General features: G+C 41.9%; 147 non-coding genes across 147 annotated transcripts; all 147 read left to right on the forward strand.

Moving 5' to 3' along the window:
• The first annotated feature begins 89,581 nt into the window (after nt 1–89,581).
• trnan-guu (transfer RNA asparagine (anticodon GUU)) lies at nt 89,582–89,655 on the forward strand. The gene has a single exon. It is a non-coding gene; the product is annotated as a tRNA-Asn (tRNA).
• A 268-nt stretch (nt 89,656–89,923) lies between these two features.
• On the forward strand, nt 89,924–89,997 carry trnat-ugu (transfer RNA threonine (anticodon UGU)). The gene has a single exon. It is a non-coding gene; the product is annotated as a tRNA-Thr (tRNA).
• A 255-nt stretch (nt 89,998–90,252) lies between these two features.
• On the forward strand, nt 90,253–90,326 carry trnat-agu (transfer RNA threonine (anticodon AGU)). The gene has a single exon. It is a non-coding gene; the product is annotated as a tRNA-Thr (tRNA).
• Nucleotides 90,327–91,356: 1,030 nt separating this feature from the next.
• trnat-agu (transfer RNA threonine (anticodon AGU)) lies at nt 91,357–91,430 on the forward strand. Its single transcript has one exon. It is a non-coding gene; the product is annotated as a tRNA-Thr (tRNA).
• Nucleotides 91,431–91,683: 253 nt separating this feature from the next.
• Nucleotides 91,684–91,757, forward strand: trnat-agu (transfer RNA threonine (anticodon AGU)). The gene has a single exon. It is a non-coding gene; the product is annotated as a tRNA-Thr (tRNA).
• A 378-nt stretch (nt 91,758–92,135) lies between these two features.
• On the forward strand, nt 92,136–92,209 carry trnan-guu (transfer RNA asparagine (anticodon GUU)). The gene has a single exon. It is a non-coding gene; the product is annotated as a tRNA-Asn (tRNA).
• A 1,064-nt stretch (nt 92,210–93,273) lies between these two features.
• trnat-agu (transfer RNA threonine (anticodon AGU)) lies at nt 93,274–93,347 on the forward strand. Its single transcript has one exon. It is a non-coding gene; the product is annotated as a tRNA-Thr (tRNA).
• Nucleotides 93,348–94,059: 712 nt separating this feature from the next.
• Nucleotides 94,060–94,133, forward strand: trnan-guu (transfer RNA asparagine (anticodon GUU)). Its single transcript has one exon. It is a non-coding gene; the product is annotated as a tRNA-Asn (tRNA).
• Nucleotides 94,134–94,401: 268 nt separating this feature from the next.
• trnat-ugu (transfer RNA threonine (anticodon UGU)) lies at nt 94,402–94,475 on the forward strand. The gene has a single exon. It is a non-coding gene; the product is annotated as a tRNA-Thr (tRNA).
• Nucleotides 94,476–94,730: 255 nt separating this feature from the next.
• On the forward strand, nt 94,731–94,804 carry trnat-agu (transfer RNA threonine (anticodon AGU)). Its single transcript has one exon. It is a non-coding gene; the product is annotated as a tRNA-Thr (tRNA).
• A 378-nt stretch (nt 94,805–95,182) lies between these two features.
• Nucleotides 95,183–95,256, forward strand: trnan-guu (transfer RNA asparagine (anticodon GUU)). Its single transcript has one exon. It is a non-coding gene; the product is annotated as a tRNA-Asn (tRNA).
• Nucleotides 95,257–96,320: 1,064 nt separating this feature from the next.
• trnat-agu (transfer RNA threonine (anticodon AGU)) lies at nt 96,321–96,394 on the forward strand. Its single transcript has one exon. It is a non-coding gene; the product is annotated as a tRNA-Thr (tRNA).
• Nucleotides 96,395–97,106: 712 nt separating this feature from the next.
• On the forward strand, nt 97,107–97,180 carry trnan-guu (transfer RNA asparagine (anticodon GUU)). The gene has a single exon. It is a non-coding gene; the product is annotated as a tRNA-Asn (tRNA).
• A 268-nt stretch (nt 97,181–97,448) lies between these two features.
• Nucleotides 97,449–97,522, forward strand: trnat-ugu (transfer RNA threonine (anticodon UGU)). The gene has a single exon. It is a non-coding gene; the product is annotated as a tRNA-Thr (tRNA).
• A 1,011-nt stretch (nt 97,523–98,533) lies between these two features.
• trnan-guu (transfer RNA asparagine (anticodon GUU)) lies at nt 98,534–98,607 on the forward strand. Its single transcript has one exon. It is a non-coding gene; the product is annotated as a tRNA-Asn (tRNA).
• Nucleotides 98,608–99,333: 726 nt separating this feature from the next.
• trnan-guu (transfer RNA asparagine (anticodon GUU)) lies at nt 99,334–99,407 on the forward strand. Its single transcript has one exon. It is a non-coding gene; the product is annotated as a tRNA-Asn (tRNA).
• Nucleotides 99,408–99,675: 268 nt separating this feature from the next.
• On the forward strand, nt 99,676–99,749 carry trnat-ugu (transfer RNA threonine (anticodon UGU)). Its single transcript has one exon. It is a non-coding gene; the product is annotated as a tRNA-Thr (tRNA).
• A 255-nt stretch (nt 99,750–100,004) lies between these two features.
• On the forward strand, nt 100,005–100,078 carry trnat-agu (transfer RNA threonine (anticodon AGU)). The gene has a single exon. It is a non-coding gene; the product is annotated as a tRNA-Thr (tRNA).
• Nucleotides 100,079–100,760: 682 nt separating this feature from the next.
• On the forward strand, nt 100,761–100,834 carry trnan-guu (transfer RNA asparagine (anticodon GUU)). The gene has a single exon. It is a non-coding gene; the product is annotated as a tRNA-Asn (tRNA).
• A 1,064-nt stretch (nt 100,835–101,898) lies between these two features.
• On the forward strand, nt 101,899–101,972 carry trnat-agu (transfer RNA threonine (anticodon AGU)). The gene has a single exon. It is a non-coding gene; the product is annotated as a tRNA-Thr (tRNA).
• Nucleotides 101,973–102,554: 582 nt separating this feature from the next.
• trnat-agu (transfer RNA threonine (anticodon AGU)) lies at nt 102,555–102,628 on the forward strand. The gene has a single exon. It is a non-coding gene; the product is annotated as a tRNA-Thr (tRNA).
• Nucleotides 102,629–103,006: 378 nt separating this feature from the next.
• Nucleotides 103,007–103,080, forward strand: trnan-guu (transfer RNA asparagine (anticodon GUU)). The gene has a single exon. It is a non-coding gene; the product is annotated as a tRNA-Asn (tRNA).
• Nucleotides 103,081–104,144: 1,064 nt separating this feature from the next.
• trnat-agu (transfer RNA threonine (anticodon AGU)) lies at nt 104,145–104,218 on the forward strand. The gene has a single exon. It is a non-coding gene; the product is annotated as a tRNA-Thr (tRNA).
• A 384-nt stretch (nt 104,219–104,602) lies between these two features.
• Nucleotides 104,603–104,676, forward strand: trnan-guu (transfer RNA asparagine (anticodon GUU)). The gene has a single exon. It is a non-coding gene; the product is annotated as a tRNA-Asn (tRNA).
• Nucleotides 104,677–104,944: 268 nt separating this feature from the next.
• Nucleotides 104,945–105,018, forward strand: trnat-ugu (transfer RNA threonine (anticodon UGU)). Its single transcript has one exon. It is a non-coding gene; the product is annotated as a tRNA-Thr (tRNA).
• Nucleotides 105,019–105,273: 255 nt separating this feature from the next.
• On the forward strand, nt 105,274–105,347 carry trnat-agu (transfer RNA threonine (anticodon AGU)). Its single transcript has one exon. It is a non-coding gene; the product is annotated as a tRNA-Thr (tRNA).
• A 682-nt stretch (nt 105,348–106,029) lies between these two features.
• Nucleotides 106,030–106,103, forward strand: trnan-guu (transfer RNA asparagine (anticodon GUU)). The gene has a single exon. It is a non-coding gene; the product is annotated as a tRNA-Asn (tRNA).
• Nucleotides 106,104–107,167: 1,064 nt separating this feature from the next.
• Nucleotides 107,168–107,241, forward strand: trnat-agu (transfer RNA threonine (anticodon AGU)). The gene has a single exon. It is a non-coding gene; the product is annotated as a tRNA-Thr (tRNA).
• A 582-nt stretch (nt 107,242–107,823) lies between these two features.
• Nucleotides 107,824–107,897, forward strand: trnat-agu (transfer RNA threonine (anticodon AGU)). Its single transcript has one exon. It is a non-coding gene; the product is annotated as a tRNA-Thr (tRNA).
• Nucleotides 107,898–108,275: 378 nt separating this feature from the next.
• trnan-guu (transfer RNA asparagine (anticodon GUU)) lies at nt 108,276–108,349 on the forward strand. Its single transcript has one exon. It is a non-coding gene; the product is annotated as a tRNA-Asn (tRNA).
• A 1,064-nt stretch (nt 108,350–109,413) lies between these two features.
• Nucleotides 109,414–109,487, forward strand: trnat-agu (transfer RNA threonine (anticodon AGU)). Its single transcript has one exon. It is a non-coding gene; the product is annotated as a tRNA-Thr (tRNA).
• Nucleotides 109,488–110,199: 712 nt separating this feature from the next.
• trnan-guu (transfer RNA asparagine (anticodon GUU)) lies at nt 110,200–110,273 on the forward strand. Its single transcript has one exon. It is a non-coding gene; the product is annotated as a tRNA-Asn (tRNA).
• Nucleotides 110,274–110,541: 268 nt separating this feature from the next.
• On the forward strand, nt 110,542–110,615 carry trnat-ugu (transfer RNA threonine (anticodon UGU)). The gene has a single exon. It is a non-coding gene; the product is annotated as a tRNA-Thr (tRNA).
• Nucleotides 110,616–110,870: 255 nt separating this feature from the next.
• trnat-agu (transfer RNA threonine (anticodon AGU)) lies at nt 110,871–110,944 on the forward strand. The gene has a single exon. It is a non-coding gene; the product is annotated as a tRNA-Thr (tRNA).
• A 682-nt stretch (nt 110,945–111,626) lies between these two features.
• Nucleotides 111,627–111,700, forward strand: trnan-guu (transfer RNA asparagine (anticodon GUU)). Its single transcript has one exon. It is a non-coding gene; the product is annotated as a tRNA-Asn (tRNA).
• Nucleotides 111,701–113,420: 1,720 nt separating this feature from the next.
• trnat-agu (transfer RNA threonine (anticodon AGU)) lies at nt 113,421–113,494 on the forward strand. Its single transcript has one exon. It is a non-coding gene; the product is annotated as a tRNA-Thr (tRNA).
• Nucleotides 113,495–113,872: 378 nt separating this feature from the next.
• Nucleotides 113,873–113,946, forward strand: trnan-guu (transfer RNA asparagine (anticodon GUU)). The gene has a single exon. It is a non-coding gene; the product is annotated as a tRNA-Asn (tRNA).
• A 1,850-nt stretch (nt 113,947–115,796) lies between these two features.
• trnan-guu (transfer RNA asparagine (anticodon GUU)) lies at nt 115,797–115,870 on the forward strand. The gene has a single exon. It is a non-coding gene; the product is annotated as a tRNA-Asn (tRNA).
• A 268-nt stretch (nt 115,871–116,138) lies between these two features.
• On the forward strand, nt 116,139–116,212 carry trnat-ugu (transfer RNA threonine (anticodon UGU)). Its single transcript has one exon. It is a non-coding gene; the product is annotated as a tRNA-Thr (tRNA).
• A 255-nt stretch (nt 116,213–116,467) lies between these two features.
• On the forward strand, nt 116,468–116,541 carry trnat-agu (transfer RNA threonine (anticodon AGU)). Its single transcript has one exon. It is a non-coding gene; the product is annotated as a tRNA-Thr (tRNA).
• Nucleotides 116,542–117,223: 682 nt separating this feature from the next.
• Nucleotides 117,224–117,297, forward strand: trnan-guu (transfer RNA asparagine (anticodon GUU)). The gene has a single exon. It is a non-coding gene; the product is annotated as a tRNA-Asn (tRNA).
• Nucleotides 117,298–119,017: 1,720 nt separating this feature from the next.
• Nucleotides 119,018–119,091, forward strand: trnat-agu (transfer RNA threonine (anticodon AGU)). Its single transcript has one exon. It is a non-coding gene; the product is annotated as a tRNA-Thr (tRNA).
• Nucleotides 119,092–119,469: 378 nt separating this feature from the next.
• Nucleotides 119,470–119,543, forward strand: trnan-guu (transfer RNA asparagine (anticodon GUU)). Its single transcript has one exon. It is a non-coding gene; the product is annotated as a tRNA-Asn (tRNA).
• A 1,850-nt stretch (nt 119,544–121,393) lies between these two features.
• trnan-guu (transfer RNA asparagine (anticodon GUU)) lies at nt 121,394–121,467 on the forward strand. Its single transcript has one exon. It is a non-coding gene; the product is annotated as a tRNA-Asn (tRNA).
• A 268-nt stretch (nt 121,468–121,735) lies between these two features.
• Nucleotides 121,736–121,809, forward strand: trnat-ugu (transfer RNA threonine (anticodon UGU)). Its single transcript has one exon. It is a non-coding gene; the product is annotated as a tRNA-Thr (tRNA).
• A 255-nt stretch (nt 121,810–122,064) lies between these two features.
• trnat-agu (transfer RNA threonine (anticodon AGU)) lies at nt 122,065–122,138 on the forward strand. The gene has a single exon. It is a non-coding gene; the product is annotated as a tRNA-Thr (tRNA).
• Nucleotides 122,139–122,820: 682 nt separating this feature from the next.
• On the forward strand, nt 122,821–122,894 carry trnan-guu (transfer RNA asparagine (anticodon GUU)). Its single transcript has one exon. It is a non-coding gene; the product is annotated as a tRNA-Asn (tRNA).
• Nucleotides 122,895–124,614: 1,720 nt separating this feature from the next.
• trnat-agu (transfer RNA threonine (anticodon AGU)) lies at nt 124,615–124,688 on the forward strand. The gene has a single exon. It is a non-coding gene; the product is annotated as a tRNA-Thr (tRNA).
• Nucleotides 124,689–125,066: 378 nt separating this feature from the next.
• trnan-guu (transfer RNA asparagine (anticodon GUU)) lies at nt 125,067–125,140 on the forward strand. The gene has a single exon. It is a non-coding gene; the product is annotated as a tRNA-Asn (tRNA).
• A 1,720-nt stretch (nt 125,141–126,860) lies between these two features.
• Nucleotides 126,861–126,934, forward strand: trnat-agu (transfer RNA threonine (anticodon AGU)). The gene has a single exon. It is a non-coding gene; the product is annotated as a tRNA-Thr (tRNA).
• Nucleotides 126,935–127,318: 384 nt separating this feature from the next.
• On the forward strand, nt 127,319–127,392 carry trnan-guu (transfer RNA asparagine (anticodon GUU)). The gene has a single exon. It is a non-coding gene; the product is annotated as a tRNA-Asn (tRNA).
• Nucleotides 127,393–127,660: 268 nt separating this feature from the next.
• On the forward strand, nt 127,661–127,734 carry trnat-ugu (transfer RNA threonine (anticodon UGU)). Its single transcript has one exon. It is a non-coding gene; the product is annotated as a tRNA-Thr (tRNA).
• A 255-nt stretch (nt 127,735–127,989) lies between these two features.
• On the forward strand, nt 127,990–128,063 carry trnat-agu (transfer RNA threonine (anticodon AGU)). Its single transcript has one exon. It is a non-coding gene; the product is annotated as a tRNA-Thr (tRNA).
• Nucleotides 128,064–128,441: 378 nt separating this feature from the next.
• Nucleotides 128,442–128,515, forward strand: trnan-guu (transfer RNA asparagine (anticodon GUU)). Its single transcript has one exon. It is a non-coding gene; the product is annotated as a tRNA-Asn (tRNA).
• A 1,720-nt stretch (nt 128,516–130,235) lies between these two features.
• Nucleotides 130,236–130,309, forward strand: trnat-agu (transfer RNA threonine (anticodon AGU)). Its single transcript has one exon. It is a non-coding gene; the product is annotated as a tRNA-Thr (tRNA).
• Nucleotides 130,310–130,693: 384 nt separating this feature from the next.
• On the forward strand, nt 130,694–130,767 carry trnan-guu (transfer RNA asparagine (anticodon GUU)). Its single transcript has one exon. It is a non-coding gene; the product is annotated as a tRNA-Asn (tRNA).
• A 268-nt stretch (nt 130,768–131,035) lies between these two features.
• trnat-ugu (transfer RNA threonine (anticodon UGU)) lies at nt 131,036–131,109 on the forward strand. Its single transcript has one exon. It is a non-coding gene; the product is annotated as a tRNA-Thr (tRNA).
• Nucleotides 131,110–131,364: 255 nt separating this feature from the next.
• trnat-agu (transfer RNA threonine (anticodon AGU)) lies at nt 131,365–131,438 on the forward strand. Its single transcript has one exon. It is a non-coding gene; the product is annotated as a tRNA-Thr (tRNA).
• Nucleotides 131,439–132,120: 682 nt separating this feature from the next.
• On the forward strand, nt 132,121–132,194 carry trnan-guu (transfer RNA asparagine (anticodon GUU)). The gene has a single exon. It is a non-coding gene; the product is annotated as a tRNA-Asn (tRNA).
• A 1,720-nt stretch (nt 132,195–133,914) lies between these two features.
• On the forward strand, nt 133,915–133,988 carry trnat-agu (transfer RNA threonine (anticodon AGU)). The gene has a single exon. It is a non-coding gene; the product is annotated as a tRNA-Thr (tRNA).
• Nucleotides 133,989–134,372: 384 nt separating this feature from the next.
• Nucleotides 134,373–134,446, forward strand: trnan-guu (transfer RNA asparagine (anticodon GUU)). The gene has a single exon. It is a non-coding gene; the product is annotated as a tRNA-Asn (tRNA).
• Nucleotides 134,447–134,714: 268 nt separating this feature from the next.
• trnat-ugu (transfer RNA threonine (anticodon UGU)) lies at nt 134,715–134,788 on the forward strand. Its single transcript has one exon. It is a non-coding gene; the product is annotated as a tRNA-Thr (tRNA).
• Nucleotides 134,789–135,043: 255 nt separating this feature from the next.
• On the forward strand, nt 135,044–135,117 carry trnat-agu (transfer RNA threonine (anticodon AGU)). The gene has a single exon. It is a non-coding gene; the product is annotated as a tRNA-Thr (tRNA).
• Nucleotides 135,118–135,799: 682 nt separating this feature from the next.
• Nucleotides 135,800–135,873, forward strand: trnan-guu (transfer RNA asparagine (anticodon GUU)). The gene has a single exon. It is a non-coding gene; the product is annotated as a tRNA-Asn (tRNA).
• Nucleotides 135,874–137,593: 1,720 nt separating this feature from the next.
• trnat-agu (transfer RNA threonine (anticodon AGU)) lies at nt 137,594–137,667 on the forward strand. Its single transcript has one exon. It is a non-coding gene; the product is annotated as a tRNA-Thr (tRNA).
• A 378-nt stretch (nt 137,668–138,045) lies between these two features.
• trnan-guu (transfer RNA asparagine (anticodon GUU)) lies at nt 138,046–138,119 on the forward strand. Its single transcript has one exon. It is a non-coding gene; the product is annotated as a tRNA-Asn (tRNA).
• Nucleotides 138,120–140,635: 2,516 nt separating this feature from the next.
• Nucleotides 140,636–140,709, forward strand: trnat-agu (transfer RNA threonine (anticodon AGU)). The gene has a single exon. It is a non-coding gene; the product is annotated as a tRNA-Thr (tRNA).
• Nucleotides 140,710–141,087: 378 nt separating this feature from the next.
• trnan-guu (transfer RNA asparagine (anticodon GUU)) lies at nt 141,088–141,161 on the forward strand. The gene has a single exon. It is a non-coding gene; the product is annotated as a tRNA-Asn (tRNA).
• Nucleotides 141,162–143,011: 1,850 nt separating this feature from the next.
• trnan-guu (transfer RNA asparagine (anticodon GUU)) lies at nt 143,012–143,085 on the forward strand. Its single transcript has one exon. It is a non-coding gene; the product is annotated as a tRNA-Asn (tRNA).
• A 268-nt stretch (nt 143,086–143,353) lies between these two features.
• trnat-ugu (transfer RNA threonine (anticodon UGU)) lies at nt 143,354–143,427 on the forward strand. The gene has a single exon. It is a non-coding gene; the product is annotated as a tRNA-Thr (tRNA).
• A 255-nt stretch (nt 143,428–143,682) lies between these two features.
• trnat-agu (transfer RNA threonine (anticodon AGU)) lies at nt 143,683–143,756 on the forward strand. The gene has a single exon. It is a non-coding gene; the product is annotated as a tRNA-Thr (tRNA).
• A 682-nt stretch (nt 143,757–144,438) lies between these two features.
• trnan-guu (transfer RNA asparagine (anticodon GUU)) lies at nt 144,439–144,512 on the forward strand. Its single transcript has one exon. It is a non-coding gene; the product is annotated as a tRNA-Asn (tRNA).
• A 1,720-nt stretch (nt 144,513–146,232) lies between these two features.
• trnat-agu (transfer RNA threonine (anticodon AGU)) lies at nt 146,233–146,306 on the forward strand. The gene has a single exon. It is a non-coding gene; the product is annotated as a tRNA-Thr (tRNA).
• A 378-nt stretch (nt 146,307–146,684) lies between these two features.
• On the forward strand, nt 146,685–146,758 carry trnan-guu (transfer RNA asparagine (anticodon GUU)). Its single transcript has one exon. It is a non-coding gene; the product is annotated as a tRNA-Asn (tRNA).
• A 1,064-nt stretch (nt 146,759–147,822) lies between these two features.
• Nucleotides 147,823–147,896, forward strand: trnat-agu (transfer RNA threonine (anticodon AGU)). Its single transcript has one exon. It is a non-coding gene; the product is annotated as a tRNA-Thr (tRNA).
• A 712-nt stretch (nt 147,897–148,608) lies between these two features.
• Nucleotides 148,609–148,682, forward strand: trnan-guu (transfer RNA asparagine (anticodon GUU)). Its single transcript has one exon. It is a non-coding gene; the product is annotated as a tRNA-Asn (tRNA).
• Nucleotides 148,683–148,950: 268 nt separating this feature from the next.
• Nucleotides 148,951–149,024, forward strand: trnat-ugu (transfer RNA threonine (anticodon UGU)). The gene has a single exon. It is a non-coding gene; the product is annotated as a tRNA-Thr (tRNA).
• A 255-nt stretch (nt 149,025–149,279) lies between these two features.
• On the forward strand, nt 149,280–149,353 carry trnat-agu (transfer RNA threonine (anticodon AGU)). The gene has a single exon. It is a non-coding gene; the product is annotated as a tRNA-Thr (tRNA).
• Nucleotides 149,354–150,035: 682 nt separating this feature from the next.
• On the forward strand, nt 150,036–150,109 carry trnan-guu (transfer RNA asparagine (anticodon GUU)). Its single transcript has one exon. It is a non-coding gene; the product is annotated as a tRNA-Asn (tRNA).
• A 1,064-nt stretch (nt 150,110–151,173) lies between these two features.
• On the forward strand, nt 151,174–151,247 carry trnat-agu (transfer RNA threonine (anticodon AGU)). Its single transcript has one exon. It is a non-coding gene; the product is annotated as a tRNA-Thr (tRNA).
• A 582-nt stretch (nt 151,248–151,829) lies between these two features.
• trnat-agu (transfer RNA threonine (anticodon AGU)) lies at nt 151,830–151,903 on the forward strand. Its single transcript has one exon. It is a non-coding gene; the product is annotated as a tRNA-Thr (tRNA).
• Nucleotides 151,904–152,281: 378 nt separating this feature from the next.
• On the forward strand, nt 152,282–152,355 carry trnan-guu (transfer RNA asparagine (anticodon GUU)). Its single transcript has one exon. It is a non-coding gene; the product is annotated as a tRNA-Asn (tRNA).
• Nucleotides 152,356–153,419: 1,064 nt separating this feature from the next.
• trnat-agu (transfer RNA threonine (anticodon AGU)) lies at nt 153,420–153,493 on the forward strand. Its single transcript has one exon. It is a non-coding gene; the product is annotated as a tRNA-Thr (tRNA).
• A 582-nt stretch (nt 153,494–154,075) lies between these two features.
• On the forward strand, nt 154,076–154,149 carry trnat-agu (transfer RNA threonine (anticodon AGU)). The gene has a single exon. It is a non-coding gene; the product is annotated as a tRNA-Thr (tRNA).
• A 384-nt stretch (nt 154,150–154,533) lies between these two features.
• On the forward strand, nt 154,534–154,607 carry trnan-guu (transfer RNA asparagine (anticodon GUU)). The gene has a single exon. It is a non-coding gene; the product is annotated as a tRNA-Asn (tRNA).
• Nucleotides 154,608–155,671: 1,064 nt separating this feature from the next.
• trnat-agu (transfer RNA threonine (anticodon AGU)) lies at nt 155,672–155,745 on the forward strand. Its single transcript has one exon. It is a non-coding gene; the product is annotated as a tRNA-Thr (tRNA).
• A 582-nt stretch (nt 155,746–156,327) lies between these two features.
• Nucleotides 156,328–156,401, forward strand: trnat-agu (transfer RNA threonine (anticodon AGU)). The gene has a single exon. It is a non-coding gene; the product is annotated as a tRNA-Thr (tRNA).
• A 384-nt stretch (nt 156,402–156,785) lies between these two features.
• On the forward strand, nt 156,786–156,859 carry trnan-guu (transfer RNA asparagine (anticodon GUU)). Its single transcript has one exon. It is a non-coding gene; the product is annotated as a tRNA-Asn (tRNA).
• A 1,064-nt stretch (nt 156,860–157,923) lies between these two features.
• On the forward strand, nt 157,924–157,997 carry trnat-agu (transfer RNA threonine (anticodon AGU)). Its single transcript has one exon. It is a non-coding gene; the product is annotated as a tRNA-Thr (tRNA).
• Nucleotides 157,998–158,706: 709 nt separating this feature from the next.
• trnan-guu (transfer RNA asparagine (anticodon GUU)) lies at nt 158,707–158,780 on the forward strand. Its single transcript has one exon. It is a non-coding gene; the product is annotated as a tRNA-Asn (tRNA).
• A 269-nt stretch (nt 158,781–159,049) lies between these two features.
• trnat-agu (transfer RNA threonine (anticodon AGU)) lies at nt 159,050–159,123 on the forward strand. Its single transcript has one exon. It is a non-coding gene; the product is annotated as a tRNA-Thr (tRNA).
• Nucleotides 159,124–159,805: 682 nt separating this feature from the next.
• trnan-guu (transfer RNA asparagine (anticodon GUU)) lies at nt 159,806–159,879 on the forward strand. Its single transcript has one exon. It is a non-coding gene; the product is annotated as a tRNA-Asn (tRNA).
• A 1,064-nt stretch (nt 159,880–160,943) lies between these two features.
• On the forward strand, nt 160,944–161,017 carry trnat-agu (transfer RNA threonine (anticodon AGU)). Its single transcript has one exon. It is a non-coding gene; the product is annotated as a tRNA-Thr (tRNA).
• Nucleotides 161,018–161,599: 582 nt separating this feature from the next.
• Nucleotides 161,600–161,673, forward strand: trnat-agu (transfer RNA threonine (anticodon AGU)). The gene has a single exon. It is a non-coding gene; the product is annotated as a tRNA-Thr (tRNA).
• A 384-nt stretch (nt 161,674–162,057) lies between these two features.
• trnan-guu (transfer RNA asparagine (anticodon GUU)) lies at nt 162,058–162,131 on the forward strand. The gene has a single exon. It is a non-coding gene; the product is annotated as a tRNA-Asn (tRNA).
• Nucleotides 162,132–162,399: 268 nt separating this feature from the next.
• trnat-ugu (transfer RNA threonine (anticodon UGU)) lies at nt 162,400–162,473 on the forward strand. Its single transcript has one exon. It is a non-coding gene; the product is annotated as a tRNA-Thr (tRNA).
• Nucleotides 162,474–162,728: 255 nt separating this feature from the next.
• On the forward strand, nt 162,729–162,802 carry trnat-agu (transfer RNA threonine (anticodon AGU)). Its single transcript has one exon. It is a non-coding gene; the product is annotated as a tRNA-Thr (tRNA).
• Nucleotides 162,803–163,484: 682 nt separating this feature from the next.
• trnan-guu (transfer RNA asparagine (anticodon GUU)) lies at nt 163,485–163,558 on the forward strand. The gene has a single exon. It is a non-coding gene; the product is annotated as a tRNA-Asn (tRNA).
• A 1,064-nt stretch (nt 163,559–164,622) lies between these two features.
• On the forward strand, nt 164,623–164,696 carry trnat-agu (transfer RNA threonine (anticodon AGU)). Its single transcript has one exon. It is a non-coding gene; the product is annotated as a tRNA-Thr (tRNA).
• A 582-nt stretch (nt 164,697–165,278) lies between these two features.
• Nucleotides 165,279–165,352, forward strand: trnat-agu (transfer RNA threonine (anticodon AGU)). The gene has a single exon. It is a non-coding gene; the product is annotated as a tRNA-Thr (tRNA).
• Nucleotides 165,353–165,736: 384 nt separating this feature from the next.
• Nucleotides 165,737–165,810, forward strand: trnan-guu (transfer RNA asparagine (anticodon GUU)). The gene has a single exon. It is a non-coding gene; the product is annotated as a tRNA-Asn (tRNA).
• Nucleotides 165,811–166,078: 268 nt separating this feature from the next.
• Nucleotides 166,079–166,152, forward strand: trnat-ugu (transfer RNA threonine (anticodon UGU)). Its single transcript has one exon. It is a non-coding gene; the product is annotated as a tRNA-Thr (tRNA).
• Nucleotides 166,153–166,407: 255 nt separating this feature from the next.
• trnat-agu (transfer RNA threonine (anticodon AGU)) lies at nt 166,408–166,481 on the forward strand. The gene has a single exon. It is a non-coding gene; the product is annotated as a tRNA-Thr (tRNA).
• A 682-nt stretch (nt 166,482–167,163) lies between these two features.
• Nucleotides 167,164–167,237, forward strand: trnan-guu (transfer RNA asparagine (anticodon GUU)). The gene has a single exon. It is a non-coding gene; the product is annotated as a tRNA-Asn (tRNA).
• A 1,064-nt stretch (nt 167,238–168,301) lies between these two features.
• Nucleotides 168,302–168,375, forward strand: trnat-agu (transfer RNA threonine (anticodon AGU)). The gene has a single exon. It is a non-coding gene; the product is annotated as a tRNA-Thr (tRNA).
• Nucleotides 168,376–168,957: 582 nt separating this feature from the next.
• On the forward strand, nt 168,958–169,031 carry trnat-agu (transfer RNA threonine (anticodon AGU)). Its single transcript has one exon. It is a non-coding gene; the product is annotated as a tRNA-Thr (tRNA).
• Nucleotides 169,032–169,409: 378 nt separating this feature from the next.
• On the forward strand, nt 169,410–169,483 carry trnan-guu (transfer RNA asparagine (anticodon GUU)). Its single transcript has one exon. It is a non-coding gene; the product is annotated as a tRNA-Asn (tRNA).
• A 1,064-nt stretch (nt 169,484–170,547) lies between these two features.
• Nucleotides 170,548–170,621, forward strand: trnat-agu (transfer RNA threonine (anticodon AGU)). Its single transcript has one exon. It is a non-coding gene; the product is annotated as a tRNA-Thr (tRNA).
• A 1,001-nt stretch (nt 170,622–171,622) lies between these two features.
• On the forward strand, nt 171,623–171,696 carry trnan-guu (transfer RNA asparagine (anticodon GUU)). Its single transcript has one exon. It is a non-coding gene; the product is annotated as a tRNA-Asn (tRNA).
• A 268-nt stretch (nt 171,697–171,964) lies between these two features.
• On the forward strand, nt 171,965–172,038 carry trnat-agu (transfer RNA threonine (anticodon AGU)). The gene has a single exon. It is a non-coding gene; the product is annotated as a tRNA-Thr (tRNA).
• Nucleotides 172,039–172,750: 712 nt separating this feature from the next.
• Nucleotides 172,751–172,824, forward strand: trnan-guu (transfer RNA asparagine (anticodon GUU)). The gene has a single exon. It is a non-coding gene; the product is annotated as a tRNA-Asn (tRNA).
• A 268-nt stretch (nt 172,825–173,092) lies between these two features.
• Nucleotides 173,093–173,166, forward strand: trnat-ugu (transfer RNA threonine (anticodon UGU)). The gene has a single exon. It is a non-coding gene; the product is annotated as a tRNA-Thr (tRNA).
• Nucleotides 173,167–173,421: 255 nt separating this feature from the next.
• trnat-agu (transfer RNA threonine (anticodon AGU)) lies at nt 173,422–173,495 on the forward strand. Its single transcript has one exon. It is a non-coding gene; the product is annotated as a tRNA-Thr (tRNA).
• A 583-nt stretch (nt 173,496–174,078) lies between these two features.
• Nucleotides 174,079–174,152, forward strand: trnat-agu (transfer RNA threonine (anticodon AGU)). The gene has a single exon. It is a non-coding gene; the product is annotated as a tRNA-Thr (tRNA).
• Nucleotides 174,153–174,834: 682 nt separating this feature from the next.
• Nucleotides 174,835–174,908, forward strand: trnan-guu (transfer RNA asparagine (anticodon GUU)). The gene has a single exon. It is a non-coding gene; the product is annotated as a tRNA-Asn (tRNA).
• Nucleotides 174,909–175,972: 1,064 nt separating this feature from the next.
• trnat-agu (transfer RNA threonine (anticodon AGU)) lies at nt 175,973–176,046 on the forward strand. Its single transcript has one exon. It is a non-coding gene; the product is annotated as a tRNA-Thr (tRNA).
• Nucleotides 176,047–176,749: 703 nt separating this feature from the next.
• On the forward strand, nt 176,750–176,823 carry trnan-guu (transfer RNA asparagine (anticodon GUU)). Its single transcript has one exon. It is a non-coding gene; the product is annotated as a tRNA-Asn (tRNA).
• Nucleotides 176,824–177,091: 268 nt separating this feature from the next.
• On the forward strand, nt 177,092–177,165 carry trnat-ugu (transfer RNA threonine (anticodon UGU)). The gene has a single exon. It is a non-coding gene; the product is annotated as a tRNA-Thr (tRNA).
• A 255-nt stretch (nt 177,166–177,420) lies between these two features.
• On the forward strand, nt 177,421–177,494 carry trnat-agu (transfer RNA threonine (anticodon AGU)). Its single transcript has one exon. It is a non-coding gene; the product is annotated as a tRNA-Thr (tRNA).
• A 7,792-nt stretch (nt 177,495–185,286) lies between these two features.
• On the forward strand, nt 185,287–185,360 carry trnan-guu (transfer RNA asparagine (anticodon GUU)). The gene has a single exon. It is a non-coding gene; the product is annotated as a tRNA-Asn (tRNA).
• A 1,720-nt stretch (nt 185,361–187,080) lies between these two features.
• trnat-agu (transfer RNA threonine (anticodon AGU)) lies at nt 187,081–187,154 on the forward strand. Its single transcript has one exon. It is a non-coding gene; the product is annotated as a tRNA-Thr (tRNA).
• A 378-nt stretch (nt 187,155–187,532) lies between these two features.
• On the forward strand, nt 187,533–187,606 carry trnan-guu (transfer RNA asparagine (anticodon GUU)). The gene has a single exon. It is a non-coding gene; the product is annotated as a tRNA-Asn (tRNA).
• A 1,064-nt stretch (nt 187,607–188,670) lies between these two features.
• On the forward strand, nt 188,671–188,744 carry trnat-agu (transfer RNA threonine (anticodon AGU)). Its single transcript has one exon. It is a non-coding gene; the product is annotated as a tRNA-Thr (tRNA).
• A 713-nt stretch (nt 188,745–189,457) lies between these two features.
• Nucleotides 189,458–189,531, forward strand: trnan-guu (transfer RNA asparagine (anticodon GUU)). The gene has a single exon. It is a non-coding gene; the product is annotated as a tRNA-Asn (tRNA).
• Nucleotides 189,532–190,923: 1,392 nt separating this feature from the next.
• Nucleotides 190,924–190,997, forward strand: trnat-ugu (transfer RNA threonine (anticodon UGU)). The gene has a single exon. It is a non-coding gene; the product is annotated as a tRNA-Thr (tRNA).
• Nucleotides 190,998–191,580: 583 nt separating this feature from the next.
• Nucleotides 191,581–191,654, forward strand: trnat-agu (transfer RNA threonine (anticodon AGU)). The gene has a single exon. It is a non-coding gene; the product is annotated as a tRNA-Thr (tRNA).
• A 378-nt stretch (nt 191,655–192,032) lies between these two features.
• On the forward strand, nt 192,033–192,106 carry trnan-guu (transfer RNA asparagine (anticodon GUU)). Its single transcript has one exon. It is a non-coding gene; the product is annotated as a tRNA-Asn (tRNA).
• Nucleotides 192,107–193,170: 1,064 nt separating this feature from the next.
• On the forward strand, nt 193,171–193,244 carry trnat-agu (transfer RNA threonine (anticodon AGU)). Its single transcript has one exon. It is a non-coding gene; the product is annotated as a tRNA-Thr (tRNA).
• A 1,197-nt stretch (nt 193,245–194,441) lies between these two features.
• trnat-agu (transfer RNA threonine (anticodon AGU)) lies at nt 194,442–194,515 on the forward strand. Its single transcript has one exon. It is a non-coding gene; the product is annotated as a tRNA-Thr (tRNA).
• Nucleotides 194,516–194,900: 385 nt separating this feature from the next.
• On the forward strand, nt 194,901–194,974 carry trnan-guu (transfer RNA asparagine (anticodon GUU)). Its single transcript has one exon. It is a non-coding gene; the product is annotated as a tRNA-Asn (tRNA).
• A 596-nt stretch (nt 194,975–195,570) lies between these two features.
• trnat-agu (transfer RNA threonine (anticodon AGU)) lies at nt 195,571–195,644 on the forward strand. The gene has a single exon. It is a non-coding gene; the product is annotated as a tRNA-Thr (tRNA).
• Nucleotides 195,645–196,022: 378 nt separating this feature from the next.
• Nucleotides 196,023–196,096, forward strand: trnan-guu (transfer RNA asparagine (anticodon GUU)). Its single transcript has one exon. It is a non-coding gene; the product is annotated as a tRNA-Asn (tRNA).
• A 268-nt stretch (nt 196,097–196,364) lies between these two features.
• Nucleotides 196,365–196,438, forward strand: trnat-agu (transfer RNA threonine (anticodon AGU)). Its single transcript has one exon. It is a non-coding gene; the product is annotated as a tRNA-Thr (tRNA).
• A 566-nt stretch (nt 196,439–197,004) lies between these two features.
• trnat-agu (transfer RNA threonine (anticodon AGU)) lies at nt 197,005–197,078 on the forward strand. Its single transcript has one exon. It is a non-coding gene; the product is annotated as a tRNA-Thr (tRNA).
• A 378-nt stretch (nt 197,079–197,456) lies between these two features.
• Nucleotides 197,457–197,530, forward strand: trnan-guu (transfer RNA asparagine (anticodon GUU)). Its single transcript has one exon. It is a non-coding gene; the product is annotated as a tRNA-Asn (tRNA).
• A 1,693-nt stretch (nt 197,531–199,223) lies between these two features.
• Nucleotides 199,224–199,297, forward strand: trnat-agu (transfer RNA threonine (anticodon AGU)). Its single transcript has one exon. It is a non-coding gene; the product is annotated as a tRNA-Thr (tRNA).
• Nucleotides 199,298–199,675: 378 nt separating this feature from the next.
• On the forward strand, nt 199,676–199,749 carry trnan-guu (transfer RNA asparagine (anticodon GUU)). Its single transcript has one exon. It is a non-coding gene; the product is annotated as a tRNA-Asn (tRNA).
• A 1,844-nt stretch (nt 199,750–201,593) lies between these two features.
• On the forward strand, nt 201,594–201,667 carry trnat-ugu (transfer RNA threonine (anticodon UGU)). Its single transcript has one exon. It is a non-coding gene; the product is annotated as a tRNA-Thr (tRNA).
• Nucleotides 201,668–202,684: 1,017 nt separating this feature from the next.
• trnan-guu (transfer RNA asparagine (anticodon GUU)) lies at nt 202,685–202,758 on the forward strand. The gene has a single exon. It is a non-coding gene; the product is annotated as a tRNA-Asn (tRNA).
• Nucleotides 202,759–203,803: 1,045 nt separating this feature from the next.
• trnan-guu (transfer RNA asparagine (anticodon GUU)) lies at nt 203,804–203,877 on the forward strand. The gene has a single exon. It is a non-coding gene; the product is annotated as a tRNA-Asn (tRNA).
• Nucleotides 203,878–204,474: 597 nt separating this feature from the next.
• Nucleotides 204,475–204,548, forward strand: trnat-agu (transfer RNA threonine (anticodon AGU)). The gene has a single exon. It is a non-coding gene; the product is annotated as a tRNA-Thr (tRNA).
• A 1,176-nt stretch (nt 204,549–205,724) lies between these two features.
• On the forward strand, nt 205,725–205,798 carry trnan-guu (transfer RNA asparagine (anticodon GUU)). Its single transcript has one exon. It is a non-coding gene; the product is annotated as a tRNA-Asn (tRNA).
• A 268-nt stretch (nt 205,799–206,066) lies between these two features.
• Nucleotides 206,067–206,140, forward strand: trnat-ugu (transfer RNA threonine (anticodon UGU)). The gene has a single exon. It is a non-coding gene; the product is annotated as a tRNA-Thr (tRNA).
• A 254-nt stretch (nt 206,141–206,394) lies between these two features.
• trnat-agu (transfer RNA threonine (anticodon AGU)) lies at nt 206,395–206,468 on the forward strand. Its single transcript has one exon. It is a non-coding gene; the product is annotated as a tRNA-Thr (tRNA).
• A 385-nt stretch (nt 206,469–206,853) lies between these two features.
• On the forward strand, nt 206,854–206,927 carry trnan-guu (transfer RNA asparagine (anticodon GUU)). The gene has a single exon. It is a non-coding gene; the product is annotated as a tRNA-Asn (tRNA).
• Nucleotides 206,928–207,652: 725 nt separating this feature from the next.
• On the forward strand, nt 207,653–207,726 carry trnan-guu (transfer RNA asparagine (anticodon GUU)). Its single transcript has one exon. It is a non-coding gene; the product is annotated as a tRNA-Asn (tRNA).
• A 726-nt stretch (nt 207,727–208,452) lies between these two features.
• On the forward strand, nt 208,453–208,526 carry trnad-guc (transfer RNA aspartic acid (anticodon GUC)). Its single transcript has one exon. It is a non-coding gene; the product is annotated as a tRNA-Asp (tRNA).
• Nucleotides 208,527–274,216: the final 65,690 nt, after the last annotated feature.

Here is a 274,216-nt window from a genome sequence, read left to right on the forward strand (position 1 = left end):
TCTGCCACAGAGGACCACACAAATGGTCGCTTGTTAGAGGTCAACCTGGTAAGGGGCTCGGCCCTCATACTATAATTGCGGATAAAACGCCTGTAAAAGTTAGCAAACCCGAGGAAACGTTGTAATTGTTTACGTGAGGTGGGGGTGGGCCACTCTGCCACCGCCTGAATTTTTGCTGGATCAGGCCTTAGCTGCCCTTTTTCCACAACAAAACCGAGAAACTGCATTGACTCACGGTGAAACTCACACTTCTCGGCCTTAACAAACAACCGGTTTTCCAACAGTCTTCGCAGAACTATCCGGACATGTTGGCGATGTTCTTGCAAGCTTCTGGAGAAAATTAAGATGTCATCCAAATAAACAAAACAGAACACATTTAGCATGTCCCGCAATACGTCATTAATGAGGCTCTGAAACACTGCGGGCGCATTTGTCAGACCGAAAGGCATGACCAAGTATTCAAAATGCCCAAGCGGGGTTTTAAATGCGGTTTTCCACTCGTCTCCTTCACGAATCCTGACCAAGTGGTAAGCGCTGCGCAAGTCTAATTTGGTGAAAATGGTGGCAGATTTTAGCGGCGCGAAAGCCGAATCCAACAACGGTAACGGGTATTTATTTTTAACAGTAATCTCGTTGAGACCCCGGTAGTCGATGCACGGTCTAAGTCCCCCATCTTTTTTGCCAATGAAGAAAAACCCCGCCCCCAAAGGAGAGGACGAAGGGCGAATAAGGCCCGAAGCCAAGGAAGAGGATATGTATTCCCTCATAGCTTCCTGCTCCGGTCTAGAGACCTTGTATAATCGCGAACTGGGCAACGGTGCATTGGGCAGCAGATCAATGGCACAGTCGTAAGGACGGTGCGGGGGCAGGGTACCAGCCTGCTCTTTACTGAATACACGCTGGAGATCATGATACTCGGCGGGAACATTTTTCAAATTAGCAGGCTCGGTAGCAGTTCTTTCTTGACCGGGAAGTAGACACGCCGAACGTAAACAGTGCGCATAACAGAACGTACTCCAAGCAACTATTTGAGTCTTCGCCCAGTCAATATTAGGATTATGCACTTTCAACCAGGAGAGTCCCAGCACGACCGGAGCCGATTTGCACGGCATAACCCAGAAGCTACGGGCCTCAAAATGATTCCCGGACAACTTTAATTTGAGCGGGGGCGTAATAAACTTCACGTCCGCCAGAGGGCGCCCATTGAGGTCTAAAACCCTTTTGGGCCTAGCGAGTCTTATTAAAGGACATTTAAGCGCGTCAACAACACTCTGGTCTATAAAACAGTCATCTGCCCCTGAATCAATTAGAGCAGTAAAACTAAAGTGAACCCCACCGTGCGACACTTCTCCCGGCAATTGCAGTCTCACCACACCTTGGGAGTCTCTTTGTTCCTTCAACTCGTCCCGAGGCAACTCACTTGAGGGATTGCTGTCTTGTACGAACCTCGTACTAGTACCCCCTCGGGCGAGGGGAGCCCCAGGCAACGAAGATTCCAGTCGATGCGAAGGGGCGGCGTCACAAGCGGCGACACGGTGCCCCGGCAAGCCACAAAACAGACACAAGCCTGCCATCATCCGTCTTCGTCGCTCCGCCGCAGAAAGATGTCCGCCGCCGAGTTGCATAGGCTCCTTCCCCGTCGGTACCGGCCTCCGTGTCGACGTAGAGACCAACGGTGGTTTGATGAAGCCGTCCGGACCGGCCGCCGTCGGGCTGCTCTGCGGCGTTGACCCGCGACGTTCCCGATGCTCCGCAGCTCTCTCTCTCTCACGCTCTTTTAGACGATGACCCAAATTTACGGACAACTCAATCAGCTCCTGCAGATTCGATGAGTCATCCCGGGCCGCCAACTCGTCTTTAACCGCCGAAGACAGCCCGCGCCGAAAAATACCACACAGTGCTGCTTCCTCGAAACCGCACTCCGCGGCCAAAATGCGAAACTGAATAGAGTAATCCGCTACGGTCAGATCGCCTTGGGAAAAATCCAGCAGGCGGCTGGCTGCCTCTTTGCCTTTAACCGGATGATCGAAAACTCTCACGAGCTCAGTCTTAAAAGTTTCAAATGAATGACGGATCGCGGGTCTTGAGTTGCTTACCGCCATGGCCCATGTTGCAGCTTTACCGGCAAGGAGGCTCATTGCATACGCTACACGGGATCTATCACTCGCAAACGTTTGAGGTTGTTGGTCGAACACAAGGGAGCACTGGTGCAAAAATAGTTGGCAAGCACCTGCCTCTCCCTCATAACGATGGGGGTGTGGCAACAACGGCTCCCGAAAAGCTGCCGGCGAGCCCACTGGAGACGGGGTGGATAGATCGGGCGCCGCGGCAGCGTCAACGGGCTGTACAGGTGACGTCATATTCTCAATTCTTGTAGTTAGCGAGCCGATCACATTCACTAATGCACGCAATGACAGATCATTCCTGCTGATCATATGCCCGTGTTCCGCGAGCACATGTCGAATACTTTCTGAGTCTGTGGGATCCATATGGTCGGACTATTCTGTTGTGAACGGCAAGCCGTTGAGGCGGATCCAAATCACAGACCAAGAAACAGAAATAGTGAACGTTTGTATTTAATAAGTACAACAAAAGGAGCACGCCAAAAATGCGGGTTTAACAAACTGAGAGAGCACGCCAATAAACGCGAGTGTAATAATAAAGTACAACAAAGGGAGCACGCGAAAAATGCGGATATAACAAACTGAGAGAGCACGCCCCGCCCATCCAGCTGAATCAGATGCTGGAATTAAAAAAGAACTGAGAAGGCATACAGATATGACACATCCTGTTTCGTGTGGTGATGCGTGACAATTATTTCTTACTGTTAATGTACCAAATCTTATTTTATTGTCCTGACAGCAGGCTTTATTTCTTTTCATGGACATAAGTAAACTGGCATATTGACGCATTCACAAATCACACGATCTGTAAATTCGCTGTCAACAGACCCGTTGCGCTCTACTCGCCGAAGCGGTGTTGGATTTCGCGGTGAGGGTGGATTTTAATTCCTCATAATTCCGCATGATCATCGCGCATTTCTCCTCCGTGAAGTAAGGTGCCCGTGCCATCGTCACAAGTAGTGTTTGACTCTGGTCACCGCCCCCTTTTATGTGAACGCGCAGTAACTCTGACTGGGTTGACACAGGTTCGACTAATCAACCTCATAATCAGCGTCGTAGTACCGATTAACCACAAACTAGACAACCAGGTTTTGTCAACTCCGGTTACCCGATGGTAAACTGGATTACTTCTGGGGAGGTTGAACTCGGTTCGTAGTATAGGCCACAGGAAAGAAAGATTAGTTTTATTGGTATTATATCACTTCACAAGTTCACGAATGTGATATAGAAAAAAAAATCCTCATAAATTCATCCCACCTTTCTCTGCTCAGGGGCTCTCTTTGCATCTGAAAGCATTTGGAAATCTATAGTTGATTAAAATTACTTGAGTCCTGTGGGCTATCTTAGACTATTGGCGATGATAGGATATGATAGATATAAAAGGATGTAGCACTAAAAATGTTCAGTTTCTCCAGTTAAATCAATTTTCTAACTTTTAAACATCTAAGCTTTGATCATGGATGTTACTCCTTGAGCAGCCTTGTGCCCACCCTATCTCATCCTACACACCCACACGGACACCCCCTATCCCCATCACACTGTGGGGATAAAAAAAAATCCTTCATGTTTTATAAAAGACAGCCAACAGGAAATGAAATCGCCCCAGTCGAAAAGATAAATACAGAAACTGAGGAGGAGGAGGGAGACGCGACTGTAGCGGGAAATACACTTCATCTCTACTGGAGCTGTGTGGTCAGGGCACCATATCGTTTACCTCTTTTCTTGCTGGGTTGTGCATGCATGTGCATTTACTCTGTCTGCGGGGCCTAGATGGTACTTAACAATGTTAATAAGATGGGTTTTTTTTTTTTTAACTGTCTAGCTCTGTCTACTTATAAAATGTTGTCATCTTTCCTGAGGCAAAAGATTAAAGTGGAGCTTTAAGGGTGAGCACTAGAGCTCGTTTTGAAATGTTATAGAAAAATTGTGCCCACAGCTTGACTGCACACACAAAAATACACATCAAGAAAATGGTGGGAAATAGTGGAACAAGTACAATTCAGATCAGAGAGACTGAAATCTGATGAAGGTTGAATGAGGAGTCACAGTAAAAGATTAATTCATACTGTATATCGCAACCTTAGAAATTTATTGAGGAGGTCAACACATTTCAATATGCAGATTTCGACTTTACGACGCCGGACCCATTTTGTCTTCATTAAAAAATTATTTAAAAACAACTAATGTTGACTTTTATTTTGCGATGCTTTTATTTCGTAAGAGAGCGTATACACACGAAGAAGAACGTACGGTATTTGTGCACACAAAGAAGCGAGTCGCGCAGCCGAGGGATAGAGAGGGGAAAGATGGCAGATGGAAGCCTGCGCTCACATTTGTTGCTTGCAAAGCATATAAGTAAGAGAACCATCACATTTAATATTTTGTGCGCCCCCCTTCGGCAGCAATAACTTCAACCAGACGCTTCCTGTAGCTGCAGATCAGTCTGGCACATCGATCAGGACTAATTTTGCCTCATTTTTCTCTACAAAACTATTGTAGTTCAGTCAGATTGCTGGGATGCCTGGCATAAATCGATGTCTTTAGGTCATGCCACAGCATTTCAATGGGGCTCAAGCCTGTACTTTGACTTGGCCACTCCAGAACGTGTATTTTGTTCTTCTGAAACCATTCTGAAGTTGATTTACTTCTGTTTTTTGGATTGTTTTCTTGTTGCAGCATCCATCCTCTTTTTAGCACAACTGTCTGTCGTACGGCCTCAGGATTTCCTGTAAAACATCCTGATAAAATTTTAAATTCATTCTTTCGTTAATGATTGCAAGTTGTCCAGGCCCTGAGATAGCGAAACAGTCCCAAATCATGATGTTCCTCCACCATGCTTCACGGTGAGGATGAAGTGTTAATGTTGGTGAGCTTTTCCATTTTCATCACCACATGACGTTGTGTGTTACTCCCAAACAATTCAACTTTGATTTCATCACTGGCAGGCGTGAAAATCACTCACCTTTCGGTGAAATTCGCCGTTTCGAAGTCAAAAATGGTGACCTACGTGAATTGTGTAGATCCGAGGAGAAAATTTTTAAGGGGGCGGGGTCGTCGCAATTCCATCTAACTAACTAACGACATGTTTTATTGAAGTTGCTAAGCCTGTCGCGATATGCAATGAGTCCCTTTGTCACAAGGTAAATAAAAATGAGGGCGATAATTTTCACAGCTGCGTTTTATCAAAGCGTGCGTGCATGCATATATTGTGCTTGCGTGTACATGACATATGAGACTCCAGTTCATTTCACAGATGTTTATTGGTAATCAACACGTCGTAGAATTACAGTTCAGACATACAAAATAAGGAAACACACGTATATAAAACACTGTAAATGTTAGCATTGCTACATTGAGACTACTGGAGGGAAAAAAAGACAACCTACTTTAGCCTGCAATATAACATTGGCAGTATTCTCCAAAACGCAAACTTGCAGTTAAAACGTGACACTTCAGACATTAAAAATCGCTGGTGAACAGCATTTGAAAATGAAAAAATAAATAAAATAAAATCTATGTGTGACACCACAAGCAATGACGAAAAGGGCTTTTTTTGCGGGGTGTGAAGCTGTTAGCAGTTTAGCGAACGTACTTTTGGTGAACATTTCAAAATAAAAGCATGTCACGTTCATATAAATAACGATTTCTGGAGTTAATCCCGTATACTTCAGAACTCAGATTTTACACCAAGAATAGCTTTAAAATGACACCCTTTATGAAAAATCTGATTGGTAAATGATAAGTTACTTTGTTATATAGTATACTATAATATTAATGCTAGATATTTTTTTAAAGAATTGTTTTGAATCATGATGGAAAGGCGAAGTCAGTGTTCTAAATCTGTTTCCATTCCATTCTTTTTCACTAGTTAATGCTATGAGCATTTTACCTCATTGTTTATTTGTGATTTATTGTTGTTATGTACGTGTTTGTTTGTACTTTAATAAATAATTTAAATGTTCGGAAATGTTTTTGTGAATTAATAAGCGTGATCAAAAATTTCATTGCTAAATTAGTTTTTAAAAAGGGGGGGGGGGCGGAGTTATTAGATTAGTCAACTAAACGTAAAAATAGTCTGCTGACTAATCGGGAGAAAATTATTCGTTTGGGACAGCCGTAGTTGTACAGTGTACCGGAACATATTTCCTCCACACCCTTCTCACCTTTTTAACTCCTGACCCATTTTCATGCCTGCATCAGTCCACAAAATATTTTGCCAAAACTCCTCTGGAGTGTCCAAGTGCCTTTTTCGAAAATTAAACGAGCAACAATGTTCTTTTAGACAGCAGTGGCTTCCTACGTGTAGTCCGCCCATGAATACCATTCTTGGCCATAGTTTTACATATTGTTGATGTGTGCACATAGATATCGGACTGTGCCAGTGATTTCTGTAAGTCGTGAGCAGACACTTTAGGGTTCTTATTTTTTTTTTTCACCTCACCTACCTTTTTTTACTCAAGTATTCTGCGCCGAAGTCTTGGTGTCATCTTTGGTGGACGGCCTCTCCTTGGGAGAGAAACGACAGTGCCAAACTTTCTCCATTTGTAGACAACTGTTGATTGATGGACATCCAGACTTTTAGAGATGGTTTGGTATCCTTTCCTGGCTTTATACAATCAACAATCCTTGATCGCTGGTCTTCAGACAGCTCTGTTGACCGAGCCATGATGCACATCAGACAATGCTTCTCATCAAGACAATTCTTACCAGATGTGTATTTTATAGTGGGCAGGGCAGCTTTAAACCACTCATCAGTGATTGGGCACATACCTGATTTAAATTGTTTGGTAAAAATTGGTTTCAATTGCTCTTTAAGTCTCCTTAGGCACTTACTTATTTTCCCTCGTCTGTCATTGTTTGCATGCTATCCTCATTAAAATATTTAAACCTATAAATGTTTGGGTGGTTTCAGTTAAACAGACACTGTATTTTCATCTGTATGATTTTGACAAAGATCAGATCACATTTGATTGTGATTTTATGTAGAAATGTGAGAAATTCCAAAAGGTTCATATACTTTTTCATACCACTGTATTTCGGGAAATCCTGCGGGTCACTGGACGGGAATAGTAATCAACAGTAGCAGAAACACCAACACAGATTTACACCTGTGTTAAAAACCTAAACGACCGAGTGTTGGTGCGTTTGCGTTGGCACATCAAAAGAATTCAACATTCCAATATCCCAAGTGTCCAACGTTTCGACTTCCGGCTACTATATTTGTGTGGACTCAACATGGCGAATGGCATAGTTGAAAACCTGAAGAGAAAACTACACATAAAGCTTGGAGATAATCCCATTGGTTGAACTGGAGGAGGACGGTGCAAGTGAAATGCGAAGGTGCCACTACAAAATAGGTGGCGTGTAAAATAAAAGTGCATGGGTCTAGTAGTAGTGCCTCAGAGACGAGTGGTGTCAATTTGATTTGAAACTGCATTAAATAAAGTAATCTAATGCATATATATATATATATATATATATATATATATATATATATATATATATAATCATGCCATCCACATAAGAACTAGATACATAGGAACATATGAAGTGCCTCAGAAAAAAATGTAGTTCAGTTGAAAATTTAAAAGAGGTGGCCATTTAATCAACTTACCTCTGGCTGGAGGGGGACTGTCATTTGTACTCCTTCCTTAGAAAAGATTGGCCTGGGCCCAAGACGAAATTCATAACACAATGTGCGGCTATATTTTTGTCTGTAGATTCCTAAGATGCAAATTTGACAAAGTTTGCCTGCCTATGAGGTAGGATGACAGATATAACAAGCAGCAAGTAGATGGATGGGTGGATTGATTGATTTGCCACTGGATCCCTCTGTGTACGTCTCTTTTGAAGGCTAATAATACTAAAATCAATATGCACCGCAAGGATGTAAAGGTATTCAAACAATGCTTGAAAAAACAATGATAGCTCCAGGACAAATTTGTACCGTGGAATCTCTTTTCTTATTGCATTCCTTCCAGCATAAAGCCCAGTGTTGCAGTGTTGAGCTGGGGCTGAGCTCTGGAAGGCAGCACAGACATCTAATTGCCTGTCGCATGAAAAGCTTCGTCTTTTGTCTCTTCGGATTAAGGGGAGATCAATACTGAAAACTGCGAGAAAGAAGTGTGTATGCACGAGTGTATTTATGCGAGGGGAGACAAATGAGCAGGAATACCTGCATACAAAGGGAGGCTTTGACGGAAGTTGCAGCATTACTCTTGTCACCTAAAGTACATAGAGAGTTTATAAACAAATGACAAATATTTTATAACAAAATCGTGTTCTGGCATACTGTGACACACAGCATACAGTGCTGCAAAGTTCCAGGTTAGACTTGAGTTAGGTGTTATTAAATTTTAATTCCCAATTCTATGATGGGGATGGATATTTTTAGCACGCTGAATCAGAAATACAGTGGTACATCTAATTGTGAAATTAATTGGTTCTGACTGTATTTCCGTAACTTGACGCGTTTTCCGTGTAAATGCCTTAAACCAGGGAATTGCGTGTGTCTCACGTTCAAAGCGTGAGAGTTGGCAAATAGGCTAACGTAGTCCATCGTTAGCAAATGCTAACGATGGACTACGTTAGCCTATTTGGTTGACCAACGTTACTAACCGTTATGAATGGTGACGTTTAAGATAGAATCCCTTTTAGAATACTAGCTCAAAAGGCGCTCAGAAAGCGCTCAGTAGGCGCAGGAGGCAGCGCTTTTTTCTGGAAAAAAAAGCGCCAAGTGTGAACACGGCCTAATACTAAATAAACAATGCTATAGACCCCAATAACCAACGTCACACAATGACGTGTCGCTGTATTGTGCCGCCATATTGTCCGTCATTGTTTGTCCGTATTCTCAATTGTTTCAATTTGTCGTGCAATTTATAGTGCAATTCATGGAAGCCCCGGTGCTTTCAGACAGTGTAAACTCATTGGATGTGTTGCATAAAAGGCGTTATGTGGAAAAGCTTCGGTCGATCCATTCGCCAGATCCATATACGATGCCTAAATCGATATTTTTCGACTCGCTGTCTTCGCCGTCTCTGCCTGACATCTGCTACCCTGATATCTACTACTATTTTGTCCACAGAAACTCAGCCTATTCTCACGAAAGTTTGAAAAACTTTTAAGAGCAGCAGTCTAAGCAACATTACCCCGTGTGACCCTTTACTTCCAATTTTCTAAAATGGCGACAATCAATAAAAAAAAAAAAAAGTTCACTGCAATGGCCGACGCTTCAAGGATAGGTGTTTATTAGACTATTTCTTCAATAAAATACGCAACAACTGTGTCTGCCTCATTTGCAAAGAGTTCGATGTGACGCGATATTACCAAACAAGACGTGCTGACATGTACGACAACATTACAGGAAGATACGCAGCGAGAAATTAAAGCAACATGAAGCTAGTTTAATTTCACAGCAGCAGTATTTCGCAAAAGCCCGAGGGTCGAAAGAGAATGCCACAAAGGTGAGATTGTTGAAATTATGAATTAAAAAAATAATAATAAAGCAAATGTGACACACAGAAGGGCTTGCTAAAATTTGTTTAAATATATTGTTCTAGTAAATCAGCCAAGGTAGCCCCCCACATTTTTACCACACCAAATTTGGCCCCTTTTGCAAAAAGTTTGGACACCCCTGTTTAACTGATGATCCGTAGACGAGGCCAGCTTCTTTCACTTGGTGCCAGCTAAATATTATTTTTTTTAAAAATGATGGTGGAAGAAATAAACATCTTGAATTTGAAACTGTATGTTGTCGGCAATTAGCCTCGCAACGATCTTAATTGTGGTTGTCAGCCCAAAACCCTCTAAATATATATTAAATGCATCTTACCAGGTATAAAATGACTACTACATAGTCTGTGGTGATCGTTTAGTGCCCAGTTTTCTCGTCGAATTGCTGCAGTCCATATCGCTCTCCTCTTCGCGTCTTTTCGGAATACGGTAGAACTTCAAGTCTCTCCGTCTATCTTCTCTGTTACTGCAACCAACTGCCACATACGCCTTCACCATTTTGATTATTAATGTTAACGAGCAGAAAAACACGCCGTGATAGGAGGCATGTACATACGTAGCGGTAATGTGTAAACATGACGAGGTGACGGACAATATGGCGACTCCAGTCAGGGGGGCGGAGTTGTGACGTCATGTGATTGGAGTCTATATGAGCTGATGTTTTGAGCATGCTTGCAGTAGGCAATACTACGAGGCTAACAAGGTGATCTCCTGCTGCTTGTTATGGGAACTGAGTTTACATTTACAACACAAAATCAAGTTCACACGTAAAAACACAAACAAATTTCTTTCAAGATTTAAAGTTTAAAAAGGCATGAAAATGGGTCAGGGGTTAAAAAGGTGAGAAGGGTTTGGATGAAATATGTTCCGGTACACTGTACAACCCAACAAAATATTGAGCTCTGTCGACCCACACTGTGTTCCAGCAGGGCCGTGCAGAGACCGGTGGAGCGGCGGGTGCTCGTAGATCAAAAGGGGCACATGAACAAGTACTTAATACACCTTAACACTACATAACTTCAGTTTTAACCAGTTTTAGATAATAATTAGCTGCAACTGTGACATACTTTCATTGGGAGGGGACAACAGTGAATAGAAATCAACACTGTCATCAACACTTTCTGGCTGTGACTCAGTCAGTCTGCCTCTTTTCTTCCTTCAACCTCGCATCAAAACTTCCTTCCTCAACTTGTTCATCTGAGAACAAACCACATCAGATGGTCACTTAGCCACCAACAGCACAGTTTTCTCCAAACTATTATTTTATTATTTATACTTAACAACTTTAGCACCTAATAATTAATAAAGCAATGGCATAAAATTTTATAGAAAAATAACATTGTAATTGTGTTCATAATTGTATTTTATACCCGACTATCCTTGCAAACTTATTCTTACCAAATGTGCTATTCACCCAGCTGATGAGGTATCCACTGCCTTTAACCCTTGAGAGTCGAAGGACGCGCCGGCGCGTCCTCAGCGCACGTCGTCTTTGAAGTCCCCTCACGTTTTAATTACGTCACCCACATGCCGTTGGTTGGTCTCGTTTTAAAGTGCGGAAGTTGCGGTTTACTCTCGTTATTATTTGAAGTCAATCGACCAACTAAAACGTGATATATTGTCATTTAAGTTTTATAGTTTTATTGTCCTCTCAAAAAAACATTAAAACGCTGCATGGATCATTTGTTTATGTCTATATTTCCATCATTTCTTGTCCTTTTTCAAAACGGAAGCTCCATGAAAAAAACACAAATCAAACGAACCCTTTCGAAGTCACAGTGGAAGCACAAAATGCGTTTTTTTTTTTTTAAATAAATATAACTGCCGTGCGAGGTTCCACCGAACGAGAGGGAGGAGTGTTCTGAAGCAGCGAGGTGGCGAGCGACGGCCGTTTGGGTCGAGCGAGCGACTTTGTGTGACTTTGAGAATGAACGTAAAACTAAATTTAGCGCAAGCAATTGTGCTTTTTGATCAACTTGAGGAAGAGGATGGTCCAAATTCGTCATCATCGTCTTCTTCAGAAGAGTCCTCGAGTGAAGATAGTGATGGATTTGAACACGTGGGTGACGCCATCGACGAGCAGAGGTAAGCCAACTCACTTTTTTTTTTTTATGCTGAAAGTTTCTTTTGAAAGTTTCTTTTGATATTGCAAGACAAAGTTAATTTTGATGCAATATAAGTGTGTGTTTGTGTATATAATAATAAAATGTGCATATCAGATCAAAGTTGTACGTGCACTGTGTGTATCCAGGCAGGAATTTATAATTTGTGGTGTTCTTCTTTCTATATGAAGATTAGGGATGTAGCACATATTCAGCTATGGTATTCTTTCTATTGTCATACATATAGATGTCCATTATTATTTATTGCTGTATATATTTTTATTTTATACTTTATTATTTTCATAAATACTTTTTTTTCATGTACATTTATAGTGACAATGAAAGTAAAGTGAAATGAAAATGGAAGGGTGGAAAGAGGACCGACACCCTTATGGAAGTGTGGGCTGTGTGATGTAGCCCTGTGTCTAATTCCAGGACGAAACTGCTTTTCGGAGTGGCATGCCTGAAAAAAATTTAACTTGTTTATTGTAAATATTTTTGAAAATACTTTTTTTTCCAATGTTATATATATATTTTTTTTTTCCCACAATCAGTCTTCTCAATTTGTGTATAAAAATGTGTGTTCAAGAAGCTTGATTGGGTGTACATAGTTTTCATCAGGTGATGGGCCGCAATACCTAAACTCATAAAGAGATGGCCTCTAAACACTTTTTGTGTTAGATGGTATATTTTTTCACTGTTCTTCACGGTTTGGTCTGCTTTATATAACCTGTTTTGACTAGAGCATGTATAAAGGCAAAAAACGCCTATGGCTATACCTGTTGTTTATGTTGAATTGTCAAATATAAGACTATTTATTCTAAATTTTTTTGGTTGAATGTTCATACTACCATGTTGAAAAAATATTACAAAGTTTCAAAATGGTTCATTACGCATGTTTGGTTGTCAATTGGACATCAATATTAAAAATTTTGACAAAACGATTTTGGAATTTTTGGTCTTTTTGGGCCCAAAATGATGACTTATAATTGGTCAGTGAAGGAAACAACAGTTTGGACATGAAGTTCAAGGTGTCACAAAAAACGGGACCAAACCAGGCCATCGTAAACAATTCTTTCTTTGAAATATAAAGGCAACTTCAAAGGCATGCAAAATCAGACAAAATAGGCCCAGACCTTAAAGGGTTAACAGCTTCATCCAACTCATTTTTTTATCCCTCAATCTCCTTTCCTTACAAGGCATATCTATATAATAAAAATATAAATCTTAAAAAAAAATAAAAAATTATAATAATCAGACTCCCCGGTGGCTTTTATTTTTAAAGTTTCTTAATTTCTTTGTCTCTCAATAACTATGGAGGTGGATTTGTGTCTTTATTATTGAATCAAAAAAAAAGTTGCTTCAATCAAAAACAAAGTTGCTAAAAAAGTCACTTCAATAAAAAAAAAAAAAAAAAAAGTTTTTGATTGCAAAAATAAATTTGAGACAAAAAAGCATTTGAAAACTATTTTTCTTGATTGAAACAACTTTTTCCATTGAAGTAATGTTGTTTTGCGTTTGGGCCACATTTTTGCTAGGGCATTTGTGTCTTTATTATTATTCAATCAAAAAATAAGTTCATGGTGATTTCATGCAGAAAAGTGAGAAATTCCAAAATACTTTTTTATACCACTGTAAGCCAAGTCTCAAGGTCTTTCTGGTTTATCACGTGAAAAATACAAGTATTTTCAGGTTCAAGGTGTTTGAAGCTGGTATTACCCTCCATTAATTGGTGGTAGTCTAATATACAACCCCTGGCAAAAATTATTGATCCCCAGGCTTGGAGTATGGTCATGCAGTTGTTTAATTCTGTTGAGAAAACGCAAATCACAGAACACAGATACTACACAAAACTGAAGTATTTTGACTGGCAAGCTTCTAGCTTTATGTGCCTATGACACCAAAATGCATGTTTCTTCATATTTCACGCGGTGTTTTATGCTCCTAAGTGAAATGGACCGCTTGGATGTGTTATTCATTCAATTTCTGAATCCCGCGCCATGAAAATGAGTGACTTCCGGCTCCAGTCTCAGGTTGAGGATGAATGCGAATGTGACATCACCCGGGTCAACATTGCTTTATTGCATGCAGATAGACTGCAGATTCAGCTGATTTTGCGGATTAATTCGTTTATTTTTCGCATCATGCCAGCCAAACGGCAGCAGAAAATTGTTGCTGCACCAGGGAGAGGCGTGTGAGCCTTTTTGGGTTTCGAAACGTTCCTGTTCACCGTGGATATTGGCCAAAACAAGCCCTACTACTGTGGACTTACCAGGAAGTGAGTAAACACCGTATTTTGTATTACCGTAATTTCCCGAATATAATGCGCATTTTTTTCCCCCAAATCAACTTGTAAAATCATGGTGCGCATTATAAATGGTTACATGGATGGAGACAGAAATATATATATATTATATATATATATAAACCGATTTTTTTTTTTTTTTTTATGACACGGCCACGTTGTGTTGAAGAAACGTATGCGGCGATCCGTTGCCGACCATTACGGTACGTGACGTCACCATTTTGTTTCGGTAATATTTCACTCTGATCGGCCGAATGATTTCATGTTAAATTCTGCTTTTTTTACTCTTCATAAAGCAACAAAGAATTTAGTTTCTTGAACCCATTTGAGTCAACGTTTATTGCAGCTCCGCAACTCGGACCATAACAAACGTGACAACACAGACTTCCTGTGTGCGTCCGTCAACTATATCTGTCCCTTGGGAAACTCAAACCCAAATAACAAAAGTTCCTATTGTTACTGTCGTGTCGACAGCGATGAGCTCTCTCGGATTTCTGACTTACGTTCTCACTTTCATTTTACTGTATCAATCCATGGAAGAAACATTTATTCATCATGATGAAACGAGCAAGTTATACAGCAGCCTTTAAAAGAAAAGTCACATCTGTTTTATTTTCTCCTAGATTCTGGAGGAGTTGGAGAAGTTGTCAAATCATATTATTACCATAAATATAAATATACTGAACTACCAATATGCTATGCTTGTGCTGTGTTTCACCATTCAGTAAAATGACGTTTCTGTATCTGTACACAAGCTCTGTTTTTTGTATTCTTCTATTTATTGGTGCTAAAATTAGGGTGCGCGTTATAAACAGGTACAATAATTTCCCCTAGATTTTACAAGTAAATTTGGGGTGTGCATTATACACGGGTGCGCCTTATATTCGGGAAATCACGGTATGTCAAATACTGGGATCATTTTAATACAGAGGTGGCCATCATGAATGCCACTCGGCCGACGAACAGCGGCTTGTTTACAACCCCCCCCCCCCCCCCCCATACTCGGCTTATTGCCCTCTTCGTGTGCCCAGTGTTCTGTCAAATTTTCAACCCCATCAGAAATTGCAACTTTGCGTTAAAAATGGCCGCGATTACAAAGTAAACACTACAAACTTTCTTTAAATAAAGGACTATTTACTTATGTTTGATCATGGACGGACATGTATAAAGTTCTCCTACAACACATCCTGCCATGATAGCTGCACAACATCTGCACGCCACTCTCTGTTTATGTCTTCGCCATGTAGTAAATTATTTCATGCCATATTCGTGTTGACCATGTGGCAGCTACACGCTCCTTCGACGTTGGCAACCACCTTCTTCAAGAAGTTTGATAATCCTCTCCAAGGTCTCAAGAGACATCTCTCTTGTTGGAGCCATGATTCTTGTGAATCCACTTACTCTAGCAGCCCTCCAAGGTGAGATAACTGCACTGTTTTTAACTGCTGACTAACGAGCAGATCTAATCTGAGGCAAGGGCCCAATTTAGGAAAGGAAATTGACTGGGTGTGTCTGTATTTTCTACTCAAAATGGAGTGATTCCATATTTTTTTCATCAGAATGTAGTGATTCTATATATATTTCCCTGCACTTTCTCTACAAAAGCAACATTTATTTACAACGACAATGTTTTATATTTATTTCTTTTAGTGTTTCTGAATGCCAACGAGTTGCACTTTTCAATTGATTCATTATTTTTCCAAGCTTTTTATCTGAGTTTGTTCTACATAATAAAATGTCTGAGTGAGTGCTCGTCCGAAACAGGTGATTCCATAGTTTTTGCTAGGGGTTGTAGATTATTCAAAACTTTTCTTTCATCCCAGACAATAGTAGATGATTTAATTACCTGGATTTGGATGCTGTTCCAGGTCATAGAGAGCATGTACGCCCCCTCGTCCCTGTTGATGGTCCTCGGGCCCCACTTGAGAAGAGGCCCCTGGAAGAGTGAATGCAGCAGCCATCAGCTGATAAAGACGCGTCACACCAACACCAGTAAACCTCTGACGAAGGCAGAAGTGTTCGCTGAAACATGTCAGGTAATTAAATCACCTACTATTGTTAAAGTTAAAAGAAAGGTTTTGACTACTCTTTGTGTTTGCACTGGGTCAGCTTTGGCGGAGATAGGCCCCCTATTAATTGGCCTCGCCTCGTGTCCCTTCAATATATTATGAAGTCTATAGCGTATCTATGAAAAATGTTGTTTTTGTGTCAAATTTGGTGGGTGGAGGCTTCTAGTCAGGTGCACCTTGTAGTCCGAAAATTACGGTACTCACTACAGAAAAAAAATAACGCCATTATACTCTAACGCTGTTATTAACAACACTGATTAAGCATATGTAAATGTCAATATCTACTTTTATGGAATGCATTTAAGCCCAAAATGAGACCGAGACAGAATGCCCAAGATGAAATTTCACTGGCTGTCTGAAGCTGAATTCCATCCTGTGAAGCCTCTTTTAATAAATCACTAAACCAAATGCTTTGCGTTCACTAAACGTCCTGTTCTCTTTTTGTTAGCATCATATTTAAGGTGCACTTTGAGGACAAGTGCATTTGACACAACATGCTCCTGCATATTTAATACTGTGGAACTAGATAGAGGCTCACATTCGTGAATAAATGAAACACAAAGTCGGTTTATGTGTATGTGTGTACAAGAGCAGAGGGTGGTGGAGAGATTATGCATGGGTAAAACTGAAACAATGTCTCTCTGTTCTAGGTTGCATAATTCAGAAGCCATCCCCATCCTGTTGCATTTTGTCTTCCACTTCAATTCATTATGGTTTTAAAGACACTTACCGCGTCGTCTACTATTAACACATCATTGTACAGTGAACAAGACAGCGGAAGTAGGCATCAAGCTCCATTTTGCTGAGCCAGTGTCAGAGCAAATCACAGTTTCATGTTTACTGCATCACGATCGTTTTAAATTCTTTCCCAAAACACACTGCATTTTAATGAGAGCCTGTCCTGCATAGCAAGTGCACATTAAGCTCATTCGGGGGGGATACATCACAAACCACTGAGGCAGTACTCCTGAAATTTTAAAATAAACAAATGCTGAAAAGGTTTAGTGGCTTTGAAAAACAACATGCGTTTGAGGAGAGGCTCTTATTTAGTTCAATTTAAGTGTTTTGAGAGGAGGCCACTGTTAGTGGGTGGGTGTTAGATGCAGATGGAGCAGAGTGCACTTTGAAGGAATAGAGGAGCTTTGCATTTCAGAATTTCATTTTTATGAGCTATAGTGGGCAAATATTGGCCAAAAAAATACCAATATTTGCAGGAAGTAGACTGCTGTGGGCAGATATTTTGAAACGCCAACTGTTTAGCCAATCAAATGCGAGCATTTCAGATAGGTCCGCAATTGTTTGTGATAGCAGTTTTTATTACAAGCAAGTCGTCACTTAAATAGTCGTATACACCAGTGGTGGAATGTAACGAATGTACTTAACTCATTCACTCCTAGCCATTTTCACCAGAGCAAGGCCCTTCACTCCCAGCCGTTTTACTGGATTTTGACTGATTTTGCAAGGCCCACAGAGAATTCTCTTCTATTGCTACATAAACATGGAACCCACCAAAAGAAAGACTCTCTTCTTTCAGCAGAAAAAAGTTAGTTCATATCTATTTCCATCCTTTAGAAATCAGCATTACAAAATAGCTTAGTTTGAGCAATTTTCCAATTTCTGATGAAAAAACTGAGAAATTGAGCTTTTTGTGAAGGCATACATTTCAAACATAACTTTGACTTATACACAGCTATATTTTGCTTTAGTTACATCCCAAACATCTGAATAATGTTTTCCTTTTACAAAATAAGATAAACAATAAGACAAATAGAGTTTTTGATAGCAAAGTAACAATTTTTTTACACATAACTAACTGAAAGATGACGCCGTTCTGGCCGCGACAGCCGATTAAACTTTTCCCTCATCGCCGTCTGTCTCATAAAGATGAATTTTTTTGAGTCTCTGCGGTCTCTGCTCGCGACCAGCACGGACTCAAAGGCATGCATTAGTGGTCCCGGTCGTTCTGCTCGGTCGTCCAGCGCCTGGCATCCCGGGCGTCCTACCGGTTGTTCTGCTCGGTCATCCGCCGGCGCCTGGCGGTGCGGCTTGGCCGTTCGTTGCCATTGAATCGGGTTGCGGGTCTTACCAAATGCGCTACTGCCCTCTAGTGGCCAGTTTTATTGCTTTAAAATGGATTTTCTGCTTTGTGCTTTGGAGCTAAATTGAATCACAACCAGAGATGTCTTTTTTTGATTAAAAAAAACAAAAAAAACCGTAAAAGACGTATAAATACGTCTTTAGGACACTGAAACAATTAAAAATAGAATGTATTTATACGTTTTTGGGAGCAAATGAATTAAGTAAATGTTGGTGTACTTTACTTGAGTACAAATATGAAGTGGTACTTTTTGCTTTTACTTCACTACATTTTAGTATTTTGTTCATCGACTGTTGCTGTAGGTTAGTCAATGTTCACACTTTTGTTCGGTGTGTCATAGCTGCGATTCGCAGTCTACTGCTCTGCCTGACTAGTGTACTCCCAGTCGTGTAGTATATAGTCGTTTCATACACCGATTCCATATCCAGATTTTACTTGGAAAAAAAAAACAAAAAAAGAGAAGGAAGAAGCCATAGTGTTCCGCTTTCAGCTCTGTGACTGAGAGTAAATGCAAGTTCACGGCTGGCAGACGCTCCCTATGACTTTGCCGAGGGCTTGTTGAAGACTTGATGCCAATAAAAGCCTCGTTCCTCCGTTTGGCACTTTTCTGACTAACTTTTTTTTTTTCTTTATGTGGCCATGTAAAGTGATTTATTCGGGCAACACAAGATAATTTTATTTTTTATGTACACTTTATTTCCGACTGCACATGACTGAGTTGTACAGAATTAATCAAATACTGAAAAAAAGGAAATAAATAGACAAAACCAGTGGCTGGCTGAACAAAAAAAAAAAACTTCCTCAGCCACCCACTACCCCACTAGAGATCCCCAAAGCCAACAAACAATCACTGGAACGGTTCACCTATCGCACTTCCCATGTGTCGTGCTCGCCCATACACAAGCGAAAAGCAACAAACTTTTCTCTCTGAAAAGCATGGAACAAAATCATGTAGCTTAATTTCCCATTATGGGTACAAATTAGGCCTGCACAATACTCACATCGCAGGATGTGCAATTGTTTTTGAATTTTTTTTTAACATGTTAACTTTTGTTTTACTTCATAAAAGCAGCAAGTGCGGAGATCATGGATCCCACTTATATACAGCAAACCTTGATTAAACGTCATTATATAAATTAGGGATGTCTCCGATCCGATCCCATTGTTGGATATTGGGCCGATCGTGCCATTTTTCAGAGGATCAGAATCGGGTGAAAAGAATTGGATTTTTTATTAAATAAAATATATTTGGATTTTTGTGCTTCATGCTTGTACAGCGTCATAGCCTCGTACCCTCCTTCCTGCTAAACAGTGCGACCAAACTTTTTTTCTCCCATCTTCCTGTGTGGAGTTTGTATGTTCCATACCTGTCAACCCGAAGCCATTGGCAATCTTACAAATAGTGACGTATGCCCTTACAAATTGGTGACTAATCTTACAACGTTTTATATAGCGTGCAATATAAAACAAAAATAAAACTCAATTTTTTAAAATAATATAAATTTATTGGTAATATTGTCACATATAACCTGGTACAATCAAAGAACAATCAACATCTACATCATGATTACTAAAATTTAACAGTGACTTTTGTTAAAATTGTATGTAGCACTTTTGGCAATTACTATCATGTCTTTTGATCGCTGCACTTCATGGGATTCCAGCTCGCAATACAGTTTGACATGAAGTGTGTCCAATTATAAATTATAAAGGTCAACTGATAAAATTAACTTGCCGATGCAATCTGAGCCAGGGAACATTTCTTTTGCTAATTCTGAGAAATGATCAGCAATAGTTGCAGGTAAATCGTTCGTGTCCGGCAACAAAATGGCATGATAAAATCTCCGTTTTGGTCACTTTTCATTCTGCAGACTGCATCTTTATGACCAGTGTTGTTAATCTTACTTTTAAAACGTAATTAATTACAGTTACAAATTAATTCTCCCAAAAAGTAATTGAGTTAGTAACTCAGTTACCTGAATGTAGGAGTAATTAGCTCCTCGTGCAAAGTAACTGGTGATACGTTTCATGTTTTTTTTTCTTTCATTTAAAAAAAAAAAAAAAAGCATGAAAAACAAAGTTACCTTTGCTATGTTTGTAATTGAATCAACCGTTAAAGTTGTTAAAATTGCTACCGTTTTTGCATTAGTTCCCTTCCGTATACTTTCGACTTGGGAAAGTTTTAAAACTGTTTCATCGTTTAAAGATAAATTCAAGTCAAGATTTTTCCGATTTAGGAATATTTTAGATGAAAAAGTTACTTAAGTTTGCTAGGAAAGTTCACAACAACAGAGCCTTTCTGAGAAGTCTACTGCTTTAAGATGGCGGATGTTTACTAACGCCGCCGAGTCTATCATTTTGCATCTAGTTATATTTGCATGTGATATCTAGCGTAGCATCAAGTGGGCGTAGATTATAGGCTGTCGGCTACAGTCAGGAAATATTGGAGCCACCTAGCCAAGCATCGCGTTTGCAACAGCGTTACAACACTCTTCCCTCGTTCCCACTCCCGCTCTTCTCTCTCCGTGTTGTCTCTCGTCATGCAACCAACATATTAACGCATAGTAACGCACATTGTCTCGTTGCCGAAATGGTGACAAAATCCGAACGGAGAAAAAAGAATGTAATGCACAAAAAACGTACAGATTTTGAACGTACGGCGTACACATTTAAAAATCAGTGCTCACTTGTACAAGTTACGCCGAAACTGTACAACTTGACAGGTATGATGCACTTCCCATGCATGTGAGGGTTTTCTCTGGGTTCCTGCCACATCCCAAAAAATGTGCATGGAATACTGTTTGAACACTCCAAATTGTCTGTAGGTGTGAGTGCGTGTGCGTGAATGGTTGTGTGTCTATATGTTCCTTGCGACTGGCTGGCAACCTGTTCAGGATGTACCCCACCTTCTGCCTGGAGTTAGCTGTTATAAACTCCAGCACCCCCGCGACCCCGTGAGGATAAGCAGTTCAGAAGGTGAATGAATGAATTATATAAACGTTATGGAGGGTGATTAAAAGTATGGCTTTAAAGGTGATGCAATGAAAAATGTGGGTGCGCCTACATTTTGTGATGATGCACCTTAAGAAAAAAGTTGCACCAATGCAGCCAATGCAAAATTAAGTGCAGAGCCTTGGCAATATATATCGCAATGTAGATTTTTTTTCTCATATCGTTCAGGCCGATTCTATACAGAGCTATTCAAATTATCTGATGAAAATTCTTTTAGTTTTAATAACTCAATATAATATCGCAATATATTGCAAACCCCCAAAAAATCGCTATGATAGTTTTTTTTCCATTATCATTCAGGCCTAGTACAAATACAAAGTTTCCCATGATTACACATTCAACACTACTTTTGCTGCACCGCCATTTCAAATATTGCGCAGCGTGGCCATCCTTGAGCTCATGTCGAATACCACCAGTGTGCTTGCTTACTTTACTGTTTGTTGGATTTAGTTTTTTTACATTGTATTTTGTGTTGCCATGAGGCTTCTCAGCGTATTGACTGGCAACTATCCTCATGCAACACTCCTCACAACTGCCTGTAATCGCGACTTTTTTCTTTTTTCCACTTCCGCATTCACTCTGACCCCCGCGCTGCCATCTCCCACGGGACCGGCGTGATTCTCACAGCAGCAGCGCTACATTTTGTGCGCAGGCAACTCCCACTATTTATCATTGTGCAGTTCACCCGGTTACATTTATATATGGCGGAAAACACAGACTAGACTGAAAAAGCAGTTTTTGCTCTTGCACTCGTCTTTAAAAGAAACTGCTGTATTTTAAGCCAAAAGAACTGTTGTGTTTGATAGAACAATATGTCCATATGCTGCCATAGCAGATTCATGGCGCATTAAGCCCCCAAACTATTTTTAATTTGTCTGTTTTACCCTGGAAACCCCTGTTTACAGATGTCGCGCAACCCCTTTTGTTTCGGCCCAGCCATAAAACGAAGATAATTGATTATATTTATTATTCAAAATGTCTGTCATTTTTAGCTTAGAATCATGAATTGATGTATAATATTTTACTTAAAAAAACGACTTTAAAAAATTATTCACTCGCATATTTTAAACTTTTAAACAAATTACGCCACAATGAAAAAAATAGCGTCTGTAAAAAAGTCACGGATATCTACCTCATAACTATCGCTTAATTGTATTTTTTTTTTGTTACTGTCGCATTTTCTCCGATATGTTAAATGATAAATGATTGATCCAAACAAAGAAAAATTGAAAGAAAGAAAAAACTTTTTCAAAGGGTCAATATATGAAAAAGAAAATCTCGACCACTCCTTGATGTCTGCGATTTCTGCATCGCGACCCTTGTTATTTTACCATGTTTCACCCATAAAATCCCCCAAAAATCCAGCTGTGGCCATCCAGAGCTGTGTCTTGACACTCAGTAATACATGCTACATGGAGTTTTTGGATCGAAACATGGTAAGTATCTTATAGTATATCTTGTTAAAGTCATGGCGTCTGTAATTCTGCTCTCGCGTGCGCTCACCTCCAGATAGGGTTTTGCCGTTTAAAAAACATTTTTAAAAAAAATGCACTCCTGTTCAAAAAATGTTCTTCCCCGAGAAAATTGAGATTTTAAACTTTCCAATGATGTATCACAGATGCATATCGGACAATTTTGAAATTTGGCCAAATTGAGGGTCTCACCTGAGTGTATCACCGCCATATACCAAATATTTAAAAGAATAAATCTGACATGAAAAGCAATTACTCATTACTTTAATACTCTTATTTATTGAAGAGTTTTTTACTTGTACTTGATGACGAATTTTACTTTTACTTGTGTAATATTATTTTTGAAGTAACGCTACTCTTGAGTAAAATTTTGGCTACTCTACCCACCTTTGTGTGTACAGTGGTATGAAAAAGTATCTGAACCTTTTGGAATTTAGTCAAAGCGGACACTGTTTTTTCATCTGTGTGATTTTGATTTCAGATCAAATTTGATGGTGATTTCATGTAGAAATATGAGATATTCCAAAAGGTCCAGATACTTTTTCATACCACTGTAGATACCACAGAGACCACACAAATCAACTTGCTCAGTAAAAGTAACATTAGGAATATCTAATATTCTTCGACATTTTGAATCTGGGTATGTTTCTTTCTCAAGTACCATATTTGCCCTCGCCTGTCTTGTAAATGACTGTAAGGGGTAATTGTATAGCTTTGCACATGGGTTTTGTATAGTATAAGGATGTTTAACCTACATTAGACCCTGGTTCCTAAAAAAAATAATAATAATAAATTATTGTAACGTGCACGTCCTCATCACCCAATTTTCTATTTTCAAAGTGATTTTTCCTAAATTTACTGCTACCCAAAAATATACATTATATGATCTCTTATTTGGGCATTTCCTCTCATTGTTCTCGTGTAGAGCCATTTCATTATTAATCATCATCATCATGCATGATCCTTTTAAGAACAGACCTTTGATTTGATTAGATGAGCTTTCATTACAGTAATGGTGGATCAAGTACAAAGTACATGGAGTTATCAGAGGGGATATATTCTGCTGTAAACATTGATTTGTATATTCTATTTTAAAGCATGCAAAATAGCAAATTCTTAGGAGCATATTTGTATCCAGACAGACATATTTTATTGTGTTAATTTTCTTAATGACTAATCCACTGAACCGCCTAAAGTAAATTGGAAGACAAGGACCACTCTGTTATACCGTACAGAATAAAAAAACAATCAAACAAAAAATAATAATCAGATACAGGCAAAATAATACGGCAACTGCAATTATGAAATTGCCCTCAGAATCCAAATTGAGGATTGCATGTAAAATCTCTCAAATGGCATTTCAGTGAGAGGGTTTTGATCAGATTATGGATTAAAATAATCCCATGAATACAGTGTGTTATGCCTTTTGATACAAGTACTGTTTTCAATCACTCATTCAAACAAACCAGAACAATGGCTTGAGTAAAACAATCACAAAATTTAAATATTCATATTGTTTTCCTTCAACATATTAACTCATTGACTCCTAGCCATTTTCACCAGAGCAAGGCCCTTCGCTCCAGGCCGTTTTTCTGGATTTTGACTGATTTTTTAAGTCCCACAGAAAATTCTGTTCTATTGCTATATAAACATGTAACCCACCAAAATAAAGCAGAAAAAAAGTAAGTTCATATCTTTTTCCATTCTTTAGAAATCAGCACTAGAAAATAGCTTAGTTTGAGCAATTTTCCTATTTCTGATGAAAAAACAGAGAAAATGAGCTTTTTGTAAATGCATACATTTCAAACATAACTTTGATTTTAACAAAGCTATTTTTTGCATTAGTTACATCCCAAACATCTGAATAATGTTTTCCTTTTACAAAATACCATGAACAACCAGACAAATAGAGCTTTTGATAGCAAAGTACCAATTTATTTACTCATGACTACTGAGAGATGACTCTTTGTCGCTGAGATGACGCCATTGTCGCCACGTCAGGCATGTAAACTTTTCACTCATCGTTGTCTGTCTCACAAAGATGGATTATTTATGTGTCTCTGCGGGGTCTGCTCGGCGAGCCGCTGTACTGGGGGTCTCACTCGTTTTGCTCAGTCGTCCAGCACCTGGCCTCCCAGGCGTACTCTTGGTTGTTTTGTTCAGTCGGAGCGCCGCCAGGCATCATGCCGCCAGCGCCCTGACCGCGCTGCCCGGCCATTCATTGCTGTTGAATCGGGTTGCTGTTCTTACAAAATGCGCTACTGCCCTCTAGTGGCCAGTTTTATTGCTTTAAAATAGGTTTGGAGCTTTGTTTTTTGTTTCTCAGATAAATCGCAAGCTACAGATGCTTCTTGTAAAAAAAACAAACAAAAAAAACGCAAAAGACGTATAAATACGTTTTTGGGACAATGAAGCATTTAAAAAAAGAACGTATTTATACGTTTCTGGGACAATGAAGCATTTAAAAAAAGAACGTATTTATACGTTTCTGGGAGCAAATGAGTTAATAATCATAAAATAATGCAAAATTTGAAGATGCTATACGGTGAAAATGTTGGGCATCCTATTGGATTTAGCATGTTGCTTCAAGTCTTTTTTTGTACCGTAGGTATGAAGCTATTGTATCCAATCAGTATTGTGCACTGACAATTTGAAGGGCAGGTGCTCAGGGGCAGAAAGGGCACATTTTGCAGCATATGTACAATTAGGAAAATAAGTACTTGGACACCCTGCGATTTTGCAAGTTTTCCAATTTAGAAATGATGGGCAGGTTTGATATTTCCATGGTATAGTGCTGGCCAAAAGTATTGGCACCCCTGCAGTTCTGTCAGATAATGCTCAATTTATACCAGAAAATAATTGCAATTACAAATGATTTGGTAGTAATAAAAACACAAAAGGTCATTATAATTATAATTTTCCACAAAACTCCAAAAATGGGCTGGACAAAAGTATTGGCACCCTCAGCCTAATACTTGGTAGCACAACCTTAAGACAAAATAACTAAAAACAACCGCTTCCGGTATCCATCAATGAGTTTCTTACAATGCTCTGCTGGAATTTTAGACCATTCTTCTTTGCCAATTGTCCAAGTCTCTGAGATTTGAAGGGTGCCTTCTCCAAACTGCCATTTTCAGATCTTTCCACAGGTGTTCTGTGGGATTCAGGTCTGGCCTCATTGTTGGCCACTTTAGAAGTCTCCAGTGCCTTCTCTCAGAGCATTTTCTAGTGCTTTTTGAAGTGTGTTTTGGGTCATTGTCCTGCTGGAAGACCCATGACCTCTGAGGGAGACCCAGCTTTCTCACACTGGGCCCTATATAATGCTGCAAAATTTGTTGGTGGTCTTCAGACTTCATAATGCCATGCACACGGTCAAGCAGTCCAGTGCCAGAGGTAGCAAAGCAACCCCAAAACATCAGGGAACCTCCGCTATGTTTGACTGTGGGGACTGTGAACTGTAAACCTGTAAACTCTATGTTGATGCCTTTTTGGCTTCTCAGGTAAGTTTTGACAAACTCCAGCCTAGCTTTTTTATTTCTCTGGGTCAGAAGTGGGGTCTTTCTGGGTATCCTATCATAGAGTCCCTTTTCATTCAGATGCCAACGGATAGTCTGAGTTGACAGTGTTGTACCATCGGACTGCAGGACAGCTTGAACTTGTTTTGATGTTAGTCGTGGGTCTTTATCCACCATGCGCACAATCTTACCTGAAATCTCTCGTCAATTTCTCTTTTCCGTCCACATCTAGGGAGGTTAGCCACAGTGCTATGGGCTTTACACTTATTGATAAAACTGCGCACGGTAGACACAGGAACATTCAGGTCTTTCTAGATGGACTTGTAGCCTTGAGATTGCCCATGCTTCCTCACAATTTTGCTTCTTAAGTCTTCAGACAGTTCTTTGGTGTTCGTTTTTTCACTCCATGCTCAATGTGGTACACACAAGGACACAGGGCAGAGGTTAAGTAAACTTTAATCAATTTTAACTGGCTGCAAGTGTGATTTAGTTATTGCCACCACCTGTTATGTGCCACGGGTAATTAACAGGCTCTATTAATTACACAAATTAGAGAAGCCTCACATGATTTTTCAAATGGTGCCAATACTTTAGTCCGGCCCATTTTTGGAGTTTTGTGTAAAATGATAATGATTTAAAAATTGTTCCCATTCTCTTTTGTGTTTTTTCATTGCAAGCAAAATAAATGAAGATACTACTAAGGCATTTGTAATTGCAATCATTTTCTGGGAGAAATTGAGCATCATCTGACAGAATTGCAGGGGTCCCAATACTTTTGGCCAGCTGTGTATGAATAGACTAAATAGAAACACAAAGTGGTTCTATTCTGGTGTCAATTACTCCAACCTCTTTTAGAAAGCAACTATAATAATTGTCTAAACATTCACAACACAAGTCATAACACTAAAGTCAGTTTCTACAGTAAAAGCGATGAATAAAATAAAAAGAGGTCACCTAAACATGCAGAGGGGTTGGTGACACTGTGCAAATACCTCAGGGGGGCATTGAAATCATGCCCCCCAATAATTGCTGATTTTAAAGAGTAAACCCCCACCCAACACACACAACCACTAAATGTTCCAGGTTGTCCTTAACGGGGCATCAACTCCACAATTTGGCCCCAGGCATCCACAGAGCTTAGCACACCACTGCACCAAAATGAGCTGGGGAGCGATCTGTTCTGTAAACAACAACGAGGAAGACAAAAGGCAAGGTCAGGAACAGAAGGCTATCAAGTTTACCAGAGCAGAAAAAAGGGAGGTTGGCAATTACAGATCAGTACAGATGGCAAAGTTGTTAAATTTTATTTATGATGTGCACATAGATTAATTAATTAATATTAAAGGAGACACAGAGCTGATTCCCTTTACTACAGTGGTTCCCAACCAATGGGCTGGGGACCGCTGCCGATCCGTGGCGCATATGCTACTGGGCCACACAGAAAAAAATAATAATTTATTAACGACCGCATTCTGGCTTGTACCTCTTGACACACCAATCTGACTGCCTAGTCTAATGACTAATCCGAGATATGTGGATGTCGCTCTCTAGTGCTGGCCGCCATTACTGGGATGTGTACACACCACAGCAGCAGCCCAGCGTCAGTCAATGTGAACAGTAAAGTTGGCCGTGTGCTGCGGGCGGCACACCTCAGCAATGGCGGACAGGGTACTTACCGGCCGATACAATAATAAAACTGGATAGGATGTCGTCATAGAAATCAGTTGGAGCTAGCATCTGTTTTTTTTTTTGCTGTTGTTTTTTTTTTCATAGCTATGGCGGCACATCAGATGTGTTCCAGAAATAATAATCCCACACGCTAGCGAAGATGACTGAAAAACAGATTGTTTGGACAGTTTTTTACAGGGAAAAGCCCAGGTCATGTAGCGCAATGAAACTGCTAAGGCAGCATGTAGACATATTGTTCTATCAAACGCAACAAACCTTTAGTCTTAAAAAATAGTAGTTTATTTAAGTCAGTTGCACTAGCAGAAACTGCTTTTTAAGCGTTGCGTGCGCCTTGTGTGTAAATTAAATGAAATCTGTAGATGTCGCTGTGTAACTTTGATGAGCTCTCCGCTTGACTGACTTGGTGCATTTTCTGCTGACACGCTGCTTTATATTGAGCAGGGGTGCCCATTGCGTCGATAGGTACGCTAATGTGGGTATCTCTCGGCATTAAAAAATATATATATATATTAGGGCTGTCAAACGATTAAAATGTTTAATCGAGTTAATTACAGCTTAAAAATTAATTAATCGTAATTAATCGCAATTCAAACCATCTATAAAATATGCCATATTTTTCTGTAAATTATATATATATTCTGTAAAATAAATTGTTGGAATGGAAAGATAAGACACAAGATGGATATATACATTCAACATACGGTACATAAGGACTGTAGTGGGCATTTCACTCTACTGTCATTTAAATCTGTCTACGCTGTCCTCACTCCGAAGCGTAAACTTTTTCCAAAGCTAGACCGCTAATGAACGACGCCTTAATAATCAGACTTCTTCCTTTTTCATCTGATTTATTAATAAAGTGGCCTTAAACCATTGTCCTCTTTAGACCGTTGTAAAACTACAAAAAAAAGTACACAAGCATTGCATTAGCAACAACGTTAGCTTAGCACGCAATACAGGTTCACTAAACATAAACAAAAAGCGTATCATACTAAAAAAATAACATTTCGCTTACTAACATAATATGTACATTCTTTACAACAACCATACTTACGGACAAATCTTGTCCAAGGATCATATAAGCACAACATTACAACGTAGGTGTCAGCCCGAGACGTCGTGCAGCCATATTGAACTGGCAAGAACACAATAAACCATGTCGCAAAGCGACCACAACAGTTCGCTGTTAGACAGCACAAAAAGCCTTGCTGTAAAACTTAACAAAAGGCAGAATACTGTCTGAGCGGGACATATGCGTTAATTGCGTCGAATATTTTAACGTGATTAATTGAAAAAATTAATTACCGCGCGTTAACGCGATAATTTTGACAGCCCTAATATATATATATATATATATATATATATATATATATATATAATGAGAGAGAGATGCACCGATGCCATTATCGCTGGGGGGGATCCGGCCCAATATGGTGGCGAGTAACAACGAAGAGGGCACCGATACCTAGGCGGCGTTTTCATACGAAAGAAATAAACCAGAAGAAAAAAGATGTCAGCAGTCCGGCAATATTTTAGCATCGAATCTGGCAGACCAGTACAGTGGCTGCATGTAAGATTTGCGGACTGAGTGTTTCAAGAGGTGGAGTTAAATCGTCCAATTTCAACACCTCAAACCTGATAAAACATTTGAGGATGAAACATATGAACGAAAAGAAAGAGGTTGAGGCAGCAACAGCAGTAACTGCTAGCAAGAGAAAGGCTGATGCACCACAGCAACAAAGCCTGGTCGGTTTATTTCGTCAGAAGGAGCAGTGGGACGAGAAGGGTGAAGCAGCAAGACGGTTGTACGAAAAAGTCACCAAAATGACTGTTCTTTGTAACCTGCCATTTGCCTCTGTTAAAAGTGTGGAATTACGGCTTTTTATGGCTCATGCAGTATATTTTATATATATATATATATATATATATATATATATATATATATATATATATATATATATATATATATATATATATATATCTATATACACATATATATATATGTGTATATATATACATATACATATATATACATATACATATACATATATATACATATACATATACATATATATATACATATACATATATATATACATATACATATATATATACATATACATATACATATATATATACATATACATATACATATATATATACATATACATATACATATACATATACATATATATATATACATATACATATACATATACATATACATATATATATATACATATACATATACATATACATATACATATATATATATATATACATATACATATACATATACATATACATATACATATATATATATATATATATATATATATATATATATATATATATATATATATATATATATATATATATATATATATATATATGTATATATATACAGAAGGTCCCAAGTCTTAAATGCATTACGGAGCCGACTATCCCCGCACAAAAAAAACCCAAAAAAAACAAACAAAAAAAATATATATATATAAATACACGGAAAACACAGACAAGACAGAAAAAGCACTGACTGAAAAAGTTTCTGCTCTTGCACCCCTCTTTAAAATAAACTGCTGTATTTTAAGCCAAAAGAACTGATTCATGGCACAGATTCATGGCACATTAAGCAAACTATTTTTAATTCATCCGTTTTACCCTGGAAACCCCAATTTACAGATGCCGCGCAACCGCTTGTTTCAACCCAGCCAGTAATCATATTTATTATTCAAAATGTCTGTCATTTTTAACTTAGAATCATTAATTGATGTCTAATATTTTGTTTAAAAAAAAAAGCGACTCAAAAAAATTATTCACTCGCATATATAAACTTTTAAATAAGCTACGTCACAATGAAAAAAATGGTGTCTGTAAAAAGGTCACGGATATCTACCTCATAACTATAGCTTAATTGTTTTGTTTTTTTTTGTTATCGTCCCATTTTCCCCAATATTTTAGATGATAAATAATCAATCCAAACAAAGAAAAATTGGGGGAAAAAAAGTTTAAAAAGGGTAAATATATGAAAAAGAACATCTCGACCACTACTTGATGTCTGCGATTTCTGCTTCGCAACCCTTGTTATATTACTATGTTTCACCTATAAAATTCCCCCCAAATCCGGCTGTGGCCATTCACATCTGTGTCTTGACACTCGGTGATACGTGCTACATGGAGTTTTTGGATCGAAAAGAGGTAGGTACGCGATAATATCTCGTTAAAGTCGTGGCGTCTTTAAATATGCTCTCGCGTGCTCTCACCTCCAGTTAGGGTTTTGCTGTTTAAATTTCTTTTTATTATTTAAAAATGCCCTCCTGTTCAAAATTTTCCTTCCCCCAGAAAATTGAGATTTTAAGCTTTCCAATGATGTATCACACATGCATACAGGACAATTTTGAGTTTGGCCAAATTGGGGGTCTCAAAGCGGAACTTCAAGTCACCTGAGTGTTTTCCACCATATATACAGTATATATACATACATATAAAAACGGGGTCCTACTGGTATATATATTGCACAGCCGGGTATCAGTATCGGGGCCAAAAAATGGTGTCGGTGCAACACTACAATTAATAAACAAGGCATGTTGAATGATCACAATGGGAGTATGTCATACTCCCATGTGATACATTAAAACTGGTCAGACCAATCGGACACTCAGATTTCGATTCTCCGTGTCAAGCAGCTAGGCAGGACAGGTGAAAAAAATGATTTAGTAATAGTTAACAAAAATATACAGTCTAACCAAAAGATATGGGATGCAAAAAGGCAAAGTCCAAGCAAAACAGGATTAAAAACAACACAAAGACAAGAACAGACGCTGGCAATGGTGCTAGGATAGACAATGACACAACAAAGACTGGCAGCGCATGGGGCACTTAAATACCGACATGGGATAAAGAGACAATGAGGCACAGGTGGGTGAAGCAAGAGGCAGCGGATTGGTCAACACACAAGGAGCAGGCACAACAGGTGAAATCAATAGGTATTCACATGGACAAGATACACTAGGGCAGACATGTCCAAAGTCCGGCCCGGGGGCCAAATGCGGCCCATGGTCAAATTTCATCCGGCCCCCAGCCTCTGTCATAAATTCAATAACGTCTGGCCCGCACACAGACTTAATGAAGTGGTCAGCAGCACTGCTACCAGCATATGAAGTAGTTTACACACTAAATGCTGCTCCATATTTACCCACTAAAAGGCAGCAGCACTCTAAGCAACATTACCCCGTGTGACCCTTTACTTACAATTTTCTAAAATGGCGATAATCAACAACAACAAAAAAGAAAGCTGACTGCGTTGGCCGACGCTTCAAGGATAGGTGGAAATTTGACTATTTTTTCACTAAAATACGCAACAACAGTGTCTGCCTCATTTTCAAAGAGACACTCGCTGTTTTTAAAGAGTTCAATGTGAGGTAATATTACCCAACAAGACACACTGACATGTACAATAAGATTACAGGGAAGATACGCAGCGAGAAATTGCAGCAACTTGAAGTTAGTTTGCAAAAGCCCGAGAGTCGAAAGAGAATGCCACACAGGCTCGTTGCGAGATTGTTATTATTTTTGATTGAAATTATTTTTAAAAAATAATAAAGCAAATGTGACACACAAAATGGCTTACTAAAATTTGCCTAAATATACTGTTCTACGTAAAGGACGTCAGCCAAGGTCGGCCCCCCACATTTTTACCACACCAAATCTGGCCCCCTTTGCAAAAAGTTTGGACACCCCTGCACTAGGGCACAGAACCAACTCAAACCATGACACATTCAATTCAAACTAAAAAAAAAACCTACGAAGGAAACATTTTGAAAACTTCCAGAATAAATGTCTGGATTTCATTAGCAATATTTGAACATCATTTGAATTATATTAACATACACAGTAAATATAAACTTGTTAATAATCGCTTAACTATCCAGCTATGCCAAAAAAAAAAAAAAAAAAAAAAAAAAAAAAACATTTGTCTTAGAGATAACAGATATCACAGAAAAAACCTCTTGGTCAGGGAAAAACAAAAAAATAAATAAAAATTGAGCATTCCTTCAGGTAAAACACAACTTCTTTTGTCCACAAGCATCTCTTTAAGTGCATCAGTGGGTTGAGCAATTATGGGGAAAAAAAATCGGGATTAATTCAAATTTTTACCTCGATTATGATTCATGAATGATCATAGGCTGTATTTAAAAATATTTTTCAATAAATAATGGGAGAAAATAAATACATTTCAATTAATAAATGAAATGCACTAATAGGTGTTTTGTTTCAAAAGTGTAGTCACAACATGCTCGAGCCTTTCCGGCAGCATGTGTTTTTTTGACTGTCAACACTTTACTGTGAAACACAGACTAGGATCTCTTTCTCTAAGCAGCTTCCTGCTCATGTTTTGCTGGTTCAAGAGTTTCCAGAAGAGTTCACTACAGTTCTCACAGTTTAATTAACGTTAACAGTTGAAAACACATAAGGAAGGACACTCCTCACTAAGCAGCTTCCTATTCGAGTTTTGCAGGTTACCAAGTTCAAATAGTCTAATGTTATGCTGACTCTGATGCAGTTTGGATTTTCAGTCGCATAATTAGTGGTGTGTTTGCCACTCCCACAACATTGGCATCTTTTTACATTACTTACAATGGCTGCCGCTGGCCACTCTAATACCCTTCCTCTTTGAAGGGTGCGCAGTAGGCGGCATGTTGTTGACATGAATATGTCGGGGCTGTGTGGGTGTGCATATGTGGCAAATAAGGTTGCTGGGGACAATTTGATCATCCTGAAAAGTTGGTAATGTTATGTCTCTACCACCCCCTATGCAAACCTACGCCCTCGATGTCTGGTTAACTAATGTTAATTAATATATTAATTAATATTAATTAAGGACTTGAATTATTATAATGTTACTTATTGCATTTTTAGACAAAAACTAAAGTTTAACTAATGTTAATTAAGGGACCCTTGTTTTGAAGTGTTACCCAATATATTTTTGTGTTTTTTGTTCTTGCTTCAGTTGCTGTGTCAAGTCAATTTCCCTGCTGTGAAATTAATAAAGGGCAATCTCATTTTATATTCCTCTCAGAGAGCGCCCATTCTTGGAGACATCATGTTTGCTCGAAGTGCAACATTGTCAGATCTGCGCTCCTTCAGTCACTGTTGTGTGAACTGTAATCTATTTTTGTATTCTCTGATCTTTTGGTGCAACAATTCAAGTGTAAATCTACGTTTACAAATGGATGGAATAGTTATTTTAATTTTATTATTTTTTTAAGATTATTTCACGCCGAACCTTTTACCTCGCCACACAGTGGTTTACGCAGCATTTACGACACCTCTCTTCTGCTTCTGCCAAGTCCAGATGTGCAAAGTGTAGTGGTGTACACAAGGGCGTAGGTTTGCATTAGGACGATAGGAACATACGCTACCAACTTTTCAGGATACTTAAAATGTCCCCGCCAACTTTTAAGCAACCTTATTTGCATAATATAATGACTTCAGTTATATGGGTAATTTAGATTGTCTTCCCATATGTTGTGAGAATAGAATTGACCGTACTATTGTGAAGTGAATTATTTTCATGATGTTCATACCTTGCATTTACCCATTTTTACTTGCTAAATGTGCCGTTCCATTTCCCCCCCTCATACGCAGGTTTGATTGGCTGACTTATAAAAAATGTCGACAACATGACGCCTCCTCCACCCCCTTTGACGTGAAGGAATGTTTTCTTCGGCCAGCAGCAGCCACTGTAAGTAATGTAAAAGGATGTCAATGTTGTGGAGGTGGGGAACACACCACAAACTTTGCTACTGAAAGTCCGACTTGTTTCAGAGTGAGCATAACATTAAACTGTGTGAATTTTCTATCATGCAAAACTCGAGTAGGAAGCTGCTTAGAGCAGGGGTGTCCAACTCAGGTCCTTGAGAGCACCTATCCAACTTGTTTTCCATGTCTCCCTGCTTTAAAGGGCAACTGAAGAGCTTTCTGGATTTTGGTGTAATTTTACAAATATACGTAAACCATGACATTATCAATGCATAATTGCAAAGATAATTTTGGTTTTTTTTGTTTTTGTTTTTTTGCACTCCGTTAAATGTTCCTTCCCAAACCCGGAAGTGTGACGTAAATTCCCCGACGCAACAGAAGACTAGTATCCACAGCTAGCATAGCAGCAACAATGATATCAGTGATATTTCCACCAAAGGTAACCATTCAGGATCGCTCTTTCGTGACGCTATCGATGGCAAAGGCTCCCAGGACAGATGATCTACAATTAATCCCTACATGAATGAACCTGAAGCGTCAGATGACGACAATTTACTTGACACGGCAGACGTCGTCATGACGCCAATTGACAGCTTGACACTTCACGAACGGAAGAGTGAGTGGTAAGCCTAAATCCAGCATAGTCATTTTTCTTTTTGAGAGAATGCGATTACATGGTTGTATATATTTTCCATGCTCTCCACATAGCTAAAAATGGATATTAGGTTATGGGACAGCTCCTACCCATCTAAATATGGTAAAGCTAGCCCATATGTGGCTAAATAAATGATTTATGTTATTGATTTTTCCAAATAAATAACAAAACAATTTTATTTTCCAGGTGTTGCTGTAAACCTTCAAGTAATTACCCTTCCAAGAGAATGCCTGTGTCGTCAGGAGATCCCAGACATGAGAGCCAAACTTGAGGAGGCTGAAGCACTGACAGCGGCATGAATTTCATTAAAAAAATAAAACCATAAATTGTAAACAACATTGACATATTTTGTTAACTGTTTAATGTATTCTATTGGTATATAACATATTGTAATTATAATGCATTCTGAAACAATATTCAATAGGCCAGAATAATAAGTGATTTATGTTGAATCAGCATTAGCTTTCGCTGTCAGATTGTGACACAACATACAGTAGAAAGCTAAGTTATACCAAGCAAACAATGGCACACATCAAAGAACATAAATTTAGTAAGCAACACAAAGTTAAGAAAGCAACGGAGTAGTGCAACATTGAAAAATGATCATGGCAAAAGACTGAAAAGCAGTTTAGAGTGGGAAATATGTATTTACTCTTTTCTGTAGCCATAAGTGCTCTCTATACAAAGAAAAATTATTACAATACCAAGGTAACTAGATTTTTCTTTTAAAAATGTGTACTGTATATATGACTAGTTTATGATTTCATTTCCTCAAAATTTGCTACATTTATTTCTCCTAAGTTATCGTCATCTGATGTCGCAGGCGGTAGAAATTCAGCATCTGGGGATCTCTTCTGTCGTCATCACTGGACTTGCATCACTTGGGTCATCATATGACTCGACCCACTCTCTCTTGATTTCGGGAAACTGGGTGGCGACTGGCTTGCAACGCTTTTTTCATTGTGTTGGGGGTTTTCGCTGCTTCATTTTTTTATGTTTGGCTTCCTGAAGGAAAAAAAAATCACAGCAGCATGAAAATATAGGATGAATCCCAATTTTAATTTAATTATCTTTAATAATAATTTCTTGGGTTCAAATAATAATGCCCCAGTCAAAGCAGCATCTATTTGATGCTTTTTTTCCCTCTTCAAATAGGCAGACCTTGATGTTGATGCTGTTGTACAATAGTCATTGTTTTATTGAGATGTATATTGTACATTAGGGCCTGGCAGGTGGATTGTTTTATATATAGGCTTTATATTTACCCTGTGACAGGCCAAAAAACAACGAGACAGGACCTATTTGGTGCTGGGGACATTTGAATTTACATAATACCTATTAATATTGTAATAAAATCACATGAGTAGACGACCCGTCAGCAAACCTATCTACTTATGACAGGCCAACAGCAACAACAACAACAAAAAAATGTCGCACTTCAACAAACAGGCAGTAGGATTCCCCCTCGTTTATCAACAGAAGTGCATCAAATTTTAGAATCAGAAAAGCCAGTAAGGGTCTACTTAAGTCTTTGTAAAACCAAGTTTGCATTGTTGTAGGTTTTCAAAGCTGTCGTCGCTGAAATGATGTAAACAATGAGCCGATTGGGGACCTGTATGCATGCTCACAAAAACGGTCCAAACCTTTGCAGAAGTTTTTTTTGGACCACTCATAGAGTCTCGAGTCTTCCTGTGAGCAATTCATCGCAAGTCGAGATGGCATGACGAATCTCGCGAGTAAAACCCAGAAAATGTTTGCAATATATGGCGAGGATTGCGTGCTGCTTTATTTCCGAGTTCAGAGTGGTGGCGAGGCTCCCTGGAAGCTACGTCATCAGGTAGCGGTCGGCAGGGCGGCGTGTCCCTTGTTGCTAAGGTGTTGCTATGGCCGTAACTCAAAAACTATGCGGTCAATTATCATTACTATTGTTTCAATGTGACTTTTTAAGCCCGCGAATGATGCATTTAATACAATTCAACCGAGTAAAACACTCAAGAACGAAATCGGAAAAGCTCTTCAGTTGCCCTTTAACTGCGTAGTGGCTCTGTGGCGCAATCGGTCAGCGTGTTCGGCTGTTAACTGAAAGGCTGGTGAACGTATGCCTTCAAGCCCTGTGTTCTAATCATAGCCACACAAACCTGTTCCACCTAGTTATCCTGTCAATGGTCTAGGGTGTGTCAAACACACTTAGTTGGAGACAGCTGATAGGCCAACAGCATGTTTGCTCCAATAGAGCATTAATCTTAGCCAGGTCAAAGAAAGATTGGTATAGTCTATTGATGCAAAGGCACTATGTCGTAGCTGGTCAACGTGCCTGTCTCGTAAACAGGAGAGCCTTGGTTCAACTCCCAACACTGCCTGCAGTTGCTTTATGTGGTCTTTTAGAACATTGCATCAAGATTGAGTGGAAAGACTTGGCATTTTGAAGCAATTGTTTTTAGCAATGTGAAGAAAACCTCTTTGTGTCAAGTCACTTGCTCTGAGACTTGAGGCAACAATTTGCCATTGACTGGATACCGATGCACAGGTACACACAAATTCCCTCTAAAATTACTGGAGACTTGTAAGTTCTAAAGCCATCACCCCAACTGCTCTAAGGTATTTGTCTGTTTTTGTACAGTATCTGACATGGAACCAGGCGTGAATGTCATCTAACATTTTGGAACTTCTTGGAATTTAAAATGTTTGATTTCGGCATATTGTTTTAGTTTCTTTTATTGATGACATTTTTCAGTGAAAAGTGTGTCTGTGGCGCAATCGTTCAGCGCGCTCAGCTGTTAACCAAGAGGCTGGTGGTTCAAATCCACCCAGGGAAGTGTATCTTCAAGGCATATTGTTTTAGTTTCTTTTAATGATTACATTTTTAATTGAAAAGTGTCTCTGTGGCGCAATCGGTCAGCGCATTCGCCTGATGGCCTTTCTTCGATTCGACGCAGATATTTGTAAAAATATCTTCATAGCCAAGGAGAGTGTGGACACCACAGCAGCAGGCGTGTTGGTTTAGTTCTGTCGCTTTTTGATGACGTCACAACTGGCGGAATGGACTTAAGACATACGTGAGTGTGAAGGGATGTCCCAAATCGTAGGGCTAACGTTTCAAGCCTTACCCCTTATTGCTCTGTTTTAAGGGCCAAGGGGTAGGGGTAGAAAAATAGAAATGGGATTGGGCCTATGTCTCACACACAATGAGTTGGAGATAACCCATAGGCCGACGGTGGTTTTGTTCAAATTGAGATTTAAACTGTGAAATTAAGTCAGGAAATTATTGTTACCTGTCTCAGCCAGGTGACAGGATTGATGTGGAAAGGGCGCTTTGGCTTAGCTGGTCAAAGTGCCTGTCTTGTAAACAGGAGATCCTGAGTTCAACTCCCTGCAGTTTCCTTGTGGGGATTTTCAGAACTTTGCATCATGTTTGAGCGGAACAACCTGGTTCTGTGAAGCAACGTTTTTCTTATTCATTGTGAAGAAAACCTATTTGTGTCAAGGCACTTGCTCTGAGACTTGAGGCAACAATTTGCCATGGACTGGAGACTAGGGTTGGGAATCTCTGGCATGAAGCCGATTCGATATGTATCTAGATACACAGGTTACGATTCAATTAAAAAAAAAAAGATACATTTTTTAGGCCGAGCGATTCGATACGATTCGATACAGTTTAAGAACGATATGGTTCGATACAGATTGAAAACGATACGATAGTAAACATTTGTTGTGTGTGTTCGTAGAGTATTTTGAACATATAAAAAAGACCACATTTCTAATAGCAAAATTTAACAACAAAATTTCATAACAATGTTATGTTTTATCTTTTATGAATAAAAAAAAGGCTTACTATAAGACCGCCATTTTGTTGGATGGGATTGATAATATAATAAAACTCCACTGACAGACAACAATAAAGTGCAGTTATCCAATTACTGTATTTCCTGGTGTTTTGAACAAAAAAGGTAAGTAATTTAAGTGCAAACTTTCAACGTAAACATCTTAAAACAAAAAATACTAATTATATGCAGCAGCTCTAGAAAAAAAGAATGAAACCTGGTAGTGTTATCATTAATAAATAATAAATTATGCTTTACCACTGGTATAATGGGGGGAATAAAAACATGGCATTTTAGACAGACAGGTCAATAATCATTTCTTTAACCTTATACACAGCAAAGTCATTCACTTATGCCTGTGCTTCTACATTTTTTATTCCTCATCACTGTTCATATCTTTTTTGAAAGGGCAGATTTTTCTTGTGGCAGATCAACTAATCCACATGTTCATGTTTAAGTAGACTGCGTTTCGTGGAAACAAAAATCTTCAGAGGGTCGCGCTGCCCTTTCCACCATTGTAGTGGGTTATTTTTCAGGGTTAATAACACATGATCTCCGTACCGCTCCACACCTCACACAAGCTCTGTCCCATGCGAACAGATCTGGCTCCCTTCATCATTTCAAAGTCCGACTTTTGTTTACCTGGGTGCGTTGAAAATCAATTGCTGCATGGCGCTGGGGTCGGTGATCACACTGTCCATTGTTTTAGCATGTTGCTTCGTTGCCACTACTAGTTTCGTTTTGGGCTATGAAGAAAATGCTACGGAGCGTGCGTTACGGTGGTTTCGTTAGCTCTCGCGTTGTTATGACACGCCCGTGACGATCGGGTAATGACGGCGACAAGTAGCAGTTCTGACGAAACCACGACTGTGAGTACTGCTTGTCCATATTATGTCATGCGTGCGGTCTCGAGCCAAGTGCGCTGTGTGGTGAATGACACAAGCTCAGCATGTGAAGTAAAAGCTAAATTATTATCATATTAAGCAATGCATTGAACCAGGCATTAGAAGCCGATTCTTGTGCTCACGATATATCGGTTCATTGAATATTTAATGGCTAATTACTGTCGAATGTTAAGTTTATTATCGATACAGCTGTATCTCTCCCCTGTAAAAACGGATATCCGGTCGTATTGGTTTATCGTTCTCAAGCTTACTGGAGACCGATGCACAGGTACACCCAAATTCCCTCTAAAATTAGTGGAGACTTTTAAGTTCGAAAGCCATTATCCCCTACGGCTCTAAGGTCTGTTTTTTTTACAGTATCTGACTTGTTACCAGATGTGAATGTCACCTAACATTTTGGAACTTCTTGGAATTTTAAATAATTTAAATAATATTGTTTTAGTTTCTTATAATGATTACAGTTTTTAGCGAGTAGTGTCTCTGTGGCGCAATCATTCTGCGCGCTCGGCTTGTCACCGAGAGGCTGGTGGTTTGAGTCCACCCAGGGACGTGTGTCTTCAAGCCCTGCGTTGTGACCTTGGCCACACAACCATGTTGCACCTAGGTAAGCAATCGCTGGTCAATGGTATGGTATGGTATGTCACAAACACTGAGCTGGAGACAACCCACAGGCAGACAATGGGTTTGCTCAAATGGAGATTACAACTGTGCAATTAACTCAAGGAATTATTGTTCCCTGGCATTTATTTTAGCCAGGTCAAAGGAAGATTGGTAAAATGGGAGGTTACAAAGGGTGCTGTGGCTTAGTTTTTCACAGTGCCTGTCTTGTAAACAGGAGATCCTGGGTTCAACTCCCAGCCATGCCTGCAGTTTCCTTGTGGGCTCTTTCAGAACATTGCATCTGGTTTGAGCAGAATGACTTGGTTCTTTGAAGCAACTATTTTTAGCATTGTGAAGAAAACCTCTTTGTGTCAAGTCAGTTGCTTTGAGACTTGAGGCAACAATTTGCCATTGACTGGAGACCGATGCACAGGTACACCCAAATTCCCTCTAAAATTACTGGAGACTAGCAAGTTCGAAAGCCATCACTCCTAACTGCTCTAAGGCAGGGGTCCCCATCTGCCGGGCCGCAGACCAGCACCGGTCCGTGGCGCATTTGCTACCGGGCCGCACAGAAAGAAATAATAATTTAATAATGACCGCATTCTGGCCGAATTAACCCTGTCCCCCTGCTTAACACAACAATATACTAATCTACTCTAGATATAATACTACAGGATAAAATAGAATGTCGTCATAGAAATTAATTGATTGGACTGCTAGCAGTACATCTTGTTTGTGTATGTAATATATCTATGTGCGCTTGTCCTTGATAATAGCGTATTACTAGGCCGCGGGCACAGCACATTTGTTCCCGGAAATAATTAGCCCCCACACGAGCGAAGATGACTGGAAAGCAGACGTCTTTGGAGATATTTTTACGGCGAAAAGGGGACCTGACGAGCCTACAACCTCGAAGACCCACGAACTGCGAAGAAGTGGATTCGTGACCCGTTTGTGAATAAACCGAGTGATTCGAGCATATCTGTGCAACAGGAGGATCAACTTGTGGAGATCGCAAATGACGGCGATCTTATTAAACGTACATTTTAGACAACAACTCTACCGAGGTTCTGGATTTAAGTCAATCCGGAATATCCTGACATCGCTACGAGAGCATTGAAAACCTTGCTACAATTTCCAACATCGTATCTTTGTGGCGCGGGCTTCTTAATTAATGCTTAACGACAAGGCGAAGTCGTTAATGGTGAGAGCGGTGTGCAGTTGTTATATGCAGCTAACATGGGAGGATGTATCTGTGGAGAACTTTTCTACAAGTCCTACCATGATCAAACGTAAGTTAATATTCCTTTCTTTCAAGAAAGTTTGTTGTGTTTACTTTGGAATCGCTGCATTTGCGCATTTTGCGGCTACGTTTAAAGTTACGCGCATGCGCAGAACCGCATCGTTGCAATTTTTGATGGGTTGCAAAATTTGTCAGAACACCGGTCCTTAAAAAAAAAAGACCCAACTAATACCACTGTCCGTGGTGCAAAAAAGGTTGGGGACCCCTACTCTAAGGTATCTGTCTGTTCTTTTACAGTATCCGATATGGTACCAGACGTGAATGTCACCTAACATTTGGAACTTCTAAGAATTTAAGTGATATTTTTTATGCATATTGTTTTAGTTTCTTTTAATGAATATATTTTTAACTGAATACTGTCTCTGTGGTGCAATCGGTCAGTGCACTCGGCTGTTAGCCGAGAGGCTGGTGGTTCGAATCCACCCAGGCACGTCTGTCGTCAAGCCCTGTGCTCTGATATTGGCCACACATATATCCAAAGCTATTCCACATAGTTAAGCAATCACTGTTCTACAGGATGTCACACACACTGAGCTGGAGACTACCCACAGCAGACAGTGGGTTTGCTCAAATTGAGATAACTGTGGAATTAAGTCATGAAATTATTGTTACCCAGCATAAATCGCAGCCAGGTCACAGGAAGATTGGTAAAGGACAAAGATGCAAATGGCGCTGCGGCTTAGCTGGTCAACGACCCTGTTTCGTAAACAGGAGATCCTGAGTTCAACTCCCAGCACTACCTGCAGTTTCTTTATGGGGTCTTTCAGAAAATTGCATCAGGTTTGAGAAAAAAGACTTGGTTCTTTGAAGCAGCTATTTCTAGCATTGTGAAGAAATCCTGTTTGTGTCAGGGCATTTGCTCTGAGACTTCAAGCAACAATTTTCCATAGACTGGAGACCGATGCACAGGTACACCCAAATTCCCTCTAAAATTACTGGAGACTTGCAAGTTCTAAAGCCATCACCCCAAACTGCTCTAAGGCATTAGTCTGTTCTTTAACAGTATCCAACATGGTACCAAATGTGAATGTCACCTAACATTTTGGAACTTCTAGGAATTTAAAACTGATATTTGATTTAAGCATTTTGTTTTAGTTTCTTTTAATGATTATATTTTTTATTGAAACGTGTCTCTGTGGCGCAAGATTTGCAAATTCTAAAGCCATCACTCCCAACTGCTCTAAGGTATGTGTGTGTTTTTTTCAGTATCCGACATGGTACCCGATGTGAGTCTCACCTCACATTTTGTAACTTTTAGGAATTTAAAACTAATAGCTTTTTTAGCATATTGGTTTTGTTTCTTTTATTGAAAACATTTTTAACTGATCATTGTCTCTGTGGCACAATCGGTCAGCGCGCTTGACTGTTAACTGAGAGGCTGGTGGTTCGAATGCAGATTCTTGACTTTTGACACCTTGTCCAATGTAGATTCTTGACTCTTGACAAGGTGATGATGCTGCAACTTTGGTTTGGTGCTGTTCCAGTGAGATTTACAAAGAAGACTGCCTGAAGAAGACATCAAAATTCCCTCAGTCCTTGATGATATGGGGCTGCATGTCTGGCAAAGGCACTGGGGAGATGGCTGTGGTTAAATCTTCAATAAATGCACAAGTTAACATATAAATTTTAGGCAGCTTTCTTTGTCCCTTCAATTGAAAGAATGTTTGTCATTTTCCAAGATGACAAATGCATAATGCCACAGAGCTAAAACTGTTAAAGCATTCCTTGAAGAAAGACTCAACCAGTCATTGTCATGGACTGGAAATAGCCCAGATCTTAACCCTATTGATAACCTGTGGTGGAAATTGAAAAAATGGTCCACAGCAAGGTTCCAATCTGCTAGGATGATCTGGCAACTGCAATCAAAGAGAGTTGGCACCAAATTGATGAAGAATACTCATCAAGTCCATGCCTCAGAGGCTGCAAGCTGTCATAAAAGCCAGAGGTGGTGCTACCAAATACCAGAGATGTGTTTTGATTGTAATTTCTTTGTTTGTTTCTCATTATCTGTATATAGATGTGTGTGTTCGCGAAGCTTGATTGTACGTAGTATATACTTTTGATAAACTGATGGGTGCAATACCTAACTAACCTCACAAAGAGATATCCTCCAAACCCTTTTTGTGTTAGATTATATCAGTGCTTCATCTTATGGCTTCAAAATTATTTTCAGTTACACCGCCCTCAGGAAGACGCAAACATTTTGTCCCCCGCCCCCAACTCTCTGCCGCCACTGTAAATAGTTTATACTTCTATACAATATATATATATATTTGTCTAAAAAATTATGAAAAGTAAAAATAATGAATATTATAAGCACACCTCTGTTAGCATTATCCTTGTCCATATAAAAAAGTCATATAAATCAACTTACAATAATGTTATACTTTGTCTTTTCTGTAACAAACAAAAACGTTAAAGTGCATACGACAGGATAAAAAGAGTCTTAAATAACATTATTATGTGAATTAGAATCATATTTTGAGACGATTCGACTATTTACAATAATTTGGCAAATCGCAGATGACGAGATTTTAGTCTTTTATTCCGCTGTTTAGCCACGCCAACCATTATATGGCTCTAGCGTCTCCAACAGGTGGATGACGTCAGCGGGAGAATGGTTTCATCTGATTTAGTATGCAGCCCATTGAGGAGGAATTATTCATAATGAGGAAAATGCGACGAAGAGAGCCGCATAATGTCATTGTTTCAGTCTCTCTACTCCATGGGTGTCCAAACCTGTCCGCAAGGGCCGCTGTGGGTCCTGGTTTTTGTTCCTACCAATCGAGCACAGACAATTTAACCAAGGAAGTTTGTGCTAAAACAAGCAGCACATGACTGCAATCAACTGATTACACTTGTGAGACTCCAGATTGGTGAAAAGATGTCATCTTGTTTCGTAGGAATGAAATCCAGCACCCACTGCGGCCCTATGTGGAATAGTTTGGACACCACTGTTCTACTCCAATATTTTTAAAGGGTATTCTTTTTGCCGAAGTATTTTTCCCAATTGCTAAATAAATGGTATGATCATCCTCTATGGACAATCTTGTGCTAAATGGAATATGAAATAATAAATATGCATTTATTCAGTACGACATGGCAAAATTACTCCCTAATGGTCAAAACTGTCGACTTCACCTTTACTGTTGCACCTCACGCTATATTATGCCGCCGTAGTTAGTCAGGGTTTTGACATTTCCCTGCCCCCTGGCTTCGAGAATGTAAACAAACCAAGAGGCATGACAGCTAGCCGACATGCTAACCCGAACCGAGTGACGTCATGTAACACTGCCGCAGGGTTGTCGATTGTCTTCGCCGATCGGCAACCCGCCCAGCGGAGAGCAAGTTACAGCTCGTTCCCCTGCTACTACGGACAGGAGAGCTCGTCGGGGAAGCAGCTAGACAATGACCGCCGAACAAACCGGCCGACATCAGAGGAGCATGTAGCTGCCAAATGGTCAACACGAATATGGCAATTAATTCTTTACTACACGGCGAAGACATAAACAGCGAGAGTCATACGAGAGCGGCTGCAGTTGTTGTGCAGCTAACATGACAATGTGTATCAGGAGAGCTTTTTACATGCCCATCCATGATCAAACATAAGTCGTCCTTTATTTAAAGAAAGTTTGTAGTGTTTACTTTGTAATCGCTGCATTCACAGCTATTTGTAAACACGAAGTTGCAATTTCGGATCGGGTGGAAAATTTGACAGAACACCGGGCACATGAAGAGGGCAACAAGCAGAGTATAGTGCTCTCCTGGCGGGGGGATGTGTGACAAGCCGCCAGTGACGTTGGCCGAGTCGACAAGGAGCATGTCAGCCACAAAATGCAAGCCACCTACGTATTAAAATGATCCCAGTATCTGACATAATACAAAACACATTGTTTACTCACTTCCTCATCAGTCCAACGGTCCCACAGTAGTAGGACTTGTTTTGGCCAGTATCCACCGCTTAATGGGAACCTTTTGAAACCCCAAAAAGCCTCACACACTTCTCCCTGGTGCAGAAAAAAAATTCTGCAGCCGTTTGGCTGGCGTGATGCGAAAAATAAATGAATTAATCCGCAAAATCAGCTGAATATTTTGTCCTTCTCATACAACAGTACAGCTGGACAGTGAAGAGGACTCCTTCTACCATACACGTCACAGCGCCCTCTTTCTCAACTCGAGACTGTAGCCGGAAGTCACTCATTTTCATGGCGCGGGATTCAAAAAACTAAATAAATATAGCGATCGCTTCCACACACATCCAAATGTGAAAAAAACATGCTTTTTGCTGTCATAGTCACTTTAATGCGCATCTTTGCCTGAAAAAAAAAAAGTCACATCCAAACAACACACTTAAGGTACATTTTTTAAGCATTTGATCCTGAAAAATCAAATTTAATAAAATCAATAAACAGTTATCAATTCACATTGTTTAACAACAATAACTCAAGAGTACAATATACCAAGCAATTCGACCCAAAAAACCCCCCAAAAATTAATAGAACAAAAAAAAACCACTCGTTGGACAGAGAAATTTTTTATTTTGGCTGCAGCGTTATCAGCTGCTTTGCTATTGCGTGAGGTTATTTTTGCACTGAGCAGCTTGGTAATATGCCACCTTATATGATGCTAACAGTACTTGCTGGTTTACTGATGTAACACTCACAAAGCGGGACTATTGCTAGATATATTCGACACGTTTTCACTGAAGAAATCAAGCGGCTTATCAATGTCTTTATGTGACGTCTTAATTGTTTTGGCTTCCCGCTTTCCGCTGCCAACATTTTTAGAAACAGTAAACAGACTGCGCACACTCTGAAAATGAGATCGCCACTGCCATACACTGAATGGATGTGCAATTTAACTTTATTCTAGGACTGCAAAAAAGTATGTGCCCCCCCCCCCCCGGCATCGCTCTGCGCCCCCCTGGGGGGTCTCGCCCCAATATTTGAAAAGGACTGGATTATATATATTTATATATATGTATGTATATTTTTTCACTATTTTACTCTGTTGGTCTACTGTATATAAGCTGTTTGACATTGGTATGTAGAAAGAAGAAAAACCCCACTGACCATACCTGCTGTTTCTGATGATTTATCAAATATAAAACAGTCCAGTCCCATTTTTGTCTGTTGACTGTTGAGCCTAACAAGTTGGATAAATATTGTCAAGCTGCAAAACGTTTCGTTGAGCATGTTTGGTTGTCAATGTGATGTCAATATTACAAATTTTGACAAAACTTTTTGGGGATTTCTTATCTTTTTGGGTCCAGTATGTTGATTGTAATTGGTCAGGGAGGAAAACAACAGTTTGGACATGAAAGTTATGGTGTCCTGAAGAAAAGGACCCAACCAGGCCATTGTGAACAATTTTAGCTTTGAATTATATAGGCAACATCAAAGGCATGCAAATTCGGACAACTCCAATCCCATTGTCGTTTTATAATGAATATCTGTCAAACAAACCCATTGATTCTCTCAACGAACTTCTTCATATTGAAGGTGCAGCAGTTCAAAGTGTTCCATATCTGGGGTATGTTGACACGACAGTTTCATTCCCAGCAGATTTCCTTGGAACTAATTTTGAAATTCAAACTCTGGCACCCGTAGTTCCAGATATCAGACCAGGTTCTCCTACTTCCGTTCTAATTGGCTTGAAAACTGTTGAGCTCTCTATGAATGGTTCTGCAGCAGTGAGTCTTCCTCTGCAGCAAGACCACAGTGCTCGTTCCAGCGGGTCGCACTGTGGTGATTGAAGGCTCTGCTAAGATGTCCATGCAGACAACCAGCCAGTCTGTGATCATTCAACACCTGGTTTCAGGCCTGCCGGGTGGCTTGCAGGTCAAACTACAACAAATATTTAACAATCTAACAGTTCGCCATGTGTTACGTGCCAAAGACGGCTCGCGAAGGGCGTAACATAAAACAAGCCACACAAATGTACGAGTGGACACAAATTTATTTACAGAACAATCAAACTCGGAGTGAATATATACAGAATGCCGACGAAGCGTGACTTCAGGGTAAGCCCAGGCCAAAACAACAAACAAAAGGAGCTACACTTAAACCCCACCCTCTAACTAAACCCTGATCATGTAAAAGGAACAAAGAAAAGACAGCATCTAACCTAACTTCCTACTCTATACAAAACAGGAGAAAACGGGTTGAACAGAAATGGCGACTTACCCTTACTTGCTTCAGTGCTCTTATTTACAGTGGTGAACAAAAACGATCCAATAACGAATAAACACAAAAGACCTCACCGAAAAAGCGGGAGTGTATCAAAGTAGCGATCGAATGCAAACGAGAGTGAATGGCGAGCAAATAGCTGGCGAGGAGGACCGCAACAGAATACTGTCAAATGCGACCTCCTAGAATGTTGACAGCGGCAGGTTTAAGAAGCTCGGCGCCTTTTCCCGTGGCCAATCAGTGGTGGTGACGTCGTCGGTCCGTCCTGCATCGATCAGCTGTCGTCACAGTGGGAGGGGAAGCAGCCAGCTGGTGGAGCCGACGATCAGCTGACTGGAAGAACCTCAGAAAATTAACTAATAAACGGCCAGGGGCCATCACACCATGAAATCTAATCAATGAGTTTTCTAACAAAAAAATACTAATCAGGGATCTCCTATTATTAGTTTCCCATAAGGGCTCTAACGTACAAAAAGTATGAAAACAATACAAATACTTTCAACGGTTTGAACTCACAGCAGACGTTGATCCAATTGACTTACCTGTTGCCCTATCAGCTCACTCATCTCAAAGCATTCCAATGGTGATGACGAATGAGTCAGAGCAGGATATTTTCATCCCAGTGATTGCAGATCTTGATCTATAACTGCGTCTCTGACCACCATGTCGTCAGTAGACCTCCACATAGCTCGACTCCACTCTCCTTCAATGTTGGTCAAATTCCACCTGAATGGCAAGAGAGAATAACCGGAAGTGTTCTCACATCACTACCTTGATTTTGGCTGTACCAGTCAAGTTAAAGATTGTATTAACCTTCACGACAATACACCTTTCAAGCATCGTGCACGACCCATCCACCTGAATGACATCGAAGCAGTCCGGAAGCATCTCCTGGAACTTCTTAATGCCGGGGTGATACGAAAGTCTGAGTCATCATTCTTTTCTCCCATTGTGGTAGTGAAAAAGAAAAACGGGGACACCAGGCTGTGTATTGATTACCGAAAGCTGAATTTACAGACGATAAATGATGCTTACCCATTACCAAATCTTGAAGAATCATTTTCTGCACTTGGTGGATCAAAGTGGTTTTCAGTTCTCGATCTCAAGTCATGATACTATCAGATTGAGATGCATGAAGAATATAAGGTCATAACTGCCTTTGTCACCCCCCTGGGCTTCTGGGAATTCAATAGAATGCCCCGGGGTGTCACGAATGCACCCTCAAGTTGATGGAGAAGTGTATGGTTAGTCTGCATCTAAAAAATGTCCTTGTATTAATTGACAATCTTATGATATTTTCCGATACACTCAAGGAGCATGAATGGCGTCTACTGCAAGTGCTGAACAAGCTCAAACAGAATGGGCTTAAACTTTCCCTCGAAAAGTTCCTGCAGACGTCAATCCGTTATTTGGGACATGTATCAGAGAAAGGCGTTGAGACAGATCCTGACAAGGTTGCCGCTTTGAAATCCTGGCCAGTTCCACACAATCTTGAGACCTTGCGCTCATTCCTCGGATTCGCCGGCTACTACCGACGCTTCAAAGAAGGGTATCTCGGCATTGTGAAGCCACTCAACGACCTAACCTGTGATTATCCATTTCCATGGAAAGGAGCATCTTCTTCCTTTGAGCTAAAGCAACCTTGATGCTTGATGGTCTGTTTTGGGATTTGCCATCGCTGCCATAGATACCTGGTACAGATGCCAGCACTACTGGGCTCGGGGCAGCTTTTTACGAGGAACAGTAGGGACAATTAAGAGTGATTGCCTTTGCTAACAGAGGGTCATCACAAAGTGAAGCTCGCTGCACAGCGCACAAGTTGGAATTCCTGGCACTCAAGTGGAGTGTGACAGAAAAGTTTGCATTAGGGGTTTTTACAGTTGATTGACAGGGATTTGCACGCACATTGTTATACTTTAAACATTTCTTTTCTATTTTTTAATCACATATCTAGATACATTTTTTAAATCACATTTCTAGATACGTCTTTTATTTATTGACTCTGGCCCCTAGTAGCCAAACCTGGTGTTCCTGATAAGCCCACTATTGGTACAGCTCAGTGGTACTATTAAATTTACAGCTCATACTTATTACACAGATCTCCATCCATCCATCCATTATCTTCCGCTTGCTCCGGGGTCGTGTCGCGGGGGCAGCAGCTTTAACAGGGAAGCCCAGACTTCCCTCTCCCCAGCCACTTCAACCAGCTCCTCCGGCGGGATCCCAAGGCGTTCCCAGGCCAGCCGAGAGACATAGTCTCTCCAGCGTGTCCTGAGTCGTCCCCAGGGCCTCCCGCCAGTGGGACGTGCCCGGAAAACCTCTCCGGAGAGGCATCCAGGAGGCATCCAAACCAGATGCCCGAGCCACCTCAGCTGGCTCCTCTCAACACGTAGGAGTAGAGGCTCAACGCCGAGTCCCTCCCGGATGACCGAGCTTCTCACCCTATCTCTGAGGGAGAGCCGGGACACCCTGCGAAGGAAACTCATCTCGGCCGCTTGTATCCGGGATCTTGTTCTTTCGGTCACGACCCACAGCTCGTGAACATAGGTGAGAGTAGGAACGTAGATCGGCTGGTAAATCGAGAGCTTTGCCTTTCGGCTCAGCTCCTTCTTCACCACGACAGACCGGCGCAGGGTCCACATTACTGCAGACGCTGCACCGATCCGCCTGTCCATCTCTCGCTCCCTCCTACACTCACTTGTGAACAAGACCCCAAGATACTTGAACTCCTCCACTTGGGGCAGGATCTCATCCCCGACCCGGAGAGGGCACTCCACCCTTTTCCGACTGAGGACCATGGTCTCGGATTTGGAGGTGCTGATCTTCATCCCAACCGCTTCACACTCGGCCGTGAACTGTTCCAGTGAGAGTTGGAGGTCACGGCTTGATGAAGCCAACAGTACCACATCATCTGCAAAAAGCAGAGATTCAATGCTGAGGTCACCAAACCGGACACCCTCAACGCTTCGGCTGAGCCTAGAAATTCTGTCCATAAAAGTTATGAACAGAATCGTTGACAAAGGGCAGCCTTGGTGGAGTCCAACCCTCACTAGGAACGAATTGGACTTACTGCTGGCAATGCAGACCAAACTCTGACACCGGTCGTACAAGGACCGAACAGCCCGTACCAAGGGGCTCAGTGCCCCTTACTCCCGGAGCACCCCCCACAGGACTTCCCGAGGCACACGGCCGAACACCTTCTCCAGATCCACAAAAAAACATGTAGACTGGTTGGGCGAACTCCCATGCACCCTCGAGGACCCTGCAGAGGGTGTAGAGCTGGTCCACTGTTCCAAGGGCCGGGACGAAAACCACACTGCTCCTCCTGAATCCGAGATTCGACTTCCCAACGGACCCTCCTCTCCAGCACCTCTGAATAGACTTTACTCTGGAGGCTGAGGAGTGTGTTCCCTCTATAGATGGAACACACCCTCCGGTCCCCCTTCTTAAAAAGGAGAACCACCACCCCGGTCTGCCAATCTAGAGGCACTGTCCCCGATGTCCACGCGATGTTGTAGAGGCGTGTCAGCCACGACAGCCCAACAACATCCAGAGCCTTTAGGGACTCCGGGCGGATCTCATCTACCCCTTGGGGCCTTGCCACCGAGGAGCTTTCCAACCGCCTCAGTGACTTCAACCCGAGAGATCGAAGAGCCCACCTTGGAGTCCCCAGACTCTGCTTCCTCAAAGGAAGGCGTGTCAGTGGAATTGAAGAGGGCTTCAAAGTATTCTCCCCACCGACTCACGACGTCCCGAGTCGAGGTCAGCAGTACACCATCTTCACTATACACAGTGTTACTGGTACATTGCTTTCCTCTCCTCAGACGCCTGGTGGTGGACCAGAATTTCCTCGAAGCCGTCCGGAAGTCGTTTTCCATGGCCTCCCCGAACTCTTCCCATGTCCGAGTTTTTGCCTCGGCGACCGCTGAAGCTGCAGTCCACTTCGCCAGCCGGTACCTGTCAGCTGCCTCCGGAGTCCCACGGGCCAAAAAGGCCCGATAGGCCTCCTTTTTCAGCTTGAGGGCATCCCTTACTGCTGGTGTCCACCAGCGGCTTCAGGGATTGCTGCCACGACAGGCACCAACTACCTTACGGCCACTGCTCCGATTGGCCGCCTCAACAATGGAGGTGCAGAACATGGCCCACTCGGACTCAATGTCCCCCACCTCCCCCGGGACAAGGGAGAAGTTCTGCCGGAGGTGGGTGTTGAAACTCTTTCTGACAGGGGATTCAGCCAGACGTTCCCAGCAGACCCTCACAATACGTTTGGGCCTGCCAGGTTTGGCCAGCATCTTCCCCCGCCATCAGAGCCAACACACCACCAGGTGGTGATCAGTTGACAGCTCCGCCCCTCTCTTCACCCGAGTGTCCAAAACATGCGGCCGCAAGTCCGATGACACGATTACAAAGTCGATCATCGAACTGCGGCCTAGGGTGTCCTGTTGCCAAGTGCACATATGGACAAACTGTGACGAGCACAGAAGTCCAATTACAGAACACCACTCGGGTTCTTTTTCGGGGGGTCGTTCCTCCCAATCACACCCCTCCAGGTCTCACTGTCATTGCCTACATGAGCATTGAAGTCCCCCAGGAGAACGAGGGAGTCCCTAGAGGGGGCACTCTCCAGCACACCCTCCAAGGACTCCAAAAACGGTGGGTACTCTGAGCTGCTGTTCGGTGCATAAGTGCAAACAACAGTCAGAACACCCACCCAAAGGCAAAGGGAGGCTACCCTCTCGTCTACCAGGGTAAACCCCAACATACAGGCGCCAAGCTGGGGGGCAATAAGTATACCCACACCTGCTCGGCGCCTCTCACCGTGGGTACCTCCAGAGTGGAAGAGAGTCCAACCCCTCACGAGAGGATTGGTACCAGAACTCAAGCTGTGTGTGGAGGAGAGTCCGACTATATCTAGTCGGAACTTCTCTGCCTCACACACCAGCTCGGGCTCCTTCCCTTCCAGAGAGGTGATATTCCATGTCCCAATAATTAGCTTCTGCAGCTGGGGGTCGGACCGCCAAGGCCCCCGGCTTTGGCTGCCACCCAACTCTCTGCGCACCCGACCCCTTTGGCCCCTCCCACAGGTGGTGAGTCCATGGGAAGGGGAACCCATGCTGCCTTTTCGGGCTGTGCCCGGCCGGGCCCCATGAGGACAGGCCCGGCCACCAGACGCTTGCCTTCGAGCCCCACCTCCAGGCCTGGCTCCAGAGGGGGGCCCCGGTAACCCGCAAGGGAAACGCGAGTCCATTAATAGTAATCATCATAAGGGGTCTTTTTGAGCCATACTTTGTCTGGCCCCTCACCTAGGACCTGTTTGCCATGGGTGACCCTACCAGGGGCTTAAAGCCCCAGACAACATAGCTCCTAGGATCATTGAGACATGCAAACCCCTCCACCACGATAAGGTGATGACTCACGGAGGGGTACACAGATCTAAAGTAGTCAAGTAAATTCAAAATGCAGATTATTTTCCAAAATACCCATGTGGACAAAACAATGTCACACCAATCTGCCGTAATTCATTTCATTTTGCGGGACTATTTTTTTAGATGCGTAATGCGACCACAATAGGGAGTGCTTCGGCACTTGTGCTCAAGCTGCATTTAAGAAAGGTGGGAAGTCGGACCTATTCCGCTCGGATCGTCCCAGGTTCGACTTCAAAGCGTTCCAAGCGAATGTAAACAGCAAGATGGCTTATTGCGACAAGTTGTGTTTTATTTTGGCCATTAAAGGACATTTTGACCTCCAGCAAGCCTGCCTTCTCGTAAGCAATCAAATAGTGGAGGAAAAACAATTCAGTCCATTGAGGGGGAATTATTCAGAGTGAGGAAAATGCGACAAAGAGAGCCGCAAAATGTCATTGTTTCACTCTCTCTACTCCAATATTTTTACGGAATATTCTTTTTATCGAAGTATTTGTCCCCAATTGCTAAATAAATGGTATGGTCATGACAAATAAGTCTTGTGCTAAATGGAATATGAAACATTAAAATGTATTTATTCAGTATGACTTGGCAAAATTACTTCATGATGGTCAAAACTGTCCACTTCTTGCACCTCCTAAACTATATTTTTTGCCACCGGAGTTTTTTCTCATTTCCCTGCCCCGGCTTGGTGAGCGTAAACAAACCAGGTGGCATGACATCTAACCGACATGCTAACCCGAACCGAGTGTTGTTTCAGTTTTATTCTCGGCTTTCTAAGCGAAAAATCACCCCAAACTAGCCCGGATCATATCACACGGCGGCAGGGTTGTCGATTGTCTTCGCCGATCGGCAACCCGCCCGGCGGCAAGTAAGTTTCAGCTCATCGGGCAAGAGAGCTCGTTTGCCGGGGAAGCAGCTGCAGAATGACCGCCGGACAAACCGGCTGACATCGGAGGAGCACGTAGCCACAATGTCAACACGAATTTGCCGTAAAATAATGCCTTACTACGTGGCGAAGGACGTAAACAGTGTGAGAGCGGCATGCAGTTGTTGTGCAGCTAACATGGCAGGAGGTGTCTGAGGAGAGCTTTTGTACATGTCCGTCCATGATCAAACGTAAATATTCCTGTAAAGAAATTTTGTAGTGTTTACTTTGTAATCACTGTATTTACGGCCATTTTTAACACAAAGTTGCAATTTCTGATGAGGTGGAAAATTTGACAGAACACCGGGCGCACGAAGAGACAATAAGCCGAATAGTGTAATGCTTTCCCGGCCGTGGGGGGTGCAACAAGCCGCCGGTCGTCTGCCGAGTGTCATTCTTGGTGGACAAGGAGCATGTCAGCCACAACATGCAAGCCACCTTCGTATTAAAACATGTGCCATGATCCCAGTCTTTGACATAATACAAAACACGATGTTTACTCACTTCCTCGTGAGTCCAATGGTCCCACAGTTGTCACACACTTGTTTTGGCTGATTTCGGGGTGACCGGGAACTTTCTGAAACCCAAAAAGGCTCACACGACTCTCCCTGGTGCAGCTACAAAAAGCCTGCAGCTGTTTGGCTGGCGTGATGCGAAAAATAAACGAATTAATGCGCTAAATCAGCTGAATCCGCAGTCCATCTGCATGCTATAAAGCACAGGTGTCAAACCGATTCCAGAAAGGGCCTAGTGGGTGCAGGTTTGCTTTCCAACCAATGAAGAGGACACCTTTTCACCAATTAGATCTTTTACATGTGTAATCAGTTAAACTTTGTCAGGTGCTGCTTGTTTCAGCAGGAAGTTCATTGGTTAAACTCTGCGCGTTATCGGTTGGAAAAAAATCCAGCACCCACTAGGCCCTTTCTGGAATTGGTTTGACCCCTGTGCTATAAAGCAATGCTGTATTGTGAGGCGCTGACCCGGATGACGTCACATTTGCATTCGTCCTAAACCCGAGACTGAAGCCGGAAGTCACTCATTTTCATGGCGTGGAATTGAAAATATAAAACGATCGCTTCCACACACATCCAAGCGGTCCATTTCATTCAGGAGCATAAAACACTGTGTGAAATATGAAATAAACATGCTTTTTGGTGTCATATGCACTTTAAGACAGAATTATTGATTTGCGCTAGCTTAGCCACTCCAGAGCCCTGAAACTAACGAACTGCACAGAATTTGTTGAAATCAACTCCACCGACTAATTAAACCGTTGCTAACTGAAAGATTAATAAGCTTATGTAAAAAATTCTGAACTTCCCCTTTATAAGGCTTTTGTTCTTGTAATTTTGTATTGCAGCTCGTTTTATAAGTTATGCGTTAATTCCCTTCCAGGCATCCTGCAGAGCTGAGTCCTATCATTTCCCCTTTTCATCAGTATCTTACACTATCTCATGCACAAAATGAAAGTCTAGCCTAATACGCTTGACCTTGGCTGGCCAGTTGAAGTCATGTAGCAGGCGCCTGGTGCCAGCATCTTTAATGCTTGGGTTGTTGCCCGTGCCACAAGCGCTTGAAACTTTTGGCAGAAATTATGGCCTTTTAGTAGAGGAGGCTGCCAACTGAAAGAAGCAGAAGGCTCTGGCAAATATCCACTTTGGTCAAAACATTACTGGTAAACAAACAAAATGTGATGTCAAGTGTATAAAGATTCTGAGTCATTTAGAAAGGAAAAAAAACATGTTTATTTTCAGTTTAAGTGAGTCAAATCTCTCGCTTCCTTTAAAAACACAAAGTAATATTCCTTAACATTTCATCACCATCGGAGAAGCCAATATTTGTAGGTCAGTTCTGCTTCTCTCTGCTGTCAGCAGTTGCCCACTAGGAGACAAAAATAATTGAATCATTTCACATGATTCATTCTTGCCTGCTTGACAACTGCAGACATGCTCTTACTGACCCTAAATCACCTGAAAGTTACAGTTTGCAGTCAGAGGCATCTACACTAATGCCAAATTTGTTTTTCATTATTTTCAGTTATTATCAGTTTTAGAAAGTAAAGCTAGATGTAAATATGGACTTAAGGGCTCCTTTTGCAGTTATTTATTCCGATTCCTTTATCTGTGTGTGTCTTTAGATATACCTGTCAAGTTGTACGGTTTCGGGGTAATTTGTACAAGTGAGCACTGATTTTTAAATGGGTACGCCGTACGCTCAAAATCTGTACGTTTTTCGTGCATTCGTGTTTTTTTTTTCTCCGTTTGGATTTTGTCACCGTTTCGGCAACGAGACAATGTGCGTAACTATGTGTTGGTTCAATGACGCGAGTAAAGTCAGAGACACGGCGAGAGATGAGTGTTTGTTGTGACGCTTTTGCAAACGTGATGCTAGGCTAGGTGGCTTCAGTATTTCCTGACTGTAGCCGACAGCCTACAATCTACGGCTAAATATCACATGCATATAGAACTACATTCGAAATGACACTCAGCGGCGTTAGTAAACAGCCGCCATCTCAAAGCAGTAGACTTCTCAGAAAGGCTCTGTTGTAGTGAACCTTCCTAGGGAACCTAAGAACCTTTTATCTAAAACACTCCTAAATCAGCAAAACCTTGACTTGAATCCTCTTAAATGATGAAACAGTTTTAAAACATTCACATGTCGAAAGTAGGCAGAAGGGAACTAATGCAAAAACGGGTGCAATTTTAACAACTTTAACAGTTGATTCACAACATGAAATGACTTCCAAACATAGCAGGTTACTATGCATTTTTTTTTTTTTTTTAAATGGAAAAAAAAAAAACATTAAAGGTAACACCAGTTACTTTGCCAAGTAACTAATTTCTCTTACATTCAGGTAACTGAGTTACTAACTCAATTACTTTTTGGGAGAAGTAATTTGTACCTGTAATTAATTACTTTTTACAAGTAAGATTAACATCACTGGTCATAAAGATGAAGTCTGCAGAATGAAAAGTGACGAAAGCGGAGATTTTATTCTGCCAATTTGTTGCCAAACACAATTTGCCTGCAACTATTGCTGATCACTACTCAGAATTGGTAAAAGAAATGTTCCCTGACTCAAAGATTGCATCGGTAAGTTCATTTTATCAATTGACCTTTTTAATTTATAATTGGACACACTAACGAACTGCCTTCAAGTCAAACTGAGTTGCGAGCTTAAGTGCAGCCATCAAAGGACATGATAGAAATTGCCAAAAGTGCTACATACAATTATAACAAAAGTCACTGTTAAATTTTAGTAATCATGATGTAGCTGAAGATATTGATTGTTCGATTGTACCAGGTTATATGTTACATAATTACCAATAAATTCATATTATTTTAAAAATTGAGTTTTATTTTTGTTTCATATTGCACGCTATATACAACGTTGTAAGATTAGTCACCAATTTGTAAGGGGATACGTCACTATTTGTAAAGTTGCCAACGGCCTCGGGGTGACAGGTATGCTTTAGACGTTAGATAAAAGAAATAGAAATGGGAGGAAATAACAAGAGATGCCTTTTCAGCTTCCCAAACAGGTAAACACAGTGACACTGCTCACAAAAGCAGCTCCTGCAACAAGTTAACCCGTTAAGCGCCAAAGTGACAAAATTGTACCAAGCAACATTGCTGACAATGGCAGGCCAGAGCTTCAAATATGGTGCCCCCTTTACACCAAAAGATGGCAGATGTGTGTCATCTATTCACAGTACAGAGCAAATACTGGAGCTATCAAATATTTGTAACTTGATGAACACATGAATTGCGAAAATCAAAAGTCAAAGTGACACTGATTGGTCACTAGCACCAAACAAGTGTTTATTCATATGATAAAAAATGTGACCTTAGTTAAAGTGAACCTTCTGTAAGTGTGAGTGCATCCAAGGAGTAGCAGCAGCGTGTTTGCCAGGGGCATCAATTGCTTTTAAGAATTAGGGGGGCTTGACCAGGATGTAAGTGAATGTAGCGTGACACGCACTCACACACACAACGAGGAGGAGCAGGGCTCAGGGCGCGGGATTCCTAACAAGGTCAAAGCCCTCGAGTTTCACATGAGTGGAGAAAAGCACCAGTGGTCTGTGGCAGAAGCTCCGTGTTTACAGTGAAATTAGCTTTTTTTCATCAGAAATTGTTGCGACATGTTTTGGTCTAAAACATTCTTAAAGTCTTAATGTCTTAAAAAGCATGAAATTTGACTTTTAAATGGGTGCAAGAACCCTGTATATCGATATGAACTTTTTTTTTTTTTTTTTTTTTAATTTAGTTGCCATTGTGCCAAAAGGAGGATCAGAAGTTAGGGCGACAGCCGAGCAAAAGAGCAGCTCCACCGTAAATGTCGAAAACCAGAGGAAGTCGGCAAAAAACAGGCTCAAGGAAAAATATGGAATGTTTTTTTGTCTGGATATTTTCCATTTTAAAAGAGAATACAGTATATTTAGCAGTTATTAGTCAACTAAAATAGCCTGAGTGTCCAAGTTAGTTCTTAAAGGCACTTGCATTGCATTTTGAGTTTCTAAATGATTAAATGGTACATACATAATCGAAAGTAATACGTATAATAATATAATATTGATGAAAGTTAAGATTAATCTTAATTCCACTTCTTCTTGATGTCAATTTAGGTAAGCAAACTGTGGTAAAAAGTTGGACGGCCAAAAAATTTGCTGCAGTAGAGCGACACCTCAGAAAATCCATTATCATGTGCAAAGTACCAGGAAAAGAGGACTGCCAATGATGTATAGATGCTGAAAAAGCACTTAGTACCAGAGAGTGGAAGGTTGTCAAATATTATGTCAAGAACAGAATTTCTTCGAGAAAAATGAAGTAATAGACGCACTCTGCTCTGTATTTATTACTATTATTATTTTTAATTTTTTGAGAATTCAAATGAAACACCTTTTATTGGTGCAGGTTCATATGAAGTGCATGTTTTATTGGTGCAGTGTTAAAATTAAGCATGTTTTTAAAAAAAAGAAAAATTGCCGCGTCTTTTGTATTTTTGAAGTACACGAAATCCCCGAGTTACGCCGTACCCGACCTACGCAATTTCAACTTTATAACGCCGGAGTCTTGTCAGCCATTCTGCCTCGTCCTTTTTTTTTTTTTTTTTTTAAGACGTGTAAACAGTACCTAGTTTTTGCCAGCAGGGCACCTCCCAAGCCAAGCAGAAAAAAACCCACGATCGTCACGCCAAACAGCCAAATATCCTTGATGTCTTCCATGGATAGGACTGTGAGACAGGTTCCATGAGTCCCTCATGTAGCCCGCCGTGAAGGTCCCATCCGGGCAGGATAGCTCCCCTGGGGCACTGAGTCTAGACGAAAAAAATATTGTCAATTGCGCTTAGTGACCAACTAATCGAATCCATGTTTTTCGTGTGAGAGTCTGGCATACAGCTGGTCCACAGAGGAAAAAAAATACTAAAAAATGCAGACAGACTGGACCGACAAAAGATCGCAGAACTAGCAGGAGCAGGGGTAAAACACATCTGCCCCCTTCGAATGCAGGAAGAAGAAGACTCTACTATAACCTACCGTTATAACATGACCATATTAAGCCCAAAAAATACACGAAAAACATTGAATTCTGACAAGAAAAACTTACAGAAATGAAACATCATCAATGCTGTCTGTTGACGCACTAATTTAACTAGTTAACAAAAAAAAAACTTTGACGCCGTCAATTTTTTAAAATTCTATTTTATTTTTAAATTTCACTAAAACTCCTAGATACTGTTCCCTCTAAACTCTACTGTAGGATATCACCTGGTTTTGTATTTTCTGATATCTCAATCACCCATGAATTGTTTCCTTTATTCTGTAAATGTAGCAATTACTTGCAAGGCATTGGTTTAGTTAGTTTTTTAGTTGTGCAGTTTATTTCAAATAATTTAACGCAGCGGGGGTCAAAAGTTCCTAGGATTTTCTAGTTAAAGAGGGCATTCAGTAAATTGAGAACGAAGCATGGTTGATTTTTTGCCTCATCTCAGGTAGGTGCATCTCCAAAGGGCTATAAATTCAATATATGACAGACAGATCACCAACGTTGGTTCTTATTCAACCTCAACTTAAAAGCACTTTGATTCGTCTTTCTTTGTACATCTTGTTTCTGATTTAACATAAATATAGATGTGTCTCTCAGTTCAGCTTGAAATCAAAGTTTTCTTCTTTAGTCTTCAACAAGACTTAAAAAAAATACCCCTCCCCCTTTAAACTTCCCTTTTTGATAACACTGTCACTCGTCTGATACAGTGAATTTGATTTTCATTCACGTTGGAGGAATTGTGTCAAGCTATATTCCTTCTATAGCTATGCAGCCATTTTTGCACCTGTAAAATATAATAGTAAATTATGATTTTGATAATTATGTTTTAACAACATCATTATTTTGTCAAATCAGTGTAGAACATTAACCAATACCAATCACTGTATTGCTATGGAGCTACATAATGTTAGCCCAAAACAGCAATCTATATTGATCTGGAATGGATAAAAGTTAGGAAAACAATTAGAGGTAGTCTCCGGGTTACGAACGAGTTTCGTTCCTACGCTGGCGACGTAAACTGAATTTTCGCGTAAGTCGGAATTAACCCTTTAAGTACCCCCAAATAACTATCCAAAAAGTCCAAAAGTATTGTACTTTGTTCAATTATGGAGGATACACTACCCCTATGGTGGCAGCGTTGGGTCTGGCTGGACTGTCGCCTTATGACTGAGGAGCAGACTCTTCTCTGACATTGATAAAGGACAGCTGCCCTCTGGTTTGGCCCACATTAGGCTGCAAGTTGTTTCAGCTATTATATGTTTTGTGTATGCATTTGTAATTAAATTTGCAGCTACAGTTTGTGGAGTTACGTGTGAGTGATTTGCTATGATAATTGTATATACGTGGGGATTCCTAGCATTTAAATTGTCGGATTTTTATTAGGCAAATTCAGATAATTTAATCTACAAATTTACATATTGATCAGATTAGACGTTTGAACACAATTTTTTTTTTGTCAAGTGTTTCGTTGTTAAAGTCGTGTCGATTTGAACATAAGTGTACCGTAATTTCCCGAATATAACGCACACTCCCCCCCCCCCCAAAAATCATGGTGCGCATTATAAACGGGTACAGGGATGGAGACAAAAATATAAATATATAATATTATATATAAATATATATATTATATATATATATATAATATTATATATATATAAAAAGACCGATTTTTTAAAAAAATTGACACGGCCATGTTGTGTTGAAGAAACGTATGCGGCGATCCGTTGACAACCATTACGGTACGTGACGTCACCATTTTGTTTCGGTCGTGGCGAGCTAGGGAAGGAGTCGGTGGCGGAGTATCAAACAACGGAGCTAATCCGCGTTGCTTTATTGATATTTAGGCTGCAACCCGCGGAATATATCTTTCCGGCTGTTCCCTGAGCAAAATACCTCCCCCCGGGAGCTATACAACGTGCCAACATAAGTTCCGCCGGTGAATTCTGTTAAAACTCGCTACACGATTATACTTCACTCTGATTGGTCGAATGATTTTGTCTGTGTTAAATTCGGCTTTTTTTCTCATAAAGCACATAATTTAATTTCTTGAACTCATTTGAGTCAACATTTATTGCAGCTCCGCAACTCGGACCGTAACGAATGTAACACAACACAAACTTTCTGTGTCCGTCAACTATATCTGTCCCTCAGGAAACTCAAATCCAAATAACAATAGTTCCTATTGTTACATTATAGTCAACAGCGATGCGCTCTTCTGATTTCCGACCGAAATCACCACTTTTATTTTACCGAATCAATTCATGCAAGAAACATTTATTCATCATCATAAAACAAGCAAGTTATACAGCAGCCCTTAAAAGAAAAGTCACATCTGTATAGTTTTCTCCTGGATTCTGGTAAGTTGAAGAAGTTGTCAGATCATATTATTACCGTACATATTGTCAGTTTACGGTAATGTTTTAAACTACCAATGTGCTACGCTTGTGCTGTGTTTCACCAGTCAGTAAAATGACATTTCTGTATCTGTACACGAGCTCTGTTTTCTTGTATTCTTCTATTTATTGGTGCTAAAATTAGGGTGCGCGTTATACACGGGTACAATACATTTCCCTAGATTTTATAAGTAAATTTGGGGTGCGCGTTATACACGGGTGCGCCTTATATTCGGGAAATTACCGTACATATTTCTGTTACTGATTCACAAATGGTCAAAAGTGAAGGAACTAATAAGCTTCAAAAAGCACAATTGCCTTGTTTGCTGTCTGTAAAGATGAACAGCTTCACGTTTAGTGAGGACAGAAAACGTCATATTAATGAAGTAAAGTAAGAAATAAGATACTGTGAGGTACAATAAGGTACTGTTTATGTGACTAAAAACGACTGGAGAAAATGGCGGAGGAGACTCCGGCGTCGTGAAGTCGAGTACATCGTAACCCAGGGACTACCTGTACACTTATTCTATTCACCCACCACAATGGCTTTTCAGTTTGTTAAAATAGATGTTTTACTTACACAGCTTGGCTACACATGGTGTTAAATATCTCTTTACATTTAAATCGGGTGATGAGTGGCTTTAGAGGAACAGGCACTTGATAGCAGGATTAGACACAGGGGCAAAGGTGTTGAGGAAGACACATTTTATCATCGTGGCAACCACCACCTGCTGCATCTTCAGGCGTTGTTCAAAACCAGTACAACTAAGGGCTTCAGATAATGGATCCCTGGGGTTTATACATATTTGACCTATCATCTTAAATAGAATGAAATAGGTTTTGATCTGGGACAGTGAGCAGTCAACCTGCTGTGGAGCAGGAGCACAGATGACCCTGCCGCTGATCAAACCACTATAGACATGATAGCAGCAAAACCTGCGTACTTGGAAAGACCACATGTATGCATGGGTAAAAAAAAATGCCAACTACTTTAAAAAGGCCTCCTGCTACTTTCCTTTGAGCCATTTTCTCATATAAATAGTCAATGTCCCCAAAATGCAAAGTCTCTTGAGCTTTGTCTTAGCACTGTTGGTAAAAATGTTTAGATTATTTGTCACTATGGCAGTGGACTATCAAACTATCACTTATGTCACATTTCAATCTTGGTCCAGACCATTCACTGACAATGAGTGGTTACTGAAATTAATGCCTTTTGCTACCTCTGTGAAGTTGGCCCTCATCAGACGCAAATTACCGTATTGGCCCGGATATAAGACGGCCCTGATTATAAGACGACCCCCTCTTTTTCAAGACTCAAGTTTGAAAAAAAGACTTTTTGAACACTAAATTAATTTTTATACAGAAAATAATTACAGTACATCCGAAACAAATGATTATAACAATATATTTAAGCGAAAAAGCATTTTATATTGCCTCATTCAAATCTTAATATCTGAACATTTAAATATGTAAACTTAAGTGCAATCACATTCGTAAATGAATGACCTTTGGTTTTTGAAATGTAAATAAACCAATACGGTAATATAAAAAGGATGTCAATCATTTGTGCTGTAAAAAGTTTCAGTTCTGCTATCATTTTTAAGGTATTTACAATGCTTTTGTAGGTCAATCTGAGGTCAACCAGCCCCCCGTTTTGATTAAGAATGGCTAAAAATGGTATCAATATTTTGTGCTGCTATCATTTTTGATAGATTGAGATAATAATTTCGAGTGATAACGTCACGCAGCCCCCCATTTTTTGCAAAATGGATCCGAAATGGTGCCATTCATTTACAGCGCTGGCCAAAAGTATTGGCACAGCTGCAATTTTGTCAGAGAATGCACAAGGTCTCCCAGAAAATGATTGCAATTACAAATGCTTTGGTAGTAATAGCTTCATTTATTTTGCTTGCAATGAAAAACACAAAATAGAATGAAAAAAAAAATTAAATTATCATTTTACACAAAACTCCAAAAATGGGCGGGACAAAAGTATTGGCACCCTCAGCCTAATACTTGGTAGCATAGTCTTTGTCAAAACAACTGCAAAAAACCCTTCCGGTATCTATTAATGAGTTTCTTACAATGCTCTGCTGGAATTTTAGACCATTCGTCTTTGGCCAACTGCTCCAGGTCTCTGAGATTTGAAGGGTGCCTTCCCAAACTGCCATTTTCAGATTTCTCCACCGGTGTTCTATGGGATTCAGGTCTGGACTCATTGCTGGCCGCTTTAGAAGTCTCCAGTGCTTTCTCTCAGACCATTAGTGCTTTTTGAAGTGTGTTTTGGGTCATTGTCCTGCTGGAAGACCAATGACCTCTGATTGAAACCCAGCTTTCTCACACTGGGCCCTACATCATGCTGAAAAATTTGTTGGTAGTCTTCAGACTTCATGATGCCATACACACGGTCAAGCAGTCCAGTGCCAGAGGTAGCAAAGCCACACCAAAACATCAGGGAACCTCCGCAATGTTTGACTGTGAGGACTGTGTTCTTTTCTTTTACGGGCTTCGTCTTTTTTCCCCCTGTAAATGCTATGCTGATGCCTTTTCCCAAAAAGCTCTACTTTTGTCTCATCTGACCAGAGAACATTGTTGCAAAACGTTTATGGCTTTCTCAGGTAAGTTTTGGCAAACTCCAGCCTGGCTTTTTTTATGTCTCTGGGTCAGAAGCGGGGTCTTCCTGGGTATCCTACCATAGAGTCCCTTTTCATTCAGACGCCGACGGATAGCACGGGTTGACCTTGTTATACCGTCGGACTGCAGGACAGCTTGAACTTGTTTGAATGTTAGTTGAGGTTCTTTATCCACCATCCATATTTCATTGAAATCTCTCGTCAATTTTTCCTTTCCGTCCACATCTAAGGAGGTTAGCCACAGTGCCGTGGGCTTTACACTTATTGATGACACTGAGCACGGAAGACACAGGAACATTCAGGTCTTTGGAGATTGACTTATAGCCTTGAGATTGCGCATGCTTCCTCACAATTTTGCTTTTGAAGTCCTCAGACAGTTCTTTGGTCTTCTTTCTTTTCTCCGTTCTCAATGTGGTACACACAAGGACACAGGTTGAGTCAACTTTAATCCATTTTATTTGGCTGCAAGTGTGATTTAGTTATTGCCACAGGTAAGTAACAGGTGCTGTTAATTACACAGATTAAAGAATCATAACATGATTTTTCAAAGGGTGTCAATACTTTTGGCCAACACTGTATGCTACATTTGTGCTGTAGAGATATTACGGTAGTTTTTGCTGCAATCGTTTCATAGATATTGAGGTATTAATTTCGGGTGATGACGTCAATCGCAATCGTCAATCCGGCGAGTCACCATTTCGGGCCCATTTTGCAAAAATTGGGGGTGGTGCGTGACGTCATCACTCGAAATTAACTGCAAAATGGGGCAAAAGGAGTGCCATGTGCTAGTTGTTGGGACACTCCTCCGTTATTGAGAGAGTTGGTATGCTACGTCTGCCGCGCGAGTTGGACACAGAAGAGCACAGAGTGACGTCCTAGACACTTGACCACGTTTCAGCTCCATCTTCTTGGCCCCAGAGCCACGCCTGTCAATGTGTGTGTGCGTCCAACAGTGAATACTCTGGGTTTTGTCAAGATATTTGCCCCCATATATTTGTTCATTTTACGTGATACATTCATATCTATATTGTTTCATTTTCTTTCTGACTTTATTTGGATAAAATAAGAGTTCAGCTTTCAGAGTCTTCTCTGAAGCAAGGCAAAAGCAGAGAATATAACATAGCTGCTAGTAAAATTCCACTTTCTTGTGAGCCACGTCATGGGTTAACTTGAGGGCCTGCCTATTTGCATTTGGAATAACAAAAAAGTGGATGCTTGAAAAGGTCAAGAGGGAATCTTGTTGAAAGCAACTGGGGCACTCTAGGGCAGTGCTCCCCAACCACCAGGCCGGGAACCGGTCCATGGCGCAAATGCTACCGGGCCGCACAGAAAATAATAAAATAATTTTGTAACGATTGCATTCTGGCCTGTACCTCTTGACACACCAATCTGCCTTCCTACCCTATTGACTAGTCCGAGTAGAGATATGTAGACGTCGCCCTCTAGTGCTGGCCACCATTCCTGGGGCGTTTATACACCTCAGTAGCAGCCCAGCGTCAGTCAAAGTTAACTAACGTTAGCTGCCTGCTCCAGGCGGCACATGTCAGCAATGGTGGACTGGGTACTTCTGGTCGTTGTGCTTGGATTAGTCAATAGATATAATCATAAAACTGAATAGGATGTCGTCATAGGAATAAAAATAATAGATGCTAGCACGAATTGATATCTATGTGCACTTGTCCTTGATAATTAATGGCCTATAATGTAGGCGCATCAGATTTGTTCACAGAAATAATAAGCCCACACGCTAGCAAAGATGACTGCAAAACAAAGGTCTTTGGACAGCTATTTACAGGGGAAGGCCACCTGGCAAGTCAGAAGAGGAGCATACGCCAAGCCTTCTCTGCATAATATGTGGCCAAAAGTTAGCAAACGAGGCAACGAAGCCTTCAAAGCTGCTTCAGCACATAGAGACTAAGCACCCTGGATTAATGGATAAGCCTTTGCAATTTTTGAAACAAAAAGCACAAGTACGAAGGACTGAAGCAATTAGTGAGGGCCACTACATCAACAAAAGCGAATGAACTGAGAATGCTAAACCACAATGCTAAAGCCAAGAAACCTTTCACGATTGAAGAAGAACTGATTGCTTTATTTTTGTTCCTGAATTCAGGGTTGTTATGGGTCATTGAAATCTTTAAAAATGCTTGGATTTTACAGTTGTGTTTTCAAAGTTTGGAAAATGCTTGAATTTTACGTAAAGTCCTTGAACATTCTTGGATGTGTTCAGCACACAGTATTTATCAGCACTCGGTCTAAAAATAGAAATTACAGTGTAAAATAAAGATAAAATGAATTTGCTTTCTCTTAATGTCTTGCGTCATATTGTCGCTCCCAAGAGTGCATTGCATTTGAGCCCGTGCGTGAGTAGTTCAGTGTTTAATCAAGCGAACAATTTACAAATAGTGTTGTAATTAAATGCAATACTTGTGCATTTGCTGGGGTTTAGTACAAAACTTATCGCATGAACCAGGTCCGCTTTTTGTCACAATTTATCTTCCTAACTTTTTTTTTTTTTTTTTAGAAATAAAACAAAGAAATCCAAGGAAACATAATTATAATTTCATTTTTTATATCTGTGTATAATTGTTTAAATCGCATCTATGAATACATGTGTATATGGGTACATTAACACCATATGCTGTCTTTAGAAATAGATTTTTGCCAAAAATTGGCAAAATTGGGATAGGTTCCTGGTATCCACAACCTTCACGAGGGAGGCAGTATGGAAAATTGCTAGACGAAAAAGTTGTTTTCCCTCCTTGTGTGCAGTAATTAAGAGCTCCTGTCATATTGTAGGATCACGCCGCTTCAGGTCTGGCCTGAAAACACAGTGCTTCTTTTACATTTACATTCTGTCACAGCACATACATGAGCGTCGGGGCCCATAGAGGATGAACAAGGACTTGACTAATTGAATGTGATGAACACTAACTGGGAACAAGAAAGCATGTAATAAATGTCCATTTCAAGCGAGGAGCTTGTGAGACAGAATGAGGGCAATGAATTAGACATACAGGAGGGGATAAGCTGTCCGTATAAATCAGTGCTTCACAAATTCCTTGAATATTGCACTTCGGAGAAGCAGATGCAAGGTTATTTTAGCAACACATCTCCAAAGCTTTACATTATATTATTATTGTAGATTTAGAGAGCATACAAACACAAGTTTTGTTTATTTACATTTAAGCTAGAGATACGTACTGCTAGTTTGCTTATTGAAGAATGAATTAACTGCAAACAAAATGATACAATCATAATGTAGTTGACAGGATGCGTGGACGAGGAGGACTCAAATGCAGAGAAATAAAAGGCAGGGCAAGTCAGGGTGTGTGGGAACTCAAAAACGATTTAATCATGAACAAAAGTCCAAAAAGGCAAAATGCAAACCAAACTCAAGGCGGCATCAAACAAAACCAGGAAACAAAACTTTAGGAAGCATCAACATAAGGGCTTGGAAAATTGTAGTGATGTCACAAGGTGCGCCGAGCCTTCGAAGCGTGTGTCGAGTAATGAAGGGACTTTTCCGCGAAGCGCGTACCGAGGCCCGCTTCATTTAGGGGAGGTTCCGAAAATGATGACGTCCGAAGCCTCGCTTCCCAGCTGTACCACTTGATTGCTTCAGGGAATGCTTTAGATTTGCTGCGCGGTTTGACAACTCGCTACAGTCTATCAACACCTCTGGCTGCATTCAAAATGTGGGTGTTTGAAGGAGAGTTGCGATCAGGTGAGAGTTTGGAAAGTTAGGAGAACTAGAGAAAAGATTAAGTGAGTTGAGAGAAGGGTACAGTAGTTGATACTAGGATGGAGTCTGAAAGAAAGAGGACTTCCTCTCTGTGGAAAAAAATATTATTAATAAAACAGAATGAAAATCCTCACCATCCTTTAGCTACATCAATGTCCAAATTACACAAGCATAATCAGTTCCCTTTTTCATGTTACACAAACACGTTTACTGTTCTCTCCCTGGTTACGTGTAACGGGTACTGGTCCGCTGTGTGCGGTGTGTGGAAACCTCCGTCCCGATGCCTTCATCAGGGTGCGCTGTGGGGTGACAGTAACAGAGTGGGTTTCTGGCCTGGTGGTCAGAGCAGCCGCCACCTGAGCTGGACCTGTTGTGTGCGTGGGCTCGAGTCCTGTCAAGCAAGAGGGTCGGATTGTGGTGCGGATCTGTAACGCTGGCGACATGCACACATTTGATTTTCAGGGGGGAAAAAAGCATTGCATCAGCTGCCACATTATGATAATACCATTCATGGAATCATTTTCACACATAAACACGCCACATTTAAAAAAAAAAAAAAAAAATCTTTTTGGTTTTACTTCATGAGTGACTCCTCTTACTGGATCCACTGTCCGGTTTATGTCTATGTGTGAGTTTTTGTTTCAAATGTATAGGTCCTTTTTGTTTTTTTCAGGGTGCACTGCCCCCCCTTACATTATGGTCACTCAGGTTATGAGTTTGATCCCATTGCTGAAGATGTATGCCAAATTTAACTTCTGTGACTGGAAAGCTATGTACATCGGGATTTGGTGAGACAATATTTTGCTAAATAATATCCTCCCAGCAGACACACACACAAAAATTAACGAATCACTCATGTGGTTGGGAGACAAATGACTGTGATTATACACTTAGCCAGTAGGTGGTTCTGAGGACACAAAAAGCTCAGAGAAATGAACCCTTCCTCGAACCAATTGGCTCAAGTGGTGCAATTAGTGATGTGCCCTACTGTGCCGAGGCGCCGATGCGTGTGCCGAGTGAACCGGAAAAAAAATCTGCAAAGCGCGCATCGACGCATGTGTTAATCACGCTTGTGGCCACGCCCGAAGCCTCAGAAGGCACGTTGCTACGTCCGAAGCCTCACGAGACGGGCTTCCTACGTCATCGCCAACACATGGTTTCGCGGGTGATTCGAAATAAACTGGCGCACCGAGACGACAATGAGCTGACAGGTGACACTGACACACCCAACTCACATCATCAAACCTCAATTCAATCGGATTCGTTTTGCAATGGACGCACCGAAAAGCACAACGAAAAAGAAGAGAACATCCCTTGTCTGGGATCATTTTGAACAGTTCTCTTGTAAAAAGGTTCAAATTATAATAACCAGTGTGAATATATATTGTAAATTATTGGGACAACACAGTGTATCCCTCGTTTTAATGTCTTTCTTCCACTTGCTGATTTTTCAAAAGGTGAAGTGTAAACTTTGTTCTAAAGAACTTTGGTATACCAAGAGAACACTTCATCTATGTTGAGGCAGGTTGCTCTTTTGTGTGTTCTGATTCGAGTCATTAAAATAATGTCATTTAAAAGTATTTTAGTTTATTTTTGTATATGCTGCTGTTCTCTCCTTGTCAGAGAGGTGCGTCCATGAGAGCACAATATCCCACTCAGAAATATATTTAACAAACCTATCCAGCGTTATTTCATTGTGTACATGCATTTATAATGATCAAAAAAGTATGTAGATTATTTAAACATGAAAAAATTGCGTTTTTTTCTGCCAAGTCGAAGGAATGTCTGTTGCTGCATTTTGCCAAGGAAATGAAGCATGAACTATCCACCTGATAGAACAGACACACAAATATAAAAGATATAAATGTTTATTGAATATGCATTTTACAGTCTTGTTTAACTGGGAGAATTTGTTACAAAAGACAGGCTTTAATTTGTTATCATTATGCACATAGGCGTCGTCACAAATGTGATCACACAAAACACAACCATTTTCCAAGCAGTGCTCTGTCCAGGTCTGACTGATGCATTGCATCCCCGCATTTCCTCCTTCTGGGTCCTCGTAAATAAAAAAATACAATTTCGGCTATTTTTTCCGGCTTGGCCATGCAAATTTAGTTAATTGCTCGGGCTCGGGCTTTAATACACGCGTGCCAGGTCGGGTCGGGCTGGATTTTTTAGGCCCGGTCTAGGCTCTACTTTCAAGTAACACACGCACATTCATTCACATCACAACTCCCTGCCCTTTTGACCCCATCAAATCCGTGGTATGTTTTTTTAATCACTCTGCCTATCATGACCTTTATTTTCCACATGATGGCGCAATAGAACAAATGAAGCCTCATGATGCTTCGGCCCAGGAGCGAACCAGTTTAATGGAAAGCCTCATTGCTTCATGATGCTTCAGTTTGCCATCACTGGGTGCAATGCCTCATGAGGCTTCAACTCACCATCATTAGAAAATTGTATCAATACGCAGAAAGACATGAAAACGACAGGATAGACATGACATCGACACAACAAGGAGTGAACAGACACTGGGAGCTTAAATACAGAGACGAGGGGTAACGAGCCAATGAAGCACAGGTGGGTGATACAAGAGGCAGCGGATTGGTGGATACACAAGGGGCAGGCCACAACAGGTGAAATCAATGGATAATCACATGGACAAGAAACACTAGGGCACAAACCAAACACAACTTAACTCAAGGCATGACAGGAGTCATTCCCATTAAAATTTTACTAGTAAATAAATTTAATTAGTAAAGTACCTTTGCTACAAACAAACAAAAAAATGTGGCACATTTTCACCCTATAAAGCCACTCTGATTTCTGTTCTCTGTGTCTAAGGAGCTGAACAGGATAGGCTTTAAAAAATAAATAAATATTTATTTATTTATTTATATATCCTATATGCATGAGTGATACATCATTGGAAAGCTTAAAATCTCAATTTTCTGGAGGAAGAAAAATGTTGAACAGGAGGGCATTAAAAAAAAAAAAAAAAAATTAAACAGCAAAACCCTATCTGGAGGTGAGAGCCTGTGAGAGCAGAATTACAGACGCCACGACTTTAACGAGATATTATCGCATACTTGCCTTGTTTCGATCCAAAAACTCCATCTAGCATGTATCACCGAGTGTTAACACACAGCTGTGAATGGCCACAGCTGGATTTTTGGGGGATTTGATGGGTTGTGATATAGGGCTATACAAGTAAAATTGAATTGAATTGAAACATGGTAATATAACAAGGGTCGCCATGCAGAAATCGCAGACATCAAGGAGTGGTCGAGATTTTTTTTTCATATATTTACCCTTTTAAACTTTTTTTTTTTTTTTTAATTCTTTGCTTGGATCGATTATTTATCATCTAACATATCATAGAAAATGCAACAGTAACAAAAAAATACAATTAAGCGATAGTTATGAGGTAGATATTTGTGACTTCTTTACAGACACCATTTTTTTCATTGTGACGTAATTTGTTTAAAAGTTTAAAATATGCAAGTGAATAATTTTTTAAAGTTTTTTTTTTTTTTTTTAAACAAAATATTAGACATCAATTACTGATTCTAAGCTATAAATGGCAGACATTTTGAATAATAAATATAAGTAATTACCTTCGTTTTATGGCTGGGTTAAAACAAAAGCGGTTGTGCGACGTCTGTAAACGGGGGTTTCCAGGTAAAACAGACAAATTAAAAATAGTTTGGGGGCTTAATGCACCATGAATCTGGTATGGCAGCGCATAGACATATTGCTCTATCAAACACGACAGTTTTTTTTGGGCTTAAAATACAGCAGTTTCTTTTAAAGAGGAGTGCAAGAGTAGAAACTGCTTTTTCAGTCTGTGTTTTCCGCCATATATAAAAGAATATATATGTATAAAAATACAGTAATTGAATTGGTCACTATTTCCAAACCCGTAATCAGATACAAGATAATTATCCAAGTCAATCTGTGTTAATGTTTTTCTTTTCTTTTCTTTTCTAAATACAGATATCTAGTGGCATTTTTTAAGGACCTTAATCAAAATAGTCACAAAGGGCTTCACATGCCCATATTTGACAAAAAAGAAAAACAAAATACCCCCTGATCCTAAGGGACCAAGTACACCACATGCGTGATCGTTGCGGTTCCGGTCCGACTCCGGTAAAAAATAGCGCCGGAGCCAATCCGTTCCCATTATATCCTATTGTTCAACGTATACCGGCCGCGTCAGTGCTCCGGATTGACTGCGAACCAACTCCGGCGTGCCGCATGCCCGCCAGATGGTATAGGCTATTTTCTAGTTTTGCCAGACACGCATCCGACAAAATGGGCGGAGCTGGGCCTGACGTCAAAAGCCCAGGTGCCTAATCACGGTTTAAACACGAGCGAAAATGGATGATGAGCGCTTCATCATGGAGGTGGAAACTGGAAAGTCACAAAGTAATATACGATGTAGCAGATCGTTATTATAAGGACAGCATTAAAAGCAAAGCTGCAAGGTGTCCTATTATGTGTGTTTTTCTGGCAATGATATCCAACACACGATGTGCTGACAACTTTGAGCAAAAAAAAAAAAAAAAAGCGTATCTGGAAGTGGTTCCACTGCAGAAATTCTCGTGCCCGGCGCACACACAATGCCGGTTTGTATACAGAGTCGAGGGGTAAAAGTACGAAAGAGAATAAAGAGACATCCACAAGTTTCGACCTGGTGGTCTATTCAAGACGTTTCTGTTTCTTTCCTACATTTCACTTGACTTCATAGAAAAAACAACAGTTTGCGCTGGGCACAGGAATCTGCAGTGTTGAGACACCAATTCCAAGTACGCTGTTTTTTAGTTCGTAGTTAGTTAGTAGTTAACAAATGAAAAACTGAAAAGTGGGGCGTGCAATATTATCCGGCCCCCTTGCGTTAATACTTTGTAGCGCCACATTTTGCTCCAATTACAGCTGCAAGTCACTTGGGGTATGTTTCTATCAGTTTTGCACATCGAGAGACTGACATTCTTGCCCATTCTTCCTTGCAAAACAGCTCGAGCTCAGTGAGGTTGGATGGAGAGTGTTTGTGAACAGCAGTCTTCAGCTCTTTCCACAGATTCTCGATTGGATTCAGGTCTGGACTTTGACTTGGCCATTCTAACACCTGGATACGTTTATTTTTGAACCATTCCATTGTAGATTTGGCTTTATGTTTTGGATCATTGTCCTGTTGGAAGATAAATCTCCGTCCCAGCCTCAGGTCTTGTGCAGATACCAACAGGTTTTCTTCCAGAATGTTCCTGTATTTGGCTGCATCCATCTTCCCGTCAATTTTAACCATCTTCCCTGTCCCTGCTGAAGAAAAGCAAGCCCAAACTATGATGCTGCCACCACCATGTTTGACAGTGGGGATGGTGTGTTCAGGGTGATGAGCTGTGTTGCTTTTACGCCAAACATATCGTTTTGCATTGTGGCCAAAAAGTTCAATTTTGGTTTCATCTGACCAGAGCACCTTCTTCCACATGTTTGGTGTGTCTCCCAGGTGGCTTGTGGCAAACTTTAAACGAGACTTTTTATGGATATCTTTGAGAAATGGCTTTCTTCTTGCCACTCTTCCATAAAGGCCAGATTTGTGCAGTGTACGACTGATTGTTGTCCTATGGACAGACTCTCCCACCTCAGCTGAAGATCTCTACAGTTCATCCAGAGTGATCATGGGCCTCTTGGCTGCATCCCTGATCAGTTTTCTCCTTGTTTGAGAAGAAAGTTTGGAAGGACGGCCGGGTCTTGGTAGATTTGCAGTGGTCTGATGCTCCTTCCATTTCAATATGATGGCTTGCACAGTGCTCCTTGAGGTGTTTAAAGCTTGGGAAATCTTTTTGTATCCAAATCCGGCTCTAAACTTCTCCACAACAGTATCTCGGACCTGCCTGGTGTGTTCCTTGGTTTTCATAATGCTCTCTGCACTTTAAACAGAACCCTGAGACTATCACAGAGCAGGTGCATTTATACGGAGACTTGATTACACACAGGTGGATTCTATTTATCATCATCGGTCATTTAGGACAACATTGGATCATTCAGAGATCCTCACTGAACTTCTGGAGTGAGTTTGCTGCACTGAAAGGAAAGGGTGCCGAATAATATTGCACGCCCCACTTTTCAGTTTTTTATTTGTTAAAAAAGTTTAAATTATCCAATAAATGTTGTTCCACTTCACGATTGTGTCCCACTTGTTGTTGATTCTTGACAAAAAAATTTAATTTCATATCTTTATGTTTGAAGCCTGAAATGTGGCGAAAGGTTGCAAGATTCAAGGGGGCCGAATACTTTTGCAAGGCACTGTAAACGCACCGACACAACCAAGGGCATAATAGCACCCCTTCCCTCCACACACGGAGCCCTGATTTCAACATGATGCAGTCAATGTGGAATTAAGAGAAAGACACAACTAAAATATTGTAGCGTCGCCGGTGTTGTGCCGACCGGGGCTGTCATCGGTGGGTTAATTTATGCACCAACGCGGGGCTGTCATTGGTGTGCTGGTGCACCAGCGCGACGGTCCGACTGGTGGACGAGATAGCGTCAGTGTATAAACAGTGGGGAGAACAAGTATTTGATACACTGACAATGGGAAAACCCATTGGCAGTGTATCAAATACTTGTTCTCCCCACTGTAGTTGTTGTTTTTGCATTACTTCAAGAGTAATTTGATCACATGCAGCATAATTTATCGGCTAAGCGTGACTACGAAAGGTGGATATGTTGAAACTGGGGAATGTTGCCATGGCAACACACGCCACATGGCAAACCTGGTCGTCTTAGAGTTAGATCTTGCTTATCCCCAGGATTCCAATTAACCACGCTCTATTTAAACAGGACTCCTCCGTGGACGTGTCCCCTCGACAATGACAGCATACCTGGACGACATTGGCACACGGATTGTGAGGGGCTCTCTTCTGTGAGGGGCTCTCTTCGGAGGGCACGGGTTTTTTGGAGACCGCCAGAATCCACTGGCGTACCCGGACGATGTTCTCCATGAAAGATATAGATTTTCAGCTAAGGGAATTTGTTACCTGTGCCAGCTGATCGAGGCGGACATCACTAATGTAACCCGCCGAAGTCAGGCCCTCACAACCGTGCAGATTGTGTGCCTGTCCTTGCGCTCTTTCGCCAGCGGAAATTTTATGTATTCCATCGGTGATGCTGAATATCCAAGTTAGAACACTGTATGCCGTGCGATTCGGAAAGTTGTAGGAGTGGGGTATGGAAACGCTTCAAATTGATTGTTAAAAATGCTATTCAGACACCTGTGTCAGCTTCGCTGAATGTAAATGAATGTGGAGCTTTGCTCTCATACAAGAAATATATTTAATAAACTTTTCCATCGTTATTTCGTTGTGCAAATGCATTTATAATAATCATAAAAATATGTAGACTAAACATTGAGAAAACTTGCGTTTTTTTGGGATGTTGAACTCCGTTCGTAGTATAGGCCACTGAACAGCCCACAATGTTGTTCACACACTTTTTGTGTTTGATGACAAGGTTTACCAGCAACGCCTAGCGGATCAAGCATTGATTATGGTTACACATCCTTGACGGGAATTCAGATTCAGAGTTTATTTGTCATTTTCAGGATAACAATGAAATTAAGATTGGAGTTCCAACAACGCTATGTAGTCAGTACCCATTAAAAGTTATTGGTGCAGAGCAGGATAAAGGTTAAGTGTCCCCAGTGCCCCCCACAATCCCCACCATAAATAGATAAGAAATATCAATAAATTTACTTAGCCATTCATGCCCACCCGCTCCCCACAGTGGCAAATGCAAAACTAATAATGATAATCATCCTCATGACACCACAACAACAACAACAGCAGTTTCAGTGTACTTTTGAGTTCAGCAGTCTTACAGCCTGAGGGTACAGACTGTTTGCAAGTCTTCTAGTACAGCTGTTAATGGATCTGTACCTTCTAGCTGAGAGTAGACGGTGGAACAGGTGATAGGCAGGGTGGTATTGGTCCCGCAGGATGTTCTGCACTCTGTTAAAATAGTTTGTGTTGTAGATGGTGCTTATCTCTGGGAGGGGCGTCCCAGTGATCTTCCCTGCTGTTTTTACAACACGCTGGAGTGCCTGCTGGTCTGCTTTGGTGGAACCTGAGTACCAAGTCATAAATGCATACGTCAGAACGCTGCTGATGGCACAGCTGTTAAAGTTTACCAGCAGTGGTCTGGGGATGTTGTGGCTCCTCAGCTTCCTCAGGTAGAAGAGGAGCTGTTGGGCCTGACCAACTACTGAGGTAATATGATTGTTCCAGGATAGGTCCTCTGCTGTGGTCACTCCCAGGAACTTAAAACTGCTGACTTTCACCACCACCTCAGAGCCAATGGTGAGAGAGGGCTGTGGTGTTTTGGCTTGCATTTACGAAAGTTCACAATGATTTATTTGGTCTTTTTAATGTTTAGAACCAGGTTGTTGTTGTTACACCATGACGCCAGATGTTGCACCTCTTTCCTGTATTCCGTCTCATCGTTGTTGGAGAAGTCCAAGAACAGTGGTGTCGTCCGCGAACTGAGAAGAGGGTTGTGGTCAGTATAAACAGAAACTGGACAGTGAGGGGAAAATATCACATATGAAAGTGTTTTAGAGTCAACTTCATGGCACGGGTCTCTTTCTCAATAGTGGGATGATGCTGGTGCTTACTAAACCTAGTTGAGAAGTATGACACAGGATATAGAACACCAGTGTCGTTGTCTTGTAGCAAAACTGGTTCACCGTCGACAGCACTCGGATCTACATCAAGGCTGAATGGTTTGTAGTATTCACGATAGGCCCTAGAGGGCAGTGCAATTTTACAAGATGCTCTTCCTAGACAACAACCTCCTCAGACCAGAAGACAACATACCCGCCCACTCAAAGCAATGGTGTCTACGCGATTTTTTTGTTTGTTAAGATGATGAACTTTTACTGCGTGCCATGCTGGACTACAAAGCAGCAAAATGCACAGAAAACATCGACTGGGAGTCCTGCCAGTCAAAATACAAGGACATTCAAGAAGGTTTCGTCAGGCAATACCCTAGCGGAAAGCAGGAATTCCCCCACAGCACCAAGGACATAACCATGGAGCAAGTCACCTCCAAACTTAAAGCCATACGGACAAAGTACAGGAAAGCGGTGAATAATGAAGTGGCTATGGTCGAGTCGTGTTCAAAATTTTCGAACTTTCCCAGGAAATATAGGGAGGTTCGCCGGCTACCGAAGCCATCGAGGGTGGAGCGGAGACTGCATATGTGGCAGATTATATTGAAAACCCCACCAACACTCGATGCTCAATGCTTTTTTTCAAGTGACATTTCTTTTTTTTAGGTTTGTCTAATCTCTCAGAAAACAGCGGGTCAACATCGTCCGAGGTTGAAAAAGGCGAAATTGCTCCAAGTAAGTATTTTTTATTTCCTCCAATGTTGTTATTAATAAATAACTGCTTGTTATATTATACACTTATCTTATGGGTACATATAATATAATATATATATATAATAATTTTCAAATTTATATAATTAAAATTTTTTTTTTTTTTTATAAAGTTCAACAGAAACGTATTGTAGTGTCACTAGCACTACTGTCGGCGCTGAAGTGATGTGTCAGGGCGACACTCATTGGTGCGTTCAATACGGCAACGCATTGTAAGCAGTTCTGCATTACTTGAGTATTCTTCTCATCAAATACTTTACTTCTACTTGAGTAAAAAGTTTTGGACGACTACTCAGACTTGAGTAAAATTTTTGGCTACTCACTTCTGTCTGTTTGGGAGGTAAGGGTGGGCTGCAGCTTTTCTTACATGTGTCGGAAGAGTTGTGAATTAAAACCTGATGGCTTATGTGCACATCTGAGATGAAAGCCCTCTGACATAAAACGCCTCGAAGTATGTCTTAGTAGTGCTGGTGACATATTTTTCAAATTCAGCCTTGCAGAGGTTTTTCAAACTGTCAGATATCTATCCAAGCTCTTTCCCTCCTCACCTGTAGTGAATGGCAACCGTCACTTACAGATGTGGGCGAAAACTTAGCTCCCGGCTTTGCGGCCAGACTAGACTGAGATGCTGGGCAAGCGAAGCGAAAGAGAAGGTAGAAAAATAAAATCGTGTGCTTGGAGACAAGTGTGATGGTGGATCAAGGGATAATGGAAGGAGGAACACTATTTTAACTCAGGCCAGTGGTGTCAATTAGCCTACCTCTTGCTGTCAGGATAAAAGGATTATAGGTATAGAAAGGCATGAAGTTGGACAAAGGAACAAGAAAAGGGAATGTGAGTCAAAGCAGGAACCATGTGGAGGCAGAACAGTTTTGTAGGGTGGAAATTGCATGCCACCTTGCCTTTCAATTGAACATGCAATTTCATTAGGCTTCACATTCGTTCTCCTTTCACTGTAGTTTTCCCTTTTTAACTATTGACGGAATGTGAATTAGTGAAAATATTTTGGGTATTCGATTGTTTCAATTAATAATATTAACAGAAAGAAAATTAAAGATGCACAAATTTTCACACACAAAAAAACAAAACAGTATTTTAGATATTCTATAAAGAGTAAGAAGAAGAAAAACGTCTTTGGTTGTACAGCTTCCTAATAATCTTATATACCTACTTATTTGCGAAAATAATTTATTAGCAGGCAAAAGACGTCATTACTTATTTAATACACATACAGCTCATGCCCATGTTATTAAAGAAATAATAACATTGTTTTATATTGAAACATCTTAACAATGCAAATACTATTCCACTTACTGTATTTTGAAAACATCATGTGATGAAAACAGATTCAGACAAGCAAGCAACAGATCATACAACCAGATTGGTCGCCATATATACATACAGTACTACTTAAAAAATTTGAATATCAAATAGAAGTTGTTTTATTTCTGCAATTCAACATTAAAAGATGAAACTAACAAATCAACGGGATCAGTTTTGTCTCATCACTGATAGGGACGATATAACAGCGTAACCTGCAAGTACACTTTTTGCTGGGAACAAGGCCATTATTAAAACCAAACAGATTGGGTGAACAGCGGTCAGGGCTACAATTCTCACGAATATGAACCCAATTATTTGACTGACTAAATGATCAATGCAAAATAAATCTGTATTGCCTACTACTAACTTTCATGTGTATTTGGTTAATGAGCAGCTGAAGAGCTTTCGAATTTCGGTGTAATTTTACAAATATAAACTTTGGACGGGTTCGTCAAAACAACCATGTCATTTTTAAAGTGTAACTGCGAGGATAATTTGTGTTATTTTAGGTTTTGTGCACTCAGTCAATAGTCCCTTCCCAAACCCGGAAGTGTGACGTAAATTCCCCAACGCAACAGAAGACTATCCACAGCGAGTATAGCAGCAACAACGATATCAGTGATATTTCCACCAAAAGTAACCATTCAGGATCACTCTTTCGTGACGTTAATGATGGCAAAGGCTTCCAGGAAAGATAATCTACAATTAATCCGTACATGTTTGAACCTTAGGCGTCAGATGACGACACTTTATTCGGCACAGCAGACGTTGGTGATGATGTCGATTGGGAACTCGACACTTCACGAAAGAGTGGCAACGATCTACCATCGTCATTTCTCTCTGAGCCTTTCTTTCCCATTCATTGTGTGATATAATTATCAGTCATTTAAAAAAGAGACGAGTAGTTATATAGATCTAATAATAAATAAATCAAATTGACGTGAATAGACAACCTGTCAGCTGTCTTAGGACAGGCAAGCAACAACAACAACAAAAACAGGTCGCGATCAAATAAAAAACGTATCAAATTGTCAGTAAGGGTCTACTTAAGTTGTATCCTCCTAGACAAGTCTGTTAAGGCCGAAAGACACAGAGGCCGCTGTGGTATGCTCAGCTCCGTTCCGAACGATGCAACAAATACGTTTGTATTGTAGTCAATACGAGATGGTCCACATGATCCGCCCAGCTCCGATCCGATCTGAGTCCGCCTCTCCGATCCATCAAAACTCAAATACGTACGAGGTCTATTTTCTGGTCCGTCAAACTGCGGCTGAATCAAGCCTTGCTGTTTAGCATGCACCAAACAGGAAATAGAACGGCAGCAATATCCGGTCTTTCAAAGTAAATAATGTTAATAAAACTATTATGCATCTAATTTTAACCATATTTTATTGAAATTTACTGAAAAACAAAATGTATACAGGTCATTCACATGGGATGTACAGTGCTCGTGTATCTCCAAACAATATATTTTAAAATGCCTGAAGGAAAAGACATTCTTCCTAATACTATTGTAGCGTCACTAGGAAATGTGGTCGTCAGCGCGACTCTCTTATTGGTGTTTTTGATGCGATAACGCCAAGAAAGCACGGAGAAAAATAAACAGTAAAAAGTGAGCTTGACTTCTGTGCTTATTAACTGAAACTAATCTCCGCTGGCAATTCTTGCAAGTGCTACACTATGTATGTGTATGTGTGCGCGGTAGAGGTAAGATCTTAAGCCCAAACCTGACCCAACCCGAATTTCAGGCAGGCTCGGCGGGCCTAAAATGTCAATTATTACGTTCCGGTTGGGCTGGGCTTCTCTCTCGCTAACTTTTTTGTAATAAATTTATATTTATATATGTAAACTAAAACGATGTATTAATGTTAAACTAAGTAATACTTGTTAAAAAATAAATAATTTGGATGGGGATTGCGAACAGGAGCCGCGCAGAGCCTGTCCTTGTTAGAGAGGCACGTCCATGTGAACACAATATCCCACACAGACATATATTTAACAAACTTTTCCAGTGTTATTGCATTGTTTAAATGCATTTATAATGATTATAAATATATGTTGATTTTTTTCTGCCAACTCGAGGAAATTAAAATAAATGTCAAATGGGCTGCTGCATTTAATTGCCAAGGAAATGAAACTTGAGCTATCCAGCTGATAGAACAGGATTGATTTTTGATTTTGCATACACAGTCTTGTTTGGAAGAATTCTTTACAAAAGACAGGTTTTAATTTGTTTTTTCCAAGCAGTGCTCCGTCCAGGTCTGACTGACGCATCGCATCCCTGCATTTCCTCCTTCTCCTGAGTCCTCACAAATATAGCACAAGATTTCGATGGGGGTTCGTACTCCGGCCATACTAATTAAGCATAAAATTTCGTGTTTTTCAGGGCTCGGGCCTGCAAACCAAGTTAATTGATCGGGCCGGGTCAGGCATTAATACTCGCGGGCCTGGGTCGGGTCGGGCTGGATTTTTTAACCCCGATCTTACCTCTAGCGCGCATGCGTACGTATATTATATATTATTGTGTGCTTTTGTGTGTATTGAACTAATTTGAACTGTAGCTAAACTGTAGTATTGGCCTTTGTGCGTATTTGGCGTGTTTTTCCCCCCTGAAAATACTATCACAATAATAAACTTTGTGTTGATCTGATCACGTAGTCTCCTCTGTTTTGCCCATGCGCGTCTGGAGTCCGGGGTGTACACAGACATGACACAGACCGTATGCTGTGGGCATCGCACGCGATCGACATCGTATTTGTTGCGTCATTCAGAACGGAGCTGAGCGTAGCGCGGCGGACTCTGTGTGTTTCGGGGGTTAGGGCTTCCTGATTGCAGGCGGGAGGCCAGACGGGGGAACGATGACAGCTGCGACCCACCAGCCGCCTTCATAAGCATGCTCGTCGTTGCTGTTTTTCGCCAGACCAACACTTTCGGCTTACCCGTCAGTCACGTCCAGCATTCAGGTATTTCTCATATAGTACATAGCCTATAGTATAGTCACCAGGCTAATTTGACTTTTTGTTCCATCCCAGAATTTCCCGTGCTTGATCCCGAGCTGTACTGTCGCCAGATTGACCGCCCGTCAGCTTTTGACAGCTACAGCACGACCCGGCGTGCACGTGCGCTGCTCCAAGCCTCTATCGAAATTAAATAAATGTTGCATACTAGCAGTTATTCTCTTTGTCTGCTTTGGGATCCACTTTCCAGCACAACCTAACTTCGTCACTGAAATGTTGCAAACAAAGACGCAATCGCAGAGCCAGGGAGAAGTTCTTGCACTTGACTCTCCCAAAAGATGTACATATCCTTGCAGAAGAAGGCTTTTTTTAGGGTCACTCTTAGAGTTTCGTGCCTTCATGTGAGCAATTCCTCGCTACACATTGAGATGGCATTACGAATGTCGCAATTAAAACCCAGAAAATTTTTGCAATATATGGCGGAGATAGCGTGGTGCTATGCTTTCGTATTGCTGTGCTGGCGAGGTCTCGGGGAAATTACGTCATCAGCTGGCAGCGAGGCGTGTCCCTCATTGATATGGTGTTGCTATGGCAGGAACTCAAAAACTACCCCGCCAAATAAAAAAAAATTGGAGTAATGTGAGTTTTGAGACGGCGAATGATGCATTCAGGCCAATTTAACCGGGTAAAATGTTTCTCCAAAATGCTCTTTAGCTCCCCTTTAAAGTAGGGGTGCCCAAGTCCAGTCCTCGAGAGCCCCTATACAGCTTGTTTTCCATGTCCCCCTTTTCCAACACATCAGAATAAAATAATCAGAATAGTTATCAGGCTCCTGTAGAGCTTTCTGATCAGAGCCATGTAGAAAGAGAGTTGTGACACTCCCATAGGAATCCATTATACCAAGGGTGTCCAAAGTTTTTGCAAAGAGGGCCAGATTTGGTATGTTAAAAATGATGGGGGACAACCCTGGCTGAGGTTCTTTACGTACAACAACAATAAATGTAAACAAATTTTAGCAAACCATTCTGTTTCACATTTACTTTTTTATTATAATTTCAACAGTCTTAAGCATGTGTTTTGGTTCATTTGAAACATGCATATCACATGTAGTTGAATATTCACTTTTTTTTTTTTATCTTAAACAGAAGTAATTGTACTCTTGAGTGCAAATTACATTTGAAAAATTAAACATAACAACATGGCAGTTTAAAGTTCACAGAACTTTTGAATAAAATATTAGACCAATGAGAAATTAATAATCATGCAAGGCTCATTTGAAATGTGATATATCAGTAACTATTCTATATAGTAACGTTGATTTAATAATAAACTAATAATAATAAACTTTTAAAAGTTTATTCTGGAGTGAAAACTGATAACCTGTCTGAATTTATGACTGATTTTGATCGTAACAAACAAAATCAATTCAGCGACTTATTGTAAATGACATGACTAATTGTAAATGTCGAATGATTGCCTCCATTAATGTGACGAGTGATAGTGAGATCTGGACTCCAGCACAAAGGCCAGGTCTGGCTCAAAGGCAGTGGTATTGATGTGCAAGATGTCTCGCAAGTAGGGCTGGGAATTGATAAGATTTTTACGATTCAGATTCCATTATCGATATTGCTTAATGATTCGAATCTTTATTGATTCTCTTATCGATTCTAATTTGGACTAATGGACTGTATGAGGCTCTGGGTTCAATATGTTTTTGATAATATCTCGTTAAAATCATGGCGTCTTTAATTATGCTCTGGCGTGCTCTCACCTCCAGTTAGGGTTTTGTGTTTAAAAAATAAAAATTTTTAAAAATGCCTTCCTGTTCAGAATTATTCTTACCCCAAAAACTTAAGATTTTAAGCTTTCCAATGAAGTATCACACATGCATATAGGACAATTTTGAAATTTGGTGAAATTGGGGGTCTCAGAGCGGAACTTCAAGTCACATGAGTGTTTTCCGCCATATACTGTATATCTTTTTTTTAACTTCCATATAATCTTCTTGCTGTCGTGCTGTGCCTTTTTGCAGTTGTTTTGTGGCTTTTTGCATTCATCTTGCTTGCCATTTGCAGTCGTGTTGCGAGCACATTGCATTTGTGTTGTGGCAATTGGGATTCTTGCTTTTGCCAAATTGCAGTCGTGCTTTGCCAAGTGGAAGTCGTGTTGTGCCAGCTTGCATTCGTTCTTTTTTTCTTTTGCAAAGCGTTTGCAATTTGGGTTCGTGCCTTTTACTATCTGCAAAGTATTTAGACTTTGCATTTCACCTGACACCTCTCGGCCACCGTATAAGACTCACAGAAAGTATATCAACAAAAGAATCCAGGTTCTTCCAATAAGAGTCTGGATTCTGGTTTACAAAACATGTCCCGTTCATTCAGGTTTGATGGTTTTTGAGTTTTTCAGCCCGCTTTGAATTACACCAAAGGTTTTAAATAACATTACGGTCTGGGGACAGAGATAGCCATTCTAGAATGTTGTACCTTTTCCTGTGCATGACTGCCTTTGTAGATGAGTTGAGCAATGTTTAGGGTCGCAGTCTTGTTTCTCAAGAATCTGGTGATAACGGCTGCAGTTCATGTGATTTTCAGCCTTAACAAGATAGCCAGTACTTGCACTAGCCACACAGCATAGAACCACCAGAAAGCTTTACTGTGAGTAGCAAGTGTTTGTCTTGGAATGATGTCTTCTTCATCTTCCATTTATACTATTCCATATTATGGCCAAATAACTCAAATATAGAAATGACTGCAAAAGATGTCTAAATTAATTGGTGATTTACATATTTTTAAATTATTTTTCTATGTTTTTTTTTTTTTTATGATGAGCTCCTTCAAAACAGCAAAAATGGTTGTCTTCCCCTGAATCTTGACAGGCTTTCATCATATTTCAGTCTACTGACAGGGCTTTGTATAAGGCTTGTCACCTCATATCTGTCTGCTCTAGCTATTTTCTACCATCTCTTTTGAGGGTCCACCACACACCCACACCTACACACTTTGCTACAACTTAGAAAGTGGTTGTTTATATAAGATTTCATGAAGCTACTGTATCTCAGTTGATAAGACCGTGTAACTAGACACAAGAAACATAACAGCATGTGCTTTCCAGCCGCTGTCAGTGATGAGTCCAACTGACGTAATTGATCATTAGTGCAACATAGTGACTGACACTAATCCCTGTTGATAGTCTTTTCCTTTCAGGTTTGTTGTAACCTCATTTTGCCAATCAATGACTAACGAAAGAAAGCTGTAAACTGTATGTAGGTTGCAATTCCTTTAAGAAAAAAAATAAAACTATGTTACCACAGAATGCATTACCAAATTTGAGTGCTGAATACAGTAAATCTTTTTTTTTTTTCGCGGTTAATGGAGCCGGACCCCCTCCTGGGAGGATTTTTGATCTGGCATCTACTGTATGTGGGCAACTGTGGCCGCCGCTGACTGACGGTAAGACCCCGAAAGGACCCTGCAGCAGTTTGAAGGAGAAGAGTCTGATTGCAGCCCAGCAACAGCCACTACAAACCACGCCTGCTTTGTTTACTCTGTGAAGTTCAAAGGGTTCTTGGGTCAATAGGCACTCGCCTAATTCTTTACCCTAAACTTAACTAGACACAAGGGTATTGCGGACATGGTAGTGTGCGTAAACATAAGTAGATAGTAACCTTTGCTATGTTTGGAAGTGAATCAACCGTTAAAGTTGTTAAAATTGCTCCCATTATTGCATTATTGCTCTATTTCCCTTCTGTGTATTCAACATGGGATGTTTAAAAATGTTTCAGCATTAAAAAATAGATTCAAGTCAAGATATTGCCGATTTAAAAGTGTTTTTGGATAAAAAATTTGCCACATTAGGTTCGCTACAACATAGCCTGCCTGAGAAGTCTACTGCTTTAAGATGGCGCTTGTTTGCTAATGCCGCAGTCTTTCATTTCGCATTTAGTTCTATAGACAATCCCTAGCAATGGAAGGTCAATGGAAGATCGGTAAAGAACTCAGATGCAAAGGGCGCTGTGGCTTAGCTAGTCAGAGTGCCTGTCTAGTAAACAGGAGATCCTGGGTTCAGCTCTCAGCAGTGCCTGCTGTTCATTTATGGTATCTTTCAGAACACTGAACAGGTATGTTAAGATTGGCTTGGCTCTTTGAAGCAGCTGTTGTTAGCATTGTCAAGAAAGCCTCTTGTGTCAAGGCACTTGTTCTGAGATCTGGTGCAACAGTTTGCCATTGACTAGAGACCGATGCAAGGTTACACTCAACTTACCTCTAAAATTACTGGAACTTGCAAGTTATCCAACCCTGACCTCCAACTGCTCTCAGGTGTTTGTTGTTTGTTTGTTTTCCCCATTATTCGAAATTTTACTAGATCCACTGAGACTCACGTTTGGTAGCTTCTAGGAATTCCAAATTGAATATATATTTTATTGTTTAGCAAATTGTAATTTCTTTAATTAATTACTTTCCCAGCTAAAAAGTGTCTGTGGCGCAATTGTTCAGCGCGTTTGGCTGTAAACAGACAGGCTGGTGGTTCAAATCCACCCAAGGACGTGCTCCTTTTAAAGCATGTGTTCTGGGCTTGATGCTCGTTTCAAGGTCTTTTGCTTTGCAATCACATATAAAATTTTAACTATATAAATGCTTGGCTGAGGTGTGTCACTCAGTCACAAATACTGAGCTGGAGAGCACTCATAGGCCGACAGAGGGTTTTCTCTGACTGAGGCTACGTCTACACTAGGACGTATAATGGCCTTAAACGTGTAATTAGTTGGACTATACGGCATGTCGGCCACACTAGTATGCCTATTTTTAGGATTAGTTGTTAGATGGATAACGTAGGCAGGTAATGTTACCCGCCGCCTACGCGCCGCCTAATATGGACTGCTCTCTCCGTACAACATTCGGAGATTCAGGAAGGAAAGTCATACCGTCGCTGTTTTTAGTACAGCATGTAAACAATGGAGGCGGACGATCACGACGTGGCATTCCTGCTGTTTTCTTGACCACACATTTTTCCTGAACCTTCAAACTACGTCTCAATAATATGCTTCAGTTCAGTCCCCATTTGGGTTCCTCCCATCGCAGATGTACCGTAATTTCTGGACTATTGGGCGCCCCTGATTTCAAGCCTCACCCAGTACATTTTTAAAGGAAAAACCATTTTATACATACATAAGCCTCTCCTGGCTATAAGCCGCGTGTGCCCACTTAGTAACATGAGATATTGACAAAGAGATACACAGTTTTCAAAATTTTAATAACACACCTTAACTTTTTTTTCCAAACAGCGCCAGCAAACACGGCAGTTATATAGGTGCGGTACGGAAGTTACATAGCATTAGCATGGCAGTACAGCACAAATTGGGCTGGTTATTAAAAATATTAAAGTGTTTGTTAGCTATCTTCATCTTCCTCCTGTGCACTCAAACCATCGAGGTATTCACCCTCAGTGTCGGATATGAAGACGCTCAGATACACTTCGCCACACACCTACTCAGTCTCTCCTTCGCCGTCGCCTTCAATGTCTCCCATAATAAGGCAAATTCACTCTTGAGCCCGTGCCGTCCTCTTCGGCATGCAGCAGACTGGCCCCTCGAAACCTGTTGGTGATGGCGGACTTATTTCACACTGCTTCACGTTGCCAGGCTCCCCCGTCATACCTGTGCAATAGCTGCTCTTCGCATGCGGCGAGTCTTGGCAAACGATCTCTCGCCGCGAGTTGTCAAAACTTCCCATACAACTCGGATGGCCGATTTAATTTTTTCTAACGTTCTCCATGATGCAGATCTGCCAATTCTACTCATGCACAAACTCGAGGGTCCGCCACCTCTATTCATGCACAACGTACAAAGTTAAACCATCGGTCATAGTGCAAACTAGCGTCTTCCTCGACACTTATATTCCACGTGTCTCACTCCCACATTCCATGCTCAAGCGCCCCAGGCGGCCGTGAGAAACATGCACAAATTGGCCGCATCATTGCACACGCTGCAGGATCCAAAATGAGGGGAAAAAAGTAGCGGCTTGTCGTCCGGAAACTACGGTCGAATAGTTATAGCCAGTTTAATGGAAGATTTTTAAAGAACTCAGATGCAAAGGGCAAATTTTTTTAGTTGGTATTTATTTAGTCATTATTCGACATTTATTAGATCTGCTGAGACTCACATTTGATAGTTTCTAGGAATTTAAAAGTCAATGTTTTGTTGTTTAGCAAGTTGTTGTAATTTCCATAATTAATTACATTTCCAGCCAAAAAGTGTCTCTGTGGCGCAATCGGTCAGTGTGCTTGGCTGTTAACCGAGAGGCTGGTGGTTTAAATCCACCTAGGGATGTTTCCCATTAAATCCTGTGTTCTGAGCTTGATAAATGTTTCAAGGTCTTGTGTTTTGCAATTTTACGCAGCATTTGAACTGTATACTAGAATTTGCTGGGCTATGGTGTGTCACTCAGTCAAACACTGAGCTGGAGAGCACCCATAAACCAACGGTGGGTTTTCTCAAATTGAGATTACAACTGTGGAATTAAGCAAGGAAATTGTTGTTACCCAGCATTAGTTTTACCCAGGTCAGTGAAAGATTGGTAAGGGGTTCAGACGCATAGGGCGCTGTGGCTTAGTTGGTCAAAGTGCCTGTCTAGTAAAAAGGAGAAACTGGGTTCAACTCCCAGCAGTGCCTGCTGTGCCATTGTGAGTTCTTTCAGAACACTAAACAAATATGCGAGGATAGGCTTGGTTCTTTGAAACAACTGTTTTCAGCAAGGTCAAGAAAGCCTCTTGTGTCAGGACACTTACTCTGAGACCTGAGGGAACAATTTGCAATCGACTTGAGAACGATGCAAGGTTACACCCAACTTACTCCTAGAATTATTGGCAACCTGCAAGTTCTCCAGCCCTGACACCCAACTACTCTAAGGTATTTATTTAGTCAATATTCGACATTTAATAGATCTGCTGAGACTCACATTTGGTAGTTTCTAGGAATTCAAAAGTGAATCTATGTTTTATTGTTTAGCAAATTGTTGTCATTTCCATATTTAATTACATTTCCAGCCAAAAAGTGTCTCTGTGGCGCAATTGGTCAGCGCGCTCGGCTGTTAACCAAGAGGCTGGTGGTTCAAATCCACCCAGGGATGTTTCCCGTTATATACTGTGTTCTGAGCTTGATAAATGTTTCAAGGTCTTGTGTTTTGCAATTACACGCAGCATTTGAACTGTATACTAGAATTTGCTGGGCTATGGTGTGTCAGTCAGTCAAACACTGAGCTGGAGAGCACCCATAACCCAACGGTGGGTTTTCTTAAATTGAGATTACAACTGTGGAATTAAGCAAGGAAATTGTTGTTACCCAGCATTAGTTTTACCCAGGTCAGTGAAAGATTGGTAAGGGGTTCAGATGCAAAGGGTGCTGTGGCTTAGCTGGTCAAAGTGCCTGTCTTGTAAACAGGAGATCCTGGGTTTAACTCCCAGCAGTGCCTGCTGTTCCATTATGAGTTCTTTCAGAACACTGAATAAATATGCACGGATAGGCATGGTTATTTGAAGCAACTGTTTTCAGCATTGTCAAGAAAGCCTCTTTCTTTCAAATACTGAGCTGGAGAGCACCCATAAACCAACGGTGGGTTTTTCTCAAATTGAGATTACAACTGTGGAATTAAGCAAGTAACTTTTTGTTACCCAGCATTAGCTTTAGCCATGTCAGTGTAAGATTGGTAAGGGATTCAGACGCAAAGGGCGCTGTGGCTTAGCTGGTCAAAGTACCTGTCTAGTAAACAGGAGATCCTGGGTTCAACTCCCAGCAGTGCCTCCTGTGCCGTTGTGAGTTCTTTCAGAACACTGAACAAATATGTGAGGATAGGCTTTGTTCTTTGAAGCAACTGTTGTCAGCATGGTCAAGAAAACCTCTTTGTTTCAGGACACTTACTGTGAGACCCGAGGGAATAATTTGCAATCGACTTGAGACCGATGCAAGGTTACACCCAACTTACTCCTAAAATTATTGGCAACCTGCAAGTTCTCCACCCCTGACACCAAACTACTCTAAGGGCGCTGTGGCTTAGCTGGTCAAAGTGCCTGTCTAGTAAACAGGAGATCCTGGGTTCAACTCCCTGCTCTGCCATTGTGAGGTCTTTCACAACACTGAGCAAGTATGCGAGGATAGGCTTGGTTCTTTGAAGAAACTGTTTTCAGCATTGTCAAGAAAGCCTCTTTGTTTCAGGACACTTACTGTGAGACCCGAGGGAATAATTTGCAATCGACTTGAGACCGATGCAAGGTTACACCGAACTTACTCCTAAAATTATTGGCAACCTGCAAGTTCTCCACCCCTGACACCCAACTACTCTAAGGTATTTATTTGGTTCATTATTCGACATTTAATAGATCTGCTGAGACTCACATTTTGTAGCTTCTAGGAATTCAAAAGTGAATCTATGTTTTATTGTTTAGCAAATTGTTGTAATTTCCATATTTAATTACATTTCTAGCCAAAAAGTGTCGCTGTGGCGCAATCGGTCAGCTTGCTCGGCTGTTAACCGAGAGGCTGGTGGTTCAAATCCACCCAGGGACGTTTCCTGTTAAATCCTGTGTTCTGTGCTTGATAAATGTTTCAAGGTCTTTTGTTTTGCAATTACACGTAGCATTTGAACTGTATACGAGAATTTGCTGGGCTATGGTGTGTCACTCAGTCAAACACTGAGCTGGAGAGCACCCATAAACCAATGGTGGGTTTTCTCAAATTGAGATTACAACTGTGGAATTAAGCAGGTAACTTTTTGTTACCCAGCATTAGTTTTAGCCATGTCAGTGAAAGATTGGTAAGGGATTCAGACGCAAAGGGCGCTGTGGCTTAGCTGGTCAAAGTGCCTGTCTAGTAAACAGGAGATCCTGGGTTCAACTCCCAGCAGTGCCTGCTGTCCCGTTGTGAGTTCTTTCTGAACACTGAACAAATATGCGAGGATAGGCTTGGTTATTTGAAGCAACTGTTTTCAGCATTGTCAAGAAAGCCTCTTTGTGTCAAACACTGAGCTGGAGACCACCCATAAACCAATGGTGGGTTTTCTCAAATGAGATTACAACTGTGGAATTAAGCAAGTAACTTTTTGTTACCCAGCATTAGCTTTAGCCATGTCAGTGTAAGATTGGTAAGGGATTCAGACGCAAAGGGCGCTGTGGCTTAGCTGGTCAAAGTACCTGTCTAGTAAACAGGAGATCCTGGGTTCAACTCCCAGCAGTGCCACCTGTGCCGTTGTGAGTTCTTTCAGAACATTGAACAAATATGCGAGGATAGGCTTGGTTCTTTGAAGCAACTGTTTTCAGCATGGTCAAGAAAGCCTCTTTGTGTCAGGACACTTACTCTGAGACCCGAGGGAACAATTTGCAATCGACTTGAGACCGATGTGAGGTTACACCCAACTTACTCCTAAAATTATTGGCAACCTGCAAGTTCTCCAGCCCTGACACCCAACTACTCTAAGTTATTTATTTAGTCATTATTCGACATTTACTAGATCTGCTGAGACTCACATTTGGTAGCTTCTAGGAATTCAAAAGTGAGTTTTATTGTTTAGCAAATTGTTGTAATTTCCATATTTAATTACATTTCCAGCCAAAGAGTGTCTCTGTGGCGCAATCGGTCAGCGCGCTCGGCTGTTAACCGAGAGGCTGGTGGTTCAAATCCTCCCAGGGACGTTTCCCGTTAAATCCTGTGTTCTGAGCTTGATAAATGTTTCAAGGTCTTGTGTTTTGCAATTATATGCAGCATTTGAACTGTATACTAGAATTTGCTGGGCTATGGTGTGTCACTCAGTCAAATACTGAGCTGGAGAGCACCCATAAACCAACGGTGGGTTTTCTCAAATTGAGATTACAACTGTGGAATTAAGCAAGTAACTTTTTGTTACCCAGCATTAGCTTTAGCCATGTCAGTGAAAGATTGGTAAGGGATTCAGACACAAAGGGCGCTGTGGCTTAGCTAGTCAAAGTGCCTGTCTAGTAAACAGGAGATCCTGGGTTCAACTCCCAGCAGTTCCTGCTGTTCTGTTGTGAGTTCTTTCAGAACACTGAACAAATTTGCCAGAATAGGCTTGGGTCTTTGAAGCAACTGTTTTCAGCATGGTCAAGAAAGCCTCTTTGTGTCAGGACACTTACTCTGAGACCCGAGGGAACAATTTGCAATCGACTTGAGACTGATGCAAGGTTACACCCAACTTACTCCTAAAATTGGCAACCTGCAAGTTCTCCAGCCCTTACACCCAACTACTCTAAGGTATTTATTTGGTCATTATTCGACATTTAATAGATCTGCTGAGACTCACATTTGGTAGCTTTTAGGAATTCAAAAGTGAATCTATGTTTTATTGTTTAGCAAATTGTTGTAATTTCCATATTTAATTAAATTTCCAGCCAAAAGTGTCTCTGTGGTGCAATCGGTCAGCGCGCTCGGCTGTTAACTGGGAGGCTGGTGGTACAAATCCACTCAAGGGCGTTTCCCATTAAATCCTGTGTTCTGAGCTTGGTTAATGTTTCAAGGTCTTGTGTTTTGCAATTACACGCAGCATTTGAACTGTATACTAGAATTTGCTGGGCTATGGTGTGTCACTCAGTCAAACGCTGAGCTGGAGAGCACCCATAAACCAACGGTGGGTTTTCTCAAATTGAGATTACAACTGTGGAATTAAGCAAGTAACTTTTTGTTACGCAGCATTAGCTTTAGCCATGTCAGTGTAAGATTGGTAAGGGATTCAGACGCAAAGGGCGCTGTGGCTTAGCTGGTCAAAGTGCCTGTCTAGTAAACAGGAGATCCTGGGTTCAACTCCCAGCAGTGCCTGCTGTCCCGTTGTGAGTTCTTTCAGAACACTGAACAAATATGCGAGGATAGGCTTGGTTATTTGAAGCAACTTTTTTCAGCATTGTCAAGAAAGCCTCTTTGTGTCAAACACTGAGCTGGAGACCACCCATAAACCAATGGTGGGTTTTCTCAAATTGAGATTACAACTGTGGAATTAAGCAAGTAACTTTTTGTTACCCAGCATTAGCTTTAGCCATGTCAGTGTAAGATTGGTAAGGGATTCAGACCCAAAGGGCGCTTTGGCTTAGCTGGTCAAAGTACCTGTCTAGTAAACAGGAGATCCTGGGTTCAACTCCCAGCAGTGCCAGCTGTGCCGTTGTGAGTTCTTTCAGAACACTGAACAAATATGTGAGGATAGGCTTGGTTCTTTGAAGCAACTGTTTTCAGCATGGTCAAGAAAGCCTCTTTGTGTCAGGACACTTACTCTGAGACCCGAGGGAACAATTTGCAATCGACTTGAGACCGATGTGAGGTTACACCCAACTTACTCCTAAAATTATTGGCAACCTGCAAGTTCTCCAGCCCTGACACCCAACTACTCTAAGTTATTTATTTAGTCATTATTTGACATTTAATAGATCTGCTGAGACTCACATTTGGAAGCTTCTAGGAATTCAAAAGTGAATCTATGTTTTATTGTTTAGCAAATTGTTGTAATTTCCATATTTAATTTCATTTCCAGCCAAAACGTGTCTCTGTGGCGCAATCGGTCAGCGCGCTCGGCTGTTAACCGAGAGGCTGGTGGTTCAAATCCACCCAGGGACGTTTCCCATTAAATCCTGTCTTCTGAGCTTGATTAATGTTTCAAGGTCTTGTGTTTTGCAATTACACGCAGCATTTAAACTGTATACTAGAATTTGCTGGGCTATGGTGTGTCAGTCAGTCAAACACTGAGCTGGAGACCACCCATAAACCAACGGTGGGTTTTCTCAAATTGAGATTACAACTGTGGAATTAAGCAAGGAAATTCTTGTTACCCAGCATTAGTTTTACCCAGGTCAGTGGAAGATTGGTAAGGGGTTCAGATGCAAAGGGTGCTGTGGCTTAGCTGGTCAAAGTGCCTGTCTTGTAAACAGGAGATCCTGGGTTCAACTCCCAGCAGTGCCTGCTGTTCCGTTATGAGTTCTTTCAGAGCACTGAATAAATATGCACGGATAGGCATGGTTATTTGAAGCAACTGTTTTCAGCATTGTCAAGAAAGCCTCTTTCTGTCAAATACTGAGCTGGAGAGCACCCATAAACCAACGGTGGGTTTTTCTCAAATTGAGATTACAACTGTGGAATTAAGCAAGTAACTTTTTGTTACCCAGCATTAGCTTTAGCCATGTCAGTGTAAGATTGGTAAGGGATTCAGACGCAAAGGGCGCTGTGGCTTAGCTGGTCAAAGTACCTGTCTAGTAAACAGGAGATCCTGGGTTCAACTCCCAGCAGTGCCTCCTGTGCCGTTGTGAGTTCTTTCAGAACACTGAACAAATATGCGAGGATAGGCTTGGTTCTTTGAAGCAACTGTTTTCAGCATGGTCAAGAAAGCCTCTTTGTGTCAGGACACTTACTCTGAGACCCGAGGGAACAATTTGCAATCGACTTGAGACCGATGTGAGGTTACACCCAACTTACTCCTAAAATTATTGGCAACCTGCAAGTTCTCCAGCCCTGACACCCAACTACTCTAAGTTATTTATTTAGTCATTATTCGACATTTACTAGATCTGCTGAGACTCACATTTGGTAGCTTCTAGGAATTCAAAAGTGAGTTTTATTGTTTAGCAAATTGTTGTAATTTCCATATTTAATTACATTTCCAGCCAAAGAGTGTCTCTGTGGCGCAATCGGTCAGCGCGCTCGGCTGTTAACCGAGAGGCTGGTGGTTCAAATCCACCCAGGGACGTTTCCCGTTAAATCCTGTGTTCTGAGCTTGATAAATGTTTCAAGGTCTTGTGTTTTGCAATTATATGCAGCATTTGAACTGTATACTAGAATTTGCTGGGCTATGGTGTGTCACTCAGTCAAATACTGAGTTGGAGAGCACCCATAAACCAACGGTGGGTTTTCTCAAATTGAGATTACAACTGTGGAATTAAGCAAGTAACTTTTTGTTACCCAGCATTAGCTTTAGCCATGTCAGTGAAAGATTGGTAAGGGATTCAGACACAAAGGGCGCTGTGGCTTAGCTAGTCAAAGTGCCTGTCTAGTAAACAGGAGATCCTGGGTTCAACTCCCAGCAGTTCCTGCTGTTCTGTTGTGAGTTCTTTCAGAACACTGAACAAATTTGCCAGAATAGGCTTGGGTCTTTGAAGCAACTGTTTTCAGCATGGTCAAGAAAGCCTCTTTGTGTCAGGACACTTACTCTGAGACCCGAGGGAACAATTTGCAATCGACTTGAGACTGATGCAAGGTTACACCCAACTTACTCCTAAAATTGGCAACCTGCAAGTTCTCCAGCCCTTACACCCAACTACTCTAAGGTATTTATTTGGTCATTATTCGACATTTAATAGATCTGCTGAGACTCACATTTGGTAGCTTTTAGGAATTCAAAAGTGAATCTATGTTTTATTGTTTAGCAAATTGTTGTAATTTCCATATTTAATTAAATTTCCAGCCAAAAGTGTCTCTGTGGTGCAATCGGTCAGCGCGCTCGGCTGTTAACTGGGAGGCTGGTGGTACAAATCCACTCAAGGGCGTTTCCCATTAAATCCTGTGTTCTGAGCTTGGTTAATGTTTCAAGGTCTTGTGTTTTGCAATTACACGCAGCATTTGAACTGTATACTAGAATTTGCTGGGCTATGGTGTGTCACTCAGTCAAACGCTGAGCTGGAGAGCACCCATAAACCAACGGTGGGTTTTCTCAAATTGAGATTACAACTGTGGAATTAAGCAAGTAACTTTTTGTTACGCAGCATTAGCTTTAGCCATGTCAGTGTAAGATTGGTAAGGGATTCAGACGCAAAGGGCGCTGTGGCTTAGCTGGTCAAAGTGCCTGTCTAGTAAACAGGAGATCCTGGGTTCAACTCCCAGCAGTGCCTGCTGTCCCGTTGTGAGTTCTTTCAGAACACTGAACAAATATGCGAGGATAGGCTTGGTTATTTGAAGCAACTTTTTTCAGCATTGTCAAGAAAGCCTCTTTGTGTCAAACACTGAGCTGGAGACCACCCATAAACCAATGGTGGGTTTTCTCAAATTGAGATTACAACTGTGGAATTAAGCAAGTAACTTTTTGTTACCCAGCATTAGCTTTAGCCATGTCAGTGTAAGATTGGTAAGGGATTCAGACCCAAAGGGCGCTTTGGCTTAGCTGGTCAAAGTACCTGTCTAGTAAACAGGAGATCCTGGGTTCAACTCCCAGCAGTGCCAGCTGTGCCGTTGTGAGTTCTTTCAGAACACTGAACAAATATGTGAGGATAGGCTTGGTTCTTTGAAGCAACTGTTTTCAGCATGGTCAAGAAAGCCTCTTTGTGTCAGGACACTTACTCTGAGACCCGAGGGAACAATTTGCAATCGACTTGAGACCGATGTGAGGTTACACCCAACTTACTCCTAAAATTATTGGCAACCTGCAAGTTCTCCAGCCCTGACACCCAACTACTCTAAGTTATTTATTTAGTCATTATTTGACATTTAATAGATCTGCTGAGACTCACATTTGGAAGCTTCTAGGAATTCAAAAGTGAATCTATGTTTTATTGTTTAGCAAATTGTTGTAATTTCCATATTTAATTTCATTTCCAGCCAAAACGTGTCTCTGTGGCGCAATCGGTCAGCGCGCTCGGCTGTTAACCGAGAGGCTGGTGGTTCAAATCCACCCAGTGACGTTTCCCATTAAATCCTGTCTTCTGAGCTTGATTAATGTTTCAAGGTCTTGTGTTTTGCAATTACACGCAGCATTTAAACTGTATACTAGAATTTGCTGGGCTATGGTGTGTCAGTCAGTCAAACACTGAGCTGGAGACCACCCATAAACCAACGGTGGGTTTTCTCAAATTGAGATTACAACTGTGGAATTAAGCAAGGAAATTCTTGTTACCCAGCATTAGTTTTACCCAGGTCAGTGGAAGATTGGTAAGGGGTTCAGATGCAAAGGGTGCTGTGGCTTAGCTGGTCAAAGTGCCTGTCTTGTAAACAGGAGATCCTGGGTTCAACTCCCAGCAGTGCCTGCTGTTCCGTTATGAGTTCTTTCAGAGCACTGAATAAATATGCACGGATAGGCATGGTTATTTGAAGCAACTGTTTTCAGCATTGTCAAGAAAGCCTCTTTCTGTCAAATACTGAGCTGGAGAGCACCCATAAACCAACGGTGGGTTTTTCTCAAATTGAGATTACAACTGTGGAATTAAGCAAGTAACTTTTTGTTACCCAGCATTAGCTTTAGCCATGTCAGTGTAAGATTGGTAAGGGATTCAGACGCAAAGGACGCTGTGGCTTAGCTGGTCAAAGTACCTGTCTAGTAAACAGGAGATCCTGGGTTCAACTCCCAGCAGTGCCTCCTGTGCCGTTGTGAGTTCTTTCAGAACACTGAACAAATATGTGAGGATAGGCTTTGTTCTTTGAAGCAACTGTTGTCAGCATGGTCAAGAAAACCTCTTTGTTTCAGGACACTTACTGTGAGACCCGAGGGAATAATTTGCAATCGACTTGAGACCGATGCAAGGTTACACCCAACTTACTCCTAAAATTATTGGCAACCTGCAAGTTCTCCACCCCTGACACCCAACTACTTTAAGGGCGCTGTGGCTTAGCTGGTCAAAGTGCCTGTCTAGTAAACAGGAGATCCTGGGTTCAACTCCCTGCTCTGCCATTGTGAGGTCTTTCACAACACTGAGCAAGTATGCGAGGATAGGCTTGGTTCTTTGAAGAAACTGTTTTCAGCATTGTCAAGAAAGCCTCTTTGTTTCAGGACACTTACTGTGAGAACCGAGGGAATAATTTGCAATCGACTTGAGACCGATGCAAGGTTACACCGAACTTACTCCTAAAATTATTGGCAACCTGCAAGTTCTCCACCCCTGACACCCAACTACTCTAAGGTATTTATTTGGTTCATTATTCGACATTTAATAGATCTGCTGAGACTCACATTTGGTAGCTTCTAGGAATTCAAAAGTGAGTTTTATTGTTTAGCAAATTGTTGTAATTTCCATATTTAATTACATTTCCAGCCAAAGAGTGTCTCTGTGGCGCAATCGGTCAGCGCGCTCGGCTGTTAACCGAGAGGCTGGTGGTTCAAATCCACCCAGGGACGTTTCCTGTTATATCCTGTGTTCTGAGCTTGATAAATGTTTCAAGGTCTTGTGTTTTGCAATTATATGCAGCATTTGAACTGTATACTAGAATTTGCTGGGCTATGGTGTGTCACTCAGTCAAATACTGAGCTGGAGACCACCCATAAACCAATGGTGGGTTTTCTCAAATTGAGATTACAACTGTGGAATTAAGCAAGTAACTTTTTGTTACCCAGCATTAGCTTTAGCCATGTCAGTGAAAGATTGGTAAGGGATTCAGACACAAAGGGCGCTGTGGCTTAGCTAGTCAAAGTGCCTGTCTAGTAAACAGGAGATCCTGGGTTCAACTCCCAGCAGTTCCTGCTGTTCTGTTGTGAGTTCTTTCAGAACACTGAACAAATTTGCCAGAATAGGCTTGGGTCTTTGAAGCAACTGTTTTCAGCATGGTCAAGAAAGCCTCTTTGTGTCAGGACACTTACTCTGAGACCCGAGGGAACAATTTGCAATCGACTTGAGACTGATGCAAGGTTACACCCAACTTACTCCTAAAATTATTGGCAACCTGCAAGTTCTCCAGCCCTGACACCCAACTACTCTAAGTTATTTATTTAGTCATTATTTGACATTTAATAGATCTGCTGAGACTCACATTTGGAAGCTTCTAGGAATTCAAAAGTGAATCTATGTTTTATTGTTTAGCAAATTGTTGTAATTTCCATATTTAATTTCATTTCCAGACAAAATGTGTCTCTGTGGCGCAATCGGTCAGCGCGCTCGGCTGTTAACCGAGAGGCTGGTGGTTCAAATCCACCCAGGGACGTTTCGCATTAAATCCTGTCTTCTGAGCTTGATTAATGTTTCAAGGTCTTGTGTTTTGCAATTACACGCAGCATTTAAACTGTATACTAGAATTTGCTGGGCTATGGTGTGTCAGTCAGTCAAACACTGAGCTGGAGACCACCCATAAACCAACGGTGGGTTTTCTCAAATTGAGATTACAACTGTGGAATTAAGCAAGGAAATTCTTGTTACCCAGCATTAGTTTTACCCAGGTCAGTGGAAGATTGGTAAGGGGTTTAGATGCAAAGGGTGCTGTGGCTTAGCTGGTCAAAGTGCCTGTCTTGTAAACAGGAGATCCTGGGTTCAACTCCCAGCAGTGCCTGCTGTTCCGTTATGAGTTCTTTCAGAGCACTGAATAAATATGCACGGATAGGCATGGTTATTTGAAGCAACTGTTTTCAGCATTGTCAAGAAAGCCTCTTTCTGTCAAATACTGAGCTGGAGAGCACCCATAAACCAACGGTGGGTTTTTCTCAAATTGAGATTACAACTGTGGAATTAAGCAAGTAACTTTTTGTTACCCAGCATTAGCTTTAGCCATGTCAGTGTAAGATTGGTAAGGGATTCAGACGCAAAGGGCGCTGTGGCTTAGCTGGTCAAAGTACCTGTCTAGTAAACAGGAGATCCTGGGTTCAACTCCCAGCAGTGCCTCCTGTGCCGTTGTGAGTTCTTTCAGAACACTGAAAAAATATGTGAGGATAGGCTTTGTTCTTTGAAGCAACTGTTGTCAGCATGGTCAAGAAAACCTCTTTGTTTCAGGACACTTACTGTGAGACCCGAGGGAATAATTTGCAATCGACTTGAGACCGATGCAAGGTTACACCCAACTTACTCCTAAAATTATTGGCAACCTGCAAGTTCTCCACCCCTGACACCCAACTACTTTAAGGGCGCTGTGGCTTAGCTGGTCAAAGTGCCTGTCTAGTAAACAGGAGATCCTGGGTTCAACTCCCTGCTCTGCCATTGTGAGGTCTTTCACAACACTGAGCAAGTATGCGAGGATAGGCTTGGTTCTTTGAAGAAACTGTTTTCAGCATTGTCAAGAAAGCCTCTTTGTTTCAGGACACTTACTGTGAGACCCGAGGGAATAATTTGCAATCGACTTGAGACCGATGCAAGGTTACACCGAACTTACTCCTAAAATTATTGGCAACCTGCAAGTTCTCCACCCCTGACACCCAACTACTCTAAGGTATTTATTTGGTTCATTATTCGACATTTAATAGATCTGCTGAGACTCACATTTGGTAGCTTCTAGGAATTCAAAAGTGAGTTTTATTGTTTAGCAAATTGTTGTAATTTCCATATTTAATTACATTTCCAGCCAAAGAGTGTCTCTGTGGCGCAATCGGTCAGCGCGCTCGGCTGTTAACCGAGAGGCTGGTGGTTCAAATCCACCCAGGGACGTTTCCTGTTAAATCCTGTGTTCTGAGCTTGATAAATGTTTCAAGGTCTTGTGTTTTGCAATTATATGCAGCATTTGAACTGTATACTAGAATTTGCTGGGCTATGGTGTGTCACTCAGTCAAATACTGAGCTGGAGAGCACCCATAAACCAACGGTGGGTTTTCTCAAATTGAGATTACAACTGTGGAATTAAGCAAGTAACTTTTTGTTACCCAGCATTAGCTTTAGCCATGTCAGTGAAAGATTGGTAAGGGATTCAGACACAAAGGGCGCTGTGGCTTAGCTAGTCAAAGTGCCTGTCTAGTAAACAGGAGATCCTGGGTTCAACTCCCAGCAGTTCCTGCTGTTCTGTTGTGAGTTCTTTCAGAACACTGAACAAATTTGCCAGAATAGGCTTGGGTCTTTGAAGCAACTGTTTTCAGCATGGTCAAGAAAGCCTCTTTGTGTCAGGACACTTACTCTGAGACCCGAGGGAACAATTTGCAATCGACTTGAGACTGATGCAAGGTTACACCCAACTTACTCCTAAAATTGGCAACCTGCAAGTTCTCCAGCCCTTACACCCAACTACTCTAAGGTATTTATTTGGACATTATTCGACATTTAATAGATCTGCTGAGACTCACATTTGGTAGCTTTTAGGAATTCAAAAGTGAATCTATGTTTTATTGTTTAGCAAATTGTTGTAATTTCCATATTTAATTAAATTTCCAGCCAAAAGTGTCTCTGTGGTGCAATCGGTCAGCGCGCTCGGCTGTTAACTGGGAGGCTAGTGGTACAAATCCACTCAAGGGCGTTTCCCATTAAATCCTGTGTTCTGAGCTTGGTTAATGTTTCAAGGTCTTGTGTTTTGCAATTACACGCAGCATTTGAACTGTATACTAGAATTTGCTGGGCTATGGTGTGTCACTCAGTCAAACGCTGAGCTGGAGAGCACCCATAAACCAACGGTGGGTTTTCTCAAATTGAGCTTACAACTGTGGAATTAAGCAAGTAACTTTTTGTTACGCAGCATTAGCTTTAGCAATGTCAGTGTAAGATTGGTAAGGGATTCAGACGCAAAGGGCGCTGTGGCTTAGCTGGTCAAAGTGCCTGTCTAGTAAACAGGAGATCCTGGGTTCAACTCCCAGCAGTGCCTGCTGTCCCGTTGTGAGTTCTTTCAGAACACTGAACAAATATGCGAGGATAGGCTTGGTTATTTGAAGCAACTTTTTTCAGCATTGTCAAGAAAGCCTCTTTGTGTCAAACACTGAGCTGGAGACCACCCATAAACCAATGGTGGGTTTTCTCAAATTGAGATTACAACTGTGGAATTAAGCAAGTAACTTTTTGTTACGCAGCATTAGCTTTAGCCATGTCAGTGTAAGATTGGTAAGGGATTCAGACGCAAAGGGCGCTGTGGCTTAGCTGGTCAAAGTGCCTGTCTAGTAAACAGAAGATACTGGGTTCAACTCCCAGCAGTGCCTGCTGTGCCGTTGTGAGTTCTTTCAGAACACTGAACAAATATGCGAGGATAGGCTTGGTTATTTGAAGCATCTGTTTTCAGCATTGTCAAGAAAGCCTCTTTGTGTCAAACACTGAGCTGGAGAGCACCCATAAACCAATGGTGGGTTTTCTCAAATTGAGATTACAACTGTGGAATTAAGCAAGTAACTTTTTGTTACCCAGCATTAGCTTTAGCCATGTCAGTGTAAGATTGGTAAGGGATTCAGACGCAAAGGGCGCTGTGGCTTAGCTGGTCAAAGTACCTGTCTAGTAAACAGGAGATCCTGGGTTCAACTCCCAGCAGTGCCTCCTGTGCCGTTGTGAGTTCTTTCAGAACACTGAACAAATATGCGAGGATAGGCTTGGTTCTTTGAAGCAACTTTTTTCAGCATGGTCAAGAAAGCCTCTTTGTGTCAGGACACTTACTCTGAGACCCGAGGGAACAATTTGCAATCGACTTGAGACCGATGTGAGGTTACACCCAACTTACTCCTAAAATTATTGGCAACCTGCAAGTTCTCCAGCCCTGACACCCAACTACTCTAAGTTATTTATTTAGTCATTATTCGACATTTACTAGATCTGCTGAGACTCACATTTGGTAGCTTCTAGGAATTCAAAAGTGAGTTTTATTGTTTAGCAAATTGTTGTAATTTCCATATTTAATTACATTTCCAGCCAAAGAGTGTCTCTGTGGCGCAATCGGTCAGCGCGCTCGGCTGTTAACCGAGAGGCTGGTGGTTCAAATCCACCCAGGGACGTTTCCTGTTAAATCCTGTGTTCTGAGCTTGATAAATGTTTCAAGGTCTTGTGTTTTGCAATTATATGCAGCATTTGAACTGTATACTAGAATTTGCTGGGCTATGGTGTGTCACTCAGTCAAATACTGAGCTGGAGAGCACCCATAAACCAACGGTGGGTTTTCTCAAATTGAGATTACAACTGTGGAATTAAGCAAGTAACTTTTTGTTACCCAGCATTAGCTTTAGCCATGTCAGTGAAAGATTGGTAAGGGATTCAGACACAAAGGGCGCTGTGGCTTAGCTAGTCAAAGTGCCTGTCTAGTAAACAGGAGATCCTGGGTTCAACTCCCAGCAGTTCCTGCTGTTCTGTTGTGAGTTCTTTCAGAACACTGAACAAATTTGCCAGAATAGGCTTGGGTCTTTGAAGCAACTGTTTTCAGCATGGTCAAGAAAGCCTCTTTGTGTCAGGACACTTACTCTGAGACCCGAGGGAACAATTTGCAATCGACTTGAGACTGATGCAAGGTTACACCCAACTTACTCCTAAAATTGGCAACCTGCAAGTTCTCCAGCCCTTACACCCAACTACTCTAAGGTATTTATTTGGTCATTATTCGACATTTAATAGATCTGCCGAGACTCACATTTGGTAGCTTTTAGGAATTCAAAAGTGAATCTATGTTTTATTGTTTAGCAAATTGTTGTAATGTCCATATTTAATTAAATTTCCAGCCAAAAGTGTCTCTGTGGTGCAATCGGTCAGCGCGCTCGGCTGTTAACTGGGAGGCTGGTGGTACAAATCCACTCAAGGGCGTTTCCCATTAAATCCTGTGTTCTGAGCTTGGTTAATGTTTCAAGGTCTTGTGTTTTGCAATTACACGCAGCATTTGAACTGTATACTAGAATTTGCTGGGCTATGGTGTGTCACTCAGTCAAACGCTGCGCTGGAGAGCACCCATAAACCAACGGTGGGTTTTCTCAAATTGAGATTACAACTGTGGAATTAAGCAAGTAACTTTTTGTTACGCAGCATTAGCTTTAGCCATGTCAGTGTAAGATTGGTAAGGGATTCAGACGCAAAGGGCGCTGTGGCTTAGCTGGTCAAAGTGCCTGTCTAGTAAACAGGAGATCCTGGGTTCAACTCCCAGCAGTGCCTGCTGTCCCGTTGTGAGTTCTTTCAGAACACTGAACAAATATGCGAGGATAGGCTTGGTTCTTTGAAGCAATTGTTTTCAGCATGGTCAAGAAAGCCTCTTTGTGTCAGGACACTTACTCTGAGAGCCGAGGGAACAATTTGCAATCGACTTGAGACCGATGTGAGGTTACACCCAACTTACTCCTAAAATTATTGGCAACCTGCAAGTTCTCCAGCCCTGACACCCAACTACTCTAAGTTATTTATTTAGTCATTATTTGACATTTAATAGATCTGCTGAGACTCACATTTGGAAGCTTCTAGGAATTCAAAAGTGAATCTATGTTTTATTGTTTAGCAAATTGTTGTAATTTCCATATTTAATTTCATTTCCAGACAAAATGTGTCTCTGTGGCGCAATCGGTCAGCGCGCTCGGCTGTTAACCGAGAGGCTGGTGGTTCAAATCCACCCAGGGACGTTTCCCATTAAATCCTGTCTTCTGAGCTTGATTAATGTTTCAAGGTCTTGTGTTTTGCAATTACACGCAGCATTTAAACTGTATACTAGAATTTGCTGGGCTATGGTGTGTCAGTCAGTCAAACACTGAGCTGGAGACCACCCATAAACCAACGGTGGGTTTTCTCAAATTGAGATTACAACTGTGGAATTAAGCAAGGAAATTCTTGTTACCCAGCATTAGTTTTACCCAGGTCAGTGGAAGATTGGTAAGGGGTTTAGATGCAAAGGGTGCTGTGGCTTAGCTGGTCAAAGTGCCTGTCTTGTAAACAGGAGATCCTGGGTTCAACTCCCAGCAGTGCCTGCTGTTCCGTTATGAGTTCTTTCAGAGCACTGAATAAATATGCACGGATAGGCATGGTTATTTGAAGCAACTGTTTTCAGCATTGTCAAGAAAGCCTCTTTCTGTCAAATACTGAGCTGGAGAGCACCCATAAACCAACGGTGGGTTTTTCTCAAATTGAGATTACAACTGTGGAATTAAGCAAGTAACTTTTTGTTACCCAGCATTAGCTTTAGCCATGTCAGTGTAAGATTGGTAAGGGATTCAGACGCAAAGGGCGCTGTGGCTTAGCTGGTCAAAGTACCTGTCTAGTAAACAGGAGATCCTGGGTTCAACTCCCAGCAGTGCCTCCTGTGCCGTTGTGAGTTCTTTCAGAACACTGAAAAAATATGTGAGGATAGGCTTTGTTCTTTGAAGCAACTGTTGTCAGCATGGTCAAGAAAACCTCTTTGTTTCAGGACACTTACTGTGAGACCCGAGGGAATAATTTGCAATCGACTTGAGACCGATGCAAGGTTACACCCAACTTACTCCTAAAATTATTGGCAACCTGCAAGTTCTCCACCCCTGACACCCAACTACTTTAAGGGCGCTGTGGCTTAGCTGGTCAAAGTGCCTGTCTAGTAAACAGGAGATCCTGGTTTCAACTCCCTGCTCTGCCATTGTGAGGTCTTTCACAACACTGAGCAAGTATGCGAGGATAGGCTTGGTTCTTTGAAGAAACTGTTTTCAGCATTGTCAAGAAAGCCTCTTTGTTTCAGGACACTTACTGTGAGACCCGAGGGAATAATTTGCAATCGACTTGAGACCGATGCAAGGTTACACCGAACTTACTCCTAAAATTATTGGCAACCTGCAAGTTCTCCACCCCTGACACCCAACTACTCTAAGGTATTTATATGGTTCATTATTCGACATTTAATAGATCTGCTGAGACTCACATTTGGTAGCTTCTAGGAATTCAAAAGTGAGTTTTATTGTTTAGCAAATTGTTGTAATTTCCATATTTAATTACATTTCCAGCCAAAGAGTGTCTCTGTGGCGCAATCGGTCAGCGCGCTCGGCTGTTAACCGAGAGGCTGGTGGTTCAAATCCACCCAGGGACGTTTCCTGTTAAATCCTGTGTTCTGAGCTTGATAAATGTTTCAAGGTCTTGTGTTTTGCAATTATATGCAGCATTTGAACTGTATACTAGAATTTGCTGGGCTATGGTGTGTCACTCAGTCAAATACTGAGCTGGAGAGCACCCATAAACCAACGGTGGGTTTTCTCAAATTGAGATTACAACTGTGGAATTAAGCAAGTAACTTTTTGTTACCCAGCATTAGCTTTAGCCATGTCAGTGAAAGATTGGTAAGGGATTCAGACACAAAGGGCGCTGTGGCTTAGCTAGTCAAAGTGCCTGTCTAGTAAACAGGAGATCCTGGGTTCAACTCCCAGCAGTTCCTGCTGTTCTGTTGTGAGTTCTTTCAGAACACTGAACAAATTTGCCAGAATAGGCTTGGGTCTTTGAAGCAACTGTTTTCAGCATGGTCAAGAAAGCCTCTTTGTGTCAGGACACTTACTCTGAGACCCGAGGGAACAATTTGCAATCGACTTGAGACTGATGCAAGGTTACACCCAACTTACTCCTAAAATTGGCAACCTGCAAGTTCTCCAGCCCTTACACCCAACTACTCTAAGGTATTTATTTGGACATTATTCGACATTTAATAGATCTGCTGAGACTCACATTTGGTAGCTTTTAGGAATTCAAAAGTGAATCTATGTTTTATTGTTTAGCAAATTGTTGTAATTTCCATATTTAATTAAATTTCCAGCCAAAAGTGTCTCTGTGGTGCAATCGGTCAGCGCGCTCGGCTGTTAACTGGGAGGCTAGTGGTACAAATCCACTCAAGGGCGTTTCCCATTAAATCCTGTGTTCTGAGCTTGGTTAATGTTTCAAGGTCTTGTGTTTTGCAATTACACGCAGCATTTGAACTGTATACTAGAATTTGCTGGGCTATGGTGTGTCACTCAGTCAAACGCTGAGCTGGAGAGCACCCATAAACCAACGGTGGGTTTTCTCAAATTGAGCTTACAACTGTGGAATTAAGCAAGTAACTTTTTGTTACGCAGCATTAGCTTTAGCAATGTCAGTGTAAGATTGGTAAGGGATTCAGACGCAAAGGGCGCTGTGGCTTAGCTGGTCAAAGTGCCTGTCTAGTAAACAGGAGATCCTGGGTTCAACTCCCAGCAGTGCCTGCTGTCCCGTTGTGAGTTCTTTCAGAACACTGAACAAATATGCGAGGATAGGCTTGGTTATTTGAAGCAACTTTTTTCAGCATTGTCAAGAAAGCCTCTTTGTGTCAAACACTGAGCTGGAGACCACCCATAAACCAATGATGGGTTTTCTCAAATTGAGATTACAACTGTGGAATTAAGCAAGTAACTTTTTGTTACGCAGCATTAGCTTTAGCCATGTCAGTGTAAGATTGGTAAGGGATTCAGACGCAAAGGGCGCTGTGGCTTAGCTGGTCAAAGTGCCTGTCTAGTAAACAGAAGATACTGGGTTCAACTCCCAGCAGTGCCTGCTGTGCCGTTGTGAGTTCTTTCAGAACACTGAACAAATATGCGAGGATAGGCTTGGTTATTTGAAGCATCTGTTTTCAGCATTGTCAAGAAAGCCTCTTTGTGTCAAACACTGAGCTGGAGAGCACCCATAAACCAATGGTGGGTTTTCTCAAATTGAGATTACAACTGTGGAATTAAGCAAGTAACTTTTTGTTACCCAGCATTAGCTTTAGCCATGTCAGTGTAAGATTGGTAAGGGATTCAGACGCAAAGGGCGCTGTGGCTTAGCTGGTCAAAGTACCTGTCTAGTAAACAGGAGATCCTGGGTTCAACTCCCAGCAGTGCCTCCTGTGCCGTTGTGAGTTCTTTCAGAACACTGAACAAATATGCGAGGATAGGCTTGGTTCTTTGAAGCAACTTTTTTCAGCATGGTCAAGAAAGCCTCTTTGTGTCAGGACACTTACTCTGAGACCCGAGGGAACAATTTGCAATCGACTTGAGACCGATGTGAGGTTACACCCAACTTAGTCCTAAAATTATTGGCAACCTGCAAGTTCTCCAGCCCTGACACCCAACTACTCTAAGTTATTTATTTAGTCATTATTCGACATTTACTAGATCTGCTGAGACTCACATTTGGTAGCTTCTAGGAATTCAAAAGTGAGTTTTATTGTTTAGCAAATTGTTGTAATTTCCATATTTAATTACATTTCCAGCCAAAGAGTGTCTCTGTGGCGCAATCGGTCAGCGCGCTCGGCTGTTAACCGAGGGGCTGGTGGTTCAAATCCACCCAGGGACGTTTCCTGTTAAATCCTGTGTTCTGAGCTTGATAAATGTTTCAAGGTCTTGTGTTTTGCAATTATATGCAGCATTTGAACTGTATACTAGAATTTGCTGGGCTATGGTGTGTCACTCAGTCAAATACTGAGCTGGAGAGCACCCATAAACCAACGGTGGGTTTTCTAAAATTGAGATTACAACTGTGGAATTAAGCAAGTAACTTTTTGTTACCCAGCATTAGCTTTAGCCATGTCAGTGAAAGATTGGTAAGGGATTCAGACACAAAGGGCGCTGTGGCTTAGCTAGTCAAAGTGCCTGTCTAGTAAACAGGAGATCCTGGGTTCAACTCCCAGCAGTTCCTGCTGTTCTGTTGTGAGTTCTTTCAGAACACTGAACAAATTTGCCAGAATAGGCTTGGGTCTTTGAAGCAGCTGTTTTCAGCATGGTCAAGAAAGCCTCTTTGTGTCAGGACACTTACTCTGAGACCCGAGGGAACAATTTGCAATCGACTTGAGACTGATGCAAGGTTACACCCAACTTACTCCTAAAATTGGCAACCTGCAAGTTCTCCAGCCCTTACACCCAACTACTCTAAGGTATTTATTTGGTCATTATTCGACATTTAATAGATCTGCCGAGACTCACATTTGGTAGCTTTTAGGAATTCAAAAGTGAATCTATGTTTTATTGTTTAGCAAATTGTTGTAATGTCCATATTTAATTAAATTTCCAGCCAAAAGTGTCTCTGTGGTGCAATCGGTCAGCGCGCTCGGCTGTTAACTGGGAGGCTGGTGGTACAAATCCACTCAAGGGCGTTTCCCATTAAATCCTGTGTTCTGAGCTTGGTTAATGTTTCAAGGTCTTGTGTTTTGCAATTACACGCAGCATTTGAACTGTATACTAGAATTTGCTGGGCTATGGTGTGTCACTCAGTCAAACGCTGCGCTGGAGAGCACCCATAAACCAACGGTGGGTTTTCTCAAATTGAGATTACAACTGTGGAATTAAGCAAGTAACTTTTTGTTACGCAGCATTAGCTTTAGCCATGTCAGTGTAAGATTGGTAAGGGATTCAGACGCAAAGGGCGCTGTGGCTTAGCTGGTCAAAGTGCCTGTCTAGTAAACAGGAGATCCTGGGTTCAACTCCCAGCAGTGCCTGCTGTCCCGTTGTGAGTTCTTTCAGAACACTGAACAAATATGCGAGGATAGGCTTGGTTATTTGAAGCACCTTTTTTCAGCATTGTCTAGAAAGCCTCTTTGTGTCAAACACTGAGCTGGAGACCACCCATAAACCAATGGTGGGTTTTCTCAAATTGAGATTACAACTGTGGAATTAAGCAAGTAACTTTTTGTTACCCAGCATTAGCTTTAGCCATGTCAGTGTAAGATTGGTAAGGGATTCAGACCCAAAGGGCGCTTTGGCTTAGCTGGTCAAAGTACCTGTCTAGTAAACAGGAGATCCTGGGTTCAACTCCCAGCAGTGCCAGCTGTGCCGTTGTGAGTTCTTTCAGAACACTGAACAAATATGTGAGGATAGGCTTGGTTCTTTGAAGCAACTGTTTTCAGCATGGTCAAGAAAGCCTCTTTGTGTCAGGACACTTACTCTGAGACCCGAGGGAACAATTTGCAATCGACTTGAGACCGATGTGAGGTTACACCCAACTTACTCCTAAAATTATTGGCAACCTGCAAGTTCTCCAGCCCTGACACCCAACTACTCTAAGTTATTTATTTAGTCATTATTTGACATTTAATAGATCTGCTGAGACTCACATTTGGAAGCTTCTAGGAATTCAAAAGTGAATCTATGTTTTATTGTTTAGCAAATTGTTGTAATTTCCATATTTAATTTCATTTCCAGCCAAAACGTGTCTCTGTGGCGCAATCGGTCAGCGCGCTCGGCTGTTAACCGAGAGGCTGGTGGTTCAAATCCACCCAGGGACGTTTCCCATTAAATCCTGTCTTCTGAGCTTGATTAATATTTCAAGGTCTTGTGTTTTGCAATTACACGCAGCATTTAAACTGTATACTAGAATTTGCTGGGCTATGGTGTGTCAGTCAGTCAAACACTGAGCTGGAGACCACCCATAAACCAACGGTGGGTTTTCTCAAATTGAGATTACAACTGTGGAATTAAGCAAGGAAATTCTTGTTACCCAGCATTAGTTTTACCCAGGTCAGTGGAAGATTGGTAAGGGGTTCAGATGCAAAAGGTGCTGTGGCTTAGCTGGTCAAAGTGCCTGTCTTGTAAACAGGAGATCCTGGGTTTAACTCCCAGCAGTGCCTGCTGTTCCATTATGAGTTCTTTCAGAGCACTGAATAAATATGCACGGATAGGCATGGTTATTTGAAGCAACTGTTTTCAGCATTGTCAAGAAAGCCTCTTTCTGTCAAATACTGAGCTGGAGAGCACCCATAAACCAACGGTGGGTTTTTCTCAAATTGAGATTACAACTGTGGAATTAAGCAAGTAACTTTTTGTTACCCAGCATTAGCTTTAGCCATGTCAGTGTAAGATTGGTAAGGGATTCAGACGCAAAGGGCGCTGTGGCTTAGCTGGTCAAAGTACCTGTCTAGTAAACAGGAGATCCTGGGTTCAACTCCCAGCAGTGCCTCCTGTGCCGTTGTGAGTTCTTTCAGAACACTGAACAAATATGTGAGGATAGGCTTTGTTCTTTGAAGCAACTGTTGTCAGCATGGTCAAGAAAACCTCTTTGTTTCAGGACACTTACTGTGAGACCCGAGGGAATAATTTGCAATCGACTTGAGACCGATGCAAGGTTACACCCAACTTACTCCTAAAATTATTGGCAACCTGCAAGTTCTCCACCCCTGACACCCAACTACTTTAAGGGCGCTGTGGCTTAGCTGGTCAAAGTGCCTGTCTAGTAAACAGGAGATCCTGGGTTCAACTCCCTGCTCTGCCATTGTGAGGTCTTTCACAACACTGAGCAAGTATGCGAGGATAGGCTTGGTTCTTTGAAGAAACTGTTTTCAGCATTGTCAAGAAAGCCTCTTTGTTTCAGGACACTTACTGTGAGACCCGAGGGAATAATTTGCAATCGACTTGAGACCGATGCAAGGTTACACCGAACTTACTCCTAAAATTATTGGCAACCTGCAAGTTCTCCACCCCTGACACCCAACTACTCTAAGGTATTTATTTGATTCATTATTCGACATTTAATAGATCTGCTGAGACTCACATTTGGTAGCTTCTAGGAATTCAAAAGTGAGTTTTATTGTTTAGCAAATTGTTGTAATTTCCATATTTAATTACATTTCCAGCCAAACAGTGTCTCTGTGGCGCAATCGGTCAGCGCGCTCGGCTGTTAACCGAGAGGCTGGTGGTTCAAATCCACCCAGGGACGTTTCCTGTTAAATCCTGTGTTCTGAGCTTGATAAATGTTTCAAGGTCTTGTGTTTTGCAATTATATGCAGCATTTGAACTGTATACTAGAATTTGCTGGGCTATGGTGTGTCACTCAGTCAAATACTGAGCTGGAGAGCACCCATAAACCAACGGTGGGTTTTCTCAAATTGAGATTACAACTGTGGAATTAAGCAAGTAACTTTTTGTTACCCAGCATTAGCTTTAGCCATGTCAGTGAAAGATTGGTAAGGGATTCAGACACAAAGGGCGCTGTGGCTTAGCTAGTCAAAGTGCCTGTCTAGTAAACAGGAGATCCTGGGTTCAACTCCCAGCAGTTCCTGCTGTTCTGTTGTGAGTTCTTTCAGAACACTAAACAAATTTGCCAGAATAGGCTTGGGTCTTTGAAGCAACTGTTTTCAGCATGGTCAAGAAAGCCTCTTTGTGTCAGGACACTTACTCTGAGACCCGAGGGAACAATTTGCAATCGACTTGAGACTGATGCAAGGTTACACCCAACTTACTCCTAAAATTGGCAACCTGCAAGTTCTCCAGCCCTTACACCCAACTACTCTAAGGTATTTATTTGGACATTATTCGACATTTAATAGATCTGCTGAGACTCACATTTGGTAGCTTTTAGGAATTCAAAAGTGAATCTATGTTTTATTGTTTAGCAAATTGTTGTAATTTCCATATTTAATTAAATTTCCAGCCAAAAGTGTCTCTGTGGTTCAATCGGTCAGCGCGCTCGGCTGTTCACTGGGAGGCTAGTGGTACAAATCCACTCAAGGGCGTTTCCCATTAAATCCTGTGTTCTGAGCTTGGTTAATGTTTCAAGGTCTTGTGTTTTGCAATTACACGCAGCATTTGAACTGTATACTAGAATTTGCTGGGCTATGGTGTGTCACTCAGTCAAACGCTGAGCTGGAGAGCACCCATAAACCAACGGTGGGTTTTCTCAAATTGAGCTTACAACTGTGGAATTAAGCAAGTAACTTTTTGTTACGCAGCATTAGCTTTAGCCATGTCAGTGTAAGATTGGTAAGGGATTCAGACGCAAAGGGCGCTGTGGCTTAGCTGGTCAAAGTGCCTGTCTAGTAAACAGGACATCCTGGGTTCAACTCCCAGCAGTGCCTGCTGTCCCGTTGTGAGTTCTTTCAGAACACTGAACAAATATGCGAGGATAGGCTTGGTTATTTGAAGCAACTTTTTTCAGCATTGTCAAGAAAGCCTCTTTGTGTCAAACACTGAGCTGGAGACCACCCATAAACCAATGGTGGGTTTTCTCAAATTGAGATTACAACTGTGGAATTAAGCAAGTAACTTTTTGTTACGCAGCATTAGCTTTAGCCATGTCAGTGTAAGATTGGTAAGGGACTCAGACGCAAAGGGCGCTGTGGCTTAGCTGGTCAAAGTGCCTGTCTAGTAAACAGAAGATACTGGGTTCAACTCCCAGCAGTGCCTGCTGTGCTGTTGTGAGTTCTTTCAGAACACTGAACAAATATGCGAGGATAGGCTTGGTTATTTGAAGCATCTGTTTTCAGCATTGTCAAGAAAGCCTCTTTGTGTCAAACACTGAGCTGGAGAGCACCCATAAACCAATGGTGGGTTTTCTCAAATTGAGATTACAACTGTGGAATTAAGCAAGTAACTTTTTGTTACCCAGCATTAGCTTTAGCCATGTCAGTGTAAGATTGGTAAGGGATTCAGACGCAAAGGGCGCTGTGGCTTAGCTGGTCAAAGTACCTGTCTAGTAAACAGGAGATCCTGGGTTCAACTCCCAGCAGTGCCTCCTGTGCCGTTGTGAGTTCTTTCAGAACACTGAACAAATATGCGAGGATAGGCTTGGTTCTTTGAAGCAACTTTTTTCAGCATGGTCAAGAAAGCCTCTTTGTGTCAGGACACTTACTCTGAGACCCGAGGGAACAATTTGCAATCGACTTGAGACCGATGTGAGGTTACACCCAACTTACTCCTAAAATTATTGGCAACCTGCAAGTTCTCCAGCCCTGACACCCAACTACTCTAAGTTATTTATTTAGCCATTATTCGACATTTACTAGATCTGCTGAGACTCACATTTGGTAGCTTCTAGGAATTCAAAAGTGAGTTTTATTGTTTAGCAAATTGTTGTAATTTCCATATTTAATTACATTTCCAGCCAAAGAGTGTCTCTGTGGCGCAATCGGTCAGCGCGCTCGGCTGTTAACCGAGAGGCTGGTGGTTCAAATCCACCCAGGGACGTTTCCTGTTAAATCCTGTGTTCTGAGCTTGATAAATGTTTCAAGGTCTTGTGTTTTGCAATTATATGCAGCATTTGAACTGTATACTAGAATTTGCTGGGCTATGGTGTGTCACTCAGTCAAATACTGAGCTGGAGAGCACCCATAAACCAACGGTGGGTTTTCTCAAATTGAGATTACAACTGTGGAATTAAGCAAGTAACTTTTTGTTACCCAGCATTAGCTTTAGCCATGTCAGTGAAAGATTGGTAAGGGATTCAGACACAAAGGGCGCTGTGGCTTAGCTAGTCAAAGTGCCTGTCTAGTAAACAGGAGATCCTGGGTTCAACTCCCAGCAGTTCCTGCTGTTCTGTTGTGAGTTCTTTCAGAACACTGAACAAATTTGCCAGAATAGGCTTGGGTCTTTGAAGCAACTGTTTTCAGCATGGTCAAGAAAGCCTCTTTGTGTCAGGACACTTACTCTGAGACCCGAGGGAACAATTTGCAATCGACTTGAGACTGATGCAAGGTTACACCCAACTTACTCCTAAAATTGGCAACCTGCAAGTTCTCCAGCCCTTACACCCAACTACTCTAAGGTATTTATTTGGTCATTATTCGACATTTAATAGATCTGCTGAGACTCACATTTGGTAGCTTTTAGGAATTCAAAAGTGAATCTATGTTTTATTGTTTAGCAAATTGTTGTAATGTCCATATTTAATTAAATTTCCAGCCAAAAGTGTCTCTGTGGTGCAATCGGTCAGCGCGCTCGGCTGTTAACTGGGAGGCTAGTGGTACAAATCCACTCAAGGGCGTTTCCCATTAAATCCTGTGTTCTGAGCTTGGTTAATGTTTCAAGGTCTTGTGTTTTGCAATTACACGCAGCATTTGAACTGTATACTCGAATTTGCTGGGCTATGGTGTGTCACTCAGTCAAACGCTGAGCTGGAGAGCACCCATAAACCAACGGTGGGTTTTCTCAAATTGAGCTTACAACTGTGGAATTAAGCAAGTAACTTTTTGTTACGCAGCATTAGCTTTAGCCATGTCAGTGTAAGATTGGTAAGGGATTCAGACGCAAAGGGCGCTGTGGCTTAGCTGGTCAAAGTCCCTGTCTAGTAAACAGGACATCCTGGGTTCAACTCCCAGCAGTGCCTGCTGTCCCGTTGTGAGTTCTTTCAGAACACTGAACAAATATGCGAGGATAGGCTTGGTTATTTGAAGCACCTTTTTTCAGCATTGTCTAGAAAGCCTCTTTGTGTCAAACACTGAGCTGGAGACCACCCATAAACCAATGGTGGGTTTTCTCAAATTGAGATTACAACTGTGGAATTAAGCAAGTAACTTTTTGTTACCCAGCATTAGCTTTAGCCATGTCAGTGTAAGATTGGTAAGGGATTCAGACCCAAAGGGCGCTTTGGCTTAGCTGGTCAAAGTACCTGTCTAGTAAACAGGAGATCCTGGGTTCAACTCCCAGCAGTGCCAGCTGTGCCGTTGTGAGTTCTTTCAGAACACTGAACAAATATGTGAGGATAGGCTTGGTTCTTTGAAGCAACTGTTTTCAGCATGGTCAAGAAAGCCTCTTTGTGTCAGGACACTTACTCTGAGACCCGAGGGAACAATTTGCAATCGACTTGAGACCGATGTGAGGTTACACCCAACTTACTCCTAAAATTATTGGCAACCTGCAAGTTCTCCAGCCCTGACACCCAACTACTCTAAGTTATTTATTTAGTCATTATTTGACATTTAATAGATCTGCTGAGACTCACATTTGGAAGCTTCTAGGAATTCAAAAGTGAATCTATGTTTTATTGTTTAGCAAATTGTTGTAATTTCCATATTTAATTTCATTTCCAGCCAAAACGTGTCTCTGTGGCGCAATCGGTCAGCGCGCTCGGCTGTTAACCGAGAGGCTGGTGGTTCAAATCCACCCAGGGACGTTTCCCATTAAATCCTGTCTTCTGAGCTTGATTAATATTTCAAGGTCTTGTGTTTTGCAATTACACGCAGCATTTAAACTGTATACTAGAATTTGCTGGGCTATGGTGTGTCAGTCAGTCAAACACTGAGCTGGAGACCACCCATAAACCAACGGTGGGTTTTCTCAAATTGAGATTACAACTGTGGAATTAAGCAAGGAAATTCTTGTTACCCAGCATTAGTTTTACCCAGGTCAGTGGAAGATTGGTAAGGGGTTCAGATGCAAAAGGTGCTGTGGCTTAGCTGGTCAAAGTGCCTGTCTTGTAAACAGGAGATCCTGGGTTTAACTCCCAGCAGTGCCTGCTGTTCCATTATGAGTTTTTTCAGAGCACTGAATAAATATGCACGGATAGGCATGGTTATTTGAAGCAACTGTTTTCAGCATTGTCAAGAAAGCCTCTTTCTGTCAAATACTGAGCTGGAGAGCACCCATAAACCAACGGTGGGTTTTTCTCAAATTGAGATTACAACTGTGGAATTAAGCAAGTAACTTTTTGTTACCCAGCATTAGCTTTAGCCATGTCAGTGTAAGATTGGTAAGGGATTCAGACGCAAAGGGCGCTGTGGCTTAGCTGGTCAAAGTACCTGTCTAGTAAACAGGAGATCCTGGGTTCAACTCCCAGCAGTGCCTCCTGTGCCGTTGTGAGTTCTTTCAGAACACTGAACAAATATGTGAGGATAGGCTTTGTTCTTTGAAGCAACTGTTGTCAGCATGGTCAAGAAAACCTCTTTGTTTCAGGACACTTACTGTGAGACCCGAGGGAATAATTTGCAATCGACTTGAGACCGATGCAAGGTTACACCCAACTTACTCCTAAAATTATTGGCAACCTGCAAGTTCTCCACCCCTGACACCCAACTACTTTAAGGGCGCTGTGGCTTAGCTGGTCAAAGTGCCTGTCTAGTAAACAGGAGATCCTGGGTTCAACTCCCTGCTCTGCCATTGTGAGGTCTTTCACAACACTGAGCAAGTATGCGAGGATAGGCTTGGTTCTTTGAAGAAACTGTTTTCAGCATTGTCAAGAAAGCCTCTTTGTTTCAGGACACTTACTGTGAGACCCGAGGGAATAATTTGCAATCGACTTGAGACCGATGCAAGGTTACACCGAACTTACTCCTAAAATTATTGGCAACCTGCAAGTTCTCCACCCCTGACACCCAACTACTCTAAGGTATTTATTTGGTTCATTATTCGACATTTAATAGATCTGCTGAGACTCACATTTGGTAGCTTCTAGGAATTCAAAAGTGAGTTTTATTGTTTAGCAAATTGTTGTAATTTCCATATTTAATTACATTTCCAGCCAAACAGTGTCTCTGTGGCGCAATCGGTCAGCGCGCTCGGCTGTTAACCGAGAGGCTGGTGGTTCAAATCCACCCAGGGACGTTTCCTGTTAAATCCTGTGTTCTGAGCTTGATAAATGTTTCAAGGTCTTGTGTTTTGCAATTATATGCAGCATTTGAACTGTATACTAGAATTTGCTGGGCTATGGTGTGTCACTCAGTCAAATACTGAGCTGGAGAGCACCCATAAACCAACGGTGGGTTTTCTCAAATTGAGATTACAACTGTGGAATTAAGCAAGTAACTTTTTGTTACCCAGCATTAACTTTAGCCATGTCAGTGAAAGATTGGTAAGGGATTCAGACACAAAGGGCGCTGTGGCTTAGCTAGTCAAAGTGCCTGTCTAGTAAACAGGAGATCCTGGGTTCAACTCCCAGCAGTTCCTGCTGTTCTGTTGTGAGTTCTTTCAGAACACTAAACAAATTTGCCAGAATAGGCTTGGGTCTTTGAAGCAACTGTTTTCAGCATGGTCAAGAAAGCCTCTTTGTGTCAGGACACTTACTCTGAGACCCGAGGGAACAATTTGCAATCGACTTGAGACTGATGCAAGGTTACACCCAACTTACTCCTAAAATTGGCAACCTGCAAGTTCTCCAGCCCTTACACCCAACTACTCTAAGGTATTTATTTGGACATTATTCGACATTTAATAGATCTGCTGAGACTCACATTTGGTAGCTTTTAGGAATTCAAAAGTGAATCTATGTTTTATTGTTTAGCAAATTGTTGTAATTTCCATATTTAATTAAATTTCCAGCCAAAAGTGTCTCTGTGGTTCAATCGGTCAGCGCGCTCGGCTGTTCACTGGGAGGCTAGTGGTACAAATCCACTCAAGGGCGTTTCCCATTAAATCCTGTGTTCTGAGCTTGGTTAATGTTTCAAGGTCTTGTGTTTTGCAATTACACGCAGCATTTGAACTGTATACTAGAATTTGCTGGGCTATGGTGTGTCACTCAGTCAAACGCTGAGCTGGAGAGCACCCATAAACCAACGGTGGGTTTTCTCAAATTGAGCTTACAACTGTGGAATTAAGCAAGTAACTTTTTGTTACGCAGCATTAGCTTTAGCCATGTCAGTGTAAGATTGGTAAGGGATTCAGACGCAAAGGGCGCTGTGGCTTAGCTGGTCAAAGTGCCTGTCTAGTAAACAGGACATCCTGGGTTCAACTCCCAGCAGTGCCTGCTGTCCCGTTGTGAGTTCTTTCAGAACACTGAACAAATATGCGAGGATAGGCTTGGTTATTTGAAGCAACTTTTTTCAGCATTGTCAAGAAAGCCTCTTTGTGTCAAACACTGAGCTGGAGACCACCCATAAACCAATGGTGGGTTTTCTCAAATTGAGATTACAACTGTGGAATTAAGCAAGTAACTTTTTGTTACGCAGCATTAGCTTTAGCCATGTCAGTGTAAGATTGGTAAGGGATTCAGACGCAAAGGGCGCTGTGGCTTAGCTGGTCAAAGTGCCTGTCTAGTAAACAGAAGATACTGGGTTCAACTCCCAGCAGTGCCTGCTGTGCTGTTGTGAGTTCTTTCAGAACACTGAACAAATATGCGAGGATAGGCTTGGTTATTTGAAGCATCTGTTTTCAGCATTGTCAAGAAAGCCTCTTTGTGTCAAACACTGAGCTGGAGAGCACCCATAAACCAATGGTGGGTTTTCTCAAATTGAGATTACAACTGTGGAATTAAGCAAGTAACTTTTTGTTACCCAGCATTAGCTTTAGCCATGTCAGTGTAAGATTGGTAAGGGATTCAGACGCAAAGGGCGCTGTGGCTTAGCTGGTCAAAGTACCTGTCTAGTAAACAGGAGATCCTGGGTTCAACTCCCAGCAGTGCCTCCTGTGCCGTTGTGAGTTCTTTCAGAACACTGAACAAATATGCGAGGATAGGCTTGGTTCTTTGAAGCAACTTTTTTCAGCATGGTCAAGAAAGCCTCTTTGTGTCAGGACACTTACTCTGAGACCCGAGGGAACAATTTGCAATCGACTTGAGACCGATGTGAGGTTACACCCAACTTACTCCTAAAATTATTGGCAACCTGCAAGTTCTCCAGCCCTGACACCCAACTACTCTAAGTTATTTATTTAGTCATTATTCGACATTTACTAGATCTGCTGAGACTCACATTTGGTAGCTTCTAGGAATTCAAAAGTGAGTTTTATTGTTTAGCAAATTGTTGTAATTTCCATATTTAATTACATTTCCAGCCAAAGAGTGTCTCTGTGGCGCAATCGGTCAGCGCGCTTGGCTGTTAACCGAGAGGCTGGTGGTTCAAATCCACCCAGGGACGTTTCCTGTTAAATCCTGTGTTCTGAGCTTGATAAATGTTTCAAGGTCTTGTGTTTTGCAATTATATGCAGCATTTGAACTGTATACTAGAATTTGCTGGGCTATGGTGTGTCACTCAGTCAAATACTGAGCTGGAGAGCACCCATAAACCAACGGTGGGTTTTCTCAAATTGAGATTACAACTGTGGAATTAAGCAAGTAACTTTTTGTTACCCAGCATTAGCTTTAGCCATGTCAGTGAAAGATTGGTAAGGGATTCAGACACAAAGGGCGCTGTGGCTTAGCTAGTCAAAGTGCCTGTCTAGTAAACAGGAGATCCTGTGTTCAACTCCCAGCAGTTCCTGCTGTTCTGTTGTGAGTTCTTTCAGAACACTGAACAAATTTGCCAGAATAGGCTTGGGTCTTTGAAGCAACTGTTTTCAGCATGGTCAAGAAAGCCTCTTTGTGTCAGGACACTTACTCTGAGACCCGAGGGAACAATTTGCAATCGACTTGAGACTGATGCAAGGTTACACCCAACTTACTCCTAAAATTGGCAACCTGCAAGTTCTCCAGCCCTTACACCCAACTACTCTAAGGTATTTATTTGGTCATTATTCGACATTTAATAGATCTGCTGAGACTCACATTTGGTAGCTTTTAGGAATTCAAAAGTGAATCTATGTTTTATTGTTTAGCAAATTGTTGTAATGTCCATATTTAATTAAATTTCCAGCCAAAAGTGTCTCTGTGGTGCAATCGGTCAGCGCGCTCGGCTGTTAACTGGGAGGCTAGTGGTACAAATCCACTCAAGGGCGTTTCCCATTAAATCCTGTGTTCTGAGCTTGGTTAATGTTTCAAGGTCTTGTGTTTTGCAATTACACGCAGCATTTGAACTGTATACTCGAATTTGCTGGGCTATGGTGTGTCACTCAGTCAAACGCTGAGCTGGAGAGCACCCATAAACCAACGGTGGGTTTTCTCAAATTGAGCTTACAACTGTGGAATTAAGCAAGTAACTTTTTGTTACGCAGCATTAGCTTTAGCCATGTCAGTGTAAGATTGGTAAGGGATTCAGACGCAAAGGGCGCTGTGGCTTAGCTGGTCAAAGTGCCTGTCTAGTAAACAGGACATCCTGGGTTCAACTCCCAGCAGTGCCTGCTGTCCCGTTGTGAGTTCTTTCAGAACACTGAACAAATATGCGAGGATAGGCTTGGTTATTTGAAGCACCTTTTTTCAGCATTGTCTAGAAAGCCTCTTTGTGTCAAACACTGAGCTGGAGACCACCCATAAACCAATGGTGGGTTTTCTCAAATTGAGATTACAACTGTGGAATTAAGCAAGTAACTTTTTGTTACCCAGCATTAGCTTTAGCCATGTCAGTGTAAGATTGGTAAGGGATTCAGACCCAAAGGGCGCTTTGGCTTAGCTGGTCAAAGTACCTGTCTAGTAAACAGGAGATCCTGGGTTCAACTCCCAGCAGTGCCAGCTGTGCCGTTGTGAGTTCTTTCAGAACACTGAACAAATATGTGAGGATAGGCTTGGTTCTTTGAAGCAACTGTTTTCAGCATGGTCAAGAAAGCCTCTTTGTGTCAGGACACTTACTCTGAGACCCGAGGGAACAATTTGCAATCGACTTGAGACCGATGTGAGGTTACACCCAACTTACTCCTAAAATTATTGGCAACCTGCAAGTTCTCCAGCCCTGACACCCAACTACTCTAAGTTATTTATTTAGTCATTATTTGACATTTAATAGATCTGCTGAGACTCACATTTGGAAGCTTCTAGGAATTCAAAAGTGAATCTATGTTTTATTGTTTAGCAAATTGTTGTAATTTCCATATTTAATTTCATTTCCAGCCAAAACGTGTCTCTGTGGCGCAATCGGTCAGCGCGCTCGGCTGTTAACCGAGAGGCTGGTGGTTCAAATCCACCCAGGGACGTTTCCCATTAAATCCTTTCTTCTGAGCTTGATTAATATTTCAAGGTCTTGTGTTTTGCAATTACACGCAGCATTTAAACTGTATACTAGAATTTGCTGGGCTATGGTGTGTCAGTCAGTCAAACACTGAGCTGGAGACCACCCATAAACCAACGGTGGGTTTTCTCAAATTGAGATTACAACTGTGGAATTAAGCAAGGAAATTCTTGTTACCCAGCATTAGTTTTACCCAGGTCAGTGGAAGATTGGTAAGGGGTTCAGATGCAAAAGGTGCTGTGGCTTAGCTGGTCAAAGTACCTGTCTTGTAAACAGGAGATCCTGGGTTTAACTCCCAGCAGTGCCTGCTGTTCCATTATGAGTTTTTTCAGAGCACTGAATAAATATGCACGGATAGGCATGGTTATTTGAAGCAACTGTTTTCAGCATTGTCAAGAAAGCCTCTTTCTGTCAAATACTGAGCTGGAGAGCACCCATAAACCAACGGTGGGTTTTTCTCAAATTGAGATTACAACTGTGGAATTAAGCAAGTAACTTTTTGTTACCCAGCATTAGCTTTAGCCATGTCAGTGTAAGATTGGTAAGGGATTCAGACGCAAAGGGCGCTGTGGCTTAGCTGGTCAAAGTACCTGTCTAGTAAACAGGAGATCCTGGGTTCAACTCCCAGCAGTGCCTCCTGTGCCGTTGTGAGTTCTTTCAGAACACTGAACAAATATGTGAGGATAGGCTTTGTTCTTTGAAGCAACTGTTGTCAGCATGGTCAAGAAAACCTCTTTGTTTCAGGACACTTACTGTGAGACCCGAGGGAATAATTTGCAATCGACTTGAGACCGATGCAAGGTTACACCCAACTTACTCCTAAAATTATTGGCAACCTGCAAGTTCTCCACCCCTGACACCCAACTACTTTAAGGGCGCTGTGGCTTAGCTGGTCAAAGTGCCTGTCTAGTAAACAGGAGATCCTGGGTTCAACTCCCTGCTCTGCCATTGTGAGGTCTTTCACAACACTGAGCAAGTATGCGAGGATAGGCTTGGTTCTTTGAAGAAACTGTTTTCAGCATTGTCAAGAAAGCCTCTTTGTTTCAGGACACTTACTGTGAGACCCGAGGGAATAATTTGCAATCGACTTGAGACCGATGCAAGGTTACACCGAACTTACTCCTAAAATTATTGGCAACCTGCAAGTTCTCCACCCCTGACACCCAACTACTCTAAGGTATTTATTTGGTTCATTATTCGACATTTAATAGATCTGCTGAGACTCACATTTGGTAGCTTCTAGGAATTCAAAAGTGAGTTTTATTGTTTAGCAAATTGTTGTAATTTCCATATTTAATTACATTTCCAGCCAAACAGTGTCTCTGTGGCGCAATCGGTCAGCGCGCTCGGCTGTTAACCGAGAGGCTGGTGGTTCAAATCCACCCAGGGACGTTTCCTGTTAAATCCTGTGTTCTGAGCTTGATAAATGTTTCAAGGTCTTGTGTTTTGCAATTATATGCAGCATTTGAACTGTATACTAGAATTTGCTGGGCTATGGTGTGTCACTCAGTCAAATACTGAGCTGGAGAGCACCCATAAACCAACGGTGGGTTTTCTCAAATTGAGATTACAACTGTGGAATTAAGCAAGTAACTTTTTGTTACCCAGCATTAGCTTTAGCCATGTCAGTGAAAGATTGGTAAGGGATTCAGACACAAAGGGCGCTGTGGCTTAGCTAGTCAAAGTGCCTGTCTAGTAAACAGGAGATCCTGGGTTCAACTCCCAGCAGTTCCTGCTGTTCTGTTGTGAGTTCTTTCAGAACACTAAACAAATTTGCCAGAATAGGCTTGGGTCTTTGAAGCAACTGTTTTCAGCATGGTCAAGAAAGCCTCTTTGTGTCAGGACACTTACTCTGAGACCCGAGGGAACAATTTGCAATCGACTTGAGACTGATGCAAGGTTACACCCATCTTACTCCTAAAATTGGCAACCTGCAAGTTCTCCAGCCCTTACACCCAACTACTCTAAGGTATTTATTTGGACATTATTCGACATTTAATAGATCTGCTGAGACTCACATTTGGTAGCTTTTAGGAATTCAAAAGTGAATCTATGTTTTATTGTTTAGCAAATTGTTGTAATTTCCATATTTAATTAAATTTCCAGCCAAAAGTGTCTCTGTGGTTCAATCGGTCAGCGCGCTCGGCTGTTCACTGGGAGGCTAGTGGTACAAATCCACTCAAGGGCGTTTCCCATTAAATCCTGTGTTCTGAGCTTGGTTAATGTTTCAAGGTCTTGTGTTTTGCAATTACACGCAGCATTTGAACTGTATACTAGAATTTGCTGGGCTATGGTGTGTCACTCAGTCAAACGCTGAGCTGGAGAGCACCCATAAACCAACGGTGGGTTTTCTCAAATTGAGCTTACAACTGTGGAATTAAGCAAGTAACTTTTTGTTACGCAGCATTAGCTTTAGCCATGTCAGTGTAAGATTGGTAAGGGATTCAGACGCAAAGGGCGCTGTGGCTTAGCTGGTCAAAGTGCCTGTCTAGTAAACAGGACATCCTGGGTTCAACTCCCAGCAGTGCCTGCTGTCCCGTTGTGAGTTCTTTCAGAACACTGAACAAATATGCGAGGATAGGCTTGGTTATTTGAAGCAACTTTTTTCAGCATTGTCAAGAAAGCCTCTTTGTGTCAAACACTGAGCTGGAGACCACCCATAAACCAATGGTGGGTTTTCTCAAATTGAGATTACAACTGTGGAATTAAGCAAGTAACTTTTTGTTACGCAGCATTAGCTTTAGCCATGTCAGTGTAAGATTGGTAAGGGATTCAGACGCAAAGGGCGCTGTGGCTTAGCTGGTCAAAGTGCCTGTCTAGTAAACAGAAGATACTGGGTTCAATTCCCAGCAGTGCCTGCTGTGCTGTTGTGAGTTCTTTCAGAACACTGAACAAATATGCGAGGATAGGCTTGGTTATTTGAAGCATCTGTTTTCAGCATTGTCAAGAAAGCCTCTTTGTGTCAAACACTGAGCTGGAGAGCACCCATAAACCAATGGTGGGTTTTCTCAAATTGAGATTACAACTGTGGAATTAAGCAAGTAACTTTTTGTTACCCAGCATTAGCTTTAGCCATGTCAGTGTAAGATTGGTAAGGGATTCAGACGCAAAGGGCGCTGTGGCTTAGCTGGTCAAAGTACCTGTCTAGTAAACAGGAGATCCTGGGTTCAACTCCCAGCAGTGCCTCCTGTGCCGTTGTGAGTTCTTTCAGAACACTGAACAAATATGCGAGGATAGGCTTGGTTCTTTGAAGCAACTTTTTTCAGCATGGTCAAGAAAGCCTCTTTGTGTCAGGACACTTACTCTGAGACCCGAGGGAACAATTTGCAATCGACTTGAGACCGATGTGAGGTTACACCCAACTTACTCCTAAAATTATTGGCAACCTGCAAGTTCTCCAGCCCTGACACCCAACTACTCTAAGTTATTTATTTAGTCATTATTCGACATTTACTAGATCTGCTGAGACTCACATTTGGTAGCTTCTAGGAATTCAAAAGTGAGTTTTATTGTTTAGCAAATTGTTGTAATTTCCATATTTAATTACATTTCCAGCCAAAGAGTGTCTCTGTGGCGCAATCGGTCAGCGCGCTCGGCTGTTAACCGAGAGGCTGGTGGTTCAAATCCACCCAGGGACGTTTCCTGTTAAATCCTGTGTTCTGAGCTTGATAAATGTTTCAAGGTCTTGTGTTTTGCAATTATATGCAGCATTTGAACTGTATACTAGAATTTGCTGGGCTATGGTGTGTCACTCAGTCAAATACTGAGCTGGAGAGCACCCATAAACCAACGGTGGGTTTTCTCAAATTGAGATTACAACTGTGGAATTAAGCAAGTAACTTTTTGTTACCCAGCATTAGCTTTAGCCATGTCAGTGAAAGATTGGTAAGGGATTCAGACACAAAGGGCGCTGTGGCTTAGCTAGTCAAAGTGCCTGTCTAGTAAACAGGAGATCCTGGGTTCAACTCCCAGCAGTTCCTGCTGTTCTGTTGTGAGTTCTTTCAGAACACTGAACAAATTTGCCAGAATAGGCTTGGGTCTTTGAAGCAACTGTTTTCAGCATGGTCAAGAAAGCCTCTTTGTGTCAGGACACTTACTCTGAGACCCGAGGGAACAATTTGCAATCGACTTGAGACTGATGCAAGGTTACACCCAACTTACTCCTAAAATTGGCAACCTGCAAGTTCTCCAGCCCTTACACCCAACTACTCTAAGGTATTTATTTGGTCATTATTCGACATTTAATAGATCTGCTGAGACTCACATTTGGTAGCTTTTAGGAATTCAAAAGTGAATCTATGTTTTATTGTTTAGCAAATTGTTGTAATGTCCATATTTAATTAAATTTCCAGCCAAAAGTGTCTCTGTGGTGCAATCGGTCAGCGCGCTCGGCTGTTAACTGGGAGGCTAGTGGTACAAATCCACTCAAGGGCGTTTCCCATTAAATCCTGTGTTCTGAGCTTGGTTAATGTTTCAAGGTCTTGTGTTTTGCAATTACACGCAGCATTTGAACTGTATACTCGAATTTGCTGGGCTATGGTGTGTCACTCAGTCAAACGCTGAGCTGGAGAGCACCCATAAACCAACGGTGGGTTTTCTCAAATTGAGCTTACAACTGTGGAATTAAGCAAGTAACTTTTTGTTACGCAGCATTAGCTTTAGCCATGTCAGTGTAAGATTGGTAAGGGATTCAGACGCAAAGGGCGCTGTGGCTTAGCTGGTCAAAGTGCCTGTCTAGTAAACAGGACATCCTGGGTTCAACTCCCAGCAGTGCCTGCTGTCCCGTTGTGAGTTCTTTCAGAACACTGAACAAATATGCGAGGATAGGCTTGGTTATTTGAAGCAACTTTTTTCAGCATTGTCAAGAAAGCCTCTTTGTGTCAAACACTGAGCTGGAGACCACCCATAAACCAATGGTGGGTTTTCTCAAATTGAGATTACAACTGTGGAATTAAGCAAGTAACTTTTTGTTACGCAGCATTAGCTTTAGCCATGTCAGTGTAAGATTGGTAAGGGATTCAGACGCAAAGGGCGCTGTGGCTTAGCTGGTCAAAGTGCCTGTCTAGTAAACAGAAGATACTGGGTTCAACTCCCAGCAGTGCCTGCTGTGCCGTTGTGAGTTCTTTCAGAACACTGAACAAATATGCGAGGATAGGCTTGGTTATTTGAAGCATCTGTTTTCAGCATTGTCAAGAAAGCCTCTTTGTGTCAAACACTGAGCTGGAGAGCACCCATAAACCAATGGTGGGTTTTCTCAAATTGAGATTACAACTGTGGAATTAAGCAAGTAACTTTTTGTTACCCAGCATTAGCTTTAGCCATGTCAGTGTAAGATTGGTAAGGGATTCAGACGCAAAGGGCGCTGTGGCTTAGCTGGTCAAAGTACCTGTTTAGTAAACAGGAGATCCTGGGTTCAACTCCCAGCAGTGCCTCCTGTGCCGTTGTGAGTTCTTTCAGAACACTGAACAAATATGCGAGGATAGGCTTGGTTCTTTGAAGCAACTTTTTTCAGCATGGTCAAGAAAGCCTCTTTGTGTCAGGACACTTACTCTGAGACCCGAGGGAACAATTTGCAATCGACTTTAGACCGATGTGAGGTTACACCCAACTTACTCCTAAAATTATTGGCAACCTGCAAGTTCTCCAGCCCTGACACCCAACTACTCTAAGTTATTTATTTAGTCATTATTTGACATTTAATAGATCTGCTGAGACTCACATTTGGAAGCTTCTAGGAATTCAAAAGTGAATCTATGTTTTATTGTTTAGCAAATTGTTGTAATTTCCATATTTAATTTCATTTCCAGCCAAAACGTGTCTCTGTGGCGCAATCGGTCAGCGTGCTCGGCTGTTAACCGAGAGGCTGGTGGTTCAAATCCACCCAGGGACGTTTCCCATTAAATCCTGTCTTCTGAGCTTGATTAATGTTTCAAGGTCTTGTGTTTTGCAATTACACGCAGCATTTAAACTGTATACTAGAATTTGCTGGGCTATGGTGTGTCAGTCAGTCAAACACTGAGCTGGAGACCACCCATAAACCAACAGTGGGTTTTCTCAAATTGAGATTACAACTGTGGAATTAAGCAAGGAAATTCTTGTTACCCAGCATTAGTTTTACCCAGGTCAGTGGAAGATTGGTAAGGGGTTCAGATGCAAAGGGTGCTGTGGCTTAGCTGGTCAAAGTGCCTGTCTTGTAAACAGGAGATCCTGGGTTTAACTCCCAGCAGTGCCTGCTGTTCCATTATGAGTTCTTTCAGAGCACTGAATAAATATGCACGGATAGGCATGGTTATTTGAAGCAACTGTTTTCAGCATTGTCAAGAAAGCCTCTTTCTGTCAAATACTGAGCTGGAGAGCACTCATAAACCAACGGTGGGTTTTTCTCAAATTGAGATTACAACTGTGGAATTAAGCAAGTAACTTTTTGTTACCCAGCATTAGCTTTAGCCATGTCAGTGTAAGATTGGTAAGGGATTCAGACGCAAAGGGCGCTGTGGCTTAGCTGGTCAAAGTACCTGTCTAGTAAACAGGAGATCCTGGGTTCAACTCCCAGCAGTGCCTCCTGTGCCGTTGTGAGTTCTTTCAGAACACTGAACAAATATGCGAGGATAGGCTTGGTTCTTTGAAGCAACTTTTTTCAGCATGGTCAAGAAAGCCTCTTTGTGTCAGGACACTTACTCTGAGACCCGAGGGAACAATTTGCAATCGACTTGAGACCGATGTGAGGTTACACCCAACTTACTCCTAAAATTATTGGCAACCTGCAAGTTCTCCAGCCCTGACACCCAACTACTCTAAGTTATTTATTTAGTCATTATTCGACATTTACTAGATCTGCTGAGACTCACATTTGGTAGCTTCTAGGAATTCAAAAGTGAGTTTTATTGTTTAGCAAATTGTTGTAATTTCCATATTTAATTACATTTCCAGCCAAAGAGTGTCTCTGTGGCGCAATCGGTCAGCGCGCTCGGCTGTTAACCGAGAGGCTGGTGGTTCAAATCCACCCAGGGACGTTTCCTGTTAAATCCTGTGTTCTGAGCTTGATAAATGTTTCAAGGTCTTGTGTTTTGCAATTATATGCAGCATTTGAACTGTATACTAGAATTTGCTGGGCTATGGTGTGTCACTCAGTCAAATACTGAGCTGGAGAGCACCCATAAACCAACGGTGGGTTTTCTCAAATTGAGATTACAACTGTGGAATTAAGCAAGTAACTTTTTGTTACCCAGCATTAGCTTTAGCCATGTCAGTGAAAGATTGGTAAGGGATTCAGACACAAAGGGCGCTGTGGCTTAGCTAGTCAAAGTGCCTGTCTAGTAAACAGGAGATCCTGGGTTCAACTCCCAGCAGTTCCTGCTGTTCTGTTGTGAGTTCTTTCAGAACACTGAACAAATTTGCCAGAATAGGCTTGGGTCTTTGAAGCAACTGTTTTCAGCATGGTCAAGAAAGCCTCTTTGTGTCAGGACACTTACTCTGAGACCCGAGGGAACAATTTGCAATCGACTTGAGACTGATGCAAGGTTACACCCAACTTACTCCTAAAATTGGCAACCTGCAAGTTCTCCAGCCCTTACACCCAACTACTCTAAGGTATTTATTTGGTCATTATTCGACATTTAATAGATCTGCTGAGACTCACATTTGGTAGCTTTTAGGAATTCAAAAGTGAATCTATGTTTTATTGTTTAGCAAATTGTTGTAATGTCCATATTTAATTAAATTTCCAGCCAAAAGTGTCTCTGTGGTGCAATCGGTCAGCGCGCTCGGCTGTTAACTGGGAGGCTAGTGGTACAAATCCACTCAAGGGCGTTTCCCATTAAATCCTGTGTTCTGAGCTTGGTTAATGTTTCAAGGTCTTGTGTTTTGCAATTACACGCAGCATTTGAACTGTATACTCGAATTTGCTGGGCTATGGTGTGTCACTCAGTCAAACGCTGAGCTGGAGAGCACCCATAAACCAACGGTGGGTTTTCTCAAATTGAGCTTACAACTGTGGAATTAAGCAAGTAACTTTTTGTTACGCAGCATTAGCTTTAGCCATGTCAGTGTAAGATTGGTAAGGGATTCAGACGCAAAGGGCGCTGTGGCTTAGCTGGTCAAAGTGCCTGTCTAGTAAACAGGACATCCTGGGTTCAACTCCCAGCAGTGCCTGCTGTCCCGTTGTGAGTTCTTTCAGAACACTGAACAAATATGCGAGGATAGGCTTGGTTATTTGAAGCAACTTTTTTCAGCATTGTCAAGAAAGCCTCTTTGTGTCAAACACTGAGCTGGAGAGCACCCATAAACCAATGGTGGGTTTTCTCAAATTGAGATTACAACTGTGGAATTAAGCAAGTAACTTTTTGTTACGCAGCATTAGCTTTAGCCATGTCAGTGTAAGATTGGTAAGGGATTCAGACGCAAAGGGCGCTGTGGCTTAGCTGGTCAAAGTGCCTGTCTAGTAAACAGAAGATACTGGGTTCAACTCCCAGCAGTGCCTGCTGTGCCGTTGTGAGTTCTTTCAGAACACTGAACAAATATGCGAGGATAGGCTTGGTTATTTGAAGCATCTGTTTTCAGCATTGTCAAGAAAGCCTCTTTGTGTCAAACACTGAGCTGGAGAGCACCCATAAACCAATGGTGGGTTTTCTCAAATTGAGATTACAACTGTGGAATTAAGCAAGTAACTTTTTGTTACCCAGCATTAGCTTTAGCCATGTCAGTGTAAGATTGGTAAGGGATTCAGACGCAAAGGGCGCTGTGGCTTAGCTGGTCAAAGTACCTGTTTAGTAAACAGGAGATCCTGGGTTCAACTCCCAGCAGTGCCTCCTGTGCCGTTGTGAGTTCTTTCAGAACACTGAACAAATATGCGAGGATAGGCTTGGTTCTTTGAAGCAACTTTTTTCAGCATGGTCAAGAAAGCCTCTTTGTGTCAGGACACTTACTCTGAGACCCGAGGGAACAATTTGCAATCGACTTTAGACCGATGTGAGGTTACACCCAACTTACTCCTAAAATTATTGGCAACCTGCAAGTTCTCCAGCCCTGACACCCAACTACTCTAAGTTATTTATTTAGTCATTATTTGACATTTAATAGATCTGCTGAGACTCACATTTGGAAGCTTCTAGGAATTCAAAAGTGAATCTATGTTTTATTGTTTAGCAAATTGTTGTAATTTCCATATTTAATTTCATTTCCAGCCAAAACGTGTCTCTGTGGCGCAATCGGTCAGCGTGCTCGGCTGTTAACCGAGAGGCTGGTGGTTCAAATCCACCCAGGGACGTTTCCCATTAAATCCTGTCTTCTGAGCTTGATTAATGTTTCAAGGTCTTGTGTTTTGCAATTACACGCAGCATTTAAACTGTATACTAGAATTTGCTGGGCTATGGTGTGTCAGTCAGTCAAACACTGAGCTGGAGACCACCCATAAACCAACAGTGGGTTTTCTCAAATTGAGATTACAACTGTGGAATTAAGCAAGGAAATTCTTGTTACCCAGCATTAGTTTTACCCAGGTCAGTGGAAGATTGGTAAGGGGTTCAGATGCAAAGGGTGCTGTGGCTTAGCTGGTCAAAGTGCCTGTCTTGTAAACAGGAGATCCTGGGTTTAACTCCCAGCAGTGCCTGCTGTTCCATTATGAGTTCTTTCAGAGCACTGAATAAATATGCACGGATAGGCATGGTTATTTGAAGCAACTGTTTTCAGCATTGTCAAGAAAGCCTCTTTCTGTCAAATACTGAGCTGGAGAGCACTCATAAACCAACGGTGGGTTTTTCTCAAATTGAGATTACAACTGTGGAATTAAGCAAGTAACTTTTTGTTACCCAGCATTAGCTTTAGCCATGTCAGTGTAAGATTGGTAAGGGATTCAGACGCAAAGGGCGCTGTGGCTTAGCTGGTCAAAGTACCTGTCTAGTAAACAGGAGATCCTGGGTTCAACTCCCAGCAGTGCCTCCTGTGCCGTTGTGAGTTCTTTCAGAACACTGAACAAATATGTGAGGATATGCTTTATTCTTTGAAGCAACTGTTGTCAGCATGGTCAAGAAAACCTCTTTGTTTCAGGACACTTACTGTGAGACCCGAGGGAATAATTTGCAATCGACTTGAGACCGATGCAAGGTTACACCCAACTTACTCCTAAAATTATTGGCAACCTGCAAGTTCTCCACCCCTGACACCCAACTACTTTAAGGGCGCTGTGGCTTAGCTGGTCAAAGTGCCTGTCTAGTAAACAGGAGATCCTGGGTTCAACTCCCTGCTCTGCCATTGTGAGGTCTTTCACAACACTGAGCAAGTATGCGAGGATAGGCTTGGTTCTTTGAAGAAACTGTTTTCAGCATTGTCAAGAAAGCCTCTTTGTTTCAGGACACTTACTGTGAGACCCGAGGGAATAATTTGCAATCGACTTGAGACCGATGCAAGGTTACACCGAACTTACTCCTAAAATTATTGGCAACCTGCAAGTTCTCCACCCCTGACACCCAACTACTCTAAGGTATTTATTTGGTTCATTATTCGACATTTAATAGATCTGCTGAGACTCACATTTGGTAGCTTCTAGGAATTCAAAAGTGAGTTTTATTGTTTAGCAAATTGTTGTAATTTCCATATTTAATTACATTTCCAGCCAAAGAGTGTCTCTGTGGCGCAATCGGTCAGCGCGCTCGGCTGTTAACCGAGAGGCTGTTGGTTCAAATCCACCCAGGGACGTTTCCTGTTAAATCCTGTGTTCTGAGCTTGATAAATGTTTCAAGGTCTTGTGTTTTGCAATTATATGCAGCATTTGAACTGTATACTAGAATTTGCTGGGCTATGGTGTGTCACTCAGTCAAATACTGAGCTGGAGAGCACCCATAAACCAACGGTGGGTTTTCTCAAATTGAGATTACAACTGTGGAATTAAGCAAGTAACTTTTTGTTACCCAGCATTAGCTTTAGCCATGTCAGTGAAAGATTGGTAAGGGATTCAGACACAAAGGGCGCTGTGGCTTAGCTAGTCAAAGTGCCTGTCTAGTAAACAGGAGATCCTGGGTTCAACTCCCAGCAGTTCCTGCTGTTCTGTTGTGAGTTCTTTCAGAACACTGAACAAATTTGCCAGAATAGGCTTGGGTCTTTGAAGCAACTGTTTTCAGCATGGTCAAGAAAGCCTCTTTGTGTCAGGACACTTACTCTGAGACCCGAGGGAACAATTTGCAATCGACTTGAGACTGATGCAAGGTTACACCCAACTTACTCCTAAAATTGGCAACCTGCAAGTTCTCCAGCCCTTACACCCAACTACTCTAAGGTATTTATTTGGACATTATTCGACATTTAATAGATCTGCTGAGACTCACATTTGGTAGCTTTTAGGAATTCAAAAGTGAATCTATGTTTTATTGTTTAGCAAATTGTTGTAATTTCCATATTTAATTAAATTTCCAGCCAAAAGTGTCTCTGTGGTGCAATCGGTCAGCGCGCTCGGCTGTTAACTGGGAGGCTAGTGGTACAAATCCACTCAAGGGCGTTTCCCATTAAATCCTGTGTTCTGAGCTTGGTTAATGTTTCAAGGTCTTGTGTTTTGCAATTACACGCAGCATTTGAACTGTATACTAGAATTTGCTGGGCTATGGTGTGTCACTCAGTCAAACGCTGAGCTGGAGAGCACCCATAAACCAACGGTGGGTTTTCTCAAATTGAGCTTACAACTGTGGAATTAAGCAAGTAACTTTTTGTTACGCAGCATTAGCTTTAGCCATGTCAGTGTAAGATTGGTAAGGGATTCAGACGCAAAGGGCGCTGTGGCTTAGCTGGTCAAAGTGCCTGTCTAGTAAACAGGACATCCTGGGTTCAACTCCCAGCAGTGCCTGCTGTCCCGTTGTGAGTTCTTTCAGAACACTGAACAAATATGCGAGGATAGGCTTGGTTATTTGAAGCAACTTTTTTCAGCATTGTCAAGAAAGCCTCTTTGTGTCAAACACTGAGCTGGAGACCACCCATAAACCAATGGTGGGTTTTCTCAAATTGAGATTACAACTGTGGAATTAAGCAAGTAACTTTTTGTTACGCAGCATTAGCTTTAGCCATGTCAGTGTAAGATTGGTAAGGGATTCAGACGCAAAGGGCGCTGTGGCTTAGCTGGTCAAAGTGCCTGTCTAGTAAACAGAAGATACTGGGTTCAACTCCCAGCAGTGCCTGCTGTGCCGTTGTGAGTTCTTTCAGAACACTGAACAAATATGCGAGGATAGGCTTGGTTATTTGAAGCATCTGTTTTCAGCATTGTCAAGAAAGCCTCTTTGTGTCAAACACTGAGCTGGAGAGCACCCATAAACCAATGGTGGGTTTTCTCAAATTGAGATTACAACTGTGGAATTAAGCAAGTAACTTTTTGTTACCCAGCATTAGCTTTAGCCATGTCAGTGTAAGATTGGTAAGGGATTCAGACACAAAGGGCGCTGTGGCTTAGCTGGTCAAAGTACCTGTCTAGTAAACAGGAGATCCTGGGTTCAACTCCCAGCAGTGCCTCCTGTGCCGTTGTGAGTTCTTTCAGAACACTGAACAAATATGCGAGGATAGGCTTGGTTCTTTGAAGCAACTTTTTTCAGCATGGTCAAGAAAGCCTCTTTGTGTCAGGACACTTACTCTGAGACCCGAGGGAACAATTTGCAATCGACTTGAGACCGATGTGAGGTTACACCCAACTTACTCCTAAAATTATTGGCAACCTGCAAGTTCTCCAGCCCTGACACCCAACTACTCTAAGTTATTTATTTAGTCATTATTTGACATTTAATAGATCTGCTGAGACTCACATTTGGAAGCTTCTAGGAATTCAAAAGTGAATCTATGTTTTATTGTTTAGCAAATTGTTGTAATTTCCATATTTAATTTCATTTCCAGCCAAAACGTGTCTCTGTGGCGCAATCGGTCAGCGCGCTCGGCTGTTAACCGAGAGGCTGGTGGTTCAAATCCACCCAGGGACGTTTCCCATTAAATCCTGTCTTCTGAGCTTGATTAATGTTTCAAGGTCTTGTGTTTTGCAATTACACGCAGCATTTAAACTGTATACTAGAGTTTGCTGGGCTATGGTGTGTCAGTCAGTCAAACACTGAGCTGGAGACCACCCATAAACCAACGGTGGGTTTTCTCAAATTGAGATTACAACTGTGGAATTAAGCAAGGAAATTCTTGTTACCCAGCATTAGTTTTACCCAGGTCAGTGGAAGATTGGTAAGGGGTTCAGATGCAAAGGGTGCTGTGGCTTAGCTGGTCAAAGTGCCTGTCTTGTAAACAGGAGATCCTGGGTTTTACTCCCAGCAGTGCCTGCTGTTCCATTATGAGTTCTTTCAGAGCACTGAATAAATATGCACGGATAGGCATGGTTATTTGAAGCAACTGTTTTCAGCATTGTCAAGAAAGCCTCTTTCTGTCAAATACTGAGCTGGAGAGCACCCATAAACCAACGGTGGGTTTTTCTCAAATTGAGATTACAACTGTGGAATTAAGCAAGTAACTTTTTGTTACCCAGCATTAGCTTTAGCCATGTCAGTGTAAGATTGGTAAGGGATTCAGACGCAAAGGGCGCTGTGGCTTAGCTGGTCAAAGTACCTGTCTAGTAAACAGGAGATCCTGGGTTCAACTCCCAGCAGTGCCTCCTGTGCCGTTGTGAGTTCTTTCAGAACACTGAACAAATATGTGAGGATAGGCTTTGTTCTTTGAAGCAACTGTTGTCAGCATGGTCAAGAAAACCTCTTTGTTTCAGGACACTTACTGTGAGACCCGAGGGAATAATTTGCAATCGACTTGAGACCGATGCAAGGTTACACCCAACTTACTCCTAAAATTATTGGCAACCTGCAAGTTCTCCACCCCTGACACCCAACTACTTTAAGGGCGCTGTGGCTTAGCTGGTCAAAGTGCCTGTCTAGTAAACAGGAGATCCTGGGTTCAACTCCCTGCTCTGCCATTGTGAGGTCTTTCACAACACTGAGCAAGTATGCGAGGATAGGCTTGGTTCTTTGAAGAAACTGTTTTCAGCATTGTCAAGAAAGCCTCTTTGTTTCAGGACACTTACTGTGAGACCCGAGGGAATAATTTGCAATCGACTTGAGACCGATGCAAGGTTACACCGAACTTACTCCTAAAATTATTGGCAACCTGCAAGTTCTCCACCCCTGACACCCAACTACTCTAAGGTATTTATTTGGTTCATTATTCGACATTTAATAGATCTGCTGAGACTCACATTTGGTAGCTTCTAGGAATTCAAAAGTGAGTTTTATTGTTTAGCAAATTGTTGTAATTTCCATATTTAATTACATTTCCAGCCAAAGAGTGTCTCTGTGGCGCAATCGGTCAGCGCGCTCGGCTGTTAACCGAGAGGCTGGTGGTTCAAATCCACCCAGGGACGCTTCCTGTTAAATCCTGTGTTCTTAGCTTGATAAATGTTTCAAGGTCTTGTGTTTTGCAATTATATGCAGCATTTGAACTGTATACTAGAATTTGCTGGGCTATGGTGTGTCACTCAGTCAAATACTGAGCTGGAGAGCACCCATAAACCAACGGTGGGTTTTCTCAAATTGAGATTACAACTGTGGAATTAAGCAAGTAACTTTTTGTTACCCAGCATTAGCTTTAGCCATGTCAGTGAAAGATTGGTAAGGGATTCAGACACAAAGGGCGCTGTGGCTTAGCTAGTCAAAGTGCCTGTCTAGTAAACAGGAGATCCTGGGTTCAACTCCCAGCAGTTCCTGCTGTTCTGTTGTGAGTTCTTTCAGAACACTGAACAAATTTGCCAGAATAGGCTTGGGTCTTTAAAGCAACTGTTTTCAGCATGGTCAAGAAAGCCTCTTTGTGTCAGGACACTTACTCTGAGACCCGAGGGAACAATTTGCAATCGACTTGAGACTGATGCAAGGTTACACCCAACTTACTCCTAAAATTGGCAACCTGCAAGTTCTCCAGCCCTTACACCCAACTACTCTAAGGTATTTATTTGGACATTATTCGACATTTAATAGATCTGCTGAGACTCACATTTGGTAGCTTTTAGGAATTCAAAAGTGAATCTATGTTTTATTGTTTAGCAAATTGTTGTAATTTCCATATTTAATTAAATTTCCAGCCAAAAGTGTCTCTGTGGTGCAATCGGTCAGCGCGCTCGGCTGTTAACTGGGAGGCTAGTGGTACAAATCCACTCAAGGGCGTTTCCCATTAAATCCTGTGTTCTGAGCTTGGTTAATGTTTCAAGGTCTTGTGTTTTGCAATTACACGCAGCATTTGAACTGTATACTAGAATTTGCTGGGCTATGGTGTGTCACTCAGTCAAACGCTGAGCTGGAGAGCACCCATAAACCAACGGTGGGTTTTCTCAAATTGAGCTTACAACTGTGGAATTAAGCAAGTAACTTTTTGTTACGCAGCATTAGCTTTAGCCATGTCAGTGTAAGATTGGTAAGGGATTCAGACGCAAAGGGCGCTGTGGCTTAGCTGGTCAAAGTGCCTGTCTAGTAAACAGGACATCCTGGGTTCAACTCCCAGCAGTGCCTGCTGTCCCGTTGTGAGTTCTTTCAGAACACTGAACAAATAAGCGAGGATAGGCTTGGTTATTTGAAGCAACTTTTTTCAGCATTGTCAAGAAAGCCTCTTTGTGTCAAACACTGAGCTGGAGACCACCCATAAACCAATGGTGGGTTTTCTCAAATTGAGATTACAACTGTGGAATTAAGCAAGTAACTTTTTGTTACGCAGCATTAGCTTTAGCCATGTCAGTGTAAGATTGGTAAGGGATTCAGACGCAAAGGGCGCTGTGGCTTAGCTGGTCAAAGTGCCTGTCTAGTAAACAGAAGATACTGGGTTCAACTCCCAGCAGTGCCTGCTGTGCCGTTGTGAGTTCTTTCAGAACACTGAACAAATATGCGAGGATAGGCTTGGTTATTTGAAGCATCTGTTTTCAGCATTGTCAAGAAAGCCTCTTTGTGTCAAACACTGAGCTGGAGAGCACCCATAAACCAATGGTGGGTTTTCTCAAATTGAGATTACAACTGTGGAATTAAGCAAGTAACTTTTTGTTACCCAGCATTAGCTTTAGCCATGTCAGTGTAAGATTGGTAAGGGATTCAGACGCAAAGGGCGCTGTGGCTTAGCTGGTCAAAGTACCTGTCTAGTAAACAGGAGATCCTGGGTTCAACTCCCAGCAGTGCCTCCTGTGCCGTTGTGAGTTCTTTCAGAACACTGAACAAATATGCGAGGATAGGCTTGGTTCTTTGAAGCAACTTTTTTCAGCATGGTCAAGAAAGCCTCTTTGTGTCAGGACACTTACTCTGAGACCCGAGGGAACAATTTGCAATCGACTTGAGACCGATGTGAGGTTACACCCAACTTACTCCTAAAATTATTGGCAACCTGCAAGTTCTCCAGCCCTGACACCCAACTACTCTAAGTTATTTATTTAGTCATTATTCGACATTTACTAGATCTGCTGAGACTCACATTTGGTAGCTTCTAGGAATTCAAAAGTGAGTTTTATTGTTTAGCAAATTGTTGTAATTTCCATATTTAATTACATTTCCAGCCAAAGAGTGTCTCTGTGGCGCAATCGGTCAGCGCGCTCGGCTGTTAACCGAGAGGCTGGTGGTTCAAATCCACCCAGGGACGTTTCCTGTTAAATCCTGTGTTCTGAGCTTGATTAATGTTTCAAGGTCTTGTGTTTTGCAATTACACGCAGCATTTAAACTGTATTCTAGAATTTGCTGGGCTATGGTGTGTCAGTCAGTCAAATACTGAGCTGGAGAGCACCCATAAACCAACGGTGGGTTTTCTCAAATTGAGATTACAACTGTGGAATTAAGCAAGTAACTTTTTGTTACCCAGCATTAGCTTTAGCCATGTCAGTGAAAGATTGGTAAGGGATTCAGACACAAAGGGCGCTGTGGCTTAGCTAGTCAAAGTGCCTGTCTAGTAAACAGGAGATCCTGGGTTCAACTCCCAGCAGTTCCTGCTGTTCTGTTGTGAGTTCTTTCAGAACACTGAACAAATTTGCCAGAATAGGCTTGGGTCTTTGAAGCAACTGTTTTCAGCATGGTCAAGAAAGCCTCTTTGTGTCAGGACACTTACTCTGAGACCCGAGGGAACAATTTGCAATCGACTTGAGACTGATGCAAGGTTACACCCAACTTACTCCTAAAATTGGCAACCTGCAAGTTCTCCAGCCCTTACACCCAACTACTCTAAGGTATTTATTTGGTCATTATTCGACATTTAATAGATCTGCTGAGACTCACATTTGGTAGCTTTTAGGAATTCAAAAGTGAATCTATGTTTTATTGTTTAGCAAATTGTTGTAATGTCCATATTTAATTAAATTTCCAGCCAAAAGTGTCTCTGTGGTGCAATCGGTCAGCGCGCTCGGCTGTTAACTGGGAGGCTGGTGGTACAAATCCACTCAAGGGCGTTTCCCATTAAATCCTGTGTTCTGAGCTTGGTTAATGTTTCAAGGTCTTGTGTTTTGCAATTACACGCAGCATTTGAACTGTATACTAGAATTTGCTGGGCTATGGTGTGTCAGTCAGTCAAACACTGAGCTGGAGACCACCCATAAACCAACGGTGGGTTTTCTCAAATTGAGATTACAACTGTGGAATTAAGCAAGTAACTTTTTGTTACCCAGCATTAGCTTTAGCCATGTCAGTGAAAGATTGGTAAGGGATTCAGACACAAAGGGCGCTGTGGCTTAGCTAGTCAAAGTGCCTGTCTAGTAAACAGGAGATCCTGGGTTCAACTCCCAGCAGTTCCTGCTGTTCTGTTGTGAGTTCTTTCAGAACACTAAACAAATTTGCCAGAATAGGCTTGGGTCTTTGAAGCAACTGTTTTCAGCATGGTCAAGAAAGCCTCTTTGTGTCAGGACACTTACTCTGAGACCCGAGGGAACAATTTGCAATCGACTTGAGACTGATGCAAGGTTACACCCAACTTACTCCTAAAATTGGCAACCTGCAAGTTCTCCAGCCCTTACACCCAACTACTCTAAGGTATTTATTTGGACATTATTCGACATTTAATAGATCTGCTGAGACTCACATTTGGTAGCTTTTAGGAATTCAAAAGTGAATCTATGTTTTATTGTTTAGCAAATTGTTGTAATTTCCATATTTAATTAAATTTCCAGCCAAAAGTGTCTCTGTGGTTCAATCGGTCAGCGCGCTCGGCTGTTCACTGGGAGGCTAGTGGTACAAATCCACTCAAGGGCGTTTCCCATTAAATCCTGTGTTCTGAGCTTGGTTAATGTTTCAAGGTCTTGTGTTTTGCAATTACACGCAGCATTTGAACTGTATACTAGAATTTGCTGGGCTATGGTGTGTCACTCAGTCAAACGCTGAGCTGGAGAGCACCCATAAACCAACGGTGGGTTTTCTCAAATTGAGCTTACAACTGTGGAATTAAGCAAGTAACTTTTTGTTACGCAGCATTAGCTTTAGCCATGTCAGTGTAAGATTGGTAAGGGATTCAGACGCAAAGGGCGCTGTGGCTTAGCTGGTCAAAGTGCCTGTCTAGTAAACAGGACATCCTGGGTTCAACTCCCAGCAGTGCCTGCTGTCCCGTTGTGAGTTCTTTCAGAACACTGAACAAATATGCGAGGATAGGCTTGGTTATTTGAAGCAACTTTTTTCAGCATTGTCAAGAAAGCCTCTTTGTGTCAAACACTGAGCTGGAGACCACCCATAAACCAATGGTGGGTTTTCTCAAATTGAGATTACAACTGTGGAATTAAGCAAGTAACTTTTTGTTACGCAGCATTAGCTTTAGCCATGTCAGTGTAAGATTGGTAAGGGATTCAGACGCAAAGGGCGCTGTGGCTTAGCTGGTCAAAGTGCCTGTCTAGTAAACAGAAGATACTGGGTTCAACTCCCAGCAGTGCCTGCTGTGCTGTTGTGAGTTCTTTCAGAACACTGAACAAATATGCGAGGATAGGCTTGGTTATTTGAAGCATCTGTTTTCAGCATTGTCAAGAAAGCCTCTTTGTGTCAAACACTGAGCTGGAGAGCACCCATAAACCAATGGTGGGTTTTCTCAAATTGAGATTACAACTGTGGAATTAAGCAAGTAACTTTTTGTTACCCAGCATTAGCTTTAGCCATGTCAGTGTAAGATTGGTAAGGGATTCAGACGCAAAGGGCGCTGTGGCTTAGCTGGTCAAAGTACCTGTCTAGTAAACAGGAGATCCTGGGTTCAACTCCCAGCAGTGCCTCCTGTGCCGTTGTGAGTTCTTTCAGAACACTGAACAAATATGCGAGGATAGGCTTGGTTCTTTGAAGCAACTTTTTTCAGCATGGTCAAGAAAGCCTCTTTGTGTCAGGACACTTACTCTGAGACCCGAGGGAACAATTTGCAATCGACTTGAGACCGATGTGAGGTTACACCCAACTTACTCCTAAAATTATTGGCAACCTGCAAGTTCTCCAGCCCTGACACCCAACTACTCTAAGTTATTTATTTAGCCATTATTCGACATTTACTAGATCTGCTGAGACTCACATTTGGTAGCTTCTAGGAATTCAAAAGTGAGTTTTATTGTTTAGCAAATTGTTGTAATTTCCATATTTAATTACATTTCCAGCCAAAGAGTGTCTCTGTGGCGCAATCGGTCAGCGCGCTCGGCTGTTAACCGAGAGGCTGGTGGTTCAAATCCACCCAGGGACGTTTCCTGTTAAATCCTGTGTTCTGAGCTTGATAAATGTTTCAAGGTCTTGTGTTTTGCAATTATATGCAGCATTTGAACTGTATACTAGAATTTGCTGGGCTATGGTGTGTCACTCAGTCAAATACTGAGCTGGAGAGCACCCATAAACCAACGGTGGGTTTTCTCAAATTGAGATTACAACTGTGGAATTAAGCAAGTAACTTTTTGTTACCCAGCATTAGCTTTAGCCATGTCAGTGAAAGATTGGTAAGGGATTCAGACACAAAGGGCGCTGTGGCTTAGCTAGTCAAAGTGCCTGTCTAGTAAACAGGAGATCCTGGGTTCAACTCCCAGCAGTTCCTGCTGTTCTGTTGTGAGTTCTTTCAGAACACTGAACAAATTTGCCAGAATAGGCTTGGGTCTTTGAAGCAACTGTTTTCAGCATGGTCAAGAAAGCCTCTTTGTGTCAGGACACTTACTCTGAGACCCGAGGGAACAATTTGCAATCGACTTGAGACTGATGCAAGGTTACACCCAACTTACTCCTAAAATTGGCAACCTGCAAGTTCTCCAGCCCTTACACCCAACTACTCTAAGGTATTTATTTGGTCATTATTCGACATTTAATAGATCTGCTGAGACTCACATTTGGTAGCTTTTAGGAATTCAAAAGTGAATCTATGTTTTATTGTTTAGCAAATTGTTGTAATGTCCATATTTAATTAAATTTCCAGCCAAAAGTGTCTCTGTGGTGCAATCGGTCAGCGCGCTCGGCTGTTAACTGGGAGGCTAGTGGTACAAATCCACTCAAGGGCGTTTCCCATTAAATCCTGTGTTCTGAGCTTGGTTAATGTTTCAAGGTCTTGTGTTTTGCAATTACACGCAGCATTTGAACTGTATACTCGAATTTGCTGGGCTATGGTGTGTCACTCAGTCAAACGCTGAGCTGGAGAGCACCCATAAACCAACGGTGGGTTTTCTCAAATTGAGCTTACAACTGTGGAATTAAGCAAGTAACTTTTTGTTACGCAGCATTAGCTTTAGCCATGTCAGTGTAAGATTGGTAAGGGATTCAGACGCAAAGGGCGCTGTGGCTTAGCTGGTCAAAGTGCCTGTCTAGTAAACAGGACATCCTGGGTTCAACTCCCAGCAGTGCCTGCTGTCCCGTTGTGAGTTCTTTCAGAACACTGAACAAATATGCGAGGATAGGCTTGGTTATTTGAAGCACCTTTTTTCAGCATTGTCTAGAAAGCCTCTTTGTGTCAAACACTGAGCTGGAGACCACCCATAAACCAATGGTGGGTTTTCTCAAATTGAGATTACAACTGTGGAATTAAGCAAGTAACTTTTTGTTACCCAGCATTAGCTTTAGCCATGTCAGTGTAAGATTGGTAAGGGATTCAGACCCAAAGGGCGCTTTGGCTTAGCTGGTCAAAGTACCTGTCTAGTAAACAGGAGATCCTGGGTTCAACTCCCAGCAGTGCCAGCTGTGCCGTTGTGAGTTCTTTCAGAACACTGAACAAATATGTGAGGATAGGCTTGGTTCTTTGAAGCAACTGTTTTCAGCATGGTCAAGAAAGCCTCTTTGTGTCAGGACACTTACTCTGAGACCCGAGGGAACAATTTGCAATCGACTTGAGACCGATGTGAGGTTACACCCAACTTACTCCTAAAATTATTGGCAACCTGCAAGTTCTCCAGCCCTGACACCCAACTACTCTAAGTTATTTATTTAGTCATTATTTGACATTTAATAGATCTGCTGAGACTCACATTTGGAAGCTTCTAGGAATTCAAAAGTGAATCTATGTTTTATTGTTTAGCAAATTGTTGTAATTTCCATATTTAATTTCATTTCCAGCCAAAACGTGTCTCTGTGGCGCAATCGGTCAGCGCGCTCGGCTGTTAACCGAGAGGCTGGTGGTTCAAATCCACCCAGGGACGTTTCCCATTAAATCCTGTCTTCTGAGCTTGATTAATATTTCAAGGTCTTGTGTTTTGCAATTACACGCAGCATTTAAACTGTATACTAGAATTTGCTGGGCTATGGTGTGTCAGTCAGTCAAACACTGAGCTGGAGACCACCCATAAACCAACGGTGGGTTTTCTCAAATTGAGATTACAACTGTGGAATTAAGCAAGGAAATTCTTGTTACCCAGCATTAGTTTTACCCAGGTCAGTGGAAGATTGGTAAGGGGTTCAGATGCAAAAGGTGCTGTGGCTTAGCTGGTCAAAGTGCCTGTCTTGTAAACAGGAGATCCTGGGTTTAACTCCCAGCAGTGCCTGCTGTTCCATTATGAGTTTTTTCAGAGCACTGAATAAATATGCACGGATAGGCATGGTTATTTGAAGCAACTGTTTTCAGCATTGTCAAGAAAGCCTCTTTCTGTCAAATACTGAGCTGGAGAGCACCCATAAACCAACGGTGGGTTTTTCTCAAATTGAGATTACAACTGTGGAATTAAGCAAGTAACTTTTTGTTACCCAGCATTAGCTTTAGCCATGTCAGTGTAAGATTGGTAAGGGATTCAGACGCAAAGGGCGCTGTGGCTTAGCTGGTCAAAGTACCTGTCTAGTAAACAGGAGATCCTGGGTTCAACTCCCAGCAGTGCCTCCTGTGCCGTTGTGAGTTCTTTCAGAACACTGAACAAATATGTGAGGATAGGCTTTGTTCTTTGAAGCAACTGTTGTCAGCATGGTCAAGAAAACCTCTTTGTTTCAGGACACTTACTGTGAGACCCGAGGAAATAATTTGCAATCGACTTGAGACCGATGCAAGGTTACACCCAACTTACTCCTAAAATTATTGGCAACCTGCAAGTTCTCCACCCCTGACACCCAACTACTTTAAGGGCGCTGTGGCTTAGCTGGTCAAAGTGCCTGTCTAGTAAACAGGAGATCCTGGGTTCAACTCCCTGCTCTGCCATTGTGAGGTCTTTCACAACACTGAGCAAGTATGCGAGGATAGGCTTGGTTCTTTGAAGAAACTGTTTTCAGCATTGTCAAGAAAGCCTCTTTGTTTCAGGACACTTACTGTGAGACCCGAGGGAATAATTTGCAATCGACTTGAGACCGATGCAAGGTTACACCGAACTTACTCCTAAAATTATTGGCAACCTGCAAGTTCTCCACCCCTGACACCCAACTACTCTAAGGTATTTATTTGGTTCATTATTCGACATTTAATAGATCTGCTGAGACTCACATTTGGTAGCTTCTAGGAATTCAAAAGTGAGTTTTATTGTTTAGCAAATTGTTGTAATTTCCATATTTAATTACATTTCCAGCCAAACAGTGTCTCTGTGGCGCAATCGGTCAGCGCGCTCGGCTGTTAACCGAGAGGCTGGTGGTTCAAATCCACCCAGGGACGTTTCCTGTTAAATCCTGTGTTCTGAGCTTGATAAATGTTTCAAGGTCTTGTGTTTTGCAATTATATGCAGCATTTGAACTGTATACTAGAATTTGCTGGGCTATGGTGTGTCACTCAGTCAAATACTGAGCTGGAGAGCACCCATAAACCAACGGTGGGTTTTCTCAAATTGAGATTACAACTGTGGAATTAAGCAAGTAACTTTTTGTTACCCAGCATTAGCTTTAGCCATGTCAGTGAAAGATTGGTAAGGGATTCAGACACAAAGGGCGCTGTGGCTTAGCTAGTCAAAGTGCCTGTCTAGTAAACAGGAGATCCTGGGTTCAACTCCCAGCAGTTCCTGCTGTTCTGTTGTGAGTTCTTTCAGAACACTAAACAAATTTGCCAGAATAGGCTTGGGTCTTTGAAGCAACTGTTTTCAGCATGGTCAAGAAAGCCTCTTTGTGTCAGGACACTTACTCTGAGACCCGAGGGAACAATTTGCAATCGACTTGAGACTGATGCAAGGTTACACCCAACTTACTCCTAAAATTGGCAACCTGCAAGTTCTCCAGCCCTTACACCCAACTACTCTAAGGTATTTATTTGGACATTATTCGACATTTAATAGATCTGCTGAGACTCACATTTGGTAGCTTTTAGGAATTCAAAAGTGAATCTATGTTTTATTGTTTAGCAAATTGTTGTAATTTCCATATTTAATTAAATTTCCAGCCAAAAGTGTCTCTGTGGTTCAATCGGTCAGCGCGCTCGGCTGTTCACTGGGAGGCTAGTGGTACAAATCCACTCAAGGGCGTTTCCCATTAAATCCTGTGTTCTGAGCTTGGTTAATGTTTCAAGGTCTTGTGTTTTGCAATTACACGCAGCATTTGAACTGTATACTAGAATTTGCTGGGCTATGGTGTGTCACTCAGTCAAACGCTGAGCTGGAGAGCACCCATAAACCAACGGTGGGTTTTCTCAAATTGAGCTTACAACTGTGGAATTAAGCAAGTAACTTTTTGTTACGCAGCATTAGCTTTAGCCATGTCAGTGTAAGATTGGTAAGGGATTCAGACGCAAAGGGCGCTGTGGCTTAGCTGGTCAAAGTGCCTGTCTAGTAAACAGGACATCCTGGGTTCAACTCCCAGCAGTGCCTGCTGTCCCGTTGTGAGTTCTTTCAGAACACTGAACAAATATGCGAGGATAGGCTTGGTTATTTGAAGCAACTTTTTTCAGCATTGTCAAGAAAGCCTCTTTGTGTCAAACACTGAGCTGGAGACCACCCATAAACCAATGGTGGGTTTTCTCAAATTGAGATTACAACTGTGGAATTAAGCAAGTAACTTTTTGTTACGCAGCATTAGCTTTAGCCATGTCAGTGTAAGATTGGTAAGGGATTCAGACGCAAAGGGCGCTGTGGCTTAGCTGGTCAAAGTGCCTGTCTAGTAAACAGAAGATACTGGGTTCAACTCCCAGCAGTGCCTGCTGTGCTGTTGTGAGTTCTTTCAGAACACTGAACAAATATGCGAGGATAGGCTTGGTTATTTGAAGCATCTGTTTTCAGCATTGTCAAGAAAGCCTCTTTGTGTCAAACACTGAGCTGGAGAGCACCCATAAACCAATGGTGGGTTTTCTCAAATTGAGATTACAACTGTGGAATTAAGCAAGTAACTTTTTGTTACCCAGCATTAGCTTTAGCCATGTCAGTGTAAGATTGGTAAGGGATTCAGACGCAAAGGGCGCTGTGGCTTAGCTGGTCAAAGTACCTGTCTAGTAAACAGGAGATCCTGGGTTCAACTCCCAGCAGTGCCTCCTGTGCCGTTGTGAGTTCTTTCAGAACACTGAACAAATATGCGAGGATAGGCTTGGTTCTTTGAAGCAACTTTTTTCAGCATGGTCAAGAAAGCCTCTTTGTGTCAGGACACTTACTCTGAGACCCGAGGGAACAATTTGCAATCGACTTGAGACCGATGTGAGGTTACACCCAACTTACTCCTAAAATTATTGGCAACCTGCAAGTTCTCCAGCCCTGACACCCAACTACTCTAAGTTATTTATTTAGTCATTATTCGACATTTACTAGATCTGCTGAGACTCACATTTGGTAGCTTCTAGGAATTCAAAAGTGAGTTTTATTGTTTAGCAAATTGTTGTAATTTCCATATTTAATTACATTTCCAGCCAAAGAGTGTCTCTGTGGCGCAATCGGTCAGCGCGCTTGGCTGTTAACCGAGAGGCTGGTGGTTCAAATCCACCCAGGGACGTTTCCTGTTAAATCCTGTGTTCTGAGCTTGATAAATGTTTCAAGGTCTTGTGTTTTGCAATTATATGCAGCATTTGAACTGTATACTAGAATTTGCTGGGCTATGGTGTGTCACTCAGTCAAATACTGAGCTGGAGAGCACCCATAAACCAACGGTGGGTTTTCTCAAATTGAGATTACAACTGTGGAATTAAGCAAGTAACTTTTTGTTACCCAGCATTAGCTTTAGCCATGTCAGTGAAAGATTGGTAAGGGATTCAGACACAAAGGGCGCTGTGGCTTAGCTAGTCAAAGTGCCTGTCTAGTAAACAGGAGATCCTGGGTTCAACTCCCAGCAGTTCCTGCTGTTCTGTTGTGAGTTCTTTCAGAACACTGAACAAATTTGCCAGAATAGGCTTGGGTCTTTGAAGCAACTGTTTTCAGCATGGTCAAGAAAGCCTCTTTGTGTCAGGACACTTACTCTGAGACCCGAGGGAACAATTTGCAATCGACTTGAGACTGATGCAAGGTTACACCCAACTTACTCCTAAAATTGGCAACCTGCAAGTTCTCCAGCCCTTACACCCAACTACTCTAAGGTATTTATTTGGTCATTATTCGACATTTAATAGATCTGCTGAGACTCACATTTGGTAGCTTTTAGGAATTCAAAAGTGAATCTATGTTTTATTGTTTAGCAAATTGTTGTAATGTCCATATTTAATTAAATTTCCAGCCAAAAGTGTCTCTGTGGTGCAATCGGTCAGCGCGCTCGGCTGTTAACTGGGAGGCTAGTGGTACAAATCCACTCAAGGGCGTTTCCCATTAAATCCTGTGTTCTGAGCTTGGTTAATGTTTCAAGGTCTTGTGTTTTGCAATTACACGCAGCATTTGAACTGTATACTCGAATTTGCTGGGCTATGGTGTGTCACTCAGTCAAACGCTGAGCTGGAGAGCACCCATAAACCAACGGTGGGTTTTCTCAAATTGAGCTTACAACTGTGGAATTAAGCAAGTAACTTTTTGTTACGCAGCATTAGCTTTAGCCATGTCAGTGTAAGATTGGTAAGGGATTCAGACGCAAAGGGCGCTGTGGCTTAGCTGGTCAAAGTGCCTGTCTAGTAAACAGGACATCCTGGGTTCAACTCCCAGCAGTGCCTGCTGTCCCGTTGTGAGTTCTTTCAGAACACTGAACAAATATGCGAGGATAGGCTTGGTTATTTGAAGCACCTTTTTTCAGCATTGTCTAGAAAGCCTCTTTGTGTCAAACACTGAGCTGGAGACCACCCATAAACCAATGGTGGGTTTTCTCAAATTGAGATTACAACTGTGGAATTAAGCAAGTAACTTTTTGTTACCCAGCATTAGCTTTAGCCATGTCAGTGTAAGATTGGTAAGGGATTCAGACCCAAAGGGCGCTTTGGCTTAGCTGGTCAAAGTACCTGTCTAGTAAACAGGAGATCCTGGGTTCAACTCCCAGCAGTGCCAGCTGTGCCGTTGTGAGTTCTTTCAGAACACTGAACAAATATGTGAGGATAGGCTTGGTTCTTTGAAGCAACTGTTTTCAGCATGGTCAAGAAAGCCTCTTTGTGTCAGGACACTTACTCTGAGACCCGAGGGAACAATTTGCAATCGACTTGAGACCGATGTGAGGTTACACCCAACTTACTCCTAAAATTATTGGCAACCTGCAAGTTCTCCAGCCCTGACACCCAACTACTCTAAGTTATTTATTTAGTCATTATTTGACATTTAATAGATCTGCTGAGACTCACATTTGGAAGCTTCTAGGAATTCAAAAGTGAATCTATGTTTTATTGTTTAGCAAATTGTTGTAATTTCCATATTTAATTTCATTTCCAGCCAAAACGTGTCTCTGTGGCGCAATCGGTCAGCGCGCTCGGCTGTTAACCGAGAGGCTGGTGGTTCAAATCCACCCAGGGACGTTTCCCATTAAATCCTGTCTTCTGAGCTTGATTAATATTTCAAGGTCTTGTGTTTTGCAATTACACGCAGCATTTAAACTGTATACTAGAATTTGCTGGGCTATGGTGTGTCAGTCAGTCAAACACTGAGCTGGAGACCACCCATAAACCAACGGTGGGTTTTCTCAAATTGAGATTACAACTGTGGAATTAAGCAAGGAAATTCTTGTTACCCAGCATTAGTTTTACCCAGGTCAGTGGAAGATTGGTAAGGGGTTCAGATGCAAAAGGTGCTGTGGCTTAGCTGGTCAAAGTGCCTGTCTTGTAAACAGGAGATCCTGGGTTTAACTCCCAGCAGTGCCTGCTGTTCCATTATGAGTTTTTTCAGAGCACTGAATAAATATGCACGGATAGGCATGGTTATTTGAAGCAACTGTTTTCAGCATTGTCAAGAAAGCCTCTTTCTGTCAAATACTGAGCTGGAGAGCACCCATAAACCAACGGTGGGTTTTTCTCAAATTGAGATTACAACTGTGGAATTAAGCAAGTAACTTTTTGTTACCCAGCATTAGCTTTAGCCATGTCAGTGTAAGATTGGTAAGGGATTCAGACACAAAGGGCGCTGTGGCTTAGCTGGTCAAAGTACCTGTCTAGTAAACAGGAGATCCTGGGTTCAACTCCCAGCAGTGCCTCCTGTGCCGTTGTGAGTTCTTTCAGAACACTGAACAAATATGTGAGGATAGGCTTTGTTCTTTGAAGCAACTGTTGTCAGCATGGTCAAGAAAACCTCTTTGTTTCAGGACACTTACTGTGAGACCCGAGGGAATAATTTGCAATCGACTTGAGACCGATGCAAGGTTACACCCAACTTACTCCTAAAATTATTGGCAACCTGCAAGTTCTCCACCCCTGACACCCAACTACTTTAAGGGCGCTGTGGCTTAGCTGGTCAAAGTGCCTGTCTAGTAAACAGGAGATCCTGGGTTCAACTCCCTGCTCTGCCATTGTGAGGTCTTTCACAACACTGAGCAAGTATGCGAGGATAGGCTTGGTTCTTTGAAGAAACTGTTTTCAGCATTGTCAAGAAAGCCTCTTTGTTTCAGGACACTTACTGTGAGACCCGAGGGAATAATTTGCAATCGACTTGAGACCGATGCAAGGTTACACCGAACTTACTCCTAAAATTATTGGCAACCTGCAAGTTCTCCACCCCTGACACCCAACTACTCTAAGGTATTTATTTGGTTCATTATTCGACATTTAATAGATCTGCTGAGACTCACATTTGGTAGCTTCTAGGAATTCAAAAGTGAGTTTTATTGTTTAGCAAATTGTTGTAATTTCCATATTTAATTACATTTCCAGCCAAACAGTGTCTCTGTGGCGCAATCGGTCAGCGCGCTCGGCTGTTAACCGAGAGGCTGGTGGTTCAAATCCACCCAGGGACGTTTCCTGTTAAATCCTGTGTTCTGAGCTTGATAAATGTTTCAAGGTCTTGTGTTTTGCAATTATATGCAGCATTTGAACTGTATACTAGAATTTGCTGGGCTATGGTGTGTCACTCAGTCAAATACTGAGCTGGAGAGCACCCATAAACCAACGGTGGGTTTTCTCAAATTGAGATTACAACTGTGGAATTAAGCAAGTAACTTTTTGTTACCCAGCATTAGCTTTAGCCATGTCAGTGAAAGATTGGTAAGGGATTCAGACACAAAGGGCGCTGTGGCTTAGCTAGTCAAAGTGCCTGTCTAGTAAACAGGAGATCCTGGGTTCAACTCCCAGCAGTTCCTGCTGTTCTGTTGTGAGTTCTTTCAGAACACTAAACAAATTTGCCAGAATAGGCTTGGGTCTTTGAAGCAACTGTTTTCAGCATGGTCAAGAAAGCCTCTTTGTGTCAGGACACTTACTCTGAGACCCGAGGGAACAATTTGCAATCGACTTGAGACTGATGCAAGGTTACACCCAACTTACTCCTAAAATTGGCAACCTGCAAGTTCTCCAGCCCTTACACCCAACTACTCTAAGGTATTTATTTGGACATTATTCGACATTTAATAGATCTGCTGAGACTCACATTTGGTAGCTTTTAGGAATTCAAAAGTGAATCTATGTTTTATTGTTTAGCAAATTGTTGTAATTTCCATATTTAATTAAATTTCCAGCCAAAAGTGTCTCTGTGGTTCAATCGGTCAGCGCGCTCGGCTGTTCACTGGGAGGCTAGTGGTACAAATCCACTCAAGGGCGTTTCCCATTAAATCCTGTGTTCTGAGCTTGGTTAATGTTTCAAGGTCTTGTGTTTTGCAATTACACGCAGCATTTGAACTGTATACTAGAATTTGCTGGGCTATGGTGTGTCACTCAGTCAAACGCTGAGCTGGAGAGCACCCATAAACCAACGGTGGGTTTTCTCAAATTGAGCTTACAACTGTGGAATTAAGCAAGTAACTTTTTGTTACGCAGCATTAGCTTTAGCCATGTCAGTGTAAGATTGGTAAGGGATTCAGACGCAAAGGGCGCTGTGGCTTAGCTGGTCAAAGTGCCTGTCTAGTAAACAGGACATCCTGGGTTCAACTCCCAGCAGTGCCTGCTGTCCCGTTGTGAGTTCTTTCAGAACACTGAACAAATATGCGAGGATAGGCTTGGTTATTTGAAGCAACTTTTTTCAGCATTGTCAAGAAAGCCTCTTTGTGTCAAACACTGAGCTGGAGACCACCCATAAACCAATGGTGGGTTTTCTCAAATTGAGATTACAACTGTGGAATTAAGCAAGTAACTTTTTGTTACGCAGCATTAGCTTTAGCCATGTCAGTGTAAGATTGGTAAGGGATTCAGACGCAAAGGGCGCTGTGGCTTAGCTGGTCAAAGTGCCTGTCTAGTAAACAGAAGATACTGGGTTCAACTCCCAGCAGTGCCTGCTGTGCTGTTGTGAGTTCTTTCAGAACACTGAACAAATATGCGAGGATAGGCTTGGTTATTTGAAGCATCTGTTTTCAGCATTGTCAAGAAAGCCTCTTTGTGTCAAACACTGAGCTGGAGAGCACCCATAAACCAATGGTGGGTTTTCTCAAATTGAGATTACAACTGTGGAATTAAGCAAGTAACTTTTTGTTACCCAGCATTAGCTTTAGCCATGTCAGTGTAAGATTGGTAAGGGATTCAGACGCAAAGGGCGCTGTGGCTTAGCTGGTCAAAGTACCTGTCTAGTAAACAGGAGATCCTGGGTTCAACTCCCAGCAGTGCCTCCTGTGCCGTTGTGAGTTCTTTCAGAACACTGAACAAATATGCGAGGATAGGCTTGGTTCTTTGAAGCAACTTTTTTCAGCATGGTCAAGAAAGCCTCTTTGTGTCAGGACACTTACTCTGAGACCCGAGGGAACAATTTGCAATCGACTTGAGACCGATGTGAGGTTACACCCAACTTACTCCTAAAATTATTGGCAACCTGCAAGTTCTCCAGCCCTGACACCCAACTACTCTAAGTTATTTATTTAGTCATTATTCGACATTTACTAGATCTGCTGAGACTCACATTTGGTAGCTTCTAGGAATTCAAAAGTGAGTTTTATTGTTTAGCAAATTGTTGTAATTTCCATATTTAATTACATTTCCAGCCAAAGAGTGTCTCTGTGGCGCAATCGGTCAGCGCGCTCGGCTGTTAACCGAGAGGCTGGTGGTTCAAATCCACCCAGGGACGTTTCCTGTTAAATCCTGTGTTCTGAGCTTGATAAATGTTTCAAGGTCTTGTGTTTTGCAATTATATGCAGCATTTGAACTGTATACTAGAATTTGCTGGGCTATGGTGTGTCACTCAGTCAAATACTGAGCTGGAGAGCACCCATAAACCAACGGTGGGTTTTCTCAAATTGAGATTACAACTGTGGAATTAAGCAAGTAACTTTTTGTTACCCAGCATTAGCTTTAGCCATGTCAGTGAAAGATTGGTAAGGGATTCAGACACAAAGGGCGCTGTGGCTTAGCTAGTCAAAGTGCCTGTCTAGTAAACAGGAGATCCTGGGTTCAACTCCCAGCAGTTCCTGCTGTTCTGTTGTGAGTTCTTTCAGAACACTGAACAAATTTGCCAGAATAGGCTTGGGTCTTTGAAGCAACTGTTTTCAGCATGGTCAAGAAAGCCTCTTTGTGTCAGGACACTTACTCTGAGACCCGAGGGAACAATTTGCAATCGACTTGAGACTGATGCAAGGTTACACCCAACTTACTCCTAAAATTGGCAACCTGCAAGTTCTCCAGCCCTTACACCCAACTACTCTAAGGTATTTATTTGGTCATTATTCGACATTTAATAGATCTGCTGAGACTCACATTTGGTAGCTTTTAGGAATTCAAAAGTGAATCTATGTTTTATTGTTTAGCAAATTGTTGTAATGTCCATATTTAATTAAATTTCCAGCCAAAAGTGTCTCTGTGGTGCAATCGGTCAGCGCGCTCGGCTGTTAACTGGGAGGCTAGTGGTACAAATCCACTCAAGGGCGTTTCCCATTAAATCCTGTGTTCTGAGCTTGGTTAATGTTTCAAGGTCTTGTGTTTTGCAATTACACGCAGCATTTGAACTGTATACTCGAATTTGCTGGGCTATGGTGTGTCACTCAGTCAAACGCTGAGCTGGAGAGCACCCATAAACCAACGGTGGGTTTTCTCAAATTGAGCTTACAACTGTGGAATTAAGCAAGTAACTTTTTGTTACGCAGCATTAGCTTTAGCCATGTCAGTGTAAGATTGGTAAGGGATTCAGACGCAAAGGGCGCTGTGGCTTAGCTGGTCAAAGTGCCTGTCTAGTAAACAGGACATCCTGGGTTCAACTCCCAGCAGTGCCTGCTGTCCCGTTGTGAGTTCTTTCAGAACACTGAACAAATATGCGAGGATAGGCTTGGTTATTTGAAGCAACTTTTTTCAGCATTGTCAAGAAAGCCTCTTTGTGTCAAACACTGAGCTGGAGACCACCCATAAACCAATGGTGGGTTTTCTCAAATTGAGATTACAACTGTGGAATTAAGCAAGTAACTTTTTGTTACGCAGCATTAGCTTTAGCCATGTCAGTGTAAGATTGGTAAGGGATTCAGACGCAAAGGGCGCTGTGGCTTAGCTGGTCAAAGTGCCTGTCTAGTAAACAGAAGATACTGGGTTCAACTCCCAGCAGTGCCTGCTGTGCCGTTGTGAGTTCTTTCAGAACACTGAACAAATATGCGAGGATAGGCTTGGTTATTTGAAGCATCTGTTTTCAGCATTGTCAAGAAAGCCTCTTTGTGTCAAACACTGAGCTGGAGAGCACCCATAAACCAATGGTGGGTTTTCTCAAATTGAGATTACAACTGTGGAATTAAGCAAGTAACTTTTTGTTACCCAGCATTAGCTTTAGCCATGTCAGTGTAAGATTGGTAAGGGATTCAGACGCAAAGGGCGCTGTGGCTTAGCTGGTCAAAGTACCTGTTTAGTAAACAGGAGATCCTGGGTTCAACTCCCAGCAGTGCCTCCTGTGCCGTTGTGAGTTCTTTCAGAACACTGAACAAATATGCGAGGATAGGCTTGGTTCTTTGAAGCAACTTTTTTCAGCATGGTCAAGAAAGCCTCTTTGTGTCAGGACACTTACTCTGAGACCCGAGGGAACAATTTGCAATCGACTTTAGACCGATGTGAGGTTACACCCAACTTACTCCTAAAATTATTGGCAACCTGCAAGTTCTCCAGCCCTGACACCCAACTACTCTAAGTTATTTATTTAGTCATTATTTGACATTTAATAGATCTGCTGAGACTCACATTTGGAAGCTTCTAGGAATTCAAAAGTGAATCTATGTTTTATTGTTTAGCAAATTGTTGTAATTTCCATATTTAATTTCATTTCCAGCCAAAACGTGTCTCTGTGGCGCAATCGGTCAGCGTGCTCGGCTGTTAACCGAGAGGCTGGTGGTTCAAATCCACCCAGGGACGTTTCCTGTTAAATCCTGTGTTCTGAGCTTGATTAATGTTTCAAGGTCTTGTGTTTTGCAATTACACGCAGCATTTAAACTGTATTCTAGAATTTGCTGGGCTATGGTGTGTCAGTCAGTCAAATACTGAGCTGGAGAGCACCCATAAACCAACGGTGGGTTTTCTCAAATTGAGATTACAACTGTGGAATTAAGCAAGTAACTTTTTGTTACCCAGCATTAGCTTTAGCCATGTCAGTGAAAGATTGGTAAGGGATTCAGACACAAAGGGCGCTGTGGCTTAGCTAGTCAAAGTGCCTGTCTAGTAAACAGGAGATCCTGGGTTCAACTCCCAGCAGTTCCTGCTGTTCTGTTGTGAGTTCTTTCAGAACACTGAACAAATTTGCCAGAATAGGCTTGGGTCTTTGAAGCAACTGTTTTCAGCATGGTCAAGAAAGCCTCTTTGTGTCAGGACACTTACTCTGAGACCCGAGGGAACAATTTGCAATCGACTTGAGACTGATGCAAGGTTACACCCAACTTACTCCTAAAATTGGCAACCTGCAAGTTCTCCAGCCCTTACACCCAACTACTCTAAGGTATTTATTTGGTCATTATTCGACATTTAATAGATCTGCTGAGACTCACATTTGGTAGCTTTTAGGAATTCAAAAGTGAATCTATGTTTTATTGTTTAGCAAATTGTTGTAATGTCCATATTTAATTAAATTTCCAGCCAAAAGTGTCTCTGTGGTGCAATCGGTCAGCGCGCTCGGCTGTTAACTGGGAGGCTGGTGGTACAAATCCACTCAAGGGCGTTTCCCATTAAATCCTGTGTTCTGAGCTTGGTTAATGTTTCAAGGTCTTGTGTTTTGCAATTACACGCAGCATTTGAACTGTATACTAGAATTTGCTGGGCTATGGTGTGTCACTCAGTCAAACGCTGCGCTGGAGAGCACCCATAAACCAACGGTGGGTTTTCTCAAATTGAGATTACAACTGTGGAATTAAGCAAGTAACTTTTTGTTACGCAGCATTAGCTTTAGCCATGTCAGTGTAAGATTGGTAAGGGATTCAGACGCAAAGGGCGCTGTGGCTTAGCTGGTCAAAGTGCCTGTCTAGTAAACAGGACATCCTGGGTTCAACTCCCAGCAGTGCCTGCTGTCCCGTTGTGAGTTCTTTCAGAACACTGAACAAATATGCGAGGATAGGCTTGGTTATTTGAAGCAACTTTTTTCAGCATTGTCAAGAAAGCCTCTTTGTGTCAAACACTGAGCTGGAGACCACCCATAAACCAATGGTGGGTTTTCTCAAATTGAGATTACAACTGTGGAATTAAGCAAGTAACTTTTTGTTACGCAGCATTAGCTTTAGCCATGTCAGTGTAAGATTGGTAAGGGATTCAGACGCAAAGGGCGCTGTGGCTTAGCTGGTCAAAGTGCCTGTCTAGTAAACAGAAGATACTGGGTTCAACTCCCAGCAGTGCCTGCTGTGCCGTTGTGAGTTCTTTCAGAACACTGAACAAATATGCGAGGATAGGCTTGGTTATTTGAAGCATCTGTTTTCAGCATTGTCAAGAAAGCCTCTTTGTGTCAAACACTGAGCTGGAGAGCACCCATAAACCAATGGTGGGTTTTCTCAAATTGAGATTACAACTGTGGAATTAAGCAAGTAACTTTTTGTTACCCAGCATTAGCTTTAGCCATGTCAGTGTAAGATTGGTAAGGGATTCAGACGCAAAGGGCGCTGTGGCTTAGCTGGTCAAAGTACCTGTTTAGTAAACAGGAGATCCTGGGTTCAACTCCCAGCAGTGCCTCCTGTGCCGTTGTGAGTTCTTTCAGAACACTGAACAAATATGCGAGGATAGGCTTGGTTCTTTGAAGCAACTTTTTTCAGCATGGTCAAGAAAGCCTCTTTGTGTCAGGACACTTACTCTGAGACCCGAGGGAACAATTTGCAATCGACTTTAGACCGATGTGAGGTTACACCCAACTTACTCCTAAAATTATTGGCAACCTGCAAGTTCTCCAGCCCTGACACCCAACTACTCTAAGTTATTTATTTAGTCATTATTTGACATTTAATAGATCTGCTGAGACTCACATTTGGAAGCTTCTAGGAATTCAAAAGTGAATCTATGTTTTATTGTTTAGCAAATTGTTGTAATTTCCATATTTAATTTCATTTCCAGCCAAAACGTGTCTCTGTGGCGCAATCGGTCAGCGTGCTCGGCTGTTAACCGAGAGGCTGGTGGTTCAAATCCACCCAGGGACGTTTCCTGTTAAATCCTGTGTTCTGAGCTTGATTAATGTTTCAAGGTCTTGTGTTTTGCAATTACACGCAGCATTTAAACTGTATTCTAGAATTTGCTGGGCTATGGTGTGTCAGTCAGTCAAATACTGAGCTGGAGAGCACCCATAAACCAACGGTGGGTTTTCTCAAATTGAGATTACAACTGTGGAATTAAGCAAGTAACTTTTTGTTACCCAGCATTAGCTTTAGCCATGTCAGTGAAAGATTGGTAAGGGATTCAGACACAAAGGGCGCTGTGGCTTAGCTAGTCAAAGTGCCTGTCTAGTAAACAGGAGATCCTGGGTTCAACTCCCAGCAGTTCCTGCTGTTCTGTTGTGAGTTCTTTCAGAACACTGAACAAATTTGCCAGAATAGGCTTGGGTCTTTGAAGCAACTGTTTTCAGCATGGTCAAGAAAGCCTCTTTGTGTCAGGACACTTACTCTGAGACCCGAGGGAACAATTTGCAATCGACTTGAGACTGATGCAAGGTTACACCCAACTTACTCCTAAAATTGGCAACCTGCAAGTTCTCCAGCCCTTACACCCAACTACTCTAAGGTATTTATTTGGTCATTATTCGACATTTAATAGATCTGCTGAGACTCACATTTGGTAGCTTTTAGGAATTCAAAAGTGAATCTATGTTTTATTGTTTAGCAAATTGTTGTAATGTCCATATTTAATTAAATTTCCAGCCAAAAGTGTCTCTGTGGTGCAATCGGTCAGCGCGCTCGGCTGTTAACTGGGAGGCTGGTGGTACAAATCCACTCAAGGGCGTTTCCCATTAAATCCTGTGTTCTGAGCTTGGTTAATGTTTCAAGGTCTTGTGTTTTGCAATTACACGCAGCATTTGAACTGTATACTAGAATTTGCTGGGCTATGGTGTGTCACTCAGTCAAACGCTGCGCTGGAGAGCACCCATAAACCAACGGTGGGTTTTCTCAAATTGAGATTACAACTGTGGAATTAAGCAAGTAACTTTTTGTTACGCAGCATTAGCTTTAGCCATGTCAGTGTAAGATTGGTAAGGGATTCAAACGCAAAGGGCGCTGTGGCTTAGCTGGTCAAAGTGCCTGTCTAGTAAACAGGACATCCTGGGTTCAACTCCCAGCAGTGCCTGCTGTCCCGTTGTGAGTTCTTTCAGAACACTGAACAAATATGCGAGGATAGGCTTGGTTATTTGAAGCAACTTTTTTCAGCATTGTCTGGAAAGCCTCTTTGTGTCAAACACTGAGCTGGAGACCACCCATAAACCAATGGTGGGTTTTCTCAAATTGAGATTACAACTGTGGAATTAAGCAAGTAACTTTTTGTTACCCAGCATTAGCTTTAGCCATGTCAGTGTAAGATTGGTAAGGGATTCAGACCCAAAGGGCGCTTTGGCTTAGCTGGTCAAAGTACCTGTCTAGTAAACAGGAGATCCTGGGTTCAACTCCCAGCAGTGCCAGCTGTGCCGTTGTGAGTTCTTTCAGAACACTGAACAAATATGTGAGGATAGGCTTGGTTCTTTGAAGCAACTGTTTTCAGCATGGTCAAGAAAGCCTCTTTGTGTCAGGACACTTACTCTGAGACCCGAGGGAACAATTTGCAATCGACTTGAGACCGATGTGAGGTTACACCCAACTTACTCCTAAAATTATTGGCAACCTGCAAGTTCTCCAGCCCTGACACCCAACTACTCTAAGTTATTTATTTAGTCATTATTTGACATTTAATAGATCTGCTGAGACTCACATTTGGAAGCTTCTAGGAATTCAAAAGTGAATCTATGTTTTGTTTAGCAAATTGTTGTAATTTCCATATTTAATTTCATTTCCAGCCAAAACGTGTCTCTGTGGCGCAATCGGTCAGCGCGCTCGGCTGTTAACCGAGAGGCTGGTGGTTCAAATCCACCCAGGGACGTTTCCCATTAAATCCTGTCTTCTGAGCTTGATTAATGTTTCAAGGTCTTGTGTTTTGCAATTACACGCAGCATTTAAACTGTATTCTAGAATTTGCTGGGCTATGGTGTGTCAGTCAGTCAAATACTGAGCTGGAGAGCACCCATAAACCAACGGTGGGTTTTTCTCAAATTGAGATTACAACTGTGGAATTAAGCAAGTAACTTTTTGTTACCCAGCATTAGCTTTAGCCATGTCAGTGTAAGATTGGTAAGGGATTCAGACGCAAAGGGCGCTGTGGCTTAGCTGGTCAAAGTACCTGTCTAGTAAACAGGAGATCCTGGGTTCAACTCCCAGCAGTGCCTCCTGTGCCGTTGTGAGTTCTTTCAGAACACTGAACAAATATGTGAGGATAGGCTTTGTTCTTTGAAGCAACTGTTGTCAGCATGGTCAAGAAAACCTCTTTGTTTCAGGACACTTACTGTGAGACCCGAGGGAATAATTTGCAATCGACTTGAGACCGATGCAAGGTTACACCCAACTTACTCCTAAAATTATTGGCAACCTGCAAGTTCTCCACCCCTGACACCCAACTACTTTAAGGGCGCTGTGGCTTAGCTGGTCAAAGTGCCTGTCTAGTAAACAGGAGATCCTGGGTTCAACTCCCTGCTCTGCCATTGTGAGGTCTTTCACAACACTGAGCAAGTATGCGAGGATAGGCTTGGTTCTTTGAAGAAACTGTTTTCAGCATTGTCAAGAAAGCCTCTTTGTTTCAGGACACTTACTGTGAGACCCGAGGGAATAATTTGCAATCGACTTGAGACCGATGCAAGGTTACACCGAACTTACTCCTAAAATTATTGGCAACCTGCAAGTTCTCCACCCCTGACACCCAACTACTCTAAGGTATTTATTTGGTTCATTATTCGACATTTAATAGATCTGCTGAGACTCACATTTGGTAGCTTCTAGGAATTCAAAAGTGAGTTTTATTGTTTAGCAAATTGTTGTAATTTCCATATTTAATTACATTTCCAGCCAAAGAGTGTCTCTGTGGCGCAATCGGTCAGCGCGCTCGGCTGTTAACCGAGAGGCTGGTGGTTCAAATCCACCCAGGGACGTTTCCTGTTAAATCCTGTGTTCTGAGCTTGATAAATGTTTCAAGGTCTTGTGTTTTGCAATTATATGCAGCATTTGAACTGTATACTAGAATTTGCTGGGCTATGGTGTGTCACTCAGTCAAATACTGAGCTGGAGAGCACCCATAAACCAACGGTGGGTTTTCTCAAATTGAGATTACAACTGTGGAATTAAGCAAGTAACTTTTTGTTACCCAGCATTAGCTTTAGCCATGTCAGTGAAAGATTGGTAAGGGATTCAGACACAAAGGGCGCTGTGGCTTAGCTAGTCAAAGTGCCTGTCTAGTAAACAGGAGATCCTGGGTTCAACTCCCAGCAGTTCCTGCTGTTCTGTTGTGAGTTCTTTCAGAACACTGAACAAATTTGCCAGAATAGGCTTGGGTCTTTGAAGCAACTGTTTTCAGCATGGTCAAGAAAGCCTCTTTGTGTCAGGACACTTACTCTGAGACCCGAGGGAACAATTTGCAATCGACTTGAGACTGATGCAAGGTTACACCCAACTTACTCCTAAAATTGGCAACCTGCAAGTTCTCCAGCCCTTACACCCAACTACTCTAAGGTATTTATTTGGACATTATTCGACATTTAATAGATCTGCTGAGACTCACATTTGGTAGCTTTTAGGAATTCAAAAGTGAATCTATGTTTTATTGTTTAGCAAATTGTTGTAATTTCCATATTTAATTAAATTTCCAGCCAAAAGTGTCTCTGTGGTGCAATCGGTCAGCGCGCTCGGCTGTTAACTGGGAGGCTAGTGGTACAAATCCACTCAAGGGCGTTTCCCATTAAATCCTGTGTTCTGAGCTTGGTTAATGTTTCAAGGTCTTGTGTTTTGCAATTACACGCAGCATTTGAACTGTATACTAGAATTTGCTGGGCTATGGTGTGTCACTCAGTCAAACGCTGAGCTGGAGAGCACCCATAAACCAACGGTGGGTTTTCTCAAATTGAGCTTACAACTGTGGAATTAAGCAAGTAACTTTTTGTTACGCAGCATTAGCTTTAGCCATGTCAGTGTAAGATTGGTAAGGGATTCAGACGCAAAGGGCGCTGTGGCTTAGCTGGTCAAAGTGCCTGTCTAGTAAACAGGACATCCTGGGTTCAACTCCCAGCAGTGCCTGCTGTCCCGTTGTGAGTTCTTTCAGAACACTGAACAAATATGCGAGGATAGGCTTGGTTATTTGAAGCAACTTTTTTCAGCATTGTCAAGAAAGCCTCTTTGTGTCAAACACTGAGCTGGAGACCACCCATAAACCAATGGTGGGTTTTCTCAAATTGAGATTACAACTGTGGAATTAAGCAAGTAACTTTTTGTTACGCAGCATTAGCTTTAGCCATGTCAGTGTAAGATTGGTAAGGGATTCAGACGCAAAGGGCGCTGTGGCTTAGCTGGTCAAAGTGCCTGTCTAGTAAACAGAAGATACTGGGTTCAACTCCCAGCAGTGCCTGCTGTGCCGTTGTGAGTTCTTTCAGAACACTGAACAAATATGCGAGGATAGGCTTGGTTATTTGAAGCATCTGTTTTCAGCATTGTCAAGAAAGCCTCTTTGTGTCAAACACTGAGCTGGAGAGCACCCATAAACCAATGGTGGGTTTTCTCAAATTGAGATTACAACTGTGGAATTAAGCAAGTAACTTTTTGTTACCCAGCATTAGCTTTAGCCATGTCAGTGTAAGATTGGTAAGGGATTCAGACACAAAGGGCGCTGTGGCTTAGCTGGTCAAAGTACCTGTCTAGTAAACAGGAGATCCTGGGTTCAACTCCCAGCAGTGCCTCCTGTGCCGTTGTGAGTTCTTTCAGAACACTGAACAAATATGCGAGGATAGGCTTGGTTCTTTGAAGCAACTTTTTTCAGCATGGTCAAGAAAGCCTCTTTGTGTCAGGACACTTACTCTGAGACCCGAGGGAACAATTTGCAATCGACTTGAGACCGATGTGAGGTTACACCCAACTTACTCCTAAAATTATTGGCAACCTGCAAGTTCTCCAGCCCTGACACCCAACTACTCTAAGTTATTTATTTAGTCATTATTTGACATTTAATAGATCTGCTGAGACTCACATTTGGAAGCTTCTAGGAATTCAAAAGTGAATCTATGTTTTATTGTTTAGCAAATTGTTGTAATTTCCATATTTAATTTCATTTCCAGCCAAAACGTGTCTCTGTGGCGCAATCGGTCAGCGCGCTCGGCTGTTAACCGAGAGGCTGGTGGTTCAAATCCACCCAGGGACGTTTCCCATTAAATCCTGTCTTCTGAGCTTGATTAATGTTTCAAGGTCTTGTGTTTTGCAATTACACGCAGCATTTAAACTGTATACTAGAATTTGCTGGGCTATGGTGTGTCAGTCAGTCAAACACTGAGCTGGAGACCACCCATAAACCAACGGTGGGTTTTCTCAAATTGAGATTACAACTGTGGAATTAAGCAAGGAAATTCTTGTTACCCAGCATTAGTTTTACCCAGGTCAGTGGAAGATTGGTAAGGGGTTCAGATGCAAAGGGTGCTGTGGCTTAGCTGGTCAAAGTGCCTGTCTTGTAAACAGGAGATCCTGGGTTTAACTCCCAGCAGTGCCTGCTGTTCCATTATGAGTTCTTTCAGAGCACTGAATAAATATGCACGGATAGGCATGGTTATTTGAAGCAACTGTTTTCAGCATTGTCAAGAAAGCCTCTTTCTGTCAAATACTGAGCTGGAGAGCACCCATAAACCAACGGTGGGTTTTTCTCAAATTGAGATTACAACTGTGGAATTAAGCAAGTAACTTTTTGTTACCCAGCATTAGCTTTAGCCATGTCAGTGTAAGATTGGTAAGGGATTCAGACGCAAAGGGCGCTGTGGCTTAGCTGGTCAAAGTACCTGTCTAGTAAACAGGAGATCCTGGGTTCAACTCCCAGCAGTGCCTCCTGTGCCGTTGTGAGTTCTTTCAGAACACTGAACAAATATGTGAGGATAGGCTTTGTTCTTTGAAGCAACTGTTGTCAGCATGGTCAAGAAAACCTCTTTGTTTCAGGACACTTACTGTGAGACCCGAGGGAATAATTTGCAATCGACTTGAGACCGATGCAAGGTTACCCCCAACTTACTCCTAAAATTATTGGCAACCTGCAAGTTCTCCACCCCTGACACCCAACTACTTTAAGGGCGCTGTGGCTTAGCTGGTCAAAGTGCCTGTCTAGTAAACAGGAGATCCTGGGTTCAACTCCCTGCTCTGCCATTGTGAGGTCTTTCACAACACTGAGCAAGTATGCGAGGATAGGCTTGGTTCTTTGAAGAAACTGTTTTCAGCATTGTCAAGAAAGCCTCTTTGTTTCAGGACACTTACTGTGAGACCCGAGGGAATAATTTGCAATCGACTTGAGACCGATGCAAGGTTACACCGAACTTACTCCTAAAATTATTGGCAACCTGCAAGTTCTCCACCCCTGACACCCAACTACTCTAAGGTATTTATTTGGTTCATTATTCGACATTTAATAGATCTGCTGAGACTCACATTTGGTAGCTTCTAGGAATTCAAAAGTGAGTTTTATTGTTTAGCAAATTGTTGTAATTTCCATATTTAATTACATTTCCAGCCAAAGAGTGTCTCTGTGGCGCAATCGGTCAGCGCGCTCGGCTGTTAACCGAGAGGCTGGTGGTTCAAATCCACCCAGGGACGTTTCCTGTTAAATCCTGTGTTCTGAGCTTGATAAATGTTTCAAGGTCTTGTGTTTTGCAATTATATGCAGCATTTGAACTGTATACTAGAATTTGCTGGGCTATGGTGTGTCACTCAGTCAAATACTGAGCTGGAGAGCACCCATAAACCAACGGTGGGTTTTCTCAAATTGAGATTACAACTGTGGAATTAAGCAAGTAACTTTTTGTTACCCAGCATTAGCTTTAGCCATGTCAGTGAAAGATTGGTAAGGGATTCAGACACAAAGGGCGCTGTGGCTTAGCTAGTCAAAGTGCCTGTCTAGTAAACAGGAGATCCTGGGTTCAACTCCCAGCAGTTCCTGCTGTTCTGTTGTGAGTTCTTTCAGAACACTGAACAAATTTGCCAGAATAGGCTTGGGTCTTTGAAGCAACTGTTTTCAGCATGGTCAAGAAAGCCTCTTTGTGTCAGGACACTTACTCTGAGACCCGAGGGAACAATTTGCAATCGACTTGAGACTGATGCAAGGTTACACCCAACTTACTCCTAAAATTGGCAACCTGCAAGTTCTCCAGCCCTTACACCCAACTACTCTAAGGTATTTATTTGGACATTATTCGACATTTAATAGATCTGCTGAGACTCACATTTGGTAGCTTTTAGGAATTCAAAAGTGAATCTATGTTTTATTGTTTAGCAAATTGTTGTAATTTCCATATTTAATTAAATTTCCAGCCAAAAGTGTCTCTGTGGTGCAATCGGTCAGCGCGCTCGGCTGTTAACTGGGAGGCTAGTGGTACAAATCCACTCAAGGGCGTTTCCCATTAAATCCTGTGTTCTGAGCTTGGTTAATGTTTCAAGGTCTTGTGTTTTGCAATTACACGCAGCATTTGAACTGTATACTAGAATTTGCTGGGCTATGGTGTGTCACTCAGTCAAACGCTGAGCTGGAGAGCACCCATAAACCAACGGTGGGTTTTCTCAAATTGAGCTTACAACTGTGGAAGTAAGCAAGTAACTTTTTGTTACGCAGCATTAGCTTTAGCCATGTCAGTGTAAGATTGGTAAGGGATTCAGACGCAAAGGGCGCTGTGGCTTAGCTGGTCAAAGTGCCTGTCTAGTAAACAGGACATCCTGGGTTCAACTCCCAGCAGTGCCTGCTGTCCCGTTGTGAGTTCTTTCAGAACACTGAACAAATATGCGAGGATAGGCTTGGTTATTTGAAGCAACTTTTTTCAGCATTGTCAAGAAAGCCTCTTTGTGTCAAACACTGAGCTGGAGACCACCCATAAACCAATGGTGGGTTTTCTCAAATTGAGATTACAACTGTGGAATTAAGCAAGTAACTTTTTGTTACGCAGCATTAGCTTTAGCCATGTCAGTGTAAGATTGGTAAGGGGTTCAGACGCAAAGGGCGCTGTGGCTTAGCTGGTCAAAGTGCCTGTCTAGTAAACAGAAGATACTGGGTTCAACTCCCAGCAGTGCCTGCTGTGCCGTTGTGAGTTCTTTCAGAACACTGAAAAAATATGCGAGGATAGGCTTGGTTATTTGAAGCATCTGTTTTCAGCATTGTCAAGAAAGCCTCTTTGTGTCAAACACTGAGCTGGAGAGCACCCATAAACCAATGGTGGGTTTTCTCAAATTGAGATTACAACTGTGGAATTAAGCAAGTAACTTTTTGTTACCCAGCATTAGCTTTAGCCATGTCAGTGTAAGATTGGTAAGGGATTCAGACGCAAAGGGCGCTGTGGCTTAGCTGGTCAAAGTACCTGTCTAGTAAACAGGAGATCCTGGGTTCAACTCCCAGCAGTGCCTCCTGTGCCGTTGTGAGTTCTTTCAGAACACTGAACAAATATGCGAGGATAGGCTTGGTTCTTTGAAGCAACTTTTTTCAGCATGGTCAAGAAAGCCTCTTTGTGTCAGGACACTTACTCTGAGACCCGAGGGAACAATTTGCAATCGACTTGAGACCGATGTGAGGTTACACCCAACTTACTCCTAAAATTATTGGCAACCTGCAAGTTCTCCAGCCCTGACACCCAACTACTCTAAGTTATTTATTTAGTCATTATTTGACATTTAATAGATCTGCTGAGACTCACATTTGGAAGCTTCTAGGAATTCAAAAGTGAATCTATGTTTTATTGTTTAGCAAATTGTTGTAATTTCCATATTTAATTTCATTTCCAGCCAAAACGTGTCTCTGTGGCGCAATCGGTCAGCGCGCTCGGCTGTTAACCGAGAGGCTGGTGGTTCAAATCCACCCAGGGACGTTTCCCATTAAATCCTGTCTTCTGAGCTTGATTAATGTTTCAAGGTCTTGTGTTTTGCAATTACACGCAGCATTTAAACTGTATACTAGAATTTGCTGGGCTATGGTGTGTCAGTCAGTCAAACACTGAGCTGGAGACCACCCATAAACCAACGGTGGGTTTTCTCAAATTGAGATTACAACTGTGGAATTAAGCAAGGAAATTCTTGTTACCCAGCATTAGTTTTACCCAGGTCAGTGGAAGATTGGTAAGGGGTTCAGATGCAAAGGGTGCTGTGGCTTAGCTGGTCAAAGTGCCTGTCTTGTAAACAGGAGATCCTGGGTTTAACTCCCAGCAGTGCCTGCTGTTCCATTATGAGTTCTTTCAGAGCACTGAATAAATATGCACGGATAGGCATGGTTATTTGAAGCAACTGTTTTCAGCATTGTCAAGAAAGCCTCTTTCTGTCAAATACTGAGCTGGAGAGCACCCATAAACCAACGGTGGGTTTTTCTCAAATTGAGATTACAACTGTGGAATTAAGCAAGTAACTTTTTGTTACCCAGCATTAGCTTTAGCCATGTCAGTGTAAGATTGGTAAGGGATTCAGACGCAAAGGGCGCTGTGGCTTAGCTGGTCAAAGTACCTGTCTAGTAAACAGGAGATCCTGGGTTCAACTCCCAGCAGTGCCTCCTGTGCCGTTGTGAGTTCTTTCAGAACACTGAACAAATATGTGAGGATAGGCTTTGTTCTTTGAAGCAACTGTTGTCAGCATGGTCAAGAAAACCTCTTTGTTTCAGGACACTTACTGTGAGACCCGAGGGAATAATTTGCAATCGACTTGAGACCGATGCAAGGTTACACCCAACTTACTCCTAAAATTATTGGCAACCTGCAAGTTCTCCACCCCTGACACCCAACTACTTTAAGGGCGCTGTGGCTTAGCTGGTCAAAGTGCCTGTCTAGTAAACAGGAGATCCTGGGTTCAACTCCCTGCTCTGCCATTGTGAGGTCTTTCACAACACTGAGCAAGTATGCGAGGATAGGCTTGGTTCTTTGAAGAAACTGTTTTCAGCATTGTCAAGAAAGCCTCTTTGTTTCAGGACACTTACTGTGAGACCCGAGGGAATAATTTGCAATCGACTTGAGACCGATGCAAGGTTACACCGAACTTACTCCTAAAATTATTGGCAACCTGCAAGTTCTCCACCCCTGACACCCAACTACTCTAAGGTATTTATTTGGTTCATTATTCGACATTTAATAGATCTGCTGAGACTCACATTTGGTAGCTTCTAGGAATTCAAAAGTGAGTTTTATTGTTTAGCAAATTGTTGTAATTTCCATATTTAATTACATTTCCAGCCAAACAGTGTCTCTGTGGCGCAATCGGTCAGCACGCTCGGCTGTTAACCGAGAGGCTGGTGGTTCAAATCCACCCAGGGACGTTTCCTGTTAAATCCTGTGTTCTTAGCTTGATAAATGTTTCAAGGTCTTGTGTTTTGCAATTATATGCAGCATTTGAACTGTATACTAGAATTTGCTGGGCTATGGTGTGTCACTCAGTCAAATACTGAGCTGGAGAGCACCCATAAACCAACGGTGGGTTTTCTCAAATTGAGATTACAACTGTGGAATTAAGCAAGTAACTTTTTGTTACCCAGCATTAGCTTTAGCCATGTCAGTGAAAGATTGGTAAGGGATTCAGACACAAAGGGCGCTGTGGCTTAGCTAGTCAAAGTGCCTGTCTAGTAAACAGGAGATCCTGGGTTCAACTCCCAGCAGTTCCTGCTGTTCTGTTGTGAGTTCTTTCAGAACACTGAACAAATTTGCCAGAATAGGCTTGGGTCTTTAAAGCAACTGTTTTCAGCATGGTCAAGAAAGCCTCTTTGTGTCAGGACACTTACTCTGAGACCCGAGGGAACAATTTGCAATCGACTTGAGACTGATGCAAGGTTACACCCAACTTACTCCTAAAATTGGCAACCTGCAAGTTCTCCAGCCCTTACACCCAACTACTCTAAGGTATTTATTTGGACATTATTCGACATTTAATAGATCTGCTGAGACTCACATTTGGTAGCTTTTAGGAATTCAAAAGTGAATCTATGTTTTATTGTTTAGCAAATTGTTGTAATTTCCATATTTAATTAAATTTCCAGCCAAAAGTGTCTCTGTGGTGCAATCGGTCAGCGCGCTCGGCTGTTAACTGGGAGGCTAGTGGTACAAATCCACTCAAGGGCGTTTCCCATTAAATCCTGTGTTCTGAGCTTGGTTAATGTTTCAAGGTCTTGTGTTTTGCAATTACACGCAGCATTTGAACTGTATACTAGAATTTGCTGGGCTATGGTGTGTCACTCAGTCAAACGCTGAGCTGGAGAGCACCCATAAACCAACGGTGGGTTTTCTCAAATTGAGCTTACAACTGTGGAATTAAGCAAGTAACTTTTTGTTACGCAGCATTAGCTTTAGCCATGTCAGTGTAAGATTGGTAAGGGATTCAGACGCAAAGGGCGCTGTGGCTTAGCTGGTCAAAGTGCCTGTCTAGTAAACAGGAGATCCTGGGTTCAACTCCCAGCAGTGCCTGCTGTCCCGTTGTGAGTTCTTTCAGAACACTGAACAAATAAGCGAGGATAGGCTTGGTTATTTGAAGCAACTTTTTTCAGCATTGTCAAGAAAGCCTCTTTGTGTCAAACACTGAGCTGGAGACCACCCATAAACCAATGGTGGGTTTTCTCAAATTGAGATTACAACTGTGGAATTAAGCAAGTAACTTTTTGTTACGCAGCATTAGCTTTAGCCATGTCAGTGTAAGATTGGTAAGGGATTCAGACGCAAAGGGCGCTGTGGCTTAGCTGGTCAAAGTGCCTGTCTAGTAAACAGAAGATACTGGGTTCAACTCCCAGCAGTGCCTGCTGTGCCGTTGTGAGTTCTTTCAGAACACTGAACAAATATGCGAGGATAGGCTTGGTTATTTGAAGCATCTGTTTTCAGCATTGTCAAGAAAGCCTCTTTGTGTCAAACACTGAGCTGGAGAGCACCCATAAACCAATGGTGGGTTTTCTCAAATTGAGATTACAACTGTGGAATTAAGCAAGTAACTTTTTGTTACCCAGCATTAGCTTTAGCCATGTCAGTGTAAGATTGGTAAGGGATTCAGACGCAAAGGGCGCTGTGGCTTAGCTGGTCAAAGTACCTGTCTAGTAAACAGGAGATCCTGGGTTCAACTCCCAGCAGTGCCTCCTGTGCCGTTGTGAGTTCTTTCAGAACACTGAACAAATATGCGAGGATAGGCTTGGTTCTTTGAAGCAACTTTTTTCAGCATGGTCAAGAAAGCCTCTTTGTGTCAGGACACTTACTCTGAGACCCGAGGGAACAATTTGCAATCGACTTCAGACCGATGTGAGGTTACACCCAACTTACTCCTAAAATTATTGGCAACCTGCAAGTTCTCCAGCCCTGACACCCAACTACTCTAAGTTATTTATTTAGTCATTATTCGACATTTACTAGATCTGCTGAGACTCACATTTGGTAGCTTCTAGGAATTCAAAAGTGAGTTTTATTGTTTAGCAAATTGTTGTAATTTCCATATTTAATTACATTTCCAGCCAAAGAGTGTCTCTGTGGCGCAATCGGTCAGCGCGCTCGGCTGTTAACCGAGAGGCTGGTGGTTCAAATCCACCCAGGGACGTTTCCTGTTAAATCCTGTGTTCTGAGCTTGATAAATGTTTCAAGGTCTTGTGTTTTGCAATTATATGCAGCATTTGAACTGTATACTAGAATTTGCTGGGCTATGGTGTGTCACTCAGTCAAATACTGAGCTGGAGAGCACCCATAAACCAACGGTGGGTTTTCTCAAATTGAGATTACAACTGTGGAATTAAGCAAGTAACTTTTTGTTACCCAGCATTAGCTTTAGCCATGTCAGTGAAAGATTGGTAAGGGATTCAGACACAAAGGGCGCTGTGGCTTAGCTAGTCAAAGTGCCTGTCTAGTAAACAGGAGATCCTGGGTTCAACTCCCAGCAGTTCCTGCTGTTCTGTTGTGAGTTCTTTCAGAACACTGAACAAATTTGCCAGAATAGGCTTGGGTCTTTGAAGCAACTGTTTTCAGCATGGTCAAGAAAGCCTCTTTGTGTCAGGACACTTACTCTGAGACCCGAGGGAACAATTTGCAATCGACTTGAGACTGATGCAAGGTTACACCCAACTTACTCCTAAAATTGGCAACCTGCAAGTTCTCCAGCCCTTACACCCAACTACTCTAAGGTATTTATTTGGTCATTATTCGACATTTAATAGATCTGCTGAGACTCACATTTGGTAGCTTTTAGGAATTCAAAAGTGAATCTATGTTTTATTGTTTAGCAAATTGTTGTAATGTCCATATTTAATTAAATTTCCAGCCAAAAGTGTCTCTGTGGTGCAATCGGTCAGCGCGCTCGGCTGTTAACTGGGAGGCTGGTGGTACAAATCCACTCAAGGGCGTTTCCCATTAAATCCTGTGTTCTGAGCTTGGTTAATGTTTCAAGGTCTTGTGTTTTGCAATTACACGCAGCATTTGAACTGTATACTAGAATTTGCTGGGCTATGGTGTGTCACTCAGTCAAACGCTGCGCTGGAGAGCACCCATAAACCAACGGTGGGTTTTCTCAAATTGAGATTACAACTGTGGAATTAAGCAAGTAACTTTTTGTTACGCAGCATTAGCTTTAGCCATGTCAGTGTAAGATTGGTAAGGGATTCAGACGCAAAGGGCGCTGTGGCTTAGCTGGTCAAAGTGCCTGTCTAGTAAACAGGAGATCCTGGGTTCAACTCCCAGCAGTGCCTGCTGTCCCGTTGTGAGTTCTTTCAGAACACTGAACAAATATGCGAGGATAGGCTTGGTTATTTGAAGCACCTTTTTTCAGCATTGTCTAGAAAGCCTCTTTGTGTCAAACACTGAGCTGGAGACCACCCATAAACCAATGGTGGGTTTTCTCAAATTGAGATTACAACTGTGGAATTAAGCAAGTAACTTTTTGTTACCCAGCATTAGCTTTAGCCATGTCAGTGTAAGATTGGTAAGGGATTCAGACCCAAAGGGCGCTTTGGCTTAGCTGGTCAAAGTACCTGTCTAGTAAACAGGAGATCCTGGGTTCAACTCCCAGCTGTGCCGTTGTGAGTTCTTTCAGAACACTGAACAAATATGTGAGGATAGGCTTGGTTCTTTGAAGCAACTGTTTTCAGCATGGTCAAGAAAGCCTCTTTGTGTCAGGACACTTACTCTGAGACCCGAGGGAACAATTTGCAATCGACTTGAGACCGATGTGAGGTTACACCCAACTTACTCCTAAAATTATTGGCAACCTGCAAGTTCTCCACCCCTGACACCCAACTACTTTAAGGGCGCTGTGGCTTAGCTGGTCAAAGTGCCTGTCTAGTAAACAGGAGATCCTGGGTTCAACTCCCTCCTCTGCCATTGTGAGGTCTTTCACAACACTGAGCAAGTATGCGAGGATAGGCTTGGTTCTTTGAAGAAACTGTTTTCAGCATTGTCAAGAAAGCCTCTTTGTTTCAGGACACTTACTGTGAGACCCGAGGGAATAATTTGCAATCGACTTGAGACCGATGCAAGGTTACACCGAACTTACTCCTAAAATTATTGGCAACCTGCAAGTTCTCCACCCCTGACACCCAACTACTCTAAGGTATTTATTTGGTTCATTATTCGACATTTAATAGATCTGCTGAGACTCACATTTGGTAGCTTCTAGGAATTCAAAAGTGAGTTTTATTGTTTAGCAAATTGTTGTAATTTCCATATTTAATTACATTTCCAGCCAAACAGTGTCTCTGTGGCGCAATCGGTCAGCGCGCTCGGCTGTTAACCGAGAGGCTGGTGGTTCAAATCCACCCAGGGACGTTTCCTGTTAAATCCTGTGTTCTGAGCTTGATAAATGTTTCAAGGTCTTGTGTTTTGCAATTATATGCAGCATTTGAACTGTATACTAGAATTTGCTGGGCTATGGTGTGTCACTCAGTCAAACACTGAGCTGGAGAGCACCCATAAACCAACGGTGGGTTTTCTCAAATTGAGATTACAACTGTGGAATTAAGCAAGTAACTTTTTGTTACCCAGCATTAGCTTTAGCCATGTCAGTGTAAGATTGGTAAGGGATTCAGACGCAAAGGGCGCTGTGGCTTAGCTGGTCAAAGTGCCTGTCTAGTAAACAGGAGATCCTGGGTTCAACTCCCAGCAGTGCCTGCTGTCCCGTTGTGAGTTCTTTCAGAACACTGAACAAATATGCGAGGATAGGCTTGGTTATTTGAAGCACCTTTTTTCAGCATTGTCTAGAAAGCCTCTTTGTGTCAAACACTGAGCTGGAGACCACCCATAAACCAATGGTGGGTTTTCTCAAATTGAGATTACAACTGTGGAATTAAGCAAGTAACTTTTTGTTACCCAGCATTAGCTTTAGCCATGTCAGTGTAAGATTGGTAAGGGATTCAGACCCAAAGGGCGCTTTGGCTTAGCTGGTCAAAGTACCTGTCTAGTAAACAAGAGATCCTGGGTTCAACTCCCAGCAGTGCCAGCTGTGCCGTTGTGAGTTCTTTCAGAACACTGAACAAATATGTGAGGATAGGCTTGGTTCTTTGAAGCAACTGTTTTCAGCATGGTCAAGAAAGCCTCTTTGTGTCAGGACACTTACTCTGAGACCCGAGGGAACAATTTGCAATCGACTTGAGACCGATGTGAGGTTACACCCAACTTACTCCTAAAATTATTGGCAACCTGCAAGTTCTCCAGCCCTGACACCCAACTACTCTAAGTTATTTATTTAGTCATTATTTGACATTTAATAGATCTGCTGAGACTCACATTTGGAAGCTTCTAGGAATTCAAAAGTGAATCTATGTTTTATTGTTTAGCAAATTGTTGTAATTTCCATATTTAATTTCATTTCCAGCCAAAACGTGTCTCTGTGGCGCAATCGGTCAGTGCGCTCGGCTGTTAACCGAGAGGCTGGTGGTTCAAATCCACCCAGGGACGTTTCCCATTAAATCCTGTCTTCTGAGCTTGATTAATTTTTCAAGGTCTTGTGTTTTGCAATTACACGCAGCATTTAAACTGTATACTAGAATTTGCTGGGCTATGGTGTGTCAGTCAGTCAAACACTGAGCTGGAGACCACCCATAAACCAACGGTGGGTTTTCTCAAATTGAGATTACAACTGTGGAATTAAGCAAGGAAATTCTTGTTACCCAGCATTAGTTTTACCCAGGTCAGTGGAAGATTGGTAAGGGGTTCAGATGCAAAGGGTGCTGTGGCTTAGCTGGTCAAAGTGCCTGTCTTGTAAACAGGAGATCCTGGGTTTAACTCCCAGCAGTGCCTGCTGTTCCATTATGAGTTCTTTCAGAGCACTGAATAAATATGCACGGATAGGCATGGTTATTTGAAGCAACTGTTTTCAGCATTGTCAAGAAAGCCTCTTTCTGTCAAATACTGAGCTGGAGAGCACCCATAAACCAACGGTGGGTTTTTCTCAAATTGAGATTACAACTGTGGAATTAAGCAAGTAACTTTTTGTTACGCAGCATTAGCTTAAGCCATGTCAGTGAAAGATTGGTAAGGGATTCAGACGCAAAGGGCGCTGTGGCTTAGCTGGTCAAAGTGCCTGTCTAGTAAACAGGAGATCCTGGGTTCAACTCCCAGCAGTGCCTGCTGTCCCGTTGTGAGTTCTTTCAGAACACTGAACAAATATGCGAGGATAGGCTTGGTTATTTGAAGCAACTTTTTTTCAGCATTGTCAAGAAAGCCTCTTTGTGTCAAACACTGAGCTGGAGACCACCCATAAACCAATGGTGGGTTTTCTCAAATTGAGATTACAACTGTGGAATTAAGCAAGTAACTTTTTGTTACGCAGCATTAGCTTTAGCCATGTCAGTGTAAGATTGGTAAGGGATTCAGACGCAAAGGGCGCTGTGGCTTAGCTGGTCAAAGTGCCTGTCTAGTAAACAGAAGATACTGGGTTCAACTCCCAGCAGTGCCTGCTGTGCCGTTGTGAGTTCTTTCAGAACACTGAACAAATATGCGAGGATAGGCTTTGTTATTTGAAGCATCTGTTTTCAGCATTGTCAAGAAAGCCTCTTTGTGTCAAACACTGAGCTGGAGAGCACCCATAAACCAATGGTGGGTTTTCTCAAATTGAGATTACAACTGTGGAATTAAGCAAGTAACTTTTTGTTACCCAGCATTAGCTTTAGCCATGTCAGTGTAAGATTGGTAAGGGATTCAGACGCAAAGGGCGCTGTGGCTTAGCTGGTCAAAGTACCTGTCTAGTAAACAGGAGATCCTGGGTTCAACTCCCAGCAGTGCCTCCTGTGCCGTTGTGAGTTCTTTCAGAACACTGAACAAATATGTGAGGATAGGCTTTGTTCTTTGAAGCAACTGTTGTCAGCATGGTCAAGAAAACCTCTTTGTTTCAGGACACTTACTGTGAGACCCGAGGGAATAATTTGCAATCGACTTGAGACCGATGCAAGGTTACACCCAACTTACTCCTAAAATTATTGGCAACCTGCAAGTTCTCCACCCCTGACACCCAACTACTTTAAGGGCGCTGTGGCTTAGCTGGTCAAAGTGCCTGTCTAGTAAACAGGAGATCCTGGGTTCAACTCCCTCCTCTGCCATTGTGAGGTCTTTCACAACACTGAGCAAGTATGCGAGGATAGGCTTGGTTCTTTGAAGAAACTGTTTTCAGCATTGTCAAGAAAGCCTCTTTGTTTCAGGACACTTACTGTGAGACCCGAGGGAATAATTTGCAATCGACTTGAGACCGATGCAAGGTTACACCGAACTTACTCCTAAAATTATTGGCAACCTGCAAGTTCTCCACGCCTGACACCCAACTACTCTAAGGTATTTATTTGGTTCATTATTCGACATTTAATAGATCTGCTGAGACTCACATTTGGTAGCTTCTAGGAATTCAAAAGTGAGTTTTATTGTTTAGCAAATTGTTGTAATTTCCATATTTAATTACATTTCCAGCCAAACAGTGTCTCTGTGGCGCAATCGGTCAGCGCGCTCGGCTGTTAACCGAGAGGCTGGTGGTTCAAATCCACCCAGGGACGTTTCCTGTTAAATCCTGTGTTCTGAGCTTGATAAATGTTTCAAGGTCTTGTGTTTCGCAATTATATGCAGCATTTGAACTGTATACTAGAATTTGCTGGGCTATGGTGTGTCACTCAGTCAAATACTGAGCTGGAGAGCACCCATAAACCAACGGTGGGTTTTCTCAAATTGAGATTACAACTGTGGAATTAAGCAAGTAACTTTTTGTTACCCAGCATTAGCTTTAGCCATGTCAGTGAAAGATTGGTAAGGGATTCAGACACAAAGGGCGCTGTGGCTTAGCTAGTCAAAGTGCCTGTCTAGTAAACAGGAGATCCTGGGTTCAACTCCCAGCAGTTCCTGCTGTTCTGTTGTGAGTTCTTTCAGAACACTGAACAAATTTGCCAGAATAGGCTTGGGTCTTTGAAGCAACTGTTTTCAGCATGGTCAAGAAAGCCTCTTTGTGTCAGGACACTTACTCTGAGACACGAGGGAACAATTTGCAATCGACTTGAGACTGATGCAAGGTTACACCCAACTTACTCCTAAAATTGGCAACCTGCAAGTTCTCCAGCCCTTACACCCAACTACTCTAAGGTATTTATTTGGTCATTATTCGACATTTAATAGATCTGCTGAGACTCACATTTGGTAGCTTTTAGGAATTCAAAAGTGAATCTATGTTTTATTGTTTAGCAAATTGTTGTAATTTCCATATTTAATTAAATTTCCAGCCAAAAGTGTCTCTGTGGTGCAATCGGTCAGCGCGCTCGGCTGTTAACTGGGAGGCTGGTGGTACAAATCCACTCAAGGGCGTTTCCCATTAAATCCTGTGTTCTGAGCTTGGTTAATGTTTCAAGGTCTTGTGTTTTGCAATTACACGCAGCATTTGAACTGTATACTAGAATTTGCTGGGCTATGGTGTGTCACTCAGTCAAACGCTGCGCTGGAGAGCACCCATAAACCAACGGTGGGTTTTCTCAAATTGAGATTACAACTGTGGAATTAAGCAAGTAACTTTTTGTTACGCAGCATTAGCTTTAGCCATGTCAGTGTAAGATTGGTAAGGGATTCATACGCAACGGGCGCTGTGGCTTAGCTGGTCAAAGTGCCTGTCTAGTAAACAGGAGATCCTGGGTTCAACTCCCAGCAGTGCCTGCTGTCCCGTTGTGAGTTCTTTCAGAACACTGAACAAATATGCGAGGATAGGCTTGGTTATTTGAAGCAACTTTTTTCAGCATTGTCTAGAAAGCCTCTTTGTGTCAAACACTGAGCTGGAGACCACCCATAAACCAATGGTGGGTTTTCTCAAATTGAGATTACAACTGTGGAATTAAGCAAGTAACTTTTTGTTACCCAGCATTAGCTTTAGCCATGTCAGTGTAAGATTGGTAAGGGATTCAGACCCAAAGGGCGCTTTGGCTTAGCTGGTCAAAGTACCTGTCTAGTAAACAGGAGATCCTGGGTTCAACTGCCAGCTGTGCCGTTGTGAGTTCTTTCAGAACACTGAACAAATATGTGAGGATAGGCTTGGTTCTTTGAAGCAACTGTTTTCAGCATGGTCAAGAAAGCCTCTTTGTGTCAGGACACTTACTGTGAGACCCGAGGGAACAATTTGCAATCGACTTGAGACCGATGTGAGGTTACACCCAACTTACTCCTAAAATTATTGGCAACCTGCAAGTTCTCCAGCCCTGACACCCAACTACTCTAAGTTATTTATTTAGTCATTATTTGACATTTAATAGATCTGCTGAGACTCACATTTGGAAGCTTCTAGGAATTCAAAAGTGAATCTATGTTTTATTGTTTAGCAAATTGTTGTAATTTCCATATTTAATTTCATTTCGAGCCAAAACGTGTCTCTGTGGCGCAATCGGTCAGCGCGCTTGGCTGTTAACCGAGAGGCTGGTGGTTCAAATCCACCCAGGGACGTTTCCCATTAAATCCTGTCTTCTGAGCTTGATTAATGTTTCAAGGTCTTGTGTTTTGCAATTACACGCAGCATTTAAACTGTATACTAGAATTTGCTGGGCTATGGTGTGTCAGTCAGTCAAACACTGAGCTGGAGACCACCCATAAACCAACTGTGGGTTTTCTCAAATTGAGATTACAACTGTGGAATTAAGCAAGGAAATTCTTGTTACCCAGCATTAGTTTTACCCAGGTCAGTGGAAGATTGGTAAGGGGTTCAGATGCAAAGGGTGCTGTGGCTTAGCTGGTCAAAGTGCCTGTCTTGTAAACAGGAGATCCTGGGTTCAACTCCCAGCAGTGCCTGCTGTTCCGTTATGAGTTCTTTCAGAGCACTGAATAAATATGCACGGATAGGCATGGTTATTTGAAGCAACTGTTTTCAGCATTGTCAAGAAAGCCTCTTTCTGTCAAATACTGAGCTGGAGAGCACCCATAAACCAACGGTGGGTTTTTCTCAAATTGAGATTACAACTGTGGAATTAAGCAAGTAACTTTTTGTTACCCAGCATTAGCTTTAGCCATGTCAGTGTAAGATTGGTAAGGGATTCAGACGCAAAGGGCGCTGTGGCTTAGCTGGTCAAAGTACCTGTCTAGTAAACAGGAGATCCTGGGTTCAACTCCCAGCAGTGCCTCCTGTGCCGTTGTGAGTTCTTTCAGAACACTGAACAAATATGTGAGGATAGGCTTTGTTCTTTGAAGCAACTGTTGTCAGCATGGTCAAGAAAACCTCTTTGTTTCAGGACACTTACTGTGAGACCCGAGGGAATAATTTGCAATCGACTTGAGACCGATGCAAGGTTACACCCAACTTACTCCTAAAATTATTGGCAACCTGCAAGTTCTCCACCCCTGACACCCAACTACTTTAAGGGCGCTGTGGCTTAGCTGGTCAAAGTGCCTGTCTAGTAAACAGGAGATCCTGGGTTCAACTCCCTGCTCTGCCATTGTGAGGTCTTTCACAACACTGAGCAAGTATGCGAGGATAGGCTTGGTTCTTTGAAGAAACTGTTTTCAGCATTGTCAAGAAAGCCTCTTTGTTTCAGGACACTTACTGTGAGACCCGAGGGAATAATTTGCAATCGACTTGAGACCGATGCAAGGTGTTGGGAATAATTCATACCTTAAAATATTACGCAATAATTACCTGACTCCGTTTTAGTGTTATATAAGTTTTACCTTATCACCAAACACTCTTCCAACAATTACGCGTATTCGTTCTGAAAAGAAAGGCGTCAGGAAGCCGGCATTTTCACACACGAGTGGATTTATTCCTAACAAGCAAATCTAATACAGCACTCGGGTCTCAGGTCCCTCTCAGTACAGCCTCGTACTCTCCTGTGTCTATCAGGAGAAGCACACACCCCGAGTTGCTCAAGAATGATTCATACTACACAATATGCAAATACATGTTCCTATCGACTATTGATTGGCTATGTGATACCTGCAGTTACTCTTAGCTTGCTCTGATTGGTTTAAATTCCCCTGCAGGATGGCGGGGTCTTCTCTCTTTATCTCCGGGGGCTCCCTCTCAGTATGTGGGACAGCCGGGTTGTTTTCCCGCCTTTTGAGACAAAAGGGAGCGTCTGCCCCCCTTGTTGTGGTTAACTTTGGGCTTGTTCTGCAAGTCCTGTAATTGTGCCTTCACACACATCTGTTATGTTATTTCCTGACACTTGTAGGAATGCCTCTGCCATTACATTTGACTGTTGATTAAAGTTATGCATGGTAAAACACTGTTTCCTCTTATTTTGACATTACTTTACCTTCATTCCCTCTCATGACCTCAGACCACTGAGGTCATCATCACATTTTCCACATTGATTAATGAGTGCATGAATATTTGATCGTAAATCACCACAACAAAAGGATATATTGATTGAAAAGATCCATATTGTCTTCTTCAGACACCCATGTCCCGAAGGGGCACATCCACGTTGTCATCCTCCTTTTCCAAGTCCTTCTCAGTCACATGTGTTTTTTCCCCTTTGAGCGGTTGAGTGGTTCAAGGAACACCATTTGTTTGAAGCAACATCTGTTCTGTAAACTTTATCCCCAGGGGAGGTCATGAGTGGCCAGCTCATCACCCCCCCTTCCACTTTGGTATGTGACTTGTGACCTTTTTCCCCAGGCAAAAGTGTAGAGCAGGACAACTTACTCATGTAAATCAATATAAAACATCAAACTTCATGGGTTACAATTTAATAAAACCCCTAGCTAAAATAAATGCAATTCCCTTTTCCTTCCTAATATTTCCCTAACATTTCCCCCCGTTTATTAAATTTAAAACACAGTCAAAGGAAAAAATGGAAACCAAACTCTCATTATACGCTGTTTTTCCCTTTTTTTTTTTTTCTTTCTTTCTTCATTTTCCTATAAATGTATGTACATAGCACTATCTAGAACTCTTGACAATGCGTTTCGGTTAATCCTTCATAAACCATTAGTTTATCTGTTAGCATTTACACACAAGTAGTTACATCATCGCTAATAGAACCTTTAGTGTATGTTGGGTGTGTGTAGGTGCACCAGTCTGTCTTTTCTTCGGGTGCAGTGTTATCCTCAACGACGTCTAGGAGGTCTAGTAGGGTGCCGGGCGCTGGGCCGTAAGAACACCTTGTTGTCTAACGTAGCGGGGTTGTGGTCAGGTGCCCGTTGCTCTGATGCGTAAAAACACTGAGCCGTGAACACCTATTCTTTAACCACAACACCCGTTGTCGTCACTGCTATGCAAGAGAAGACCTGCGTCTAGTTGACTGCTGGTAGTTGCTTTCCCATTTCGGACAGCCCTTGTAGGGGCCTTCCCAACGCGGCTGGACCAGGGGCCTTCTTCTGATTACTTTGATGGAGACTTGGCCCCCTGGAGTGACAGGCTGTGGTCTTTCGTAGGAGCGGACAGACTGCCAGCAGAGCGGAAAACCCTTCCGCCGCTCTTGATGACTTTAGGTGAGGTCGGGACATTAGGAATCAGGGCCTGGTGGACTGGCGTCGCTAGGTCCTTCTGGCAACCGGAAAAGCTTGTACTGGGACTGACGAATTCACCCAGTGCCTCCGGAGACTTTCACTGCAGTCGGGCTGACGCCAACCATCTCTTAAGGACCGTCCCAGCGTTCACTGTCCCACCTGGCACACTGCAGCACTTTCAGGAACACCAAGTCTCCGACCCGCACCTTGAGAGTCTATGGATCGGAACATTCTGGCAGATCATTGTTGTCTCGAACTTGTCTTAGATCAAACTGTTTCTTTATGTGAGCTGGAATGCTGCCAGAACCTTTAACAGGTCCTGGAGTTAAACCTGGAAGTCTAAAAGGTGGCAAAGTCTTTCCTTCTGCATCAGTCTGTTACTAATTTGTCCTTTTGTCTTTTCCAATAGTCCGGCAGACTGGGGTCTGTACATGCAATAACTGTTTTTTCGTCCTCATGTGCGTTACGAAAAATCTTTAGTAATCTAGAAAATATATCTATTATCACCAAGCAATATCTTTTCCCCAATGCTCTATTTAACTCAATGTAATCCATGTGCAATGTATGAAATAGTTCAGTTGGTGAATTAAAAAAAAAACAAACATCTCAAGTATGAATTGAATTAAAAAAATTTCAAGTATGAATTAAATTACAGCCATTGGGCCACAATTGTCATAGTGTCTATTAACTAATTATTAACCAACTCAGTCCTCCCCCCTGTAGACACTTGCCAATCATGTGGCTCAATTCAGCTACCCATAAGATCAATAAGTTTGGTAGAAACCTTTCATTGCCCATTTTTGCTTTCCTGTTTGCGATACTATGTTTTAATAGTCTTTAAGTTTTTTATCTATTAGTCGTTGCGGTTCAGTTTCAGCTAATAGGTGTATTTTAGCTGTATTGCGTTGATTTATAACCGCCATCTTGGCTGCTTCATCTGCTAGCCTGTTCCCGATTGACATGTTATCAAGGCCATTAATTTGGGCTTCACATTTACAAATGACTAATGCATTCGGTAGTTTGATTACATCCAGTAATTGTTTTAACTTGTGTTACCGTTACTATTACCGTATCAAAAACAGTTTACGTTCCGCAATCAACCCAAAGTTACAGAGTTACAATTCTCCCAGTATAATAATTTCCACTTGGCAAATGTCAATATTTGCTTATGATCAATTTTTTGTCAGCTCCCATTTTAATCAGTTAATTGAGTTTTGCAGTGGCATTACTATATCGCGCAATGTTCCACTCAAGATTACAAAAATGGAATGAATTTGTCTTTGTTTTGGAATTTCTTTAGAGCTGACAAAAATGTCTTTTCACCGTTGGGTCACTGTTGAAGATTCATCAACACGTGATCCAAAAATTACGATTCCACTACTCAATTATATACTATTCAATTAATTGTTTTTAGTCAAATTTAGTATCTCAATAGGCCTAGGGTATCTTTTGGGTAAATTTTGTAATCAATTTAAATTTCTATTTCAAATTTAAATTTTCCATATCACAGTGTGTTGTCCACATAAGTCAAAATCTGACTTTTTTACCCAGGCAAAGTTTTTCATTTACATGGGAGAGTATTTAGGGACAACAATACTCTTTTAAAGAATTAGATCTTTTCTTATTCAAAACCCATTCAAGTCTAAATTGTTTCATGTTACTCTTACCTCTTACAGACATACCAGTTGTCATAAAGTTTTACAATTATCCAGCTTCCTTCCAGATGAACTGTGGTCATAAACTTTTATTACTGTTTACCTTCCTTTCAACTCAATTTTGCTCCCCCATACTGTTTATAGATAACACCTTGTTTTCCTTCCACACATTGTAAGGGACAGCTCCTGTGATCAAATGGACATCAGGTTACATTCGACACTTCCACTGTCTCACAAAGTGTGGATGAAATAAGCATTTTAACATTTGGTGTACTTGCTACAGTACTTTATTTCAGTAAGAATCTGATTCTTTAGGATCAATTTACTTCACAAAATGTTTTAACTTTCTTCTTTTATTCCACTATGGCTTCTCTGCTATTCTTTAACACTTAAAACACTACCTCTTATAGCATTCAATTCAATTTATTAATTCTGATCATGATTTCAACTAGCGCTGTTAATATAAATATACCTTTCCAATTGACATCATATAATTTATAATGGAGGATAATTCAACAGTCCAGAGGAGAACAAAGAATGTTTTTTCGTGCACTAAAAAACATCCATTTGTATTTCACTCCAGGTTGGTAGAATTATCTGCTTCCATGTGAATTTTAGAACGGTTTTTTAATCCCAACTTTTGATTTGTGATCATTATTTATACACTCCTTGTAACAACTTATTTCGCTAGTTTAAACTATTCCTGCCATTCTTAAAAAGCGGCAAGGTTTAGAATTGCTCTAACGTCTGCTAAAACTGATTTTTCATCAGCTATTAATATTTATTCATTTTGTGACATATACCAAACCGCTGCTCCTTCCTCAACAGGAGTTTGCTTAACCAACATTTGGACCTATCTTTATCTATAAGACTTGTATTGATATCTATTATCGTTCCCAAAAATTAATGGGAAGTCTTTCTGACCGTTCTTATAGTATTTTGCCATGTACTTCAAAATCTAATTTAGTCAATCTATACATTATGTCATTATGTGTGATTCCTTTTCTCTTTAAATCTGCCAATAATGACATTTCTCTATTTCTGAATCACCTTCTTCATTGTAAATTTTATAACGTAATACTCTTTTAAATCTAGCCGAATAATTTTCTCCATCTTACTTTGAATGTTAAGAACTAGTTCAAAGATTAATACATCAGATTACTCTACTTACTTGGAGTAAATATTATTATTTGTTTCTTATTAGCTCGATACATCTACAAGTTGGTCATTTTTCACCTGAATTCAGAATTTACTTTCAAATAATATTATGAACAATATCTATTCTTGAATGAAGAACTTTTCTAACAATCTAATTTTCTTTTTATCAAATATACTAGCTCTTTGCTTAAAATAAATCTGTTAAGTTTGTTTTCAAATAGCTATTTATCAACAGTTGATCTTTTCCTTTTTCAAAACATTAACTATTTTCTTTCTCTTTTAGCCATTCTCTCATTTTCTTTTAAGAGCGTTCTTATTTTGAATTTAGCTCAATAGTCTAATTTTATCTCTATTGAGATTCCATTTCAAACTTCTATCCTAAATAGTACAAAGGAAAGGCTGGAATATTCCCAGCTGCAATTACAACCTTCCCTTATAATTTGGGCAAAAACCCAGCGGATGCCGTCGAGGACCCCATGTTGCAAATAGGGGCCACCGAAGGGCCGCACTCCTCGTGTTAAAAACTTCTAGGTTTTTCCGATTTTGCACAATAAACGGTCAGCTATTCACAAACAATTCCCTCGCTTATCGACGTTCGTCTCACACGCCCAAAAATTTCCAAGCCCTACATTCTCAGCTCCTCTTTGCTCTGTGCGAAGGGCCAAACGTGTGATTTCCTCTTCTGGCTTGATTTTCAGCGTTGCCAGAGTAGACTTTTCTTGCTCTCTTCATGCTTGCTTCCTCTTCGCCTTCTCGTTCACTTTGCTCGAACCTTCTTTTTCTTTGAGTTTCCCACACGGAGAGGACTTTGAGCTCGTCCTCTATTCTTTCCTTACACCTCCCTTTTGCCTTCAATGTTCCCACATTCTCCACTTCTTTCAACATGGTTGCCTCTTCATTCTGCACTGTTGCTCCTTCGCTACACTTCCTCAAATCCTTCTTGAGCATTTTCTCCATTCATAAATGCCTTTCTATGCTTCTCTTTATCCTTCTTCATCTTCCGCTTATCAATGCCACTCAAAACCTGTAATTCCAACCTTGCGTAATGATCCGTAATTTCACTCCAAACCTTGCTTCTTTCCACTCTTTCTTCCGACCCGATAACCCTCTCATTCGACTTTCCCGCCATTTGTTTAATCCACTCATGTGCGTCCCGACAACCAACTGAACAGAGCGTATTGCCTTTCTCAGTCACAGTCACAACAGACACTCTGTTTTACGCACAAATTCGTTTATTTTAGGGTGGTGGACAAAGTCAAACACCTGCGATAATTTATTTGACACGACGAAGATCGAAACGGCCGTAAGTAAATCCCAGATTTTAAACCTTACGGTGGAGTGAGTAAATCCCAGATTTTATACCTCACTACCTATTAACGAGTAAATCCCAGATTTTATACCTCGTTATTAGTACGTAACTCCCAGAGATTTTATAACGCACTAGTCCACACAATTACGTTGAATACGCAAATCCCAGATTTTAAATCGTATTTAACGGAGTAAGTAAATCCCAGATTTTACACCTTACTCTTTTATACTTCAACACTCCTCTCCTCAATAAAACAATAAAATGCAGATTTTAAAAGGATTCTGCTTACCTCTATTTCGTGGTGATCACCGAGAGGAGAAAATGAGAAGTCTGGCTGCCTCGCGCCTCAGGTCGTCACCTGGTGTGGACATCGGGTCCCGGACCCTTTTCCTTACTTTTGGTCGTCGGTTTTCCTTTTTATTCCCTTTCTTTCATCACGTCAGGGTCACCATAGAATTGTTGGGAATAATTCATACCTTAAAATATTACGCAATAATTACCTGACTCCGTTTTAGTGTTATATAAGTTTTACCTTATCACCAAACACTCTTCCAACAATTACGCGTATTCGTTCTGAAAAGAAAGGCGTCAGGAAGCCGGCATTTTCACACACGAGTGGATTTATTCCTAACAAGCAAATCTAATACAGCACTCGGGTCTCAGGTCCCTCTCAGTACAGCCTCGTACTCTCCTGTGTCTATCAGGAGAAGCACACACCCCGAGTTGCTCAAGAATGATTCATACTACACAATATGCAAATACATGTTCCTATCGACTATTGATTGGCTATGTGATACCTGCAGTTACTCTTAGCTTGCTCTGATTGGTTTAAATTCCCCTGCAGGATGGCGGGGTCTTCTCTCTTTATCTCCGGGGGCTCCCTCTCAGTATGTGGGACAGCCGGGTTGTTTTCCCGCCTTTTGAGACAAAAGGGAGCGTCTGCCCCCCTTGTTGTGGTTAACTTTGGGCTTGTTCTGCAAGTCCTGTAATTGTGCCTTCACACACATCTGTTATGTTATTTCCTGACACTTGTAGGAATGCCTCTGCCATTACATTTGACTGTTGATTAAAGTTATGCATGGTAAAACACAGTTTCCTCTTATTTTGAAATTACTTTACCTTCAAAGGTTACACCGAACTTACTCCTAAAATTATTGGCAACCTGCAAGTTCTCCACCCCTGACACCCAACTACTCTAAGGTATTTATTTGGTTCATTATTCGACATTTAATAGATCTGCTGAGACTCACATTTGGTAGCTTCTAGGAATTCAAAAGTGAGTTTTATTGTTTAGCAAATTGTTGTAATTTCCATATTTAATTACATTTCCAGCCAAAGAGTGTCTCTGTGGCGCAATCGGTCAGCGCGCTCGGCTGTTAACCGAGAGGCTGGTGGTTCAAATCCACCCAGGGACGTTTCCTGTTAAATCCTGTGTTCTGAGCTTGATAAATGTTTCAAGGTCTTGTGTTTTGCAATTATATGCAGCATTTGAACTGTATACTAGAATTTGCTGGGCTATGGTGTGTCACTCAGTCAAATACTGAGCTGGAGAGCACCCATAAACCAACGGTGGGTTTTCTCAAATTGAGATTACAACTGTGGAATTAAGCAAGTAACTTTTTGTTACCCAGCATTAGCTTTAGCCATGTCAGTGAAAGATTGGTAAGGGATTCAGACACAAAGGGCGCTGTGGCTTAGCTAGTCAAAGTGCCTGTCTAGTAAACAGGAGATCCTGGGTTCAACTCCCAGCAGTTCCTGCTGTTCTGTTGTGAGTTCTTTCAGAACACTGAACAAATTTGCCAGAATAGGCTTGGGTCTTTGAAGCAACTGTTTTCAGCATGGTCAAGAAAGCCTCTTTGTGTCAGGACACTTACTCTGAGACCCGAGGGAACAATTTGCAATCGACTTGAGACTGATGCAAGGTTACACCCAACTTACTCCTAAAATTGGCAACCTGCAAGTTCTCCAGCCCTTACACCCAACTACTCTAAGGTATTTATTTGGACATTATTCGACATTTAATAGATCTGCTGAGACTCACATTTGGTAGCTTTTAGGAATTCAAAAGTGAATCTATGTTTTATTGTTTAGCAAATTGTTGTAATTTCCATATTTAATTAAATTTCCAGCCAAAAGTGTCTCTGTGGTGCAATCGGTCAACGCGCTCGGCTGTTAACTGGGAGGCTAGTGGTACAAATCCACTCAAGGGCGTTTCCCATTAAATCCTGTGTTCTGAGCTTGGTTAATGTTTCAAGGTCTTGTGTTTTGCAATTACACGCAGCATTTGAACTGTATACTAGAATTTGCTGGGCTATGGTGTGTCACTCAGTCAAACGCTGAGCTGGAGAGCACCCATAAACCAACGGTGGGTTTTCTCAAATTGAGCTTACAACTGTGGAATTAAGCAAGTAACTTTTTGTTACGCAGCATTAGCTTTAGCCATGTCAGTGTAAGATTGGTAAGGGATTCAGACGCAAAGGGCGCTGTGGCTTAGCTGGTCAAAGTGCCTGTCTAGTAAACAGGAGATCCTGGGTTCAACTCCCAGCAGTACCTGCTGTCCCGTTGTGAGTTCTTTCAGAACACTGAACAAATATGCGAGGATAGGCTTGGTTATTTGAAGCAACTTTTTTCAGCATTGTCAAGAAAGCCTCTTTGTGTCAAACACTGAGCTGGAGACCACCCATAAACCAATGGTGGGTTTTCTCAAATTGAGATTACAACTGTGGAATTAAGCAAGTAACTTTTTGTTACGCAGCATTAGCTTTAGCCATGTCAGTGTAAGATTGGTAAGGGATTCAGACGCAAAGGGCGCTGTGGCTTAGCTGGTCAAAGTGCCTGTCTAGTAAACAGAAGATACTGGGTTCAACTCCCAGCAGTGCCTGCTGTGCCGTTGTGAGTTCTTTCAGAACACTGAACAAATATGCGAGGATAGGCTTGGTTATTTGAAGCATCTGTTTTCAGCATTGTCAAGAAAGCCTCTTTGTGTCAAACACTGAGCTGGAGAGCACCCATAAACCAATGGTGGGTTTTCTCAAATTGAGATTACAACTGTGGAATTAAGCAAGTAACTTTTTGTTACCCAGCATTAGCTTTAGCCATGTCAGTGTAAGATTGGTAAGGGATTCAGACGCAAAGGGCGCTGTGGCTTAGCTGGTCAAAGTACCTGTCTAGTAAACAGGAGATCCTGGGTTCAACTCCCAGCAGTGCCTCCTGTGCCGTTATGAGTTCTTTCAGAACACTGAACAAATATGCGAGGATAGGCTTGGTTCTTTGAAGCAACTTTTTTCAGCATGGTCAAGAAAGCCTCTTTGTGTCAGGACACTTACTCTGAGACCCGAGGGAACAATTTGCAATCGACTTGAGACCGATGCGAGGTTACACCCAACTTACTCCTAAAATTATTGGCAACCTGCAAGTTCTCCAGCCCTGACACCCAACTACTCTAAGTTATTTATTCAGTCATTATTCGACATTTACTAGATCTGCTGAGACTCACATTTGGTAGCTTCTAGGAATTCAAAAGTGAGTTTTATTGTTTAGCAAATTGTTGTAATTTCCATATTTCATTACATTTCCAGCCAAATAGTGTCTCTGTGGCGCAATCGGTCAGCGCGCTCGGCTGTTAACCGAGAGGCTGGTGGTTCAAATCCACCCAGGGACGTTTCCTGTTAAATCCTATGTTCTAAGCTTGATAAATGTTTCAAGGTCTTGTGTTTTGCAATTATATGCAGCATTTGAACTGTATACTAGAATTTGCTGGGCTATGGTGTGTCACTCAGTCAAATACTGAGCTGGAGAGCACCCATAAACCAACGGTGGGTTTTCTCAAATTGAGATTACAACTGTGGAATTAAGCAAGTAACTTTTTGTTACCCAGCATTAGCTTTAGCCATGTCAGTGAAAGATTGGTAAGGGATTCAGACACAAAGGGCGCTGTGGCTTAGCTAGTCAAAGTTCCTGTCTAGTAAACAGGAGATCCTGGGTTCAACTCCCAGCAGTTCCTGCTGTTCTGTTGTGAGTTCTTTCAGAACACTGAACAAATTTGCCAGAATAGGCTTGGGTCTTTGAAGCAACTGTTTTCAGCATGGTCAAGAAAGCCTCTTTGTGTCAGGACACTTACTCTGAGACCCGAGGGAACAATTTGCAATCGACCTGAGACTGATGCAAGGTTACACCCAACTTACTCCTAAAATTGGCAACCTGCAAGTTCTCCAGCCCTTACACCCAACTACTCTAAGGTATTTATTTGGTCATTATTCGACATTTAATAGATCTGCTGAGACTCACATTTGGTAGCTTTTAGGAATTCAAAAGTGAATCTATGTTTTATTGTTTAGCAAATTGTTGTAATGTCCATATTTAATTAAATTTCCAGCCAAAAGTGTCTCTGTGGTGCAATCGGTCAGCGCGCTCGGCTGTTAACTGGGAGGCTGGTGGTACAAATCCACTCAAGGGCGTTTCCCATTAAATCCTGTGTTCTGAGCTTGGTTAATGTTTCAAGGTCTTGTGTTTTGCAATTACACGCAGCATTTGAACTGTATACTAGAATTTGCTGGGCTATGGTGTGTCACTCAGTCAAACGCTGCGCTGGAGAGCACCCATAAACCAACGGTGGGTTTTCTCAAATTGAGATTACAACTGTGGAATTAAGCAAGTAACTTTTTGTTACGCAGCATTAGCTTTAGCCATGTCAGTGTAAGATTGGTAAGGGATTCAGACGCAAAGGGCGCTGTGGCTTAGCTGGTCAAAGTGCCTGTCTAGTAAACAGGAGATCCTGGGTTCAACTCCCAGCAGTGCCTGCTGTCCCGTTGTGAGTTCTTTCAGAACACTGAACAAATATGCGAGGATAGGCTTGGTTATTTGAAGCAACTTTTTTCAGCATTGTCTAGAAAGCCTCTTTGTGTCAAACACTGAGCTGGAGACCACCCATAAACCAATGGTGGGTTTTCTCAAATTGAGATTACAACTGTGGAATTAAGCAAGTAACTTTTTGTTACCCAGCATTAGCTTTAGCCATGTCAGTGTAAGATTGGTAAGGGATTCAGACCCAAAGGGCGCTTTGGCTTAGCTGGTCAAAGTGCCTGTCTAGTAAACAGGAGATCCTGGGTTCAACTCCCAGCAGTGCCTGCTGTCCCGTTGTGAGTTCTTTCAGAACACTGAACAAATATGCGAGGATAGGCTTGGTTCTTTGAAGAAACTGTTTTCAGCATTGTCAAGAAAGCCTCTTTGTTTCAGGACACTTACTGTGAGACCCGAGGGAATAATTTGCAATCGACTTGAGACCGATGCAAGGTTACACCGAACTTACTCCTAAAATTATTGGCAACCTGCAAGTTCTCCACCCCTGACACCCAACTACTCTAAGGTATTTATTTGGTTCATTATTCGACATTTAATAGATCTGCTGAGACTCACATTTGGTAGCTTCTAGGAATTCAAAAGTGAATCTATGTTTTATTGTTTAGCAAATTGTTGTAATTTCCATATTTAATTACATTTCCAGCCAAAAAGTGTCTCTGTGGCGCAATCGGTCAGCGCGCTCTGCTGTTAACCGAGAGGCTGGTGGTTCAAATCCACCCAGGGACGTTTCCCGTTAAATCCTGTGTTCTGTGCTTGATAAATGTTTCAAGGTCTTGTGTTTTGCAATTACACGCAGCATTTGAACTGTATACTAGAATTTGCTGGGCTATGGTGTGTCACTCAGTCAAACGCTGAGCTGGAGAGCACCCATAAACCAACGGTGGGTTTTCTCAAATTGAGATTACAACTGTGGAATTAAGCAAGTAACTTTTTGTTACGCAGCATTAGCTTTAGCCATGTCAGTGTAAGATTGGTAAGTGATTCAGACGCAAAGGGCGCTGTGGCTTAGCTGGTCAAAGTGCCTGTCTAGTAAACAGAAGATACTGGGTTCAACTCCCAGCAGTGCCTGCTGTGCCGTTGTGAGTTCTTTCAGAACACTGAACAAATATGCGAGGATAGGCTTGGTTATTTGAAGCATCTGTTTTCAGCATTGTCAAGAAAGCCTCTTTGTGTCAAACACTGAGCTGGAGAGCACCCATAAACCAATGGTGGGTTTTCTCAAATTGAGATTACAACTGTGGAATTAAGCAAGTAACTTTTTGTTACCCAGCATTAGCTTTAGCCATGTCAGTGTAAGATTGGTAAGGGATTCAGACACAAAGGGCGCTGTGGCTTAGCTAGTCAAAGTGCCTGTCTAGTAAACAGGAGATCCTGGGTTCAACTCCCAGCAGTTCCTGCTGTTCTGATGTGAGTTCTTTCAGAACACTGAACAAATTTGCCAGAATAGGCTTGGGTCTTTGAAGCAACTGTTTTCAGCATGGTCAAGAAAGCCTCTTTGTGTCAGGACACTTACTCTGAGACCCGAGGGAACAATTTGCAATCGACTTGAGACTGATGCAAGGTTACACCCAACTTACTCCTAAAATTGGCAACCTGCAAGTTCTCCAGCCCTTACACCCAACTACTCTAAGGTATTTATTTGGTCATTATTCGACATTTAATAGATCTGCTGAGACTCACATTTGGTAGCTTTTAGGAATTCAAAAGTGAATCTATGTTTTATTGTTTAGCAAATTGTTGTAATTTCCATATTTAATTAAATTTCCAGCCAAAAGTGTCTCTGTGGTGCAATCGGTCAGCGCGCTCGGCTGTTAACTGGGAGGCTGGTGGTACAAATCCACTCAAGGGCGTTTCCCATTAAATCCTGTGTTCTGAGCTTGATTAATGTTTCAAGGTCTTGTGTTTTGCAATTACACGCAGCATTTGAACTGTATACTAGAATTTGCTGGGCTATGGTGTGTCAGTCAGTCAAACACTGAGCTGGAGACCACCCATAAACCAACGGTGGGTTTTCTCAAATTGAGATTACAACTGTGGAATTAAGCAAGGAAATTGTTGTTACCCAGCATTAGTTTTACCCAGGTCAGTGGAAGATCGGTAAGGGGTTCAGATGCAAAGGGTGCTGTGGCTTAGCTGGTCAAAGTGCCTGTCTTGTAAACAGGAGATCCTGGGTTCAACTCCCAGCAGTGCCTGCTGTTCCATTATGAGTTCTTTCAGAACACTGAATGAATATGCACGGATAGGCATGGTTATTTGAAGCAACTGTTTTCAGCATTGTCAAGAAAGCCTCTTTCTGTCAAATACTGAGCTGGAGAGCACCCATAAACCAACGGTGGGTTTTTCTCAAATTGAGATTACAACTGTGGAATTAAGCAAGTAACTTTTTGTTACGCAGCATTAGCTTTAGCCATGTCAGTGTAAGATTGGTAAGGGATTCAGACGCAAAGGGCGCTGTGGCTTAGCTGGTCAAAGTGCCTGTCTAGTAAACAGAAGATACTGGGTTCAACTCCCAGCAGTGCCTGCTGTGCCGTTGTGAGTTCTTTCAGAACACTGAACAAATATGCGAGGATAGGCTTGGTTATTTGAAGCATCTGTTTTCAGCATTGTCAAGAAAGCCTCTTTGTGTCAAACACTGAGCTGGAGAGCACCCATAAACCAATGGTGGGTTTTCTCAAATTGAGATTACAACTGTGGAATTAAGCAAGTAACTTTTTGTTACCCAGCATTAGCTTTAGCCATGTTAGTGTAAGATTGGTAAGGGATTCAGACGCAAAGGGCGCTGTGGCTTAGCTGGTCAAAGTACCTGTCTAGTAAACAGGAGATCCTGGGTTCAACTCCCAGCAGTGCCTCCTGTGCCGTTGTGAGTTCTTTCAGAACACTGAACAAAAATGCGAGGATAGGCTTGGTTCTTTGAAGCAACTGTTTTCAGCATGGTCAAGAAAGCCTCTTTGTGTCAGGACACTTACTCTGAGACCCGAGGGAACAATTTGCAAGAGACTTGAGACCGATGTGAGTTTACACCCAACTTACTCCTAAAATTATTGGCAACCTGCAAGTTCTCCAGCCCTGACACCCAACTACTCTAAGTTATTTATTTAGTCATTATTCGACATTTACTAGATCTGCTGAGACTCACATTTGGTAGCTTCTAGGAATTCAAAAGTGAGTTTTATTGTTTAGCAAATTGTTGTAATTTCCATATTTAATTACATTTCCAGCCAAAGAGTGTCTCTGTGGCGCAATCGGTCAGCGCGCTCGGCTGTTAACCGAGAGGCTGGTGGTTCAAATCCACCCAGGGACGTTTCCTGTTAAATCCTGTGTTCTGAGCTTGATAAATGTTTCAAGGTCTTGTGTTTTGCAATTATGTGCAGCATTTGAACTGTATACTAGAATTTGCTGGGCTATGGTGTGTCACTCAGTCAAATACTGAGCTGGAGAGCACCCATAAACCAACGGTGGGTTTTCTCAAATTGAGATTACAACTGTGGAATTAAGCAAGTAACTTTTTGTTACCCAGCATTAGCTTTAGCCATGTCAGTGAAAGATTGGTAAGGGATTCAGACACAAAGGGCGCTGTGGCTTAGCTAGTCAAAGTGCCTGTCTAGTAAACAGGAGATCCTGGGTTCAACTCCCAGCAGTTCCTGCTGTTCTGTTGTGAGTTCTTTCAGAACACTGAACAAATTTGCCAGAATAGGCTTGGGTCTTTGAAGCAACTGTTTTCAGCATGGTCAAGAAAGCCTCTTTGTGTCAGGACACTTACTCTGAGACCCGAGGGAACAATTTGCAATCGACTTGAGACTGATGCAAGGTTACACCCAACTTACTCCTAAAATTGGCAACCTGCAAGTTCTCCAGCCCTTACACCCAACTACTCTAAGGTATTTATTTGGTCATTATTCGACATTTAATAGATCTGCTGAGACTCACATTTGGTAGCTTTTAGGAATTCAAAAGTGAATCTATGTTTTATTGTTTAGCAAATTGTTGTAATTTCCATATTTAATTAAATTTCCAGCCAAAAGTGTCTCTGTGGTGCAATCGGTCAGCGCGCTCGGCTGTTAACTGGGAGGCTGGTGGTACAAATCCACTCAAGGGCGTTTCCCATTAAATCCTGTGTTCTGAGCTTGGTTAATGTTTCAAGGTCTTGTGTTTTGCAATTACACGCAGCATTTGAACTGTATACTAGAATTTGCTGGGCTATGGTGTGTCACTCAGTCAAACGCTGAGCTGGAGAGAACCCATAAACCAACGGTGGGTTTTCTCAAATTGAGATTACAACTGTGGAATTAAGCAAGTAACTTTTTGTTACGCAGCATTAGCTTTAGCCATGTCAGTGTAAGATTGGTAAGGGATTCAGACGCAAAGGGCGCTGTGGCTTAGCTGGTCAAAGTGCCTGTCTAGTAAACAGGAGATCCTGGGTTCAACTCCCAGCAGTGCCTGCTGTCCCGTTGTGAGTTCTTTCAGAACACTGAACAAATATGCGAGGATAGGCTTGGTTATTTGAAGCAACTTTTTTCAGCATTGTCAAGAAAGCCTCTTTGTGTCAAACACTGAGCTGGAGACCACCCATAAACCAATGGTGGGTTTTCTCAAATTGAGATTACAACTGTGGAATTAAGCAAGTAACTTTTTGTTACCCAGCATTAGCTTTAGCCATGTCAGTGTAAGATTGGTAAGGGATTCAGACCCAAAGGGCGCTTTGGCTTAGCTGGTCAAAGTACCTGTCTAGTAAACAGGAGATCCTGGGTTCAACTCCCAGCAGTGCCAGCTGTGCCGTTGTGAGTTCTTTCAGAACACTGAACAAATATGTGAGGATAGGCTTGGTTCTTTGAAGCAACTGTTTTCAGCATGGTCAAGAAAGCCTCTTTGTGTCAGGACACTTACTCTGAGACCCGAGGGAATAATTTGCAATCGACTTGAGACCGATGCAAGGTTACACCCAACTTACTCCTAAAATTATTGGCAACCTGCAAGTTCTCCACCCCTGACACCCAACTACTTTAAGGGCGCTGTGGCTTAGCTGGTCAAAGTGCCTGTCTAGTAAACAGGAGATCCTGGGTTCAACTCCCTGCTCTGCCATTGTGAGGTCTTTCACAACACTGAGCAAGTATGCGAGGATAGGCTTGGTTCTTTGAAGAAACTGTTTTCAGCATTGTCAAGAAAGCCTCTTTGTTTCAGGACACTTACTGTGAGACCCGAGGGAATAATTTGCAATCGACTTGAGACCGATGCAAGGTTACACCGAACTTACTCCTAAAATTATTGGCAACCTGCAAGTTCTCCACCCCTGACACCCAACTACTTTAAGGGCGCTGTGGCTTAGCTGGTCAAAGTGCCTGTCTAGTAAACAGAAGATACTGGGTTCAACTCCCAGCAGTGCCTGCTGTGCCGTTGTGAGTTCTTTCAGAACACTGAACAAATATGCGAGGATAGGCTTGGTTATTTGAAGCATCTGTTTTCAGCATTGTCAAGAAAGCCTCTTTGTGTCAAACACTGAGCTGGAGAGCACCCATAAACCAATGGTGGGTTTTCTCAAATTGAGATTACAACTGTGGAATTAAGCAAGTAACTTTTTGTTACCCAGCATTAGCTTTAGCCATGTCAGTGTAAGATTGGTAAGGGATTCAGACACAAAGGGCGCTGTGGCTTAGCTGGTCAAAGTACCTGTCTAGTAAACAGGAGATCCTGGGTTCAACTCCCAGCAGTGCCTCCTGTGCCGTTGTGAGTTCTTTCAGAACACTGAACAAATATGCGAGGATAGGCTTGGTTCTTTGAAGCAACTGTTTTCAGCATGGTCAAGAAAGCCTCTTTGTGTCAGGACACTTACTCTGAGACCCGAGGGAACAATTTGCAATCGACTTGAGACCGATGTGAGGTTACACCCAACTTACTCCTAAAATTATTGGCAACCTGCAAGTTCTCCAGCCCTGACACCCAACTACTCTAAGGTATATATTTGGTTCATTATTCGACATTTACTAGATCTGCTGAGACTCACATTTGGTAGCTTCTAGGAATTCAAAAGTGAATCTATGTTTTATTGTTTAGCAAATTGTTGTAATTTCCATATTTAATTACATTTCCAGCCAAAAAGTGTCTCTGTGGCGCAATCGGTCAGCGTGCTCGGCTGTTAACCGAGAGGCTGGTGGTTCAAATCCACCCAGGGACGTTTCCCGTTAAATCCTGTGTTCTGTGCTTGATAAATGTTTCAAGGTCTTGTGTTATGCAATTACACGCAGCATTTGAACTGTATACTAGAATTTGCTGGGCTATGGTGTGTCACTCAGTCAAACGCTGAGCTGGAGAGCACCCATAAACCAACGGTGGGTTTTCTCAAATTGAGATTACAACTGTGGAATTAAGCAAGTAACTTTTTGTTACGCAGCATTAGCTTTAGCCATGTCAGTGTAAGATTGGTAAGGGATTCAGACGCAAAGGGCGCTGTGGCTTAGCTGGTCAAAGTGCCTGTCTAGTAAACAGAAGATACTGGGTTCAACTCCCAGCAGTGCCTGCTGTGCCGTTGTGAGTTCTTTCAGAACACTGAACAAATATGCGAGGATAGGCTTGGTTATTTGAAGCATCTGTTTTCAGCATTGTCAAGAAAGCCTCTTTGTGTCAAACACTGAGCTGGAGAGCACCCATAAACCAATGGTGGGTTTTCTCAAATTGAGATTACAACTGTGGAATTAAGCAAGTAACTTTTTGTTACCCAGCATTAGCTTTAGCCATGTCAGTGTAAGATTGGTAAGGGATTCAGACGCAAAGGGCGCTGTGGCTTAGCTGGTCAAAGTACCTGTCTAGTAAACAGGAGATCCTGGGTTCAACTCCCAGCAGTGCCTCCTGTGCTGTTGTGAGTTCTTTCAGAACACTGAACAAATATGCCAGGATAGGCTTGGTTCTTTGAAGCAACTGTTTTCAGCATGGTCAAGAAAGCCTCTTTGTGTCAGGACACTTACTCTGAGACCCGAGGGAACAATTTGCAATCGACTTGAGACCGATGTGAGGTTACACCCAACTTACTCCTAAAATTATTGGCAACCTGCAAGTTCTCCAGCCCTGACACCCAACTACTCTAAGTTATTTATTTAGTCATTATTCGACATTTACTAGATCTGCTGAGACTCACATTTGGTAGCTTCTAGGAATTCAAAAGTGAGTTTTATTGTTTAGCAAATTGTTGTAATTTCCATATTTAATTACATTTCCAGCCAAAGAGTGTCTCTGTGGCGCAATCGGTCAGCGCGCTCGGCTGTTAACCGAGAGGCTGGTGGTTCAAATCCACCCAGCGACGTTTCCTGTTAAATCCTGTGTTCTGAGCTTGATAAATGTTTCAAGGTCTTGTGTTTTGCAATTATATGCAGCATTTGAACTGTATACTAGAATTTGCTGGGCTATGGTGTGTCACTCAGTCAAATACTGAGCTGGAGAGCACCCATAAACCAACGGTGGGTTTTCTCAAATTGAGATTACAACTGTGGAATTAAGCAAGTAACTTTTTGTTACGCAGCATTAGCTTTAGCCATGTCAGTGTAAGATTGGTAAGGGATTCCGACGCAAAGGGCGCTGTGGCTTAGCTGGTCAAAGTGCCTGTCTAGTAAACAGGAGATCCTGGGTTCAACTCCCAGCAGTGCCTGCTGTCCCGTTGTGAGTTCTTTCAGAAAACTGAACAAATATGCGAGGATAGGCTTGGTTATTTGAAGCAACTGTTTTCAGCATGGTCAAGAAAGCCTCTTTTTGTCAGGACACTTACTCTGAGACCCGAGGGAATAATTTGCAATCTACTTGAGACCGATGCAAGGTTACACCCAACTTACTCCTAAAATTATTGGCAACCTGCAAGTTCTCCACCCCTGACACCCAACTACTTTAAGGGCGCTGTGGCTTAGCTGGTCAAAGTGCCTGTCTAGTAAACAGAAGATACTGGGTTCAACTCCCAGCAGTGCCTGCTGTGCCGTTGTGAGTTCTTTCAGAACACTGAACAAATATGCGAGGATAGGCTTGGTTATTTGAAGCATCTGTTTTCAGCATTGTCAAGAAAGCCTCTTTGTGTCAAACACTGAGCTGGAGAGCACCCATAAACCAATGGTGGGTTTTCTCAAATTGAGATTACAACTGTGGAATTAAGCAAGTAACTTTTTGTTACCCAGCATTAGCTTTAGCCATGTCAGTGTAAGATTGGTAAGGGATTCAGACGCAAAGGGCGCTGTGGCTTAGCTGGTCAAAGTACCTGTCTAGTAAACAGGAGATCCTGGGTTCAACTCCCAGCAGTGCCTCCTGTGCCGTTGTGAGTTCTTTCACAACACTGAACAAATATGCGAGGATAGGCTTGGTTCTTTGAAGCAACTGTTTTCAGCATGGTCAAGAAAGCCTCTTTGTGTCAGGACACTTACTCTGAGACCCGAGGGAACAATTTGCAATCGACTTGAGACCGATGTGAGGTTACACCCAACTTACTCCTAAAATTATTGGCAACCTGCAAGTTCTCCAGCCCAGACACCCAACTACTCTAAGTTATTTATTTAGTCATTATTCGACATTTACTAGATCGGCTGAGACTCACATTTGGTAGCTTCTAGGAATTCAAAAGTGAGTTTTATTGTTTAGCAAATTGTTGTAATTTCCATATTTAATTACATTTCCAGCCAAAGAGTGTCTCTGTGGCGCAATCGGTCACCGCGCTCGGCTGTTAACCGAGAGGCTGGTGGTTCAAATCCACCCAGGGATGTTTCCTGTTAAATCCTGTGTTCTGAGCTTGATAAATGTTTCAAGGTCTTGTGTTTTGCAATTATATGCAGCATTTGAACTGTATACTAGAATTTGCTGGGCTATGGTGTGTCACTCAGTCAAAACTGAGCTGGAGAGCACCCATAAACCAACGGTGGGTTTTCTCAAATTGAGATTACAACTGTGGAATTAAGCAAGTAACTTTTTGTTACCCAGCATTAGCTTTAGCCATGTCAGTGAAAGATTGGTAAGGGATTCAGACACAAAGGGCGCTGTGGCTTAGCTAGTCAAAGTGCCTGTCTAGTAAATAGGAGATCCTGGGTTCAACTCCCAGCAGTTCCTGCTGTTCTGTTGTGAGTTCTTTCAGAACACTGAACAAATTTGCCAGAATAGGCTTGGGTCTTTGAAGCAACTGTTTTCAGCATGGTCAAGAAAGCCTCTTTGTGTCAGGACACTTACTCTGAGACCCGAGGGAACAATTTGCAATCGACTTGAGACTGATGCAAGGTTACACCCAACTTACTCCTAAAATTGGCAACCTGCAAGTTCTCCAGCCCTTACACCCAACTACTCTAAGGTATTTATTTGGTCATTATTCGACATCTAATAGATCTGCTGAGACTCACATTTGGTAGCTTTTAGGAATTCAAAAGTGAATCTATGTTTTATTGTTTAGCAAATTGTTGTAATTTCCATATTTAATTAAATTTCCAGCCAAAAGTGTCTCTGTGGTGCAATCGGTCAGCGCGCTCGGCTGTTAACTGGGAGGCTGGTGGTACAAATCCACTCAAGGGCGTTTCCCATTAAATCCTGTGTTCTGAGCTTGATTAATGTTTCAAGGTCTTGTGTTTTGCAATTACACGCAGCATTTGAACTGTATACTAGAATTTGCTGGGCTATGGTGTGTCACTCAGTCAAACGCTGAGCTGGAGAGCACCCATAAACCAACGGTGGGTTTTCTCAAATTGAGATTACAACTGTGGAATTAAGCAAGTAACTTTTTGTTACGCAGCATTAGCTTTAGCCATGTCAGTGTAAGATTGGTAAGGGATTCAGACGCAAAGGGCGCTGTGGCTTAGCTGGTCAAAGTGCCTGTCTAGTAAACAGGAGATCCTGGGTTCAACTTCCAGCAGTGCCTGCTGTCCTGTTGTGAGTTCTTTCAGAACACTGAACAAATATGCGAGGATAGGCTTGGTTATTTGAAGCAACTGTTTTCAGCATGGTCAAGAAAGCCTCTTTGTGTCAGGACACTTACTCTGAGACCCGAGGGAATAATTTGCAATCGACTTGAGACCGATGCAAGGTTACACCCAACTTACTCCTAAAATTATTGGCAACCTGCAAGTTCTCCACCCCTGACACCCAACTACTTTAAGGGCGCTGTGGCTTAGCTGGTCAAAGTGCCTGTCTAGTAAACAGGAGATCCTGGGTTCAACTCCCTGCTCTGCCCTTGTGAGGTCTTTCACAACACTGAGCAAGTATGCGAGGATAGGCTTGGTTCTTTGAAGAAACTGTTTTCAGCATTGTCAAGAAAGCCTCTTTGTGTCAAACACTGAGCTGGAGAGCACCCATAAACCAACGGTGGGTTTTCTCAAATGAGATTACAACTGTGGAATTAAGCAAGTAACTTTTTGTTACCCAGCATTAGCTTTAGCCATGTCAGTGTAAGATTGGTAAGGGATTCAGACGCAAAGGGCGCTGTGGCTTAGCTGGTCAAAGTACCTGTCTAGTAAACAGGAGATCCTGGGTTCAACTCCCAGCAGTGCCTCCTGTCCCGTTGTGAGTTCTGTCAGAACACTGAACAAATATGCGAGGATAGGCTTGGTTCTTTGAAGCAACTGTTTTCAGCATGGTAAAGAAAGCCTCTTTGTGTCAGGACACTTACTCTGAGACCCGAGGGAACAATTTGCAATCGACTTGAGACCGATGTGAGGTTACACCCAACTTACTCCTAAAATTATTGGCAACCTGCAAGTTCTCCAGCCCTGACACCCAACTACTCTAAGTTATTTATTTAGTCATTATTCGACATTTACTAGATCTGCTGAGACTCACATTTGGTAGCTTCTAGGAATTCAAAAGTGAGTTTTATTGTTTAGCAAATTGTTGTAATTTCCATATTTAATTACATTTCCAGCCAAAGAGTGTCTCTGTGGCGCAATCGGTCAGCGCGGTCGGCTGTTAACCGAGAGGCTGGTGGTTCAAATCCACCCAGGGACGTTTCCTGCTAAATCCTGTGTTCTGAGCTTGATAAATGTTTCAAGGTCTTGTGTTTTGCAATTATATGCAGCATTTGAACTGTATACTAGAATTTGCTGGGCTATGGTGTGTCACTCAGTCAAACGCTGAGCTGGAGAGCACCCATAAACCAACGGTGGGTTTTCTCAAATTGAGATTACAACTGTGGAATTAAGCAAGTAACTTTTTGTTACCCAGCATTAGCTTTAGCCATGTCAGTGTAAGATTGGTAAGGGATTCAGACGCAAAGGGCGCTGTGGCTTAGCTGGTCAAAGTGCCTGTCTAGTAAACAGAAGATACTGGGTTCAACTCCCAGCAGTGCCTGCTGTGCCGTTGTGAGTTCTTTCAGAACACTGAACAAATATGCGAGGATAGGCTTGGTTATTTGAAGCATCTGTTTTCAGCATTGTCAAGAAAGCCTCTTTGTGTCAGGACACTTACTCTGAGACCCGAGGGAACAATTTGCAATCGACTTGAGACCGATGTGAGGTTACACCCAACTTACTCCTAAAATTATTGGCAACCTGCAAGTTCTCCAGCCCTGACACCCAACTACTCTAAGTTATTTATTTAGTCATTATTCGACATTTACTAGATCTGCTGAGACTCACATTTGGTAGCTTCTAGGAATTTAAAAGTGAGTTTTATTGTTTAGCAAATTGTTGTAATTTCCATATTTAATTACATTTCCAGCCAAAGAGTGTCTCTGTGGCGCAATCGGCTGTTAACCGAGAGGCTGGTGGTTCAAATCCACCCAGGGACGTTTCCTGCTAAATCCTGTGTTCTGAGGTTGATAAATGTTTCAAGGTCTTGTGTTTTGCAATTATATGCAGCATTTGAACTGTATACTAGAATTTGCTGGGCTATGGTGTGTCACTCAGTCAAAACTGAGCTGGAGAGCACCCATAAACCAACGGTGGGTTTTCTCAAATTGAGATTACAACTGTGGAATTAAGCAAGTAACTTTTTGTTAACCAGCATTAGCTTTAGCCATGTCAGTGAAAGATTGGTAAGGGATTCAGACACAAAGGGCGCTGTGGCTTAGCTAGTCAAAGTGCCTGTCTAGTAAACAGGAGATCCTGGGTTCAACTCCCAGCAGTTCCTGCTGTTCTGTTGTGAGTTCTTTCAGAACACTGAACAAATTTGCCAGAATAGGCTTGGGTCTTTGAAGCAACTGTTTTCAGCATGGTCAAGAAAGCCTCTTTGTGTCAGGACACTTACTCTGAGACCCGAGGGAACAATTTGCAATCGACTTGAGACTGATGCAAGGTTACACCCAACTTACTCCTAAAATTGGCAACCTGCAAGTTCTCCAGCCCTTACACCCAACTACTCTAAGGTATTTATTTGGTCATTATTCGACATTTAATAGATCTGCTGAGACTCACATTTGGTAGCTTTTAGGAATTCAAAAGTGAATCTATGTTTTATTGTTTAGCAAATTGTTGTAATTTCCATATTTAATTAAATTTCCAGCCAAAAGTGTCTCTGTGGTGCAATCGGTCAGCGCGCTCGGCTGTTAACTGGGAGGCTGGTGGTACAAATCCACTCAAGGGTGTTTCCCATTAAATCCTGTGTTCTGAGCTTGATTAATGTTTCAAGGTCTTGTGGTTTGCAATTACACGCAGCATTTGAACTGTATACTAGAATTTGCTGGGCTATGGTGTGTCAGTCAGTCAAACACTGAGCTGGAGACCACCCATAAACCAACGGTGGGTTTTCTCAAATTGAGATTACAACTGTGGAATTAAGCAAGGAAATTGTTGTTACCCAGCATTAGTTTTACCCAGGTCAGTGGAAGATTGGTAAGGGGTTCAGATGCAAAGGGTGCTGTGGCTTAGCTGGTCAAAGTGCCTGTCTTGTAAACAGGAGATCCTGGGTTCAACTCCCAGCAGTGCCTGCTGTTCCATTATGAGTTCTTTCAGAACACTGAATGAATATGCACGGATAGGCATGGTTATTTGAATCAACTGTTTTCAGCATTGTCAAGAAAGCCTCTTTCTGTCAAATACTGAGCTGGAGAGCACCCATAAACCAACGGTGGGTTTTTCTCAAATTGAGATTACAACTGTGGAATTAAGCAAGTAACTTTTTGTTACCCAGCATTAGCTTTAGCCATGTCAGTGTAAGATTGGTAAGGAATTCAGACGCAAAGGGCCCTGTGGCTTAGCTGGTCAAAGTACCTGTCTAGTAAACAGGAGATCCTGGGTTCAACTCCCAGCAGTGCCTCCTGTGCCGTTGTGAGTTCTTTCAGAACACTGAACAAATATGTGAGGATAGGCTTTGTTCTTTGAAGCAACTGTTGTCAGCATGGTCAAGAAAACCTCTTTGTTTCAGGACACTTACTGTGAGACCCGAGGGAATAATTTGCAATCGACTTGAGACCGATGCAAGGTTACACCCAACTTACTCCTAAAATTATTGGCAACCTGCAAGTTCTCCACCCCTGACACCCAACTACTCTAAGGGCGCTGTGGCTTAGCTGGTCAAAGTGCCTGTCTAGTAAACAGGAGATCCTGGGTTCAACTCCCTGCTCTGCCATTGTGAGGTCTTTCACAACACTGAGCAAGTATGCGAGGATAGTCTTGGTTCTTTGAAGAAACTGTTTTCAGCATTGTCAAGAAAGCCTCTTTGTTTCAGGACACTTACTGTGAGACCCGAGGGAATAATTTGCAATCGAATTGAGACCGATGCAAGGTTACACCCAACTTACTCCTAAAATTACTGGCAACCTGCAAGTTCTCCACCCCTGACACCCAACTACTCTAAGGTATTTATTTGGTTCATTATTCGACATTTAATAGATCTGCTAAGACTCACATTTTGTAGCTTCTAGGAATTCAAAAGTGAATCTATGTTTTATTGTTTAGCAAATTGTTGTAATTTCCATATTTAATTACATTTCTAGCCAAAAAGTGTCGCTGTGGCGCAATCGGTCAGCTTGCTCGGCTGTTAACCGAGAGGCTGGTGGTTCAAATCCACCCAGGGACGTTTCCTGTTAAATCCTGTGTTCTGTGCTTGATAAATGTTTCAAGGTCTTGTGTTTTGCAATTACACGTAGCATTTGAACTGTATACTAGAATTTGCTGGGCTATGGTGTGTCAGTCAGTCAAACACTGAGCTGGAGAGCACCCATAAACCAACGGTGGGTTTTCTCAAATTGAGATTACAACTGTGGAATTAAGCAGGTAACTTTTTGTTACCCAGCATTAGTTTTAGCCATGTCAGTGAAAGATTGGTAAGGGATTCAGACGCAAAGGGCGCTGTGGCTTAGCTGGTCAAAGTGCCTGTCTAGTAAACAAGAGATCCTGGGTTCAACTCCCAGCAGTGCCTGCTGTCCCGTTGTGAGTTCTTTCAGAACACTGAACAAATATGCGAGGATAGGCTTGGTTATTTGAAGCAATTTTTTTCAGCATTGTCAAGAAAGCCTCTTTGTGTCAAACACTGAGCTGGAGACCACCCATAAACCAATGGTGGGTTTTCTCAAATTGAGATTACAACTGTGGAATTAAGCAAGTAACTTTTTGTTACCCAGCATTAGCTTTAGCCATGTCAGTGTAAGATTGGTAAGGGATTCAGACCCAAAGGGCGCTTTGGCTTAGCTGGTCAAAGTACCTGTCTAGTAAACAGGAGATCCTGGGTTCAACTGCCAGCTGTGCCGTTGTGAGTTCTTTCAGAACACTGAACAAATATGTGAGGATAGGCTTGGTTCTTTGAAGCAACTGTTTTCAGCATGGTCAAGAAAGCCTCTTTGTGTCAGGACACTTACTCTGAGACCCGAGGGAACAATTTGCAATCGACTTGAGACCGATGTGAGGTTACACCCAACTTACTCCTAAAATTATTGGCAACCTGCAAGTTCTCCAGCCCTGACACCCAACTACTCTAAGTTATTTATTTAGTCATTATTTGACATTTAATAGATCTGCTGAGACTCACATTTGGAAGCTTCTAGGAATTCAAAAGTGAATCTATGTTTTATTGTTTAGCAAATTGTTGTAATTTCCATATTTAATTTCATTTCCAGCCAAAACGTGTCTCTGTGGCGCAATCGGTCAGCGCGCTCGGCTGTTAACCGAGAGGCTTGTGGTTCAAATCCACCCAGGGACGTTTCCTGTTAAATCCTGTGTTCTGAGCTTGATAAATGTTTCAAGGTCTTGTGTTTTGCAATTACACGCAGCATTTGAACTGTATACTAGAATTTGCTGGGCTATGGTGTGTCACTCAGTCAAACGCTGAGCTGGAGAGCACCCATAAACCAACGGTGGGTTTTCTCAAATTGAGATTACAACTGTGGAATTAAGCAAGTAACTTTTTGTTACCCAGCATTAGCTTAAGCCATGTCAGTGAAAGATTGGTAAGGGATTCAGACACAAAGGGCGCTGTGGCTTAGCTAGTCAAAGTGCCTGTCTAGTAAACAGGAAATCCTCAGTTCAACTCGCAGCAGTGCCTGCTGTTCCGTTATGAGTTCTTTCAGAACACTGAATAAATATGCACGGATAGGCATGGTTATTTGAAGCAACTGTTTTCAGCATTGTCAAGAAAACCTCTTTCTGTCAAACACTGAGCTGGAGAGCACCCATAAACCAACGGTGGGTTTTTCTCAAATTGAGATTACAACTGTGGAATTAAGCAAGTAACTTTTTGTTACCCAGCATTAGCTTTAGCCATGTCAGTGTAAGATTGGTAAGGGATTCAGACGCAAAGGGCGCTGTGGCTTAGCTGGTCAAAGTACCTGTCTAGTAAACAGGAGATCCTGGGTTCAACTCCCAGCAGTGCCTCCTGTGCCGTTGTGAGTTCTTTCAGAACACTGAACAAATATGCGAGGATAGGCTTGGTTCTTTGAAGCAACTGTTGTCAGCATGGTCAAGAAAGCCTCTCTGTGTCAGGACACTTACTCTGAGACCCGAGGGAACAATTTGCAATCGACTTGAGACCGATGTGAGGTTACACCCAACTTACTCCTAAAATTATTGGCAACCTGCAAGTTCTCCAGCCCTGACACCCAACTACTCTAAGGTAATTATTTGGTCATTATTCGACATTTAATAGATCTGCTGAGACTCACATTTGGTAGCTTCTAGGAATTCAAAAGTGAATCTATGTTTTATTGTTTAGCAAATTGTTGTAATTTCCATATTTAATTACATTTCCAGCCAAAAAGTGTCGCTGTGGCGCAATCGGTCAGCTTGCTCAGCTGTTAACCGAGAGGCTGGTGGTTCAAATCCACCCAGGGACGTTTCCCGTTAAATCCTGTCTTCTCAGCTTGATAAATGTTTCAAGGTCTTGTGTTTTGCAATTATACGCAGCATTTGAACTGTATACTAGAATTTGCTGGGCTATGGTGTGTCACTCAGTCAAACACTGAGCTGGAGCGCACCCATAAACCAACGGTGGGTTTTCTCAAATTGAGATGACAATTGTGGAATTAAGCAAGGAAATTGTTGTTACCCAGCATTAGTTTTACCCAGGTCAGTGGAAGATTGGTAAGGGATTCAGATGCGAAGGGTCCTGTGGCTTAGCTGGTCAAAGTGCCTGTCTTGTAAACAGGAGATCCTGGGTTCAACTCCCTGCTCTGGCATTGTGAGGTCTTTCACAACACTGAGCAAGTATGCGAGGATAGGGTTGGTTCTTTGAAGAAACTGTTTTCAGCATTGTCAAGAAAGCCTCTTTGTTTCACGACACTTACTGTGAGACCCGAGGGAATAATTTGCAATCGACTTGAGACCGATGCAAGGTTACACCCAACTTACTCCTAAAATTATTGGCAACCTGCAAGTTCTCCACCCCTGACACCCAACTACTCTAAGGTATTTATTTGGTTCATTATTCGACATTTAATAGATCTGCTGAGACTCACATTTGGTAGCTTCTAGGAATTCAAAAGTGAATCTATGTTTTATTGTTAAGCAAATTGTTGTAATTTCCATATTTAATTACATTTCTAGCCAAAAAGTGTCGCTGTGGCGCAATCGGTCAGCTTGCTCGGCTGTTAACCGAGAGGCTGGTGGTTCAAATCCACCCAGGGACGTTTCCCGTTAAATCCTGTGTTCTGTGCTTGATAAATGTTTCAAGGTCTTGTGTTTTGCAATTACACGTAGCATTTGAACTGTATACGAGAATTTGCTGGGCTATGGTGTGTCACTCAGTCAAACGCTGAGCTGGAGACCACCCATAAACCAACGGTGGGTTTTCTCAAATTGAGATTACAACTGTGGAATTAAGCAAGGAAATTGTTGTTACCCAGCATTAGTTTTACCCAGGTGAGTGGAAGATTGGTAAGGGGTTCAGATGCAAAGGGTGCTGTGGCTTAGCTGGTCAAAGTTCCTGTCTTGTAAACAGGAGATCCTGGGTTCAACTCGCAGCAGTGCCTGCTGTTCCGTTATGAGTTCTTTCAGAACACTGAATAAATATGCACGGATAAGCATGGTTATTTGAAGCAACTGTTTTCAGCATTGTCAAGAAAGCCTCTTTGTGTCAAACACTGAGCTGGAGAGCACCCATAAACCAACGGTGGGTTTTCTCAAATTGAGATTACAACTGTGGAATTAAGCAAGTAACTTTTTGTTACCCAGCATTAGCTTTAGCCATGTCAGTGTAAGATTGGTAAGGGATTCAGACGCAAAGGGCGCTGTGGCTTAGCTGGTCAAAGTACCTGTCTAGTAAACAGGAGATCCTGGGTTCGACTCCCAGCAGTGCCTCCTGTGCCGTTGTGAGTTCTTTCAGAACACTGAACAAATATGCGAGGATAGGCTTGGTTCTTTGAAGAAACTGTTTTCAGCATTGTCAATAAAGCCTCTTTGTTTCAGGACACTTACTGTGAGACCCGAGGGAGTAATTTGCAATCGACTTGAGACCGATGCAAGGTTACACCCAACTTACTCCTAAAATTATTGGCAACCTGCAAGTTCTCCACCCCTGACACCCAACTACTCTAAGGTATTTATTTGGTTCATTATTCGACATTTAATAGATCTGCTGAGACTCACATTTGGTAGCTTCTAGGAATTCAAAAGTGAATCTATGTTTTATTGTTCAGCAAATTGTTGTAATTTCCATATTTAATTACATTTCTGGCCGAAAAGTGTCTCTGTGGCGCAATCGGTCAGCGCGCTCGGCTGTTACCCGAGAGGCTGGTGGTTCAAATCCACCCAGGGACGTTTCCAATTAAATCCTGTTTTCTGAGCTTCATTAATGTTTCAAGGTCTTGTGTTTTGCAATTACACGCAGCATTTGAACTGTATACTAGAATTTGCTGGGCTATGGTGTGTCACTCAGTCAAACACTGAGCTGGAGAGCAACCATAAACCAACGGTGGGTTTTCTCAAATTGAGATTACAAGTGTGGAATTAAGCAAGTAACGTTTTGTTACCGAGCATTAGCTTTAGCCAAGACAGTGAAAGATTGGTAAGGGATTCAGACACAAAGGGCGCTGTGGCTTAGCTGGTCAAAGTTCCTGTCTAGTAAACAGGAGATCCTGGGTTCAACTCCCATTAGTACCTGCTGTGCCATTGTGAGTTCTTTCAGAACACTGAACAACTATGCGAGGATAGGCTTGGTTCTTTGAAGCAACTGTTTTCAGCATGGTCAAGAAAGCCTCTTTGTGTCAGGACACTTATTCTGAGACCCGAGGGAACAATTTGCAATCGACTTGAGACTGATGCAAGGTTACACCCAACTTACTCCTAAAATTATTGGAAACCTGCAAGTTCTCCAGCCCTTACACCCAACTACTCTAAGGTATTTATTTGGTCATTATTCGACATTTAATAGATCTGCTGAGACTCACATTTGGTAGCTTTTAGGAATTCAAAAGTGAATCTATGTTTTATTGTTTAGCAAATTGTTGTAATTTCCATATTTAATTAAATTTCCAGCCAAAAGTGTCTCTGTGGCGCAATCGGTCAGCGTGCTCGGCTGTTAACCGAGAGGCTGGTGGTACAAATCCACTCAGGGACGTTTCCCATTAAATCCTGTGTTCTGAGCTTGATAAATGTTTCAAGGTCTTGTGTTTTGCAATTACACGTAGCATTTGAACTGTATACGAGAATTTGCTGGGCTATGGTGTGTCACTCAGTCAAACACTGAGCTGGAGAGCACCCATAAACCAACGGTGGGTTTTCTCAAATTGAGATTACAACTGTGGAATTAAGCAGGTAACTTTTTGTTACCCAGCATTAGTTTTAGCCATGTCAGTGAAAGATTGGTAAGGGATTCAGACGCAAAGGGCGCTGTGGCTTAGCTCGTCAAAGTGCCTGTCTAGTAAACAGGAGATCCTCGGTTCAACTCCCAGCAGTGCCTGCTGTGCCGTTGTTAGTTCTTTCAGAACACTGAACAAATATGCGAGGATAGGCTTTGTTATTTGAAGCAACTGTTTTCAGCATTGTCAAGAAAGCCTCTTTGTGTCAGGACACTTACTCTGAGACACGAGGGAACAATTTGCAATCGACTTGAGACCGATGTGAGGTTACACCCAACTTACTCCTAAAATTATTGGCAACCTGGAAGTTCTTCAGCCCTGACACCCAACTACTCTAAGGTATTTTTTTAGTCATTATTCGACATTTAATAGATCTTCTGAGACTCACATTTGGTAGCTTCTTGGAATTCAAAAGTGAATCTATGTTTTATTGTTTAGCAAATTGTTGTAATTTCGATATTTAATTACATTTCCAGCCAAAAAGTGTCTCTGTGGTGCAATTGGTCAGCGTGCTCGGCTGTCAACCGAGAGGCTGGTGGTTCAAATCCACCCAGGGGCGTGTCCCTTTAAGACTGAGTTCTGAGTTTGATTAATGTTTCAAGGTCTGGTGCTTTGCAATTACACGCAGCATTTGAATTATATACTAGAAATTGCTGGCCTATGGTGTGTCACTCAGTAACACACTGAGCTTTAGAAAACCCATAAACCTACACTGGGTTTTCTCAAATTGAGATTACAACTGTGGAATTAAGGAAGGAAATTGTTGTTACCCAGCGTTAGTTTAGCAAGGTCAGTGGAAGATTGGTAAGGGATTTAGACGCAAAGGGCGCTGTGGCTTAGCTGGTCAAAGTTCTTGTCTAGTATCAGGAGATCTTGGGTTCAACTCCCAGCAGTGGCTGCTGTTCCATTGTGGGTACTTTCAGAACACTGAACAAATATGCGAGGATAGGCATGGTTCTTTGAAGCAGTTGTTTTCAGCATTGTCAAGAAAGCCTCTTTGTGTCAAGGCACTTGCTCTCAGACTTGAGGGAGCAATTTGCCATCGACTTGAGATTGATGCAAGGTTACACCCAACTTCTAAAATCATTGGCAACCTACAAGTTCTCCAACCCTTACACCCAACTGCTCTAAGGTATTTATTTATTCATTATTCGACAGATCTGCTGAGATTCACATTTGGTAGCTTCTAGGAATTCAATAGTTAATATATGTTTCATTGTTTAGCAAATTGTTGTAAATTCCTTAATTAATTACATTTCTAGTAAAAAAGTGCTCTGTGGCGCAATCGGTCAGCGCGCTTGGCTGTCAACCGAGATGCTTCTGGTTCAAATTAGTGTTGTATCGTTCGTGAACGATTCGTTCTTTTTGAACGAATTGTTTGGGTGAACGAGACCGAACTAATCACCTTCTGCACTGATTAGTTCTAGGAAGCTTGGGCTTGCTTGCTGCGTGGGAGGGCGTTGAGCAAGCGGCAGTTTCTTGACATCGCGAACGACCAATCAGACGCCAGCCTCATCACGGGCAGGGGAGGGAGAGGAAACAGAATCAGAGCGTCCGTCACTCACTTCTATGTGTGGCCAATAAGCAGCCAGCATGTAGGCGGGGGGCAAGACTGAGTTATGTCACTTCCCGTTCAGTGACTCGGTCCTCCTGACCCAGCTTGCTGCTTACTTGACTTTGCAGTCACACAGTGAACGAGTCAGAAAGTGAAAGGAAAGGACTTTGTCGCATATTTGTTAATGTGGAGCCTATCATGTGCTGCTCAAACACACAAAAACACCACGCAAACCTAGTGAGCATGGTTTAGTGTACTACTTTTCTCAAAAAACTCGGGACTACATATGACGACATACTATCAAACTTACAGTAGTTTAAAACTCTTTGGCCAGTAGCTACGAGGCAAGCAAAAGGGGAGCTGCGGTCGTGTGACGGCAGTGCGGGGGGGGTGTTGAACCGTCACTGATTGGCGGCTTCATGGCAGTGATATTTACCACATATGTGCACAGGAAAATGAATATTTTGTATGATCACCATAATACTGATTTGCAATGAAACAGTATATACAGTACATGTCCATTTTTTCCGAGTGTTTTATTTATTTTTATGGGGTCAGAGCGTGTCAGGTGTTGGTTGGTTTTACAAATTAATGTCCATCCGTCCATCATATGCTACTCAAGCGGCCAAAAACAACGCACGCAGGCACGGAACATGTAGCAATATGTCTCCATTTTTCTTAATGGACTAATGAGAGTGGAAAGGCGATATTGTAAAGAGCAAACTGTAGCGGATGATGATGTTGAGTCTCGTAGCTCACTGAGTAGACGTGTTGCAATTATTAAATTATTACTCGTCAGCATTTGACAATCTAAGATGAGGGGACGACGGGGGAGCTGACTGGATTATTTATTTATTAATACCAGTGCAAAAATGATATTTCAATACAATCATCTCAATAATGATTTGCAATGACACTGTTTTGTATCAAAATGTAGCATTGTTTTCATTTCAGAGCAATACATTTGACAACCATCTATTTACGCTTTAGTTTACGATAGTTACCAAAAATAATAGTGAGGAGCATAAAAACAAAAACACAACAGAGCGTGAGGTAAAAATAATGTGTTGGTCGTTCCATATTTAGAAATTAAACTTTCACTTTCTCTTTTTATTTGGGTGACAGCAAGCGTGTCACGTAGGCTGGTAGCGGCAATATTGTACATGTGATCAAGATCATGCTAAATAAAGTCCGTGCGCCCCCGAGCCCAAATCCACAAAAGGAAAATGTGTGAAACAGTGTCCTAAATCAAAATGCAAGCACGAGCCATGACTTTGATCCCATAGGAATACGACAGACGACGCGGAAGTTCTCTCTCGCTATTGCAACGGCGGGGTAGAGACGAGGCTGCGAAAACAGAATGATTGTCTGTCACTCACTTCTGAATCTACAACGAGCAGCCAATAGGAGCCTGTGTGCAAGAGGGGGAGGAACCAAGCAATGTCACTTCCCGTTCAGTTATATTGCTAAGCAGTCTTTGAAGATTCGTTCGGCAACGTCACTTCCCGTTCACTAACCGAACGATTCATTTGGGTGGGTGGATGAGGTGGGCGAACGATTCGCTGAATGATTTGTTTGAACGAGTCTTTTTACTGAACGAACTGGAATGGATTCGTTTCCTCAAGTGATGGACATATCCCGTCACTAGTTCAAATCCATCCAAGGACGTGCCCTTTTAAAAACTGTGTTTGAATAATGTTTCAAGGTCTTGTGCTTTGCAATTATATGCAGCAATTGAACTATATACTAGAAATTGCTGGGCTAGGTTGTGTCACTCAGTCAAACACTGCGCTGGAGAGCACCCTTAAACCAACACTGGGTTTTCTCAAATTGAGCTTACACCTGTGGAATTAAGTAAGGAAATTGTTATTACCCAGCATTAGTTTTACCCAGGTCAGTGGAAGAAAGTGTCTCTGTCCAGCAATCGGTCAGCATGCTTGGCTGTTAACAGATGATGGTTCAGATCCTCCCAGGGACGTGTGTCTTCATGAGCTGCAATCTGAGTTTCATGTTGGTTTCAAGTTCATTTGCTTTGAAATCTCATTTAGAATTTGAACTATACAATTGCTCGGCTAGGGTGTCTCCCTCAGTGACACACACTGAGCTGGAGAGCAACCATAGGCGGACAGTTGGTTTTCTGTAATTGAGATTACAACTGTGGAATTAAGTGAGGAAATAGTTGCTACCCAGCATTAGTTTTAGCCAGGTCAGTGGAAGATTGTTAAGGGATTCAGACGCAAAGGGCTCTGTGGCTTAAGTCCCTGTCTAGTAGACAGGAGCTCATGGGTTCAACTCCCAGCATTTCCTGTGCTTCCTCCTGTCTTTCAGAACACGGAACATATATACAGTGGGGCGAACAAGTATTTGATACACTGCCAATGGAAAAACCTATTGGCAGTGTATCAAATACTTGTTCTCCCCACTGTATGATGGGCTTGGTTCTTTGAAGCAACTGTTTTTAGCATTGTCAAGAAAGCCTCTTTGTGTCAAGGCACTTGCTCTGAGACCGAAGGGCAACAATTTTCTATTGACTAGAGACATTCAGCATTTTAAGTATATACTTGCTGGGCTGTGTCACTCAGTCACCAACACTGAGCGTGAGAGCCCCCATAGTCCAAAAGCCGGTTTGATTAAATCGAGATTACAACTGTGGAATTAAGTGAGAATATTCTTGTTAGTTTGAGCCAGGTCAATGGAAGATTGGTAAATGACTTGCATGCAAAGGGCACTCTGGCTTAGCTGATCAAAGTTCCTGTCTTGTAAGCAGGAGATCCTTGATTCGATTCCCTGCTGTTCTTTTGTAGGTTTTTTCAGTGCACTGAAAAAATCTGCGAGGATGGGGTTGGTTCTTTGAAGCAACTGTTTTTAGCATTGTCAAGAAAACCTCTTTGTGTCAAGGCACTTGGTCTGAGGCTTGATGCAACAATTTGCCATTGACTACAGACAGATTCACGGCTCCACCCAACTTCCCTCTAAAATTACTGGTAACTTGCAAGTTTTCCAGCTCTGACCCCAACTGCTCCAGGGTATTTGTTTTTTTTTTTTTGGTCAGTATTTGTCATTTTACTTGACGTGTGTCTCACCTTACATTTGAAAACTTCTAGGAATTTAAAACAAAGTTTTATTTTGTGGCTTATTGTTATCATTTGTTTTATTGATTACATTCATTCCTCCGTGAGTCATCACCTTATCGTGGTGGAGGGGTTTGCGTGTCCCAATGATCCTAGGAGCTACGTTGTCTGGGGCTTTAAGCCCCTGGTAGGGTAACACATGGCAAACAGGTCCTCGGTTAGGGGCTAGACCAAGCATGGCTCAAAAACACTCCTTATGATGAATAAGACAAATGAACTCAAGTTTCCCTTGCCCGGACGCGGGTTACCGGGGCCCCCATCTGGAGCCAGGCCTGGAGGTGGGGCTCGAAGGCAAGCTGTCCCTATGGGGCCCGGCCGGGCACAGCCCGAAAAGGCAACATGGATTCCCCTTCCCTTGGGCTCAACACCTGTGGGAGGGGCCAAAGGGATCGGGTGCGTCGGGAGTTGGGCGGCAGCCAAAGACGGGGGCCTTGGCGGTCTGACCCACAGCTGCAGAAGCTGACTCATGGGACATAAAATGTCACCTCTTTGGCAGGGAAGTAGCCTGAGCTGGTGTGTGAGGCAGAGAAGTTCCGACTAGATATAGTCGGACTCTCCTCCACACACAGCTTGGGTTCTGGTACCAATCCTCTCGAGAGGGGTTGGACTCTCTTCCACTCTGGAGTTGCCCACGGTGAGAGGCACCGAGCAGGTGTGGGTATACTTACTGCCCCCCGGCTTGGCGCCGGTATGTTGGGATTTACCCCGGTAGACAGGGGGGTAGCCTCCCTCTGCCTTTGGGTGGGGGTTCTGTTTTATGCGCCTATGCACCGAACAGCAGCTCAGAGTAGTCAACCTTTTTGGAGTCCTTGGAGGGTGTGCTGGAGAGCGCCCCCTCTGGGGACTCCCTCGTTCTCCTGGGGGACTTCAACGCTCACGTGGGCAATGACAGTGAGACCTGGAGGGGCGTGATTGGGAGGAATGGCCCCCCCCCGATCAGAACCCGAGTGGTTTTCTGTTATTGGACTTCTGTGCTCGTCACGGTTTGTCCGTAACGAACACCATGTTCAAACATAGGGGTGACCATATGTGCGCTTGGCACCAGCACACCCTAGGCCGCAGTTCGATGATCGACTTTGTAATCGTGTCATCGGACTTGCGGCCACATGTTTTGGACACTCGGGTGAAGAGAGGGGCGGAGCGGTCAACTGATCACCACCTGGTGGTGTGTTGGCTCCAATGGCGGGGGAAGATGCTTGCCAGACCTGGCAGGCCCAAACGTATTGTGAGGGTCTGCTGGGAACGTCTGGCAGGATCCCGTCAGAAAGAGTTTCAACACCCACCTCCAGCTGAACTTCTCCCTTGTTCCGGGGGAGGTGGGGGACATTGAGTCTGAGTGGACTATGTTCTGCGCCTCCATTGTTGAGGCGGCCGATCGGAGCTGTGGCCGTAAGGTGGTTGGTGCCTGTCGTGGCGGCAATCCCCAAACCTTATCGCTGGACACCAGCGATAAAGGATGCCGTCAAGCTGAGAAGGAGGCCTAGCGGGCCTTTTTGGCCTGTGGGACTCCGGAGGCAGTTGACAGGTACCGGCTGGCCAAGCGGACTGCAGCTACGGCGGTCGCCGAGGCAAAACCTCGGACATGGGAGGAGTTCAGCGAGGCCATGGAAAACGATTTCCGGACGGCTTCGAGGAAATTCTGGTCTACCATCCGGCGTATAAGGAGAGGAAAGCAGTGCGCCATTAACACTGTGTATATTGAAGATGGGGTACAGCTGACCTCGACTCGTGAGTCGGTGGGGAGAATACTTCGAAGCCCTCCTCAATTCCACCGACATGCCTTCCTTTGAGGAAGCAGAGTCTGGGGACTCCACGGTGGGCTTTCCGATCCCTGGGGTTGAAGTAACTGAGGTAGTTGGAAAGCTCCTTGGTGGCAAGGCCCTGGGGGTCGATGAAATCCGCCCGTGGTTCCTAAAGGCTCTGGATGTTGTGGGGCTGTCATGGCTGACACACCTCTACAACATCGCGTGGACATCGGTGACAGTGCCTCTGGATTGGCAGACCGGGGTGGTGGTCCCCCTTTTTAAAAAGGAGGACCGGAGGGTGTGTTCGGATTACAGAGGGATCACACTCAGCCACTCATAAAGTCTATTCAGGGGTGCTGGAGAGGAGGGTCTGTCGGGAAGTCGAATCTCGGATTCGAGCAGGAGGAGCAGTGTGGTTTTGGTCCCGGCCGTGGAACAGTGGAGCAGCTCTACACCCTCGGCAGGGTCCTTGAGTGTGCATGGGAGTTCGCCCAACCAGTCTACATGTGTTTTGTGGATCTGGAGAAGGCGTTCAATCGTGTGCCTTGGGGAGTCCTGTGGGGGGTGCTCCGGGAGTACGGGGCCGAGCCCCTTGGTAAGGGCTGTTCGGTCCCTGTACGACCAGTGTCAGAGTTTGGTCCGCATTGCCGGCAGTAAGTCGAATTCGTTCCCAGTGAGGGTTGGACTCCGCCAAGGTGGCCCTTTGTCACCAATTCTGTTCATAATTTTTATGGACAGAATTTCTAGGCACAGCCGAAGCGTTGAGGGGGTCCAGTTTTGGTGACCTCAGCATTGAATCTCTGCTTTTTGCAGATGATGTGGTGCTGATGGCTTCATCAAGCCGTGACCTCCAACTCTCACTGGAGCGGTTCGCAGCCAAGTGTGAAGCGGTTAGGATGAAGATCAGCACCTCCAAATCCGAGACCATGGTCCTCAGTCGGAAAAGGCTGGAGTGCCCTCTCCGGGTCAGGGATGAGATCCTGCCCCGAGTGGAGGAGTTCAAGTATCTTGGGGTTTTGTTCATGAGTAAGGGTAGGAGTGAGGGGGAAATTGACAGGCGGATCTGGTGCAGTGTCCGCATTACTGCAGACACTGCACCAGTCTGTAGTGGTGAAGAGCTGAAGCCGAAAGGCGAAGCTCTCGATTTACCAGTCGATCTATGTTTCTACCCTCACCTATGGTCACGAGCTGTGGGTCGTGACCGAAAGAACAAGATCACGGACACAAGCGGCCGAAATGCGTTTATCCGCAGGGTGTCCGGGCTTTCCCTTAAAGATAGGGTGAGAAGCTCGGTCATCCGGGAGGGACATGGCATCGAGCCGCTACTCCTCCGCGTTGAGAGGAGCCAGCTGAGGTAGCTCTGGCATCTTGTTCGAATGCATCCTGGACGCCTCCCTGGAGGTGTTCCAGGCATGTCCCAAAGGCGGGAGGCCCCATAGACGACCCAGGACTCGCTGGAGAGACTATGTCTCTCGGCTGGCCTAGGAACGCCTTGGGATCCCACCGGAGGAGCTGGTTGAAGTGGCTTGGGAGAGGGAAGTCTGGGCTTCCCTGTTAAAGCTGCTGCCCCCTCGACCCGACCCCGGAGCAAGCGGCCGATGATGGATGGATGGATTACATTCATAACTGCAAAGTGTCTCTGTTGTGCAATCAGTCAGCGTACTTGGTTGTTATCCGAGAGGCTGGTGGTTCGAATCCACCCAAGGACTTGTGCCTTTGAAACCTGTGTTCTAAGCTTGATGCTAGTTTTAAAGGTCTTGTGCTTTGCAATCACATTCAGCATTTGAACTGTCAATTTGCTGGGCTGGGGTGTGTCAACACACACATAGCTGGAGAGCACCCATAGGCCACCAGCAAGTTTGCTCATATTCAGATTACAACTGTAGAATTTAGTGAGAAAATTCTTGTTCCACAGCATTAGTTTTATCCAGGTCAATGGAACATTGGTAACGGACTCAGTGCCTGCTATTCTTTTGTGGGGTCTTTCAGAACACTGCACAAATACTTGTAGGTGAGAAATGGTTAGTTTTTTATAATAATGTCAAGAAAGCCTATTTGTGTCAAGGCACTTGCTCTGAGGCGTGAGATAACAATTTGCCATTGACTAGAGACTGGTTCATGGGTACACCCAACTTACTTCTAAAATTACTGGTATATTGCAAGATTTCCAGCTCTGACCCCCAAATTCTCCAAGGTATTTGGTTTTTTTTTTGTCAGTATTTGTCACTTTACTCTATGTGAATCTCACCTCACATTTGAACGCTTCCCGGAATTTCAAACTGAATGTTATTTGGTAGCTTATTGTTATCATTTCTTTTAAAGATTACACTTCAACATGCAAAGTCTCTCTGTGGCGCAATCGGTCAGTATGCTGGGCTATTAACCGAGAGGCAAGTGGTTCAAATTCACCCATGGCCGTGTGCCTTTAAAACCTGCGTTCCAAGTGGAGGCTGGTTTCAAGGTATTGTGCTTTGCAATCACATTCATTATTTCATCTATAGAATGGTTGGGCTGGGTTGTGTCACTCAGTCACACACACTTAACTGGTGAGCACCCATTGAACAACAGCATGTTTGCTTGATTACAACTGTGGAATCAAGTGAGGAAATTGTTGTTACCAAGCATTAGTTTTACCCAGGTCAGTGGAAGATTGGCAAAGGATTCAGATGCCATAGATGCTGTGGCTTAGCTGGTCAAAGTCCCTGTCTTGTAAACAGGAGATCCTGGGTTCTCCTCCCAGCAGTGCCTGCAGTTCATTCGTGGGGTCTTTCAGAACATTGCACCAAATAGGAGAGGAAATGCTTAGCTTTTTGAAATAACTCTTTCTCGCATTGTCAAGAACGCTTCTTCATGTCAAGGCACTTGCTATGAGGCTTGAGGCAACAATTGGCAATAGACTAGAGAGTGATGCACGGGTACACCAAACTTTCGTCTAAAATTGTTGGTAACTTCCTAGTTCTCCAGCCGTAACCCTCAACTGCTCCAAGGTTCTTGTTTTGTTTTTTGTTTTTCCTCATTTTACTCGATGTGAGTCTCACCTCTCATTTGAAAACTTCTAGGAATTTAAAATTGAATGTTTTACTTTGTAAAATATTGTTCTAATTTCTTTTAAGGATTACATTTCTAACTACAAAGTGTCTCTGTGACGCAATCGGTCAGCACGAGAGGCTGGTGGTTCGAATCCACCCAGGGACGTGTGTCTTTAATATCACCTCGAAGGTCGTGGAGTTGTTTGGCGGTGCTTTATCTGCAGGTAAAAGTTATTGAAAGTTCCCCAGGAGGTGTTGGAGGTTTGTAGCAGGCTATGGGTGCTCTAAAATTAGCTAAAAATAGTGCTGGAGGCATTTGGCAAGACAGGGTATCCCATTTTCGGGTAGGAAAAAATGTAAAAAAAGGTTAAAATTACCCCGGATGTCTGGGAGGTTTTGTTGTGGACTTTGGGTGCTCTTAAAGCTTGTAAAAATGCTGAAAATGAGCCTTGAGGTCTTGTTGAAATCCTTGCCTATGACAAGACAAAAAGGCTGGGCAAGGCTACAATGCGTGCAGCCAATCAGCTCACGGGAGAAAGTCACTTTTATTTTATCTAAGTTTGTCAGTTACTACAGAGGAGTTCTTGATGGTGTGCAGAACATTTGTGCTGTAAATTTTTTGCTTGTGCTGCTATCGTTCTAAAGACATTGAGATGTTAATTTCGAGTGATGACGTCAACCGCAACAAATCTGTCGCGGTTGACGAAGTGTACCAACTCTCTCAATAGCAGATTGATGTCCCAACAACTAGCGCAAATGTAGTACAAACTGTTGGAATTTGACCTTTTAGCCGAAATCACGCCAGCCGAACCACTGGAAACACATTAGCGCAAAATGCCAAACTCTGTGCGTTCACCTAATTTTTAACCCCTTGTGCTAATAAAAAGGATTTGAAACACAAGTTGACAATTTATTCCAAGTCGAAAGCAATCAGACAGCAAGGTAAAAACAGCAAACAGACCAAGATGAATCGGAGGGCTGGATCCAGGATCAACTATCAACAGGTAAAGAAAAAAATTCCCGAGAAAAGACTGCGCTAGCTAAAGAATTCAGTCTTTTGAAGGCTTTTGTGGGGCGGGCTGCAAGCCGGATGAAGGATGTGTTCGGGCGTTGTTTTGGGTAATTGCCTTTTGCAGATTGGGCAGGAGAGTTTGTGCGTTACCATTGTCAGGGCAACGAAAGCTGAGGATTTTTCCAGCTTCAGTGCCATGTGAGTGCTGAATGTCCAATGGGTTCCTCCGTTATCAGATGTTCCTTGTGGGAGGAGAGGACATCCTTTCACTGTTCTGGAATGTCCATTGGTGGTTACCAGAAGAGCTGATGACGGGATTATTGTGGTCCAGACATGTCTTCGCCATCCCCTGCTTGTCTCGCTCCATCTGTGTCAATCTCACTCTAGTGTTGTATCGGTCGCGAACGAGTCGTTCTTTTTGAACGAATTGTTTGGGTGAACGAGACCGAACTAATCACCATCTGCACTGATTCGTTCTACTAAGTTGGGGCTTGTTCGCTGCGTGGGAGGGCGTTTGAGCAAGCGGCAGCGTCTTCTGACATCGCACACGACCAATCAGACGCCAGCCTCATCGCGGGCAGGGGAGGGAGCGGAAACAGAATCAGGGCGTCTGTCACTCACTTCCACGTGTAGCCAATAAGCAGCCAGCGTGCAGGCAGGAGAGCAAGACTGAGTTATGTCACTTCCCGTTCAGTGACTCGGTCCTCCGGTTCCTGACCTAGCTTGCTGCTAACTTGACTTTGCAGTAATGCGGTGAACGAGTCAAAAAATGAAAGGAAATAACTTTGTCGCATATTTGTTAATGTGGAGCCTATCAAATGCTGCTCAAACAGACAAAAACACCACACAAACCTAGCGAGCATGGTTTAGTGTACTACTTTTCTCAACAGACTAGGGACTACATATAATGACATACTATAATTTACAGTAGTTTAAAACACTTTCGCGGGTAGCTACGAGGCAAGCAAAAGCTGAGCTGCGGTCGTGTGACGGTGTGCGGGGGGAGAGAACTGTCATTGTATGGAGGCTTCATGGCAGCGATATTTACCTCATATGTGCACAGAAAAAAAGAATATTTAGTATTATGCAATGAAATTGTATATACATGTCAATTTTTTCCGACTGTTTTATTTTTTTGTGTGTGTCAGAGCGTGTCGGGTGTTGGTTGGTTTGACAAATTATGTCCATCCGTCCATCATGTGCTACTCAAGCGCCCAAAAAACAACGCACGCGGACACGGGAGATGTTGCAATATGTCTACATTTTTCTCAACAGACTAATGAGAGTAGAAAGGCAACTTCATAAAGAGCAAACAATTATTTCTCGTCAGCATTTGACAATCTGAGATGAGGGGACGACAGGGGAGCTGACCGGATTTTTTTATTTGTTAATACCAGTGCAAAAATTCAATACGATCATCTTAATACTGATTTGCAATTAAACTGTCAAATATCAAAATGTAGTATTGTTTTTATTTCAGAGCAGCACATTAGTGACCAAAAATAATAGTGATGAGCATAAAAACTAAAATACAACAGAGCGAGAGGTAAATATGATGTGTTGGTCGTTCCATATTTAGAAAATAAACTTTCGATTTATTTTTATTTTCGTGACAGCAAGCATGCCGCGTTGGCTGGTAGCAGCAACATTGTATATTTGATCAAGATCATGCTAAAGAAAGTCCATGCGCCCCCACTCCCCCCACAAAAGGAAAATGTTTAACCGTGTCCTAAATCGAAATGCAAGCACGAGCCATGACTTTGATCCCATTGAACTAGGACAGACAACGCGGAAGTTCCCCCTCGCTTTTGCAGCAGCTGGAGGGTGACGAGGCTGTCTGTGAAAGCAGAATGATATCGCCTGTCACTCATTTCTGAAACTACGACGAGTGGTCAATGAGAAGCCTGTGTGCAAGAGAGGGAGGGACCAAGCAATGTCACTTCCCGTTCAGTTATGCTGCGAAGCGGTCTTTGGTGATTCGTTCGGCAACGTCACTTCCCGTTCACTAACCAAATGATTCATTTGGGCGGGGAGGGATATGAGGGGGGCGAACGATTCGTTGAACGATTTGTTTGAACGAATCTTTTTACTGAACGAACCGGAATGGATTCGTTTCCTCAAGTGAACGACAGATCTTGTCACTATCTCACTCAGTCAGCTGTAGGACGCACACGTTGGGTCTTCCAGTCAGCACAATCAAGGGTCGGCTTCCATAGTCAGCTGGCTTCCTCCTGTAGTTATCTCCCTTATCGGCCTATTGCCTTGGTACTGCAAATTCCAATCACTCCAACCAGTCATACTTCAAATATATTCTACTTGTTTTCTTAAACTATAGTTGAAATACTATTTATTTTATCTTGGGCGTGTTAGACTAATACAAAAAGTCAAACAGTAAATACGAGTAAACATATTATTTCCTTCAAAACGAATGGCAACATTTCGGGTCCATTTTGCAATAAATTAAGGCTGCAGCTATCGATTTTTTTAGTAGTCGATTAATCGATGAACTAGTTAGTTCGAATAATCGAGTAATCAGATAAGGAACATGAAAAATTTAAATACCTGAGCTGAGCCTCAAACGGTATAAAAAAATAAATGAGGATCTATGTACAACAAAAGAACAATTGGCTCAATTACATAGCAAAAGTCTGCTAGCTTAAATGCTATAAAATGCTTTTTTTTTTTTTTTTTTACAGTGCTCTTAACAAATCGTTAGGACACATATTCCCACAAAAAACGGCTAAATATACTTATAAACTAAATTCCGCATGCATTAAAAAACATCAACAACTCAAACAACAACCTATCTTGGTCTTAACAGGGAGCAGGCTGATTCAGCCATGTGAAATGAGGCAGACTATAGGGCAGTGTATCCACCCAAATCAATAAAAATAAATGCAAACACTTTCAAAATAAACCATTACAACCCCACTTTAATTAAACGAATACTCGAAGCAGCAAAATGTAATTTGAATCTTTTTTTTTTTTTCAAATCGAATACTCGAGTTAATCGATTAATCGTTGCAGCACTACAATAAGTGGGGGGCTGTGTGATGTTATCATTCTAAATTAATATCTCAAAAACAATAGCAGCACAAACGTAGCACAAACGATTGACACAATTTTTTAGCCATTCCTAATTAAAATCGGGGGCTGGTTGAACTCAGATTGACCTATGAAACAATTGTTATCATCTTAAAAATGATAGTCGCACAAACAGATTTTTTTTTCAGCACAAATGAATGACATAATTTTCTTTAAATTTGCGTCTGATGGGGGAGGGGGGGCAACTTCACGGAAGTATGTGCCATGGCCAGAGGTGGGTAGAGTAGTCGAAAATTTTACTCAAGTAAGAGTAGCGTTACTTTAAAATACCATTTCTCAAGTAAAGGTAAAAGTCGTCCAAAAATTAAACTCAAGTACAAGTAAAAAGAATTTGCTGAAAAGAATACTCAAGTAATGCGTAATATTGTGAGTAACTGCTTATATTTTTGCTTTTTTTTTTTTCCCAATGGTATTTTTTTTTTCTGAGCACAGTTATCTATATGAACTGTTGTTATAGTGATAGTGATTACATAACCACATTAAGCCAAAGAAATATATATTTAAAAAAAACATTTCATTCCGACAAGAGAAAAACATTACATGAATGAAGCATTATTCATCCAAAGTGCCCTTTGGTGGAGATAATAGTTCCTTGTTTGAATAGTGAAGAGTTCCTTCATAATTACCATTTTGAAATTAAAAGGATCATATCTCCGGTTTTCCGTGAACAATTGATGCCAAATAAAAACTGGGAGAGAGGTTCAAAATCCACATTTTCGACTCATGTTGAGGGCAGCGCTCTATATCAATTACTTCATTTTTTTTACGGTGCTTTATAGACACCACATGATTGAACAGGCTGGTGTGAAGATAGAACGGCAAGCCTGTGTCTGGTATATTGGAGTCATGTGACTATTGTTGCGATGTCTCATTGGTGAAATCGTTAGAGTTTCTCTTGGCATCAACAACTACTCAACAACGAATATGTGGAATAAAGACGAAAAACTTAACGACTCTTATGTAGCCCAAAGAAGTGGAGTAAGAGTAGCGTTTTTTTTCTTCACAAATCTACTCAAGTAAAGGTAAAAAGTATAGCTTAGTAAATTACTCTTAGACGTCCATTTTTCTCAAAAAGTAAATGTTACGGAGTACATGTAATGTGTTACTACCCAGATAGCAAAATATAACTGGAGCCGAGCAGACATACAGAGCCAGATATACTGCAAATTTCGGCCCAACTTCGTGAAATGGATCCATCTCAGTGTCTTTTTGAACAATGGCCCTAACTCAGTAAGCAGTCACTTGCCAGATCAGCAACCAGTTTTGGGCCACAACTGGTCCAAAGTAGCAGACACGACATTAATGTATGGCCCAGATATGGCATGCATTACCCAATCTGGGCCAGATTTGTATCAAAACCATTTTCAGTATTAAATTTGGAGTTCATTTTGTTCGATGTATCATACTGTAATGTGTTTATATTGCATTTTAGTCTATTAAAAGCAATAATGACAACACTTCTTTCTCATGCCATTTATTAATGCTAACATATTAATGCAGCATACAACAACATAACAATATAACATTGCTTTTTCACCAAATATTTTAATTGGAACAAGCAACTCAACATTAAAGATGACCAATTTTAGACTGTAAATAACATATTGTATTTGTTAAGGTGCTGGGGTAACGGGGGACCCAATTCATTGACGATGAGAGGGAGTGGTGGGTAGTGTCCAAAGAATCCGGTGTGCAGTTTTGTGATAGAACAGGTAAACGGGCATGCAGGTGTTTTGCCAGACAAGTAGTAAAGGATCTAGGGGGAAAAACACAAAAAAGAGCTCAGTATCATGATTACAACATTCTTTGTTAGCTGAAAGTCACATACCTGCAGGTGAGTTGTTGATCTGGTGATGATGTGAGGCCAAGGACCGGTTTAAGTAAGCTGCTGACAATGATCAGCGGCACCTGGTCCCAGGCTCACCCATCTGTGCAATCAGGGCAACAATTATGGCAAAACTGTCATAGTGCTGATCCGGCCCGCATCTGGCGCACAGACGTTAAGCGGGAGTGATTGCCATGGGGATCTGGTGAGCTGAGGCTGGATCCGGCACGCAGTCGCCTGCTATTGGGGTACCCACCTCTGGCTGTGGCACAGCTTTTGAAACCCACTGTTGTACACTGTTTTTACAGCTCATATTCATTGTTATTCTCGACACATTATTCACTCAAAATAGCATTGATAACATCCTGTTAGTTGTAAAAATGAAAATGCTTTCCACTGCTTACACTTAAGTTCCCAAACCCACAAGGCAATGTGCCACCTTCCTGTGACGTCATTGTGCAATCAGTCAATTCATTATTCATTTCATTCATCTATGAAGATGTAAAAAAGCTTCACAAATTCACTCCCTTAGTCCATCGTGGATTTTTTTTCAATTAAAAAAAAGATACAGATTAGTTGTCCCGAGCAGATCACGTAGTCTCATTCTCGCTCCCTCCCTCTCCCTGCTCTTTGTTCGTCAGGCAGGCAGCGCACGAACACTGGAGGTGCTCATTAAAATTAACGATGATTGACAGATAAATGTTATTGATCTTGCCAGAGTCACGAACTTCAGAAGCATGCGTCAAACATCATTTAACTTGTTAAACAGTTGCTGTGGCAACTCATTGTTTGCACGTGAGCAGCTTCAAGCGAATTTGAGTAGACTCACTCAATAAAGCATTTAATAAAGCCAAGCATTTTTCTACTACTACTTTATTCTTGTTTTAAAATAATTTGGCTGGACAGTAACATGTTTAAAACTTAATTATGAATTTTATTAATTCTTAATATCAATTATTATATATATATTAATTATTTATAATTACGGTGGCTGAGTGGTTAGTACGTCTGCCTCACAGTTCTGAGATCAAGGGTTAAATCCCGGGCTTCGGCCTTCCTGTGTGGAGTTTGCATGTTCTCCCCGTTCCTGCGTGGGTTTCCTCCGGGAACTCCGGTTTCCTCCCACATCCCAAAAACATGCATGGTAGGCAGATTGAACACTCTAAATTGTCCGTAGGTATGAGTGTGTGCGTGAATGGTTTTATGTCTCCTTGTGCCCTGCGATTGGCTGGCAACCAGTTCAGGGTGTCCCCTGCCTACTGCCCGTAGTTGGCTGGGATAGGCTCCAGCACCTCCACGACCCTCGTGAGGAAAAGCGGCATGGAAAATGAATGAATATATTACTGTTATTATTAATAACTATTACATTTTAAGTGCCTGAAAAAACATTTATTAAAATATGTATATACATTTTTTAATATTATAATTTATTATAATTAATTATACAGTGAAAACACATGTCTTTTATGAATCACTTTCCAATGCTAAATCTGAATAAATACATTGAACACAATGGTTGTGCGCTGCTTCGCGGTTTTTCACTTAATAAATGGAATTCTATCTGCGCACTTCTCACATTTACGTCTCTGACCCTTGCCTTGACCCTATGAAGTCTAAATAAGATGTAAAATATGAAGTGCTTTTATTTTGATAAACAAATATGTAATGTGCACAAGCAAGAAAGAGCAAAGTGTAGTGCCTGAAATTTTGCACACATTCATCTTTTGATTTCACGAATAAATGATATTAGTCTGTGACAATATATATATTTTAAAAAGTGAGTGTAGATATTCTGAAGTAAAACTCAAAGCACTCAGCATGGCTTACTCGAGGCAGACTGAAGTTTATCATATTTTAACACTCTTTGTGTCTTCTTATTTCGCCTGTTATACATAAAAAGTGAGACGGCACACAGTGGGGTGTTTCACAGTGTGGATTTAAAGCCTACGTGTTTCCAGTCAAGCCCCATGGAAATCCCTATGGGACTGAGAATGAAGCTTAATTCACTAGAGCCCAATCAATTGATATCTGAGCTAAAATCCTCTTATATTGCTTGGCTGGACTGAACTTCTTTAAAACTGGATTGTGGCTGCTAACTAAGACTCCACAGAGGAAGGAGGGACAGAGAACAGAAAGGGGTTGATTTTATTTCATTACATACCAGTACCATTCATATTAAGCCCCTTGATCTGTTCACTGTTCATTTGTTTTTGACTGACATCTATTTTGTTCATAATTCCCACCAATCTATTTCAGGCACCTTAAGAGTAACCGCTCCAAGGCACAATGCTACGACCACTATAATTTACTTTAGCTAGGTATGTTTACGATTGTTTTTCCCAATCTACCTTTAGGAATTATAGCCCTTGTTTTCATCTGACTGTAGCAATATCTCCAAAACACATTCAGAACAATGTGCCACGCTCCCATGAAACAAAAGATGTCACACAAGCTACACAAGGTAATCACAACAATCTGAAAAGTCTAAAGGACACTTCTCTGCGGGTATTGTAGCCAGTGTTGTTTTCGTCTCTTACACAGACATTTTTTTCATGGTGCTGATGAGCTAAAAATGTGTCTTGGATTACTGTAACATAATGAGAGCACGGCAAGTTTTTGTCTGAAGCTGAAGCTGCGTCAAGGTTAGCATTGCCCCATTGTCTCTGAATATTTTTGTGGTTACTGCCTTTTCTGGGTAAAACAATGTTAAAAACGTTCAAATCAGTACGCTGGGGTTTCAAAACCGCATCATTTTGGTTTATTTAAGGTGCTGTAGTTTCCTCTGCATTTCCGCTTCCTTCCACAAAAGTGCGCCGTCTTAAACAACAAGAAACACAACCACCATGGCTACCGGCGATTCTGCTACTTTTTTCCAGCGGACACAAATTGCATAATGTGAGTAAGTGTATCATTTCATTATGTACTGAAAGTATTGTTGTATATGTAGAATGATTGCAGTGGATTATCAAATAAAACATGGGTTTGAATAACAGGTTTATTCGCCCTCGCTTACTTAGCCTAGGCACTTGCCCTCACGGGAATTACTGCCTTCATCTTAAAGGGTATTGAAACACTGAGGGGCCGTGAGGTATCAATAGAACCGTTATGTGGCATGATAACAAATATTAATAAAGTTAACCAAAAAAATAAATCGCATTCATGAGCAATTATCGAAAATAGATCGAAAATTACGAACATTTCCGAAAGTATTCCGGATTACAGACGAATGGGGCGGAGACGTCATAACAAGGAAACAAAAGGTAGAGGCAGGTGCCATCGTTGTGTATCGACGAGAGAGTTGCGTTCGTGTTTTATCAAAAAATCGCTAAAATGGTTCAAACCTGTCATGCTATGTGGTTTACAAATAGCCATTTGTCGCAATGTACTACCCATGAGTTCCCGAACACGAGAAAAACAGCTGGACTACACAGACAATGAGTAAAGTTCATCAGTGCTAAGAGGGCTAATTTTTCAGACCCAGCCTCCGGCACGGTTTTGTGTGGTGCGCATTTTACACCTGAAAGCTATGCAAACTATGGACAAATGAAATCAGGTTTAGCGAAAAAATTGCTGCTGAAAGCAGATGCGGTGCCCACCTATACGCGCAGCCACCTAAATGTCCCGAGATATCAAGAAAGAGGACGATGACTGGCTCTGATGAGACCACCCCACCACCCCAGGCAAAGCAAAGGAGGGAAATGGCCAGAGTGAGTACTCTTTTATAATAAAAAACACATCACGCATTGGATATAGGACTGGACACATGTATAAATTATCGCTCGTAAAATATATAGAACAAATCCTCTAATCCCATTCTTATTTGTGTCAGTTGGCAGAGCGAAAACCGATGATAGCACAATAAATGATAATTATTCTCAGGGATCGCGTTAACCGGATATTTTCCGTCGTTGACCGTTTTTTTAAAACGGTGACGGAAAAAACTGAAGTCCACCCGTCATTTTGACAGGTTGCAATTCACACCCCAGACCACAGGGTGGCGAGTTAGCATATTAATTAGCTATTGTCTCTCTTAATGCATGACGTCGTTGGCTATTCTGTCAGAATATTGTAGCGTCACCGGGGTCTGGCGGCAGCACCGTGATTGACACATCAACGCGAGGTTCTTATTGGTGCACCCGGTGTGCCAGCGCGTGATCCAATTGGTGGACTAGATTGCCGCCTGTGTATAGACAAGTTTTCGAGGTACCGGTTTACTTCCTTATGTCTTCCTTCCCCTTCCGTTTCCGCCTGTTTACCATTGAAGTCAATGGCGGTGGAATCGAAGTTGGAAGGTCTTTATACAAGATCCCGGGAATGTTATTTTGATGTAGGCGGGTGGAGAACCAAGCCAAGGCCTCCATGCTTCGTAGCATGTCGATTTCCAAACCATGGGTGCTCGTACTCGTCATACAGGAGGGACGGAAGGAGATGTACAAAACTGACAGCTCCTGCAGTCATGCCCCCGCTGTTATGGAAGGTAATGTGCTCTAAAAATACGAAACCTAAAATCTGGCGCATGAAACGACTTGTTGCCTTTGCTATTGATATTACGATGATGATTGTAATTACGAAGTTTAATTGTTTTTACAACAACTAGCTTCTGCTACTGCTGCTATCCGCCTGTTGCTAATCGTGTTTGAATGCACCGCATAAATCCAAGTGTTACAAGTTTTTATTCGTTTGTTTACAGCTGGGAAACGCTGTTATAAAAGGGAAGACAACTTGACTTGTACGTTGATGGACATATATCGAACATATGTCGTTTGCGTTCCACAATGATGATGACAGCTCGACTCCCGGGAGAGGCCGAGAGAGAGGCAGGAATTGTGACAGACTGTGGTTCGCCGAGATCGCCGTGATCCAACTACGAACTTGTGAACGGCAGCATCTTTAAATATATGCTATTGGAGCTGGAATTACCGAGGACGGGAAAAAAGCACATCTAAATGCCGCCGAGGGCCTCCGTGATGTCGCTATTTGTTCACGAGGCTCCGGAGCTCTGCGGTCTGATATCACATTCTCGTATGCTATTTTTGCAATACTTTTATAAATGTGATTTATTGACCTGTTTTGGAGTGCACCAATCGTTTTTAAAAAAAACAAGAAATGGAATCATGTCTAAATGTTTTATTGCGATTAATGCCTGCAATAAAAAAAAAGAATGACATACTATCTGTGTTAACATCATATTGTAGCATTTGCTTAGCGGAAGTTTGGTCGCGAAAACAGCACACGAGCCTCAGCGCCTTTTTCCTCTTTTATTAACTTCCCGCCACCTCACCAATGCCAAAAAAACAACAACAACTATATACACTGACGCAATCCAGTCCACCAATCGGAGCGTCGCGCCGGTGCACCAGCACACCAACGACAGTCCCGTGCTGGTGCATAAATTAACCCATTGATGACAGCCCCGGTGACGCTACACAGCCCCCACCTAGCCGGTTAGTTGTCCCCAGCAACCGTAGCGTCCAGAATGTAATCCTGTAACCGGAAAGGAAGTCTGCGGTGCCGCCGAGGACACCCCGTCTCTACTCCAGCCGGCGTAGGAGATGTTCGAGAGTTCTCAGCCCGTTCCTCCAGACTGGCCTCCATCTCTGGAGTTGCCCGGGGTTGATAAGGGGCGAGCCGGTCCCGATGGAGGACGACCACCCAGTTCCTCCTCAATGTCTGTACTCGATACACCACATCCGACAGTTTCTCCAGAACAGTGCACGGTCCCACCCAGTGGCTCATGAGTTTTGGGGACAATCCCCGCTTTCGCTCTGGGCTGTAGATCCAAACCTGTGCGCCGACAGCGAAATCTTCCCCTCTACAGCGGACGTCATATGCCCTCTTCTGGCGAACGCCAGCCTGGCCGAGGGTCTGTCGGGCTACGTCGTGAACCTCTCGTAGTCTGTCTCGCAGATGGCCATAGTAATCCATTCCGGCCTCGCCCACCACCTCTGGCTCAGGAGGGGATCCAAACACCAGGTCAACAGGAGTGCGGAGCTCTCGCCCGAACATGAGAGCCGCGGGAGTGCATTTAGTGGACTCCTGAACCGCCGAGCGATATGCCCATAGGACCAGAGGTAGATGTAAGTCCCAATCACGTTGCTGACGGCTGGTCAAGATGGCAAGTTGAGTGGCCAGAGTGCGGTTAAAACGTTCCACCAAACCATCACTCTGGGGGTGCAGTGGCGTAGTACGGGTCTTCTTGATTCCGAGTCGCTTGCAGACCTCACTGAAGACCTTAGCCTCGAAGTTCCGCCCCTGGTCACTATGCAATTCCTCTGGGGCACCAAATCTGCAGAACATCTCATTGACCAGATGTTCGGCGGTAGTGATGGCGCTCTGGTCAGGGACAGCATAGGCTTCAGGCCATTTGGTAAAATAGTCCATGGCCACCAAGACATATCGATTTCCTCGTTCGGTGACTGGAAAGGGGCCCAGGATGTCAACGGCCACACGCTCCATGGGTGCCCCCACCTGGTACTGTTGCAGGGGGGCATGCGAGCGTTGGCCTGGCCCCTTCTGTGCTGTGCAAGTGTCACAGCGGTGCACATGGAGTTCAACATCTAGGCGACATCCTGGCCAGTAGAATCGGGAACGGAGGCGCAGCAGGGTCTTGGTGACGCCGAAGTGACCCGTTCCGGCCGAGCCATGGACGAGCTGGAGGACTTGCATCCTCAGGTTACGAGGCACCAGGAGTTGGAGGATATCACGGGTGCCAGCAGGATTCTTCCAGCGACGGTAGAGAAGGTTGTCACGGATGACAAGGCCAGCCCACTGCGAATGGAGTGCCTTAGTCTCTTGGTCGAGCATAGCGATGGCCGCCCATGCTGGACGCTGGTCGGCCTCCAGCCATCCTCGAACACGGCTGAGAACGGGGTCCCCTTCTTGGGCGTGTCGTAACGTCACCAGGTCAACCTCAACCATGTTGGGAGCCGTCGCTGTCGCTCGGTCGTGTGCCCCTTCGGCCGCGGCTGCTTCTCGATGTGCCACTGCCACTGTGGCCACCGGTTCTCGTTCCTCCTGGCGTTGGCAGTGTCGGTAGTCATTGCAGGGCCGCCGTGACAGGGCATCAGCGTTGGTGTGTTGACGCCCTGGACGATGATGGATTTCGTAGTCGTAGTCCTGCAGCGTCTCCATCCACCGAGCGAGCTGTCCTTCGGGCTCCCGGAAAGTGAGAAGCCAGGTGAGCGAGGCGTGGTCAGTGCGCAGAAGGAATTTTTGCCCATACAAATATGGCCGGAACCGGCGCAGTGCCAAGACCACAGCCAGCAGTTCCCTCCGTGTGACACAGTAATTTCGTTCAGGCCGGCTGAGGGCACGACTATAGTAGGCGACGACTTGCTCACCGTGCTCGCCTTCTTGTGACAACACTGCCCCTATGCCAACGTTACTAGCATCAGTGTCCACTATAAATGGTCGCTGGAGGTCGGGGTAGGCCAACACTGGAGCTTCAATTAAGGCTCTCTTGAGTCTGGTGAAGGCCCGGCCACAGTCCTCAGTCCACTGAAACACTTGCCCCTTTTGCGTCAATTTGTGCAGAGGGCTGGCAATGGAGGCGAAGTCCCGAATGAATCGACGGTAGTAGGGCGCCAGGCCCAAAAAACTGCGCAGCTCACTGACATTCCCCGGCACCGGCCAGTCTTTCACGGCCGCTGTCTTAGCTGGGTCGGTGGCCACCCCCGCCGAATTGATGACGTGGCCCAAGAATGACGTCTCTCGTCTAAACAGGTTGCACTTCTTGGGGTGGAGACGAAGCCCAGCTTGTCTGATCGCGTCGAACACCTCCCGTAGGTGGCTCAGCGCGCTCTGGAAGTTAGCTGCATGGACTAGAAGGTCATCCAAGTAGACAACACAGCGGCTGCGTGGAATGTCAACGAGCACTTTCTCCATCAGACGTTCAAAGGTGGCTGGAGCATTGCAAAGTCCAAATGGCATAACTCTGAACTGCCATAATCCTTGTCCCAGGGAGAATGCAGTCTTTGGTCGTGCCTCTGGGGCTAGTTCCACCTGCCAATATCCGCTCCGCAGGTCAAGAGAGCTGAACCAGCAGGAGCCGGCGACGTAGTCAAGGGCATCGTCGATACGCGGCAGGGGGTAAGAGTCCTTGCGTGTAACTTTATTGAGCCGCCGATAGTCTACACAGAATCGCCAAGTGCCATCTTTTTTCTTGACCAGAACTACTGGGGCTGCCCATGGGCTGGACGATGCCTCGATTACTCCCGCCTCCAACATCTCTTGAATTTGTTTTTCGGCTGTAGCACGCTTGGCGAAGGGAAGGCACCGAGGCCGAAGGCGAATGGGGCTTGCATCCCCGGTATCTATCTCGTGCTGAACCAAGCCGGTGTGCGTGCAGTCTTTGTCTTTGGCGGCAAAGATGTCAGCGAAGCAGTCCAACAGCTCCTTCAACTGGTGACGCTGGCCGCTTTCTAAACCATCACTGCTCCGTCGGTACAGCTCCTCGATGGCTTGCTTGGTCTCAGCGGATGGTGGTAGTGGATTCGGTCTCGTGGCTTGTGGTCCATCGTGCCTTCTCATCGCCGATGGCATGGACGTGTGTCGCAGTCCTTTTCCGCCAGCCGTTTGCAGGGGAATCACCTCAGAGTCCAGTTTTAGTGCAGTACTGGCTACGTCCACCAATCGGAGCGTCACGCCGGTGCACCAGCACACCAACGACAGTCCCGTGCTGGTGCATAAATTAACCCATTGATGACAGCCCCGGTGACGCTACAATATGTACGTAACCTTGTAGCATTTCCTTGTAACAAAACAATCCATGTCAGCCCTTCTGCAGTCGGCAAATGTAATATAACTTGTAATTTCACCACATTTTGGTCACTAATGGCCGTAGTATCAATCCATTCCTCACGTTAACACAGGCTGACCGTTGTTAATAATTTTGTCCACGAATGATCAACGAAGTGACACGAACTGCTATCCAATCTCATCTACGTGTCATCTAGGTCGTGCTGAATCAATTTTTGAAGATTCCATGGGTTGCTCTGGCTTGATTTCGTAGTTTTATCATCGTCAATACACTGCTAATACACTGCTACTCAACCGGACCGGAAGTGCGAAGCAGACATTTTCCTAGATGGCGGCGCCCATATTTCGCTCAGGAAACTTGTCTATAGACCCCAATCACATGACGTCACAACTCCGCCCCCTGACTGGAGCAGCCATATTGTCCGTCAGCTCGTCGTGTTTACACATTACCGCTACGTACATGCCTCCTATTACGGCGTGTTTTTCTGCTCGTTAACATTAATAATCAAAATGGCGAAGGCGTGTGTGGCGGTCGGTTGCAGTAACAGAGAAGATAGACGGAGAGACTTGAAGTTCTACCGTATTCTGAGAGACCCGAAGAGGAGAGCGAGATGGACTGCTGTAATTCGACAAGAAATCTGGGCACCAAACGATCACCACAGACTATGTAGTAGTCATTTTATATCTGGTAAGATGCATTTAATATATATTTAGAAGATTTTGGGCTGACAACCACAATTAAGATCATTGTGTGACGTTGGTGATTGGGGTCTATATGGTTGCCTCTTTTTCTTTGGGAGTGGAGTTGTTTTGTTGGTGTTGTTGGCGGTAAGCAGAGTAAAAAGAGGGAGAAAAATACAACTTCAGTGTCTAATTTTTCGCCGCCAAGCAAGCGTTACAAAATTAAAAATGAATGAAAACTAAATACTATTGAATATGTCATCATTATCATTTTAAAAATTTCAGTGACTGGTAAAAATAGATTATGACCGGATTTTTATGACCCTGTCAGTCAAAATGACAGACAACGAAAATGTCTAGCGCAACCTCTGAATTCTGTACATTATTTTGCGGTCACGGTGTATCAGCTTCACAAAAAGAAATGCAAAACAAACCATTCGGTGTTTCTGTTGCCGCCGGTGTTTCATCAGTGTGATTGCTCCCCTCAATGAGCCTTTCATTAGGCCGCATTGGCTTTCGTTTGGGCTCAAATTGATAACCCAAAACACCAAAGAAAGGTTCATAACTCTCCTCGTCACCATTAGAAGAATGTTAGTTACGTCGGATTTGTCACTGCAACTAGAAACAAAATTATCCGCCATCATCGCTGCCATTCAGTACTAAGCACTGAACCGGTTGTTTCCTTATAGTGACGTCGCGCACACAATATGCTAGATTTCCGGCATCTTGGGGGCGGGTCGTTTTAGCTTGACAATCGACCTAATTTCTATCATTTTCATGGTGTTGCGATGTGTGTAATTACGCGAAGTGGCATGATATGAATTCAAAAGGCATGCGTTTATGGATAAATGATGGAATATTAGCGTTTCCCCAGGTGTTGTCATACCCTTTAAGGGCTGTTCCATTTCTCCAAACAGCTGATGTGAACTTTGTGAGATCGACCCTTAAGGGCTTAGTGATCGTGTCAATAATGATGGTCACTTCAGACCTGCCTATATCCCACAATACATTGCAGTGGTGCATAGAATACAATGGTGATAATGAAGCTCAAATACCGTTGGCTGCTGTCTATTTACCACCAAAGAAGAAGGACATTAAATAATAGTGATGTCACGAGGTGCGCCGAGTCTTCGAAGCGTGTGTCGAGTAATGAAGGGACTTTTCTGCGAAGCGCGTACCGAGGCTCGCTTCATTTAGGGGAGGTTCCGAAAATGATGACGTCCGAAGCCTCGCTGCCAAGCTGTACCAAGTGATCGCTTCATGGAGTGCTTTAGATTTGCTACGCGGTTTGACTGCTCGCTTCCGTCTATCAACACCTCTGCCTGCATTCAAAATGTGGGTATTAGCAGGAGAGTTGTGATCAAGTGAGAGTTTGGATAATTTGGAGGTGGTTTAGAGAGTGAAAATTTTAAGTGAGTTGAAAGAAGGGTACAGTAGTTGATACTAGGATGAAGCCAGCAAGAAAGAGGACTTTCTCTCTGTGGAAAATAAATGTATAAATAATAAAACAATGAAAATCCCTACCATCCCTAAACGACATCAATGTCCAAATTGCACAAGCATCATCAGTAACCTTTTTCATGTTACACGAACATGTTTACTGTTCTCTCAGATTACGTGTAACAGGTTCACGCAAGTCTTTTGTGTCGAAACTTCCCTTTCCTCATCTGGGTGCGCTGGCAGGCAAAGTGGGTAGCCCGGGCTTCTGGCTTGGTGGTCAGAGCATCCGCCTACCGTGCTGGACACGTCGTGCAAGTGAGTTCGAGTTCTGTCCTGGGTATGGATTGCGTCGCGCGGGCCGGATCCATGCATCACCGGCGACATACGCACATATCATTATCAGAAAAAATAACATTGCACAACCTACCACATTATTATAATGCCATTTATGAAATTACTTTCACACATACACAGACGACATTAAAAATATATACATATAGGTTTTGCTTCATGAGTGACATGTGAGTTCGAGTTCTGTCCTGTGTATGGATTGCGTCGCGCGGCCCGGATCCATGCAGCACCGGCGACATACGCACATATCATTATCAGAAAAAATAACATTGCACAACCTACCACATTATTATAATGCCATTTATGAAATTACTTTCACACATACACAGACCACATTAAAAATATATACATATAGGTTTTGTTTCATGAGTGACATATGAGACTGTGACTGTATGTGGCAACTCCTCTTACTAGACCCAAATGTTCAAACGTTTATATGTATAATTTGTTGTACGTTGATTTTTGGGGAGCTGCTTGGCACTGTTGACCTACAGGAGACATCATATTATATATTTTATATGACTCCGCGGTGCTGTTTATGTGTGCGTTTTTGTTTCATTTGTATTGGTCCTTTTTTTTTTTTTTTTTTTTTATGATTCCCCGCCCTATACATCATGGTCACTCAGGTTATGAGTTTGATCCCATTGCTGAAGATGTCTGCCAAATTTAATTTCTGTGACTGGAAAACAATGAAAAGAAAGTTGAAGAAAAAATATATACATTATACTTATGTGATAATCTATGTACATCGAGGATTTGGTCAGGCAATATTTTGCTAAATAATACCTTCCCAACAGACACACACACAAAAATTAACGAATCCCTCATGTGGTTGGGAGACAAAGGATTGTGATTATACAGTTAGCCAGTAGGTGGTTCCGTGGACACATGAAGCTGCAAGAAATGAACCCTTTCTCGAACCAACTGGCTCAAGTGGTGCAATGCCTCATGAGGCTTCATCTCACCATCACTATTAAATAAGTACCCAGCGCGGTGTTTGAATGTTATACCAAACTGCCTTTCGAATTGTAAAATCCATCAATGTTGTTTAAAAAAAAACAATTACACAGCCTTGAAATGTTCAACACTTCCTCATTGACTTTGTCTGCACACTTTCATGTATAACACAACGACAGGCAGTAATATAGCGCCACGTCTGGCTGAGTGTATATTACACTATAGCACAAGTATGAAAATATAAACAAGTTTTCTGAGCAAAATATGGGCGGCACCATCTTGGACAATGTCTGCCTTAAACTTCCGGTTCAGAAATAACAACATAAATTATGCTTGAAGTAAGCAGTGTGTTGAGTGCGTTGACAAAGTTAAAACTGCAAGATTAAAGGAACTCACGGAATCTCCATAAATAGATTCAGCACGACGTAGATGAGATTGGATGATTGTTCTTATCAGTTTATTGATCATTTGTAGACAAAATTTTAACAACCTGTCACCCTGTGTTGACGTGAGGTATAGAATGATACGCCGGCCACTTGAGTGACCAAAATTAGATGAAATTACACATTATATTACATTTGCCGAATGCAGAAGGGCTGACACGGATTTTGTTGTTACAAGGAAATAAAGGTATGTTCATATAAACTAAAATAGTATGTCATTCTTTTTCATTGCAGATAATGATCGCAATAAAAAACATTTAAACAACATGATTCCATTTCTTGTTTCCTCGAATGGAGAAAACATATTTGCTCTTATGAAACTAAAAGGATCATGTTTTCTGTGGTCAATCGGTGCCAAATAAAAACTGGGAGGGAGGTTAAAATGTTCACTTTCGAGTTATGTTCTTGGTAGCACTCTATGTCAAATGCTTTTTTTTTTTTTTTTTAAGGTGCTTTGAAGACGCCACATGATTGAACAGGCCGGCGTGATCATAGAAGAGCAAGCTTGAGTATGATTGGTATAATGGATGTCAGGTGATTATTGTTGCAACGTCATATTGGTGAAACTGGTACGGCCACAGTTGGCGTCTCTGGCAAAAAAAAAAAAAAGAGTCAAATCTAATCTGCAGAGTAAAGAAGATAAATGTAACAACTAGTGTAGCTCAAAGCCTCTGAGCAGTGTTATTTCTTTACAAATCTCAAGTAACAGTAAAAAGTATGGCTTAGTAAAACTACTCTTAGAAGTACATTTTTCTCAAAAAGGTACGCAATTAAATGTAATGCATTTCTGCCCACCTGTGCTGACTACCTTTTCTCATGTTTGATTTTGTTTTAACTTGGGCTTTCAAACGATTACAATTTTTAATCGAGTTAATTACAGCTTAAAAATTAATTCATCGTAATTAATCGCAATTAATCGCAATTCAGACCATCTATAAAATATGCCATATTTTTCTGTAAATTATTGGAATGGAAAGATAAGACACAAGACGGATATATACATTCAACATACGGTACATAAGGACTGTATTTGTTGATTATAACAATAAATCAACAAGATGGCATTAACATTATTAACATTCTGTTAAAGCGATCCATGGATAGAGGGACTTGTAGTTCTTAAAAGAAAAATGTCAGTACAAGTTATAGAAATTTTATATTAAAACCTATTTTAATGTTTTCATTTTGATAAAATTTGTAAAATTTTCAATCAAAAAATAAACTAGTAGCCCGCCATTGTTGATGTCAATAATTACTTACACAATGCTCATGGGTGCTGAAGCCTATAAAATCAGTCGCACCCAAGCGCCAGCAGAGGGCGGCAAAACTCCATAAAACACAACAAGTGAGCGTTTCACTGTACTGTCATTTAAATCTGTTTGAGCGGGGCATTTGTGCGTTAATTGCGTCAAATATTTTAACGTGATTAATTTTAAAAATTAATTAACGCCCGTTAACACGATAATTTTGACAGCCCTAGTTTCAATTGGCCTAGCTCTCGATCGATTCCACTTGTTGCACAAGAAAATACCAAGTCTTTTTTAAAGTAGTAGGAGATTGAATAGCGTTGTAAAGAGATAGTTTAGGCGAAAACGGAATAGCTTTGTGTTGTGAACTACAGTGTGGAAATTACCTGCAAAGCAGGCCGACACTGAAAAGATGTTAGATCAACATTCCGCTGTGGATCTTATATCGTTGAATCAACATCACTTTTGCACCCTCAATTAATGTTGTTTCAACGTTGAAATCCTTACAAAACCTAAACGTCATTTCGATTATTAGTAATATTGGAACAACGCTGAATCAGAGATATGGTTTTGACCAAAACGCCCGCTCATCCATAATTAAATTAGACTTTTCAATCATATTTCGCGGTCAATCATAAATCAACTATTTGTCAACAGTAGTTCATCGACTGCAACAATGTTAACCCAACTATCGCCTGACATACCAATTTTCACTTGACGTCGAAAATTTCAATGTCAACCATACTGATGATTTTGATGGAAAATCAACGTTTATTCAATGTCGGTCTGCTATCTGGGTTGGTCCTTTGAAACAACTGTTTTTAGCATTGTCAAGAAAGCCTCGTGTCACGACACTTGCTCTGAGACTTGAGGCAACAATTTGCCATTGACTAGAGACCGATGCACGGGTACACCCAACTTCCCTTTAAAATTCCTGGCAACTCGCAAGTTCTCCAGCCCTGACCCCCAACTGCTCTAAGGCAGGGGTCCCCAACGACCCGGCCGCGGACCGTGCATATATACACTGTATATGCAGTGCCTATCATGTATAATAGATGTTTGACAGTTAGATAATTCCCATTTCATTGCATTCCTAAATCAGTCATGGTCAAAACAATTTGGCATTTGAACACAAAAATTTATTGGAAAAACCTTTATATTGTCAAAGTGAAAACTGATTTCTACAGTCTAATGTCAACAAAATGAAAATATATAAATGAAAATAACTGACGTGACGTACCTAGCAACATTAACTAAGGGGTGGGGGTGGAGCTTTTGTGAAAGGTCAATAGGGCTAACTGTCCTAGTGTCTCATATTAGTGAAGGTGATCTTGGAAAATAATTGTCCATTGTCTCTTTAAGAGCTGTGAAATCATTATACTTTGTTTCACGGATGAGAAATGGTTTCTTTTAAAGCAAATATGTATATGTATGTATTTTTGCAAAATTGTCACTCATATACATATACCCCTTTACAGACGCTCCTTTCGTCTGTTTGATCATTTTACACAAGATTATGTTATGGCATAAGATTAACTTCTAAGAGAGCAACCATCCTAGGTGTGTCTTTTTGCACTCTAAGAGGCTTATGGGAGAAATATGCTCTGGTTAATAGCTTATATTTTTAGCTTTTCTTTAAAGAGACAATCAGATTTCACTACCCCTTCTCAACTTAAAAACCTTGTGATGCAGACAGAAATGTCATGTAATGTGTTTGAACACGGCAGTAAAGCTTTGGCATAAGTACGACAACACCACAGTAGACAGGCTTTGCAGCACCACAGGGGTGTCAATCCCTTATTTGTGTGAATCTTGGCTTTGGCCTTGAGTATCATTTTAAGCCTCTCTTTTTGCAGATAACATATTCTACCTGTGTGCAGGTTCTCTCTAATCTTCCAATTCAGAAACAAGAACCTGCATGATAGATCAGCGATTCTCGAAGTGTAGTACGGAGAAGTGTTGGGTGTGTGGAAAATAGGGGTGAGGACTAGAACTAGGGAAGACCGTTCAGCCATCTAAGGCTTTGTTCAGACCGGCAGCCAAAAAGTTTGGCCCATTCAGATCGAAACTTGATGGCTTTTTTTGTAGTCTGAACAGTAACAAAGCACAGAAATCCGATTTTTGCTAGACAGATTGAAATTACATATGGGAGGTAGTTTCATATCCGATATGGACAACATGCTTCATCATCACTCTACGAGACAGAAAACTCAATGCGGCAGAGAGCGCCAGTCAAAGTGAGGAGCAGTTGAAAAGAGGGCGAAACAAGTGCCCCTTTTGTAAATTATTAGACGGCGTTCATGGAGACAAGCCCAACATTAGCCGAGGGCTTGCGCTCGTCAGCACTCACTGCATGTTTCGTTGACTGTAATAATTAAGTATACAGATATTCCCTGGGTTACGAACGAGTTCCGTTCCAGCGCTGGCAGTGTAACCCAAATTTCCGCATCAGTCAGAATGAACCCTTTAAGTACCCTAAATACCCTCTAAATCTCAAAATTAACTATCCAAAAACATGTAATATATACGTCATTGTACTGCCCTCGCTAAACAGCAAGCTAAACCGTAATCTTTCCCCCCTCTCTCTGTCTCTCGCCCGCACAACTTCTTCGTGGGAGCAAATGCGCTCTTCCTCATGTGTGTGCCTGCACTCTTCTTCGTGTGCGCAAATATGTTCTTCTTCATGTGTACGTGCTCTCTTAGTTTTACTCGCGTGCTGTAGTACTATTGCTTATTGTGCCAAAATAAAAACATGCATCGCAAAAAGTCAACATTATGATCAAATACACACTTCGCCAAAGGGCAGAAGAATCATATCAATAAAATAAAGTAAAAAATAAGATACTGTGTGGTACAATAAGGTCCACCCGCGCCGGTTCTCCCCTTGCCCGCGCTCAGGGCTTCCTTGCACACCGCGGCAGCCTCCCTACTCAGCGGGGCCTGAGATGCGGGGGAGCCCATGATAGGGTACCCGATGCCGCAGGGCGCGGGCCCCTCTCTCGGGGCGAACCCGTTCCAGGGCGCCCTTCCCTTTACCAAGAAAAGAGAACTCTCCCTAGGCTCCATCTGTCACATTTGGTTCTTTGCAACCCATAAAAGGCAACCCAAGCACAGGTGCCGAGATATTTTACTTGCTAATCATCATTCGACACTTGCATACCTGTCAAGTTGCATGGTTTTGGCGTAATTTGTACAAGTATGTGCTGATTTTTAAACGTGTACGCCGTACGTTTTTCGCACATTACGTTTTTTTTTCTCGTTCGGATTTTGTCACCGTTTCGGCAACGAGACAATGTGCGTTACTATGCATTACTCCGTTGGTTGAATGACGCGAGAAAAGTCAAGAGACACGGAGAGAGAATAGTTTTTTTTGTGATGCTGTAGCAAACGCGATGCGAGGCTATATGGCTCCACTATTTCCTGACTGTAGCCGACAGCCTACAATCTTTGCCTAGATATCACCTGCACATAGAACTATATGAGAAATGACAGACTCGGCGGCGTTAGTAAACAGCCACCATCTTAAAGCCGTAGACTTCTCAGAAAGGCTTTGTCCTAGTGAACTTTTCCAGCGAACCTAAGAAACTTTTTTTATCTAAAATACTCCTAAATCGGCAAAATCATGAAACAGTTCAAAACTTTAACATGTCGAAAATAGAAGGGAACTACCGTATTGGCCCAAATATAAGACGGCCCTTATTATAAGACGACCCCTCTTTTTCAGGACTCAAGTTTGAAAAAGGACTTTTTGAGCACCAAATTAATTTTTATACAGAAAATAATTAAAGTACATCCGAAAAAAATGATTATAACAATGTATTTGAGAGAAAAAGCATGTTATTTTGCCTCATTCAAATCTTAATATCTGAACATTTAAATATGTAAACTAAAGTGCGATCACATTCGTAAATGAATGGCTTCTGGTTTTTGAAATGTAAATAAACCAATCTATTGTGATAAAACAACAAAATTGCAATAACTGCATTAACCATCAAAGTGAAGTCTAACTGTAACTGTAGTCTTGAAACAAATCTGAATAAGGAAAAACATTGCAATAAAATAATGCAAACTTGAGAGTAGCTGAGATGTCATGACAGAACATGGCTTCAATGATATCTGGCGCCATCTAGCATCGTGAATGGGTATAATGTCTAGACCGCTGAGATCTGTCGTGACAGAACATCGCTTCAATTATATCTGGCGCCATCTAGCGTCGTGAATGGGTATAATGTCTAGACCGCGAATATAAGACGACCCCCTCTTTTTCAATCTTATTTCAGTGCAAAAAACACCTTCTTATATTTGGGCCTATACGGTAATGCAAAAACAGGAGCATTTTTAACAACTTTAACAGTTGATTCACAACATTAAATGACTTCCAAACATAGCAAATGTTACTATGTTTTTTGTTTTGTTTTTTGAAAAAATGGAAAAAAAAAAAAACATGAAAGGTAACACCAGTTACTTTGCCAAGTAACTAATTACTCTTACATTCAGATAACTGAGTTACTAACTCAATTACTTTTTGGGAGAAGTAATTTGTAACTGTAATTAATTACTTTTTAAAAGTAGGATTAACAACAATGGTCATAAAGATGAAGTCTGCAGAATGAAAAGTGATGTAAGCGGAGATTTTATTATATTTTAATTTGTTGCCGAACACAATTTGCCTGCAACTATTGGTGATCACTTCTCAGAATTACCAAAAGAAATGTTCCCTGACTCAAAGATTGCATCGGTAAGTTAATTTTATCAATTGACCTTTTTAATTTATAATTGGACACACTAACGAACTACCTTCAAGTCAAACTGAATTGTGAGCTGAAGTGCCATGAAGTGCAGCCATCAAGACATGAGAGAAATTGCCAAAAGTGCTACATACAATTATAACAAAAGTCACTGTTAAATTTTAGTAATCATTATGTAGCTGAAGATATTGATTGTTCTTTGATTGCACCAGGTTATATGTTACAATATTACCAATGAATTCATATTATTTTAAAAATTGAGTTTTATTTTTGTTTCATATTGCATGCTATATAGAACGTTGTAAGATTAGTCACCAATTTGTAAGGGCATACGTCACTATATGTAAGATTGGCAGCTGCCTCGGGTTGACAGGTATGCACTTGTACCTTCGAGGCCCATTTGTACTATATGCTAGCTTGTTCGTCAGCTGTTTTTTGTTCTGTGATTCCTCTTCCTTGTGGAGGTTTTGAGTGTGTTCTTTTGTTATCTTATTAGCGCTCTGCCCACCTTTTAGTTCAGTGTTATTCGATCCCCATTGACCTCTTTTCACTGACCCTTTTTGTTATTCCCCCTTTATTTTGTTTTGTATTAATAAACCCTTGTACGCATCCCCTCTATTGTTGTCTGCTCTTGGGTTCAGTCTTGCATTCCACAGTTGCGGACCTTAACACCATCATAAGACGGCTGGGACTGACGGAGCGAGGGACGCAGTTCCGGTTTTGGCTGCCGGGGGAATTTCAGGTAAGCGAAACGCATACACCCTCGCTCAGGGGGTAAAGGGTTTTTTGACTGTGTTCAAGAAGAGCAGCGCTTCAAAACTTCAAAAACTGTGGGCATGTTATCTCGAGAGGGTCACTTATGACGCAGAATTCACCAAGCGTTGGATTGTTCACCCACTAATAGGGAATGTGAGCTGGGTTTAGACCGTTGTGAGAAAGGTTAGTTTTACCCTACTGATGATGTATCTCTCTCTCGCCATAGTATTTTTGCCTAGTACAAGAAGAACTGCATAATTTGTTTAGGTTTAAGGCCATTATCCGTCCTAGTGTAGATGTAGCCTAAATGCAGACTAACTGCCGTAAATGATCTGTATTTGTACTCACAGGGAGGCGGGCCTAAACTGGAAGTAGGTGTGGTGGTTTTTGTTATTTTCCATTTGTTATCCAAGGGTTATCCATTTTCAACAAACATTCTTTTTTATTATATGGCAGAATACACAGACAAGACTGAAAAAGGAGTTTCTGATCCTGCACCCCTCTTTAAGATAAACTGCGGAATTTTAATCAAAAAGAACTGTTGTGTTTCATAGAACAATACAGTATGTCTATATGCTGCCATAGCAGATTCATGGAGCATTAAGCCCATGAACTATTTTTAATTTGTCCGTTTTACCCTGGAAACCCCTGTTTACAGACGTCGTGCAATCGCTTTTGTTTCGACCCAACCATAAAAAGAAGCTCAGTATTAATATTCATTATTCGTAATCTCTGTCATTTTTAGCTTAGAATCAATAATTGATGTCTAATATTTAGTTAAAAAAAAAAAAAAAACTTCACTGGCATACTTTAAACTTTTAAACAAATTACGTCACAATGAAAAAAATGGTGTCCGTAAAACGGTCACTGATATCTACCACATAACTATCGCTAAACTGTATTTTTTTTTTTGTTACCGTTGCATTTTCCCCAATATTTTAGATGTTAAATAATCGATCCAAACAAAGAAAATTGGAAAAAAAAAAAAAAAAAACCGTTTAAAAGGCTATACATGAAAAGGAAAATCTCGACCACTCCTCGATGTCTGCGATTTCTGCATCGCGACTCTTGTCATATGACCATGTTTCACCCATAAAATCCCCAAACAATCCGGCTGTGGCCATTCACAGCTGTGTCTTCACACTCGGTGATATATGCTACATGGAGTTTTGGATCGAAAAGAGGTAAGTGTGCGATGATATCGCGTTAAAATCATGGCGTCTTTGATTATGCTCTCTCATGTTCGCACCTCCAGTTAGGGTTTTGCTGTTTAAGGGCCTCCTCCCACGTGAAGTGCAATCGAACTCTGGCGACACCTGCACGCAACGTTGACGCCCGGGGTCAAACTTTAGGGTCAAGGGTCAAAGGTCAGGAGTGATGCGGACTCTGTCTTCAAATTGCGAAAAGTTTATTGATTTGTAGCATTCTGCCCTACAGTTAAAGACGCTCTCTCTGATTGGTCATCAGTCCAGACTGTGGGGTGGTACCCCAACCCTGCTCCAATTGGCCAGTTCTTCCGGTCTGCAATCTGTGACCGAACCCACTCCGATTGAACATCCCCTCCAGGGTGGCAGCTATGAGTTTTTTGTAAAACAGTTTATGAATGAGTTGAAAGTGTATTTAAACAATGAGCACTAATTCCAGTTGCTTACTGCACTTTAGGCCCACATAGTCTAGTCAAATCATTTTCTCCATCTTGTTTTGCGCGTTAAAGACTATTTAAGATGAATGTGAGATTATTCCACTTACTTCAGTAAATATTGCCTTTTGTTCTTATTAAGCACATACATATAAAAGTTGGTCATTTTTTACCTAAATCAAGAAAAATCTGCTTTCAGATAATGTTTTGAACCATATTTATTCTGGAATTAAGAATATTTATGACATTTCAAAGCTTTTTAAAGATTAAATATAGGAATTTATTTTAAGGAGGTGTGTTTTTGGACAATGTAAAAGAATCCTAAATGCCTTTGTACGGTGAACTTTTCCCCGCAGAATATATAAAATACGTATACACAGATGAGCTGATTCATTCATATTTTAGGTCAATTTGTGTGTGTTGTCTTTTCTATGGTAGTTGCAGGCGGTTGAATACGGCTGTTTGAATGTTAGAATAGAATAGGCCTTGTCATTCAAATAGTACAATGACATTAAAAATAGCAACACCCTATCAGTGCATCACACAATAAATTAATGTCAATACATAAATAAATAATATACACTAGTACTACCTAAAAATAAATTTAAACTAAGCAGTGTACGAAGGAGGTAGTGTTGATGTTGAAATAAATAAAATGATAGCCGACTCCTGAACTAGGCCAATAGCACACTGCAATATGCAAGTGTTAATCAGATATACAAGTGTTAAGAAACTAGTATTCCATTAGAAGTAACTCACTAGGTTTTAAATTTTCATTCATGATGTCATTCTGCCCAACAGGTAACAAGTTAACTCTGGGTGGTCTTGGCATCTTTTCATTCTGCAGGGTGGTTGAGCATCTGTTCAGAGGCTGCGGGAGGGCGGGACCAAAGTTTGACGTTGTTTCCTTCAAGTGGCGTCGTGGTCCGAAGCGCAGCATTATAGATTTCTTCATTACTGTGTTTTAGCTGTTATGTTGTCTTGGCCTATTTTCCTCCACTTTCAATTAAGGGCATTTGGACTTTTCCCAATTTCTGTATGCTTTAAATGTATTTGTTCACACTCAAATTCCAGTTTATTTTTTCTTGTATTTAAATAAAGGAGATATAGTACACAGTAAAAGTTAAGCAGCCTGTATTGAGTCTTAAATAAGTTTAATGATAAGCAAGTGTTTTGCAGATATTGAAGTGTTGAGAAATAAGGACTAGGTTTTTAATTTTCTGTCTGCACTCATTGGGAAAGTGCACAATATACAGGACTATATGCTATGCCGAGCATACTGCATATTTGTGTGTGTAAAAAGAAGTAGCTGAGACATGAAGTACATATCAATGTGTTTTATTTTACAAGGTCATTGACCGCCTCATTAAAATTTACAAAGTTTTCAAAAGACCTGCCAGAAAGTCCTTTGGACGTGGACGCCTTGACCGTGTAGGTCTATTTTTTTTTTTTTTTTAATATTTTTTGTGACCCTGTGCGGATTGGCCACAAAGCGCACAGGCGCGTGGTATTTTACATTGCCAGTCTTCATCATCGCCTTGTGGTGGTGGTGATTGTTGTTGTGCTGCTGCTGCTTGCTGCTACTGCTGCTGATGATGGTGTATTTGCTACAGCAGGTCATGTTGATAATGCTGCTAATGCTGATGCACAAGCTGACGTGAAGGGTGTAGCTGGTGCAACTTTGCCTTTAGCTTGCTACAGAACAAAAAATAAATATCACGGGTAAGCCCTGAAATGCATTATAACACTGGCAAAGGAAATTATGTTATTTTTTATCGACCTACTGACCTCCTACTCCTTTGTGAGGATGTACAGTCGAAATCGCTTAACGTGACATTGATGTCCTACTCTGTCATCAGTAGCCACTGATGCAGAAAGCAGAAGGCTTCCTGGGCCATCTTCCATTATTCTGCGCTTTCGGCCTGGAGATCGTTACGGAAGAGCTTGGAGAGGTCATAAAACTGCCACATCTCCTCGAACGTGAAGGACCGGAAGCTGCCATGCCCGCAGATGGCCCGGTCGATGTTCTGCTCCAAGTGGCATGACACCGGAGGGAACATATCCACGTAGCGTAGAAGCTGCTCCTTCAGCCACCACTCCCCAGTTTTGGTGTCGCACCTTCCCTTCTGTCGTCGCCTCTCCTTTACGTGGCCATCGAGGAGACTTTTTAAGAGAGCATACCGTAGTTGTTTTAAACCGATTTTTTTTTTAACAAAGACACACAATCCACTGCCTATTATTAATTTCTTATTTATACTCACTACTTGACGTAGCCGACATCTTCCTCCATAAGCCACATGAAGGTCTTGCCTTTGTATTTCCCAAAGGTCACTGTGAGCTGGCCGAGAATCTGCTGGTCCGTTGGAGCTGCGGTGACGGCAAGGCAGTTTTTCCTAGCTGTTAGGCGTTAAAAAAAAAACATCAGACAAGAAGTAATAATATAGTTCAATTCATTTTTTAAATGAAGGAGATGTTTTTTTTAAAAAGGCATCCAGAACAATACTTTGTTTGTACATGTACTTCTCAGGCGTGGTTTAGGCAGCAAAGCATGGTGGCCGGTCATCGCTTCTGAAGTACACTGAGAAACACCAAGGCAAGTGTCAACACAAAAGCAAGACATGACACGGAGGAAAAATTCTAGATGATGGTAATAATAAAATTGCGTTTTTGTTGGTTGTGAAGAGGATGCCTCCAATCCAAGCTGTCAATTAGAAAAAGAAAAATGACGATGTTCAGAGATGTTAAAATGTTGAGAGGGGTGTCTTGAGTTCATCTAATTCCCAAATTCCAAATAAAAACAAAGTTATTGGGGAAAATGCAAAATTGGCCCACTTAAAAAAATGATGACGTCTATGTAGTACAGTATTTCTGTTTTGTTTAAGTTTTTTTGTAATCCAAATACGGAGCATTTACAGTGTGGGCATCATGCTAGGGAGGATCACGTCACAACAAAAATGCACTGAACACAAGTGAAATGAATGAGTTATTGGTCGAATTTGTGACTAGTTACAAATAATAGGATATATATATATATATATATATATATATATATATAGCACACGGAGTTATTGGACGGTAATGTTACGTGCGTGCCTGCACATGGCTAATTATTATTCGCGCGGCGCGCACAACACAGCTTATCTACACACCAACTAGCCTAGCTAGCGTTAGCTCGAATCGGTAATTGAAAAACAACACTCGGTTTGCATCATTTTTGGCGAATTTCATACACAATTGCGTCTTTTGGGCCAATCACGGGCGCGTCGTAAGGAGGAGGCGGGCCGCCGCGGTGTACGTCCGCGGAGCCAATCACGGGCGTCCGTGGTCGTAGGCGAGGAGAGCCGATTGGCCGCGGCCGAAAAAAGGGGGCGGACCGCGGTCGACATTTCGGCCAACGGCGACGTGGGATTTTCTACAGCAAAAGGAGGAGGCCGGCCGCGGTCTACGTTTCGGCCAACAGCCGCGCGCCGTCTACGCTCGTCCACGGTCTACAGTTGCACGCTCCGAGCGCCGACTTCTGCGATCAAAAAAAATGTTTTTTTAAATGCCCTCCTGTTCAAAATTTTTCTTCCTTCAGAAAATTGAGATTTTAAGGTTTCCAATGATGTATCACACATGCATATAGGACAATTCTGAGTTTGACCAAATCTGGGGTCTCAGAGCGGAACTTCAAGTCATCTCCTTTCCCCTATATTTATTTTTAACAAAATTCTATCTTTGACACGGCAATTGTCAGGAATGACCCCATAAATCTCTTGCAATTTTCAGCCAAAAATGCATCACACTTTATTTCCCTGTAGTTCTTTCTGTATAGATTCTGACAACGAAGTCGGTTTGGGCCCTTCATTCTGTAAGCCAAGGGACCCGACAGGTTACTGATCTTCCAGCCAGTTATTAGAATTTGCTGCCGTCATTCATTGCACCTTATTTTGGGGCCATGTCAAGATATTTTTTCACTTTGGTTTCTTCTTGTGATTCAAATATAGGTCACTTGTTCCTCGACGGTGCAAGTCACTTCAACCAAAAGCACGGTCCCACGGAACCTGCATCCAACCCGATTTAGGGGCCTACTTTGATCTTAGATCAAATGTAGAATGACAAAAGAAACTCTTTCCTTCTAACATATCAAGGGAATTGCTTTGTTTACCTGTGTGGGCTTATTACTCCCTCGTAGATACGCATGTGTACAAAAATCTGCCACATAAAAGTGAAGTTGTGCTTTATTCTCAGCAAGGAGCATTCACCTCACTGTCTTTTAAAACGTATAATAAAAGTATGCGCAGTTTGTTTATGCTCAGGTTTATTTATCTGTTAAACTGCCTTGCATATTAGCTTTTATTCCTTTGTGGTTTTGCTGAGGTTTAAATAATTGAAGTGATTTGTATTCTTCTAAAGGCAGTATCAAAAGGACCTGAGGGAATGGTTGCGATTGAAAAGACAGAGGACCTAAAGTCTGTCTTCATCTGCAGTCTATAATACCCTTTTTTTTGTTGCTGTTTAAGTAACTCTTCTGAGATTTTATTAAGTAGGAAAACACAATAGGGGGAACTGACGAAATAAATGACATGTTTGTCCTATTATCCAGAAGATGAAAAGACCTGATAAACATTTGCAGTAAAAATAACCCATTTTTCTTTGACTCTAAATATAGAGATTACTTTTTTGATGTCATAAACTGTTTACTATATACTTGCCTCAAATATTGCTGAGATGTGACAGTGTTTTGAATGATTAAATTTTATCTATTTGTAAACTATAATTATTTTTCTAAAGCAGAAACTTTGCCTAAAAAGTTAGCCCGTGATCACAGAAGTATCAGTGCTGTCTACAGCCAGGCGCATTTCTTATGCAATCCATTGGTGAACACATTAGCGTAATGAGAGCATGTGATGATGAGGTGACACCATGATGAGGAGGTCTCATGTGCTCCTCTGGTCCAGACGTTGATGTCAGCCACTGGTTCATCCTGTGGGTACGCGACGACCTGTGACCCTCTTATTCCCCTACTCGAAATATTTTATTGTCGCCTACATTTATTTATTTATTACATTTTGCTCATCAGTAAGTGAGAATTAACAGGCGCATTCCAAGGGAAGTGAAACCTTTTTACTCTGAGGAAAATATCAAGTTATCTCAAGAGGAGAGTGTTTGCATGAATGTGACTAACTAGCCTGTTCTGCTGAGTGGATGTCTAAAATGGGATCATGCAGGTAATGCGGATTCATAGAATTTCGAATACTTTTAAATCAGTGTTCTTATCATACGATTAAGGCAATATATGTTAACAATGTAATTATTTATATACGTGTATGTAGAGTAAAAATGAATGAGATCGGACACAATTTTATTTAACTCTAACTAGGGATGGGAATCGAAATCCGATTCCAATTCGGAACCGGTTCCGAGTGTTTCGAGGCCTCGACATCACAATGAAAAAGCCTTAACGATCCCTTTAACGATTCCTAAAGACACGTATTGCGTCGTGACGTGCCTTGTTGTCCAGACGCATCAAACTAGCATGGCGCCAAGAACCACTCACTCCAAAGTTTGACTACACTTCACCAGGAAAGAGTGTGAAAATGAAAGTTTACGACGGGTAAGCACGAGCATTGCAGCCATAAACATAACAATGACAGCACGTAGGTTCAAACGCTCGAAAGTGTGTCTTCACTTCACGAGGAAAAATTACAACAAAGCGACTTGCAGTCATTGCAAGGTGGAGGTAACTGCATCGGGAGGGAATACGACTGCGCTGTCCTCATAGAGAGGCTAAAGCTCAGTTCTGGCTATACAGCTAGCTAAACTCACAAATGACGATGTAGAAGACGTTGGTATAATTTGCTGACTTTATTCAACCATCACTTGAAGAGTGAAACTAAGAATAGAAATGAAACAAATCAATTTCGTCCCCAATAACAAACAGGTTTGCATCAACGTAAATCAGCGATGATTAGCTGCTAATAACAGTATGGTTAGCATTCGTTCGCTAGCATTAGCACATCGTTCAAACCACTACACAACTGGATTTAAGTGTCCGATCGCGAGTGGAAACACAACAACAACAACACAAAAGATGATACATACAGGCGTCGCCTCTGTAGATATTAACATTAACAAAGAACGTAGGCTCATAGAATATGGGGAGAGATTTGTCTCAAAAATATTCTCACAAATACATCCGCGATTCACACATATTTTTTGTAGATGCACAAATATATCCAAGATTTTCACATGTATTTTCGAGATCCACAAATATATTCGTGAGTTTCACATGTGTTTTTGTAATCCACAAATATATCCGTGAGTTTTACGTGTGTTTTTATGTTGTGCGTGCCCTCATCATGAATTATTGTTTGCAAACATTCGAATTGTATTTGTGAATCGGCGGCCGCGTGCATTTCATTTTGAGACAAACATAACAAGAAACGTTCAAATTTTCACACACAAGCGCATTCGCGATTCACACGTTTTTCAAATTCACAAATACGTCCGCGATTCTCACAAATACATTAGTCATTTTCACATGTGTTTTTCAGATCCACAAATACGTCCGCGTTTTCCACATGTAATTTTCAAATCCACAAATACTTCCGCAAATTTCACGTGTTTTTTTTTAATGATGTGCGTGCAATTATCATGACTTGACATTTTTTAAGTATTCAATTTTGCTTGTGACTTGTTGGAGCTGTGTTTTTTAACAGCGAACACGCGCATTTATTTTTGAGACAAACGTCACTCGATGTCTGACCAAGATTTTCTCACACACAACAAGCCGACAATTTTCACATGTGTCTCAAAACACCTCCGTTTCCATCCGATAGGTGGCACTATAAAGCGCATAGACTATAAAGGTATGATTCCCAAACTTCAAGAACTATCCAGACAGTCCGTGTACCTTTTGGCCGTTTGTTTTTCCTTCTATATCTATATCCTTCAATATTTGTTTTCCTACGAGTTCGCTTTTAAGATGAGCCTTGACCCGGAAAAAGTTCTTTTTCAACAAGGCATCGTCTTCCTGGTCATGGCTTATTGAATTCTTTACAAAAACAAATCTTTATTTTTGGACAATTAGATGCAGAAGAAAATCATTTTTGTGTCACAACTTTTTAATTGCAACGGGCACCTGAAGTCTTACGCGGAGTTTTTTGATTATTTTCAGTTACCAGTTAGACCTCAGCAATATGCTATTGTTTATGATGCGATTCCTTCAGGATTCATTATGCTGTGCAGAAATGTAACCATACCATTTCAAACTTTATCTCCTCCAAATATACTAAATTCAAGTGTGGGTAAATTATGTTAACTACATTACAAAAATTCGAATAGATACACTCGATCTCTATTTCAGAATGAGATTAGATCCACACCATATCTTAAGTCTTTTTGGAATCAATATGTTGGACATATCATTTGGTCTAAGGCAGGGGTCAGCAACCTTTTTGGTGTGGCGTGCCACTTTCAAATTTTCTTGTCAATCAGTGTGCCACACCAAGATTAATGACGCACATCCGAATTTTTATATCCAACAGAGCTGTAATTTTGCTCCAAAGAAAACAACATGAACACACGTTGAAATCTTACAACTACCATTCTTCTTTAATAAATAACTAAAAAATAAAAGTATATTGTAGAAAACATCAAAACTTGAGCATCATCTTATGTAAACATATCACACACACACAACCCAGCAAGAAAAGGGGAACAAGCGTGATTCTCAGTGCAGGTCTCTCACAGTACAGAGCGGGCTGTTTTAACCTTCAAAGTCAGGCGACTACTTTGTCTTTTTCACTAACAGTGAATTCTATGCACAATTTTAGATTTTATATAACAAATACAAAAGATGACTACCTTAATGTGATCCCTGGCCCTGTTTTCCATGAATTTCATGTTTCGTCTCGTAGTTGCGTTTGACACTTGTTATGCGACACACACACAACGCTCCAGAGGCATAATGCACAAAGCAAGCGGAAGTAACCAGCCAACCAGTTGTTACCGGCACCCCCAAGGGGCCGCTGTCCCCTACAGTATGACCAGCTTACTAGTTAAGCGTAAGAAAAAGAGAGGCAAGGAGCAAGGTGTTGAGAGAGAGTTGTGCGAAGAGCGCCATGAAAAGTGGCTGTGTCCCATGCTGGTTTTAGTTTTGTTAATAAAAGTCTCCAGCAAAATACCATCCAACGTGTCACTGTGTTTTTATACACATCACCACCTCTCTGAAGTAATAAGCACCGGGCGAATCGACGACAACAAGCCACGTTAATCGCCTGTCCACTACACCCTACGGTGCAGAGTTGCAATTACCAAAAAGTGCAATTGGTAACACAGTGTACTTCCGCCAGCTCTCTGATTGGTCGGCTTCGTGACATGTTAGTAGCGTGGGCTGAATTAAACGCGCAGAGAAAAAAAATCCGACAAGCGCAGGAGTCGAGAAATTGGGGAAGAGCTGGGAGTTTGCTCAAAATCAATTATTGCTCCCATATAACGCCACAGGCAGAGTGGGTGAGAGGGGCGGTCCCGTAAAGCCCCTAAATAACAGGGCGCGCAACTGAAAATGCCTTAATTTCCGGTAAAAAGGCACATTGTAAATGGGCTCGCTTCCGCTATCCAAACAGCTAAACATGAAAAGGTTCACACTCCGGATGTTTTCAGTAATCCTTTATGTGTCTCTTTTCTTTTTTATGAAACTAAAACAATGAAAAAATACATGCAATCAGCAACAATGCTGCAAATAACAAAAATGCCATCCATATATGCAAACACAATTAGCCTGTATTCAGTAGTTCTTAATTAGAAATATCAAACACATTTCCCCTCAAACATGCAACCTAAAGACAATATAAAGAGTGTAATTCTCAATTTGACAACAAAATACTCACAGACGTTGCTCTAAAGAACACAAATGCCACTCAAGTTGTGAGAGTGGAGCTGCCATGTAACACACTGAATCCCATTTGAAGAACTTCCTATTTGCATTTTTCTTCTACTGTTTTATAAACCAATAAATAAAACGGCCACAAGATGGGGCGCTTCAGCAAGTGATAAAGATACAACCGACAATGAACATAACACGCATTTTTTTTTTTGCCATGCCCTCGCGTGTCACTGGTTAACCCTTCGCGTGCCAGTGCTGACACGCGTGTCATAGGTTGCTGACCCCTGGTCTAAGGTATGGACTATCCCCAATATGTTTCCGTTGACAAGTAAGGTCAAAGAAGTCGCTTTCAAAATTATCCATAGATACTATCAAGCGGGACATTGAGACAAACTTTTATTTTTCTGTGGAAATCATCCAGAGACAGTTCAGCACCTTTTTTGTTCCTGCTCTTTTTCCAATAAGTTTTGGAAAGAACTTTGCAAGTTCATCATCAGGAACCTACATGTGGACTTCAAACTCAAATGGGAAAATGTCATTTTTTGTTTCTGTAAGAATCGCAAGAATGAGTGTTTTTATTATTAATCTTCTCATTTTGCTATCGAAATTCTACCTTCACAAATTTATATTTGGCAAGATTTTTTTAAAATCTCACTTTCATAACGAGAGTGTGTGCTACATAAATCTGTTTTTTTTTAAATCAAATAATTCACTTTCATAATGAGAGTGTGTGCTACATAAATCTTAAAAAAATAAAAAATAAAAAAATAAAATAATTCACTTTCATAATGAGAGTGTGTGCTGCATAAATCTTTTTTTTTTTTTTTTTTTTAATCTAACCTAAAAGCGGAAAAAACAATATTTGTGGAAAAACTGTGAATAATTGATTACAGCTTTATTCATTGTTTGTTTTTTTTCTCTGATTTGTAATGTTTGAAATGTTTATGCCCCCTGCCATATTTGTGTTTGTTTTGTTTTTGGTTTGTATTGTTGATTCTTCATCTTTCTGTTTTTTTTTTTTTTTTTTTGAAAGATGGATTAAGGCTCGTTTCCGTTATTGAATTAGCGATTTTTAATTGGGAAACGGGAGATGATTCATTTCTCATTTTTTTTGTTAACACACATAAAAATTGGGCTTGTTTTCCAACATTAGAAGGAAAAACGAATGGCCAACTGTCCCAAAACACCTGTTTATCTGTTGCCCGGTGTTATGTCACCCGCTAGGTGTCAGTATGTGATCTCTTTTGATGGGTACTTTTGACCTTTCTATGCGCTCAATACTGCTACCTATCGGGTGGAAACGGAGGTGTTTTGAGAAACGTGAAAATTGTCGGCTTGTTGTGTGTGAGAAAATCTTGGTCAGACATCGAGTGACGTTTGTCTCAAAAATAAATGCGCGTGTTCGCTGTTAAAAAACACAGCTCCAACAAGTCACAAGCAAAATTGAATACATAAAAAATGTCAAGTCATGATAATTGCACGCAATTCATTAAAAAAAAAACACGTGAAATTTACGGAAGTATTTGTGGATTTGAAAATTAGATGTGGAAAACGCGGACGTATTTTTGGATCTGAAAAACACGTGAAAATGACTAATGTATTTGTGAGAATCGCGGACGTATTTGTGAATTTTAAAAACACATGTGTGAATCGCGAATGCGCTTGTGTGTGAAAATTTGAACGTTTCTTGTTATGTTTGTCTCAAAAAGAAATGCACGCGGCCGCCGATTCACAAATACAATTCGAATGTTTGCAAACAATAATTCATGATGAGTGCACGCACAACATAAAAAAACACACGTAAAACTCACGGATATATTTGTGGATTACAAAAACACATGTGAAACTCACGAATATATTTGTGGATCTCGAAAATACATGTGAAAATCTTGGATATATTTGTGCATCTACAAAAAATATGTGTGAATCGCGGATGTATTTGTGAGAATATTTTTGAGACAAATCTCTCCCCATAATAGAAGTGTTTCCCTCTCTCACTTCGCTCGCTCACTCGCTTGGATGCGGCATTTCTTCTGGTGCCCAAACTGCGGCCCGCGGCCCAAATACGGCCCGCCTCCACATTTGGTCCGGCCATTTTGAAATTTTTTTTTTCTCAATCGTGTTATTTATTTCCTGGCCTTTTTCCTTGAAGAATTCAGAGAGGGTTATTTGGTTATTATAAGGGGTGCACATAATTTTTTTGCCCAGGTTCTCAGAGGAGGACCTGGAGATGTGACTTGGTCCTCATTGAGCTTGAGAGCCGACCCGCCTGATGCGATAAATTTATGACAAGCTTTACTTAGAGCCAATCAACTTTAATTAATTATATTAACAATTAATGCTTGATTAACATCAACTGGCACAACAAAATTGCCATTACTTTGAAGTGAAATGTAAAGAAATAAGAAGCACCAATTCAAAATAAAGGGCATTATGCGGCTCCCACATTAACTCCAAGCCTTTTTAAAAGTGGGATATCCTCCTCATAAGACCTCATTGAACGTGCATGTTTAGCTTTGTAAAATGCGAGCAAAAACACGTTTGTCAGTGCATGTCGCTGTTCATTACCTTTACTCCGCCACTTGTCCATAGGGCGAGTGGGGTCCTGTTTGACATCGATAGTTTGCTTAATTGCCACATGCTCTGTTTTTTTCGTGCTTTTCAAAGTTTGGATGGCTGAAATTCTTTGACCCTACATAAAATGCGCTGCTCTTATCGGCGACATTGGGATTCTCACGGCACATTTTGTACCGCATTTCCGTGCGAGCATCATTTGCTTCTAGCCATGGTACCTCCTGTAGCCACTTTTCAGCAAAAGTCCTTTTTTTCGGTAGCTCCGGTGACGTCTCTGTCGTCTGCCTGTCTTTTGACGGGGGTGGGGGAACACGGAAGTAATTTAGTGATGGCCAAATGAAGCCTCATGAAGCAATGAAGCTTTGCAGCCAATTGGTTTGCACATGTAGCAAAGCTTCATGGTGCTTCATTTACCCTATGGCGCCATCAAGTGGTCTAGAAGCCCAAGAGGTCAACATTGTTAAGAATTCAATGGCTATTTGCTTAAGACAAATATATGAATGTGCTTGTGTTAGTAATTTAGTATGTGAACAAAATACAACAAGTGCTAAGGGTAATTTGTTATTCATTTTTATTTAGAAATAATAGCTTTCCCACAGTGGCTGGCTTTAAACAGTTTTTTTTTTTTTGGGAAAATATTTCACCAGCTTTAGAAAATATTCTTTCACAAGGCACAGATGAAGCTGGGGTGCAGAGAAATGTGAGTGCCAGTTTATATAAATTTGGGTAGGTATTCTTTTGTGCCTCCCAGTACACTAATGGATTGTTCATTCTGTTGATGTTTGGTTCAGATAGGTACACACACACACTCACATTTATATTAAAGTAGTTTTTCTCCCTTACCTTATTGAAAGCAATCAAATCAAAATGTTCCCATACAGGGGAGGATTGCTCTTTTCGCGCAGGTTCCATCGCAAGCAAAGGACAAGGCTCGAAAAAAGATTGCACTGGTTGCACTGTTGCGCACAGATGTAACAAGTACAGGAGCCCGAAATCCACAAAATGTGAGATAACAGGCGATCGCCATTGCGTTTTGCAACCAATTTATACCGTAGTCTGTCCTGTTTTTGCAATGTGCGCCAAACGTTGGATCACTTCCGAAGCACTCGCGAGATTCAGCCGGCCGCCGGCGAGGCTTCCCACGTCATCATTTCCGGGTTTTGCCGAAATGAAGCGCGCCTCGCTACAAGCTTTGTGGAAACCCCCCTCCCATTACTCGACACAAGCTTCGGAACCTCGGCTCATTTCGTCCCATCACTAAAGTAATTACTCAGTGTGGCCTGCCTCTTCAAAATTTTGAGAAGTTATTTTCCCGTGTCCGCCGCAAATACAGTGGTCAGCCATCGGTACGCAAAAGCGTATGGAAGCCGTTGAGGGCCAGCGCATTCGTCTACGTCCAGTACGCATGCGCGCATGCGGACCACTTATGTGCACCCCTGGTTATTATCTATTTAATTAATAGTGTTTTTATTAATTATTATTATTATTATATTATTATTTTTATTTTATTTACTGTCATTCCGTGAAGAATCCAGAAAGGGTTATTTGATTGTGGCTTTCTGAAAAACAAAAATTTTTTACATTTATGCACTTCTGCAATCGTCACACTTTTTCTGTTACAAACTGACCCCGGCCCCTCATCAGAGAAGGGAAAAGTTATGTGGCCCTCACAGGAAAAAGTTTGGGGACCCCTGCTTTAACACATATTGCCAAAGGCAGAACAACAACCTATCTGCCAATATATACCAATATTTTTTATTTCTATTAGATAAATGTTTCAGTAAAATGTTACACATTCTTGTGTATTTGCCACTTATTGCCACAGTTAACATTGAGGCTTTGGGCCTCTTTTGATTTCGTTGTGAGTTTGTAAGGTTGTGAGTTCTGATTAAACAAACTCGATGCCAATCAAAACGTTTGTTCTTTTCCCCCAAATTAGAATCGATAAGAGAATCGATAAAGAATCGAATCGTTAAGCAATATCGATAATGGAATCGGAATCGTAAAAATCCTATCAATTCCCATCCCTAACTCTAACATAACCAAGGAAAGGGGGAGGGGGGCCTGACAGATAAGTGATTGGAAGGGGTGGAGTGTACACAAATCAGCCATGTGATCTAGAACCCAGTGTTAGTGTCCCTTGTGAGTCTGAGTATGCTGGCATCCTATTCTATGCTCATCGCTAATCCTGACACCGAGGTTTTCAACTTGTGTGTCTAATTTCACCTAGTTATGCGTGAATCCCATCTAACATGTGAGAGTCCTACAGACGAGTGGAGGTGCCGCGGGGCGCCGCCCAGGGGCCTGGTCCTACCCCAGCCGATTGGGGGGGAGCCAGCGCAGCCCATCCCTCCTCCCGTAGCCCGGCAAAGGGGCCATCGTAATCCCCCAGGTATCCAGGGTGGTCCCCCAGGCCACCCGCGCCCCAATCAACCGGCCTTCAGGGATGGGATAAGGGGACGCACCTCCAACGAGCCACAGACGCGGCCTCCCGATCGGGGTGCGGCACACCGCGCAACCCCCAACATCCCACCCAGGGCAGGACCCCCCGCCGGAGCAGGCAACACCCAGCCAACCCACCAGCATCAAGCCAGCGACCCGCACCGGAGCGCAGGGCGGATACCCAGGCGGAAAAGAGAGGGGAAGCCGGAAGCAGGAGAACGCTGAGATTGGAGCTCCGAACCCCCCGCCCGAGCGGCCGGCAGCCCAGGCAGAGAGGAGGCCACGCCCCGGGAGCCACGCCATTGGGAGAAAGTGTGGGACCCACCTACCACCCAACTACTGTGGCTGCCAGGTCCCCGACTGGCAGTCATTACCCAGCACCGTGATGGGATTGTGTGGGGAGGGTAGTGTAGTGTATACATTAAAATAGGAGAGCCTGGCTTTGGCAGTGGGAGCGCTGCATGGAAAATCTACCCAGCCGCCCGTCTTGCCGCCCCTCACTAGAGCTCCCCTGTGGAATATGACGTATGTGGTGCGTTAAAAGAGGTGCGGGAATGGCGCCTCGGGACTGTATGGCCCCATTCCGACTCTCCCCTGAGGCATAAATGAGTATCTAGGTGCCAGGGTGAAAGATGTTTACAGTACAAAGTGAAGAGTGCGTGAATTAAGAGGCAGGGTCCTGCAGGCGCGGCCCCGTCTGCCAGAACCAACGGCCGCAGGGCGGGAGAGGCACCATGGCCCCCAAGCGCCCCTGCCCTCACACCCACACCGAGCGCCAGAGATCAGGGGATATCCACCCCACCGGCAGGGGACAGCAAGCCGCCGACAGAAGGACTGGAGACCCCTGGCCCAGGAGGGGTGCGCGGTATGACACCAGGGAGCACTTCCCCGGTACCCAGTACAAGGACACGTGACCCAGGCTGAGCCGACCCGGGAGGGCACTGTGTCTGCCACCCATCTCCACCTCTTCCTGCACTCTGCTGCTCTACTTTGTCTGGACAGAGATGGGGATATATCACTGTTTAAAGTTATGCAACGAATCAGTGTTTCTCAACAGGTAGGCTGCGACTTAAAAGTGCTATATGTTCGTAGGTGGGTTACCTAGTGAGTGAAGCGAGAGTAAAACGCATGTTCAAAATTATGATAATTTGTTTTCTTATTCTTCTCTGTGTACTCCATTTTCACTAATTGTATTGTATTTTTGTGTTCTGTCAAATTAATTATATTCGGAGTGATTATTTGCAGTTCAGTTATTGCTGAGGGGACTTTGAACGCACCTAAATTGTAAAAAAAAAAAAAAAAAAAAAAAAGGGCGAGATAGACTTTGTCTGCACTTTTTTAAAGAAAGTATTTTAGAAAAACAAGAACACACACACACCTAAAGGCTCAAGACCTAAAGCGTTATACAATTTTAAATTTAGCGGGACAGATTTAATTCTAGTATATTTTGTCTAAGAATACATTGCTGATAATTATTGTTTTTTCATGTGCTTATATAACTCAAATATGTACCTAGTTAATTCAGTTTTGATCAAAATTATTATAATATTAAGATTGTAACAAAAAATAATAATTTTCACATTCGAAGAAATAATTAAAAGGGCAACTGAAGAGTTTTTCGGATTTCGTTCTTGAGTGTTTTACTCGGTTGAATCGTATTAAATGCATCATTCAAAAAAAAAAAAAAAAAAGCTCTGCTTCTTCCAACTCCTTTTCAAGCTACGTATGTACTGTATGTATTTGTTATTAATTTTTGTTAAAATCAACATGTACTATTGTTATTGTTTTCCCCTATTCTTGCTGTTTTTGTTATTACTGCTCGAAATAAATTAATCAAGCAATCAATCAATCAATTCGCTGTCTCAAAAAGTCACATTAAAATAATAATAATAAAAATTGACTGCACAGTTTTTGAGTTATGGCCATAGCAACACCTTAGCAACGAGGGATGCGCCGCCCTGCCGACCGCTACCTGATGACGTAGCTTCCAGGGAGCCTCGTCACCACTCTGAACACGGAAATGTAGCACCACGCTATCCTCGCCATATACTGTATTGCAAACATTTTCTGGGTTTTACTTCATCATGCCATCTCAATGTGTAGCGATGAATTGCTCACAGGAAGACTCGAGACTCTATTAGTGGTGCAAAAAAACATCTCCTGCAAAGGTTTGGACTGTTTTTGTGAGCATGCATACAGGTCCCCAATCGGCTCATTATTTACATCATTTCAGAGACGACAGCTTTGAAAACCTACAACAATGCAACCTTGGTTTTTCAAAGACGTACTGTAAGTAGACCCTTACTGGCTTTTCTGATTCTAAAATTTGATGCACTTCTGTTGATAAACGAGGGGGAATCCTACTGCCTGTTTGTTGAAGTGCGACATTTTGTTGTTGTTGTTGTTGTTGTAGTTCACTCTAAAACAAAGAACTTTGCCCTTTAGTGTACCCTGCATAGCACCATTTTGATTACTTTTTTATACACAATAATGTCCTGCAAATGTAAGATTTATTTTATATTTGGTGGAAAACACTCAGGTGACTTGAAGTTCCGCTCTGAGACCCCCAATTTGGCCAAATTTCAAAACTGTCTTATATCAGGCATGAAAATCTCTCACCTTTCGGCGAATTTCGCCGTTTTGAAGTAAAAAAGGATGATGTACATGAATCGTGTAGATCCGATGAGAATTTTTTTTGGGGGGGGTGGGGGGGTCGGTTGTAGGCATGTGCCGGTTACCTCCACGATTTACCATGTTATGAAAACGTCGCCGTTACAAAACCACTCAAATTTTCTGTCATTCAGTAGTAAGTATTCGCTATTTTTCATGTGTCAAGTATTGCAGCCAGAAGTGGCTTGGCGCCGCAGCGCTTACCCCTTCCACTGTTTGGTGCTGCGTGTGTCAGTGAAAACTATTCAGCTATTCCAGCGAACCCAAAAACAAACACTCCAAACAACGGCGTTATTTTCTTCAGTTTATTGAGCTCTCAAATCGTGTTAACTGAAATATACCAAATGAATACATTTAAAACGTCGTACAATAGTACTTTTCCGCGTGTGAGTAGCTCCAACAGGTTAGCTTCATGAAAAAGTTCGCCAAAAAACAAAACACACACTTTCCTTTCAAATTCAATATACAAACTCACAAAGACGAACGTTAGCCTAGTCTTAGCTAAGAGAGCGACTTTGTTGAGGTTAATCACAGCCGCCGAGTGAGAAACAAGTTTGAATGCAGGGGGGAAATAAGGAGCGTCAAAGATCGGTAATTGCGACAGATGATCATGCCCTAAGCACAAATTGACGTTCGCTGGAAGAGGAGAGGTCTCACTCCCAATGTTTTTTAAAGATGAATACATTTGCCAGCATATTGAATTTGGTGAGTAACGGTTTCAATCATTTTCATATTTTGCGGTGTAACAAAGTTACTGCCGTTCGTTGCAGCTAGCGTTGAACACTGTCAGAGCTAGCCAAATCTCCGGTGAAAAAATAGCTCCCGTTAAGTTAGCGTCAAAATTGTGTATTTAACGGTAATACAAAAGCAGTGTTGTCAGTAATGCGTTACTGAGTAATGCGTACCTGTAATCTGATTACTTTCAGTAAAGAGCAATCTAACGCGTTTGTTTTTCTAAATCAGTAATCTGTTACTTTCCTTGATGCCTGTGCATTACTATTTTGTTATTGCCTCATAATGTATGTAGAATGAAGAATATTCTCGTCATGGGGGTGACATCACATCACGTCCCATTTTCTAATCGGAGATGGAACAAAAAAACGGGTCACGTGTATTACAATGCTGCGTGAGCCGTGAGCGCTTGGTGTTTGCGACCAAAACAACATAGCCTTGCTACCTCGTCAGGATGCAATGAAAGAGGCAGGAGATATACTACAAACGGCTGCATTTGCTCACTGGAAACACAGCCATTACCTCACATTTTTGTCCAGTAAAGATGACAAAAATATCTCCTTGCTTTGTGAACTTTGCGCTGGCTCAAAAAGACTTTTGACCGCTAAAAGCATCCAATTCAAGCACCATTTCGAATTACAGCACAACAGGTAACGAGACAGCCAGTACATTTTGATACTGCTCGTGCTCAATCCTCAGTTCAAGCTCAGTTGTTGTCTTGTTGTTGTTTTGAAAGCTTAGGTTTAAGGAATTCTAAATATCCATCTTGCCTCCTCAGCGGTAGTTTTGGCTAAGCAAAGCAAATGACTGTCTCTAAGGTGCTATAGTCACACGATCTGTTTGAAAAATAATTTGGACCCATTATGAAATACTTTGGAGGATTCTTGTGCATTTCGTTCATTTTTGTTGTTTGTTTTATTGCTTTAAAACTTTTATAGACAAAATTTTAATGGCTATATTCAATGGTCTTTATTTTAAAGGGGAAGTTCAGAATTTTTTACATTAGGCTTAATCTTTGAGTTAGCCAGGGTTTAATTAGTCGTTGGAGTTGATTTGAACAAATTCTGTGCAGTTTGCCAGTTATTTGTTAGTTTCAGGGCTCCGGAGTGGCTAAGCTTGCGCGAGTCAATGAAATCAACTCCTTCAACTAATTAAATCCCCGCTAACTCGAATATTAAGCCTTATGTAAAAAAATTAAATTGTCAAATTCGCCTCATGTAGGACGTTTCGCCAATGTAGGACATTTTGGCAGAACCCTGAAACATATTTCCTCCACACCCTTCTCACCTTTTTAACCCCTGACCCATTTTCATGCCTGTTATATGCATGTTTGATACATCATTGGAAAGCTTAAAATCTCAATTTTCTGGGGGAAGAAATATTTTGAAGAGGAGGGCATTTAAAAAAAAAAAATCCTAACTGGAGGTGAGAGCACGCGAGAGCATAATTAAAGACGCCATGATTTTAACGAGATATTATCGTGTACTTACCTTGTTTCGATCCAGAAACTCCATTTAGCATGTATCAAGGCAAGACACAGATGTGAATGGCCGCAGCCAGATTTTGGGGGGGGGGGTTTATGGGTGAAACATGGTCATATAACAAGGGTCGCGATGCAGAAATCACAGACGTCAAGGAGTGGTTGAGATGTTCTTTTAATATACTTACTCTTTTAAAGGTTTTTTTCCCCAATTTTTCTTTGTTTGGATCGATTATTTATCACTTAACATGGTAAATGGTGTTATACTTGTATAGCGCTTTTCCATCTTTCAAGGCGCTCAAAGCGCTTTACACTACATTGCCATCCACCTACTGGTGACGCAGCACCAGGAGCAATGCGGGGTGCAGTATCTTGCACAAGGATACTTAGGCGAGTTCATTAGGGCAGAGAATCGAACCCCACTACTTTACCACTACCACTCTACTCTACTCTACTCTACTCTCACTACTCTACCCTTCCACTGAGCCACGCCAGCCCGCCACGTAACGTATCGGGGAAAATGCGATTGTAACAAAAAAATTAATAAAATTAAGCCATAGTTATAAGGTAGATATCAGTGACTTATTTACAGACACCATTTTTTTCATTGTGACGTAATTTGTTTAAAAGTTTAAAATATGCGAGTGAATGATTTTTAAAGTCGTTTTTTTTTTTTTATAACGAAATATTAGACATCAACTAATGATTCTAAGATAACAATGACAGACATTTTGAATAATAAATATAATTACTAGGGCTGTCAAAATTATCGCGTTAATGAGCGGTAATTAATTTTTTTTATTAATCCCGTTAAAATATTTGACGCAATTAACGCACAAATGCCCCGCTCAAACAGATTAAAATGACAGCACAGTGAAAGGTGTCTTGTTGTGTTTTTCGGAGTTTTGCCGCCCTCTGCTGGTGCTTGGGTGCGACTGATTTTATAGGCTTCACCACCCATGAGCATTGTGTAAGTAATTATTGACATCAACAATGGCGGGCTACTAAAATTTTACAAATTTTATTAGAACGAAAACATGAAGAGGTTTTAATATAAAATTTCTATAATTTGTACTAACATTTATCTTTTAAGAACTACAAGTCTTTCTATCAACGGATCGCTTTAACAGAATGTCGATAATGGTAATGCCATCTTGTTGATTTATTGTTATAATAAAGAAATACAGTACTTATGTACCGTATGTTGAATGTATATATCCATCTTGTGTCTTATCTTTCCATTCCAACAGTAATTTACAGAAAAATATGGCATATTTTATAGATGGTTTGAATTGCGATTAATTGCAATTAATTACGAATAATTAATTTTTAAGCTGTAATTAACTCGATATCGTTTGACACCCCTAATAATTAACTTCTTTTTATGGCTGGGTTGAAACAAAAGTGGTTGTGCGACGTCTGTAAACGGGGGTTTCCTGGGTAAATCGGACAAATCAAAAATAGTTTGGAGGCCTAATGCACCATGAATCTGCTATGGCAGATTATTGTTCGATCAATCACAAGAGTTCTTTTGGCTTAAAATACAGCAAGGTGTGCAAGAGCAGAAACTGCTTTCTCAGTCTTGTCTGTTTTCCGCCATATACCGTATTGAAATGACTACAAGAATTGTGAAGATCAAAGTACATTTTAAAGGTTTAAATAATTCATTTCCCTCCCAATCGATCAAATTCTGAAGACACTTTTAAAAATAATCATCATAAACTGGTGGTTACTGGTTACAGCTACATCCTGAGGCATGTTTTAATGTGGCCCATTGGCCCATGTACTCTAAATCTGGGATTGGACAATCTGCTTTGGAGAAAAAAATGGCATTCTGGAACTAGGAAAAAATATTACAAACCAATGCTTCCAGTGTTTAAAGCAAAGCAAGAGTCAAAACAAATATCCCACATCCTAAGTCTCTCAGCCCAAGCGTTTCGCCCAAGGCAGTGGTGGAGGATCAAGGGAACAGCAGAGCTTCATCGAAAAAGATGTTCCTTAAAGGTTACACGGCCTCACATCTGCCTACCCTGCAGACATATGTGTGTGAAAGACAGAGAGAGAAAGAGAGAGCGAGAGAGAGCGGTCTGCAAAGAAGCATTTTGGCTATATATTTCAATTTCATGCAAGACAGCACATTTGTTTGGTTCTCTCCTTTCTATTCATGCTTCCTCTCCTTCCTTCCTCTGAATCCCTTCCATCATTTCTCCCTTTTCTATACTGTATGCTGTCTTTGCATTCAAGTGACAACTAACCTTCATTCACATCCATCTAAGCTGGAAAAATGCCACTACTGCAATGCTGATGTACTTTTAATATTGGAGCTTTTTTTCCTTTCGAACCGATCATTGTTCTTCCTTTGAAAGGGAGTGAAAGGTCGTTTTTTTTTTTTTTTTTTTTTAATCCTTCGCAACTTCCTCTTTTATTTTCCAGAGCGCTCTTCATGACAATTTGGCAGGGAGCTTGGGCTTCATTCCTTCCATCTACCATGTTTGGTCAGGCTGAACATGGAATGAATTTCGTTGCACCTGTAATGATAGTATAAGTATAGATAGGTAATCTGTAGGGGTGTTTTTAAAAAAAATATTTTGAGATACATTGCAATATTACGTCACGCAATTCTCTGATCAATTCAAAATCCATCTTTATCAACCCTTCAACGTGTGTTTTTGGTGGAACTAAACAATTCAGTGGGGAGTACACCCGCTCGTTTTGCTTGGATTAGTCATCTGAAATTTGGGTTCATTTGGGCATTTAGTGCAAAAAACATTTTGGATGGTTTGGACTAAAGCAGGTTTGCACAAAAAAAGAGAAAATGTTATTGCTGAGAGGACTTTGAACGTACCTAAATTATAAAAATAATAATTATAAAATTAAAAAAAAAAAAAAAAAAAAACTTTACCTGGGAGTTTGTTGGCACTTAAAAAAAAAGGATTTTAAGAAACAACCCCCCCCCACACACACACATAGGCTACGTTCATACTACAGTTCTTAATGCACGAATCCGATTTTTTGTGTTTTTCCGACTCGAGTGAGGCATTAACTTGACGGTCTGAACGTGACAAGGCGCATAGAACTGTTGCCTGGCACGGCCAGACTGTTCTCCCTGTATTTTTCAAACACTGAGAGAAAAGTCTGGGAACCAGCCCATTAACGGCCTCTCGAGCAGGTAGAAAATCAATCGACAAATCAGATTCGTCTATTTGCGTGACGTGTTCTTAACGAGCAACGTCACTCTTGCGCGTCGGAAGTCGTCTCCACAACAACACAGATGGTGAACAGGTGAACCGAGAATATGTTCCAAACCACGGTAAAATCAGTTTTAAATTACCAAAAACACATCGACACGAGTCATTGACAACAGTCTGTCTCGCGCTAGCCATGTTGAATAAACTCCGCTCTCCTCGTATGTTTACTTCCGCGCGCAAGTCCCTCGTCCTGCCCTCGTAGTTTTACTAACGTCACGTCTGCCCGTCGCTGATTGGTCCACTCCGCTGTCTGTTTGCTGTGGCTTGCTCCGCCCTGGAAATTGTATCCGCTGAATGGTGGCCAGACTCAATAGCTGGAACAGCAGTGAGTCTGGTGTACCAGGCAAATAGAACTGGACCATTTCAAATCCGATCTGGGTCACTTTCGTATGTGGTTCAAATCTGATCTGGGCCACATTTTTCCAGACTGTCGCGGCGGTCTGTACTGTCCAGTCTCTCGAATCGGAATTCATGCAGCAATTGCGTCATCAAAAAGCAAGAGAGACGCCACTGTAGCGGTGCAGCTGTGCATTATTAGCGCCTAGCTTGCCTTGAACACGTCTTTTTAGGAAGGGTCGGAGTTGACAACAGTCATAAAAAAAATAAAAATGGGTTGAGGATAAGCCTGAGAATGATCGGTTTTCTATCTGCTCCATATAAGCAATATTTCAACATTGCTTACACGGCCGAGGCCGAGGGGCAAACTGCCCGTATGTGTGTGTGACATGCATGGACAGTGCGTGCATGCTATCGATCCATATATTTTGAATATAAACCTAAACTGGGATTATTTATGTCTGTTATTTGTGTCCTCTTTTTAGAAAGCAAAATATGATCTCCCTGGAATGACGGATGACAGCCAGCATGTGTGGTCATTTGTTTTGATGCTTCTGCACATGCGGGTCGTCTTGCTCAGCGCTTGTCGGACTGCGAATTAGTGCGCATGCGCAATACTTGAATGGTCTCAATGGACAAAGGCAGTCTGAACGGGCACGCCAAAAAAAACAGATATGACAAAAAATCATTTTCGTGCATTAAGACCTGTAGTATGAACGTAGCCATAAAGGCTTAGGACCTTAAGCATTAAATTATACAATTTCAAATTTAGAAGGACAGCTGTAATTCTAGTATATGTTGTATTAAAAATACATTGCTGATCATTATTGTTTTCCCATGTGCTTATACAACCCCTAGCAAAAAGTATGGAATCACCAGTCTCGGTCGAGCACGCACTCAGACATTTTATCATGTAGAACAAACTCAGATAAAAACTTGAAAAAATAATGAATTAGTTCAAAAGTGCAACTCTTTAGCATTCAGAACCACTAAGGCTACGTTCATAATGCAGGTCTTAATGCACAAATCCGATTTTTTTGTCGTATCTGTTTTTTTAGCGTGCCTGTTCAGACTGCCTTTGTCCATTGAGACCGTTCAAGTATTACACATGCGCACATATTCACAGTCTGACACGCGCTGAGCGAGAAGACCCGCATGCGCAGAAGCATCAAAACAAATGACTACACAAGCGGGCTGTCATCCGTTATTCCAGGGAGGTCATATTTTGATTTCCAAAAAGAGAACACAAATAACAGACATAAATAATCCCCGTTTAGGCTTATAAAGTTTATATGGATCGATAGCATGCACGCAGTGTCCGTGCATGTCACACACACATACGGACAGTTTGCCCCGACTCTCGGCCGTGTAAGCAATCTTGAAATATTGCTCATATAGAGCAGAGAGAAAACCGATCATTCTCAGGCTTATCCTCAACCCATTTTTTTTTTTTTTATGACTGTTGCCAAGCCCGACCCTTCCCCAATTGAAGGGATAAGAAAGCTGTCTAAAATTTTAATGTAAACTTGTGCATTTATTGAAGATTTAACCACAGCCATTTCCATCTTGCCTGACATGCAGACCCATATCATCAAGGACTGAAGGAATTTTGATGTTTTCTTCAGGCAGTCATCTTTGTAAATCTCACTGGAACAGCAACAAACCAAAAATGGCTGTGGTTAAATCTTTAATAAATGCACAAGTTTACATTAAAATTTTACACAGCTTTCTTATCCCTTGAATTGAAAATACAGTATGTTTGTCATTTTTCAAGACTACAATGCATCATGCCACAGAGCTAAAACTGTGAAAGCATTCCTTGGAGTCTCATCCAGTCAATGTCATGGCCTGCAAATAGCCCAGATCTCAACCCTATTGAAAACCTGTGGTGGAAATTGAAAAAAAAAAAAAAGGTCCACAGCAAGGCTCCGACCTGCAAGGATGATCTGGCAACTGCAATCCAAGAGAGTTGGCACCAAATTGATGAAGAATACTCATCAAATCAATGCCTCAGAGACTGCAAGCTGTCATAAAAGCCACAGGTGATGCTATTAAATACTAGAGATGTGTTTTGATTGTTATTTCTTTGTTTGTTTCTCATGATTCCCTATTTTTTTCCTCAGAATGGAGTGATTCCATATATATTTCCCTGCACTTGTTCTATAAAAGTAACATTTACTGACCACCACAATGTTTCTTATTCATTTCTTTTCGTGTTTCTGAATGTTAAAGAATTTTTTCAAGCTTTTTATCTGAGTTTGTTCTACATGAAAAAATGTCTAAGTGAGTGCTTGTCCGAGACTGGGGATTCCATACTTTTTGGAGCTGCTTTTTTCACAGCTCCTTTTTTCATGGCAAGCAAAGGCAGCATTAAAAAACGTCAAGAGTCATTTTTGCTTCCCAGAGAGAGGAACATTTCTTTCAAATAGTGTCCGGAGTGAACACCCGCCTCATTTTGCAGACTCATCACAAGGGCAGCACTCATTCCCCAGAGCGATTTCACCCCTTATCGCACAATTTGTTATTGAGCCCTTTCACACCTGAGCCTAGTTTGTCCGAATTTGCATGCCTTTTATTTTGCCAATATATTTCAAAGAAAAAAAATGTTCACAATGGCCTAGTTGTTTTTTTTTTTTTTTTTTCAGGACACCATTACCTTAGTGTCCAAACTGTTGTTTTCTTCACTGACCAATTGTAATCGGATTGTACTTTCGGATACAAAACTACAAAAAAAAAAAAAAAAATGTCAATCCTTTTTTTTTGTGTGTTGGGGTCAAAATTAGTAATAGTGTTGTCCCATTGACAACCAAACATGCTCAACGAACCCTTTTGAAGCTTAATAGCATTTATTCAACTTGTTAGGATAAACATTCAACAGGAAAAAAACAACACTGAATAGCTTTATATTTGATAATTCAACAGAAGCAGACCAACAGTGCAAAAAAAAATAAAAATAAAAAGAAATATATATATATATATATATATATATATATATATATATATATATATATATATATATATATATATATATATATATATATATATATGACGGAAAACAAGGGCAAGACTGAAGAAGCAGGTTCTGCTCTTGCACTCCTCTTTAAAAGAAATTGCTGTATTTTAAGCCAAAACAACTGTTGTTTGATAGAATAATATGTCTATATGTTGCCATAGCAGATTCATGGCGCATTAAACCCCGAACTATTTTAAATTTGTCCGTTTTACCCTAGAAACCCCCGTTTACAGACGTCGCGCCACCGCTTTTTTTTCAACCCAACCATAAAACGAAGGTAAGTAATTAGGGCCCGAGCACTAAGCGTGCGAAGGCCCTATTGTTTTGCAAAGGATTATTAGGGCCCGAGCACTAGGCGTGCGAAAGCCCGATTGTTTTGCAAAGAATTATTATTATTATTAGGGCCCGAGCACTAGGCGTGCGAAGGCCCTATTGTTTTGCAAAGGATTATTATTATTAGGGCCCGAGCACTAAGCGTGCGAAGGCCCTATTGTTTTGCAAAGGATGATTTTTTTTTTTTTTTTCAGGGCAAATGAAAACGGCCAATTTGGAGGCCTGAACATGCACGAAAAGTCACCAAAATGTGCACATACGTGCGGAAAATTGTAAATTTCGATAATTTTAAACCCATTTTCCAAATCCAACAGAAAATCGAGTATTTTGGATCGAATGTGAAATTTTTATCCATTTGTAGTATAGTTTACATTTGGAGGCCTTAACATGCACGAAAACTCACCAAATTTTGCACATACATGTGGCTTTGCGTGGATTTTGCTAATCTTGCGATGTTACAAAAAAATGTAACAAAATGGCTCAGTGGCGCCCCCTTGAATTTTTCAAAAAGGCAATTCCTATTAGATTTTTTTAACGTAGAGCAATGAAATTTGGGGAGTCGATACCTTGTGCAAAACTGCTCCAAAAAGTCTCTTGAACCCATATTCCAAACCCAACAGGAAATCGGGTATTTTGGATCGAATGTGAAATTTTTATCAATTAACAGGGTGCATATTTGAGACCTTGTCACAGAAGGAGTTAGTTGGATCATCTTCAAAATTGGTGAGACTATTCAGGAGACATAGGAGATCTAAAATTTTCAAAATGGTGCGTTTTCATTCATGGGTCTGACCTGGGCGTGTTGCCAAAGTTGGCCATTTTTTCGGCAAAATGACGGACTAATAGCTCCTTGACACAACGTTCAATCTTCTTCATATCTGGCATGTATTTGCGGGATCCCACCCTTAACACGGGTGCATTGAAATATTACCCATTTGGTCTCGCGCCCCCTAGTGGGAACAGGAAATGCCTTTTTTGACAAAACTGGCTCCTCCTCCAAGGAAAAAAAATCTATTCACCTCAAACCTGCATCAGGGGAGCCATAAGACATGTATTCAGATGCCTGATGAAAAATACTGAGGTTTGGTTGAAGCAGAAGGGTCCAACAGGAGAAGTAAACATGACTGAAGCCATTTCGTCTCACCACAAGTTTTGAACAGTCATAACTTGGAAGATCTACAACATATCTGCGCCAAACATCTCGTGCTTGTTGAGTCATACTCTGAAGGGTCCTGTAGGGGTCATTTGCATCAACCCTACTGCGCCAACTAGTGGCAATAGAAAGTCACTCGTTTTTCCAATACATGTCCAGTTCTTTTCAGGTCAGTCATTGTAGTTTCAAGACCTTTTGAAATACTTATTTTACGTCCCATGTCCACATGTCTCTGTCTGTTGCCGTGACAGGAGATTTTCACTCAAAATCTCTCGATACATGGCCCCATTCATTCTTTCCTTTACACAGATTAGTCGTCCTGGTCCCTTTGCAGACAAACAGCCCCAAAGCATTATGTTTCCACCCCCATGCTTCACAGTGGGTATGGTGTTCTTCGGATGCATTTCAGTATTCTTTCTCCTCCAAACACGAGAACCTGTGTTTCTACCAAAAAGTTCTATTTTGGTTTCATCTGACCATAACACATTCTCCCAGTCGTCTTCTGGATCATCCAAATACTCTCTAGCGTACCGCAGACGAGCCTGGACGTGTACTGGCTTCAGCAGGGGGACACGTCTGGCAGTGCAGGATTTGAGTCCCTGGCGGTGCATTGTGTTACTGATAGTAGCCTTTGCTACTGTGGTCCCAGCTCTCTGTAGGTCATTCACTAGGTCATCCCATGTGGTTCTGGGATTTTTGCTCACCGTTCTTGTTATCATTTTGACGCCACGGGGTGAGATCTTGCATGGAGCCCCAGATCGAGGGAGATTATCAGTGGTCTTGTATGTCTTCCATTTTCTACTAATTGCTCCCACAGTTGATTTCTTTACACCAAGCGTTTTACATATTGCGGATTCAGTCTTCCCTGCCTGGTGCAGGTTCACAATTTTGTCTCTGGTGTCCTTTGACAGCACTTTGGTCTTGGCCATAGTGGAGTTTGGAGTGTGACTGACTGACTGACTTTGTGGACAGGTATCTTCTATACCAATAATGAGTTAAAACAGGTGCCATTAATGCAGGTAATGAGCAGAGCCTCGTTAGACCTCGTAAAACCTAGTTAGAAGAAGTTAGACCTCTTTGACAGCCAGAAATCTTGCTTGTTTGTAGGTGACCAAATACTTATTTTCCACTGTAATTTGGAAATAAATTCTTTAAAAATCAAACAATGTTACTTTCTGGGTTTTATTTCCACATTCTGTCTCTCATGGTTGAGGTTTACCCATGTTGACAATTACAGGCCTCTGTAATATTTTCAAGTGGGAGAACTTGCACAATTAGTGGTTGACTAAATACTTATTTGCCCCACTGTACATATGTATACCATCTAATACAACACGGGTTTGGAGGATATCTCTTTGTGAGGTTAGGTATGGCACCCATCACCTTATAAAAAGTATATACAGTGGTACTTCTACATACGAAGTTAATCCGTTCCAGGACCTTGTTTGTAAGTCGAAATGGTCGTATGTCGAGCAGGATTTTCCCATAGGAATACATTATAATTCCATTAATTCGTTCCACAGCCCAAAAACCTTCACTAAATCCTTAAAAAATACTGCTGGTACTATTACAAATTGCAATTACACATAGCAAAACAAATAAATTATAAATCAAAATCGTAATAATAATAATAATAATAATAATGATAATGATAATAATAATTCCTGTATTAATGTAACGAATCGGGTTCTAATGTGGCGGACGTTTTTTGCTGACCCTGACGCACCGCGGGGCTGACGTGCCAGAGACAGACCGGTGAGCTTGAGTTTCACTTTCACTTTGAATGTTTTCTTGAGAACACCGTCAATTGCGGCAGACAGAAGGTGTTTTTGTTTTGAATAAGTTGTGAAATAAATGATAAAAACGTGGCGAAGTTGGCGATTTCTATGGAGATGTTACCACAATAAGAATTGTCAGCTTAACTTATAAAGACTGGCGAACGATGGTCGGAGGAGGACCGTGGAGATGTATTGTTGAGCCATTTCACGGATGCCGACCCTACGCTCATATTTTTCTGTCATTTGCATCTTCATTTAGAAGGTAAGCGTCAACTTTTTCCTTGTTTCACCACCTGTACCAACCTTTTCTGAAACCAGTGTTGATTTGTCACACAAGAAAATCCGCCGTGCATTCGTCTGCGGTGCTGCCATTGTCGTCGTATTTCGAGCATGTCGTCGGATGTAGAAACAAATGGCGAGTCAAATTTTACGTCGGATGTCGAAAAGTTCGTGTGTCGAAGCGATTGTATGTAGAGGTACCACTGTACATACAATCAAGCTTCTCTCATCTATACACAAATGGTAAAGATTGATAGTGAAAAATAAAATAAATATAACATTGAAAAAAACTACAATAAACTAGTTCAGTTCAATTATTTCAGGCATGCCACTCAGTTTCCCCTTGAACAGGACACAGAGTTTACGTCACCTACGTCACACAGCCCACTTTTCCACCGTTTGCGCGCTGCTGTCACTTCTCATTCGCCTACTCATCCGCAGAAAACAACGACAAATCTGGCTCATCCTCTTCTCCCGAGTTCATGAAATAATGGATTAGCTTGTGATAAATTTTGTTGTCGATTCATTCCACACATTTCAAATTCGCTCGCTCAGCAGTTTAAATGTTCACATTATGTCTGTCCTTCATGACCGCATATTTGCTCCTGGGATATGTAGTTTTTCGTGGTGTTTTCGGTTTTGATAAATGACAAGAAATGATGGAAATATGGACATAAACACACGGTACATGCAGCGTTTTGATATTTATTTATGAGAGCATTAAACTATAAAACTCAAATGACTCGTTTTACTTGGTCGAAAATAGGCGTGAACCTCAATTTCAAATGAGACCAACCAGCGGCAAGTGGGTGACGTAATTACAGCCTGACGAGGCTTCAAAGATGAAATGGATAAACGCGTAGATGTGTTTTTTTCATTGGTCAATCTTTTTCACCTGCATAATCTTGCTTGTACTCGTGT

This window comes from Corythoichthys intestinalis, chromosome 11, assembly GCF_030265065.1.
Source record: "Corythoichthys intestinalis isolate RoL2023-P3 chromosome 11, ASM3026506v1, whole genome shotgun sequence".
Lineage (NCBI taxonomy): Eukaryota > Metazoa > Chordata > Actinopteri > Syngnathiformes > Syngnathidae > Corythoichthys > Corythoichthys intestinalis.